Source organism: Micrasema longulum, unplaced genomic scaffold (genome assembly GCF_059751315.1).
Source record: "Micrasema longulum isolate JH-2025_06_02 unplaced genomic scaffold, ASM5975131v1 h1tg001129l, whole genome shotgun sequence".
Taxonomy (NCBI): domain Eukaryota; kingdom Metazoa; phylum Arthropoda; class Insecta; order Trichoptera; family Brachycentridae; genus Micrasema; species Micrasema longulum.
Genome location: NW_028278317.1, coordinates 1 through 288,358, shown reverse-complemented (window position 1 = coordinate 288,358; position 288,358 = coordinate 1). Strand labels below are relative to the sequence as shown.

Genomic DNA, 288,358 nt, shown 5'->3' with positions numbered 1-288,358 from the left:
GTTTATTATCGTTAGAAAAAAATATTATTTTATTTGGTTTGCTAAACGTAAACCACCACAAAGTGTGTGTCCTGTAAAGGATTAAGTTAGTTACAAGATTTACATTACTAGGTTATACTTAATTCTTTTAATTTCATACTGTAATTAAAAATAAAATACTGTTTATTTAATGCCATATTATGACCATTCAACGTGCCATTTCATGCAACGTTCGAAATGCAAAACAATAATAATTGTTCTTATTCTTATCCTCGATTTGGATAACCAACAGTCACATTAATTATCACATTTTATAAAAAAGAAATAAAAAACAAATTCCCAATTATTACAGGTTTCCACAAGTAGCACCATAGTAAGATAATAAATATTTTCTAACATAATAGTAATAAAGCACTTATTAACAAATAAATTAATATTACCTAAAATAATAAAAAAAATATTATAAAATCTGAACCGGCGTAGCGAATTCTTGGAACTCTGGCAGCATTTTACAAGTGTAATTTTTGTAGTGATCAATAGGTGGCAGTAAAAACTAACGTGTTTTGCGATGTCATATATTATTATATTGACAGATGTCACTAGTAGTATCGTTGGATCCGTGAAAATAACTTGAATTTGTAATACGTAAATCAATTTATTGGCACTCGCAAAATTACCTACAACAAAATCACTGAACCATACGCAAACCACCGAAGCAGCACATTATCCTACCAAACCACGAAAATTTAAACCAATTCACCAAAGAAACAAAATAAAACAAAGCTTCAAGAATAATCCAGAGAAAAAAACAGATACCTACACAAGGGTTAGTCAATGTTAAATTAATTAAAAGCAATAAGTAATATTAATAAAAAAATGCCTTACAATACAGTGATATTTGTTCAAAAAATTATCAGCTTCTTCAAAGCAAACTTTTTAGGAGCAAACTAATAAGTGAACGTACATTTTTAATACACATTTCATACATATTTATGCAACATACACATTTGCCTACTAAAAAATAGCTGAAATTTGATCAAAAATATCGTAGGGAAATATTATATACATTAATTGTATTTTAAAAAAACAATATGGATTCTGTGGAAAAATGTTTTCATGATTTTCAAAACGAAATTGTTTTATAAAACGCGTCATTTTCGGCCTTGCAAATTGTGATGTCAAGATTCGTGACGATGTTCTATTTAAATTTTAGCGGTCACAAACAAAGTTCAAAATCAAACCGGATCGTGACGTATTAGGGGCGTGGCCAATGCAACGGACCAAATTTAAAAATGTTTAAATAAAATAAAAAAAATTACTCTACAGTATTTCATACTATTATTTATTTATTTTTTTAAAAAGAAACGTGATTTTTCCCTATTATGTAAGAATTTACATTTACAAAATACTCAAATGTTGTTTGATATTTTCTTTTCACGAATCTGTTTATCGGTCGGCTGGAAGATCAAAGTGCATACATTTTTATAAAAATAATAAAAACAACAATAAAAATAGTTTATTTTTTAAACATTGTAGGACTCGCATGTCTATTACTAGTGTAAAAAAAAACTCTCATATCTATTTGTATTTTATACATCATAATGTGTAATGTTTAATAACTTGGTATATTATTTGTAATGTTTTTTTACTAACATTGTTTTTTTTTCAGTAAAGTTACAACGAAGGTATTGAGAGACGCTACGGTGGAAAAATCGTGTTAATTATTGATTGCACGCAATTCTGCTCTAGATTTTGACTGAAAAAAAACATATTTAAAAAATGTACACTGAAAGTAAATTTGTTAAAAGCGTGTCTGACAGAGAGTCCCCCAGGACTCTGCGGATGAAGGTGAGTTTTCTCCCTGAATATCTATTACTAATCGATATAAGTAAAAGTTATAATAACCGACCAAAAATAAATTTATATTTGAACACCGATTTTAATATTGAGCCAGCAAAAAAAGAAAAGTAAAGCTAAAACAAAAAAATAAATATTTGAAGCACTAACTTTGTGATGTTCCCTGTTTTTTTTATGTAAAAGAAGGGAAATGATTTCCCCAAATATTTATATTTTTGGCGCCATTTTTAACGAGTTGTAAATAACTCTCTATTAGAAAATGGAAATCAAGTTGGGGTAGAGTGGGGTTCGAACCTCGGACCTTTGATCCATGAAAACTTGCCACTGGACCACAACCGAGAGTTAAATATTATAACTAAATATTTTATTTTTGTATATTTAATCTGCCGACCGGTTTTAAAATATGAATGTTCCTCTGTCCGGACTCAAAATATACAAAAGCTAAATAATTTATTTCTTACAAATAACAAGTATAAACCAATTTTGTCTACCACGTAATGTCACATGGTATTAGCGAGACATAAAAACAAAAAGCTACGACATAAAAGGCGGCAAACGCGTTGTCTATCATAATTAAAATAGTTTTATGGGTACCTAAAGCCAACTAATGACGAAAATTAAAGCTATTTTTAATTTATTACAATTGCTGACGCATAATTGCCTGACGCTGAGCCCAAGTGGCCACTCAAACCAGTAAGTGACGGGTCATAGCCTTGTAAATGCCCAGACTTCCATGTCCCCTTATCAAAAAGGTTTTCCTTCTCTGTTTGAATAAGTGGATGCCTCCTGAGTCTTAACAATGCTTGTAAACTATATGAGGCATCATGTTCTCGACGTCCTGGACGTCCACAGGTAAATGTTCGTCAGCAGTTATTGTCACAACTACGGGACGCGAATCTGACTTAGGAATATGTACAGGAGCTGGCCGTTGATAGAGAGGAGCCTGGAGGCTCTTTATGGATGCCATATGCTCAAACAAGAGAGTGGTAATAGAATAATGATGGTGTTGCAAAAATCAATATTGATAAATCTCCAGAGAGTGAATTCGAGCCTTGTCTACAAACATTTGAACATACTCCAAATATTTTCGATTTAACTAACTTGTATAAGAAGAAGTATACAAAAAAGTATTTTCAGGCGTTACCAAATAGGCGAAATAATTCAGCTAAATCAATCTCACCCGCGCGGTCTGACTTTTCTTCGTACAAACGTATTCTCGTATTTTCTCCCTGGATTATTTGTTGTTTGAGTTTGCTGCTTCCATTCTCTTATTACTTCATTCCGCAGAAAGTTAAACCATTCAAAACCCAAAAAGGCGCCAAGTTTTATCTGTCGCCTTCGGACGTACGGTATACAAATATGATACGTAATTTTGAAAAACGGAAAAGTTACCTACACAGAAAATTTCATTTTACTACTCTTTCTTAAAAAAAAAAATCTGTTCAGTTTTAGGTGCGGAAAACGGGACAGCGAAAATTCTATTTTGTCAATTTTAGTTATGCATGTCCGACGTGGAGTTGTCTTTTCTGCACAGTATCGGGAGGCATTTGAGAGATAGTGACAGAAAAACAATGTTCAAATACCTATTCTTTTAAACCGTTTGGAACCACATATCTTCGTATGCCTCCTTGACGTGTGAAAAAGACGTACGAATGAAAATGATACCAATACCTCAATAAATCTGTTTTACTGTATAAGAAAGAGCACGAGAATAGAACTCAGAACAAGGAAGATAAAGACGCTATTCTGTGGCCGGTGTTTGTGTGAAAGTTAAGAAATTCGTTGAAGTCGGTTATTGGCAGTAAGCGGGAATGTACGCTAGTTATATGACCGAGGAATTTTTATTTTGTTTTATTTATTTTGCTTTAACAGGCCTAAATTAGATTATAATTTATATGAATTATGAAAAAGTCATATCTCAAAAAGAATCATCTCCCATCCATCACCAAAGATGTAACTACAGTATCTCTGTTTAGATCACTTCTGAAGAAATATCTCCTTTCTATTCCCTAATCTCTCCTCCTTTCCTCTTTCCTCTTTTTTCCCTTTCCCATTGTGTAATGGTATTGATTTAAGATAATTTATACATGAATACATTTATTTATATTTTTAAATATCTTCAGCTCTTTTTTTTATCTTTATTTTCTATTGAATATGTTTAACTTGAATCATAATTTTTTTTTAATTATTTTATTGGTTGGTTGGAAGAAATTTCCATTTGGCAATATGCCCGCCAATGTACAATAAACATTATGTACAAACAAATAAATAAAATGAATAAAAAAAATATTATTTAACATTGTCTCTGTTTTTTTTCCAAATATCTGAAATTCAGAATATTCTGCCTTTTGCTTAAGGTAACCCGATGTTACATCACCGTGTGGAAAGGATTTTTTTAGCACAGCCTTTTAAGAGTTAATTGGAAATGCGTGGATCGTCGCTGGATCGCCTGATCCAAAAATTATAATACATTAAAAATCAATCCACCCTATTACGGTTTTGTGCCTTGAGGATTTTGTCGACCATATGAATTCAATGGGCAACCGCGACCGGTGTCAAATCGTCCCCATGATTTACTCTTGTGAACTTGTAAAGGATTTATTTATTTGGAAAATCAGTACTTGCATACAAGTAGTATGACGCCTCGTACAATAATGGTCCTTTTATATGCTTATTGTATTCACATAAAATCCCCTTAATTATTCCGATCCATTCCTTAGCTCCTGTACCTCGATTATGAACGCTATCTTCATCTGTATATATCGAGACGGTATACTTAACTTCTGTTACTATCTGTGGCCTACCTCGGTATGTTCTACCTACTACCTACTTGTCATATCGACATCATATGATCGAAACAAGCCAATGGAATGACCGCAAACAATTAGTCCGCGTTCCTTACGTCATTAACATTTAAAATAGTTCTCATTTATATTTTAAATAGGCTTCTGTAATAAAAAGTGCTCACTTCAACGCGATTATAAACTCCAATAAATCCCAATACAAGCAAAAAATGCTCGCTTGAACATGAATTTTGTATGACTTTTGGAAATCACCGAGATGGTACGCTTAACGATCGTCTGTATGTATCTACCGGTCGATTACAAAGCCGGCTCCTTTAACGTCTTGATACATACTCTTGGAAAGATAGTAAAACAGATGGAAAAGATATAATAACTAAATATTTAAAAAAAAAACAATATTTTACACCATCCAAATAAATAAAATTAATAATTATCACTATCAAAAAGATTTAAGAAATATTTTTTGATTGTGACACTTCTGGATTTTTTATTCAATTTTTCGTGTTTTAGCTCATCTGGCAGTTTATTATATTCGGAATGGCCAATATTTTCCAAGGACCTACTGCCAAACTTTGTTGAGCGAAACTTAGACACATGAAGATTCCCCGAGTAACGCGTATTGCAATTGTGAAATCATGACCAAATGTGTATTTTAAAATTGTGTGAGCAGAAAAGTTTATGATATTTAAAATAGTATTGGTTATGTCATGCAGTGGCATTACCTTGAAAGGAAGTATCTTTGTTTGTCGGTAGATATCCTTGACATGGGAATCCCATTCCAACAATGTTTTTTAGAGCTCTGTTCGTAAGAACTTGTATTTCCGAAATCTGATTTTTTTCTGGCAAAACCCCATATACACTATAGATAAGATAGGTGGGAGTGAATCATAGCGTAGCAGACGGCAAACAAAACGGAAGGAGGAATAATAAGTATACGAACAAGAATAGTATATTTTATAGCGAGTATATTTGTAGTTTATTCCTTCTCTAGATTTAATTTTACTTAAATTATTTCCATTACAGAACTTAAGTTATTTGACAGATATTTTTTAAAATAACATAAGACCTCTTTCCCCCTTTGTGTTTTTAGTAAATAAAAAAAGGAATTGTATTTTTTTATTTTAAAAAGATTTCTCTTCCCCATTCATACTTAAAAAGTCCACATGTCCAAATGATCATAAGATGAGATAAGGTGACCAGTCTTACGATTCAGTTACCAGTCCAGAAACAATGAAAACAACACCTTTAAAAACGAATATATCGTGAGGTAGATTTTTATTTTACATTTTTGTCTATTAGATATGTAATTAAAAATGTTTTTTTCATAAATATATATTTTTTATTTATAAATCATAGAACACAAAGTATTTTACAAGTATAATACGTTGAATTACATTTCCAGGAGTTACAATAACTCGATTCGGGACATAAATAATATTAACATTTAGAAAATAACACATATTGAGAACAACAAAGAAACGAAGCAAGTTTAGCACCTTTATAACTAAATATAGCACAACAATATATACGCCTAAAACCTTTTCTTACACAAGCAGAATAAATATATTAAAAAAAACTATTTTAAAAATAAAATAAAAGTAGTGAATCTACTAAGGGAGATAAGGTCATTAACATCACATGCCATGCAGATGATGCTGCCATAGTGATGATAAAAACATATCCATCTCGGTTAGTAATCATCTGGATGTCTAAGAAATGTCGTATAGTACAATGAACACATGATTATTAATATTTTTTTTAATTAACAGATGTGTTTTGAAAACTCATTTGTTTATTTTATTTCCAAAAAAACCCAAGACTCTGTACTGGGCGACTGCCCTTGTATAAATAAAATAGCGAATGACAGGTCGCAGGCTTATGGCTAAATTTCCACACTTCCTTCTTTAAAATATTTTCCAAATAAGTCAACATATCTATCAATTCATTTATGATATTTTTAATGTTTGAAGCACTATTATGCATCCATTCATGACTTCAGTCAAACACGTAGGTATTATCATTCATAAGCATTTATGGTGGCACGATCAGGTTAACGAAGTTAGTCGTAAACTCTATAGCAGTTTGCACTCACTTAAAAGAAACAGAATTTCTTGCCAATTAATGTGAAGCAAACATTAGTTCAGAGCTTACTTCTTCCAATCCTTGACTATGCGGATGTATGTTATCCAGATGCTAACTCTGAATTACTTGATAAGTTAGAACGATTGCAGAATATATTTGTATTCGTTATATCTTTGATCTTCGCAAATTCGACCACATAACCGAGTATCGCACGCAACTACACTGGCTCAGTATCAGGCATAGAAGAAACATTCACATTCTATCACTTCTTCACAATATTTTAAATAATCCTACTTCGCCTGTTTATCTGAGAGAGCTCGTCCAACCTCTTTCACAACACGGACTATCTCTTCGTTCTAGTAACGAGAGAACCTTTTTAATACCCTGTCATCGCTCTAATTTTCTTGCCTCCTCTTTTACAGTAGTAGCCTCTCGATTGTGGAATAATCTACTCACTAATGTTAGAGACGCCCCCTTCTTTATTTACATTTAAGTCAAGATTGAAATGTCACTATCTAAATATTTAAATTGTTCATTTATCCTTCTTCTTTCCTTCCCATCCCCTCTCCTCTCTTCATAGTATAGTGTTATTTTTTTCATATACATATTTTTATTTTGTTAATCTGTGTTTTTTAATTTTTGTATAAAATTGTAAGATTCAATATGTCCATGTATTTATAATTTTCTCAAACTGAACGGTTTGGGTAGGTAGGAAGAAATTTCCTTAAGGCAATATGCCCGCCCTTTTATATATATATAATATATATATATATATATTGTTTATGTATATAACGTGTCAAATAAATAAACATAAATATGCACATTTATGTTTACCTTTTTTTTAAAAAATATTATGACGAAGTCGTGAATAATTATTACTGCATATTTTTATCACAGTAACGGCGAAAGTATTTTAATATTCACTCACAAAACCGCAAAGTTCTAACAGAACAATGCAATTTAACTTCGAAATTTGAACTCAGGGTGCCTTTCATACAAAATTTTTCCCAAAATGCGCACTAAAGGCAGTGGTTTCAAACCAAGCGCGGTAAATTAATAATCCTTACTAATCATAGAATTATATTAGTCCAGTAACCGCGTATGCGCATCAAACTCAAGCCGACTTAACTACTCATATATGAGTAGTTTTATATTTTGGCCTTTGGTTACTCTGTAGACGTTGTCACATACTACGTATACCGACAAAAATATAAGCAGGAAATGGATTTAGAATAATCAATTGTATTTTCAAAATCAATATGGATATTGCGGAGAAATGTTTTCACGCATAAATGAAAAAAAAAAATTCCATAAAAATACGTTCGTAGACAAACGCGACGTGTTTGGCCTTGGTTGTTGTGAAGTCAAGATTCGTGAAATTGTTTTATACAAATTTCAATTACAGAAACAAATAAACATGAATCGTGACGTATTAGGGGCGTGGCCAATGGAATGACCGTTTTTGCGGGAATTCAAAATTACAAATTTTAAAGTATTTTTTATGCTGCAAATAATTAACAATATTTTGAGTTTGTCCAAATTTTTGTAGACAAGAGTTGGATTCAACTCCCTGGGGAGCTGATAACATTAACATATTACAACAGAGATGAAGAACATTTCAGAAAAGGACTAAAGGAATAAAGGTTTCAGCTCTTTAACTTCACAAACATCAACAGATGAAAGAATTGGAGGAATATAGATATTTAAATATGGGCAGAATGGTGAATTAATCAACTAATTGAATTATTTCACCTACATACTAGGCAACGCCTGAAAATCTTATTTTTTCAATTTCTATACTTCTTCATAGACCAGTTGAATTTATCAACAATATTTTGAGTTTGTCCAAATTTTTGTAGAGAAGGACTGGATTCAACTCCCTGGGGAGCTGTTTTCAAATATGGGCAGATTGGTGAATGTTACACAGTGTGTAAAGTGGCCACTTAAACTAGCCAATGACAGGTCATAAGCCCTGTAGATGCCTAGACTTCTATATTACCTTTTGTGAAATGTTCTTCATCTCTGTTGTAATATGTTACAAATAATTAGTTTTTTTTTTACTGGACAGTATTTCATAGACCTTTATTACTGTAAAAATGTTTTTAAAAAAAAGTTATTTGTGTTGCATCGTTTTTAAGTGTCAAAATACTGTTGGGAATAGGGTGGGATCACATTTTAATTTTAAGTAGCGTAAGTAGTTATAATAAAATGTAAATCTCTAACTTAAAGGTATCAATATTGAGAGAGTGAAACAGTTTAGGTACTTAGGCAGTATCATCACAGAAAATCTAGACCCCGACACTGAGATAAAATGCAGAATAGAAGCAGCCCGAACAGGATTTAACAAAATGAAAAATCTTCTTTGTAACGATAATATAAACATAAAGCTGAGACAACGAATGGTCAAATGTTATATATGGTCTATCTTACTGTACGCTGTAGAGGCGTGGACTCTAAAAGTTAATATTATCAACCGCCTTGCAGCATTTGAAATGTGGATCCACCGTAGAATGTTAAGAATATCTTGGACCGATATGATAACCAACAATGAAGTTTAACAAATTACAACAGGAGTCTTTTGTCTACGAACATTTGGACAAACTCAAATATTGCAACAATGAAGTATTACGTAGAGCCAAAACTAATAGAGAACTACTCACCACTGTTAAGCTCCGTAAGATTTCATATTTTAGCCATGTGTTGAGAGGTGATAAATATGCCATACTTCAGCTTGTCATGGAGGAGAAGATTGAAGGACGTAGAAGGGTCGGAAGAAAACAGCTTTCCTGGCTTCGAAACATCCGAGCATGGGCCAGGATTAGAACTGTGGAGGAGCTGTTTTGCACTGCTCAGGATAGGGAAGCTTTCTCCCAAGTGATTGTCAACGTCGGGGGGACCCGACATGACACGTGAAGAAGAAGAAGAAAAAGTAAGTAATTAGGAAACTTTCGGACACAGTGCGATGTACGCTTTGAGTTTAGGTTATCTGATAATGCCACGTCTTTCTTGGTCGTCCTCGTCCTACGGTACCGTTTATTCTCGCCATATACATCTGTTTTTTTTACTCTTTCGCCATCCATTCGTTCTACATAGCAAAACCATCTCAGTGACTATTTATTATCAAATTTGCACTTTTGCCTGATTTCATCCTTCGTTACCCGGTCATGCATTCATTTCCCACCCATTCACCCAAGAGATCGCATTTCGACTGCGTTCAATCATCTTTCATCCTTCCTCTGCCAGTTCCGTATTTGACTTCCTTACATAGGTGTTTGGACTGAAATTCTGTTGTGCACTGCTAGTTTAGCTTCAATTGACATGGCTGCAGGCTGTAGCCGTCATACAGAGATGCCTGGAGGATGACTTATGCACCAGGGACTGAAATTATACAATAAACTACCAGAGAAAACTAAACAAAAGACTCAGACAAACTTTTCAAAAGACGTAAAAAATATTATTTTGAACAACAGAGTATGATTAAAAAATGTATATATTATTCTATGTAAAATGAATGTAATAATCCGAAAGGGTTTATAAATAAATTTTCAAATAAAAAAAAAAATAATAAAAAAAATGCGATCTCTCAGGCGAATGTGTGGTGAAACTATGTACGATACATAGAAAAATGTCGAGATCCGTACTTTATGTATTGCTGAGATAAGCATTATCGACAGAATCAAGAGAGGAGCTTTGCATTGGTTTGGACATGTAGAGCGAATGGACAGCGAAAGAACGGGAAAAAATATTAACAATGCGAATGTTGACAGATGCAGAAATAGAGGAAGACCGAGAAAGACATGACATGGCCAAATCCAACAAATACTTAGAGATGGACATGTCAAAAGTCGGAATAATCATGATGCATGATGTATTAAAGTAGATGAAGCGAGATCTGTATGCACTGATAGATCGATGTGGAGTTTTATCCTCTCTGCCTGCCCTTACGGAAAAACCACGTGACGGTTTGTTATTGTTGTTGTTGTTGTTGTCAGTTAGGCACAATTAGTTCGACATGCAGTTTTCTTTTTTGTACAGTATTCGTCAAGGCGAGAGGAGAGAGTAACCAAAAAACTATATTCAAATACCACTTTATCAAACCACTCGTCGGCACAACCTATAAAGTAATGATGAAAATTGTTTAAAAAAAAAAAGTAAATAGTTTGGTTATTCATAAATTTGAAAAACGTTTTTAAACATTGTTTTTTAAGCATACAATATTTATTTTCTACCCCTGGTACAGCCTCTTACATCCGTTATATTTGCACCCCTTAAACTATTGTTTCGCGGTAGTTTTTCTTAGCCTCGCCTGTCTGGCGCAAGACAACTTATTATTATAAAATATTTATAATATACTAAGGGATGAAATTCGCAGTACTCTAAAATACCCCCGGCTGTCCACGCCCTAAATACGCGAGTACAATGTATTGTATTTATATAGAAATTAGGAATATAATAACGTCTTTGTTCTGGGGAAAGTATTCTTTTGTTCGAATAAAAGAATGTTTGACTTGACTAGATGTGTAATTTGGCATAAATAACACGGCATAATGGCCCGTTTAAAAATCGTGTTACTTGTACACAGTGAATTATTTTGTTAAATTTAGTTGAGAATTTCTCAGGCACTATAAGTAAAAGGGCCTTATTTGTAAACCTGGTACAAAACTACGCAGTGGCATTTAAATAAAATAAGGATGGCATAGTATTTTTTTTTTTACTTATGAGCCTCGAATAAAGTTATACCCGGCAGAGAGTTGGAATAGTGACCATAAAAACGTATTCCACGTTCATACCTGCCCTGCGTCCAACGTGGTATAACGCTAGAATGAGCCTGCGATCTGTCATCTGACACATTTTTCAGTAGTAAAAAGGATTGGATTTATCTCGAATTAAAACAAATTAGAGAAGTGAAAAATCGTTTAAGTGTAAAAATGGTCACTAGATTTACAATGAATTCAGATAAACTTTATAACGCATTTGTTTTGACGATGATCTTCGTTATGTTTTGCAGTATTTAAACATCATAATATGGAGACCAGATAACAGTATTCCTCTGTTATCTGATCTCCATATTATGATGTTCACATCAAGAATATTGAATCAGTTCAACATCGATTTTTGAGAAAGATAGGCTGGAGATTGAGCTTATCCAGATACCTATATACGTACAATGAGTTAGAAACTACCTTAAATATATCTTTTCTTCATGACCGTCAAAATAAATCCGTCCTTCTAGTCCTATTTAAAATTCTCAACTCACTCTTTGATGCGCCTGAACTATTGAGCTCAATAAAATTTAATATCCCAACTAGAAACCTCAGACAAAACTTACTCTTTCATACCGATAACCATAGAACTAACCATGGTTTTCATTCCCCTATGCCCAGAATTCTTAGGTCTGCCAACAAACATACCAGTCTTGATTTTTTTGATAACAAATTGTCTTCTTTCAAACTATCACTGAATCAAATTCAATTTTAAACACCTCTCTCTCGCTTCCACTCCATCAAAGTCTACTATATACCATTGAGTCTTTCTAATTTTTTTATAATATTTTTTTATGTATAAATATGTCCTTAAAAATGCCCATTGTAAAAATGGCGCGGTAAAAATTAGAGCAAAGTTTCTTGAAAATGTACAAAAAAAATAATAAAAAATATTTTAGTAAAAACGCACTACTTCGATAGACGTCACTGGTTCATTTAAACTAACCAATGGTGCGAGAGTTCGGAAGGATATCCGGTTGGTTTACCGTAAATGAACCAATGGGAAGAACTAACAGGAAACAACCTCTGACGTCACACGCGGAGTTGTTTCAGAAATACAAAACTTTACAATAAGCAAAAAAAAATGTTTTTTTGGCTTAGTTTAATAATTTTTTAACAAATGAAAAAATACACTGAACTTCCTCATTAGGTGAATCTCACCCGCATAAATAAAGGTTTCAGCTCTTTAGCTTCACAAACATCAACAAATGAAAGAATTAAAGGAATATAGATGTTTAAATATGGGCAGAATGGTGAATGTTACACAGTATATAAAGTGGCCATTTAAACCAGACAATGACATGTCATAAGCCCTGTAGATGCCTAGACTTCTATATTACCTTCTCTAAAATGTTCTTCACCTCTGTTTTTAATATGTTAATATTTACAGCTCCCCAGGGAGTTGAATACAGTCCTTGACTGCAAAAAATTGGACAAGCTCAAAATATTGTTGATAATACGTATTTTATATGAATTTGAAATCTGTATAAAATTGCATTTTACTAATTTAAAAAAAAAGGTTTTTTTAACAACTTTATTAACCTTTGTAAATAATTCATTATTTGTCATTGTGTTTACATCAGAATGTCTTTGCGTCAAAGTTTTATTGTGCTGTTAGCTATAAAATAAAAGTTCTCGCATAGTTAACTGCTATTCGTAGACTAATTTTGACACCTCTCGTAAAATTTACAAAGTAAAAATTTCTTTGTAATAAATTCAGATCAAAGCATTTGAATACTTTATTTTACTGCTTCTTTGAAGCCTAATTATCTGGAAATAGTTGCATTTTAATTTTAATTGTCAGAGTGTATCTTTTGAAAAATTTAAGCTAAGTGGCTGAATGAAGCACATTAAATACATAGGACGAATTAGTGTTTTAGACCCGATGGCTTCATTTAGGCAAAAATCCTGAAAAGGCACCACTATATTTTTTTAAGTGTTGCATTTCTGAAATAACTCCGCGTGCGACGGCAAAGGTTCTCTTCCGGTTATTCTCGATCAGTTCTGCCCATTGGTCCAATGACGGCAAGCAAACCGGAAATCTTCCATAACTCTCTTATCAGTGGTTAATTCATAAAAACCAGTGACGGTGTTCAAAGTAGTTTGTTTTTATTTTTAAAAAATGTTTCGTACATTTTTAGGAAACTTTGCCGTGCAATTTAACGCTTCAATTTTTACCGCACGCATGAAAACATTTGTTGTATCCGATTTCCCGTAGGGCTGAAATTCCTCATTCACCAATACCTAGACACACCGGCAATGTAACGAGTATGGGGAAGTTGATATATTTTGTTTGTCTTTATATAATTATACTTTAAATATTTTTAAGGCTATAAATTAATCTGTATAAACCATCCTAATTATGTTCTTCATTTATTAAATTTTACTTCATGTTTATTTATTCTTTTTAGGTATCTCTATAATAATATCTAAACTTATGTGTATGTGTGTATATATATATATATATATATATATATGTAAATATATATGAACATATTTTTATTTACTTATTTAATTTTTTAAAATGCCCAATGGGCATTTACAAAAAATATACAGGTAAGTACAAACATAGTGAGTAATAATTTAAAAGATAAACAACGCTTTTTTGTATACACGTAGAAACGATAAAAAGCATACTGCTTCGCAAAACAAAAAGTGAAACTTTACATAGTAAAAAAAAATGTGTGTATATATGTGTGTGTGTATGTATGCATATGCATGTGTATGTATGTGTGTGTTTATTTATATATGTAAATCTATTTAAGATCTTACTGCATACCCATGTTCCTATGTTGTTACATTTATTTATTTTAACTTATTATGGTTTTTTTTTGTCTTTCTTATGCTTACTTTTAACTATGATCAAATACGTTTTTTTTTTAATTGCCTACTCTTTCACAGTAGTAGCAGCTCGTTTATGGAATAATCTACCCACTAATGTCAGAGACGCCCCTTCTTTATTTACACTCAAATCACCTATGAAATGTCACTTCCAATATTTGAGTTTTTCCTTTCTCCTCTCTCTTTCCTTCCCTCGTTTACCACCTTCTCTCTTAGTGTAGATATTTAGTCAATTTTTATTTTGTAATTTTTTAAAAATAAATCCAATATTTTTTTCAATGATGAAATAATTAATAAACGAATAATATATTCATATACCACTGAATTTCTCAAATTGAACGGATTGGGTAGGTAGGAAGAATTTGACTTAAAGCAATATACCCGCCCTTATGCACATGTTTGTAAACTATATATGTGTATAAACTTTATATGTATATAAAAAATAAATAAACTTATGCGACACTTCTGCGCTTAAATGTATTGCTAATAAATGTAAAAGCTCATAGGGCGTATAAATAAAAAATAAAATTAAAACAAGATTCTTGATATTTTTATATTCACAGAAAAAAATATTATTGTGTTTTTTTTTTTAATATGGCAAGTGTTAAGATGTAAAGGTTCACCATAGTGCAAGACAAACAGATCATTCTAATGCGTTACATAGTGTTTTGTTTTTGTTTTTTGAATTTCGAATCCTTTTAAATGCGGTTATCTCACATAAATGTCACTCACTTTAGAGCAGGGCTGTGCGTACTTTTGAAACTAGGATTTTTATTTTATTTATTTATTTATTTATTGAAATCTACAGTCATATACAACAATAAGGTTATAGTATAATAGGTACTTAAAACTAGACTAAAAATGATCTCACACTTATAAATTATCAATATCCGTAATGTGTCATAAATAAATTTACATTAAACAAGAATAGAATTTGGAAACCCATAAAAAAATGTTTGTACATATTTACCATTGAAAATGAAAAAAAAAATATTTTTTTTAATGAAAGAGAAATATTAGTATTCTTATTATTTCCTCAAATATTTAAATTTTCAGACCATTTCCTAAAAGTCCTTAATAACTTGTGCTGGAAAAATGGAAATCGAGTTGTGGTAGAGTGGGATTTGAACTTGGGACCGTTGGTCCGTATATTGTGTTTACTTGTACTATTTCAACTCTTGAATAGTGTTTATATGAGTGCTAATCTTGGCACCTTACTAAAACTCAAAACACAAATTGAGTTTTGACAGTAAGTGCTTGAGGAGAGTATTAGGCATAAGATGGTTCGATTTCACATTGAAATCCAAAAAACGGACGTAGCAGTCTACTACAATTAGTGTTTTGAGGATGCGGCGGAGGATCTGGCTCTGGAAATAAAGGGATCAGGATTATAAACCCAAATTGCTTTTTCTTTACTCATGCGGGCTCTCACCGTCTTGATGGCCGTCGATGACGACCTTTCGGCTTCATTTGGCAGAATTTAGGGACGCGGGATTGGCGTGGAAGGAGGCGAGAGTACTGGCTGGTGATAGGGCGTTCTAGAAGCGTCTGGTGATGTCCACATGCTCCACCTAGGATCATATGAGGAAAAGAAGAAGAAAAATCGTTCGAGGTTTCGTACTTACATTTCGTAAAACAGAAATAAATACGTGGTCCTTATAAATTTTATAAAAAAAAATAATTTGTACGATTTTATGTATCGAACTCCGAATTTCTTAAACAGTTGGACTGTAAAATAAAAATTGTCGAACTTGCTAAGACTTTGTAAAAGGCTTCTAGTGGATAACATGTAAAGCAAATTTTTTCATTAAAAAAATAGCCTTTTACCTTTATTGAATATTAAATGATTTTATAGAAATATCTTGAAATTATATTTAAAATGCCCCAAAAATAGTAGATATAAATAATATGCTCAGCTCACTTAATATGACTAAAGTTACGATTGGTCATTTTTTTTATTTTGGAAAACTTTTTGCACGTGTTTGTGCCAACCCTGCTTTTAGCTCCTCTAAAGTTCAGCTGTCACGAGCTGTCACTTGCTATACCTACAGCGCAGCGATGCAGGGTTACGCCCGCGGATCCGGCCGTCAGATTCGCCGAAACGCTGCCGAGAATCTGTCACCCGATATTACCGCTAACATGACAGATTATTATATTTGTTTAACCGTTACTCGCGTTCCAATTGACGGCAATTCGAAATGAATCTCTTGGAAACGATACGGCGAACTACTACAGAGTTCAGTCTTGTCTGCAAATATTATTTTTGACCTAACAAAGCTAGATATTTGTCTAGACTATATTTATTTTTTATTCAGTTCTGTGTGATTGTAGCATTACTAATATACTTTATATTGCAAACAAGGCGACTATTACCTGCTAGAAAATTGGGCCCTTCGGGCCTCGCTTATTTGGAATTTCTAGCAAACGAATGTTTAAGTAGCAAACGCATTACTTAAAAATTGAATTATTTTTCCATCTGTCAGATTGTCGAAGAAACAAAATGGAGATTTCGTTAGTGTTGCCAGGATAGTAAGTTTTTTTACCCTACTTCGCTCATCTAATGAGAGAGCTAATGAAAATTGGATCTTGGATTTAACAACTTTATCGTGGATATTTGACCGACATTATCTTTAAAACATCAAATATTATTCAACATGATATAAACATATCCGTTTTATGTAAAATAAAATTTGTTTTATATTTCAAGTTTAAAGTCTATTAATTCAATGACTTTTATAAAATGACTCTTTACTTATCTACTCTGTTGTATCAATCAATATTTCCGCGTGCACAATAAAATTTTAGAGAAATTAACAGATTGTCTTTTTTTACACTACTTACATTTGTGTTATAATTATATTTTTTCTCATCGTGCAACATTACGTGGCGGCATCACGAATGCGCGCAGCGAAAGTGAGGCATAGTGAGGGATTTATTGGACACAGTCTGATGTATTCAAATATGATTCTATGCTCCTTCTGGACTATTCTTAATTCTATGACCCACACAACCGTCATTCTATCACGGCACTCCAATACGAATTGTCAATAACTAAATATCAGAAAATGGGAATCAAGTTGTTGTAGAATCGGAACGCTGAAGTTTTCTGTATTTAAAGCTTTCCCTCTAATTTATATTACTGAATATGTATTTTCGTTTTATGGCTCTCTAAGTGTTAAATATCTTTGATAAATACATAATTAAGTTTTCCAGAACAAAAGCCAAAGGTCAATATTATGTATCTTTTTTGGGTGATACCGTGTATGTTGGATTTGATCCGACGTTTCGGCTACCATTGCAGGAGCCATCTTCAGGGAAAACTGTGTGTTTTATAGAGAAATGTATGTGTTTAAGTACTAGTAATTTGTACCGTGTCACAGTCAGCAGTAGGCATATTTCTTGTTTTGTAGGAAAGAATAATTATGTTTATGTACTAGTAATTTGTACTGTGTCGCAGCCGGCAGTAGGCACATTTTTATTCGTTTTTGTCATATGTAGTGCTGGGAACCATGTTGAATTTAATTTAAGCCCGTCGTCTTTGTTTATATTATTTGGATGTCTGTGTATTTCAATTGCCTCTTTTATTATTCGTGCACTATAATTACTAGGTTTATGTAGAATTTTTGGTTCAAAGGCGAAAAAATGTCCTGTGTCTATAAAGTGTTCCGCTATTGCGGATTTGTCTGGATGTCCAAGTTTACACGCTCTTTTGTGTTCGTCAATTCTCATCTTTGCTGTGCGCCCTGTTTGTCCAATATACACTTTTTCACATCCTTGGCAACTTAGTTTGTACACGGCTTCAGTTTCCAGAGGATTTTTATCTTTTGGTTTTACTAAATGGTCTTTTATTTTTCCCACAGTCCCAAACGTTGTTGCAATATTTTGTTTCTTCAGCACTTTGGCTATCCTGTCAGTTACATTATGACAAAAACGGCACTACATATGACAAAAACGAATAGAAATGTGCCTACTGCCGGCTGCGACACAGTACAAATTACTAGTACATAAACATAATTATTCTTTCCTACAAAACAAGAAATATGCCTACTGCTGACTGTGACACGGTACAAATTACTAGTACTTAAACACATACATTTCTCTATAAAACACACAGTTTTCCCTGAAGATGGCTCCTGCAATGGTAGCCGAAACGTCGGATCAAATCCAACATACACGGTATCACCCAAAAAAGATACATAATATTGATAACAGTGACCGTGAAAACCTTCGCACCTATTTAAAAGCCAAAGGTATTCGGGAGAAATATTTAAAATTCTTTTTTGTCTAGGGGAAGAGACCATTGGCATTGTAGGAGACTGCTGTGAGACATAGCATAAATGTATTTATTGTTAATCATAATATCGTTATTCCCTTGTTCACACTTGATGGTGCATAGAGCACTTCATGAGTACACTAAATACACCGTATATTGATCATATGCGCACGCTTACACACAGCTGAACACTTACTCCCACACAAATACACAAACACACCTCTACACTTACTCTCATTCAAATACATACAAACACACCCTTTTCTTGTACCACAATTTAATATGTATGATTTTTATTTATTTATTTTAAAGAAACAAACAGTCGACAATGATGTAGTAACATTAAAAAATACAGTTTAAAGACAGACCAGCAAAGTTTCTTAATAAGAATCATACATATTATTAAATTGTGTACTACAAATGGGTGCGTTTATGTGTATTCGTATGAGAGTAAGTGTAGATGTGTGTTTATATGTATTAGTGTAGGTGTAAGTGTTCAGGTGTGTAAGTGTGAGCATCATTAAATAGTAAGTGGGATCGTAACGCAGCCAGAAATAAGGAGTCTTAATTTATTTTCAAATAAATTAAGGGGCATGTAAACTATATCTATAGACGAAAAAAAAAAACATTATAGTTAGAGCAAGAACGATAAAAGAAAGAGTGTTGTGCATAGTTAGTACTACAGACTTGCAGATGGAACAAATACTTATTTCTTGTCACGCGAAAGGGGACATTAAGATTAATTTTGGAGAGTAGGTTAAAAGAGTCTACTTTATTATTTATTAATTTATGTAAAAAGCATAATTCTGATACAGTTCGTCTCTTTTCAAGGGTAGAAAATCCATTTTGTTTGGCAGATTGGCTGTAAGTACTAAGCGTTTTATTGATTTTATAATATAGGTATTTAAAAAATTTTCGTTGAACATTTTCAATCCTTTCTTTTTTATTTTATTTTTATTTATTAATTACATTATACATACATTTTTTAAGGACAGAGACACAGTTTATAGAGACACAATCAGGAACGACCGTGTTGAGTCGGGGCACTTGTAATGCATTCATAACCATACATTCGCACACATATATACATATATATTCGCACATACATATTTATACTATATTTTATACATACATATACACATATTTTAAATTTAAGTTTATACACATCATTGATACCTTATACATTACTACATTTTACATTTATAAATACATATTAATGGTTGTTATGTATTGTGGGCTCTACACAACGGATGCTAATTATTATGAAATTAATTGGAAACTTTGCTGGTCTGTCTACCGTATCTTTTTAACGTCATTATATCATTGTTGGCTGTTGTTTTCTGTAAAATAAATGAATAAATCAATAACATAAATATGTTACGTACTTAAATTTCTTCGAAATTCGTACAGATTTTTTTTTGCCTAAAACTGGTAATTTTATTGAAAATATTTAATTATGTACCTACCTACTTTTTTGTTTTTTTATATATTTATTTATGTATATCTGTATACCATAATGTAATTTGATACTTACAAAAAAAAACTTTTAATTAGATAGATTAAGACCTACATATTAACTTTTGTAATGAAAAGCTTGAGTTGTAATTTTGTTACTGTCGTGTAAAAGCACTCTGGACGTATATAATAAATAAACATATAAAACGTTTAATGAAGGGAAGGTGATCAGTCTTACGTTTTCGGTGCCAGTTCAGGAACATATTGCAGTGTAGAAGCACCTTTCTAAATTGAAATTGGGCGAGTCACGTTTGTCGGATGTCGGATGGTAGATGGACGAAAAATGTGTTGGACTGGAGGCCGAAACAGGACCCTAGACCAAATATTCCGACATCAGGAGGGTTGCAGGTCCAAGGCCCAAGGTAGCAAAGAGTGGCGGCTGACGGAAATTGTGAAGGTACAAACGAGAAACCTTTGTTAAACACTGGACTCAAGAAGAATCATAACCTTTAACATACTGTGTGAATAAACTCCCTCGAGTCACTTTGTAGTAACCTGAGGTTACCTTAGGTTAACCTTAGGTATCCCGAGGCTATAAAATGATCGCCTGACAATTATTGCCTCTTTTCATGTTATTAAACTTATATGTTTGCCTTGCTCAGTGATTTTATTACATACCATCTTTTTCGGTCAAATGAATGTTTTATATATTTGTCTTAGAATACTCGATGTTTTGTCATTTTTGATGATCCTTATGGAAAAATACATAATTTTAAATTATCTAATAAACCTAAATGGGTAATATTAGGTAACCCAAGGTAAGGAAATGATCGTCTGATAATCATTGTCTCTTTTCATCTTAAATTAAATTAACATTATATGTGTGTCTTGCTTAGTAACAAAACCAACAAACCATCACGCCGTTTCACCGTGGAGATAAGCAGAGAAGATATAACGCCATATCACTCTGTCTTTGCATACAGACCTCGCTTCCTCTACATTTATACATCTTCTCATACACTCACGCCGATTATTACCACTCTTGACATGTTCATCTTCAAGTATTTGATGGACTTGATCGTGCTCTGTCTTTCTCGGTCTTCCTCGTTTTGTGCATCCATCAACATTCGCATCGTAGATCCTTTTAGCCGTTCTTTCGCTGTCCATTCGCTCTACATGTCCAAACCAACGCAGCACCCCTTTCTTGATTCTGGCGATAACGCATGTCTCAGCCGTACACAGTTCACGGATCTCGACATTTGTGCACCTATCATACATCGTTTTACCACACATTCGCCCGAAGGATCAAGCAATCTTATTAGATAACATACTTCTCTATCCAAATTAATATTTAATTTATTTGTCTTTGAATACTCGATATTTTATAATTTTCGGAGATTCTTATGGACAAAACATTTAATTTAAAATTATCCAATATACCGAAATATGCGATTTTATTTTTTTCTTACGTTTCAAGGTTTACTTGAAAATAACAAAAAACCGTGACAACATTAATATTAGATGCTGAGATATTGTACATGACCTATGTGCAATTAGCATAGCCGGTTACATCAAAAATAAATAAATAAATCAAACAAATTAAATTGAACTAAAAATTACAAGAATTCGTCACAATTTGCAGTAAAAATATCAACAAATAAACGCCGTTTTTGTCGGCACCAAAAAATAACTCACCGCAATAAATAATGACTCTTAAGTTTGACGAAAAACGATGCGTTTGAACTTTTGCTCAATTTACGATGACAGTTTGCAAAATTATGACGTAGCCCAGTGTCAAAGCCAAAGGAGGGACTCTTGTAATAGTGCATGTAGCACATACAGGATGTTTCACTTTTAGTGTATTTATTATTAAGGGCAGTTGTGTAAATGGTTTATTTAAAAGGTGTCTTTCAAAGGCGATTTCTTGGTGTGTGGATAAGTTCAGTGTACTGCAAAAAAAAAATAAATAATAATCATTGATAATAAAAAATGCATATTTATGTGGCTATCGGCAGTGCGTTAAAACATCAGATATTTAAATTTTTTACTAACAAATTTCATAACAAGTACATGATTTTGTAAAATTCTAAACACATCTACTTTTACACATCTAGTAAATGTTATCACTATAACTCTCCAAAAAAAGAGACTAACTCTTGTGCTTGGAGAGTGACTTACACTGTTTTAGTTGTTTATTTATAGGTGTTAATATAATTTTAAATACGAGTACATGAAAAAGGAAAATAAAAACATCGGATATATAAAGAAAAAACATAAAACAAAAATGCATTCTTACTAATTAAAATTGAATGTTGTTTTTATACGTGTTCTAAAAATTTATTTAGATTAACTTTAAATTTATTTATTCACATATAATTTTTAATAGTTTTTAGTTCTAATTTTAAACATTTGATTTCAACTCTTAATTTATGCCTACCTACATCTACTACCTGCATCGAATAATTTATTGTTGGTTGTGATTTTTACAATTAAATTGAAATGTTCATGGAAGCAGAGAGAGAGGGAGGAAAGTAGAGTAGCTTTACAATGTCTTCTCCTTTTTATGAACTTTTTATGTAATATCTTTATTTTTAATTTTTTTAGAATTAAATTATTTTTCCCCTCTCCTCCTGCATTCATTAGTGTGAAATCTGTAATTGGTCTTACTTTTTTTAAATTGCTCTTTTGTATCTTGTTTTATATAAAAACTGTATGATTTCATTAATAAATAAATAAATAAATAAATATACGCCTAAAAATCTACTTTTCATTCTTACTTTTTGGGTTTAAAATATACCACACACAAGACGTTACACGTCATGCTCGCCGAGTGCGATTCTAACAAACATTGGGTAAAAATATAGTGCAGTAACGTAATATGTGCCGTTTGTCTCAAGGGACGTGAAACGTCTCGTTTTTAGATAATTTGAATTACGCGTAGGTATTTTAAACCATTATAGAAAATTTACAAGGCCGTCGACGGAAAAAAAACAGCATCGTAACTTTTTTACTAATTTAAAAATAATATTCCTTGATACAAACCTATGTGGTCAGTACTTCAGAGGGTTCCTCCTCCTGTGAGGTAGATTCCCAGCTGTTTTTTTCATCTTTTGAGAGGTTGTCTGAAGAAGTCCCGTGAGGCTAATTGTGTGGTGCAATATAATGGAGTCTGGTGGAGTCAACTCTTTGGACATGACAGTACCAGTCTCTCCTTCACTGTTTACTCCATCTTAAGATATCCCCAGCCTTACATATCTCTTTTATTCTGGTGTTTCTTACGCGATCTCTTAGATTTTTGCCTGCTATCAGCCTCAGTGTCTTCATCTTGGAAGTTTTCAATACTTGTCTGTCTTGACTGGGTCTGTCTTTTTTTTACGAAATTGTTTTGCTGCGGTGAATTCGTTATAGGGGCAAAAAGCAGCAGTTTTAAATTACTGCTATTTTTACTCTAAATAATGATAGCTTTTCTGATATTCGCAATGTAGAACAAATTAATCAAAGTTAATCTTAATGTCCCCTTTCGCGTGACAAGAAATAAGTATTTGTTCCATCTGCCAGTCTGTAGCACTAACTATGCACAACACTCTTTTTTCTATCGTTCTTGCTCTAACTATAATGTTTTTTTTTCATCTATTGATATATTTTACATGCCCCTTAATTTATTTAAAAATAAATTAAGACTTATTATTTCTGGCTGCGATACGATCCCACACTAGTACACATAAACACACATCTACACTTACTCTCATACAAATACACATTAACACATCCTTTTGTTGTAACACAATTTAATAATCTGTACGATTTTTATTTAGAAACTTTGCTGGTATGCCTTTAAACCGTAGTTTAAAAAAAATGTTATTGCATCATTGTCGACTGTTTGTTTTTTAAAAATAAATAAGTAAATATAACTCTTTTTATCTTGCCCTCCTAAAAAAAATCAATTGATAGTTACGTGGTATTGCAGTATCACCGAAGATATGTCATTAATGATCTTCATTAAATAATAATGACAAAAAAAAGTTATGAGACCCCATTGAAAAACCCCGTTCTTGAAAACGCTTAACGAACCTCCAAATATATCAATAATCTTTAAACGCTGTATATGTAGTACACAGGCAATGCCCTATGCACTACTGGATTTAAAAGAAAATCTGATGATGATTTTAACAACGAAATTGCATAAATGTTTCAATGTAAAGCGCACTGAATAACTAAATTATAAGTAAGTAAATATTTCGGGACGCCTTGTAAATCTTAGTACTAATTTCTTTGATTTTCAAGATTAAAGCGATGTCAATGTAAAATCTTATCATTGATTTACTGTTCTGAATGCCACTTAACATTGCCCTTGTGAACAGCTCGTTTGGTTTTAATTTAACGACTTAATTCTTATTCTTAATGATGAAGGAGTTTAATTTGTACATAATAAGCTTCTGATGTCACTGAGACCTGTGTATATTATATACATATATTACAACTTAAAATTAACCATCCGGTTTGGAGTAAGGAGTGTAAAGTTTATAAAACGAGAATCGAATCAGAGAAAAGATAAATAGATTTTTTAGATTTGGTAATGTATCCAAAATAAAACAAATTTATTGGATTATAATTCTACTTTATTTTTTATAAAATATACAAAGTATACCTATAAAGCATATACTCAGTATATCCTAATTTAATTTTAATTACTCTACTTATTTTGGCTTCTATTGAAATCCACAAACATAAAATAGCAATTATTTTTAGTATATAAGGAAACTTTGTAAATATTTAAGTTAGTTTGTTTGAAAATGTCCTAACAAGACGAAACGCGTCACAATATACCCTTTGTATATTTTATAAAAAATAAAGTAGAATTATAATCCAATAAACTTGTTTTATTTTGGATACGTTACCAAATTAAATATGGAATTCTACCAATTGTCTGCATACACAGTAAATAGTTTTTTTAGAGTAAAAAAGGGTTTCAAAAATATTTTTTGTATGAATGTTTCAAGTATTTCAGGTCATTGCGAAGTACTGGAAGTATTATTGTACAAGTATGTAGGGTTCATAGTCCATAATCGATGACACACACGTGCTAAAACGTTTCACTTGAAACAGTGTGATGACTGAATAAAGCAATGTCATCATTTCCTTTAGAATCCCATACAATATTATAAAACAACTCTAACAGTATTGCACATAAATCGGGAGCATCGTTCTGCTGTACATTCACATCGTTCCTACCATATATATATATATATTTTTTTTTTAAAGGAATAACCCGCTAAGCCTATATTTTAGAGGCTTGTCAACAAGTGGGAAAGAGGGGATATGGAAGGAGGTAGTGAAAAATTCACCACAACACCCCAACTAATTGAGAAGATTTTTTTCTTGCAACTGGCGGGAATCGAACCCGTGACGCCAGTTTCACAGTCGGCCGTCTAACGAACTGCGCCACGAGGCATGTCATAATGAAATGAAATACAAAGGAACGTGGTCTATAAAGAGACCACAGGACGCGGTCAAAGTCAGTCAACCCAACAAGACCAGTTCAGTCAGTCAGTCCAGCTCGACGACATCACTCAGTTCCAGTATGTAGTTCAAGTGCAGTCTGTTCAACACATAATAGACGTAACATTCGCGCAACACAATTCACTTTTAATTCGCCATGTAATAAATACGCATTAAAAAACAACCACCTGTCTTCTCTGTCAATCTCTAACTGGGGTAGGAGCTCCATTTCTCAACTACTAAAAACCCTACAAGTATAAACCATGTTTGCTGATATTTAGTGAAGGTGACAACCATGAAGTTTCGCATTATAAATAAATTGTCTATGTTTTATGAATTCAAATATGTGTATGCGCGTGAGTGTAAGAACGTGTGTGTGTGTATGTACAATGTACATGAGTATATATGTCTGTATATATATATATATATTAGACTGTAATTGCCTAGCTTGGAACGAGTTATGTACCCTTGTTAGCTCGTTAGCTGGGCAAAGTGAACGTTAAATGGTATTTTTGATTAAATGTGTAAATAAATAAATAAATATTTCTACATAAATAATACTAAGAGAAAAGAGAAAAAAAAAGAAGAAGAAAAAGAAAACAAAATTGTATTATTAGTACAGCTCACATACTTAAATAGGTACAAACGAATCTAATAAATGTCAATCCACTATAATTTTACCGAGACGTTTAGATTAAGATGATATGTGTAAAATAGGCTATTCTCCGTCGGATATCACGCGGCTGGTTTGTTAACTTTTTTACTTTTTTTATTATATTTAGTTCTATGATTAACATAGTCTAATATATATTTACAACACAATATTTACATCTATACTTATTCTAACATTATTTATCACTATTATACACTTAATATCCTAATTTATAATATTCACTGTTTCATATGTCCATTTTCATTAATTATATTCACTATTTACACTATATATTACCTAATATTTTTCACATGTATACTTTTGACATTTAATTTTAAACATATTTACATTTATTTCATTTTTTATGCTTTCTGGCATTTCCTCAAATAGTTGTATTCCCTTGTACATAAGGCAGTTCTGGGACATTGCTTTTGATGTCTTTTCCAGTCTTATATTTTTAGATCCTCTTGTTGCATAGTTTCTATGAAAGAACTCATTATTTTTTAGTTTACTTTGAAAATATCTCGGAACTATTCCTTTAATAATTTTGTTTATTTCATTGGCAACATTGAATTTGATTCTTTGATCAATTGTCATGATATCTAGAAGTTGAATCATTTTCTTAACATTTGTTCGTCTCCCACATCTTAATATTACCCTCGTCGTTTTGTTTTGTATTATTTGGAGTCTCTTTAGATCTCTTTTATTACTTAAATATAAAATACTGGAGCAATAATCAATGTGGGGAACGATAATACTTTTAAATATCAGCAGAAAGGTTTTAATGTCTAATTTATTCCTTATCCTGCCTATTTGGAAATTCTCGTAATAATACATAGGCTTAAGATGCAGATACGGAATTAGTGAATTGATTTTAACAGATAAAATAATTTGTTTACTTTACATACGAGTTTCTCTTGCAACTGGGTTTTGTTCACTATTTTTCGTTTTTCCTTTTTTTTTATTTTCTTAAGGACATCTTTCAGCATTTCTCGCGGCGTTCTGCTGTCGCCCTGTCAGGATATGTAATCCTTTGGGACACATTAAACCCTTACTTAAAGAAACGGGTATTTTTTATCGGTAAATAAATAAGCCATTTGTCTGATCCGTAAATGTGCCCATAAACCACGATTTTCATGTTCGGGCGGCAAGACCGCGCGTGTTTTTTTATTAACAAAAAAATATTTCGATGTTTTGGAAGTAGACACTTTTGTATATGTAAATAAGCAAAAACACTTCGAAAATGTTAACTGCTCATTTTTTTATCGTATTCCCCTTCCGCTCATAACTGTACATAGGGCACTGGATTGGAATATCAACCGCAGCATATCTCGATTATATATAGAAAACTATAATTGGCCTATTAATAAGTTTCTTAACAATCTGTGTTAATTTGTTTATATTTTTTATTAAATCATACAAATTTTTTTTTGTACTTCCAGGAGTTACAACAAACTCATTCTGGGACAGAATAATATTATTATGTCTTTTTTATTATAGTTTACATAAAAAAAACAATACATAAGACATTGCTATAATCATTTGTTAAGTTTGTGTACTGATCATCAATTTGTCCGCCTCGTGGTGTAATGGTCAGTGCGTTTGTCTACCATGCAAGAGGTCTCGGATGCAATTCCCAACATAGTCAGCTCGAATTATTTATTTAAGAAGTTGTTTTACACTGGAATATTTCATAGTCCCTGGACTGGCGCCTCAAGCATAAATCTGATCACCTTACCCTTCAGTTCCCTGTGCACCATTAGATGCAAAAATGGAATAATGATGACGATTATTCATCAATTATATATGTGGAAACAATATGCACAAATAAGTATAAATAAAAAAATATGTTTCTTTGAAATTAACTGACTCAATTTGATTTTATCTAATGTTTTTTCATTTATTAATATACACAGCACGCAATGCTTTTAACCTTAAAAAGATACATATTTAAAATAGTATAAACACTTCAATATAATGTGAAAAACTTCTAAATTAAATTGAAAAGTATTATGTTACATATTTTTTAAATGATCTTTTAAATGGTCTTTTCATTCCAGAATATTTCATAGTCCCTGAACTGGTACTTGAAGCGTAAGACCGATTTTCTTACCTTCATGTAACAAAAATGATCAAAATGCGATGCGACTGGTGTACCAATGCAGTGCCCTATGTACCATTAAAGAGAATGATGATGAAGAAAGAGAAAACAATGTTAGTTTTATTAATTTTTGTATTCGCCTGTTAAATATGTTTTTTTTTCTACTGATTCATTCATTTGCTGTTGTAAATCACTTTGTGGATACTTGCGGTACATTGACGTTTAAAATAAAACAGTACAGCTCATGTTTATTAAATATGTAGAATTGAAATCCATACGTTACGGACTCCCTAAGTATTTAAAACGACTTATTCGTGACATTAATGGTATGTTTCGCTTAAACTTTGAGCTCAAACATGCAAATAAATCCACAAGTTAAAAAACTCTTGAGCGTGAAGTAAAAATAACCTCAAAGTCGCGTGTAAAAAATAACCGCTAAGTAGCGACATCTCGCTACTTTTTGTGCTTCACCTGGCCGCGATGTCAATCAGTTATACGGGTGACAACACTGCTTGACATGTCAGATTTTAGGTTAGAGTACAAATAAGGTTATTTTAAAGGGGGTGCCGTTGTATTTTTTGAGAAAAAAACGTTATGTTTTTCTTCATAGATACCCTAACATGCATCTATGGTGCAAAAGGAACTTTATTGGTACTCCAACAGGTCAGTCAAGTGAATTTTTTTTTTTTTAAATCTCATGTTTTTTTAGATGGGAGTTACATTTATTATTTACTTTGCTTAAAATATACAAGGTTTATATTTCTTAATGTAGATTGTAAATGCTTTAAAGAAACCTTTGTTTTCTTCTTCAGTGTTGTGATCGATAGAGATTTTCTATTGTGGCTCAATAAGAAACTTCTCAGCATTTGCTCTTGTGAAGAGGAAACCACTCCACTCAACAGGCCTTCTGTTTCACTTGAAGAGTGTTCGACATTTTGTGTCCTGCTTTTGTTTATTTTACCAATGTCCTGCACTAACTTGACCATGTATGGAACTACCTCTCGTGTGAGCTCTTTATTTCCTATCACCGTTGAGATGTCGCAAACGTCGTCACCCAGGCTTCTGCATCGCGCCTCCAGCTGTTGTCTTTGAAAGCTGAAAAATGGACAATGCATCAACAGGTGAGAGACATCTTGAGGAGCTTCATCGTCGCAGGGGCAGCTGTCGATCTTGGAGAGCTTGAAGCGACGCAGGTAGCTTATGAACCCATCATGACCCGTGAGAATCTGGGTGAGCTTGTTGTCAGCTTTCTGCATTCTCCTGAAATCATAGGTATGGAAAAATGTAGGGAAAAACATAAAAGTAGTACTTCCGGTAGGTTCACTCAAATAACGATCGTTGCAGGGTTAAAAAGTCCTGCTTCTTATTTTCTTTTTGGCAAAGCTGAGCGGGAAATCGGTGGAATCGGAGGCTGTCTTCTTGAGCGTATTCTCCCGAGCCTTTTTGTCAGCCTTTTTGCTGCCAAAGATTCCGCATTGTCCCCTTATCCAGCCTCTGGTGTGAGTTTTTTTATGAAGTATGACCGATCCAATCTCATACAGGTCCTCCTACGAACTTCTGCATAGCGCCTTTAGCTGTTGTCTCTCAAAGCTGAAAAAGGGGCATTGCATCAACAGGTGAGAGACTTTTTAAGGTGTTTTATCATCACATGGGAAGCAGTCGATCTTGGAGATCTTGCAGCGATGCAGGTAGCTCATGAACCCGCCATGACCAGTGAGGATTTGGGTTAGCTCAAAGCCGGCTTTCAGCATTCTCCTGAAATCAGAGGCATTTACCAAAATGGTAGTTTAATCAAATGCAATCCAGAGTTGAAAGGTCTTGTTTCTTATTTTCCTTTTGGTATAGCTGAGCGGGAAATTGGCAAAACCGGAGGCTAACAAACCCAAAATCTTACAGAGAAGAAAATTTATTTTTGAAAGGCGTACAACTTTTACCATTTTGTTTTACTTTTGGTTCTCATTTTTAATTTTGAAAAAAACGGACACAACTTATGTTAACATTATTTATTCATTATTCCATGTCTGCTCCCTCGTTGGTGCATATGATGTCCACAAACATCCTTCAAGCATCTCTGTCGGCTGCCAGCTCCTGCGCATGCCTGTCTGCCTGTGGAGAACCAAAACTCAAGTTGCCTCTTAACACATGCGGGCTCTCGCTGCCCTAGAAGGCAACTGATGTCAATTTTTTTTATTTATTCGGTGGAATTAAGGGACACGGGTGGCTTCCGTGGTATAGTGGTCAAGACGCTTGACTCACACTGGAAGGTTCCGGGATATTTCTTTAGCCTGGGTGTTATGTGATTTAATTCACCACTGTAATTGGGCCTCCTGGCCTGATGTGGTGCAAAAATAAATTAATAAAAAAGTAGAAGGAGGCGAGAGTGCTGGCTGACGATAGGGTCTCCTAGAAGAAAAGGAAGTATAAAATAGATCTATAGACATGCTTACTATAAATGAAATCTATGTAAAAGGTTTTTAGTATCAAAATAAATAATTTGCATCTCGCAAACAATTACTAACATAAATATATATATAACTTATTTTAAGTCTTTGGATCATTTGGCATCATATTAAACATTTTGTATTTAATTTAAATTTTTTTATTTGTTCATATTTTTCTCTTACAAACTATAATTAATAATAAAAATAATGTGTCCTCACTGGGGTTACCCGTACCGAGGACACTTGACAATATACTTTTTTGAAATGTTTTTACATTGGAAAATAAACAAAGAAGACTAAATTAATAAACAGAGATAATTTACAAAATATTCACAGATTTTTAAACTAGTTTTATATGTACATTTATATTATTTATATTACAAAACGTACAATGAAAAGAATAAAAACCTAACATAAGCTATACACTTGTGTTAATAATATAATTTCATCGATCGTTTTACATACTGTGTAATGTTTACCATCGTGCTTCTTGTAAACATCCACATTTCTTTTATTTTAATTATATATGTGGTAAAGGAGCTGAAACCTCTATTGTTGTGTTTTTTTTATTTCCGAGTTCCATTTATTATTTACCTGGATTTTTATGTAAAACGTTTATATTTCTTAAGGTAAATTTTTTTCTGCTTTTAAGAAGCATCTATTTTTTCTTTCAGTATTGAGATTATTGAGGCCAATAAGGAGCTTCTCAGCATTTACACTAGTAAAGGGGAAACCATTTCAAACTCGTCGAGAAAAGCTGGCCTGTTTGTTTATCAATCAACTATAGGGTTTCCGTTCTACTGGAAGAGTGTTCAGCATTTTGTGTCCTGTTTTGGTTTAAGATCCATGTAAGATACTACCTCTGGTGTGAGTTCTTTATAAGAAAAGATCACCGATCCGATGTCGCATAGGTCCTCACTCAGACTTCCACATCGCGCCATTAGCTGTTGTCTCTGAAAGCTGAAAAAGAGGCAAAGCATCAACAAGGTGTTATATCATCTCATGGGCAGCTGTCGATCTCGGAGAGCTTGAAGCGATGCAGGTAGCTCATAAACCCACCATGGCCCGTGAGAATTTGGATCAGCGCAAAGCCAGCTTTCAGAATTCTCCTGAAATCAGAGGCATGGTAAATGGTAGAATGGTCTATTGACGTGGTTACGACTCATCTCACTAAGTGAATGTAGAACATATTTTTAAGTATATTAACTAGTATTGTTTTTTTAAGTTGTCTTATAATGGGCCAGGGCAATTTTTAGAGAAATAAGGCTTTAAATAAATTCGTAAAAAAAACAAAAATACGTATTTTTAATGGAAGTAAAAATAGTATATTCTTGAGATTTAAAATAAAAGTAATGAATGCCACTTGGGGTGGCGATTATAATTTGCGTCAATATTATTTGACTGAATCCGTTGATCTGTGTTAAAATTTGCGAGGAAATAAGAGATGCGTTGCGCGGTTGTGGAAAATGCGGAATCGAACAGTATGCGGCTAAACGAACAACAGTAGACAAAAATCCCACTGAATCCGAATGTTATCTCCAAGTCCTGGCTTCTGGGTAGTATTTTCCTTTTTGATGAAAACGGCACTTTCACTAAAGTTATTTGCAAAATATAAAGATGAATGTGGCGGAGCGGCGGTCAGATGACGTAAAAATGTTCAGATGCGGGCAGATGATTGTAGGACGAGCAGATGCGGGCAGATAAAATTCGAACTTGCGGAAGTTGTCAGAAATCAACAAGAAAAAAGAATGTGTATTTTCTGATGTTGGTTGCTATGGATATGGAAAATTGTTCCCATAGCAACCGTAGCTGCCCATGGCCATAGAAACGAGGAGAATAACAAACATTGAAAGTTGGGAGATCACAGGATGGGTAGGATAGGTGGACCTTCATCCACCGGCGGTTCATCCAGCCACAAACCACTCGATCCACCAACCGCTCGCGCAACCACCACTCGAAAGTCTTAACTAAGCTTCCATTCTTAACTGTCTGCTCTTAAGTCCTCGACGTTTACAGCTAAAAGCAAACCTGGCGCGGAGAACGCACAGGAGTTACCAGCCGACAGTGAAACTTGTCTGATGATGAATCATGTAATAAAGGAATATAAGATATTATCACGATGTTCTAGCGTCAAAAACTACAGTGAAAATTAATCATCCTTTCGATTTTTAACGTCCTTAATTAACGCCCCTATGAAAATATGAAATATTAACATTTTTAATTTGGATCAGAATGTATTATAGACTAGCGCCACGGCGACACGGTACATTACTACCACTAAGGATATTATATTTTTAACTGTTAGGTTGGTGGTTAAAATATGAGGCGCGACCTAATGATTATGATGGTGATTTTTGTTTTATTTATACAGAAATCATTGAAATATTAGCATATTGACTGGTTTGGTATTTATTTTGTAGAAATCCATATTTAAACTTATAATATAAGAAATCAAACAGTGATTTGAGTCTACTGAACAATTTATTTTATTTTTACAAATATAAAAACTAAAATTTCGTGACAATTGTTTCGCCTTGTTAGGGCATTTACAAACGAATGTAAAGATTAGATGGATTGAAAGTAATAAAAATGAATTAAGTTTTCGCTATCATTCGTGTTTGCTATATGGTCATGAGGATAAATTACAACATCCGACAAAGGTCCTTCATATAGGAAGACCCACCGTCTTTAAAACGGTTTAGGGTATGTGGAGGGAATGTTTCCACTGGATGTATATAAATATTTTTTATTGCATTCGGTATTATTTGCTTTAGTAATAAATCTTTAAATCTCAAATAGTTTTTTTACAATTCTCTCCAAAAACTATTCGGTGGTGCCTCTTCAAAACACGTGCAAAGGATAATTATTATTGCTTTGCTGGGAACTTCCGCGCAATGGCGCCGCAGGACCTGATTGTTTTAGCGGGAAAAGTGTCCTGCGGGCGGGAAACATCCTTCAAAATGGCGACGACACTCGTTTCCGGGTGGCGCGACAGGCGGGAAAATGCAATTTTTCATAAATATACTGGCGGGGGGTTCCGGGCTCAGTCGCTGGTTACCTATGTATAAAAACCTATTGTAATATAACTTTATCTTTATAACTAGTATGTATTTGTATGTATGTATGCATGTATTTGGCGGCCTCCGTGTTGTAGTGGTCAAGACGCTTGACTCACAGACGGAAAGTTGCGGGTTCGATTCCCGGTGAGAACACAAAAATTAAAATGTGATTTTTCTCAATTTCGGATGTTCTGTGATGTAATTCACCACTGTAATTGGGCCTCCTATCCTGTTGCGGTGCAAAAAAAAATAAAAAAATAGTATGTTATTGATATTTCCCGCTGTTAGTTCATCATCATCATCATTATCATCATTCCATGTCCGTTCCCTAGTTGGAGCATATGGTATCCACAAAGAACCTTTGTGCATATCTGGGTCATCCCTTTTTAAAGTTAATATATGCAAGCCTTATCTTCCAATTAAAAAACAGCTGTTATTTTTAATTCATTAAGTTTTTTATGCACACATTTTGTTTTTATGTTATTTAAACTTCAAGTACAAAGAAAAAGTACTTTGATGGACTTATTGCTAAAAGAAATATCTTCCAGCTAACCAAAAAACAGACTGGTCAAAATAAGAGATTGTTAAAAATTTTGTAATAAAAAACCATAAATAAATATCAAAATATACATACATGTAGTAAAATAATAAAAACAAATTAATAAAAAAAACAGTTGTTTTTAATTGAGAGATAAGGCTTGCACATAGTAACATTAAGTAAAATATTAAATTACAAAGTAGATACTAACCTCCTTTATAAAATACAAATAAATGCGGGATTGAGAACACTCAGACATCGGGAAATATTTAAACTGCCCTTGTTTTCAAATATTGCTACATATCACACACCTATGGCCCGCATGTGTCGGGAATATAATATATACTGCCGAAACAATAAAATTGTCATTTTTCATGATACTCTCTCAGCTTTTGCAAATAATCTCTTAGTAATAAATCTTATTTAATAAGCACACTCGTACAACTTATTTTTTATTGCATTGTATACTGTATAAAAAAATAGTAAAAAATATGTATAACATCTTAATTTATAAATCTATTTTGTGGAATTCTATAATTGAAGATGTATATGCAAGGCGCGTGCGGTGACTTTTATCAGTAAGGATGCTGACAAAAAATCATCATTTTCTTAATTTTAGTAGGTTTATTCAGAATTATTTAATACGCTATATAAGTTGTCTATTTGAATAAAAATTATATAATAGTTGACAATCAATAAATTGACGGAGACAGGCGCGTCTAGAGGTGATAAATTTTCTTCTTCATTTTCCACTCCTAAGTGGAGCATGTGGACATCACCAGACGCCTCCGGGAGACTTTATCGTTAGCCAGCACTCTCGCCTCCTCCAACGTCATTTCCGCGTCCCTTAGCTCCGCCGAACAAAGCTGAAAGATCGCCATCGATGGTCTTCCAGGATGGCCACCGTAGGTGTGACCTTAAACATGACCTGAGACAATCGTTCTTAAATTTGGGCCAAATGTCAATGCGCTACTTCAAACTTTATGATAAACATTATTAGAGTCGTTTTTTCTTTGCATTATACAAGTTGGATGCTTCTTATCCGAGTGTCGAAAGAGAAATCTAAAACCTTAAGAACCTAAAGCGCGTGCGCGAAAATTTGGACTATTGCTATAGGAACTAAACGCAACTCGATAAAATAAGGTTTGACAATACGCGAACGTTGATTCAAAATGAACACACAAATGCATATTATATGCACCTACATAATATATAAATAATAATAACATATAAGTTTGATAGAAATGATTCGGATTATAAAAATCATTATAACATTTGACTATAGATAGATACCGATTAGATAAAGATTAACTTCGATTAAATTATGTATTTATTTATTTTTATTTTATTTTATTTTATTTAGAAAACATACAGTCATACAAAATAAGTACTAAAAACAACAATTTTTTAACATAAAAAGACCAATTAAGTTTTCATAAATTAAAAAGATATAAACATTAAATGTGACAAAAAATAAAACATAAATAAGAATTTTAAGTGAAAAAAGGATAATTGTTGACATTTGCGTTTTCCATGGAGGTAATAAATTAAAATAAATAAAAATACCGAATGCACACTCCGAGCCATCCACGCACACACATGAACGCACATATAAAACATACACAAACATATACATTACATGCGGCACATATACATAGCATAAACCACTCAAGATGTACATTCAGCAACTATCCCAAATAATCGACCCCATGAAGAAATTTTCTGTACAAATGCAACGTGCAGTTAAAAATGTCTACATCAATACTGAGTCCGTTATAATTTCTACAGGTACGTCTAATGAATGAATTCGAGGTATAATTGTTTTTACAAGTTGGTACATAAAAAAAGGAATTTAATCTAGTATAGCGAAGAGGACAACGGAAACCAATATTTTGTAAAAGATACGGCGAATCAACTATGTTATTGAGAATTTTGAAAAGAAAAATTAAATCATATCTAAGGCGCCTTTTTTGTAGTGATTCTATATTAAAATTGATCAAAGATGCGCCGTAATCATTTTCAATATTACCAAAACGATATTCCAGGCTCCTTATAAATTTCTTTTAAATGTTTTCAATTTGATTAATATATACATTATATTGAGGGGACCATACTAATGAAGCGAATTCGAGTTGACTTCGCACATAAGTATAGTAAAGAAGTTTTAATGTATTTGGTGATGAGAATGGCTTGGAGATTCGTAAGATAAACCCTAGAAGTCTGTACGCCTTATCTACTATTGTATTTATGTGATCTCTAAATAAAAGCTTATCATTCATCAGTACACCCAAATCTCTTGCTTTCATTGAACGATTGACAATTTTCCCAGATAGTTTGTAGTCAAATAGTATACTTTTTTTCTTTCGAGTAAATGACATGACAAGACATTTATCAGAATTCAATAATAACTGATTGTCCTTGCAATAGCAACAGATTCTATCTAAGTCAGCTTGAAGAACTTCGCAATCATTTATTGAAGACACAATTTTAAAAACTTTATTGTCATCAGCGTATAGCAAAAAATTTGAGTTTTGAATGCATAAACTTATATCATTGATATAAATAATAAAAAATAAGGGTCCAAGATGCGAACCTTGAGGGACACCTGATGGGATTGGTTTAAATGATGAATTAAATCCCTTGAGTGAGACCGATTGACTGCGGTTACTAATGTAGGAACATATCCAACGATACAGATTCCCTCGTATACCAATGTTCCAAAGCTTGCGAAGTAAGACCGAATGACTTATTTTATCGAAAGCCTTTGAATAATCCGTATATAAAACGTCTACCTGAAAACCTGCATCCATTGCATTCAAAACAATATCGGTAAATTCACAAAGATTTGATTCAACTGACCGTTTCTTATAGAATCCATGTTGATTGGGATTAATATGTGGTTTTATAACATCGAAGAGCTGATCGGTTACTATATTTTCAAGGATTTTACTAAAAATGGGAAGAAGAGAAATGGGTCGATAATTTACTACAAGACTCTTATTTCCCTTTTTATGCACAGGTGTAATATTTGCCTTTTTCCATATTTCAGGAAACGTGCCTTCCTTTATTGATAATTGAAAAAGATAAGTAAGAGGACGCGCAAGCTGTTTAATACATTTAGAAATAAAAAAAGGGTGTATGCCATCAAAGCCAGCACCTTTGCTGACTTTAAGTTTTTTGAGATATTTTGTTACCAATGACTCATTTATTTCTATAGCATTAAGATCAATTAAACTATTTTCTTCGGCAGGAACACTACAACTAGATGCATTAGTTTCCAAAAATTCAGAATGGAAATATTCCGCAAAAGCATTACAAATATTCTGACCGCCAATTACCAAATTATCTTTGTAGGACATTTGAAGAGGCACATCACACCCAGCTCGCTTGGACTTGACAAAAGACCAGAAAAGTTTAGGTTCTCGGTTAATGTTATATTCAGCAGTTGTGATAAAATGTAGGTAACATTCCTTATTCGTGCGTTTTTGTCTTTCCCTCAGCAAAGAAAAAGTATGATAATCAGACGCTTGAGAGTACTTTTTCCATTTTTTGTGAATTTTTTTTTTTCTGAAATTAACTTAATTAGCGGTCGAGTGTACCATGGAGGATATCGGCAATTATTATTTGTGAGACGCTTGGGAACAAAATTGTTTATAACTCCATTTAGAACAACGTAAAATTGCTGGGTTGCGTCTTCCATGTTCAGATTAGACAAAGTATCGAACCAATTAATATCATCTAAATGGGCACAAACATCATCGTAGTTTGCCTTATGAAATAAACGAACAAATCTTTGATTATCGAGAAGAATTTTAAATTGTAAATTGAGCAAAATTACAAGAGTCTTATGATGGGCGTCTTCCAGTGTTAATGGGGATACACATTCGGTGACTACGCAGTCAAAGTTGGAGATAACTAGATCTAGAATACGGCCACGAGTATTGGCATGCGAATTGAACTGGTAGAAGTTATTAAATGACATAAAATTACATAGAGACTTGCTAAGTGAATCATCCTTAGGATCGAGGGTGCAGTGAGTAAAGCGTATGTAGGTAATTTGAAAAAACAAGTCGAATGAGTTGCATATTTATTTATGTGCACGATTCATTTTGGCGTTTTGATGGAGCGGGAACTAAACGGGAATGTTGAAAAAATATCTGTTCACTGAACAGATATCGGAATATCTGCGCTACTTCGTATTTCCGAGTATTTCCGAACTCGGTGAGTCCTGGCCGAGCGATACACGCACATGTCGCACATGACTGACATGCATCGACATGTATATTTGCCTCTTTTCATCTTTTGTATCTAATAATCCAATAGACTAAGAAAGAGATAGCTTTACAAAGCAAAACGACTGCTACTTCGTAATTCCGAGTATTTCCGAACCCGGTGAGTCCTGGCCAAGCGATACACGCACATGTCGCACATGACTGACATGCATCGACATGCATATTTGCCTCTTTTCATCTTTTGTATCTAATAATCCAATAGACTAAGAAAGAGATAGCTTTACAAAGCAAAACGACTGCTACTTCGTAATTCCGAGTATTTCCGAACCCGGTGAGTCCTGGCCAAGCGATACACGCACATGTCGCACATGACTGACATGCGCCGACATGTATATTTGCCTGTTTTCATCTTTTGTATCTAATAATCCAATAGACTAAGAAAGAGATAACTTTACAAAGCGAAACGACTGACCGGCAAGCGAGTGCATTGATAGCTAAAATAAGTTTTATGAGTGACAATGCTGATTATATTCGTTTGAAACAGATTCGTTTGAAACACGGATGATGCCGTGCTTCTTGCTAGCAGCAAAGAAGACCTTCAATTCTTGGTAACAAAAGTCTACGATCTATGCAAGAAAAGCGATTTGCTTATGAATGTTGATAAATCGAAAGTGATGGTTTTTGAAAGGGATGAAAATATAACTGAATGTGAGATCAGCGTGAACGGAGATATTCTGAATCAGGTAGAAGAATTTGTGTACCTGGGAAGTATGTTTACTAGGGACGGAAAGGCCGAGAACGATATTGAAAGGAGGGTGAGTGCCGGGAACAGGGTGAACGGTGCACTAAAATCTACTTTGGCAAACAAATGTTTATCGCAGGAGGCTAAACTAGGAGTTCACAACGGAGTTCTAGTTCCAACTCTAATGTATGGGAGCGAAGTATGGAATTGGAAAAATAATGATGAAAGTAGGTTGAATGCTGTCGTAATGCGATCCCTCAGGCGAATGTGTGGTAAAACGATGTATGATAGGTGCACAAATGTCGAGATCCGTGAAGTGTGTAATGCATTATTGACAGAATCAAGAAAGGGGTGCTGCGTTGGTTTGGACATGTAGAGCGAATGGACAGCGAAAGAACGGCTAAAAGGATCTACGATGCAAATGTTGATGGATGCAGAAAACGAGGAAGTTCGAGAAAGACATGGCACGATCAAGTCTATTAAATACTTGAAGATGGACATGTCAAAAGTAGGAATAATCATGAGAAGATGTATGAATGTAGAGGAAGCGAGATCTGTAGGCCAAGATAGAGTGTTATGGCGTTCTATCCTCTCTGCCTATCCCTACGGGGAAACGGTGTAATGGTTTGTTGTTGTTGAAACAGATTTGTGAGATTTGATAAGTGTCTAGTGGCTAGTATATTGTACGTATTACAGCTCCATACAAGTATCATGAAATAATGATCTCTTGACGTATCATTGTATTTGTACCTGTGACTGATATACTAGGAACACCTCTAAAGTTTACGCGCTGATAAAAATAAAGCCACCTGAGTATATATTTTATTTTTTTTGTACAATTTTTTGACCAATCTTTTGAACAGTCTGTTTTTTAGTTGGCCGCAAGATATTGCTTTTAAAAACAAGTCCGCCAAAGTATTGTTTCTATGTACTAAGTTTGGGAATAAAAAAATACATATTTACCGAATGCAAAGGTCCGAAAGGGGTAAATAAATACCGAAAAGTTTTAATGTGAGAATATGATCACCCGCGATGGAGGGTAAAACTTTTACAATACTTTTCGATATGATTTTAGTGTCCCTATTGGTCCGATTTCCGTACCGGCAGTCGGAACAAATGTTCCGGAACGAGCGGAATCCAAGAAAATATGCGGTACTATGATAAATGAGTCTACCGACAAATGATTCGTGTCTTCACGACGATAATATTGTTCAGTATTTCCTCTTTTTTATTTAAGGACACCCAAAATCTAAAGCTAATTTAAAAATAAAAAAATGGAAGATTATAAGAAATTATAATTTTTAATTGTTTTTTTTTTTTTGTTGTATTTATGTTTATAAAAAGGTAAACATGAACAGAAAATATTAAAGGAAAAATAATGAAACCCACTAAACCGCGAAACCAGCTTGTCAGCGGGTTTCTTATTTTTTCTTTATAAAGATAAACGTTTAATAAATTATATGAATTTAAAAAGTAAATTATTTATTTATTATATATACGGCCTAAGCCAATTACAACAGTTACATGAAGAAACATAAATGCAAGAATCTGAACAAAAATAACATAAAACTATTTAGCAAAGACAAACAAGGGCAAAACAATAATTATATGCAATATATTCATAAAAACGAAAGACCTAAGACTTCGAGCTAAACCATTCCAATCCAACTACATTCCACACTGTTTAGTCGCGAAGAGAAGTAGTATAAACATTATTAAGAACTAAAAGCATACATATTTTTTACACAAAAATTATTTACATAAATTTAAATATATGACGGTTAGCAAAAATTATAATCAATATTAAGCCTTGTTACATATTAGCCATTTAATTATTTTTTTCTTAAAAGTTTTGTCAACATTTTCTTATAAGATCTGCTTAGGAATCTTATTGAAAATTTTAGCATTTGTATAATGAAGTGTTCTTTGGCCATACTTGTTTACAAAGCTCGGTACTGACAAGCCTTTACGTTGTGTTAGCCTTGTATTGTATTAAAAGCTTTAATGTACGTCCGCCTCGTGGCCAAATGGTCAGCGCGTTCGACGACATGAAATTTGAACCGGGTTGCGGTTCCGTGGCTAGTATCGCGAACTTACGGATCAAATATTCGAACCCTGCGCTTCCACAACTTGATTTTTATTTTCAAATAGCGGGTTATTTAAAACTAATAAAAAAATCCCCCAAAATTGAAATGTTCGGGTAAATCATAAGAACGTACTATTTCTTAAGTTTTAAAAATTTAAAACAGTTTTTGCCGTAGAATATTTCATATTCCCAGGACTAGCACCTAAAGCGCAAGACTGATCGACTAACCTTCATGTTACAAAAATTATCAAGATACGCTGTGGTTGGTGTACTAATGCAGTGCCCTATGCATCACTGGGGCGTGGAAAGGGAAAAAGAATATATTTTTTTAAAGAACAAGGTCCATTTTAACAATTATTAAGCACATATAGGCAGATAATATCATTGACAACCGTTGTCGTTGCAGAATTAAACAGAAATTTGAACTTGGAAAATATGCTTATTTTCTTTTAATATTAATGTTTGCAAGAGTCATGACTTTTTAATTTAAAAAAAAAGACGTATTAAAGTTCTTATAATTTACCTAGGTATTTTAACTTTGATGACTATTTTAAACGAGTTGTAAATAACTCACTATTAGAAAACGGAAATAAAGTTGGGGTAGAGTGGGATTCGAACCTCGGACCTCTGATCCGCGAGTCCGCAACACTAGCCACGAGACCACAACCCGATTCTTTTTTTTGTGTTCTTAATTTGATTTTTTAAGGGCAACACAATTATAGTCAAACTTGAGATGAAGCTAGTAAGGTAATAACGTGTACATCTTTATATGTCTGTAATGGTAGGCACACAAACAGTTAGTATTGAACATAAAAAATCCAATATAAAAACTGTTCGATTTAACTATTAAAATATTTTTTAAACCGTCATAGACACATAAATAATAATATCCCGCCCAATTAGAGAACAGGCTTGTTAATTAGGTCGCATACCCGAACACATGTCAAAGTTGAATAGCCGAACGCACATCAATAGTGCATATTCGAACATCCTCCTGTCAGCGCCGCTGTGGTCCTTTCCCGCCGAAAAGTGAAAATTGCCGCCATTTCGGGATGTGTCGTCTGTTATAGTCGTGTGCAGAGGTTATTAATGTTATTTACGAGCGGAACTAAATACGGGAGACTATTATTTTTTACTGCAAGAGGCGCTCAGAGGAAGAAAGCAATTATTACGCGACATCTTATGCATTTGGAACCAAAACGAACTTTTAACATGCGGTTTAACTTATCGGTTTTACAAAATATTTCATATATCTCCTCGTGAAGACGTGTCAGTACGAATGATGCATTAAAAAAACAAACAATTTGGCTGTACTTTTAACATCAACTTTGTTACATTTATTTACTTAGAAAAAACAAAAGAACATAATATTTAAACAATCATAGAATTAAGAATAGTCCAGAAACCGCATACGCGCATCAAACAGAAGGCGACTTAACAACTCCTTAAAGAGTAGTTTTACGTTTTGACCTATTAGTTTTTTTGTAGACGCCGCTCAGTGCGCAACTCCCGATTTGAATTCAACTATGCCGTGCGATGTAGTTTTAAAGTGTAGAAATACTGCTGGTATCTTAAAGAAACAGGATGGGATCACATTTCATGTGTAATTATCAAATGCACGTATAAGTAGCAAATGCATTACTTAAAAATTGAACTCTTTTTCCATCTGTCAGATTGTCGAAGAAAATAAAATGGATGTTTTGTTGGTGTTGCCAGGGTAGTCAAACTTTTTACACTACTATGCTCATCTAATGAGAGAACTAATGAAAATTGAACCTCTCGGATTAAACAACGCCGTAGTGGACATTTGACTGACATTATTTTTAAAACATAAAATATTATTTAACATGACTTAAAAATATTCGTTTTATGTCAAATAAAATTTGTTTTATTTTTGAAGTTTATAGTTCATTAATTAAATAACTCTTATTAAATGACCCTTTACTTGTCTACTCTGTTGTGTTATTAAAATTTTTCGCGTGTACAATACGATTTTGGACAAATTGCTTTTTTTTTAAATATAATTATCTCACATTTGTGTTATAATTATATTTTTCGCAATCTGGCAACATTACGCGGTGACTTCACGCATGCGCGCGTCGAAAGTGGGGCAAAGTGGAGGGTTTTTTGGACACAGTCCGATGTGTTCAAATATGGTTCTACGCTCCTTCTAGACTATTTTTAATTCTATGTAAATAATTCATGTAATATATTTATGTAGTAATTTTAGGATATACGCAGCGTTTGACAATATGCCGCACAGCAATAAATAGTGCCAAAATTCTTTAGTTTATGCACTGAAGGCGGTGCAAAAGCGCCCATTCACCATTATTAATAATAATAATAGTAGTCTTTATTCAATAAAATACACATATTGATACATTACAAGAAGAAAAACATAAAGTATTGAAACATAAATAGCTTAAATGGTGGCATGAAATGGGTCTTATAATAAATGCAAAAAAGACTAAAATTATGCATGTCAGATCCCCTCATGTACCAGCACTGAATCAAATTAATATAGTCTCTAATAGTTTTAACTGTCTTCATAGTGGTATTGTCATATTATGTAACTGTTCAAAAATTGGTGTCGTTGATGAATATGTGTATTTGGGAATTACTATTGATATTTTTTTTAAATGGGATAAACATATTACCAAATTGTGTAAAAAATTAAAAACAGTTATAGGCAGCATGTTTAGAATATAATATTTTGTACCAATAAAAACATTAAGAATTATTAATCAATCATTAGCAGAAACAAATATTAGGTACGGTATTACCAGTTGGGGCCTTTCTTGTAAAACCAACATAAAAAAAAACTCAATCTTTACAAACCTCGGCTCTTAAATTAATTACCAGATCACCTAGAATTGATAAGGAAGGGGTACCCGAACTTTTTAAAAAGCAAGGGTGCCTGTCCGTAAATGCTATTCTATGGCTCAATTTGTTACTAGATACCAATTTGATATTAACTTCCAGAAAAGGTATTTACATTCACATAATACAAGGCTAGCACAACGTGAAAGCTTGTGAGTACCGAGGTTTGTAAACAAGTATGGCCAAAGAACACTTCATTATACAATTAATAAATTTTTTTAAGATTTTATAAATTAAAAAGATTCCCAAGATGATTTTAAAAGAAAATGTTGACAAAACTTTTAAGAAAAAAATAATTGAATGGTTAATGTATAACAAAGCTTTATATTGATTATCATTTAATGTCATCTATTTTAATTTTTGTAAATAAATTTTGTGTGAAAATTAGGTATGCTTTTAGTTCTTAATAATGTTTATATTACTTTTTAAATTTATATAATTTCTCTAACGTTTATCTTTGTAAATGAAAAATGATAAACCTGCTGACAAGCCGGTTTCGCGGTTTAGTGGGTTTCATTATTTTTCCTTTTATATTTTCTGTTTATGTTTTTACCTTCTTTAATAAAAATATACAAAAAAAAAATTGTCCCGATAAACTATTAAATAAAAGTTTACCATCGGGTGCTCAACATTAGTTTTAATTAAGATTAAAATAAAAGTAATAGAAAACAGTCATAGTTTTTAAACATGAGGGTACTATTTGTAAACCCGGAAAAATCCAACATTGTTTATTTTGAGCAAATTGCAATAAACTGATACAATACTTAACATCAACTTTTTTTATACTTCAATCTTTTATTATAATCATTAAATATTTTACACGTAAGCAGTGATGACGTAAGCATGATTATGTCAAGAAACAGTGGTGAAATATTAAAATAAAATTATACATTCAAACTTTACAATACTCAAGTAGAGTTTACCATGTTTGCGACAAACCCGACAATTTAAAAGTCAAGTTCTTACTAATAAAGCCGTTTTTTAACTGACTTTGTTAAAATTACTGTAAAAAATTGTATTCTGAATAAGTTTCAATCAATATCTCGCTTTTTTAGATTTTGGATTTTGCCGGGTTTGCAAGTAGTAAACTTACATATCAAATGAAGAAAAAAACATATCAAAATTTAAAATAATGGTCAAGACATATGTGATAAACAATGTATAAATTAAATATATTTGCAATGTTATTATTAGAACACACATAACAATATGTATGATATGTGTGCCCTACTTTAAGATTTAAATAAAAAAAATAAAAAAAAATTATGAACATCCATAATTTGTTTTAGATGCTTTGAAAAAATAGTATTCATATTATTGAAAGTAATGTTTTGAGTTTGTCCAAATTTTTGTAGACAAGGAATGGACTCAACTCCCTAGGGAGCTGTTGATATTGACATATTACAACAGAGATGAAGAACTCTTTCGTGAAAGTACCATTTTACAAAAATTTGGACAAACTCAAATGTTCAGTATATGTAAACTGTTTTCCATCCCTGTTGTATTTTTTTAATCCGAATGACTCTAGGGGAAGAAATCCAGTATTGTGTCTACACACATTTGGACGAGCTCAAAATATTGTAATAAAACCAAAAGGTCCAAGAAAAAGTTTTTTTTTCAGGCGTTGCCTAGTGTCTGAAATGATTTATTAAGAGGAATCTATTAACAACAATAAAGGTTTCAGCTCTTTAACTTCACTAAAATCAACAGATGGAATAATTGAACAAATATGGATGTTCAAACATAGGCAAAATGGTGATTGTTAAAGTGGCTAATTTACACACTATGTGACATTTTGCCTATGTTTGAACATCGATATTTCTTCAAATGACAGATCATAAGCCCTGTAAATGCCTAGACTTCCATTTTCCCCACTTGATTAAATGTTCTGCATCCCTGTTGTAATTTGTTAATCTTAATGACTCCCTAGGTGGTGAAATCCAGTATTTTGTCTGTCAACATTTGGGCAAACTCAAAATATTGTAGTCTGTTTTTTGTTGGTTCGAAGTTCGCTCGTTCGTTTGCCTGAACGGCGACGATATAATTTAAAGCGCGGACAATAATATCCCCACTCCCCACCACACTTTGAACATATTTTATAGCGACGCGTTGCTATTTTGCGTACAATATAGTATTTTTACAACGGTTGTAAGTTCTCCGACAATGTTTGAAGCGATCAACGTATCAACATATCACTGTCTTAACCAATAATCACGACACGCTTAACTGGGAATTATTCGGTCATGTGCTTACCAAACCCGCTACATCGAAATTACATTTAATAAATATTCAACAAAATTTTGAGTTCGTCCAAATTATTGTTGACAAGAACTGGATTCAACTTTCCGAGGAGCTGTTAACATTAAAATATTATAACAGAGATGTAGAACATTTTTGAGAAGGTAATATTATAACAAAAATTACCCGTATAACACAAATTAACTGTATTGTCCCATTTGTATCAACCACCTTTTGTAAAAAGCAATATCATGTAATTGCTCCAAAAAATTTTATTGCTAAATATAAAAGACTCAAAATTTAAAACAAATTTTAAAATAAAAATAACTGCACGTATAAATAGTATAGCGAGAGTTTTTTTTAAAAACTATATGTAAATCAAAACACGTAGTACTTTATATAATTGATACACATATTATTTATATTTTTATGTATTTCATTGCTTCATATTGTTTTTTATTATATATTATACTATATTATTTATGTTTAAGTGACATGTATTCTTGGCACATAGATATACTTTATATTTGTATTATAACGATTTTTAATTTCTTACATTTGATTAGTTAGGCATTTATAATTAAGTAGTTTTAGTTTTTCTTTTTTATGTTATTGTTTTATTAGTATAGGACTACTTATACTCTAAAGATAAAAAATCTCCATTATAGAACAGGCTGAGCCATGTTGGATGGAGATTATCATAAACAGAGAATACTCCTTTTTCATTTTACATTAATTAGTTTTAGTTATAGATTCCCTGTATTTAATTTTATAACCTCTTACTCAACTGTAAGATCTGTTTTTATATTAATAATAAAAAATATAGTAGTCTGGGCATCAACAGGGCGTATAATCCGTCATTGGCTGGTTTAAGTGGTCACTTTACTTTACACACCATTCTGCCCGTATTTGAACATCTATATCCCTTTAATTATTTTATCTGTTGATGCTATTTAAATTTAAATTTCAATTTCCTCATACAGTATTCAAAACAATGAAAAATAATTTTTACGTGTGTACTTATCAATTAGGATTTATTTCTAAGAGGTTAATCGCAAACATTGGGAGAGCATTATGAAAAATGACAATTTCGTTCTTTCGGCAGTATACGAGTATATTATATGCTTTACCTCTTCGTTCTAATTCTTAAAGCACCCTTTTAATACTCATCCACAATTCCTAGAAGAAACATAATATATGTCCAATTTCCCGTAGGGTTGATCTTTGAACTTTCTCATCGCTTACAAATATTTTTTTCGATTAAATGGATTAAGCGCGTTTTGCAAACATATTACTTAAATTCAGTGTGTGGTTATTTGCCAGACGTTTTCAAAAGAGATTTAAAAATCACGTAGGTATGCACAAATTAAAAAAACACAAAAATTATGTGTTCATGCACAATCTTACTACTAAAAAATAAAAGCGGTCTATTTATAATATAATTTATTTTTACCCATTTTCATTAAGTTTTTTTTGTGTATTTTTTCTAACGTGCTTTATGTTCCGCATTTGAATCTTAACATTTGTTTATCCATATTGCAATCATTCTCTATGTCCAGGTAGATGAAGAGTACAGTTCTGTGTGTGACGTATAACCAAGACCACGGACGAGCGTTTTCGACTTGATGGCTGCTCTCAGGTAAAAATCCAGAATAAGGAAATCGAGTGGAGATAAGTCCGCCTCCTTGTATAGTGGTTGATGCGTTTGCCTACCATTCTTGAAGTTCTGCATTTGATTCCTGGTAGGAGGGACGATAGATATTGATTTGAAAGGTTTTTTGTGGGTCCTTGAGACAAAAATAATTCAATTTAATTTACTCATATAATTTTGAATTCTCTATCCTTACCTCTGTTTTGTATAAATATTGTAGATTGAATTTCTCAATAAACATACTAGTCTCGAAGATGTCTTGAAAGCGATGAAACCGGTAACTGGATATTCCAAATTTGTGGATTAAAGTATCACTTGTCTTTTATTTCCATAATAAATATTATTTTTTCTTTACTTACTATTTAACTTATCTTTGTGTTACAGACGATCGAACTTAGCTGCATTTGTTTTACCAATGTAGTGGCCAAAGCACCACTCATAATCATCACCAGTACATGTCCGCTCCCTAGTTGGATCATATGGTATTCATAAAGAGCCTCTATCCATCTCTATCAGCTGCCAACTTTTTTGCGTCCTCCTGAGTCAGGTTCTTGTCCCGAGGTTCTGATATAAATAGCAACATCCAGAGCGATGTTGATCAGCATAGCGGTAGCCTTTCCAATAGGCATAACCATCAGCGGATTGGTTCTGTATATCGGAATATGAAACAATCTATGCTGACGCTGTCTTGGGTAATTATCAAGAATATGCAAACCAATGCTCATCATAATCTCAGGATTATCGATCATACCGCGCAACAATCGATAAAAATGTGTAGTCAACCACACATTCCTTCTTGTCTCTAAACTGTTGTAGCCAAGCATACCCTGAAGGAACTTGGCCGGGTAGAACCGAGGATAATACCCGCACTCTCTCATGTAGAGATATCTCCGAAACTTATTTTGGATTTTTTCTATCATGTTAGTGCTTCAGTTCATGTGGCCCCCAAATCATCGAACCACTCTCGAGACTCCTTCGCACCGAGAAGTTGTAAAGAGTTCTCAGTACACGGGTATTTTCAAGAACCCTGGCAGTAGGCAGAAAAATCCTAACATCTTTAATGCATTGCCACTGATTGTCTCTATGTGTTCATGAAATGTCAGGGTGCTCACAAATCTAACGCCCAGATCCTTAAAATTTGATGTTCGTAACACATTCTGGTCATTTATTTTGAAGCGGAAAAAGAGTTTCTTGGGCCCAAGTGAAAGACGTGACCAAACATTTGAAAACGTGCATATTTACTGCAGTAAACTTCTCGTACCAGGTTTTCCTGTAATTTAAATTATTCTATACCAAAAACACGTACGACTTATGCTCATAGAAATTTCTTTTTTGTGGCCCCAAGAGTGTTTAATGTCCTGAATGAACATATTAAGTTCTCCAAAACGAAAACCATTTTCAAGATAGGTGTACAAGTTTAGAATTTGTCTAAGGGAAGAGACTATTGCAGGAGTCTGCCACGAGATATTGCATATATTTGTGTATTATTAAGCGCGCCGTCCAAATGTTCATTGAAACATATGCTTATGTAATAATTTTAAATTAAAATTTATGCTATTATTAAATAATGTACGTCCACTTTCTATTATGTTATATCCCAACTCAACACAAGGCTCTTGGCCTCATAGAGTAAGGGATACGTTTTTTTTTGTAATAATAAAAAAAAAAGTTAAATTTTTGTACCATAACAGGCCAGGAGGCCCAATTACAGTGGTGAATTACATCACAGAACACCCAGGCTTGAGAAAAATCACATTTAATTTTTGTGTTCTCACCGGGAATCGAATCCGGAACCTTCCGTGAGTGAGTCAAGCGCCTTGACCAATACACCACGGAGGCCACCATATATGTAAGACGGTGTGTTCAGGTGTGTGTGGTATGGCGTTCTATCCCCTCCGTCTGTCCCTACTGAGAACATCGTAATAGTTAGTTCGTTCGTTTTTAAAAGATATGTAAAATTGACCTTTTACTGTCAGAGTGGCCACATTTGGTTTTCCATGGTGTCTGCAACTTTTCGTTTCAATCGCTTATCCTCGAAACATTTTTTTTCTCTTTTGACGTGTATTTTAAGTTCGCGACGGACCTCAGCTAAAGCAGATGTCAAATCATAAAAATAAACTCAGCATTTGATCAACTTCCGATCCAATATTCCTTAAGCCATCCTCTTCAATTAGACGAGAGAAGCTATTTTTGAAATCTGCCTGACGCCAGCCAGCTGGGCGGGGACCAATGTATACATACCGCCCCGGTTACGATACGCCCATAGTTGTCTGCATATAAATATAATAATAATATTGTTTATCAATAACGGTTTGAGTTTGTCCAAAGTTTTGTAGACAATGACCAGATATAACCCCTCCAGTCCCTGTAAACAAAAATTTGGACAAACTAAAAATGATGTTGATTAAAACAATTGGTCCACGAAGAATGGCAGCCTCCGTGGTCAAATGGTTAGGACGCTTGACTCACGTATGGAAGGTTCCGTGTTCGATTTCCAATGGAAACACAAAAATGTGAAGTGGTTTTTTTTCCTACCCCGTGTTGTGGTTTAAAAAAATGTAATATATATTTTTTTTAAATTAAGCCGTTAAAATAATTCCGTCATACGAATCTTACCCGCATCAATAAAGGTTTCAGCTCATTCACTCCACAAAAGTTAAATAAATATAGAAGTTCCTAAAAAGAGGGCCTTTGTGCGATTTTTCGTTAGTTTGTGTGATTTAGTATTTGTTACATTTATTGTAAAAAAAATATATTTAAGAAATAAAATAAACAAAGGCAAATTTGTGAATGTTATATAGTTTGTAAAGTGGTCACTTAAACCAGCCAATGACAGGTTTTAAGCCTTGTAAATGTCCTTTGTTATTGTCTGTTGTGATTATAATTTAATATTATTGATTATTTTTAGGTATTTTTATTTAAATTGATATTTAGTTTAAATTTTTATTATTATTAAGACATATTATATTTAATTGTTTAATCATTATCATCTAATGAAAAAAACAAATGTTAATAAAAATGTACTGCTTAAACACAGGAAATTTTTAGATAGTCAGAAACTGAAAGGAAAAACCTCTGTACATTATAAAAACAGTAAAATTTATAAATAAGCGTTAAAACCCTGTCAAAAATTTATTTTGATAAAGAGCTGAATTCTTTATAGATGCCGGTGAGATTCTTCCAAATTATTCCAACTGATCGTTTAAACCAGACAATGACAGGTCACAAGTGCTGAAAATGCCAGACTTCCAAATTCTTTTTTTTGAAGAGGTTTATCACACCGGTTAATCTTGACATGTTTGTACAAATATAACACCGTAAATATGCATATTACTAAATTTGTTTAGAGTCCGTAACTGCAAAAAACTTGGAGATGCTCTCTCCAAGACATCACATTCACTACTGATGATCTGCTGATGACTATCTTTGTTCTAAATATATAAAAAAACTTGCAACAAATCAGAAATAGGCCCACCCAATGACATTTTAGGGGCGTGTCTTCAACTCATCTTAAAATCTAAAACAGAACAACTTTCCACTAACGTTGCTCAATTGCAGACAAAATCTGCATACTGAAAGTTGGTTCGTAACAGAACCGTACGATCTTTAACACGGCGATGGATTTGTGTCAAATAAACAGGCGTTTCTTTTTGAATAGTGGTTTTAAACTCCTTGATTCATCAAGTCGGGTTTGTGGGTTGTGGCTTAATTTTTTTCGTTTTCTTCCGAGTCTTCGAAAGTTTCGCATAGGAATATGTGAAACAGTTTTGAGTTATCCAATTAAGAGTCTACACCGAGTTAATCAAATTAAAAACATATTGGGGCCTATTTGAATTAGTAGGATAATTTGATAGGTGCTAATCAAATTGTGATGCGTCAACTTAACCATTTGTAATGATTATACTGAACTCCGGACCGAATATATTAATGCTCTGTTTTGAGTATGCAAATTGGATGATCGACTCCTTATTTGATTAGTTTAGATCAGTGACTGTTGATAATTTGTGTTAACATTGCTATCAGATCAGAAATATTTAATTTGATTTATTGAAGAAACGTGTGTACAAGTGAAACGAAAATGAACTTCAAATAACGAAAGTGATTTTAAAAATAAAATAAAAATAATATTTTGAGTTTGTCCCAAGTTTTGAAGACAACACGTGTATTTCACCTCCTTAGGGTGTAGAATGTTTCAGTGTATAACAGGTCACAGGTTATTAGCCCTGTAAATGCCTAGGCTTCCATATTCCCTTTTCATAAAAGTTCCTTATTTATTTATTTTACGAAAACAATACCCATTACAAAAATAAATAAATTGTGTTCTAATATTTGTACTTTAGTGGATAAAACACAGAAGTTCACTTTTTGCCGTTTTGAAGTTAAAAATGCAGAAATTTTCGCAATAAGCTATTTTATTTGTGAGTAAAACATTTAAGTCCACTTTCGTCATAAAAAATATTTTTTAAGATGAAATAAAAATCTGAAGTTCACTATGTTTTAATGCAAAAAACATCAGTAGTGCCAGATATGCTATTTCAATATGCACTATTTCTACCAAAATAATTATTGTTACTTAAAAGTTCTTTAAAGATTAAAATTATCTCATTTGGTTCAACAGTTAAGATGTTTTGGAAATCCAACTTGGACCAGAAATTCGAAGACAGGTCCGACTTTTTTACAAACCTGGACCATCCAATAACTTCGCTCAAAATTCCTTCATCAACCATAGCTGCATAGAATATATCAAAATTTGTTCCTCCCTTAATATATTTGATTCAAAACATTCAGATTTTTTATATTTTTTACTAGAAATACTTTAATTAAATTTATATTACCATCACGTTATTCTCCTGTCTCTATTCTACAGTAATCTCCTCAACAGAATCCCTTCTTTTTCCTATTTTATCTTAATCTTTTATCCTAATATTTTCATATCCTTTCCATTCTTCCTAACGCTTTAGGAACGATATAATTATTATTTAATTTAACTCTCTCGTAAGTTATTTTTTTATGATATGTGTCGGCCTCGCGGTGTGATGGTCAGCGCGTTAGCCTACCATGCGAGGGGTCTCGGGTTCGATTCCCGACATGGTTGATGTGAAATATTTATTTAAAAGGGTGTTTTCACACCAGAATATTTCGTAGTCCCTGGAGCGTAAGAATTATCAATTTACCTTCATATAACAAAAAAACATGAAGATACTCTGCGATTGGTGTACATTAGCAGTGCCCTATGAACCATTAAATGCGGAAAGGGAATGATGATGATGATTATATTTTTAAAATATTTTTATATGCTCGTACATATTTTTAATCCGTTCATTAGTATGTCTACAAAAAGTATTATTTTATGGTCGTGAAAAACATTAATTGGACTCATATATTATTCATGAATATGAATTGTTTATAAATATTCTGTTGTTGTTCCAAATAAATTTTAAAAATCGCATAATCACAAATTGTTTCCTAAACATTTCGTTCAATGTGACTCCTGTGGTTTATCGTCTTAGGTACAGATATTAGCACTTATTTGTATTTTATCCTCTAAGGTACAGATGTAAGCACTTATTTGTATTTTATCCTCTAAGGTACAGATGTTAGCACTTATTTGTATTTTATCCTCTAAGGTACAGATGTAAGCACTTATTTGTATTTTATCCTCTAAGGTACAGATGTAAGCACTTATTTGTATTTTATCCTCTAAGATACAGATGTTAGCACTTATTTGTATTTTATCCTCGAAGGTACAGATATTAGCACTTTATTTATTTGTATGTATTGTATTCTTCATTGTTTTATTTTAAACTAAAATGTCAACCCACACACAGACCATGCCTTAGTTGGGTTTTATTTTAATTTTATGTAATAGTGTATTTTGTATTGGTAAATTATGTATCATCATCATAATCATTCCCTTTCCGCGTCTAATCGTGCATAGGGCACCGCATTGGTACACCAATTGCAACGTATCTTGATATTTTTTTGTTATATGACGGTAAGATGATCAGTCTTACGCTTCAGGTAACAATCCAGGGACCACGAAATATTCTAGTGTAAAACACGTTTTTAAATCGAACCCGAGACCTCTTTCATGGAAGGCAAATGCGCTGACCACTACACCATAAGGTCGACAGTATACATATAAAAATACTAAGATAGAAATGAAAAACATTTAAGAAAAGGAAATATGTATGTCTTGGCATTTAAAATGCTTGTGACTCATCAATGGCCTGGTTTAAGTGGCTAACAAACACATGAAACATTCACCACTCTGCCTATGTTTGTATATCTCTATTCCTTCCATTTTTACTTCTGTTCATTTTTGTAAAGTTTAAGAACTGAAACATCTATCGATGTGGGTGAGATTCATCTAACAAAATTATTTCACCTACAAGGCCTTCTTTGTTTTTTCGCGGTCCGACTTTTCTTCATACAAACGTCATTTCGTATTTCCTCCCTAGATTACTGCACTAGAACAATGTTTTTTTTACACACTATAGACATTTATTTTTGCCGTGTTTTCAAGGTTTTGCTTTTTTGATAAATTGTTTCTTACGGGAGCTAGAACCATCCAAAAACCCATGAAAGCGCCCCCTTTTATTTGCTGAATTCAGCTGTACCAACAGTATACAAATATGATCAATAATTTTGAAAACCCATTAAGGTATCGACATAAAAAAATTCACTTCTATACTTTCTCAAAAAAAAAATCGATTAATTTTTGAGGTGCGGAGAACGTAACAAAGAAACGTTTATTTCGTCGAGTTTAGTTAGGCATAATCAGATTGATGTGCAGTTGTGTTTTTCGGACAATATAATAACGAAGCATGCGAGAGTGTCAGAAAAACTATGTTCATAAATCTTTTCCTAAAATTCCCCCACCACCGCCTTTCCTCTTAATAATATTCCCTCGAGGGTGAAATTCAATCCGAATTCGGACAAACTCAAAATATCATCGGTAAAGCCAAAAGCTTAATAAAAAAATTCAATTCAACAGACGTGATTTACGTACAAAAAATAACGAGATGATAACTGCGAGATTATTTCATAAAAATTGGTTTTGATGACTCGGTTTTCTGTGACTAATTTGCTGGAGCTCGAAAGTTGCTCTTCGTCTCCCGAGGTCATGGGAATGGCGGAGAAGCCCTCAGAAGTCCACAGGACTATTGGAGGATCATGTCTTGGAGCCAGACAGGAAAATGAAGAAATCGAGTTTTCTGGACATGAAATGAATGAAAACTATGGAAGGAGTTTCTCTAATTCAAGAGTAGCCGATAAAAGAAGTAAGTATGAAAAAAGTCTTAAATGCGAAACAAACAGAAATTAAATATGTACCTTTATAAATCACATAACACTGGAGTATCTAGTTTTTCACCGTAAATTTAATGAAAAATAATAAATTAATTAATATTGTTGACTCAATCAATTTTTTCAACACATCTGGTGGTCTTGTCCGTTTCGCCCTCTCTATAATTATCGAATTAAGCTTCTCGCTACAATCCGTGGCCCTGTTATAGGTCCTGTCAAATATACACGGCTTGCGGCTTCCAAAAAGAATAACGAGGCATTTAAAAAGTTTTCCACAATCCAATGAAGTGCGCATAAAGTACTTTTGGATTACCTTCTTTCAGCGCAAAGATGCCAAGACTATTAGATTATAGAGAGCTTCTTGTGGCAACTTTTCTCGTTCGCAACGAGCTATTTTTCCGTCTGCACTACCAAGGAGACGAATGTTCTTAAATGTGTACATACGAAGAAGGAAAACTGTATCTTTAAAAAACAATTAGTACAAATTTTTACAACTTTTATTTTAACAGTCTGTTTTTTGGTTTGGTTTAAATAATAAATATATATATCATCACCATTTCTCTATCCGCCGCCAGTTGTGCATAGAGCACTGCACTAGAATACCTAATGCTATGTATCTCGATCATATATTACATGAAGGTAATGTAATCAGTATTACGTTTCAGTTGCCAGACCCGAAACGCAAAAGCTTTTGTTAGCATCGAGTTTGGGATATGTTACATTTATTTTATTTTATTATTTTTTATTTTTTATACGCCTCCACTCGTTTGCGAGTGATTTTGTATATGTTACATTTTCATGAAATATTTTTATTTTCATGTAATATTTTTACTTTTGGAATCAATAAAATAAATAAGTAAATAAATTAACATTGCAGTACAAAACAACCATTAAGGTCAGTTTTCATGTTGACCCCGGGAATCGCCGGGTCCGCAAGAATAGTAGGCGAACGCGTCAACCACAAAAATATAGACGGACTTACGCATAATAGGGAAATATTACATACTACAAATACCGATAAAAATATATGAAATAGATTTAGAATTATCCAGGTTGCCGGAATACGGCGTTTATTGTCAAAAAATAAAAGTAAATACAGCAATACAAAATAAAACAAAACGAATATTAGACATTAAATTGGATTGCAAGAAAATAATCCTAGCAGCTTCTCTAGATACAAAAATACCGGTTCTAAAGCTACATTTATAATATATAAACACTTTAATAATATATGTAATAATTCATTGTATTTTCAAAATAAAAATGGATATTGTGGAGAAATGTTTTCATACGTAATTTCAATTTTTTTTTAATACGTCGCTAGAAAAACGCGACACATTTAACCTTGATGATTGTGACATCAAGATTTGTAACATTGTTCTTAATAAATTTGAATGGTCAGGAACAAATAAATATAAATCGTGACGTTTTAGGGGCGTGGCCAATGGAATGGCCGTTTTTGCGGGAATCCAAAGTTACAAAATTAAAAATATTTTTTTGTTACTAGTAATAAGCAAAAAAAAAATTTTTGCTGGACAGTATCTCATAGACCCTTATTGCATTAAAACTGTAAAAAAAGTGATATTTCCCTTTTGACATATTGACGTTTTTGCGGGAATCCAAAATTACAATTTTAAAAATATTTTTTTGTTACTAGTAATTAACAAAAAAATTTTTTTTTGCTGGATAGCATACAGACCTCGCCTCCTCTACAATCATACATCTTCTCAAGCACGCACGCCGATTATTCTTACTTTTGACATGTCGTGCCACTTGGTCGTGCCATGTCTGCATCCATCAACATTCGCATGGTAGATCCTTTAAGCCGTTCTTTCGGTGTCCATCCGCTCTACATGTCCAAACCAACGCAGCACCCCTTTCTTGATTCTGTCGATAATGCACGTCTCAGCCTTACACACTTCACGGATCTCGACATTTGTGCACCTATCATACATCGCTTTACCACACATTCGCCAGAGTGATCGCATTTCGACAGCATTCAACCTACTTTCATCATCATTTTTTCAATTCCACACTTCGCTCCCATACTTATTAAAAAAAATATATTTAAAAAACATATGTAATTGTTTTGAATATTTCTCAAAATAAACCACTACAATATCTCGAGAAGAAAAATCGCTTCATTAAATTACAATAAAAGATAATTTCCAAAACCACTTTCACGTGTTCAAAAGTATGTCTCGCGACAAATGCGTTTTTAAATTGTTTTGATAATGCTTTCTATATGTCTCAGCAGATTGTCTCCTCATTATGTTATTTCGACTGATGAGTTTTCACGCTTGCTGCCGCTACAAAAAGTCGACACGTGTAAAATGAGCTTATCGTTGAGTAAAATCAAGATGTAACTTTTAAAATTAAACGAATTTAATTAAAACTGCAAAATTTCTCCAAGAAACAGATTTTTAAAATAAACAATAAAACAATTACAACGGAGATGAAGAACATTTTTCATGGGGGAATATAATATCCCAACCTTTTAACAGTGATCTTCTTTCCTGTTTTTATTTAATACGAGCTGAACCCGGCAATGCTTTGCTATTGCTAGATTTGAGTTCTTGCGAAACAGATTAAATTAACACAATCGAAAATTTGATATCAATTGTATTGTATTTAGTCCAAATAAGATATCAACAATATTTTGAGTTTGTTTAAATTTTTGTAGACAAGAACTGGATTCAACTCCCCGGGAAGCTGTTTATATTAACATGTTACAACAGAGATGAAGAAAATTTAAGAGAAGGTAATATAGAAGTCTAGGCATCTACAGGGATTATGACTTGTCATTAGCTGGTTTAAGTGGCCACTTTACAAACATCTATATTCCTTCAATTATTTCATCTGTTGATGTTTGTGAAGTTAAAGAGCTGAAACCTTTATTTATGCGGGTGAGATTCATCTAATTGAATTATTTCACCTACATACTAGGCAACGCCTGAAAATCTTATTTTTTCAATTTCTATACTTCTTCATAAACCAGGTGAATTTATCAACAATATTTTGAGTTTGTCCAAATTTTTGTAGACAAGGACTGGATTCAACTCCCTGGGGAGCTGTTTTCAAATATGGGCAGAATGGTGAATGTTACACAGTGTGTAAAGTGGCCACTTAAACCAGCCAATGACAGATCATACGCCCTGTAGATGCCTAGATTTCTATATTACCTTCTCTTATCTGTTCTTCATCTCTGTTGTAACATGCAACTTAGATATGTCCGTATACATTGTTATTTTTGTGTTTCAGTTTAGATAAATTGCGAGGACAGAGAATTTTGATGAATATGTGTTAGGTTATTAAGTATAGAGACACGCCAATGGTAAAAATCCATAATGTGTAAAAAAAAAACTCTGCGCCGGCTTGGACATGAAGAGCGAATGGACATCGAAAGAACAGCTAAAAATATTTACAATGTAAATGTTCGTGGATCCAGAAAAAGAGGAAGACCGTGAAAGACATGGCATGACCAAATCCAACAAATACTGGACATGGTAAAAGTCAGAATAATCGGCGCGCGTGCATGAGAAGATCTATGAATGTAGAGGAAGCGAGATCTGAATGCCAAGATAGAGTGATGTGGCGTTCTATCCTCTCTGCCTGCCCTTACGGGGAGTGGCGTGATAGTTTGTTGTTGTTGTTATTGTAAAAAAAAACATTTCTCTAGTGGCATCATGCATATAGAAAATTCGTGAATACGTTTGTATGAAGAAAAGTCAGACCGCCTTTCCTCTTAAGATTAAACATAATTAAGTAAACTTACAAAAATTTACTAAAAAATCTTTAGTAAAAACCGTTCGGATAATCGTAAAAAAGATGTTGTAACTTTTCGTTGGTAAGTAGGTACTTGTTAATGATTGAATTCCAAATCTAAAATTAATATGTAGATATTCAAATATTGCATTTAAGTAGGTACCCAAGTACTTGTTTGTGTTTAAATTCCAAAATATAAAATGATTCATTCTTTTCAAATAAAGAATTTTTTAGCAAATGTCAAACTCTACTCAGGGATGCATTTTAGTCAGGAATGTGATTTTCAAAAATGTATCGAATGTTAATTGATATTGACAATTGTTAAGTATAACTAAAAATTCAGTAAAAAGAAATTAATGGGTAGAAATTATAAGGAATTCAATGAAGTAATCTGACAGGGATCCACAAAAAACGAATTTTGTTTGTAAACATTCAAAAACCAGCTTTTTTTAAACACAAAAAAACCTTCAATCATTTTTTTTTGGATCCGCATTCTCGGCGAATGCAACCCTGGTGATGGATAAAAAAAACATTAACGCTCGTAACTTTTTTTGTACTCAATAAATTGAAGATTTTATGAGCTATAAATCTTTTCGTGGCAAAGATGTACATTTATCTGAAAACCGCACGTAAATCGGTTCGGTAGTTATCGAGTCCATCGAGGAGAACCATTCGAACATTGCCTTTTATATATATAGATTATACGCAACATACTCCCAGCAATGAAGAGCCGTGATTTTTTACAAGACATAATACATATCCGAGTTTTACAAGGACTGGCTGGTCTGCAAAATGCACATCTTGGGTTGTGTAGTCAGCCAGACTTTAAAAATCATTAAAACTAGTAAAATATATAATTTAATTATTTCCTGTATTATAAAAAAAATCACAGTCAGTGAACAATTCACTTCCCTCTATTCTCAATCCAATGAAGTGCATATTATGTACATCTGGATTACTTTCATTCAGCACAAAGATGCAAAGGCTACCAGATCACAGAGAGCTCTTTCAGGCAGTTTTTCTCGTTCGACGACGAGCAAATTTTCCGAGTAAGTGAGCACCGCCAAGGAGACTTATTTGCTCAGATGCGGTGTGCGGTATGCGGTGGCAAGCTGTATTATAAAAAAAACGAATGCATTTAATGCTTTTAATACTTTTTTATTTTAACAAATAAAATAACTTGAATTATTGTATCTTTATTCCCGCAAAGCCGAGGCTTGTCTGCGGGCTACATTACATTTTTAAAAATTAAAAAAAAAAAAAAAAAATTTTTTTAAAGGTAAGTATATAGTTTAATAAAAGATAAAAAATCTAATATATTGATGAGCCCACTTAAGTTTCACTTGCTGTTTTTAATAAGTTTTGACTATTTTTTTAAATGTGTATAGGTTTTTTTTCTCACGATTTTCAACAGGTATTAAATTAAACAGTTTTGGTACTACACTCCCATTGTTCTATCTCCATAGTAGTTCTTCTGTCGTGGCACCGTCAGCTGCTGTGCCGATACTTGTCGGGTCACAATCTGGTGGTTTACTTTGGATTTAAAACTGCAATCAAGGAAATGATCTGTCATTTTCTTATACTGACACTGTTTGTTAATAGGCAAAACGTTAACATAATCAACTAATATTTTATTATTGTCTTTTGCCTCAAAGTTTATTTTTACAGGTACGATGGTTTTTAAAATTTGTACTTGTAAGTTCAAGACTGTCGGTATAAGATTAGAAACATAGGCCCCATATTCTTAATTTATATTGAGTTAAATTATATTGACTAAGTAAAAAAAATCCAACTGCTGTGTAGATTTGATTATTCACTCTTTTCACAAAAGTGCTATTTATTTATTTATTTATGCTTTATTAAGTCGGTTCATAACATCTTAACTAATATAAACTTTTAATAATGTTACAATTTTTTATCAAAATTTCTCAATAACATATTTTTTCAAATTAATTTTAAATATTCAATTTTCTTATATTTCCTTTATTTCTTCAGGTAACTCATTCATTGTACAGCTTCAATCCTTTGTATCATAAGTTTTAAGATTCCGTTTTTTTCCTCATTGGTAATCTTATCTTTTTTTTACCCCTTGTTTCATATGTATTACATTGTTGTTTAAATTTTATTATTGTTTTTATTTTATTCATCTCCTTAATTATTTTATGCATAAAAATTGCCACATTATATTTAATTTGTTGCTATACTGTGAGCAAGCTAATTTCTTTGTCCATTATTTCTACATTAGAATAGATATTTCTTTTGAGTATAATCCTTATTGCCTTATTTTGAAGAATTTTGAATTTCTCCTTCATTACATAAAAAATGAATGGAAGAACAGTAATTTATGTGTGGACATATTATTGTTTTATATATTCTCTTGAAATAGTTCAAAAAAAATTCTTACGGTATATAAATTTTAAGCTTAGAATCAGTAATGAATTTTTAAATTACGATTTTTTACTAAAAACATTAAATTTGTTAAAACTTAACGATAGAAGAAAAATTATAGACCTTTTAAATTTATTCAAAATTGTAAATTCAATATGGGATTGCCCTGAACTATTATCTCTCATCAACTTCAGGGTGCCCGGAAGAATGACTAGACAGGTGCCACCGTTTTGTAGCAACAATTCACGGACAGTGTATACTTGTAATGCCACATTGAACAGACTTCATGTACTCGGCAATAGTTATTCCCACGTATCCGGTATATTTAGAGTAGGGTATTGTTCCTATAGAACAAACCTTTTGAACTTTTCCAAAGATGGTGAATGGTAATTATATTTATTTATTCATGCATTTCATAATAAACACAGTTTTTTGTTCACTTTGTCCATCTGTATGAAACAGTACTTATGATTTTCTTGTTGTATTACTGAAGAATGTTTTATTATTTAAACTTTCTACTGAATATGCTGTATAATTTTTAGGTTAATTTTATAAATATAAATCTTTTATAATTTTGAGGTTTTTTTTTTTAATATAAATCTTGGGTATAAGGAAATTCATGTTTTTAAAAAAAGAAATATTAAGTCAAATATGTAGTATTATTATTGTTTGTAAAAGGAAGATTTGCCGTTTATGTTAATAAAATAAGAATACTACTTTTTGAATCTATTACATTTCGTAATCTTCCAATATATTTTTTTATTTTTTTATTTTTTATTTTGTTACATATTGAGTACGTTTTTTTAGAATTTAAATATCTTTCCAAGTAGACCACGAGATACTTTATTTCGTCCATCTTATTATCTTAGTTTCACTTTTCTATGGCTGGCAGCTTTCTGCATAACTGCGTTCAATTAGTTCTCCCTAATTTTACTGTGTCGATGTCTTTTACCTTGTTCCTTTGATACGTTGGTATTTAAATAAAGGCAGATTTAGCCAGGAAGCGTTCTCTTTAATTAGTTAGAGTAAGGATAACATGACGAAATAAAAGATTCAAACAACGCGACAGAGTTATCAAAGATAATTGCGGTTGACACGATGTATCGAGTTGGTCCCGTATTTAAACTTGTGGAATAAAAGAGTTGAGAAGTTATTTATGTAAGCGATTACAGGCTGCACATTTTTTTATTCATTTCAGAACTTACTAGTAAACTTGGTATAAAATTGTGCTTACCCTCCCTCCCCGGTGATGTGTAGCTAGAACACATTGCGTCTAATAACTATAATATAAAAAATAAATAAAAAAATACTTCCCTTTCAATGGTTTCGTCAATAAAGGATCTTGGCATTACTTTAGATAGTAAACTCTCCTATCGTGAACACATTGATGATATTGTAAACAAATCTCTCAAACTTCTCGGTTTTATCAATAAAGTGACGGCGGACTTTAAAAATATTAATACCATCAAAACTCTTTATTGCTCACTAGTTCGACCCCATCTAGAATACGCTTCTCCTATTTGGTCTCCATTCTACAGGACTCATATTGACCATATCGAGTCTGTCCAACACCGTTTTTTAAGAAAAGTGGCATGGTTGCTCGGATTACAAAGGGGTAATTATTCTTATTTTGAAATAGAGCAATCTCTTAATCTGTCTTCATTGGAGAGACGTAGAACTGAGATGGACTTTATATGCATTTTCAAAATACTTATAGCTTTAAGTGATGTCCCATCTCTGTTGCAATCAATTTCTTTTCATGTTCCCAACCGTGTCACCAGAAGTCAAAATCTGCTATTTATAAAATCTTCTAAGAGCAATTTTGGTTTTTATGCCCCAATGTCCAGAATGTGTAGATTAGTCAATTCATCACACGACTTGCAATTTTTTGGGATAGATCTTCCGACTTTTCGTAGATCTCTTCGCAACTAAACAGTGTGGGATGAAGTTGGATTGGCATGGTTTAGCTCAAAGTGTTTGGTCCTTCGTTTTTTTTAAATATATTGTATACTATTATTATTTTGCCCTTGTTTGTCTTTGCTAAATAGTTTTATGTTCTTTTTGTTCAGTTTCTTGCATTTATGTTTCTTCATGTAACTGTTGTAATTGGCTTAGGCCGTATATATAATAAATAAATAAAGATCTTTATAAATATAATAAATATGGGGTTTAGATTTTCAGTATTTCTCCATTACACATTTACGTATCGACTGAAATAATTTGTTATTAAATATACCCAGGATACAAAGGTATGGAAATGAATTAAAACAAATATTCGACATCTTCAATTCAAATTTTGTTCATGAATTAAAACGAATTCTCACTCGTTATTTTTTAGAAAAATTATGGATTTATTTTTAAATGTATTATTAAATTAAACTTTGTTTCCCGAAATACGTGATTATTTATTTCTTTATTTAACATGTTAGACATAATTTTAAATTGTACATTGGTGGATTTATTGCCAAATGGCAACTTCTTCCAACCAACTGATGATGATGATTTCACTAAATAGAGGTATTATTATTTCGTAATTTAACTTTTTTTATTTTTGTTTTATTGCTGAAAAAACTTTTATTTTTTAAGTACTAATGTTGTATTAATTTTTTATATCTAGTTATTCTCAACTTTACTCGTGATTCTCTCGTGGTTATTGCTATCTTTATTTAGAAATGTTGTTTCTTTTTAACTTTTTGTATTATATGTTTACTAAATTGTTTAGTTTTAATTATTCTATTATTTCATACTATGTACTACATGATTATTGTGCACTGCTGTGATTATTTCTCTAAATGATAATTTTTTTGTAAAAGGTTCTTTGAACCGTTGATGTATAAATAAATAATAAGTACTTATTAGGCGCAAAAAAGCATTTAATCGGAAATCGGGGATTGATTACACTCACAGTATACCAATGTTTCGTAGTGTTGCGTATGAAGAAACAGTCACGTAGTCCAGTACTAGCCTACTAGCAGTTTTAGTATTAGTAGCTCTCGGGAAGTTGGCGCGGGTGCACGTTTCGCCCAAGTCGTTAGCGATACCCAAGGGTTTTTTTATGTTTTCAGCAGTTAGATTTTAAATTTTATTATTTTTGAATTAAATTATGGTTAATTAAAGCCATCCCTTATAAATATTACATTTTTCCCTTTTTAAATCTCTTACTTTTTAATGTGCAGTGACTACACAGCATCGTAACGAAAAGGTGTTTTCAGGACAGTGAGGGAAAGGTTAAGAATGGCAGTAAAAATATGTAGTTATTGTTTAAATTTTTACTTTTTAAAATTATTTTATTGTTTAAATTTTTACATCTCATAAGATTCTTATTATTTCAATGTTTTGAGTACGTCCAAATATTTTAGGACTGGCCGGATTTCCTCCCTAGGGAGTTATTTAGATCTAAATTTGTATTTACATTTAGATCTAAATAACTCCAGCCAGTCTGCAAATATTTGATATACTCAAAACATTGTTGAATTGACTAACTGGCAAAAGAAGGAGTATAAAAATTGGAAAAGTGTTTGCAGGCGTCGCCTAGTAGGTTAATTGGTTCGCCCGGATGAATCTCTCCCACATGATAAGGGTTTCAGCTCTTTTTCTTCACATAAGTCAACAGATGGAAGAGTTGAGGAAATTTGGATGTTAAAACATATGCAGAATGGTGCAGGTTACACAGTGTGTAAAGTAGTGTAATAAAAATTTTAAAAAAACAAATGGTTGCTTACTTCTGCAGGGGAGAAGTGAGGGGAGTGCGGCGTAGTATCTGATTCCCCCCTCCCCTTCCTCGTTTCTCCCCTGCAAAAGTAAGCAACCATTTGCGTTTTTGGATAAATATTTTTTTTTAAATTTTGTATGTTCTAAAAATTATTTAAATGTTCCAATATGTCTTCTTGCTCATACTGATCATCGTGGTTTCGGATGTGACAGGGTTTAATGAACAGCCTGTATATTAAAAGGGCAAAATATAGCCACATTATCTGCGTCTCTAGGCGTTCGTTTTCAAAACCGACAGTCCCGTCAGAATTTAATTCGATTTCAAAACTTATTATTTTTACTCATATTTCTAATAGGTTTTTAAGAAAAAAATATCAACCTCAGACCCAGAGGTCCCGGGTTCGATTTCCGATGTGTTTTACACGAAAAATTTATTTAAGATGTTACTTACGCTAGAATATTTCATAGTCCCTGGACTGGCACCTGAAACGTAAGACTGATCATATTTCCGTCATGTAACAAAAAAAAATTAAGATACGCTGCAGTTAGTGTCCCAATGCACAATGTGCTTATGCACCATTAGGTATGGAAAGGGGAATGACGATAATGATGTATTGTAACTTATATTTATGTTTTATTTAAAAATATTATTATTATTGCTTATAATTGAATAAGCTTCAATGAAAAAACACATGTGTAACAAAAAAAGGTCCGCTCTTAACATAAAAAATATTTTAATATATAAATATTTTTTAATGTATGCATATATGTATTTTCACAGATAGATATATTAGAAATAGAAAAATTAGCAGAAGCTTAAAAAAAATAATTTTACATATTGCTCCACAACATTAACAATTAATACACTAAATAATGTAATTAAAAAACATTAATAAAATTTGCATGATGTGAATAAAGACGAAAAAACAAACAATAGAAAATAAAACTATCGTTGAATTTTAAAAAAAGTATTTTACCCATTTTTACAAAAAAAATGCAGCAACTATTTAACTTAAAATAATTTCAAAATAAGGTTTTTTTGGTGCAACTGGCCCTTATTATATATTCACTCGTTAATTTTTAAATGATTACATTCACGCGTTCAAACGAAAATATTTTTTCAAATAAAAAAAAATACTCAAAATTCTATTATTTAACTAAGAATGGGTTTCAATAGTTAATAATAGTTATTTTTAATACAAAATTACTGTTTTCTAAAAACTATTTTTTTTCATTATTTTAGATAAAGGCCCGAATTCCAGCCTTGATGAATTCCCAAAAACAAAATACGGTCGTGTTCCAGAGAGTTTGTTCACTACCAAAAACAATGCCAAATACGAAATCCCTCATGATTATGAAAAGTCAAAAGAATATGATAAAACAACAGAATATTATTCTCACACTTCCAACCAACATGTCGACGGTAAAACAATTGAAAGAAGTAGAGAAATTACCAAAGTTAAAATCGGACAAGAATATGGCTCAAAAGATTTGATTCCAAGCCAATTTGCTCTCTACCCTAATTCAGAACATTACCACCATCCTCATTTTCAAGATGGTAGTAATCTTTCAGAAGCCAGAGCCCCTATCAATTTCGGCTTTGATGCAAGAACAAACTTCCAAAGAGACAGACCAAAAGGGTATTATGAACCAAAGAACCACAACCTGGTCAAAGAAGTAGATGCAAATTACAGTGAGGATGTTGGCGAGATGACTTGCGGGAGTTTTGAAGATGAAATGGATAAGAATGGGAAGAAAAAACCAAGAAGGAATAGAACAACATTTACTAGTCAGCAGCTCACGGCTTTGGAAAGGGTTTTTGAAAAGACTCATTACCCTGATGCGTTTGTACGAGAAGATTTGGCAACAAAGGTCTGCTTGAGCGAAGCTAGAGTTCAGGTAGGTTAATTTTATATTAAATCTCAACTTTGGTGAAAAAAAATGTGATTGTTTGATCAGACTGTGTTTTTATGCTTAGGAGAGAGGAGATAAGTAGACAATGGTAGGTAGGATACCTACGTATGATGTTGTTACAAATGGAGAGTTATTTTTTTAAAGGAAATTTCCGTGCTTGATATCGGACAGAAATATTTATTGAAGGCAGAGGTGGCCGTTCATACTAACAAAGATGCACGCACATCCAGTTTCTCATCATTACGAGACGCAGAGTTCATATTGCGATCTGATTTCTCGACAAATGGTTAGAACTTAAAAAAAGGTAAAAAAGACATTAAATATTATCACAGAAATGTGAAAATGCTGTTAGCGTCTCAGGCTAAGGAGATTACTGACTGCTTTTCTTAATGAAATTGGTTACGGAGAATCGAAGAGGATCATGATAGCTGATAGATGATAGATGGCCAACGCGCGTACTTGTTTATCGTTATTTTTTATTGGTGAATTTAAAATTTAGTCCATTATTATTTTTACTACCCAACTACTTTTTAATTATAAATAATAAAATAATAATTCAGTTGGCGCATTTGCCTACCATGCAAGAGGTCCGAGATTCCCGACATGGTTGATATGAAATATTGTTTAAAAGGGTGTTTTTACACTTGAATATTTCATAGTCCCTAGACTGGTAAATGAAGCGTAAGACTTTACCTTCTTGTAATAAAAATAATCAAGATACGCTGCGATTGGTGTACCAATCGAGTGCCCCATTCACCATTAGGTGCGAAAAAGGAATGATGATGATGATAATAAGTCTCTGGTATTTTGGTATTATTTTGGTAAATAATGTATTTTTTACTGTTTTAGGAGAGAATTATTACGAACTCTTTTTAGACACAGTTAGAAATTATAATATTGTACTAATGTCAAAATCGTATGCTTGTATTATCAGATAAATAAATAAGTATGCCATAAATTTAGAAAAAAATCAATAATCATCGAGTTTTAAGGATTCAAGCAAAAATATATAAATTCTCACACTCATTGAAAGTTTCAAGGATTTCAAAATAATTTATGCGTATGTTAAATTATATGAGCCAAACAAGATTATACCATTTGATCCTAATTTTGTAGTCTGCTTCACAACATTCCGCCTGAGTAAAAACTTCATGAAGCGAGTAAATTGATTTGGGCCAATGCAGTCGGCTTGTTTTGAACAAGGGCCATCTTGTTTTCTGAAATAATCTCATCAAAGACTGAAGACTTGTTATATCATGATACATGTTGTTGCTGGAAGGGAAAAATTATATTAGTTTAATATAAAAATTAGTAGAATTAAATAAATAGGAATAAATTAGACATTAAAACTTCTCTGCTGATATTTAAAAGTATTATCGTTCCCCACATTGATTATTGCTCCAGTATTTTATATTAAGGTAATGAAGGAGATCTAAAAAGACTCCAAATAATACAAAACAAAGCGATGAGGATAATATTAAGATGTGGGAGACGAACAAATGTTAAGAAAATGATTCAACTTCTAGATATTATGACAATTGATCAAAGAATCAAATTCAATGTTGCCAATGAAATAAACAAAATTATTCGCATATTGCAAGACAGATAGAGAACATTTAAGTGATGGAAATACAGGAGTCTAGGCATTTTCAAGGCTCATGACCTGTCATTGGATGGTTAAAGGGCCAATTTACTCACTGCTTAACGTTGACTATTTTTTTTTTATACATATTTTTTCAATTCTAGCGTCTGTTGATTTTGTTAAGTTAAGGAGAGATAAATTTAAGAGAGATTCATCTGACTGAATTATTTCACCGCACCACGTGTAAACATTCGTTTTTGCATATCGTAATTTCGCCTTGTAGTCAAATGGTCAGCACATTTCACCATGCAAAGTTCTCGAAATTGATTCCTTACATGTTTGGAATTGATAATAATAATCATAGTTTATTAACGAATTAACAAATACTTAATCTTCTACATATACACTTAGGTAATAGATTTCTCTGGATCATGTCTAACCTGCCTAACTAGGTACAACCTGTTTTAAGGCAGACATTTTTATGCAAAAATAAACAATAACCTACTAGTTAATTTACTATACCGTTATACAATATTAATTTATACCATTTATTATTTAAGAATGTATTTTGAGTAAATTTTCCAATTTTTCTCGTTTTTTTACATTTTTTTTAAATTGAATCCCGATCATGGTTTTACAATGTCCGGGTAACATATGAAATATTTTGGGGCCCAGAAACCTTAAATTTCTTTGCCCGAATTCAGAGTTTGTGATAGACCCCATGACCCATCCTCTAGTTTGACTTTTGGTAGGTGTTCCTTTTGGAATTTGGTCGAATAATTTGCTTTCACAAACATTATTATTCTAAAAATATATAATTGCTTTATATCTAAAATCACAAATTCCTCAAATAGCTTGATGCTGGGGTACCTGAAGGGCTTTTTATTTAAAAATCTTTTTTTTTAGACCAATATCACAAAGAGACGAATTCAATGAATTATTTCATGGATGTCTCAACCGAGATGAAGTTATTAGAAAACGTTGGCATTTAAGGACCTTACATTTTGTCATAAGATGATTTAATTGACCATTTTACACGCTGTGTAACATTAACCATTCTGTAGGCAATTGACTTCCATGTATTTTTATTTTCCATAAGTTGAGTTTGAATAATACATTTAGAAGCAGACATTTAAAGGACTTCCTCATCGAAAATGAAAACTTGAAAGTGTAAAAATATGTGAACTTTATTTCTCCTTTTTTACAAATTCGCAGTATTACTTTTTACATTTTTAGTATGTATAGTTTTATTTTTGTGTTTGTTTGTTTTTTATGATAATTTCCTGTTATTGTTATTTTTATTGGAAACGCGCTGATAAACTTTTATTTATTATTAGTTTGACGCGATCTAGATATTGTTTTTTTTTAATGTGCGTGATGGTTAACTATAGAGCATTAAAATATAAATAAAACTATCCCCATAGATGCATTTTTGATCAGAAACCTTCAAGCTAAATTCGTTTTCAAGATAGACAGCGGAGCATTTTAACTCTTCATTTTTTAATCAACCTAACTTATTTTAATCAACAATATTTTGAGTTTGTCCAAATTTTTGTAGGCAAGGACTGGATTCAACTGCCTGGGGAGCTGTTTATATTAACATTTTACAACAGAGATGAAGAACATTTAAGAGATGAAAGAATGAAGGAATATAGATGTTCAAATATAGGCAGAACGGTGAATGTTACACAGTGTGTAAAGTGGCCACTTAAACCAGCCATTGACAGGTCATAAGTCCTGTAGATGCCTAGACTTCTATATTACCTTTTCTCAAATGTTCTTCATCTCTGTTATTATTTTAATCAGATGTTTTTTATGGTAATCACAGATTATAAGCTCTGTAATGTTAATACCTTCTCTTAAATGTTCTTCATCTCTGTTGTTATTTTAATCAGATGTTTTTTATGGTAATCACAGATTATAAGCTCTGTAATGATAATAATTTCTCTGTATATATATAACGTAATTAACATATTGTTAATAATTGTGTATTTGCAGGTATGGTTTCAAAATCGAAGAGCCAAATTCCGTCGGAACGAGCGTTCTGCCCTGGGCAACAGAAGATCTCCGAACCCCCCAATATCGTCAGTACCTCTCGCACCGTGCGAGCGTCCTATACCACCAAGAATACCTTCAGACTACCCTCAGACCAAACCCCAACACTCCTGGCTTAGCACTCAACAACCATCTTCCGCTGACCAGCTGTTGAATTTGAACATCAACCATCCTTTAGGGTACTACCAGAATGAATACCTCGTGAACCAACAGCATCACAACTCGTACATTTCAGAATCTCAAGCCCTTGGGAACTACAATAGGAATATTGGGCACTCTGGAGTTTTTGGTGGAGCTGTTGCAAGTACAAGCCCAAGAATGTTCATGGGTCATTATAATCATTATTCAGGATCTGGAGTTGCAGCTTCAACCCATCAGTATAACGTCAACTGTGGTGGTATTGCCAATTGGAGATTGCGAGAGTTGGGGCTTAATGCAATGCAATTTTAAACAAGCGTATTTTTAATTTAAATATATTTTTTTTAATTTTCAAAATTCTGCGGTTTTCAGATAATGCCAATATCAATCTTTGCAAACCAGCTGCAATCAACCGTGTGTTTTATACCATCAGCAAGTCGTTTGATTTTTAAGTCTCGAGCCCCATAATAGGAGTATTACACATTCTGGAATTTTTGGTAGGGCTATTGCTGCCACGAAAGATGTTAATAATCTAAAGCATCATAATCACTTCTTGAGATCTGGTGTTGCAACTTCTACTCTTCAATATAACGTCACCTATGGTAAGATTTCCAGTTGGAGTTTTTGAGTAAAGCATACAATTTCGTAAAAGGTGTTGTCTATATTCTCATCTTTCGGGTGTTCTTCTTAGTCGTTTGCTCTTGGCAGAGCAGTTGTGGTCACGTTGGCAGGAGGGAAACACGTCGTCCGGATTTGCTTCCATCTGCTTCTGTCTTCAGCGCTTCTCGAAGCCTCCTGAAGAGAGACGCCAGTCACTTCTGTCACCAAGTCTGTCCATTTTTTAGGACTTTTTCTGCGAGATCGAGTTATCTCTACTCGGGCTTGTACCATCAATACTTCCGTGTTATTTCTTCGCCTCGTAACATGGCCGAAAGGCTTGTTTCTTTAAATTCTCGGATTAAAGATTTTATATAATGTAAATTGTGGTTTGTGGTGTATCTAATGTTCTAAAATTGGGAATCGAAATATCACTCACAAAGAGCGTGATTTGTACATACGATGGTTTAAATGCAGGTAGGTATATTAATTTTATTACTCTGTGTCTTAAGCATGATGCCCAAAGATAATTTGGAGTCTTCTTTTGGCAGCCATCTCTTGTCAGGTTCGCGTCCTATGGTTCAAACTTGCACTGTCGACAAATATTCAGCAGTGAAAGTCCATGACTAGATTTTCTAACCTGACCAAAATAAAGTAAGTTAGCAGAGATCTCGGGATCCTCTACAGGGTAGCCCAAAGCATTAGACAAATAGAGAGGTTGAAGTACATTTTTAAAAGGATACGCTGTCTGGCCTTTCTTTATCCAAACGTATTCCGTATTTTCGTCTTGGATTATTTTATTTTATTTGGGATTTTTACAGCTATTACATAAACAAAATAAGTAGAAAAATCTTAACAATGCTAAAGCCAATTTAAAAAATCCACTGTAAATATAATGACACATAATATATAAGAAAAGAAGTTTAGTCATTGTATTTGTGTGACGTTTGTATTCATGTGTATGTGAATGTGTGTATGCGTGAATGAATGAGGGAGAGAATACATGTGCGTGTGGGAATGAATGAGGGAGAGGGTGCGTGTGTGTGGGTGCGTAAGTATAAAAAATAATTGTTTAAAACTTGTAATTGTATTTAAAATGGTACAATAAAGAGCTTAGTAAAAAGTTAGAAACCTTTTTGTTAAAATTCCAATCAAGAAATGATATAAATTGTATATATTTTTTTAAAGTATGTTAAATTTCAAAACCGTATTCTGAAAAAAAAACATTTTATTTTCAAATTTAACTGATACACATCGAATGAATAATGTGCGACTAGTCCCATACAATATGGTAGGTAACCACAAAATGCAGTAAATACGAAGTAATGACAACAATAAAATAAGGTTTGACAGTACGCGAACGTTGATTCAAAACGAACACACAAATGCATATTATATGCACCTACATAATATATAAATAAGAATAACATATAAGTTTGATAGAAATTATTCGGATTATGAAAATCAGATGTCAAAAACAGTTGGCCCGCAGTACGGGGATACATAATTATATTAAAAGATCTTCTCACTATAAAACTTATATTTGTTCAGGGATAGAGAGCAACGGAGAGGAGGATGCGGACAAAGACAATTTATTACCTATGGCAGTTTTGATTAATTTAATATTTTTGGTAAATATATCTATGTCGTCAAATTTCCTGTTATATATATATACGAGTACGTATCCATAATACGGTTAATCGTAGCGTTTTTTGACGAATTTGTTCTGCATTAAGGTATGTGGAAAAGTTGTGTATAACGCGTATAAAGGTTGAATATAACGTATTATGGCACTAGAGCGATGATTTTAACCATAAGCGTGTCTCTTTTTTTTGATTTTTATGTTAAGTTGACTTTTATAGGAGCTAGAACCATCCAAAAATGCTTAAAAGCACCTAGGTTTATCTGCCGTCGTTGGACGTAAGGTGTGTACAAATTAAATATGAAAAGTAGGTACTTTTTAAAAACGCAAAACGTACCAACACAGAAATAAAAAAAATGATACTCTCATAGCAAAAAATGAAAATAGGTTCATTTTTAGGGAAGTAAAACGGGAATGCAACACGTCAATTTCGATTTTAGGTAGGAATAATCAGTCCAACGCCGACGTGCAGTTGTCTTTTTTGCTGAGTATTTAGGGAAGCATCTGCAAGATAGTCAGAAAAACTAAATTTAAACACATGTTGATCAAACTGATCGCAATCGCATGTCTTCTTAAGTATAGTTTTAATACAATTTTCTCATGTGCTCCAGTAAAAAAAATAATTGTTAGAAATTATTATGCCAAAAAATGTGTGCAATCTGTACTTTACATCGATAAATAGTATTTTATTGAATTATTACTCGTTTATAATAGGTATCGAGGTGATTTTTTGATACCAGATGTTTTCAGCTTCACCATGGTTGTCTGTTTCTAAATATGATATCAATACAGCCAGGTTAAAATCCAGAATTAGTTTACCAAGATTTGGGAAAACCCAAAATATTTATTTATTAATTTACACGCCCTACGGGCTTTTACATATATTAGAAATTACATTCAAGTGCAGCAGTGAAACATAAGTATGTAAATTTAGTTCGAATTAAAGATAACATAAGAAAAGCTAAAAGATATAAGTAAAAATCAGGAAATGTACCAACATAGGTATAGGGTACATAGAAAAATATTTAATAAATTTACATATGAAAACATACACACACACATACACATACAAATAAGTTTATACATTATTATAGAGACACATGAGAAAACAAAATAGTAAATAAAGAACAATATATAGAAATTTTATACAAATTAATTTATAACCTTTTGAATACTTACATATATTTATATAAAGACAGACGAAATATATCAACTTCACCATACTCGTTACCTAGCCGGTGTAGTCTAGGTATTGGTGAATTGTAATAATAATTGTGACTGCCAGGAGATTGTTAGTAAAATTATATTATACCTACATGGCAATCAAAATTGACTTAAGTTTTTGGATTAATCGTAATTAAGAGGATTTTTTGTAGTGTTTTAACAAACTTTATTTAAGGGCGACCCCTTGATGTGGCTAAGACGTTTGTCTCACGTCCAGAGAGTCTTGGGTTCGGTTTCTGGTGAAATCACTAAAATTGTATATGATTCTCAAGTGTGGGTGCATTGCGCTGTAATTGAACGTAGTTATGCAGAAAGCAGCCAGTCCACAATTTTGCAAAAATGAGAAATTGATGTTTTCGGGTGCAGTAAGGTCATTTCTATGTTTTGCTAAAAACAACCAGACCGCTTTCATACAAAAAGCTGTATTAATCACTATCTGAAAATGGTATCGATCACAAAAATGGCATTTCTCAATTTGCAGAAAACACCCACAGCAAGAGAAAAATCTCACGGTACTTCGGTAAATCATTCAAACTGGTATTTTACATGATAAAATTATTGTTAGTAAAATGAAAAAAAAGTCATATATTCATTGTTTATCATTTGTTAAAGTCAAAAACATTCCAACTGTTGTGTAGATTAGATTAATCAGTCTTTTCACAAAGGTGCTATTATCTCAGTTTCCCTTTTCTATAGCTGGCTGCTTTCTGCATAACTACGTTCAATTGGGCCTCTTGTTCTGATGCCAAATAAAAAAACAATATTTTATTGAATCAAATATCGTTTTTGATTAGTGTGAGTAATAAAATAAAATTGCAAGGGGAAACGTGCAAAACAAACCAAAAATGTTGATATCAACAAATCTAATTCTACGTCATACTGAAGCTGTGTCATTTAAGTATCCTTGTTTCATATCGATGTATCTACCCAAAACTCGAAAGTGGGGGGTCAGTAGTGTATCTTCGTTATCGCTCGAGAGAATTTATCTTCAACTATGCCGTCATGGTGACGGTTTGACGTCCTTGTCTTCCCGTTATAATAGAGGCTGAAGAAATTCCTAATATTACTCTGTAACACCACATCTCAAAGGGCTAAGTCCATTGAATTAATAATAGTCCAGAAACCGCATACGCGCATCAAACAGAAGGCGACTCAACTACACATAAATGAGTAGGTGTACGTTTTGACCTATTAGTTTATTTGTAAACGTTGCTCAGTACGCAACTCCTGATTCGAATTTAACCATGCCGTGTTGTGTCCTTTTAAAGTATAGAAATACTGCTAGGATCTTAAAAAAACAGAATGCAATCACACTTCATGTGTAATTATCAAATAAAGGTGTTTGTCACGAATCATTATTTTTCACAGAATTATTTTTCCGTCTGTCAGATTATCGAAGAAACAAATCGGAAATTTCGTTAGTGTTGCCAGGGTAGTAAACATTTTCACCCTACTTTTCTCATATAATAAGAAAAATAATGAACATTGAACCTCGGATTAAATAACGCCGTGGTGGAAATTTGGCCGACATTATCTTTAAAACATAAAATATTATTTCACACGCTATAAAAATATCCGTTTTATGTAAAATAAAATTTGTTTTATATTTTAAGTTCAAAGTTCATTCATCCAATTACTCTTATTAAATAACCCTTTACTTATCTACTCTGTTGTGTCAATCGATGTTTCCGAGTGCACAATAAAATTTTAGAAAAATTAACAAATTGATTTTTTTACCTTACATTTGTGTTATGGTTATATTCTTCGCGATCTGGCAATTTTACTCGGTGACTTCAAGTATGCGCGCGGCGAAACTGTGTCTAAGTGGAGGAATTATTGGACATAGTCCGATGTATTTAAAAATGATTCTACGCTCCTTCTGGACTATTCTTAATTCAATAGCTTAGACTTTTTTTATCTCTTTCGGTAAGGCACCGTGGCCTTGATTATATTGGGAAGTAAACAGACTTATCTTCGACTGTCTATAAAAAAAACTGATATTTGTAAACGAAAATGAGTATATTTGCATACACAATTAAAGTATCTTTGTCCGTAAATTACAATGGAAATGTTTAGAAGAAACAAATGTATGCCTTTTCTACTTTTCATACAGGAAACTTCATTTTATTGATTGATTTGGTGTTTATTTTGTAGAACTCCATATTTTAACTTATAATTAGAAATCAAACACTGGTTTGAGTCTACTGAACACTTTATTTTATTTTTACAAATATAAACATATAAAAATAAAAACTTCGTGATAATTGTTTCGCCTTATTAGGGCATTTTCAAACGAATGCGAAGATTATTTGGATTAAATGTCCTTATATAGTTATATAATTCAAGGTACTTAAGTAGAAAATAAAAATAATCTTATGAACCTTAGCATGTACATTAATCATAATTGAGGGAAAAACCAATGGTTTAGGGTGAATCTAAGTGTTTAATAGGTAATGGGGAATTTAGGTATTTATATTTGAATTTCGGGGAAAATATAACAAAGTAAGTATTTATTGACATACATGATAATGTGAAATAATTAATGAAGCTTTATAGTTTTGTAAATTTAGATAATTGCTGTCGAAAAAATATCAATAATATTACAATAGGTTGCTGTTCATTTTAATTTCAAAACATGATTGAAATATTATGAGGAAATTTATATAAACGTATTATTATACAATATTTCTATTTTTAAGAATTTCTTATCAAAATATATAAATGCAATTCTAACATGATTCATCTATTAATTGAAATTGTAACAAGAAACAACAGTTTATATTTGTAAAAATAAAATAAAGTATTCAGTAGACTCAAATCAGTGTTTGATTTCTTATTATAAGTATAAACTTAATTTTACTTCGTAGATAAAATTGAAGATAAATGTTTACTTCTCATTGTAATCGGGGCCTTGGTCTCACAGCCGTACATAAATATGCTATATACACCATGTCTTAGCAAGTTGCTTGCGAAGCTTTAAGCTTTTGTTTGACTCGAAAATCTTTGATTTTTGTTCAAACGCAAGCCTCGCTTGATGTATGCGGCTGTCGACTTTACTTTTTGTTCTACGATCCCAGGCGATCCTGCCTCCAAGGTACACAAACTCTTTATAAGACAATCTTGAAACAAACTTGACTTTATAATACGTTTATACAACCCTTACGGGATTTTAAAAATTATGAATTAATGAAAGAAAATACTATAATAAAACTGAATACCTAAAATAAAAATTTGTGCAATAAAATGATATAAATATAACATACAATTCTATAAACGCGTTTCATTTTTTTTAAATTGGGTATAAATGGGTTTAAATGGGACGACGAAAGAATGGTAAAACAATTATATATGGCGAAAATGAACGGCAACGTTAGACGAGGACGACCAAGGAAGACGTGGCATGATCATATAAACCAACATCTTAAGTCTGGTCATGTCAAAAGCAGACAGAACCGAAGGGCATGTATGACAAGATGTATGAATGTGGAAGAGGCTAGGATTGTATGCCAGGATAGACGTGTGTGGCGGTCCATTCTCTCTGCCTACCCCTACGGGGAAATGGCGTGATGGTAGTAGTAGTAGTAGTGGTAAATGGGTAAGTATGTACAAAAGAGTTTTCAGTGGATTTTTTAATAAAATATTACAAACACGTAAGTATTAAAAAGCAATGAACAAACTGTAACATTGCACTTGTAAACAAATATACAGCGTTCGTTCTTTGTTTGTCAATAATTACATAACCAATAATAAATTTAATAATCAAAACCCCTTTTATACTAGCGTGCTTATTTTAAATATGAAATTTACATCACTATAGAATAATAAACATTACTAAAAACATATCAGGGCAATCTTAGAAACTAAAACTTCATTAAAATCAAATGTTAGATTATTTTTGCAAATGAAACCATACATTATCGTACTTGGCTGTAAGATTGGCTTATTTTGAATCTCTAGGGGAAGTTTGCAATATATTTGATATAGAAATTCTGCGTTCGTATGAATATTCTATTGAAATGTAAAAACTGAATCAAGAATCAAGACGCCTTTGTTTGATTGAGTATATTTTTCAAATGCGGTAAGGAGTTACAGGAAGACCCCGGTAACTTTTCAAAATATCATTTTTTAATCTTCTTATTAAATAATTATTTTGGTGAACATAATACCTTATTTTTTATGTGGCTTGGGTCTAAAAGGGGCAATGTCGTAAATCACAACATTGCAGGAGATACATTTTAAGGGTCGGCCTCGTGGTGTGATGGTCAGCTTGTTTGTCTGCAATGCAAGAGGTCTCGGGTTGGATTACCGACATGGTTGATGTGAAAAAAATATTTAACACAGTGTTTTCACACTAGAATATTTCATAGCCCCTAGACCGGTACGTGAAGCGTAAAAATGATCTTACTTTTATGTAGCAAAATTTGATCAAGATACGCTGTGATTTGTGTACTGATGCAGTGCCCTATGCACCATTAGGTGCAAAAAAGGGAACGATGATGATGAATTTTAAGGGTATTTTGTAATGTTATAATGAACAGCTTGAGACCTTCGAAACTATTATCAATTAAAAAACACTATCACATATCGTCGTCCATCTTTCCAAAAGGCGTATCTCGTTTTTCGTCGGAATTGAGTTATGAATATTTAAATGAAAATAAATTTATACTTATGGAATAATTGGGCATAATACTATCTTATACAATAAAAAACAGCAAAATACAGTAAGAGTTAAAAAAATGTATTTTTGGGCGAAAATTTTCCAAACAAATTCTTAAAAAGTCATCTCAAAAATAAACAAATTCGAGATACGCCTCTTTGAAAGATGGACGACAGTATTTGTGTATATAAAATAGTTTAAAACGTATATTTTTTAATTGAAATTAACCCTTTACAAAAAGTTGTCCAGAATAAAAAGAATCTCAAAGTATCATCGACATTCACCTTTCGGCGTCAGGTAGTACATACGTCACTGCATTGGTAAATCAAACGCTTGGAATCTTAATCACCTGCTACATGAAGGTAAGGTGATCAGTCCTACGCTTCAGATGCCAGTCCTAGAAAATGAAATATTTCGTGTATCACCTTGAAAAACATTAATTTCAAGGCAATCTTTATAGGAAGCGAACCCGGTATTTTAAGAAAGTAAGCCAATACGCTTACCACTGCAGCAAGAGGCGGACTCCTCTCCACTTGTTTTCTTTATTCAAGATTTTTACCTAAGAGCAGCCATCGAGTCTAAAACAGTCGTTCGGGATTCTGGTTTTATTATTTTATTTTGATATACTTCTTTTATTTATAGTACTTAATGTAAATTGAACATTGGCGGACTTATTGCCAACAATCAACCAACAAATAAAACAAAAGTTGCAATGACATAATTCAACTATAAAATATATTCAAAAGAAAATAAAATAAATAGCCAAAGATATTTGAAAATCGAAATAACTGTATTTTATTTTTTTTTATAGAAAATAAAATATTCACGTTTTTATGATGAACCCAAATATTTAATTTTGAGGGTCATTTTCAATGAGTTGTATATAACTCACTATAAGAAAATGGGAATCGAGTTGGGGTAGAGTGGGATTCGAACCACAGACCTTCGGTCCGTGAGTCCGAGACACTAGCCACAGGACCACAACCCGATTACATTTTGTATTTATTTTTGCACCACAACAGGCCAGGAGGCCTTATTACAGTGGTGAATTACATCACAGAACACCCAGGCTTGAGAAAAATCACATTTTATTTTTTTGTGATCTCACCGGGAATCGAACCCGGGACCTTTCGTGTGTGAGTCGCGTGTGTGTTTCGATTATTATCTGTATATAAATTACCTAAAATAAATACTTTTACTTAATTTATTACACATAGAGCTTTATTCTTCATCTGCCCGGACACAGAGCAAGTTAAAATATAAAATAAAGGTAATCAAAAAATAATCAATAACTTTAATATATAAAACAGAAGAAAAAACGAAGTTACAGTGGTATTCCTTCAAACCGAAGAATTTATGAAAGGGACCGAAACATACAGGGTTCGTCACACACGGTGGTGACTAAGGTTACGCAAAATCTCAAGTTTCGGAAGCCTGTATTACAAGGGTTACTCTAGAATATATTTTTGTAATAAATGTTGAAAGATGCAGAAAACGATTAAGATCGAAAAAAAAATGCCACAAGTAAATAACAAATACTTGTAAATGGACATGTCAAAAGTCGGAATAACCGGCGAGCATGCATGAGATGATATGAATGGAGACGACGCGAGGTCAGTATGCAAATACATTGATATGGCAATCTATCCACTCTGCCTACGGCGGGATGGTTTGTTTGTTTTTTTTTGTTTTGGATGTAACTAAAATAACTAAACTATCTTTTAATTATTTTCTACGATTATTGACGGCATAGTTTAAGGAAAAAATAGCACATACTCAGTATTGATGTAGACATTTTTAACTTCACGTTGCATTTGTACAGAAAATTTCTTCATGGAGTCGATTATTTGGGATAGTTGCTGAATGTGCATCTTGAGTGGTTTATGCTTTGAATATGTGCCGCATGTAATGTATATGTTTGTGTATGTTTTATATGTGCGTTCATGGATGGCTCGGAGTGTACATTCGGTATTTTTTTTATTTATTTTTATTACCTCCATGGAAAACGCAAATGTCAACAATCATTCTTTTCTCACTTTGAATTCTTATTTATTTTTTGTCACATTTAATGTTTATATCTTTTGCATAATTTATGAAAACTTAATTGGTCTTTTTATGTTAAAAAAATGTTGTTTTTAATACTTATTTTGTATGACTGTATGTTTTCTGAATAAAATAAAATAAATAAATACTTAATGTGATTAAAATGCTGGTATGTATTTCTTGATGATGAGTGATATTATAACTGTTAATTATCTGTTATATGCAGATGGTGCTGTATTTCTTGCCAGCAGCAAATTAGACCTGCAATTAGTGGTAACAAAAGTCTGTGATGTTTGCACGAAAAGCGATTTGCTAATGAATGTTGATAAATTGAAAGTATTGGTTTTCGAAAGGGATGAAAGTATAACTAAATATGAGATCAGTGTGAACGGAAATATTCTGAATCAGGTAGAAAAAAAATGTGTATCTGGAAAAGTATGTTTGCTAAAAATTGAAAGGAGGTAGAGTGCTAGAAACAGAGTGAACGATGCACTGAAATTTACCTAGGCAAACAAATGTTTGTTGCAGGAGACAAAACTAGCAGTTAACAATGAAGTTTTTACGCCGGCCCTAATGTCTGGGAGCGAAGTACGGAATGAATGCTATCAAAATGTGATCTCTCAGGCAAATGCGTGGTAAAATTATGAATGATAGGTGCACAAATGTTGAAATCCGTGCATTATGTAAGGCTGAGACAAGCATTATCAACAGAATCAAGAAAGAGGTGCTGCGTTGGTTTGGACATGTAGAGCGAAGAAACTGTAAAAAAACTTAAAGGATCTACGATGCGAATGTTGATAGATGCAGAAAACGAGGAAGACCGAGAAAGACATGGCACTATCAATTACAATAAACACAAGATGGACATGTCAAGAAAAGAAGCATGAGAATGGCATTCTATCCTCTCTGCCTATTCCTACGGTAAAACAGCGTGAGGGTTCTTTGGTTTTTACAAAAAAATAAAATTTGCTTTAACGAGGAACTTCAGGCTTACTAGAAATTGGATACAATAAATGTTTTCTTGCGCGCGGTAAAAAATGGACCATTAAATTGTACAGCAAAGTTTCATGAAAATGTACGAAAAAATAATAAAAAATATTTTAATAAAAACAAACTACTTTGAATGACGTCACTGGTTCATATGAATCAACCTATTATATGAGAGTTATGGAAGACTTCTGGTTTGCTTGCCGTGTATGGACTAATGGGAAGAACTGATCCAGAATAACTGGAAAATAACCTCCGACGTCACGTGGAGTGATTTCAGAAATACAAAACGATAGAAAATACTTTAAAAAATAAATAAATATTAACAGATAAAAAAATTACTGAGCTTCCTCATTATGTTTTTAGTTTTTCTATTTATCCAAATTATTAAAACAAATTTTTACTTAACTAAATTTGACTTAACTAAATTTGACTAAGCAAAACTTTTAAGTAAGTATATTTTGTTATCAAAAATACTTTTAAAAAATATTGCTCTTATCTGATGTTCATTTGCTTTCATTTTAAAGGGCGCAATTTTGAAAAACATCGCGTTTGAAAATGGCAAAATCGTATGATTTCGTCACTTTTTATCTCAATACTGCCTTAACGAGTATCCAAAGTTATCAATGTTTTTCTAAGTTGAAATAGTAACATCAGCCCGTGTAATACAGTCGTTCCTGGCATCTTGCAATGCCCCTCAGGGGCGAGGGTAGCGCGTGCTGCGCCCCCTGTCGGCCACCTGTCCCCCTCGCCCCCGCCGCCGCGCCGCCCCTGCAGCAACAGCCCTTGTCCTATACCCGAGACGCGGTAAGGACAGAGGGCCCCCGAGAGTCCGGCTTCAGATCGGACTGAGATTACAGAGTCAAGACCAATTAAGGACAACACGCGTAAGATTTTATCCGTCTCAAGACAGGCAAATTTTGCAAGTGCATATTGCAACAAGGAAAAATGGATTTGCTCGAGATAAACATACACAATGCAGACGAAAAAATGTTTTTTTAAGAATGTTATACAAATATCAGTTTTAGACATATTATTATTTCTCTATCCACACCCAATGGTGTCTAGGACAGTTAATTAGTGTGCTAATTGTAGAGTTTCTTTATAATTTTTGTTATATAGAAGATATGTTCAATAATGTTATGGTCTATGTCGGCCTCGTGGTGAATTGGTCAGTGTGTTTGCCTACCATCCGTTCGATTCCCGACGTTGGTTGATATGAAATATTTATTTAAAAGGGTGTTTTCACACCAGGATATTTCATAGTCTCTGGACTGGTACTTTAAGCGTAAGACTGAACATCTTAACAAAAATGATCAAGACACTCTGCGATTGGTGTACCAATGCAGTGCCCTTAGATGCGGAAAGAGAATGATGATCATGATGGTCAACAAAGTAAGCTTTCCCCAAACTTACACAAAAGCCGTTATAAAGACCGTGGGTCTTCCAATCAGTTTCGTTCATACTAAAAAGCATTTTTCTTTTTGGCAAAAAAGAAGTTATTCTACAATGTTTTGAGTATGTCTAAATGTTTGTTTTTGGTTTTGTCTATTATTTGCTAGGCGTTATCCGTGTGCGGACGGGCGTTGTCGTGCAACAAACGTGTAAAGTTTTGATGGTACAGAATATGATATACTATCGCCTGGTAACAAAGGACTTCTACAAAATGCCGATATCACATAAGCATGAAACGCGCCAAAAAGTGAAAGGAAATTTCATAGAAAAAAGAGCTCTGAATGCGTATGGAGAGAGGACCAGAGCGCATATACTTCCACGCATAGTAAATAGACTCCCGGACGAAATAAATAATAGTGATATAAATAAAAATAAAGTAAAATTGGTTTTAAAAATATTTTTCTTCATTTCTAAGTTTAGTGTGTAAAAAAAAAAAAAAAATGGAAACCAAACAATTTAAAACAGTGTTTACAAAAGTGTTTGTTTATTATTTTTTATATATTTCGTTATCAAAAAAACCTTATTTACTTGTATCAATTTTTTTAAACTTTTATTTTATTGATATATTAAGAATTTTTTATATTTTTATGTTGACATTAGTATATTGTGTTACCAAAATATTTAATGAGATAAATTCCTGCAAAATAAAGCTTTTGCAGTTTGGCGGGAATTAAAAAATTGTTCAAAAGAATGCTTATGTAAAAAAAAATTATAAAAAAACTTACACACTCCCTTTTTCAACATTCCCCTCTGTTTTGAATTGCTCTTTTGAGCTTTTGTAGGGTCTCACAGTATCGTGCTGCAGTAGTCGTCTCCTCTTGAGGAAAAAAATCGAACAAAATTGTCTTATTTCGGTCCCAAAACATGAATTCCATGTTTTTTAGTCGAAATTGAGGTTTTGAATTTTTTAGCAAATGGGGAACTAGAGTGCGATACCCTGTGATGGCTGTGTTTTTGTCTCAGGGATGTAATGAGCCACTCACGTTTCATCACCAGTCACAATGAAGCTCAGACAATCCCCACCTTCCAATTCAAATCGCTCAGCTAGCTACCCTATTCAATTTCTGCTGCTCTTGGCGGGATTTCTTATTGACATCTTTCACTGAAACGAACACTACGAGACAAGTTATGGTACTAACGAAGGCCGCCGGTGCTCGATGTGTTCAGGAGTCCCCCCACTACCAATCAGCGTCTCCAACTTTAGAAAAAATAATTCTCACAGCACGAGAGCCAAAAAGTACTCTTACTTTCTGGATATGCCTTGTATTTCAGTAAACGCACTTAGAAAAAAAATAGCAGCGTCTTTTGGAATAATACTTTTTTATTGAATAGTAACACTAAAATATTTTAGTTTGAGGATTATAGTCTTGAAATTGAGTCTGATTTCAGCTCTCCTGAACATTTTTGAAAATTAGAGATGGTTCCTCTGCCATCTAAGTACCGATCTACACTAACCAGACGAGACATAACACGACTAGACATTAAAATATTTCTTAAATAATAATAACGGGTTTATAAAAATAATAAATAAATAAATAAAATAAAAATGTTCATCTGGGGCACGATAATATTTAGTGATATGAAGTTATAGTCAGGTTGAGTAATATTTTGTGTTGTGCCTACTACCTACCCAGATATGAAAATATATTGTTTTGTAGTTGTATCGCATCTGCCATGCGGGTAAGCAGTAATCACTTCACGCCCATTGACTAAATACTCACACTATCGTTCGAAAAATACATTATTGTAAACTGTCATAATAAAAGCTTATTGTCGTATTATAGATAGGAGATGGAGAATATTTTCAGAAGGGAATGTGGAAGTCTAGGCATTAACAGGACTGGTGAACTGTCATTGGTGTGTTGGTTAATATTTAAGGCAATTTAATGTTTAAATAAGTTGTATATTTTATTAATTTGAATTTGCTTCATCTTCCTTATACGCCAATTGTATGAAAATATTCTTTGAAGTTGCATCTTTACAAGATATAAAAAATCTCCAATTAGACCTAGGTATGGTCAATAAACACATTTATTTTTAAGTCTGCAAATGCTACGATGTAATGATTACTAGAAATTAATAAATAAAAAAATTTGAAGAATACAAAGGAAATTTGAAGAGCATATCGCTGCTTATTTTTAAAGGGACCACGAGGGGGTTTCGCAAGCAAAAATCAGATCTCAGAAATACAAGTTCTTCGGAACAGAGCTCTGGTAAACATTCTTGAAATGAAATGGGATTCCCATGTCAAGGTTTTCTACCGACATACCAAAATACTTTTTTTCAAGATGATGCCACTGCATGACATAACCAATACTATTTTGAATATCATAAACTTTTCTGCTCACACAAATTTAAAATACATATTTGGTCATGATATTCACATTTACAATACGCGTTACTTAGGGAATCTTCATGTGTCTAATTTTGGCTCTACAAAGTTTGGCTGAAGGTCTCTGGAAAATATTGGCCATTCCGAATTTAATAAACTGCCCGATGAGCTAAAACACAAGAAGTCGAATAGAAAATCTAAAAGTGTAGCAAACAAAAAATATAACTTAATTTTTTTGATTTTGATAGTGATAGTTATTAATGTGTTTTATATAGACGGTGTAAAGTACTGTGTTTTATGTTTTTTTTTATAATGTTTTCCTACTGTTTCGGATGTATTAACTGTGTTTGATTTTATGTACTGTCACAAAAATGTTTTCTATATACAGTGGTGCCTCGCATAACGAACGCCTCGCACAGTGAACGCTGCACACAACGAACTTCCTTTTCGTTCATTTCACGATTCATACAACGAACTTCGCTTCACACAACGAACTTCGCTTCACACAACGAAGTCGCCCACTTCACACGATCACTGCCGATTTATTGCATCCTTCCGCGCAGGCAGTCGTTAGGAACTGAGCAGTACGCTTAACTTACGCACGTGTCGCAGCAATCGTTGAAGAGGATGTAGAGGAGCTTATTGAGGAACACAAAGAAGAGCTGACAACTGAAGAGCTCCAAACACTTCTGGCCCAACAACAGGACAATGCTCAAAGGGAAGCGTCATCTGATAACGAGGAGCAACAATCAAACAATCAACCAATTCCAACTGCTGACATCAAGAACATCCTGGTCAAATGGAAAGCAGTTCAGGAGTTTACCAATGCCCCCTATCCGGATTCCGCTGAAGCAAACAGGATCAACGACCTGTACTCCGATACTCTTGTCCGTTATTTCCGGCAGATGTTGAAGAAAAGAGAGAAACAAACGACTTTGGACAGGTTTTTCACTGCACCATCGGCCAAAAAGCGGAAAATGGATGAAGATGTGCAAGATTCGATTATTTCTTAAAATTAAAAAATGTGTGTTTTTTTCATTATGTTTTTAGATGTATCTAAATAAAAATAATAACAAAAAATTTATCTTTTTTTTATGTCATCTTACCATATTTTATGCTACAGAACGAATTATTTTTTTCAACATGTATTGTTATGGGAAAACGCGTTTCACATAACGAACTTTTCGCATAACGAACTTGCTCCTGGAACGAATTAAGTTCGTTGTGTGAGGCACCACTGTATTATGTTAGGTCCCAAATAAGTTCATATTATACTCCTGGGAGTATAATATGAACTTTATGTGTTATATGTTTTATTAAAAATAAGAAATATTTTTTTTTAAAACAAACAAAATTATATTTGACTCCTACCGTAAATAAAGCAAACCCACCTAAACAATGGAGGCGGATTCTTTTTATAAATGACATTTTTTCAAAAAAATTATCTAATTCCTTACCATCAAACATTAAACCGGCTTTCTACACAACTAATAATATAGGAAAATTGTTAAAAAATTACAAAGACAAAGTTCATAAATATAATAAATCTGGGATATACCAATTAAATTGTAATGATTGCAATTCAATCTACATTGGAAAAATAAAAGATACTTTAATATTAGTGTTTCGGATTCATTTTCTTTTATTCAAGTGTCAAGCCATTCCTTCCTTTGATTCCGGTGGTCCTTGTTTTGAATCCCAATGTTCCTACTCCTCCCTGACGGCGAGTCAAGAAAGCGTGACAACACAACAATAAAACACAACACAACGAAAACCGTACCGCGAGCGTGACAGTGATTTCGAATCACCAACATACAAGAAAACGTGCAAAGTGACCAGTGCAAACGATAACGGTGTCTTTCTGGAACAGTGCCAAAGGGAGGAAACCGTAAGTCCTTACTCCTTTCATTAATTCCAGGATTGACACTCAAAACCATAACGTCAATTAGTTTACCTAAAATCAAACGTTCCCTGTTTTCTTCGAACACGCGTATCGCGAGAGGGTAGGCCTTGTTTACAGTCCCGAGGTCGAAGGTATCGAGCAACCAACAATTAGAGTAAGAGAACACTTAAGATGCTTAAATAATAATAATTTTTCTGAATTCGCAAATTATCTGATAAAAAAAAATCATAACTTTAATAAAGACACTGTATTAAAAGTATTTCATGTTCAATAAAATATTAAAATTTGACAACTTAGAAATCTTAGAAATTAAAAAAGCTTTTCATAATAAGAAAACAATAATTAATAACCAAATAAACAATATATCTTTTAGTCCTCTCATGTCTAACTTCGAAAAAAGTGATATCAAATTACCACCCGTGTAAGGAAAAAAACTACTTTTGATTTATTGGGTCCACGTGTAGTATTTAGTGAACATGATAAAAATAGAAAATGGAATCAATTCATTAGTTACGTAAACCTTGACGAAGAAGCTTGTTTGCTTTAAAACCGGTCAATGGAAAAAAAAAAGTGGTTAAAAACAAAGTTGCTTAATTTATATTGATTAAAATTGGACTTGTTTAAGCAGAGCCAATCAATGTCTTTAACATGAGTTTTCGCTTTTTATACAATCTTACTTTTTACGTTCATGTTTTTAATATCATTAGATGCATTTTTTAAAGCTGTATCTATCTAATTATGGAGTTTTGTGCTAACTATCACCCAGAAACATAAAACAGACCACCAAAACGCAAAATGTTAAAAAGGCTGTTGTGCGATTCGGGTCATTCATAATGCAAAATCCGTGGGAGTCTTTTTCTTATGGAAAAATATGACCGATTTAAATCTCATTTTTGTAATCAAACGGAAATTGAGGGGTTTTCGACCTGTGGTCCTTTTGAATTTAAGCATCGATATATAGAAAAGACGAAAAGTGGCGAGCGGAGATTTTTTTATAGGTAAGCTATAAAAAGTGTACATTAATTTTTACTTACATACAAGTACTTAATATTTTATTTTATTAAGGAAACCGGCAGTTCTAAATACATATTTATAGTAAACAAACAGATATAGTGTATAAACTCAGAACTTATAACAGATTTCTACAAAGTATACAAAGTTAGTAACAACAAAAACAACAAACCATCACGCCGTTTCTCCGTAAGGGTAGGCAGAGAGGATAGAACGCCACATCACTCTATATTTGCATACAGATCTCGCTTCTTCTACATTCATACATCTTCTCATGCACGCGCGCCGATTATTCCGACTTTTGACATGTCCATCTTCAAGTATTTGTTGGATTTGGTCATGCCATGTCTTTCTCGGTCTACCTCTATTTCTGCATCCATCAACATTCGCATTGTAAATATTCTAGCCGTTCTTTCGCTGCCCATTCGTGCTACAAGTCCAGACCAGCGCAGAGCTCTTTTCTTGATTTTGTCGATAATGCTTGTCTCAGCCTTACATAAGGTACGGATCTCAACATTTGTGCATCTATCGTACATAGTATTACCACACATTCGCCTCAGAGATCGCATTTTGACGGCATTCAGCCTACTTTCATCAGCATTCAGCCTTCTTTCATCAAAAGTGAGTAAAGAAAATAAATTACATATTAAATAAATACATACAAGTTTATACATATAAAAATGTTATTTTCAGGTTCTCGTAAATATTTTTCAGTAATCAAAGAATTTTTTAATTTTTTTTTTAAGAACAGTAAGTTATTGTAAATTGAGCGGGATTAGGACAAGTAAATAAGTATATATAAGTAAAATAATTATAAATGGCATTTTTTCTGTGGTTTTAAGAAAATCAACTCAAACAAAGATTATTATTAACTTCGCGATATACGCAGCTTTATTCTACACTATTTTAATACAACGCTTGTACAAAACTTTATTAAAAATTACCGCAATGACTGAGCAATAATTATTATGCTTCTCAATAAGTTCGTTTGAATTAATTCGGATCCTCATAACAGGAAAGGGTGTCATAAAGTTAATTAATTGAGCACTTTAGAAAGGTAATCCCTTAAATTAGAGGTGTTACTTTCTTATATCGCGTGTTACGGTTATTAGCGAAAACGAGTTTTGAAAGTAGGAATTAAGCAGTTGAAATATAGTCCAGCGTGGTTATTGCGGACGAGTGGCGCGGTGCTGGTTTGTTTTTTCGGAAATTGTAGTAATAATGAACATCCAGTAGATTTGTTAATAAATCCAGTAGATTGTCACGTACGAGCTTTAGAAACATCAAATGAAAGGAGATTCGTTAAATTAAACCAACCATTTAAATTTGTATGTAACTATTCTTAGGTTAAAATGTTAAAAAGGGAAATTGTATGGGAAAAAAGTCTGCTTAAGACTAACCTTATAAACACAGTAATAGTAAAACATTTAAGTTTTTAAGTGAAAATTCTTGATGGAAGTTCATTGGAATTTATTATATAAATAAAAGACGAGTGATACTTTTCCAAATTTGTGGATTAAAGTATTACTCGTCTTTTATTTATATAATAAAACAGTAATAGTAGGTATTAATTATACATTTATTGTATAAAATCAACGAAGTTGGCTACCAACTATCTCACAATATTTTTATGATTCACGACTTAAAATTATGTTTATTGACACAAAAATAGTTTTTTTTCTTCTGTATCAGGATACAGGGCGAGTGTGTGAAATAGAAAGAACATCCTAGATGAGTGCTTTTTAGTCGGTGACTTCTCCCAGATCAAAATCCTGAGTAAAGAAATCAATTTGAGGTTCAGTCCGCCTCACCTCGTTCACCTACCATACCTAAGATCCGGGTTCAATTTCTGGCATAGTCGATGAGAAATATTTGTTTTAAAGGTGGTTTATCAGTCCTATTTCACTAGACATACACTTTCGCAACTGAAATTGATAAAAGTAAACACAGTTTTTGCTACTATTCGTGTTTGCGATATGGAGATGGCCCTGTTAGCGTGTATTTATTACGTAAATACGCGTTAAAATTCGTTTTTTTTATGTGCGCTTTTGCGTTCAAAATACCACCTAAGACGAAAAACAATATCCGAAGTTTATTTTTTTTTTCTCAGTTCACAAACAGTAAAATATATCACAATATAAATACAATTTATAAAATAAAAAATAAAACGCTGAACATCTTTCACTAATTATATATGAACACCAATAGTCACAAAAGAAAAATTTTACATAGACCAAAATTCAGTTTTAATAATATGTTATTAAAGCAGTTTATTAGAATTTATATAAGATTAATTAAAAAAAAAATAATTTAAGATAGATGCGATTTATACAATCAAATACAATTTTACAAGATAAATAATAAAGTCTCGTAGTAGTAATAAGTTTTTTTAAATGTAAATCAATAAATTATAGTATTAATAGTGACAATAAAATAACATAAATACAAAACAATGCGTACTCTTATTTAGTGTATCCGTTTTATTATTGTTGTACATGTTAGTTAGGGTGAGTATATATATTCAGGGGGTGTGAGGGTGTGTGAATATGTTATATACAATATTTAATTTCCCGAAATCTCAGTGAAAGCGGAATTGTATATGGAATTGAAATTTTTCAATGAGTAACTCGTTTATTAACAAAAAAAATGCTTTATTGTATGAGCGAAGTCGATGGGAAGACGCGTGGTCTTTGAAATGGTTTTCGAGTCTGTGGAGGAAGTAATTTCAATATTTTACTGTCGCTGATTTAGCACTGGACGCGTAAAACTAATCGCCCTATTTTACCTTTCCTGCCTCCACCTTCCATGGAATCATTTCTCTACAATACCGCAGAGTGTGTGCGGACCAACTACTGCTTTACAAAATTATGACAGGAATGGTTGACTGTACAGAGCTGCTTGGTTTAATAACAATACATGTGCCAGCCAGGGTTTGTAGGCGGTACCACCTGTTTCTTGTACCAATAAGTAAAACATCGTATGTTAAAAATGTTTTTTTTCGTAGGACTTTTTCAATGTACAATACTAAATTTAAAAATATAGATTACACAAACATCACTCTGTCAGATTTAAAATTTACACTAAAAATGCATTATGTAACTTAGTAGACATTATAATAATAAATATGTACATCTCCCCTCCCCTCCTTATCCTCTCTTTAAGCATTTTTGTCCTTATCCCGCCCAATTTACAGTAACTTAATGTTTTTAAAATAAATATTTAAAAAATCTTTGATTATTGAGTACATGAAAATAACACTTTTATATGTATAAATTTATTTTATATGTAATATATTTTCTTTACTAACTTTGTATACCATGTGGAAATCTGTTATTAGTTCTGAGTTTATACACTATATCTGTTTGTTTACTAAAAATATGTATGTAGAACTGTTGATTTCCCAAATAAAATTAAATATAAAATGAATAATTTTCCAATTTGGGAGCATCACTCTTTGAATTTTTTTTTTTATCAGACGGTTCTTTATAATCAAGACGTGCTACAAAAATATGGAATTGATAAAAGTTGGACTTCTAACGGGCGCATTTGGTAGCAATTATAAATAGCGTATTTATGGATAATTATTACAGGTAAAATAATACATAAAGTTATATGGAAAACAAAAAGGCAAGAAAAGGGTTTCTTTAAATAATTTCACCTTTTAAAACTGTAATTGTATACTTTGTAAGAATATATTTAAAATTTCGTTAGGTTTATCCAAAATAATTACAACGAAAAATCATTCGATTCGGCTAAGCTGTCGGTATAAAATACATTGATGGTGAAAAGATGGCTCCGCGAAACTAAAGTAATTATATTGACGTTAACGTTCTCGAACACTTTTTATCTTTATATATATAATTCTTTTGTACGTGTGATGTCACTGAACTCCTTCTAAACGGCTTAACCGATTTACGTGCGGTTTTTAGAGAAATATATATCTTTGCGCTGTGCGTGGTCGTAGATATTAAAATCTTCAATTTAATGTGTAAAAAATAAGTAAAGATCATACATGTTTTATTCATCGATCTACCATGGTTGCATTTGAGGAGAATGCACTGACAAAAAAATGGAAAGATTTTATTTTTGTGGAAAAAAAAGTTTGTTTTTGAATGTTTACAAACAGCATTTGTTTTTTGTAGATCTCAATCAGATTCTTTCCTTAAATTCCTTGTAATTTCTACCCATTTATTTCTTTTTACTGGAATTTTGGTAATACTAAAATAAAATTAAATTTAATACATTTTTAAAACTCGTATTTCCACATAAATACACCCCTCTGTTGGTGAGAAGACCAGATTTTGACGCTTGCAAAAATAATGCCATATTTGAAAAAATATTTATTTTATGTTTTGGAATTCAACCATAAACAATTGCCTACTCAAATTTAATATTTGAATATTAACAATTTTTAGTTTTGGAATTCAATCACAAACAAGTACCTAGGTACCTACTTATCAATAAAAAGTATTTTTCCAAGGCAAGCCAACGTTCGGGCAGGACAACGTTTGTCGGGTCAGCCAGCGTACTATAAAAGGCCGGGGGTGCAATTATAAATCTTCTCTATACCCTGGAGACGGAGTAATTGAAGAATTTTATTTTTTTTAAATGACGACACTTAGCTTCATTTAATGGCCACACTGATGATAAAACGTTAGGTAGTATATAAAACTGCTGCAAAAACGGAAATAAAACTAATAGTGTCAATTCAACCTAATTAAGTGTTTTGGGTAATGCTTAAGGAAGCAATAATGTTCTTAATGAAAATTATCATGTTCGATTTCACGTGTTCATATTTTTGACGTTAAATCATCAGTGTGGCCATTATGTGAAGCAAAGTCTCATCACTTGAAAAAAATAAAATTCTTCAAAAATCACTCTCTGGGGGAGGGAAAAGATCCAGAATATCACCCCAGCGCAGCGGTGCTATTCTGAACCGTTCTCTGTTTTGTATGTAAATACGCGAGGTAAATTTAATTTAATTTAATTTTTTTTTAAATTATATTTATTCAAATTTATACAAAAATTATCAATTTTTAGATCGCGTAAAACTGATAATCAATAAACGTACATCGGCGCATTTCCAATACAAAAAAATAACAGAAAATTATCAAAAAACAAATAACAATAAGTACCAAAAATGTTAAAAGTAAGACTGCGAATTTATAAAAAAAGGAGAAATAAAGTTTACACATTTTTACAATTGAAAGTTCTGATTTTTGATGAGAAAATCCTTAAATCGTTTGCTTCTTTGTTCGAAACTAAGTAAGTTCTTTACCTCAGCCTTCCCACTTGATGAATTTATAATCAATGCACGATTTAAAAAATATTTGCGTTTTTATAATTTACCCAAATATTTCAATTTCGGTGGCCATTTTCAACGAGTTGTAAACAACTCACTTTAAGAAAATGCAAATCAAGTTGGGGTAGAGTGGGATTCGAACCTTGGACCTCTGATCCGTGAGTCGGCAACACTAGCCACGGGGCCACAATCCGATTCAACAAATTTGGTTAAGTTTCTTTCAGATATTTTCTTGTGCAATTATTTATGCAATCAATCAATTATAGCGGTGAATTACAGTACAGAACACCCATGCTAAAGAAAAACTTGTTTAAAAAAAAAGCGTTCTCACGGGAATCGAACCCGGAGCCTTCCGAGCGCGAGTCCAGCGTTGTAGTCATTGATTGCACAACATAAAAGTGGGAGCACGTACATTATTAAATAATAGAAAAAATACAAATAAAATATTATTGGGTAAACATTCATATACATACAACGATGTTTGACTATGTCCAAATGCTTGCAGACTGGCTGGATTTCCTCCCTAGAGGGTTGTTCATATTTAAATTTATTTCAACAGAGAGTGAAAAAATTTTGAGAAGGGAATATCATTTACGTGATAAAGGTTTCAGCTCTTTTACTTCACAAAAGTCAACAGATGGAAGAGTTGAGGAAATGTGGATGTTCAAACATGGTCAGAATGGTGAATGTTACACAGTGTGTAAAGTGGCCACTTAAACCAGCCAACGACAGGTCATAAGCCCTGTAAATGCCTAGACTTCCATAATCCCTTTTCAAAATTTTTTCCCTCTCTGTTGAAATAAATTTAAATATTCATATATATTGTCAAAGAGTATATGGTCAACATGCTTAATAGTATATAAAGCTATGTAATATATCTAAGCAGTCTCCTGCAATGGTCTCTTCCCTTAGACAAAATCCAGACTTGTACACTCTTTCTGAAAATGTCTTTCCTTTTGGAGACTTAATATGTTCATCCAGGACATTAAACACCACAAAAGGGAAACTCCTCTGAGCAAACACCGAACGTGTTTTTGGAATTAAATAATTGAAATTACAGGAAAACCTCGCACGAGCATTCTGCTGGGATCTACTCTTGTAGCCGCATGACCGGAAATGTGTTAATGACTATTTAAAAAAAGTCTATTGTTCAGTACCTTCATGAATTGAAACAATGTCTTAGATAGGAAATCAATAATCATAAAAAACCTTTCCTAAATGTTATTAAATATTTGTATATAACCACCTACCGACTTTTCAATGTCTACTGGTTTCCAGACGTACCCGTCTCTTTGTCAGGATACCAATTAAACCAACATGCAAACCCCACTATACACCTTCACCATAGTTGTTGCACAAAAATATAAAACCAACACGACATGCATTTTAATAAGCACATGCACTGATTAGGACAAACATGCACTGATAAAATTATGAAAATATTATTTAAAATATTTTACATTTTACATTTTACATTTTACATTTTTCTTTTGCACCACAACAGGCCAGGAGGCCTAATTACAGTGGTGAATTACATCACAGAGCACCCAGGCTTGAGAAAAATCACATTTTAATTTTTGTGTTCTCACCGGGAATCGAACCCGGAACCTTCCGTGCGTGAGTCAAGCGTCTTGACCACTACACCACGGAGGCCGCCTAATATTGTTGAATTAGTCGAATAAAAGTAGAGGGGATTGAGGGAGGGAGGATTTAAATATTAATAATAAATCTTTACTAACCAAATATAAACTGGCAGTTCACAACGGAGTTTTAGTCCCAACACTTATGTATGGAAGTGAAACATGGAACTGGCAGAGGAAGGATGAAAGCCGAGTGAACGCAGTTGAAATGCGATTTCTTAGACGAATGTGTGGGAAATCAATGTATGACAGAGTTACGAATGATAAAATCAGGCGAGAGTGTATATCTGAGTCAAGTCTAATTGATAACAATATTTGAGTTTGTCCAAATGTTCGTAGACAAAACACGATGGAAAAGAAATATGGATGTTCAAACACAGGCAAAATGGTGAATGTTACACAGTGTGTAAATTGTCCACTTAAACCAGCCAATGACAGGTCATAAGCCCTGTAAATACCTAGACTTCCATATTTCCTTATTTAAGGTATTCTCCATACCTGTTTTAATTTTTAATTGATAAGATTAAGAAAGGGTTTTTGAGATGGTTTGGTCACGTAGAACGAATGAACGACGAAAGAATGGTAAAACAAGTAAATGAACGTGAGACGAGTACGACCAAGGAAGACGTGGCATGATCAGATAAACCCAAATCTTATGTCTGGTCATGTCAAAAGCAGACAGAACCGAAGGGCGAGTAGGACAAGATGTATGAATGTGGAAGAAGCTAGGAATGTATGCCAGGATAGACGTGTGTGGCGGTCTATTCTCTCTGCCTACCCCTACGGGGAAATGGGGTGATGTTAGTAGTAGTAGTAGTTGTTTATTAACCTTAATATACAATGTGATAAAACAAAGGTATACATGGTTAGATGGCGGACTTATTGCCACTAGCAATTTCTTACAGCCTGGCCAAAAACAAATAAAAAATACAATGATAGTAAAAATAATTTAAAAGATAAAAAAATTAAAAAAATTAAAATTATTAAAATTAATTTATAAGCAAATAAAAAAAAACATGATAGTTCCCCATTACGGCTATCATTCATACGCGGCAGTTGTTGTTATGGGCGCAAAACAATGCTTTTTATATGGAAGGACAATGATTATGAGACCCGTCCCATCAGTCCTGTAGGTAAATGTGTTAACATCCCTTAGTTGTTAGCCCGCATGCGTTTACCCGCAAGGGTCAAGCCTAGATAATCCATTCCGTACTGGGGACTAGAGACTATGTGAGAGATTACGATTATATTGAGATAAGTCATTTTTTAAGAATTTATTCATGTATAAACGGCACAAGTGCCTTTTACAACATAAAATTTAACAATGTAACAAGTTAAGTCACGCAAAAATAAAAATCAAAGTAAAACAAAAAAAAACAAAAGAAACATTTTTTTTTAAACATAATATGTTAACATATATTTTATAAATTATTTTATGAATTTATTGCAAAAACAAGTATACATATAAACCCAGTGAATCTATATGAAAATAGTGAATTAGAAAATCGATACGGAGCATACTCTGGTTAGGATAGTACAAACAGATAATCAATTCTAAAACTAAACTTAACTTAACATATTATAACAGAGATAAAGAACATTTAAGAGAAGATAATATAGAAGTCAAGGCATCTAGAGGGCTTATGACCTGTCAATGGCTCGTTTAAGTGGCCACTTTACACACTGTGTAACATTCACCATTCTGCCCATATTTGAACGTCTATATTCCTTCAATTCTTTCATCTGTTGATGTTTGTGAAGTCAAAGAGCTTAAACTTTATTTATTCGGGCGGGTTTCAGCTCTTTAACTTGAATTTTAACTTGTTAAGGATAATATAAACATAAACAATTCTAAAACTATACTTAACTTGTAAAATGCATTCCTCGGCAAGGGTTTTCTCACTAAGGAATTAATTTTTAATTCCATTAAATGTATCCTAGTGAAATATTAAATAAATGAAATAAATAGTAAGGGACAATCGATAAGGATTTTAAAAAAAAATATTAAGAAATTATGTTTTTTTTAAATTCTAACATTTGACTTGTCACCTTATACTCTTTGGTATCAACTAGGTATGCACGCCAGCGTAGGTAAATGGATTAGTCGCGGTCCCAATAAATTTAATTTATAGTTTAGCTCTTCTTGGCAAGGGGCAAATAATAAACTTAAATGTTGCCAAAATTTCGTTTATTTGTTTAGAACTATTAAATGCTAACGTAATATTTTATTATCTCTGATTACCGCTTCGGAGAAAAATAAGTGTGTTTGTCTCATGAATGCAAACATAGGTTTGGGACCTATTTTGTATGTATCTAAATCAAATAATTCCCTAAATAAATTCCCGTAGATATAGAAAATGATTGATTTTCTGAACGCACTCAATGAACTATTTTTAATTTTGTAATATGATTTATTTGTTTCAAAAGTTTATGTATATTTTTTATCCTACAATATTTTGAGTGTGTCCAAATGTTGTAGACATGGCTGGATTCCACTTCATAGGGTGTTTTCAAGATTGAAATTTATTGCAACAGAGAGGGAAAATATTTTTGAGAGGGGAATAAGGAAGTCGAGACTTTTAAATATTGCTGATTAAATTAACTGGTACAGAAACTGAAAAACGTTTTCTGGCGGTGCCCAGAAGGGATAATGATATGTGAAAATGATGATTAAAAGATATTTAATAATCACATTAAATAATATATGCGTTTTTATGATTTTAACCAATATTTTAATTTCGAGAATATTTTCTTTTAGTCATAAATAACCGTGTTAGAAAATAGGAAACAAGTTGTGGTAGAGTAGGATTTAAACCTTGGTCATCCTGATCCGGAGTCCACGATACTACCCACGGGACCACGACTCATAGTACTTTTTTATTTTTTTTATCACTTTAAAATTAATTGGTCTTTTGTCTATGTTTTATTACAAAATATAAATGAGTAAATTAAATTAAATATGGTTTTTGAATGACTTAGAAAGGGGTAATGCAGTGCAATGTATGCAATCTTAGGTATAAAAAACAAAGGAGATATTATAATTTATAAAACTATAACTTTAGAATTGATTGATTGCGTCTGTCCTTTTTACTCGGACATGAATTTGAGCCTTATTTTTATGGTATCACTGCTAAATCAGGGTCATTTTCGTCTGTTAAACGTAATGTTCTATCAGAATAATAATTATCCTGCTATAATTATACTTATATATACCTAGAATCATTTTCTCAAAAAACCATGATAATATTTAAAAAAAAATATTATTATACAATAATACATACCTCTAAATAGGTTTTTTTAAATGAGCCCCAAGAATATCCTTCAATCCCATTAAATGTATTAGCACAAAATTTTATCGATTTTAAGAACATATTCATAGATTCCCTTAAATTGAATTATTAACATTGCAAAAATAGTTCAGTTGTATCCTTAATAACATTTGTCATTTTAATTATTATTATGAATAAGTGATATAGTGCCAAGATTCATTAATTTAAATTCGTATTATGGATAACTAATATAGTGCATCTGAGATCCTAATTAACCCTTTATGGGACACCTAGACGGAAATGGTACATTTTCATTATATATATTTTAACTCTCGCTGCCTCCACCTACCATGAAATCACTTCTCTACTATACCGCAGAGTGTGTGCGGACCAACTACTGCTTTACAAACTTATGACAGGAATAAGTTGACTGTACATAAATACTTAGTTTAATAACAATACATGTGCCATCTAGGATTTGTAGACGGTACTACCTGTTTTATGTACCAATAAGTAAAACATCGTATGTTAAAAATGTTTTTTTTGTAGGACTTTTTCAGTGTACAATACAAAACTTAAAGATATAGATTACACAAACATCACTCTGTCAAATTAAAAATTTATACTAAAAATTAATTATGTAACTTAGTAGACATTATAATAATAAATATTTACATCTCCCTTCCCCTCTTTATATTATCTTCAAGCATCCTTGTCTTAATCCCGCCCAATTTACAATAACTTACTGTTCTTAAAAAAAATAAAAAATCTTTGATTATTGAAAAATATTTACGTGTACATGAAAATAACATTTCTACATGTATAAACTTATGTGTATTTATTTAATATGTGACATATTTTCTTTACTAACTTTGTATGCTTTGTGGAAATCTGTTATTTGTTCTGAGTTTATACACTATATTTATTTTTTATTAATATCCCTACAGAGATGTGGTAGAATTTTTTTAAATTCATGATTATGGATATTCGAGCGTTTACAGGGCTTATGACCTGTCATTGGCTGGGTTAAGTGGCCACTTTACGTATTACAACATTCCCCATTCCGCTTATTAGCGAATATCGACACAGGTAACATTTTTTTTTTGATTTTTGTACATATTTTATTAAATGAGAAACCGGTTTCTATAAGAAAATGGTAGGGATATTAATAAAAAATATAAACCTACTCCCCCTTGGGAGAAATCCAGATTTGTGTATGTACAAAATACACGTACCAAAAATAATGTTGTGTAATAAGATCTGGTCAAAATATAAGTACTAATAAATTGCAGAGTCATCTGCAGGCGATTACTAGTACTTAATTTAACTCGGAAGAGTCTTAAATACATAAAATAAAGTAATATGCTAATTAAAAATACTTTACTTCAATATCAATACATAGATGGCGCTCCAACACGCTTGTGAATGGTTTCTCATTTAATAACACAAAAATAAAAAATAAAATGTTACCTGTGTCGATATTCGCTAATAAGCGGAATGGGAAATGTTGTAATACGTATGTGGCCACTTAACCCAGCCAATGACAGGTCATAAGCCCTGTAAACGCTCGAATATCCATAATCATGAATTTGAAAAAATTCTACCTCATCTCTGTAGGGATATTAATAAAAAATATAAACCTACTCCCCCTTGGGAGAAAGCCAGATTTGTGTATGTACAAAATACACGTACCAAAAATAATGTTGTACACTATATCTGTTTGTTTACTATAAATATGTTTGTAGAACTGTTGATTTCCCAAATAAATTAAAATAAAATAAAATTAAAAATCATTGTTGTCATTTTTCATGCCTGATTAACAATGTATTAAAATTTGTAAAATAAATTAACTGGTAAAAAAAATTAGGCTGATAAAACTGAAGTATAACATAAGTTTGAATTTTTATTGCCCAATAATTGGATTTCCCTACAAATTGCAAATGCCCTGTTGAAATAAAAATGATCTCATTAAATGGCTATTGAACATTTGAATAATATGAACTGAATTGTAGGGTACGTATTTTTATTCACTGAAATATATTATTGTCATTTGATGGATAGTAATATTATTGTATTTGCAATGGAAAATACTGCTTAATCATTGGGAAGAGCTGTTGGGTTTCCTATCCCATTGCAATACACGTTCTATAAGTTATGTTTTATGTAGTCTTCATTCATTAAAATATGCATGAAATTTTAGATTTGAAGTGATTATCGATTGTCAAATCTATTTTTATTCCATCTGACTTAAATACAAACCGCCCAGTCAGGTCAGTTCTGTGAATGACATGGTCAATAAAATAATATTTCAACAATATTTTGAGTTTGTCCAAATGTTTGTAGACAAGGACTGGATTCAACTAACTGGGGAGCTGTTTACATTAACATATTACAACAGAGATGAAGACGATTTAAGAGATTGTAGTATAGAAGTCTAGGCATCAACAGGGCTTATGACCTTTCAATGGCTGATTTAAGTGGCCACTTTACACACTGTGTAACTTCTGCCCATATTTGAATATCTTTATTCCTTTAATTCTTTCATCTGTTGATGTTTGTGAAGTTGAATAGCTAAAACTTTTATTTATGTGGGTGAGATTCATCTGATTGAATTATTTTACCTACATACTAGGCAACGTCTGAAAATTATTGTTAGAGCTGACTTTTTAACTTCACAAACACCAACAAATTAAAGAATCGAAGGAATATAGATGTTTAAATATGGGCAGAATGGTGAATGTTACACAGTGTGTAAAGTGGCCACTTAAACCAGCCATTGACAGGTCATAAGCCCTGTAGATGCCTAGACTACTATATTTCCTTCTCTTAAATGTTCTTCATGTCTGTTGTAATATGTTAAAATAATATTTAATGATTTAAGTCGCGTTACTAGATCAATAAAGATGAAGCTGTTAAAAATATGGAAAGCTATGTCTTAACAGAGCGTATGATTTGTCAACAGCTGAGTTGGTGATCATTTTACACATTGTCTATCATTTACCATTCTGCATATAGGTTTATTAAACTTTTTTAATCAGTTGATTACTAATACTATTGTATGTACTTCAAAATCTTTGAAGATGAATTCTGGATTTTTCATTGACGGGATTAATATCAATATTAAATAATAATCTATTCAAAAGTATATTTTTAAAATGGCGTTTGGAATTCTTCTTTCTTCAAGGGTCTATGATGTATGCAAGGGAAGCGATTTGCTGATGAATGTCGATAAATCGAATGTGATGGTTTTTGAAAGAAATGAAAGTATGACTAAATGTGAAATTACTGTGAATGAAGTTATAAGAAAATAAGTAGAGCAATTCGTGTATCTGGGAAGAACGTTTACTAGGGATGAAATGACTGAGAAAGATATTGAAAGGAGGATGAGTGCAGGGAACAGAGTGAACGGTGAACTTAAATCAACCTAGGCCAATAAATGTTTGTTGCAAGAGGCAAAATCAGCAGTTCACAATGGAGTCCTGGTCCCGACCCTGATGTATGGAAGCGGAGTATGGACGCAATGTGATCTCTCAGGCAAATTTGTGGTAAAACTATGTACGATAGTTGCACAAATGTTGAGATCCGTACATTATGTAAGGCTAAGATAAGCATTATCGACAAAATCAAGAAAGGAGCTCTGCGCTGGTTTGGACATGTAGAGCGAATGGACCTCGAAAGAACGGCTAAGAATATTTACAATGTGAATCTTGATAAATGCAGGAATAGAGGAAAAAAGAGAAAGACATGGCATGACCAAATCCAACAAATACTTGAGAAGGACATGTCAAAAGTCGGAATAATCGGCGCGCGTGCATCAGAAGATGTATGAATGTAGAGAAAGCGAGATCTGTGTGCAAAGATAGAGTGATGTGGCGTTCTATCGAAACGGCGTGATGGTTTGTTGTTGTTGTTGCGTCTGGAAAAAAGAAAAAAATTGCTATTAAGATTTGTTTATACCCAAAATATTGTTGTACAAAAGGAAAATGTAACCATAAACACATATAATATTGCTTTTTTAATTGCTGTAATTTTGACTGGAGTTTTTGTTCAATTTTGAGAAGAAACTTCAATTTCATTCTTTGACTTTTTACATTATCCTAAAGATGTTTTCTCATAAATTAACAGTCTTATATTTTTTTTAAATTTACTTATATAAAAGTGATTCTAAAGCAAGTTCAATTGACGACAGGTGGACAAAAAATATTGGTTATTTTAGGAGATTTTTTCGAGGTTATATTTCATTTTTCCTGCACTGGTAGGTACCTGAAACGTTAGACTTCTCGACTTATAATCCATGTAACAAAAAATCTATGCATGCTTCAATTATTGGAATTCTAATGCAGTGCCTTTTGCACCACCGAGTGCCAATAGGAAAATGATAAAACAACACTTTACAAATTTACTATTATGTTTAATGTTTATTTTTGTAAATTTATCGATAATTTTAAGTTGTTTCTTATTTTAAGTTGAATTTTATTCGTCCATGCATTTTGTAGCAGCAAGACGGTTAGTAATCTAGATTCAATAGGTAAACGTTATTAACTATCAAATATCTAAATTTAGTAAATGGGGTCTAGAATTCCAACCGTTCATGCGCTCAGTAGCTGCAAGACTTGTAATCTTACTTCTATTTTTATAAATTTGTTTTTTATTTCGTTTTTAAAATTATCAGTAAAAATTTCAACTTCATTGTCAAATAAAATATTTGAAAAAATGTAGGAATTAGATTTCTTCTTGTCCATGCGCTTTGTAGCTGCAAGACGTGTAATCTAGCTCCTTTATATAATAATTGTAATTTATCATAATTAGAGACGAGTCCATGCGCTCTGTAGCTGCAAGACGTGCTGGGGTATTTATATATTGTACAACGCCCTTGAGGTGATTTTCACAAAAATGGCGCTTTATAAATTGTCCAAATATATATAAACAAATATATTTATATATACAAAATAATAATTTTAATATTTTCTCCATACCATATTTTGATTCATCGATATGTAGCATGTAAAATAATTAGCTTAAATTCATTTTCAGATCGTTCAACGAACGATTTTTTAAAGGGGGATGTCAATTATAGAAATCTCTTTTATACATCTTTCAATATTCAATTAGTTTGTGACAATGTCGTAGTTTTTGCCCAAAATACTTATTTTAGTATGGTCTAACAACCCAATTGGTTAAATTTACAACCTCATTCAGCGGTAAGATTAATCAGTTTGAGATAGGCCCAGAAGTAGTCCTTTGTAATACGTAACATCGGATTAAGAATAAGGTTATCTTTGCGTGACACCCGCCATTTTGGATCTTCTGTCATCGCTTTGCCGCCAAATATCTGAAGAAACGCGTTCAGCTGTTTTTCAACGGTGCTACCGGCCAGCCGCCTTCACAGAATGAGTGCAAGCGAGATATAAATATATCGTTTGAATCCTCGCACACACGTCTTGTTATTTAAAAAGCAGGCATCGAAAACATTTTTTATAGTAAATATGTAATTAATTTTGACGATTTATTGTTTTTCAAATAAATTTGGACCAAATTGTACAACAACGTACTAATAAGGTTTTTCAGATGATTTTATGTAATAACCTATTGATCTTTAAAAAAATTATCAAAATCGTCAGTTATAACTCTTTTCTTTACTTACTAAGTTAGACTTTTCCATGTTTATATTTTTCTTAAGCCTTGTATAAAGTCTCAGATTCGTTTTCTGTAATTTTTATAAAAACAGTATTATTTTCACAATGTTGTTTAAGTGGCTAAAGCATTTCTTTATCACAAAACTAAACAAATAAACGAGAAAAAACCTGAAGAATAAAGCTTCATTCAATTGATTTACCAAATCACAATTAGTTGTAGAAAAGACAATGGAGTAAAAGAAAATAAATTTCAATTAAAAATAGTAGATTTGATTACTTGACAAATATTTAACGGCACTAAAAAATAAAATAAAATAAATGTTTGTAATTTTGAAAAAACGTTATCGTAATTTTTGTCATCATTCAAATCTTTTTCTTTGGATAAACATCATGAAATGAAACATTGTAATATTTTTTTTACTCATCAGTATTATCACCATGTTACATGCTTATATGTATTTATTTATGTTGTATTCTAATACAAACTTTTTTTATTAGTACTTTTCACCGTTTAATGTATAATTAGTAATTTAAAAAATTATCTATTACAAAGAAGAAACAAAAAAATGTCTCTTAACTGTTATTTATTTGAAATTAGGTGATCGCATATTTCCGAAATTTCGTCATGTTTGAGAAAGGTTGACAACACGTGAGTATTGTAAATTCCCGCGGGTGCACTGTCACACTCACACGCACGACCAACACGCGGGCGAAAAAGGGACACAGCACGCATTCTGTACATACAGGTACGAACGTACGAAGGTTTTTTTCCATACATTTTAAGGTTATGTTTCAGGTATGACTGTATTTCATTTGTTCATTTAGAATTTAGTCGGGCTGCGTTACGGACGCGAAATTGTACAATAAAAAACATTTGAACTCCGCGACTTAGTTTGTTTTAAACGTTTCGAACACTAAACCGTCTGACAATGTTTTTTTTGTTACTTAGACATTATAAATAGTTTTTACGTGGATTTTCGAGTGCCGGATAAAATATTTACGTTTGAAAACTGTGTAAGGATTTTATTGTTATGTGGAAAACTATTTTTGGATTATTCTGTGCTGTTTTAGACATTTAAAAGTGACTTTGAAAATATTGGTAGATACATGTTTGAACTCGGACGATTTCAGATTGATGGTGCAATCGATTTTATCACAATAAGGTAACAACATGCACATATTTAAAACATTTAAAAATAAATTTAAATAACGTGGGAATTTTTTACACGTTAGTCAAACAAGAATTTATTACCTATTTTTAATTGTTTAGTTTACGTATTACAACAGAGATGGAGAACATTTCAGACAAATAGATATCGACGAATATGCATTTACAGAGCTTAAGACCTGTCATTGGCTGGTTTAAGTGACCAATTTACACACTGTGTAACATTCACCGTATTCATTTAATTATTCAGTTTGTCGAAAAGCTAAAACCTTTATCGATGCGGGTGAGATTCGTCTTGCTGAATTATTTCGCATTGAACTAGGCAACGCCTGAAATGTTTTTTTTTTTTTATACTTCTTTCCAGGCATGTAAATGCCAAGACTTCCATAACTTCTCAAAAATGTTTTCCCTCTCTGTTGCAATAAATTTTTATCCTTATAACTCACTCCCTAGATAGTAAAATCCAGCCTTTTTTACAAACATTTTGACATACTAAAAGAAACGAGAAGTGCATTTTTTATAATACAAGCATTTTTTAGTATTATAATAAAAAAAAATCATACCTCTCCACTCGTTTGAGAGTGATTTTGGCTCTTGAAAACAAAAATAAGTAAGTTTCCGAATATACGCTTAATGAAACAACAAAAAAAACATACCCTAGAAAAATATATAATGCGAGATATTCAAAACTAGTATTACATAGTTGTGACAATAAAATATTATTACCGTCTAAATTTAACGTAAACATCACATGACATAATGGGATTAATTAATGTAATTGTTTAAGCTTAAAACGTTTTAAATGCCTTTTATTTGATAATAGTCGTTCATCGATTATTATTTTATTTATTTGTTTTTCCTTCACGCAGTTTTAAGAAATATAATATAATTCGAATTCCAAATTTGAATTTTATTATATTCCTCAAATTCAAATTCCCATATTAAAGGAATTTAAACTGGGTTATAGTACCATAGTAGTGTCGTGAAATCAAGGACCAACGCGATTCTTATTTTCTTACGCAGTTATTTACAATTTACAGGCTTTAAAATTGAAATACAAGTGAATAAAAAGAAAACAATTTTTAACAAAAACAAAACAAACCATTACGCCGTTTCCCCGTAGGGATAGGCAGAGAGGATAGAACGCTATATCATTCTATCTTTGCATACAGACCTCACACCTTCTTATGCACGCACGCTGAATATTCCTACTCTTGAAATGTCCATCTTCAAGTATTTGATAGACTTGATCGCGCCATGTCTTTCTCGGACATCCTCGTTTTCTGCATGCATCAACATTCGCATCGTAGATCCTTTAAGCCGTGCTTTCGCTCTACATGTCCAAACCAACGCAGCACCCCTTTCTTGAAACTTTTTTAACACGTGTAAAAACTGCATCAGATGTTTAATTAGTATGAATGAATTATTATTTTATGTTTTTTTCTTTATATATCCTATGTTAATATTTTTTTCTCTCGTATTCGCATATTCAAAATTGTATAAACTCTTATAAATAAACAACTACAACAGTATAAGTCTCTCTCCAAGCACAAGAGTTAGCCTCTTTTTTTGGAGAGTTACAGTGATAACATTTACTAGATGAATAAAAGTAGATCTGTATAGAATTTTAAAAAAACATGCACCTTTAATGAAATTTATAAATAAATAAAAAAACAAAAAAATACAAAATAGAGAGTTAATATGTTCATATGAATCGGATTGTAGTTCCGTGTCTAGTGTTGCGGATTCACGGAGGTCTGAGGTTCGAACCCCATTCTACCCCAACTTGATTTCCATTTTCTAAAAGTGAGTTATTTACATAAATTGGAATAGTTGAGTAAAATATAAAAACGCTAATGCTAATACTTATTTCAAAATAGTAAAAATGATAGAATTATTGTACTATCTATTTAAGTATTACTGTATTTATTAGAGACCTCTGTGGCGTAATAGCTAAGACGCTTGAATTACGTACGAAAGGCTCCGGGTTTGATTCCCGGTGAGAACACAAAAAAAGAATGTGATTTTTCTCAAGCCCGAATGTTCTGTGCTGTGATTCACCACTGTAATTAGACCTTCTGGCCTGTAGTGGTCCAAGAATTTTTTTTTACAAAATATACATAAAAAAATAATTTAAGTAAAAAGTAAAATCTATACCAACTTTGAGGAGAGCATGGTAAGAGAGATGAAGGTAAGAAATAACTTGTAACAATACTTCAGTGTACGCTATGGAAATATTAAATTTTTATGTAGGTATAAAGGAATAACATTAAAATAAGATCATCCTGACCGCAGGTTTCGGCTGAGCTGAAGTTTCGGCCATTTTTGGGCTGAAACCGAAACCGCGCCTAAAACTCGTTTTACTGGCCGAAACTGTCCGCAACCGAAGTACGAACTTCGGTCGGTCACTAGTTTTGGATATAACATAATTCACACTCTAGTAACAATAAATACCTAACATTCACCAATTTATCTATGCTTGAACATCCATTAAAAAAAAATCAGGAGTTAAAACTATTTAGTATGAATAAAGGTTAGATTCTTCCGAATCATTTATAAATTTTAAGTTAGTTGTTTTTTTATGTCAAGGCGTATATATTATAATAATTTAATAACGGTATCATATTTATACTTCACGGGTAATTGAACCAGAGATCTCCCGCATACATTATCAATAACCTAAACCACTCAACCCCATCATTATAAAAACATATGTATGTTAAAATACAAAATACATATCACTCGAATATTAAATTAACGTAAAAAATGTCCCCCAATATAAATTCGATATATCAATATTGTCGATGATTTATTTGAAATATGCGTTCTGGAACAACCCTTTCGAATTCAAACTTGAATGTTTAAATTTCGAATTTGGAATGCATTAGCGGCGTTTCGTATAATTTGTATGTGGCTAGTTCTTTTCAGAGGGGAAGTGGGTACGTATATGAAATGTGTAAGAATAATGAAAACTCTCTGCACAATTACGTGAAGCATTTTTACTGCATACTAAAAATTGTTCAATGTACACATTATTTTTTTTATTTTTTTTACTTTTAAAAAAAATATTTTCTGCCGTTTGTAATTATCTAAATTTGGCACTTATTAAATATATATATTTTTTTTGTCATTAAAGTCAACCGGATATATTATGTTATTAAATTAATTTTAATACGCCCCTTCGGGCCTCATTTAATCGGTCCTTCGGGGCCAATTTTACTGACAGTACGGGCACCATTTTTTTAATTATGTTTTTTTTTATTTAAATGCGAAAGAGAAATACTTGAGTTCTTATTATTTACTAAAATATTTAAATTTTAATATTATTTCCTAAAAGTCGTAAATGTCTTGTGCTGGATAAATGGAAATTGAGTCGTGGTAGAGTGAATTGAACCCCTGACCTTAGGTCCGTGAGTCTACCACAGTAGATTCGTTATCAGCTAAAACAGTTTCACACAAAATAATAAAACTGGTAACAAGGCTAGATAGGTTTCCTTGTATGAAAATGAATTACTTTTATTTGCACCTTATATTAAAAAAAATATAGAACATGATATCGAAATGGCAAATTGGATGGGGAGGCACTAATAAATCAATTTTAAAACCTCTGGAGTCTGCTCAAAACTAGATCATAAAAATATTTTTTTAAAAAATTTAGGTAAACTGCAGACTACACATAATCCAGAGATATTTATAAGCAAAAAAATGTAGTAGATGAAGACATTATAATTTAAAAAAATATGTTTTTACGTTTCGATTTACCCAAATATTTCATTTTGAGGGCAATTTCAACGAGTTTTAAGTAACTCACCATTAGAAAATAGGAATCAAGTTGGGGTAGAGTGGGATTCTAAGCACGCACCTTTGAGCCGTGAGTCCGAGGCATTAGCCACGGGACCGCGACTCGATTAAATTTTTGTTTTTTTTTTTTTAATAAACTATCATTATTATTAGAATACTTTGAACAATCGTAACAAAAGTTACCAGTATCGAATTATATTATATGTCAAGTAAGTAAAAAGCGATTGGGGGTATTCTAATAACAAATAATATAATTATATTACTTCAGCACATTGTCATATAAATGTTAGTTTTTTTTTTCCACAGTTTTATTTTGGAATCGTGCAAAACTGGGCTCCAGTGTATTTTCAAGAACATTACACCTACCCAATAGCAAGTAAAAATAATACTTGTCAAAACGTTTTTTTGTCAGCATCTCTACTGCTAATTAATAAGGTGAATGTTTGCCTTACGCGAATTAGCATGGTTATTCAAAATAATTAATATGCTTTTTATTATAGGTACTTACAAAGTAACAGAATTTATGATTATGGTAATTGTAACTACCCCATTGAACTCGTTGCATTTAAATGCCAATACCATAACGCACCATCTGGCGAAATAGTTCCGTAACTATACAATTTAATTCAGAATCGAAATTAAAACGATATGTATCGAGACGTAAGATAATAGGGAAATATCACGATTTTTAAAAAACATTTAAAAATTAATAAGGGTCTATGAAATACTGTCGAGTACAAAATTTTTTTTTTTGGTACTCACTAGTGGCATTAAAAATATTTCTTAATTTATAATTTTAAATTCCCGCAAAAACGTTCCATTGCATTGACCACGATTCTAATACTTCACGATTCGGTTGAATTTTGAAGTTTGTTGGTTTATTTATTAATTTTTTTCAATTTTAAACAAAGATTATTAATAAAAACAATGTGGTCTCACTACGATTACCCATGCCAGGGACACTTAAAAATATACTAAAAAAATATTTTTACATCTCAGAATAAACAAAGAAGACTTAATATACAAAGATAATTAACAAAACATTCAGACCGTTTTAAATGTTTCGTACAAAAGTTTATATTTAATGTATGTACACTTGTATTATTTATTGGTGTGTTTCCGTGTACCTGGTCGACATACCCGCCACATATCTCCTTTTTGTTCTGCAAGTTCTAGGACCGACTATCACATGCACTCGCCTATCTCTAGGCTCCATAGATACGGCAATCAGTATGAGGACAAGGCTGATATATTTGGTTCTGGACTTGATAGTTATAAAACGAATCTGATTTCTTTTTTTCTCTCGCAATATTATTCTTAAACTTTTCTTTATATTTAAAAATGTTTTTCCTTTTTTTGTTTTTTCATATTTATGTATTTATTTCGTTAATATTTTTGGTTGTTTATGTGTATTTACCTACTTGTTATTTTTGTTGTAGTTATGCAATTTTATAATTTTTGTTATGTTTTTATATATGTATTTTTTTTCATATTTATGTATAATATATGTTAAAGGCAATTTATGCCGTTTATGTCAAATAAATAAATATTATAAAACGTACAATAAAAGAACAAAAACATAAAATAAATTATACATTTGTTGAGCGGTTTATTCAATGCTGGTTTGGGCGAATGAGACAATCCATTTTACTTCTACCCTGCTCCTCTATCTATTTTTGTATGGCCTTTTTAAACGTTTTCTTATTTATAATTGTTTTAATTGACTGTGGAAGCAGGTTATAGATTTTGATTGCATTATACTCAAAATCCCTTTGTCCGAAAGTGGTATTAGTATTTATTTGTTTAAGTTGTCTTCGTGTTGAGTATCTAGTAATTATATTATTTGTACGTGATGTTTTGTGGGGTTATGTCTTTTATTTGAGTAAGAGTAGTTTTTGAATCTGAAGCGAGTATTGTTTTGGTGTCATAAGTTGTGATTTGTGGAATAATTCTTCAGTAGATATCTGTATCGGGACTCTAAGTTTTATTAATTATGGATTTTTGTCCAACAAATACATTATCAACCACCACATCCGATTATACCATACTCCAAAATTGATTGGCCCAATGTAAAATAATTTAAAAAAAGTTATTTTACATAAATTATATTTCGAATTGTTTTGATTATATACGTTAGTTTTTAAGTTTGTAATATTTTAAATCTGCTGTTTCCACTTTGAATTTATATCAATAATTTCTACCAAGTATTTGACATTATCTGTCCTATCCGATATTGATCGTCAAATTTAAATAGAATATGCGGCCCTGGAATCTTTTTAAAATTAGTTAGGATGATTCTTATTTAGAATCTTCGCTGGTGTGTCTTTTAAGCTTATCTTTTTAAGTAATTAAATAATTATTGACTGTATGTTCCCATAAAATAATAATTATAATCAAAATTGGTTGCAACAGAGATGGCCAATATTTTTGAGAAGGGAATATGAAAGTCTAGGCATTTACAAGGATTATGCCCAGTCGTTGGATGGTTTATGTGGCCATTTTACACACTGTGTAACATTCACCATTCTGCCTATGTTTAAACATCTACTTTTCCTCAACTCTTCCATCTGCTGACTTTTTTGAAGTAAAAGGGCTGAAACCTTCATCATGTGGGTGAGATTCATCCGGTTGAACCAATTCACCTACTAGGCAACGCCTGAAAACAGTTTTCTTATTTTTATGCTTCTTCTTTTACCAGTTAGTTGATTCAAAAATTCTTTGAGTATGCCTGAAAGTTTGCAGACAGGCTGGATTTCCTTCCTGGGGAGTTATTCAGATCTGAATTTGTTGCAACAGAGAGGGGAAAATCTCAAGCATCTACTAAAGTCGAGATTAAGACTTAATGTTCCAATGTGGTTCCCTATACACCATCTGGTACGGATATTGCACTTGATGGTGCATATGTTTCTATATTGAAACACCAAATGTGGATAAGTGGTAATTAAGAGCGCAGAATACCCAGACTTGAGAAAAATCCCAATTTATTTTTTTGTGTTCTCACCGGGAATAGAACCCGGAACCTTCCGTGTGTGAGTGCGTCTTAGCCATAACACCGGAGGCCTTATTTTCTTCTGTTATAATGGTTACACACATTTTGTTAGTTCATGAAATTGCATCGTTTTCACGCACGCATCAAATAAAATGTGTTTCTAAATGATGTTTATGGGCCTTCAAATTACAGGGTAATGAATCTGCAGGGGTGGACACATGTCAGAAGCGTGACATGTGACATATGACATCTCGTGACATGAACCTAATGCTCATTTGCTTTATTAAAATATCCCTTCATTTCTGGTACAGTGCGTTCTGTTGACTTTCCAGTATAGAAAATAATTCGTCCTTTATAATGTTATCTCTGAATGAACTCGAATGCAATTGTAACAGCTTTTTTTTCAATTTTAGATTTTTCAGTGAGCAAATATAGCTGTATTTTAAAAAACCACTGGACCTTTTCATTATTTTTAAAAGGATATTTAAGATTTTTATATTATCATGAAATTGAAAAACTACTGATTACTTTTATTAGAAAATATAAGTTTGTTTAAATTTCGCATTTGAATGTCAACTTATTATACTATAGAAATATACAAAAATAAATAAATATTGGAAAATAAAGGAAAAAAATATACCTATCTACACAGATATTTTTTTCCTTATTTTTCACTTGCATGTGATCATCGTCAAAGACAGTTGCCTTTGAATGGAAAATACTCGTTTTGTTAGAATAGGGAAATATCAAGATTTTTGTTTTTAGATTTTTAAAGTAATGAGGGTCTATAAAATACTGTCCAGTAAAAAAAATATTTTTTTTACTTCTTCTTCTTCTTCATGTGTCATGTCGGGTCCCCCCGACGTTGAAATCACTTGTGAGAAAGCTTCCCTATCCTGAGCAGTGCGAAACAGCTCCTGCACAGTTGTAATCCTGGCCCATGCTCAAATGTTACTTATTAGTAGCATAAATAATATTTTTTTAAATTTGAATTTTGAATGAGGAATTTCAGTACTAAATTGGATACAAAAAAAGTTCTCTTGCGCGCGGTAAAAATTATCGCATTGAATTGTGCGGCAAAATTTCTTGAAAATGCATGAAAAATATTTTAATAAAAGCGCTATAATTTGAGATATGAGAGTTTGATGGATATCCGGTTTGGTCACCGTAAACGAAGCAATCGTAAGAATTTTCAGAGAACTACCTCTGACGTCACACGCGGAGTTATTTCAGAAATACAAAACTTAAAAAATCATGGCGCTGATAAAACGGTATAAAAAAATCATTTTGGCTAAGTTTAATATTCTATTAACAAATAAAAAAAAAAAAAAGACACTGAACTTCCTCATTCCCGCAAAAACAGTAATTACTTTTTGTTTTACACTGAAAACGCGTCAAAAAACTATTTGAAACAATCTACAATACCTAGAATATGCAGCCAATATAACAATATATTTACCGAAGCTGATATTTTTTGTGACAATGTTTGTAAATTTAGGTCAAAAATTATAGAAATTTTGAGAGAAGCAGATATTTAACTTTATTATTATTATTATAAAAATATCTTTTCATTTCGTTTCTTTTACATTTATTATATTGAACATAATTTAAATTATTGTATTAAGTGTAAACATTTTTTTTTGTGTGTGCATGAGTTTCTTACACTAATATACAAAGAAATTGGCAATATATGTGTACATACTGTTTGTTTACCTAATAAAATAAATAAATTACATTGGCCACGTCCCTAACACGTGACGATTAATGTTCATTTTCAACTTTGTTCCAAACCATTCAAATGTTTGTAGAACATCGTCACAAATATCAATGTCAAACATGTCGCGTTTTTCTAGTCACATATGTTTTTATATTTTCTTTTTTAAAGTTATATATGAAAACATTTCTCCACAATATCTATATTGATTTCACACATATATTAATTATTCATCAGATCGGACACAAATTTCAGTGCTCATAATATTAATATTAGATTAAATTAAATTCTTCCTATCTCCATCTAAAATATGCTTCTCGAATTTGGTCTCCATTCTATAGGACCTATTTTGTCCATATCGAGTCTGTCCAGCACCGTTTTCTAAGAAAAGTGGTATGGTTGCGTCGGTTGCAATTGCAAAGGAGTAATTATTCCTAATTGTTGAAATAAAGCAATCTCTCAATTTGTCTTCATTGGAGAAACGCAGAGCTGAGATGTACCTTGTATGCATTTTCAAAATACTTAATGCTTTGAGTAATGTCCTATCTCTGTTGCAATCAATTTATTTTCATTTTTCCAACTATGACACCAGAAGTCGAAATTTGCCATTTATCATATCTTGTACTAGCAACATTTTTTTTATGTCCCCGATGTTCAAAATGTAAGATTAGTCAATTCGTCACCAAATTTGTCATTTTTTGGGACAGATCTTCCGACTTTTCGTAGATCTCTTCGCCACCATCACAGCGTGGGATGAAGATGGATAGACATGGATTAGCTCAAAGTCTTATATGTATATTACCCATGTACAAGCATTACTACTACCCATTCTAGATTACGCTGATGTTTCCATGACTGATTTAAGCTGTGAGCAACTCGACAAACTTGAACGACTTCAGAATACATGCATAAGGTACATTTTTGGTCCTAGGAAATATGACCACTTTCTGATTATCGTAGGCAACTGAAATGGCTCAAAATTAGACAGCGGAGAGACTATCTCTCCCTCTCACTTATGTTCAATGTACTTCATAGTCCTAACGCTCCTATATACCTGCGTGAAAAATTTCAACGCTTATCAGTTCATGGTTTACCTCTTCGGTCTAATTCTCAATGCACTATCTTAATACCCATCTACAATTTCTCTTTCTTTTCCAACTCATATAGTGTCCATGCGGCGCTCGACTGTGGAATCATCTCCCATCCACCATCAAAGATGTTACTACATTATCTCTGTTTAAATCACGTCTGAAGAAACATCTCCTTTCCTCTTTTTTCCTTTTTCCCATTGAGTAATAGTTTTTATTTAAGGTATTATATAAACATATACGTTTTTTTCTATTTTGATATATCTTTAGCTTTTTAATCTTTACTTTCTATTGAATATGTTTTGTAACTTGAATTATAAAAATAAAACTATTATTATATTGGTTGGTTGGAAGAAATTGCCATTTGGAACTAAGCCCGCCAATGTACAAATAAAATTATGTACAAATAGTTTAATAAATAAATAAATATATTGATAGTGTTTTCAAAAATATTGAATACAATTATTTTATCACCATTTTTTGTCTTTTCCACATGTTCTTTTGGTTCAATTTCTTATACTTATGTTTCTTTATATAACTGTTGTAATTGGCTTATGTCGTATAGATATATTGCAAATAAATAAAAATCCTTGCAGTTTGGATCCATCACGACTTTCGAAACTTACTTTTTGGTTTAGTTAACAAACGTGACTTTATTCCGAACTGCAAGCCTTCGATGCAAACAGATATATTATACAAAAAGAATGAAGTTTCGGCTATAGGAACCGGTTTGACTGAAGCAAATATACAAGGACTAAGGGTCCACCCATCTTTGCGCAGTACTTTCGTTGAAATCGGGACTTTGTTCCCAGGACGAAACAAATTTAAAAAGGTACACATAAGGATGTTACGCGCTTTTTTAAAATCTGCTTTTTAACTGGAGCGCAAGATTGATTATTTTAACTTCAATTGCATGCAGTGCCCTGTGCACCATCGGGTGCGAAAAGGAATTTTACGATAATGTTATAATAACTATTAAAATACTAGTTTTATTAAATCCAATTTTTTAATTCCTTCACTAAAGCGGAAGCACGTACGTTATTAAATAATAGCATGAACAAAAATTAAATATTATTTTATAAACATACATATATTTCAATAAGCATCAGAACAACACGCTTAAAAGTACATAAATCTATGCAATATCTCGCAGCAGTCTCCTGCAATGGTCTCTTGCCTTAGACAAAATCCAGACTTGTACACTCCCTCTGAAAATGGCTTTCGTTTTGGAGAACTTAATATTCATGTTCCTCATATCTTAATTGATTATTTTAGACACCCACTTTACCGCAAAGGTACTAATTTTCAAATAATGTTGCTCATTGTTGAAATATTAAATTTTTTTCATTGTATTTTTTTAAAATTCAAGATAAAAGATAAGTGTCCAGTTTTACTTCTTACCTCTCCGGCTATCCCTATGCAAAAAAAAATGTCAATCGGTCACTCCGTTGAGACGTGAAGGAAACACAAACAAACTAACAAACGCACTATCGCATTTATAATATTAGTATGTATTCACAAATGTTTGTAAGGCATTGGCAATATTCATTATTTTTTTTTACATCTTTCCCGCACATAAGACATTGATAGTTCGTTTTTTTTGTTGTTCTTGTGTGGTCTACCGAAAGGTGTTAAATGCATTTTAAAGATACCTGCTTATGTACACTAATGGCGTCTTCGACTTACCCCTTTGAAATCGTTCAAGCCAAACTTTTGTTAACTAAATTTGTATAAAATGATGATTTTACTGTTATTTTTCCATTTATAGTATCCAGCAAAGAATTGTTGTGCATGTTTTTTACTTACTGATTTTATGATGATATTTTTCCGCCCTTAACAAAAGATATCGGTTGTCTAGTCCACTAGTATGACATCTCTAATTTGCAGAGTTTTTTTTTGTCGTAATAAAACTTAGCAATATTGTCTAATTATTTTATTTTATTTTATTTTATAAATTTCTTCATCATCATTCCCTTTCCGCACCTAATGGTGCATAGGACACTGCATTGGTACACCAATCGCAGCGTATCTTGATCGTTTTTGTTACATGAAGATAAGGTGATCAGTCTTACGCTTCAGGCACCAGTCTAGGGACTATGAAATATTCTAGTGTAAAAACACCCTTTTAAATCATATTTCATATCAACCATGTCGGGAATCGAACCCATGACCTCTTGCATGGTAGGCAAATGCGCTGAACATTACACCACGAGGCCGACAGATAAATAAATTTATTTATAATTAAGTATACATATGTAATATAAATATATAAAATAGATTTATTTCATAAATAAATACACATATTTAATACCAGGGAATCTATACAAAACTAGATAATTAGAAAATGTTTACTGAGCGTCCTCTGGTTGGAATAGTCTTCATCTAACATGGCTCAGCCTATTCTAAGATGAAGATTATTTTTTTTTAAACTTTAAGTAGTTCTATACTTATATAATAATAACAATAAAAACCTAATCTAATGTAAGTATTAACCAACAAAGAGAGGATAGAACGCCATATCACTCTATCTTTGTATACATACCTCGCTTTCATACATCTTCTCATGCACGCACGCCGATTATTCCTATTTTTGACATGTCCATATTTAAGTATTTGATGAACTTGATCGTGCCATGTTTGTTATTATCCTAATGTTTATTTACATTATTTTTTGAGTGGTGCGATTATGAAAAAAGCGGGGTTTATAAATGGCAAAATTGTATGATGTCCTTTTTTTATCATACTACACCCTTAAGAATAAATTCTCAACTTTTAATTATTGCTAAATTTTTTTAAACTTGTGTATTGCAAATTTTATTGAAAATTGTTACAAACTTGCAATATTTACTCTGCGAAATGTTATCGCTGCTAGCAGCCATCAGGCACCAGGCACCGCTATTACATAAAAAGTCAAGTGGTCGTTGAGTGAAAAGGGGTATTTATTTTAGTTTAAATGTTATTCATCCACCAACCCTTTAATGTTCCTTTTTATTACCCGGCACTTGCAACCCCCTCGATAGTTGCACTCATTGGCCAAGTTTTTCAAACGGTATCTGATTAAAAATAAACTTTTATGTAATAACAAACCCATGACAATCGTGGGTAATTGCCTTCCGTGCATTCATTATTTAGCGGATTTTTATAACGATCAGTCGTGTGTGATGAAAACATGCTTTAATAGCATTGGAACTGTGAAAAACAAATAAGATTCATCGTTTCATTTGTAAATTTAATCCAGTTTCTGGAATAACTAGAACTAATGAGTCGTTCGCAATTTTTAATAAGATTTTTATAAAAAATGTGATTTTAGTGAAAAAATCTGATTCTTCTTTATTTATTTAACACTTTATATACATGTAACGTAATTTTAGAAAAAAACAGTGTTTTTTGTAGGAGAAACTACTCTTTAAAAAATTGACTATACTTCAGCCGGCTTGCGAACGAGGATCGCCGAATAAGTCAAATATACGCGCTATAGTTATAGTTGGATAATTTATATAGCGCCATTTTTGTGAAAATCACCTCAAGGGCGCTGTACAATTAATAAATATCCCAGTACGTCTTGCAGCTACAGAGCGCACGGACGGTTGGGATTCTAGTTCCTCGTTTTCAATTAAGATCAATAAAAAATTATAACAGATAGGAGCTAGATTACAGGACGTCTTGCAGCTACAGAGCGCATAGACAGTTAGAAATTTAGCCCCCATTTACACATTTTAAAAATTGACAAATAAATTTAGTGTATTAATGATACTAAAAAAAAATAATATATATATTTTAATAATAAAAAGGAGTAAGATTACAATACGTCTTGCAGCTACTAAGCGCATAGATAATTGGAATTCTAGACCCCATTTATAAAATTTAGGTATTTTTAAGTTGGTATATGAAAGCTAGATAACCAATCATCGTGCAGCTACAAAGCGCATGGACGAGTAGAATTCTAGCAAAGTTAGAATGATATCAATAAATTTATAAAAAATAGAGCATAGTAGTAAGTTTGTCAAGTGTTCATGCCAAGAACTAAGCAATAAAAAACTAAATAAATAAAGCACTGTATCAACTCCATGGTTAACAAAGGGAGATAGATGTCCGAAGAGAATCTGGCGCGTGGGTATAACAAAAAAATATATACAATATACAAATAAAATGATAATATTGGCAAGTTTTACAATTCTTTTCAACAAAATTGTTATAAAAAACTCAATCATCAATGTAGTTTTTAAGCTTTCTGTAAAAGATGATTGAAATATCGGATTTGGGACACAGAATGGTAATTAAATTTTCGGTATTTTTTTTTACAAATATTTGAATTAATATAAAATAAGAAGTTATTTGTATCTTATAGAGCACAAATAAAGTTTTTAGGTTTTTTTTTTCTTGATACGGGTTTACCTACATTGATAGATGCAACAAAAAAAGTAATGTTGCAAAATATACATAGCATATTGTACGTACGTGTGTAAGGGATTACGTAAAATTATTTTTTTAAATGTAAACATTGAACTAATATTATTTTTGCTATGTCATTGTGATTTTTTTTCTTGAAATGCCTAAAAAAAAGATTACTATTATTATTCTTAAGTACATGTTAATAAAGACCAATTATAATGTTTAGTTTTGCTCAATTAATATGTTTTTTGCCGTTCACCGTACAATATGCATATATATTTATCACCCTTCTACGTTTAGATAAGGAAGTATGTTGTAAAAGGAATAAGAGTAGATAATTTGAAAGTATAACGCTAAGTGAAGAACCAGACTTCACGCTTCAGGCAGTATCTTGTGTGAGTAGGCAAGCTAACAGTCGAGTGGTTACCGATACAGACTTCAAATAAAAGGGGTTTAAATACAAGTTTAAATTAAACACCATGCTAAAAGGTAATAAAAGTTTAACTTTGTAATTTTATGCATTTTTCATCAAAACAAAGTTGGTGGCAAAGGGACAAATCGTCAGCACTGAATTTTCCAAAGAGATTAAAAAAAGTAATGATTCATAATGATAATTTGTCAGCTTCGTAGTGGCGAACAAGTTAACCCACCATGCTAGAGGTCTCGGGTTCGATTACCGATATGGTTGATTTTAGATATTTATTTAAAAAGGTGTTAACTAGAATATTTTAATGTCATTGACATCTGAAGCTCAAGACTGGTTATTTTAAGTTCATATAAAAGAATTCAATATGAAGGTAAGGGAAAAAAATGATTGCGATGATTACATCCTTTATTTAAAGGAATATTAGCGTTTTTATGATTCACCCAAATATTAGATAAATAACCGTGTTGACCGAACCTCGGAACTCTCCTCACGGGATTACAACCCGTCTATCATAATTTTCCTATCCGCGCTATAACAATGCAATATTTGACTGTCCTTAGACTGGCACCCGAAGCTCAAGACTTTAACTTTCCCTTTATTTTCGAACCACAGTGCCAATGATGATGAGTCTGTGAACGCGGAAGGTCAAAAAGTACAGAATGAAGAGTTTTATGGACAGGGATTCGATACACATTTCCAACTGTTTTCAGGCAATCAATTAGATTATTTTCAATAAATAACGTTCATATGTATAGGGATAAAAGCCCACTGATCTATGACACACCACGTGCCAAATGATTTTGCCTGAAATATAGAGCATCTACACAAGAAGCAATTCGGCATTTTTTATTGAATACAATACATTATATTCTGCAAGAGCAACAGTACTGCACATAATACATTAACTTCACTCCCGCCATGGAGATATGAAGAACAAAGAAAATCGGCTCTTAAAAGATACCATAAGGGGTGATAAGGTCAGTCAGCTGTGCCTAGTCGTGCAGCAAGTCAGCTCAAATCAATCAGTTCCAGCAGGTAGTCCAAATGCAGTCAATTCAACCCTTCATCACTCCCGCTTCAACCCCTCCCGCTCCACAACAAAGTGATGTATCTTATTTGCCATGTAAAAAATATGCACTGAACGTCAACTTCATTTTATCTGTCAGTCTCTCACTAAGGTAGGAGCTTCAACCCCCAGCAATGAAACATGATATTTGAGTTGCTAGATATTGCATTTTATGAAAACTAGCAGACTCAGTGTGGCGTTTTAACTAATTTAAGGATAGATATTAATGTTCCTTAAAAGTTGTTTCATTTCAAAACAAAAATTTTATACATTGTCGTTAAATTTTGGGGTACATTTACTCACCACATTAATATAAATAGATATTAACATAATATAGATATTGCAATATAACAATATTCTAAGCTTTATGTTATACGAACTCCTATATAAATATACGTTCTAGTGCGATTCTTGTTGGACTAAAGATATTCAATGAAACTCGATGTTTTCATTCATATGCAAAGTTTATAATATCCTCAAAGGAAACCAGTTAATTTGTCGCTGGATCCAACTCATTTGATTTGATTCAAGAAAAAGGACGATCCAAAGTAAAACCAATATTCAAACTGAATAATTCGATATTATTTGATATTTTACATGCATTAAATATGACTGTTTGTTCTGAAATGGTGATATTACTTTCTATGCGAAGGTGTCTCGCATGGGCTTTAATTATAACCCCCTTTAAAAATATATTTTATACTACTTTCATTTTCATTTTTCAAGCACAAAAAAGGCACTGTTATTTGGAGAATCATTATTGGTTGTACATATATGGGTACTTAAAAATAGTCACACATATGTTTTTTCTGTTTCATCATCTACTACCATTATTTCTAGTTTCCCATAGGTGTCTCATTTTCTCTAACCATTTCAACAGATCTCATTTTTATTTTGCGAGCTCTAAAACCAACTATCTCAAAAATACTAGCCTATCCCCAGACTCCACAGATATGTCATTTAGTATGGAGTTAATGCTGATGTATTAGGTTATGGACTTGCTAATTATTAGTCGTGTGTAATCTCATAGATTTACTCGCAACAGACTCTTGTGTTAGAAAACGTTTTTATACTAATTTTAATGCATTATGTTTATTTTCTTGTTGACTATTGCACAGGTATGTGATTATATTGTTTTATTATATTTTTTCGGTAGTAATGGTTGGATACAGAAATGTTTTCGTAAATGCAATAAAAATTAGAGCATTACTCCTGTCGGCTAGTTCATCTGGAATGCATAGTTCCCGTAGATATTCCGGAGCAGAGTTATGCAGTCATTTATACATAAGCCAAGAGAATTTGTAATCCACCCTCTATGGAAAACGTCGCCAGTGTAATTCCCGAAGTAGTGGAGTAATATGACTGAACTTAGTGACACCGACATAGCGTTATGATTTATTAAAGTTTTGTAATTTTAAAAATACTCGGCACTTGACGTCACAGCTGACTGATGAGTTGGCTTTCCGGAAACCGGAAATCTATCACAACACTCTATAATTCGATTATTCGAGTAAGCTTGTGACATAGATCATTTGTATGAAGTTTTTCGTATATTTTCCAGAAACTTCTCAGTACAATTTTAAATTATTTGAATAAATCAAATTCCAAATTAAAAAGCCTTAATTAAATTGGTTTATCGATAGAATCACTTTGTAAAGCGTCCTTGAGGTATTATATTACGAAAATAGCGCTATATAAGTTATCCATAAAAAAAATAAAAAAAATAAAAAATAATAATAACAACGCTGATAATACGATACATAAAATATTTATAAAATGGCGGAGTTTGATTCTATTTACAGATATATAAAAAATAAATAAACTACTGATTTTCCTCATTAAGGGCAAGCTATGTGGTTTATTTGAAATAAATAAATAAACCTTGTGATCTAAATAACATCTCTTAAAATGTTTGACTTATGAACGTGACGACATATTTATTTACAATATTTGAGTTTGTCCAAATTTTTGTAGACAAGGACTGGATTCAACTCCCCGGGGAGCTGTTTATATTAACATGTTACAACAGAGACGAAAAACATTTAAGAGAAGGTAATATAGTCCTTGTCTACAAAAATTTCGACAAACTCAAAATATTGTTGATCAATCCACCTGGTCCTTCAAGAAGTATAGAAATTGAAAAAATAACATTTTCAGGCGTTGCCTAGTATGTAGGTGAAATAATTCAATTAGATGAATCTCACCCGCTCAAATAAAGGTTTCAGCTCTTTAACTTCACAAATATCAACAGATGAAAGAATCGAAGGAATATAGATGTTCAAATATGGGCAAACGAGGAAGACCGAGAAAGACATGGCACGATCAAGTCCATCAAATACTTGAAGATGGACATGTCAAAAGTAGGAATAATCGGCGTGCGTGCATGAGAAGATGTATGAATGTAGAGGAAGCGAGGTCTGTATGCCAAGATAGTGTTATGGCGTTCTATCCTCTCCGCCTACCACTACGGGGAAACGGCGTGATGGTTTGTTGTTATTGTTGTTGAAATATGGGCAGAATGATGAATGTTACACAGTGTGTAAAGTGGCCACTTAAATCAGCCATTGACAGGTCATAAGATGCCTAGACTTAGATATTACCTTCTCTTAAATGTTCTTCATCTCTGTTGTAATATGTTAATATAATTATATGGTTTATTTATAAAAATTAGATTGATTTATTAAATTGGTACTAATTTTCACCCTGTATTTGAAAAAAATATATAATTCACAAACCGCACAAATCTGCGAGACAAATTTCGCAAATGTGCGACTCATTATGACGAAACTCAAATGGAAATACATGAGTCGGTTCCCCTACGTAAGTGAAACTTTTATATTCTTCCAAAATGCGTCTGGCAGGGGATTTGGTAAACTGGATTTTTCTTTTAGAACTTTGGTGTTATAATACATGCAGGTAACATACCATATTGTCAAGAAACGAGAACGCTATTTGAATCTGATTTTAAAAATAAATGAATTCAGTGCGTGGCGCGAAGTAACCCCAATTGCACATATTACTTACGTATAAATTATCGCTAACAAGGAGTATTTTTAATGTAAAGTATTGTTTATATAAATCAACCATATTTAATTATTACAAAGATGGTGAACGGTAATTTTCAGTTGTTTGATTATAGTGCTTTCTATGTTTACTTTAATGTGTGTCTATTGTCTACTATATTTCAGTTTCAGTGCTGCAGAGCAGCGTTTATTTTATAATTTAAAAAAATACATACAAGAATTATTTACCCATTAAGTCTTAAGACTTTTCGGTGCTACACATTTTTTTATGACAGGTTTATCTTAAATTTATTTTATTTATATTTTACAAATTTATTTATAAACAGGCACTATACAGTATGAGGAAGATATTTCTTCAGTTCTTTTTTTTTCATTTGAAGATCTTTCATGTTAATGATGGTTTGTGGGAGATCATTGAACAATCTTGGAACAACGCAATTTAATGTTCGCTCTCCGAAGTAATTTGTAATTCGGGGAACAAACAGGAAGCCCTTAGTTTTTAATCTAGTGTTGTGAGTGTGAGAAACTCTTTTTTTATATTCCGGATCAACAAAGTGATCTACAATCAATTTGTAGTCACAAAGTTGTTGCACCGGCAGGACATTACAGAATTTAAAATATACGCCTTCGCCCATATGTTTCGCCTCACGGATTATGCTATCCGGTACAATCCCCCTCAACAGTCTCACCTGAATATCATAAATTTTACCCAGATGAGACTGGAAGGTGAGACCCCAGACACGCACTCCGTAAGATATAATGGATTCAATGAGCGATATTTACGTGTATACTTCATTTTTTTACTACTACTACTACCATCACGCCATTTTCCCGTAAGGGTAGGCAGAGAGAATGGACCGCCACACACGTCTATACTGGCATACAATCCTAGCCTCTTCCACATTCATACATCTTGTCATACATGCCCTTCGGTTCTGTCTGCTTTTGACATGACCAGACTTAAGATTTTGGTTTATCTGATCATGCCACGTCTTCCTTGGTCGTCCTCGTCTAACGTTGCCGTTCATTTTTGCCATATATACACTTGTTTTACCATTCTCTCGTCGTCCATTCGTTCTACGTGACCAAACCATCTCAGAGACCCTTTCTTAATCTTATCAATTATACTTGTCTCAGATTTAGTCACATTTAGTGCCGTTTTTTTAAAATCCTTTTCTTTTAAAATTTAAAATTTTACTTGCACATATTGTTTAAATTATTAATGATTTATATTATTCTTTTTAATGATCTATATCTAAGCAAACTGCTAAGTTATAGTATTGAGTTATAAGATACAATACTTTTTTAAATAATTATATTGAATGTTTATATTCTATCAAAAGCCAAATGAACCGATGTGCGAAAAATGCGACATTTACTTTTTTGTATGTTTGATATTGAAAAAGTTATAAAAAGGCTTTTTTCCCAGGTTTGAAAAAATATATATACAACTAACAAATGGTATTCTTTTGTACTTATTACGCTATGACATAATGTCTCAAAAAAAAAATTAAACCGCTCGCACGTAAAGTTGAAGAAAATCACATGCGTCGTTGTTCTACGATCCCGACGATATATTCTTTTTGCTTTCTATAAACAAACCATAAGCAATACAAAATAGTCATAACAAAAAATTAATTCGATATATTAAAGTCGTTAAGTTAAGCAATGCATAAAATAAGACGGGGTTACTAGAAAATAAATTATATTTTTTGTTTCTGATTATCATTGTGCGTGGAGGGCCTTGAGTTTGGCATTTTGGAAAGCAGTGGTTTTCAAAATATTTAACAAATATTCAGAAACATACTTGTAATTTTTTAATTTAATTGGGAATTGAAAACATGACGTATTTAAAAAATGAATCAGCGACGAATAAATAAAACATTTGCTTAAATTTTATTGGGTGAAAATTCGGTTAGTGCAAATAGAAAACACACCGTTTTTTAACTAGTGTTGGGAATTTATCATCATCAAACCCCTATTTGCATCCAATGGTGCATAGGACACTGCAATTTAAAACTAAATGCAGCATATTTCGATAATTTGTTACGTGATATTAAATGGTGAAATATTGAAGTGTAAAAACCATCTTAAAAAATCCATACCATCTTCTAATTATATACTCCCGTCAAACCAGGAATCCCTTTTCAGAATTTCAACTTGAGACAAAACAACAAAAACAAAACACTCCTCCAGGGTTCTGGTACTTCCAATTTCAGGTTAAAATCATGATAAAGAAGATCGTGCTGAGATAAGTCTGCCTCGTAGTTAAGTGATTGGCGGGTTTGCCTTCCGTGATTGAAGTTCCAAGATTCGATTCCTGTCACAATTGACGTGAAATATTTGTTTTAAAATGTTTTTACTTTGAAATATTTCACTGCCCCTGGACTGGCACTAGAAGCGTAAGATTGATCACGTTACCTTCCATGTAACAAAAACTGTATATGTACCCTGCAATTGGAATTGTAATGTAGTGTCTTGTGCACTCATGGGTGAGAATAGGAAAATATTGATGGTGAAACATATTATACAAAAAATATATTTATAAAGTTATAGGGGGTGATGATTAAGAAATTACTCAAAATAATGTAAGGTTTTTTATTTACTTTTGTGTCTCTGAAATCTTTTTGAAACCATCTAGATTGGCAAATTCTGGCTCTATCCTTTAAAACTGCAACTAAGAGGCTGTCAGTTTCAATTTGCATAACAATACATTCTCTATGCAAATCGGTCTCATCTCCCGTAGAAAATAGGTAAGGAGAAGCGACTGCCACCTGCCGAGTTCCTGTGAGAACACTTCCTGATTTTAATTTCATGTGGCCACATTTTAAATTGCACTTAGCTTTTGTTGCAGTTTGGCGACTGGGTTATTTCAAGCAGAAGTGATACTGGCATAACAAGCTCGGAACCCCGCAGGGAAAAGATTTTGGACCTTTACTAACGAACTTATTTGCATTTATATTTTACATTTTAAACGAAATAAGGAATATAGACTCTTGGTATTTTACACGCTTAAGAAAATGGCCCTAAAATTTTATATTAGAACAAATAATCCAAACGCAAAAATGATTTATTAAAATTAAAATTATTTTATAGTAGATTGATCGAGTTGATTATTTTTATAATAACCAACTGGTCCAAGAAGCATAAAAATGAAAAAATATTTTTAGGCGTTGCCTAGTACGTAGGTATTTGAAATAATCTAGAGAGGTGAATTTTAACAATGTTTTGAGCATGTCCAAATGTTTGCAGACTGACTGTATTTCCTCTCTGGGGTGTTATTTAGATCTTAATTTATCTTAACGCAACAGACAGGGAAAAATTTTTGAGAAAGGAATATGAAAGTCTAAGCATTTACATTTACATTTAAGTGGCCACTTAAACCAGCCAATGACAGGTCATAAGCCCTGTAAATTCCTAGACTTTTATACTTACTTTTCTTAAGTGTTCTCGATCCCTGTTGTAATTTGTTAATCTTACTACCTCGGGGGTGAAATCCGGTTTTTGTCTACAAACATTAGGAAAAAATCAAAATATTGTATCAAAAAATGATTTCTTCCAATTTTAATGTTAAGCGTGTTGTCTAGATGTTTATTGAAATTTGTGTTTTTTTAATAATTTTTAGTAGTATTATTTAATATTAATATACACGCTTCCACTTTCATTTTTTTTGTATCCCAACTGAACACAGGGCTGTTGACCTCATAGAGTTAGTGATACTTTTTTTTGTAGTATGCACCTTTATATGAATAAATAAATAAAATACGCAACTTATGCGTGGTATAGCAGGTACCGATAATACTATTTTTCTAAGGCTGTAGTCGGGTAAAACGAACGCAAAATTAGAAAATCATACGATTTTGCCATTTAAAAACGTATGTTTTTTTTTTTAATCGGGCAATAATAAAAAAATAAAAAAACATTAATTCGATCAAAATAATATTTTCGAAAGGTATTTCTGTTATAAAATAAACTTAAAAGTTTTATGTAACTAAAATATAATTACTTTTAGACCGGCAGATTACGCCATTTCAATTTTAGACTTAACTTGGGTATCAGAGATCTCAATAAGTATTGAACAAAGTTAAAATTGAAAGATAATACATTTAACATGAAAGTGGCGGTGGCCAAATTAAAATTTTTGGTTTTTAAAAAAAAATACAAGCATTTTAAATCACATACATTTTTGTGACATTTTCCTTTATTTCTACTTAAAATTATGCTGTTGGTAATGCTTAAAAAAAATAAAAAAATATTGAAATACTTTAGTTGAAACCTTTTTTAATAGGATTGTATTATTTTTTTTTTAAAAAAGAAGATAATTATAGTTGTGATATTCAATTAAAAACAATATCTTATTGACTTTTAGACTGACTTTCAGACCAGCCCTTTTGAAAGCGATTAAGGCTTTTTTTAAAATTTGATAATATTGCCTTGTTACGAAAAATCTTTTCAAAATATTTCTTTTTTTTTTTAAGCCAATCAACAGGTTTATTAAAGCTCTAACAGATTGGCATTAGTGATGTATGTAATACAATGAACTGACATACTTAAACTAAACAATCTTATAATCTTTTTAAATATACAATGGGTCATGATATGATCTAGGCAGACATGGCAAGTGTGTCATCCTCAAGTCAGGATTGATAACACTGCTTGCTTCTTGAATGCTCGTCTTTTGCTGTAGGAACCACATGAATTTCATGCCAAATTCACCCCGTGGTTGACATGAAATAATACTTATTATTTTTTAATCTGTTTTTGCACAATCATATTTCATAGTCCTTTGACAAGCACTTGAACCGTAAAATTAATCAAATCTGGCAAAATGGTGAATGTTACTCAGTGTGTAAAGTAGCCACACAAACCAGCCAATGACAAGTCATGAGCCTTCCAGACTTCCATATTTACTTCTCTAAAGCGTTCTCCATCCCTGTTGAAATTTGTTATTTTTTTTGTCTTCCCAAAAATAGTGATACGGACAGTGGCGGTTTTGCAATTAACCCCCAAAAATGTTTTTTTATTGCAACGAAATTTTATATTTTCGTTGTTGTAAAATGATAACTTGCAGTTATTTATGTTTGATTTGTGTGCCACGTGGCAGAGCACCTCATAAAAATAATAATATCTGTGATCATTACTACGTCACGTTTAACGACCGGGTTTAGAGTCAAAAAACAATATTTACCTCTTCTTTCCCCTTCTATTTGCTGACCTTATGAATATTAATCATCACGAAGTCATTTTATTTTTTTGTGCAAATCATAATCCATTGTTGGAAATTTTATGAATTTTACGACGTTGTTCAAAACTACTGTTCTTATTTATTTTACGCATCAAATTTTATGTTGCATCATGTCAATAACTGCCTTCTGCATCTTCAATGGTGCATAGGGAATTAAATTAGATCGGAACGCCAATCGCATCTTATCTTGTCCACTAGTCAAACGAAAATAGATTGTGATTAAACATTGGAAGATATTCCAACAGAGAAAAGAGCGTGTAAAGCAATTGTTTTTGGGCGTGGAATAATAAATAGATTTTTGTTTAATGGTTGAATATTTTAAGTTCGTCCAAATGTCCGTAGACAAAGACCAGATCAATTTCACCCCTGGAGAGTTTAATATAAATTAAACTAACTAACTAAACTAACCATCACGCCATTTCCCCGGAGGGGTAGGCAGAGAGGATAGAACGCCACACAACTCTGTCCTGGCACACTTCCTTTGCTTCCTTCACATTCATACATCTTCTCATGCACGCACGTCGATTATTCCGACTTTTCACATGACCACTTTCAAGAATTTGTTGTACTTGATCATGCCATGTCTTTCTCGGCCTTCCTCGACTTCTACAACCAGACACATTCGCATCATAAATCTTTTTAGCCGTTCTTTCATCATTCATTCGCTCCACATGACCGAACCATCGCAAAAGACCTTTCTTAATTTTGTCGATAATGCTTAACTCAGCCTTGCATTCTGCTCTAATTTCGACATTAGGGCACCTATCATACATTGTTTTTCCGCACATTCGCCTGAGGGATCGCATTTCAACAGCATTCAGTCTACTTTCGTCCCTTTTTTTCCAACTCCATGCTTCGCTTCCATACATTAGGGTTGGTACCAGAACTCCATTATGAACTGCTAATTTAGCCTCTTGCGATAGACACTTATTTGCTACGACAGACTTTAAGGCACCATTAACTCTGTTACCGGCACTAACCCTCCTTTCAATATCCTTGTCCATATTTCCATCTCTAGTAAACATACTACCCAGATATACAAATTCTTCGACCTGTTTCAAACTATCTCCATTTACTACAATCTTACATGCAGTCATAGTTACATTTCTTTCAAAGACCATGACGTTCGACTTTTGCACATATATAAATTAACAAGTATCATAAGCTACTTTTCATCCCGAAAAAATATCAATCCTTCGGTAAAATTCTTAATAGAAAAATTAATAATTATTAAAACAGAATAACGGTGCTGCGTAGCTATAAATTTACGGGTCGTCTTATTTTTATACATGGATAGTTGAAGGACTGGCAATGGATTCCGGCTACTTTTTATTCCGAAAAAACGTATCATTATTTTTATTATTTTTATTTATTTATTTACACCTTTTATCAAAAAACAATTTTTCGTTCACTTTGCCCAGCTAACAAGGGTACATACCCCGTTCCAAGCTAGGCAATTACATTCTAATATATGATAATAGTTAACAAATGAATTATATCGAGAAAATTTTTATTTTCAGAAGCACTTATTTTTATTTTACGTTATTTTTTCGAATTGCAATTAAATGAAATGCTTTGTAGAAAAAAGTAAGCTCTGTCTGCAACATATTTTTAACGACAGTATTTTGAGTTTGTCCATATTTTTTTAGACAAAGACTGGATTCAACTCCCGGAGAGCTGTTAATATTATCATATAAGAACAGAGTTGGAGAAAATTTTAAAGAAGAAAATATGGAAGTCTAAACATTTACTGGGCTTACGACTTGTCATTGGCTGGTTTGCGACCACTTAACGCTCTGCATAAAATTCACTACTTTGCCTATGTTTGAACATTCAGATTTCTTCGATTCTTCCTTATGGTGATTAATGCGAAGTTAGAGCTGAAACCTTCATTGTCCAGATGCTTGTAGACATACTGGATTTTACCCCATACGCACACTAATGGTTTCAGCTCTCTGACTCTACATAAATCAACATATACTCGTAGAAAACATTGAGAAATGTGAGTGCCCAAACACGGACAATATAATTTATGTTACAGTGTGTAAAGCAGCAACTTAAACCAGCCAGTGACAGGTCATAAGCCCTGTTAATGTCTAGACCTTAACAGTTACTTCTCTTAAATGTTCTCTTCCTCCATTAAAGAATGGCAAATTATCTATGATATTTAATAATTTGATAAACATTTTGAAAACGCAACGTGCTAACCCTTTTCGAGCGCTTTCAAACCACGCTCTCCCATATTGTTACAGAAATGCAACAACGCCATCAAACTATTATTAATAGACTTATTCAAAATAAACAACTCAATTGCCTTTTTTCTCTTTTGTTAGAAAAATCAATCATCATCATAGATGATTTGCAAAATTTCTAGAGTCGCGTATCATTTGCGCATTACGTTCTGCACATAGGGGTGATAACGTGCGTGTAAACCCCCTGTGGTTCGAACACGTCGTTCTTTATACAAATCCATTAGGTTTTATCGAAATCTATTATCTTGTTTATCTTCTCTATCTAAACTCTTAACACGTTATTGAAAAAGAAGACTTGCCCATTTTATATTATTTTGTTTTTTTAAAGTGGTTATGAATTATAGAATATTCGATTGTTCTACAAAATAATAGTTTATTTTTCAAAAACAGTTATCCCAAGTTTGATGGTTTGATGTGTAAATTTAATAAATTTATATGCTGTAATAAACCATATCTATTTTTTTTTTTTCTACACAAATCTACTTTTATACATCTAGTAAATATTATAACTGTTACTCTCCAAAAAAAGAAACTAACTCTTGTGCTTGGAGAGTGACTTACACTGTTATAGTGGTTTATTTTTTAGAATTTACAGTATTTGTAATATACGAGTACATGAGAAAAAAAACTTACGGAATATATAAAGAAAAGCAGAAAATGATAATACATTCATTCTAATTAAAATTTAATTCAGTTTTTACACTTGTTAAAAAACTTTTTTTTAGATTTAATTTGAATTTATTTATTCATATTATATTAGTTTTCATAGTTTTTAGTTCATTGGAGAGATTATTGTAATTGTTAACACCGTTGAAGACAAAGCTATTTTGACCATGACTAGTGTGGAATTTGGGGATTTTAATATTATTTTGGTCTTTGAGTGACTTATTCATTTCAAATTCTTTATTTTTTTCTTCTTTATAAATTTGTATTGTGGAATTTATTTTATAAATAGTGTACGAACTTTAAATCATTTATACCGACTTCCCGTATTGCATGTTGAGGGTTTCTTTAAAATTAGTTTTATAATTAATATTTTTACTATCTAAGAGGTTTGAATATATTGGCATTCATTTACATCGATTACGGTCAATTTATTTACAGCTCAACATTATTTTTGGTACGTGTATTTTGTACATACACAAATCTGGATTTCTCCCAAGGGGGGGTAGGTATATATTTTTTATTAATATCCCTACAGAGATGAGGTAGAATTATTTCAAATTCAGGATTATGGATATTCGAGCGTTTACAGGGCTTATGACCTGTCATTGGCTGGGTTAAGTGGCCACTTTACGTACTACATTATATTTACAAAAATCAAAAATGTTACCTGTGTCGATATTCGCTAATAAGCGGAATGGGGAATGTTGTAGTACGTAAAGTGGCCACTTAACCCAGCCAATGACAGGTCATAAGCCCTGTAAACGCTTGATTGAAAAAAATCTACCTCATCTCTGTAGGGATATTAATAAAAAAATTATTTACAGCTGTTAAAAAAAATAATAAGCTCTGTCTACTCACTTATTATTAAAATGGGAAGATTTTATTAATTATTAGCTTTTACCCGCGGCTTCGTATACGAACGTATTGAAAGTGGCTTGGTCTTTCAACCATCGCAATAAAAGAAATACGATGATTCGTTAGTCTATGGTGACGTGGCGTCGTTATTCAGTCCACGAATCCAAAATAATACTACAAAACCAAAAAAAAAAGCAAACCATACTAACCATAGACAAAACAAGTTAAATTTTGAAATTTGAAGCACGATCCTATTTTACATCTCACCTCTCCGGTTATCTCTGTGCAAAAACTTATGTCAATCGGCCGCTCCGTTAGGACGTGAAGGAGACACAAACACACAAACAAATACACTTTCGCATTTATATTATCAGTATGGATTATGTGCGCCCAAATGGTTTTTACAAGACATACCTATACAAAATTCAATTTCAAGCGTTTTATGATATACGAGTAACAAGACCGTGTGTAGGTCTTATAAATATGTACCTATCTAGTAAACAGAAATTATTTTAAAACATTTAAGTATCAAATAACATTATGATTTGTAGTTATTTTATTTTATTTATTTATTTTTGGCATATATACATATAAATAAAGATAAAAAACTGCAAAAAAGTAGGTACTAAGAACAAAATAAAATATTGGAAAAAAATTAAAATGTAATGAATAGTCTCTAAAGTAAAGTCACATTTTCTGTACGAAAATGTGCGTATTTGTATGAAAATTTCTAAGTATCATCTTCGGAAACCTGAAATTAAACATGTTAAATAAAACATATAATATAAATATTAATTTTTTCATACCGCAAGCTCTACAGAGACTACTAGACAATTGAAATTGTAATACGGACTCATTTAGAGTTTGTCCATAACATACATTTTAATTAGAAATACTTCTACAATATTCCAAAATTATTTTTATTTTGTTATGATTGATTAACTGTTAATACTAGGTGTAGGTTTTTTGCAGTTATAAACTTGTTTATAAACATTTATTGTCATTCATCACATAAAATTTGACCATTTATTTTTAAATTTTGAAGTAAACTAAATAAATGTATGTGTGAAAACAATTTTGTAAGGACCGTAATGCCTAGTAACGTTTATTTTCACAATGCAGTAGAATTCCATTTATCCGAGTGACTTTTGACTATTATTATTGCATAATTTTTATTTTTTTTAATATTATTTTGTTAAACCCATAATAATTCAAAACAAATTTTCTTTGGGACATTTTTTGTTTTCTAAAAGTTTTATAGTTGTAGATATTTGACTTATTTTTTTGTTTGAAAATTGTTAGTTACAACAAAATATTATGTGTAGTGTACTCATTTAAATACTTTTATTTTAGTATATTTTGTGCGCATAACAGCTTTGGAACTGTTGGCTGTTGGAACTGTTAGCTGTTTGGAACAACAGTTCAAAGAATGTAATTTACAATCTTGATAACGCTTGCAAATCGTATTCTTTCGTGGCCAAAAAGAGCAATTCGTTCAGACTTGTAAAATGATTTACACAAGTTAATCAAGAAAGCTTTGTTTGACAACGCCCATATTATATTTCAGAAAGCACTCGATCACTATCAAAAACCTTTCGGGTCTCATGCACTTTCTCATTCCCAAATACAAAAGTGAAATTAACAATAAAATCTAATTTTGCACTCCAAAAAAATACTAGAGCATGGGTATTTTGTAATGTTACATATACAACGCAGGTAAGCAGATGGTTATGTTTAGAACCAATCTTACGCAATTTTTCACTATCTGTTCGTACAAAAAAGTATAACAGCGCATTGTGTGAAAAGGAATAGCAGTTCCTTGCAAGGGTCCCGCTAACCCTTGGTTTCATTGCCCTTGTCAAAGTTTTGATAAGTTGAACCGAATTTTATAGGTTAACAATAGATGTTATATATTAAGTTGGGCTATCCTTAAATCCAAGCCAGGTGACAGAGCTGAAATATCTGTGCACTAATCTTTCCGCAAATAACGGACTTGCGATTTTTGCTCCAATCGCTTCTTATGCTGGACAATGCCGTATTTTTTTTCTTACTGTTATTCTGGGTGAACGATATATTTATCGCCAAAGAAAGTTGGATGAGTGCGCTATTGATCTTCTAGTCTTAAATATTCCGTTTGATACAGCTGTTGATGCAAAAAAATTGTCACGCTTTATAAGTTTTATTTGTTTTACCAACAGTATACTTCAAAAATATACTTCTTAATAAACGGTATACGTTTTTTTTCTTTTACAATCTTCTTATATTTAAACTTACCTTCCAAAAAAGAAACTAGCTCTTGTGCTTGGAGAGTGACTCATTTAGTATTTTGAGAAAAAATAAATATAAAGAAAAACAGAAAATAATTATATGACAACACCAATAAAAATAAAATGCGGCTTTTGCTCGTGTTTATAAAACTTCTTTTGAATTTATTCACTGATATATTAGTTTTAATAGTTTTTAGTTCTTTGGGGAGATGATTGTAGTTTTTTATTCCTTTGAAAACAAAACTATTTTGACCGTGACTTGTGTAGAGAATTTAGAAATTTTGATATTATTTTGGTATCTGAGTGACTTATATCTTAAATTGGTTTATTTTTTTTTCTTTGTAAATTTGCATTTTATAATTTATTTTGCAAATAGAGTCTACTCTATGAATTAAAAGTAATTTTTATATTTTGTATATGGAGTACAGACACATTGTCCCATTTTTGTGTGATAAAGTTTTATTTCCAGTCTTTGGTGATTTGAAATTAATTCGTTTTATTAAGCTGTTTTAAAACATCAGCAAAATAATTTTAAATTAAGTATTGAAGATTTTATTATTTACCCAAATATTTCAATTTTTAAACCATTTCATAAAAGTCGTAAATAGTTTGTGCTGAAAAAATGGGAAAAGAGTAGTGATTGAACGGAATCTGATCCTCTTCGACCTGTGAGTCGACAACACTACCATGTAACTACAACCCGATTCATAAATAACACAAAATTTAAAATTCATGTAGATCTTGCCGGAAATTAAACTCGAGTCATTGTAGCAAAATATGTCGTTATTATAATTACTAAGTGGTAAGTAAAAAAAATATGACTGCCATAAACAATTCATTATTCCGGAGTACCACAAGGCATACATTTTGGACTCCTTGTAAACAAAGCATCATTGATATTAGTAAAACTTGCAAATAATAATTATATCTGTATGGTGCATTAAGCATTGTAAATTTGTACTGAATATTGCGTATTCAGATCATTCTTTACATGTAGTAATTTAGGTATCTGTCTAGGAATCATGAAATATTAAAGTGAAAAAATATTTTTTTAAATAAAAAAAATATCACAGTAGAACTAAAGGAAAGTCAAACTCATGAGTTTTTACACGATAGGCAAACACTGACTGCTTCACAACTTAAGAAATAATGTACCATATGCCGATATATTAAGTTACTGAAAAGTAAGCTCTAAAACTTCTAATATTAATAAAACTGTCATCCAAGGGAACGTCGCGTAATTTATTCGTAACCCTGACAAGACCACTACTTGAATATAATAATACAAGGCGTACCCCTTTAACGTCATTGTAAATGTTTTATTTATTAGTTCCTTGGTAGGAAATAAAAATTTCACGCAAGAACTCATCTGATCTGGTAACTGTCATAGATTTAACCCTCCCAGCCTTTTGTCCGTCAATTTATTTCTCTGGGGTAGCGAATAAAAAAGTTTTTTAAAGAGTGCCCTACCCCACGGCTATGCAAAGGAGGCATTTAAAAAATTAAAAGCATAAAAACGGTGTATCGAGTTACCTATGAGAAAAACGTTCATAACAGATACTAAATTCTAGTGTTGAAAATCATTCCGTTCACTTCCAAACGTTTTTTTTTAATGCACTATTTGTAAAGTTTATATTTTAAGCGCTCACTTTGTGGTTATTAATTATAATAAATTAAATAACAAACAACTTTGTTTTTAACGACTTTTTTACAATCGAGTGGATCGATTTTGTACGGAGAAAAAAAAATCGTCGGAATGGCTTTATGTGTGAAAGATTTTCCATTGTATAAATCCGTAGCACGTGACAACAAAATATTTAAAAAAAATAAATAAATTAAAAATTTAAAAGCTTCAATTAAATTAACTTAACAATAGAATCACCATGTAAAGCGCCCTTGAGATATTTTATTACGAAAATGGCGCTATATAAGTTATCCATAATAATGAAGAATAAGGGAAAAATCAAATAAAAAATATTTTTTAAGGGTAAGGTTTGCCGTGAGGGGGTTGAATTTCAGTTTTGTTTTTTTTAAAGCCATGTTTTGGTAAGATAAAATTGGATACTAATGATAATTATTTTGCATAAATTATTATCATTAATTAAATAATATATTTCAATGGCTTTGATAAATACCCCGTCTCCGTACCCCTTTATAACGCCTTAGAGAGGAAATCCACCCTGTCTACAGCATTTGGACATACTTAAAACGTTGTTTATTAAACGAAATGGTATTAAAGGAAGTGCCGATGAATTTTTTTCGCATTTTCTGGCGTTGCCCAGTAGGTGAAATAATTCATTTAGATGAAACTCGCACAAAACAATAAAGGTTTCAGCTCTTTTATTTCATGAAAGTCAATAGCTTGTCCACCACATATCGCACACCGCATCTATCTGAAGACAAGTCTTCTTGGCGGTGCCCATATACACGGAAAAATTGCTCGTTGCCGAATGAAAAAAGCAGCCCGAAGAAGCTGTCTATAATCTGGTCGTATTAGCATCTTTGTCCTGAAAGAAGGCAATCTAGAAGTACATAATATGCACTTCATTGGATTAAGAAAAGAGGGAATAGAATTCTTTATCGATTAAATTGATTGGATATGATGAATACGCCGAAATAATTACAAAGCTTTTGAAACGCTTTGAAATTCTTTTTGGAAGCCACCAGATCTGTATAGCCGACTGGACCTATAACAGGGCCACGGATAGTAGCAAAAAGCTCCATTCGGTAATAATTGAGATCATTACAAAAATGATGGAAGAGCTGAGGAAATGAAAATGTTTAAACAGACTCAGAATAGTGAATGTAACACAGCGTGCAAAGTGGCCACTTAAACCAGCCAATATGCCATATGTTCTGTAAATGCCTAAACTTCCGTTTACCCTTCTCAAAAGTGTTAGCCCTCTCTGTTGCAATAAATTTGTTCTACATATACCGAATTCTCGGTACCTCTAATATTCTCATGGTTTATTTCACGGTAAGTTATGGTAAATATTTCTGCAAATCTATGGTAATTTTGCGAAATACGCCCCATGTAATGACCATTGAATTTCGCACGATACCTTTTCACCCTTCGCAAGTGCACAGTAATAATTCTAATGCTAATGTACTTGTCCTTAAAAAATACGGCCAATTCGATTCTGTCCCCCCATGGAAAAAAAATGGTTCAATATTTTTCCGTTCAAAATCACTGAGGCAAGAACTTTTCGAGACATGATTGATGAAAGAATTGCCTGTAAGACAAAAATAAGCTCATGTTTTCAGTATGTCCAAATGTTTGTAGACGATTACTGATTTTTTCCGTTGGATTTTTAAAAACGTGCATAATTACAACAGAAAAGCAAATAAAAAACTTAATGTACTTAATTTCTGCTCAGAACATAATCATTTTCAGCGCAATAATAATATTTTTATAAAGCGATAAATAACATATTTGAGAAGATAACATTTTTTTTATTTAAAAAAAATATATATTTGGACCCCTGTATTTAGTAGCCTTACGTGTCATGTACAAGGCTAAGGTACTCGGAAGAAAAAACGTTTTTGTTTGTCTTGGAAATGGGATGTTCGATCACTGATTTTGGTTTATTACCTTTATGAGTCCAATCACCATTGTTGCAAAGTTCAAGAACAATGGCGCGTGATAACTACTTTTAACTACAGTGTGGATAACTGTTAAGGATATTCCATCTATCTTGCATTCTGCTTCAAGATTATGGCGTTGCAAACTGAAAAATGGGCACCGAAATAACAGATGTTCTATACTCTGTGAAGAAATATCATCGCATGGACAGTAGTCATCATTCCTTAATTTAAACCTATATAGATAACTTCTCATTGTTTCGTGTCCGGTAAAAATTTGGAGAAGATAACATTACATTCTAGGCATTTAAAAGGTTTATGATCTGTCATTGGCTTCTTCGAGAGATCTTTAAAATTCGAATTGACGTTTGCAGCAGGTGAAATAATTTGTGAGAATCTCACTAAAGGTTTCAGCACTTTGAGTGAGTAGCCATTTAGTTTATGTGCATTTATTTAAAAAAAAAAAAAGAGAAATGCGTATGTTCAAATATAGGCAAAGTTGAGAAACAAAAACATTTTTAATTTTTCGTAATTTTTCTAGACAAGTACTGGAGTCTACTTTCTGAGAAGTTATTGAGATTAAGATAGAGATTATTTAAGAAATGAAAGTCAATAGCTGGCTTTAGTCGCCATTTTACACACCGTGTAATATTTACTATTCTGCATATCTTTACTGAACAATATTACTTCAATTCTTGTTTTGAAAATTTTGAATTCTAATTGAATTCTAACATAACTGTCAGTTTTGAAAACGAACCCCTAGATGCACAGATAATGTGGCTAGATCCTACCCTACTAACATATAAGAGCATCTAGGCGTAAAATGTTGCCACTATGAAAAATAAATTTAGTTATTATATTTTTTCCATCTCTTTTACTATCTTCCGGAGTGTACAGTATCGAGACGTTAAAGGAATCGGCTTTTAATCGCTCGGTAGAGTAAAACAGACGGTCATTAAGTATACCGTCTTGGTAATTGTCAAAAGTCATCGAAAAATCTTGTTCAAGCTAGCATTTTTTGCTTAAATTGGGATTTATTGGAGTTTATAATCGCTTTAAAGTAAGCACTTTTTATCACAGAAGCGTATTTAAAATATTAATTAGAACTATCAATAAATTTATTAAAGTAAGGAAAGCGACTTTTTTATCTAAACGTATTCAATTACAGGGTACCGAAGAAGATACTCTGAATTTTACTTTGAGATATACACATTTTCGTAAATAAATATCGGTGTTACTTTATACAGTCTCGGTACGTACCGGTGAAAATAGCGTTTGTAATAGCGGCCCTAGTTCTATTTCACGCTAAAAACTGTATTCTTCATTTAGCCCGGATGTACAGTGTGCGTGATAATGTGAACAATTTCCTACCCAACTATTTACACACAAATTGATAATTTATTCTGTTTCTTCTATCCAACAACACGGGTACATTTTTGTACCTTGAACACATAAAGAGTTAATTTTGTAACTTTGTAATTTTCTCACAGACAGTTTTTAAATTGTGGTTTTTGTATATTTTTTTTTTTCATTTTATTGAAAAAAAACTTTTTGCTCACGGTTAGCGCATTTGCCTACCATGCAAGAAGGCTCGGGTTCGATTCTTAACGTGTAACGTAAGTTAGAAAACGTGTTTTAACATTAAAATATTTCAAGAAGTTAGGGATGCTGGGTATATCACATCGTTTCGTGGGATAGCGATGGTTTTCGTTTGAAAATACATAAAAATCATCACAAAGTAAGAATTAATAACAATTTAAAAATATTGCAGCGAAAGACCAACTTCAAAAAAATGTATTTCAAGTTGCCATGATAATTTTTTGCTACACGAATAGAGGATGATCAGTCTTACGCTTCACCTGCCAGTTCATTCAATTCAATGTAATGAGCGTACCATGCAAGAGATCTCGAGCTCGATTCCCGGCACGGTTGGCATGAAAAAATTATTGTAAAACGTGTTTTTACACCAGAATATTTCCTGGACGCGTAAAACTGATTGTGTTTTTCCTAATAAAACAAAAAATATCAAGATACGCTTCGATTGGTGTATCAATGCAGGGCCCTATGCACCATTTAGTTTCGGAAAGGTAATGATAATGATGATATTTCTAGATATTTATATAAAAAATAAAACTGTTAATTCCTTCAATAAAACATATTATATACAATAATGTGATACTATAAACTGACACCTAAATCGTAAGACTGATCATCTTACCTTCATGTAACAGATTTTCAAAATTTTCTGCATCTATTATACTAACTCAGTGCCCTTTTCATCATCGGGTGCCGATAGGAGTATGATGATCTATGTTACAAATCTAATATATGTAATTATTACATTTTTTTGTAACGGAGAGAGAAAACTGTTTTGAAAGGGGATATGGAAGTTACGGCATTTATAGGGCTTATAACCTGTCATTTATTGGTCAGCCCCTATTCAAAATTTATTTTTGTTTCTGTTGCATTAAATTTCAATCGTAATAACTCCCTCGGGAGTGAAATCCAGCCTTTTCTACAAGTATTTTGACACTCAAAATATTCTCTGTAAATCTAAATTAACTTTATAAGGGGTGCACCTAATCCATCACAATATTACATAAGATACAAATACGAAATACACCATTTTATAAACATAAAAAAATCCCATGCGGGCGGCACTTCCTATGTTTGTGGGTATACGTTTTTTTATAAAATTTCAATAAAAGGCTACTGGACGAATACGATGAATATCAAAAAATAAAAAAATATGTTCAATTTAATATTTTATCATATCCTTTTCATTAAAAAAAGAACCTTTTTAAATTTGCTTTTTTTTATTTATAATTAAAAAAAATTCAAAACAAATTCATATTTATTTATTGATGTACACGGCACGCAGTGCCTTTTACCTTAAAAAGATACAAATCAAAAATAGTATAAACATTTCAATATAATGTGAAAACTTAAAAATTAAACATGAAATTTTTATTTTACATAAACACATAACACAGCAGTTTTGTATAAAGAACATATTTAGATATAAAAAAAATAATTAAACAATGTGTGCAGATAAAATTTTAAAAGGAAAATAACTTATATATATTTTTCTTTAAAAGGTACAAAATATAAGTATATTAAATACAATAAAAGTATTTTATCTCAAAAAAATATATATAAAACAAATGGTAATAATAATGACAATTAAAGTAATTTAATAAATAAGTATACACGTGAATATGGTACACAATAGTACCCATACAAATGTAAACATAGAAAGCACTATAATCTAAAAAATGTATTTAACCGTTCATCATCTTTGAAATAATTTAATAGAGCTGATTTATTATCAATCTCTATCATATTATCCTTATAAATTATTGGACAGTAAGTTTTGGAGCAGTGAAAAGTGTGTGTCTTTGAACGAGTCTGGATTTAAAATAAACCATTCAATCTTTGACTAGATCTATTAAATTCTTAGGAAATAAGTATTGGCCGATGTGATGAAATTATTACATGTTTTATTTTAGTAAAAGCTAAAATCCATAATCATGGCCTCAACTTAATTAAGTTAAAATGAGGGGTTGTTCTGCATGCATTTATGTAGGTAACCTATGCACACTCAAGGTTGGCAACTTTTGTTCATTCTCTTGCACGCAACCGTTAGACACGGTAGGTTATTTCTCATATATTGTTAACTCCTTACGTGTTTCAATTAAATATTTAATTAGTTAAGTTAATAGAAGAATGTTAAGAATAGAATTAGACATTTGATATTTTTTTTCAATAGAGAAGAAGCTGTTGGGAACATAAAAGTCGAGGCATTTACAGAGCTTACGAATTCACAACTTAATTTCTTTTTTCTAACAGCGTGTTATTTACAGCTCGTTGAAAATGCCCCCCGAAATCGAAATATTTATGTATACCATTTACTTACTCTAGAGCATATGGTGTCCAAGAAATCTCTCCTGACCTCTGTTGTGGCCAAGTCAGGTCCACGTCCCGTGGTTCAGACGTGAACTGCCGACGAACTGTCAGCCATGAACGTCCAGGACCGTGAGAACCTGATGCCATGAAACATAGGCAAGCCTGAATAAGGCTCTCGGCATCCGTAATATATCGTATCGTATCCGCAGCCTTTAAATGGTCGAATGTATCGCCTGCTAATTATAGCCGCACCCCCAGCTTTTTTTTAAAGCTGCCCTTTTCCGTTACGTGCACTCCCAGGGGTGCTATTCCGAATCTTCTCTACCCCCTAGATAGTGATTAATTTGAGGATTTTTATTTTTTGTATGCGTAAACCCTTTGCTTCATATATGGCCACACTGGTAATTCAACGTAAAAGAAATGCAAATACGTGAAATCAAACATGACTATTTTCATTTAGAACATTATTGCGACCTTAAGCATTACCCAAAACACTTAATTATATTGAATTGACCAAACCGTATAAGTTTTTTTCTGTTTCTGTACACAATTTTATTCTTCATTTGACGTTTAATCATCAGTGTGGCAAATTCGAAGCAAAAATCAGTCACTTTCCAAAAAAAATATCCCCAAATTAACCAAACTCTAGGGGGCAGAGAAGATGCAAAATACGACTCCAGGTATTTAAAATTCTCCACCCTTTCGATGACTTGGCTTAACAAAGTCAGGGGATGTTGTAAATCACAAATGGGATCAGGCAAATTATAAGGAAGCAATTTTTTTTTTTAAATGTTAAAACATATTGTGTATTAATTAGTAATTATAATACGAGTATTACAATTACTTATTTCTCTGATTAACCAAATTACAATTTCTTTATCAACTACATTTTTTATGTTTCTAGATATCTCTGTTTTCTGTGTAGTCTGCCTAACTAGATACAACTTGCTTTAAAGTCGTCATTTTTTTGTGCGGAGCTAAATAAACAAAAACATGACTACCTACAAGTGAATTTGGTATAAAATTTTACAATATTAAATATTATTTTTTATTTATTTTTTATGAATAATGTTTTTTCAAATGTTCTGACCTCTCTCTATCCAAGTCGAGAAAACATTTTTTTGAAAATGTATTAAATTTAATTTGTGTCATGATTTTACAAATTTGATTTTACAAAATTTAAAAATTTCAACGCTTATCAGTTCATGGTTTACCTCTTCGTTCTAATTCTCTAGGCACTCTCTTAATACCCATCCACAATTCCTCTTTCTTCTCTAACTCATATAGTGTCCATGTGGCTCGACTGTGGAATCATCTCCCATCCACCATCAAAGATGTTACTACAGTATCTCTGTTTAAATCACGTCTGAAGAAACATCTCTTTTCTCTTCCTTTATCTTTCCTTGTTTCCTCTTTCCTCTTTTTTTCCTTTTTCTCCTTTTTCTCGTGGAGTAATCGTTTTTATTTAAAGTTATTTATAAACAAATACGTTTATTTCTATTTTGATATAGCTTTAACTTTTTAATTTTTATTTTCTTTTGAATATGTTTTGTAACTTGAATTATAAAAATAAAACTATTTTAAAGTTTATATTTGAAAGAATAACTATGTGGTTATTCATTATAATAAAATAAATAAAACAACTTTGTTAGTTACGTTTAGTTACGTAAACCTTGACAAAGAAGCTTGTTTGCTTTGAAACCGGTCGGTGAAAAATAAAAATTAGTGTTTAAAAACAAAGTTGTTTTATTTATTTTATATAAAACTATTATTTTATTGGTTGGTTGAAAGAAATTGCCATTGGGCAATAAGCCCACCAAAGCACAGATAACATTATGTACAAAAAGTTAAATAAACACAATTTAAATTGATTTTACAATACGTAACTAAGAAAGGTTTTCATATAAGCTTTATACAATAGGTTCTAACGGGCATTTGTGGTGTTTACCACGAGAAGTCGTTACATCACTACATACTTGTAAAAATGTAAGAGAATAAAAAAAAAAAAGATTGTGATTATTCCATATAAAAAAAACTCACTTTCTTTATAAAATAACTTAGTTGTTCATGTGAAAAATTCTCACATTAGCCAAAATTTCAATTTCAGGTGCACTTAACGAATTCTAAAATACTTTAAATCGATTCGAGACGCTGTGCTGTTCTTACATTTGAAAAACTTTATTTCTGTCCAAAAAAACTGTTTTTTGTCACAAAACTGGCATTTTTTTGAGTTTTCAAACTCGGTATCAAAATCTTCCCATAACCAGTCACAAACTGGGTAATAAATTATTTCCGAATCAAGCAGTTTACTCTAAACTGCGGTTTCCCGGATCCGGCTTTCGTTACACTCGTTACTAGCTTTATTCTTCCGGTTATTCTAAGGAAAACCGGTTAGATATTGGCCCTGTAAACACGCATCGTCTAATTCCGCAAGGCATTGTAAAATCGGGTGGATAGACATTATTTTACTCACTTATTTAGTGGCTGCTCTAATGTAAAAAAACAAACATAATCCTGTACAAAACTGTCGTCAGAACTGTGGTTTCGTACGGGTGTGAGGCTTGAACACTAACAGCAAAGTCTGCTGAGATGCTGAACATCTTTAAGAGGAGAGTGCTGCGTAAAATCCTGGGTACAGCGAATGATAGAGATAACTAGATATATAGATAGAGATAAATAGATGATATCACACAGCTATACAACATTTTATAGCTTGCCACAGCATTTAAGGATATGAGTCTCCTCGGCGGTGCCCACATACACGGAAAAATGGCTTATTGCCGAATGAGAAAAGCTACCCTAAGGAGCTCTCTGTAATCTGGTAGTTTTAGCATCTTTGTGCTGAAAGAAGGTAATCCGGAAGTACATAATATGCACTCAATTGGATTGAGAAAAGAGGGAAGTGAACTTTCCACTGACTGGGATTAAATTGATTGGACATGACTAATTTGCGGAAATGATTACAAAACTTTTTGAAACCCTTGAATTTTATTTGGAAGCTTCCAGATATGTATATCCAACAGGATCTATAACAGGACCATGGATAGTAGCGAGAAGCTCCATTTGGTAATCATAGAAAAGGGGAAAGAGACGAGACCACAAGATTTGTTTAGAATATTGAAAGACGACGCGACGCGTCGTCTAAAATGGGCCGTTGCCGTTGTACTGAACTTTGCGGTTGAGAAACCATGAAATATTTACTACACAATATAATAGGGAACGCACAAGTATGCGTAGCAAAGTATTTTTTTTACAATATTTTGAGTTAGTCCGAATGTGTGTGTACAAAAGCGTCGATTTAAGCCCCTAGGAAGTCATAACATTTTTTTTATTTTATTGGTTAGTTTGAAGAAATCGCTATTTAGTAATAAGCCCGCCGACGTACGTTCAAAAATAAATAAAATACACGCATTCATTTTCATTCCCTTTCCGCACCTAATGGTGCATAGCGCACTGCATTGGTACACCAATCTCAGTGTATCTTGATCATTTTTGTTACATAAAGGTCAGATGATTAGTCTTACGCTTCAGGTACCGGTCCAGGGACTATGAAATATTCTAGTGTAAAAACACATTTTTTAATCAAGACCTCTTGCATGGTAGGCAAACGCAACGACCACCACACAAAATGTTTTCCCTCTCTGTTGCAAAAAATTTAGATTTAAACAATAAGCTAGAGAGGAAAACCAGCCTATCTACAAACATTTGGACACACTCAAAACGTCGTTGTATAATAATTTATGCCAATGAGGTCAAATAAAAAATGCTATCAACTTATCTATTGCTTAATACGCAAATAGATATAAATCTTTAAATTCTACAGTAAAAAACACCGTTCCTTTTTAAAACTATTTATAAGTCAATAAAAGATTCTGATTAAACACAAAATCCCCCAAAAGCGATATATTTTAATATTAAACAAGGAAATCCCAAGCAGGGAACAAGTATTTTAACAATAACTCATTTCGTTTATTGTCAAAAATATTCCCAAAGAATTTATTTGAAGGTACAAACAGTACTGAAAAAATCACCCTTCATATAAAAATCATTGTAGCTTAGTCAACAATAGTAGTTTTTTTCTAACAAACCTGTCAACCTTTGATCAAGTTTGCGTTTAAGTTTAAATTATAACTACCGGTTTCGGGAGTCAAGTGAGAAGTGAGTTATGACATTTCTATATTTATAACCCAAGATTCGTACTTGGGTCACTTGATTTATCAATAATATTCGTTTTAGCACTTAGAGGTACCGAGCTGAATTCGTGGGTAGTGTGACATGACATACATATGCATAAAAAGCTTTTTAGAATAGTATGTGGTCAGCGCGTTTGTCTACCATGCAAGAGGTCTCAATTTTCCCCGACTGGCACCTAAAAAGAAAGGAAGATCATCTTGTTTTCATGTAACCAAAATTATCAAGACCTACTGTGGTTGGTGTACCAATTCAGTAACTTATGCACCGTTGAATAATTATTATAGCGATTCATTCATTATTCATTATTCCCCCATCCGCAATATAACACTGCAATATTTCAATGTTCTTGACTAGCGACTGAAACTCAAGATCTTTTCTTCGAGATACGCTGCATTGTCTTTACTGCAGTGTCTAATGCACCATTAGGTGAATTTGTGAATCCGGATTGTCAAATAGTACAGAATGACGAGTTTTGTGGAAAGGAGTTCGATACAGATTTCCAACAATTTACAGGCTATCTTTATATATATAATTCCTCTGTACGTGTGATGTCACTGAACTCCTTACGGCTTAACCGATTTACGTACGGTTTTCAGAGAAATATAGATCTTTGCTCTGCGCGTATTCGTAGATATTAAAATCTTCAATCTTATATGTAAAAATATAAATAAGGAGCTATAATTTTTTATTCATCGATCCACCAGGGTTGCATTCGAGGTGAATGCATTTACAAAAAAATGGAAAGATGTTTTTTGTGTAATTAAAAGGTTTGTTTTTGAATGTTTACAAACAGCATTTGTTTTTTGTGGAGCTTGATATTATAATACTAAAATAATATAAAATTCAACATATTTTTAAATATCGTTTTCTTACATACTCGTAAGTACACCCATCTGTTGATGAGAAGACCGAAGTTTGACGTTTGCAAAAAGAATGCCATATTTGAAAAAATAATTATTTTATGTTTTGGAATTCAACCATAAACAAGTACCTAGGTACCTACATAAATTCAATATTTAAATATTAACAATTTTTAGTTTTGGAATTTAATCACAAACAAGTATCTAGGTAGCTACTTATCAATCAAAAGTCTTTTTCCAAGATAATAGCAGGTAAGCCAACGTTTGGGCAGGACACCGTCTGTCGGATCTGCTAGTTATTTATATTATTTATAATTTTAAAATTTCTATTGTCAAAGTCCAATGATCGAAGACCCACGCACGTGCCAAACATAACAAATCTATCGCTGTGCCTTGTGCTTTGAAGTGCGAAAAGGAAATGATAATATATAAGTCTTGGCAGTTTGCTTATGACCTGACATTGGCTATCACATTTAGGTTGTCACATAAAATCGAAGTACTGTAAATTAATTTAGATGAAATTTGTCGGAAATGTAAAACATAAGTATTATCTTAAAGACATTATCATAAAAATTGTTTATAATGAATCATTTCTAATCCTTTGTTTTTTTTTTTCAGGTATGGAATATTAAAATTTTCGTCACACTACTCCCAATTTATTACAAATGGCTCACAAAATCAGATACGCAAGTAAACCAGAGTAACTTTTTGTAAGTAAATTAACTGTACATATTCTATTCGCATGCTAAATTTTTATGCTCTCCCTTGCAGCTTTCGTCTTTGCCAAAATACCCTCATTGACTAAAATCGACAAATAAGGTATTTTGAATACCTTTAAATCATTTTGAAAAGTTTAACCCTTCAATGAATCCATTTTCTAAGAGAGGAGGAGCCAAACGCAATTTTTAAGCTAAAAAGACGCCCATTTTGCAGTTCGATTCAACGGATCAATTGAATCACCAGTTTTTATTGTGTATCCCAAAATATATTTTATTTACCAAAATGTCTTAATTTATTCCCGCGTTCTCTTCAATAACTCGTTAAATTTTGGTTTTATTGATTCAATTAAACTTCAATCCATATGTTTATAAGTTTCGAAAGACATAAAACGTTTTGATCAACTTTTACTATCTGTAATTTAACAATGGATTTGACATTTATTGCTCGGTATCCTTTAAAATCTGAAGATACTACTTCATTTGAAAAGATTTTCAAATCCCGCCATCTTGACAATCGTATTGTCCTGTTTGTAAATACATTTCCTGCATCCCCTACGCAGGAAGGAAGCATTATTTATGCATCTTTTGGTTTAGAAAATTGCAAAAATGCTCCAAATTTCTAAACATCTCCCCTGTACCTTTGACTTGTTGTCTATTGTTGTTGCGTCTAGATTTTTGTTCCATTGTTGGTGGATCTTTTGAGAATAATGCGACACGTCAATGTGTCCAGATTTATATTTTGGGCCCAGAAAGGTGAGGGAATTCGCAATATTTCAACGCAGATTGCGTAACGGACCCAGACGTGGACCTTGGGGTACCCCTAAGGTAAAACAAGACATCTGCGTTTGTATAATTGATCGCTAGGTCATCGATAGTTTTTTTTTTTTTACTTTAATCCACATAAAATTTTGTATAAGAGCATTGCTAAACCAATTGTAGCGTGGCGTATCTCTATAATTAATTTCACAAAAAAAATAGAGACTTATTCGAGAATAAAATATACTTTCTTTACAAATATTTTATGACGATTTACGGGAATAGAATCTAAGACCTTATGCTTGGTTGCTAAATTCAACAATCACAAGTCTATCGGGTGTTCTTCGTTATAATAGCAAAATGGACCTTTAAGTACTATGTTTAATTTTGAAATTAACCGGTATAGAGTAAATAAAATTGGCCATGGAAAACACAGGACGAATCTTTTTGCTGCTAAAATATGCAATATACGACTGAATCATACTCAATAAAATTAAATGTTTATGATCAAAGTATAAATATGTGCATTTAAATAAAAAGTAACTACACAATTTTTACCAGTCTGTTTTTTGTTTGGCTAGAAGATATCCTTTAGAAATAAGACCTAAAAAGTGCAAATATTTTGTGTGCTTGAAGTCGTTAATAAATAAATATATAAATATTTCCATTCTAATTTTATTTTTCTTTTATCCTTTAATTGAAGTCATTTACTTTGACATACCAGTAAAATTAATGTAGGTACCTACTTTGAATTACCGCGAATTCTCGAAAAAAATGTTTTGATTTCTTTTTTGCACAAAATTAATAATGCACTTTTATAATTTGTTTATTTGGAAATTACATGGTTAATTTTACGGTTATTGTATGTTATATCTCTGAAGGATGAACATATCAGTAAACATGGATTTTTTTCTTCTTCGATTTTTATGAGAAAATGTTCCTTGTGTTTGACGGCATCAATGGTATTAACTCTATACTTATACGACTCTTCAAAACACAAACAAATATCTTTTTGCCAGTTAAACTTTGATTTTATTAAAATAAGCATGCACATTTCTGTAATTTTTTCAGTGGCACAAATAGTACAAAATGGTCTCAGCAAATATTGCTGTATATATATACTTATATAAATAGACTGATTTCTATCATTCATAGAGTGGTACAAATAGTAAAAGTTAGTTCTAGTAGTATAAGTACTCATTTCTGGCCTGTATTTAATGATTCAAGTAGTATATCTGGAATGTTTCTATTATTCACACAAATAAATCAAATGCGCTAACACAGATGAAATGATCTGTAAATAATAACTCGTTTCGCAAAATATGAGTTCTTTGGCTAATTGTGGAATCGTTAGTTTGGTTCTTAAATACTCCAGGCGCAAGGGATCACAATTAATAATAATAAATACTCTTATCTTTCGTATAAAAATTATATAACAGGGTTCAATACAATTATAATAGATAGGACGTATGAGTGACTAGGAAGGCAAAACCCGAATGAATAGAGCCGGCCGCCCCGCACAGCTCGCAATTTTAACACTTGTTATATACCTACAAATTACTATGCAGTGCCTTTACACTTACATATTATAATGCATGGACACTACACTAATACTAACGTTTTTTTGATTTCCTGAAATGTAACACTTTTGCAGTTATACTCTAATGCCCCGCCCAGCAACAATATATAGGTTGCATACTTACTCGTATATGTTGTTGGACAAACCGTTAATATTTTCGTAAAAAACCTTCTTTATTTGTTCCTGTTTAATATTTGATTTAATATTTTAATTTTAAAAAAAAAGGGCATGTTTATCGTGAGAGTTTAAAAAATTACAACCGCCAAAAAAAACAGCTTTAAAACCCGGTAGTAACTTGTTTCTCATCAACTTTTCGTTTACTTTTTCGTTTCTTGTACCTCACTTAATCCTGCAAATATATAATCTAAAATTTCGCGAAGGGTGCCAGATTCTTCTGTATAATTTTTAATTGTTATCCATGAGAATATTCCAGCATCCAAAATTCATTTTCCATTTAAAGTAATCCACATTTTTGGATCCCATTCGCTACGGTGACCTCTGGCCTAAGTAGAATTCGCCCCTTTTTATGGTTCTTTGAATTTGCAAAAAAACTGCATCTCTCCAATATCCATTATTCCCGGCGGGTTCTTCCAAGCGTGTACACACAATAGACCGTCTGCCACGTATCGAACGTTCTTGTAGGTACACGTTTTTTGTACATATATTCTATAACGATCATAAATCAGGTTCAGAAGTAGAGGAACAAGGGAAGCGTAGAAATCTCAAATAAAAATCGAGGTTTTGAAAACTTTAAATAAATTATAAAACCGAGGTTTTTTATAGTATTTAGGCTAAAAATTTTACATATTAACAATATTTTGAGTTTGTCCAAATTTTCGTATTCAACTCGCTAGGAGCTGTTATATATTACATATTACAACAGAGATAAATAACATTTTAGAGAAGGTAATATAGAAGTCAAGGCATCTACAGGGCTTATGACCTGTCAATAACTTCTATATTACCTTCTTTAAAATGTTTTTCATCTCTGTTATAATATGTCAATATGTAACAGCTCCCTAGGGAGTTGAATCTAGTCCTTGTCTACAAAAAATTGGACAAACTCAAAATATTGTTGATAAATCCACCTAGTCCATGAAGAGGTATAGAAATGGAAAAAAATATTTTGTTGTTACTTAGTATCAGATAAGTTTCACCCGCATAAATAAAGGTTTCAGCTCTTTAACTTCACAAACATCAACAGATGAAAGAATTGAAGGAATAAAGATGTTCAAATATGGGCAGAACGGTAATTGTTACACAGGATGTAAAGTGGCCAATTAAATCAGCCAATGACAGGTCGTAAGCCCTGTAGATGCCTTGACTTCTTTATTACCTTCTTTTAAATGTTTTTCATCTCTATTGTAATTTATTATTATGCATATTAGTTTTTCTACCACATACTATATATAGCGTCCAAATTGCGTAGCTATCGGAATTCTGAATACAAAATAAATCATCGTCATGGTCATAATTCGTTTTTCACACTTAATGGTGCATAGGGCACTGCATTGGTACACCAATTGCATCGTAATCATTTTTTGTTAAATGAGGGTAAGATGTTCAGTCTTTCGCTTCAGGTACCAGTCCAGAGACAATGAAATATTCCAGTATGAAAACACCCTTTTAAATAAATATTTCCTATCAACCTTGTCGGGAATCGAACCCGAGGCCTCTTGCATGGTAGGCAGACGCGCTGATCATTACACCACAAGGCCAACTATAAATAAATAACTTTTATGAATAATTTCAAAATCACAACATCCAAAATAGAATACTTAAAATCCTGAATAAATTTTCATCTCTCCCAATGAGGAAGTTTAGTGCGACGGGAAATCGGATGTAAAAAATGTTTTCTTAGACGCGGAAAAATTATAGCATTTAATTGTAAGGCGAAGTTTGTCGAAAACGTACGAAAAAACAATAACAATCAAACTACTTTAAACTATGTGAATGAGTGATTTGATAGGTTTCCCGTTTCCGGGAAGCCAACTCACTAATCGACAGAACTCTCCGACAAGAAATTGTGACGTCACAGGCGGAGAAATGTCAAAATAACATTATATTAATAAATCATAGCGCTTATAATACGATAAATATATTTTATTTTTTTTAGTTTGACAGTTTATTAACAAATAAAAAAAAACACCATATTTCCTCATGACGGGCATGATCCTTAATCTTTCCCTCACTAAACATCCAAAAATTACACATGATCCGAACGGTTGGAAGTGTTTATGACCGTGCAATAATTTACTCACGTTTTCGCGTACACATATTTTACTCATTCGTGTATTTTTTTTTTGTTAGTTTGCCGAATGCTTATGTACATAAAGTAAAATTGACCAAATCAGTCTACGGGGAAGTTAAAAATATTTCTGTGGCTTTAGAAGAAATTCAAAGAGTTTTTTTGTTGAACTGCATTTTGATTATAATGACGAAATACAGTGATTCGTCATGGCTGACATTGTCAGACTGTTGGGAGACTTAACAAAATTTCAAATCTCTTCACAACGATTATTACGCCAATGTTATTTTTGAAAAATTTAAACTAAATGATACGAATGAGCAACTTTGTTGCGCCATTTTTCTTGCAAATGAATGTAAGTTTGCTGACAGTATAAGGTAAATGCACTGAACATGTGTATTTGATTAAATTGACAATACTGTCATCTCTGTCATCTCAGCAGAAAAATATTTTCATTTCATTTAATTTTTTTGCACCACAACAGGCCAGGAGGCCCAATTACAGTGGTGAATTACATTACTGAACAACCAGGCTTGAGAAAAGTTACATTTTTAATTTTTGTGTTCTCACCGGGAATCGAACCCGGAACCTTCCGTGCGTGAGTCAAGCGTCTTGACCACTACACCACGGAGGCCGCCAGTACTGCAGTGAGGGGTACAATGAAAGCTTTCAAAGTTTCTGTATTTGGTTATTTTTGCGGTTTGGTTGTTAAGAAACGTAAAACTTTAGCTAAATTAGTATTATTGAAAAAAGTAGCGAATATGCAAAACTTAAACAAGAAATTAGTTTTTATAAACAGTTACGGGTAAGAGGCGGGCGCTTCCGTTTTAATTTACTGGCAGCGGGGGTGTGTATTAGGGCCAGTTAAATAATTGTTGCGTTTCAGTCAAAAGGGACAAATAGGTTGCACGAAACAAGTAAACAAAATAAGGCAGTGAGATTTGCCCATTTCGACGAAATCGCAACAATAATTTAACTCTTAAAAGACTGTGGTAAATAATCCTTTTGCCCTTTTGCGCGCAGTGATGTAACATCGTATAACCACTAGTAAAAGACGGAATATTCTAAAGTTCAGACATTTGAAAAAAAAATCATGGAGACATACCGTTTAATAATTATTTTTCCATTATTTATGCAAATGGGCGTATAATTAAGCCCTTTTATAGCGAATTAATTAAAAATTACAAATACGCCGCTCATGTTACGCGCGTGCGTCTCCCATCACTGTCATCCACCGACTGACGACTGAATCTGTTTTAGACAACACCCGCAGCAGAACAGCGTCTCTGTCTTTTTTGTTATGACTTATATTTTCATACTCTCTCTCGTATATGGTATCTGTGTAGATGTATTGCTGAATTAGCGGACATTCATTCTTCGCGTAGCAAGGATATTTTTTTTGTTTTAACATTTAGCATAGTTATACAAATTTTACTTTCTAAATCGGGTGTGAAAATGTCCATTCGAAGATAACCAAAAATACGAATTCATCATTTAAAAAAATAAGAGAGATAAATCAAGTCTTGTGTTCTATGTCGACTAGAGTGACATCACAAGAGTTAACTACATATAAACCATTTTAAACTGCTCTCCTGTAACAAAATAGTTTTTTTTAATTTTGCCATTGTTATTTTCGGGGTACGATGTAGTTATTTGTAAGCTAAAAACGGCATTAAATATCATTTACAAAATGATATATTCTCCCGGTTGGGGCATTTGACCTAACGCGTATTGTCCAAAGCAACCTAACCGAAATTTATGGAGGTCCGTCGTGTCATTTGGAGTAAAAAGTTCCTGGATACGATACACTTCAAATATGTAAATTTAATTCATTTATGCCGCACCATAACGCAATAACATTAGATATTGGATAATATGTTACGAATGTGGCAGTTCGCCAGTTGCCGCGGAAAGTTAAGTCAAGTTAATGAAAAGTTTGAAATAAAACTGTTATTTATTTTTCGTCATGATGGAATAAAGTAAGTTGTTGTAATTTCTTGCAGTTAGTTTAATCAACGGCATTCTGAGTTTACCAAATATTTGTAGACAAGGACCGGATTTCACCCCCTAGAGATAACATTTTTAGGCGCGACGGGCCCTAACCCCTGATATAAATCGCACCTTTAAGCGAAATTTATCACCTTTTTCTGGAATTGCAAATAAGTAATAATTTTTAAAATATGTATTTTGAGCATGTCCAAATGTTTGTAGGCTGAATTCCACTCAAGTTAAGACACGTCATAGGCCCTATAAATGCCTTGACTTTTTTAAAAAGTGTTTTCCCTCTCTGTTGCGATAAATTTAAATCTTTAATTATATGAACTTGTTTTCGTGCCGCAACTAAAGTGCCTTATGGACACAACATCTGTGTATTTTATAAATGACCCCGAATATGTAATTCCTCCACTATCGCTGCGTAGATTCTTGTCTATGCAAATATAATGTAGGTACTTTTAACCACCGAGAACAGATGGCATCCCCGTGCCATATCAACCAACCCCGAAACAAAGAGAGACTTTGAAAACACAACGTTTGTTACGTCACAGAAAAGTCTTATTTAAATAATTAAATGGAGAAATACTTGATGTTTTCAATAATCAAACAACCATTTATTTATCCCTGTGTTAACGAAAAGGCGGACTGTAAATGAAAAACGAAATCATTCAGTTTTGTGATAGGGAAATATTTGAAGAAAGGATAGGAACATGGAATGGATACTACCTTTAATATGATGTGAATGTTCTTGATGAATCTTAACCACTGGATGATGAAATGCACTATGAATTGTAACGATGTTTTCAACGACGCGCGACAAATCCAAGAACTTTTTATGCAATTTGATGTACTGTCAAAAATGTTGTTTTTTTTGTTGTTCTAAATCCAAATCTTATAATTTTGAATTTCTTCTATCTTGATGTTAGGTAGGTACTATAAGGATGGGTCAAGGGAAGGATGGGAATGAAAGATAATTGGCTAGGAAAAACATTGATAAATGCTGTTATTTACTTAACACCCTGTGGTGCATTTATTGTCTAATTTCCGCGGTGTCTAGATCATTAAAGTAACTTAGAGGGTTAGGGGATCATGGTGCGATTCTGAACGATTTATCGAAGGTAAAGAAATAGTTGCTGGCATGTAAATTTTAGCAAATTACATGCTACCAACATGTTCTCTTTCCCCTACAGAGCGTTCAAAATACTAGCCCTGGGCCCGTATTACAGTGGGAGGTGAACAGAGTTATCTTCAATTAAAGCGTGACGTTTTCGCGCCATACTTGCCCGCGATGTTTATTAAAAGCGAAGTCGGCGGGCATGACGTATGACGTCAAAGTAAAGTTACTCCAACTGAGAGCAGTTTAGTTAGAGTTCTTTTTTACACCAAAAAAATATGAAAAGTAATTAGTTTTTTATTTATTGATATCATTCTTCTTCTTCTTCAGCCTTATTCTCTCCACTGCTGGATAAAGGCCTCTTCCAAACGTCTCCATTCCTTCCTATCACCCGCTTTTATCATCCATGTTTTACCGGTAATAGAGGCAATATCGTCGATCCATCTTTTCTGTGGCCTTCCAACACTTCTTTTGTTTGCCCACGGTCTCCACTTTATTATTCTGGGTGTCCACCTGCCATCATTTTGTCTCGCCAAGTGTCCTGCCCACTGCCATTTCAATTTCGCTGCACGAGCCATGATATTCACGACTCCGGTTCAGCGCCTTATCTTCATGTCTCTTAGACATACACCGAGCATCTGTCTTTCCATGGATCGTTGCGTGCATTTTAATTTCTGGCTACTTTTTTGTGTTATAGACATGGTTTCTAGTCCGCATGTTGTCACTGGCAACATGCACGGTTCATATTCTTGTCTTTTCAAGCATATAGGGACTTCTTTATTTTCAAAAATATATTTAAATTTGCCGAAAGCAGCCCAACTTAGCCCTATTCTTCTTGGTAACTCCGCTGTCTGGTTATCTTTACCAAGTTTGACTTTGTGTCCCTGATATATATATATATTCATCAACCACTTCGATTTTATTATTGTTCATTATATCATTAGAATTGTAAAAATTCGCTCTTAATATTTTATTTACTTTATTTGTTTATTGTTTTTTTTTCACATTATAAACAAAAAAAATAATTTGACCTAACCCGAGGTTACCCGTGCCGAGGATACTTAACAATATACTTTTTTTTTTACATGTGTGAATATGCAAAGAATAATTACAAAATGTAAAGACAGTTTTAAACACCGCGTATTTATGTTTATATTTCATTTGTTTTCAGGGTTTTTCCCTCCATCAAATTATTGCTGAAAGCTAAACTTTAGAAGCTCCGAGAAATCTATTGCCAGCAATGTCTAAAATATATTTTTAAGCGCCAAACATTTATTTCCTAAAAGCGTTAATAATTTGAAATTCCTTATTGGAAATCCAGACTTGGGCAAAGAATTTCATTTTTCATAGTTAGAAAGATGTACAACGCAGTTTATAGGGACAATATGATAGAGATTAATTATTTTAATTTGTTTCTATTAAAATTTTTGTTGAAATGTGTATTATAGTAATTTGTATTTGAAATACGCTATTAATTTTTTTAGCCCTTTTTAAATGTATGGCACATACTTTTATCATATTTTTATTATTTAAATGGTCTCCTAATATAAGCACATATTTGTTATTATTTAATATCTATCGTATTCTTTTAGTATCCTTTATTGAAAAAAAAAAATATGTACCCACACTCGGACAATGCGTTTGCGGTTTCTTCGTGTTTATGTTTTAATGTTTTTTTTATATTTGTAACTTATGTATTACTACTACTACTACTACCATCACGCCATTTACCCGTAGGGGTACGCAGAGAGAATGGACCGCCACACACGTCTATCCTGGCATACAATCCTAGCCTCTTCCACATTCATACATCTTGTCATACATGCCCTTCGGTTCTGTCTGCTTTTGACATGACCAGACTTAAGATTTTGGTTTATCTGATCATGCCACGTCTTCCTTGGTCGTCCTCGTCTAACGTTGCCGTTCATTTTTGCCATATATACTTGTTTTACCATTCTCTCGTCGTCCATTCGTTCTACGTGACCAAACCATCTCAGAGACCCTTTCTTAATCTTATCAATTATACTTGTCTCAGATTTACACTCTCGCCTGATTTCATCATTCGTAACCCTGTCATACATTGATTTCCCACACATTCGTCTAAGAGATCGCATTTCAACCGCGTTCACTCGGCTTTCATCCTTCCTCTGCCAGTTCCATGTTTCACTTCCATACATAAGTGTTGGGACTAAAACTCCGTTGTGCACTGCCAGTTTAGCTTCGATTGACATATTTTTATTAGAAATTACTGTGCTTAGTGCTCCGTTCATTTTGTTGCCCGCATTCACTCTTCTTTCAACATCTTTTTCTACTCTTCCATCTCTTGAAAACATGCTTCCCAGATACACAAATTCTTCTACTTGCTCGAGACATTCGTTGTTTACATTTATTATGCAGTCAGTAACCTCACTATCCCTTTCAAATACCATCATTTATGTATTCATTGGAAAAATGCTTTAAAAAAATCTAATTAATAAATTAGTTAATTTAACTTTTTGTACATAACGTTATTTGTACATTGGCAGGCTTATTACCAAATGGGAATTTCTCCCAACCAACCAATAAAATAATAGTTCTATTTTTATAATTCAAGTTACAGAACATGTTCAATAGAAAATAACTATTTAAAAGCTAAAGATATATTAAAATAGATATAAACGTATTTGTTTATAAATTACCTTAAATCAAAACCTTGAGGGCCTTGAGAATTAGAACGAAGAGGCAACCATGAACTGATAAGCGTTTAATGAGGTTATTCCAGATTTCTGAAGTTGACTCTCTTGAATTTACATATCGATAGGGACCCAGAATTGAGGGAGTTAAATGCAAAAACGCCATTGTGCATGATCACTGTTTTTGAGAAGACCAACCGTACCTGCCTATTAGTGACTATTTATTTTTAGTTTAATGTGCACATTGAGCTTAAAAGAAATAGTCATTTGGCTACGGGTTTTGTTGATCTTCCCATAAATAGTGATCATGCACAGTGGCGGTTTTGCATTAAACCCTCTCATACGTCGTACTGTAAATATTTAATAATATTCCCTTATTGTAAAAAATCTTTCCATCATGTTTCTCTTTTAAAGCCAATCAACAGGCTTATTAAAGTCCTTATAGATTGGCATTAAGAAATTTATATAATTATTTTTCTGCGTTGTCTTGTTTGGAATTTTATAATTTATTATTTATACTTTGCCTTTTTAGATTGTTATTTTATTGCGCTACATTTTGTTATAATTGAATTAATTTTACTATGTATTTTTTATTGTTAATTATTATGCCTTAATACGGGCACAGCCTTAAAAGTTTTAATAAGTTCATGAACATGTAAATTAGCGTAATTTTAAATGAATAATCAAATAAAGGTGTAGGGTGGGGTGGTACTTATGCCAATATATTAAACCCTCTTAAAATAGTACAAAGATGAATTATTAAAGTAATTTTATTCTCAACATTCAATACGGAAAGTCTATATAAAATATTTTTGGTTCATACAGAAGACACTCTTTATGAAATAAATAGCAGTATACAAATTTATAAAGCAGAAAAAATAAAAGAATTTGAGATGAATAAATCACTCAGATACCAAAATATTATTAAGATCCCTGAATTCCACACAAATCATGGTTAAAATAGCTTTGTCTTCAAAGGAATAAAAAATTACAATCATCTCCCTAATGAAATAAAAACTATTAAAACTGACGTTTCAATAAATAAATTCAAAGTAAATCTAAAAAAATTTTTGAACGTGTTTAAAAACTACATTGAATTTTAATTAATATGAATGTATTATTGTTTTATGTTTTTTACTTTATAAATCCTTTATTTTTTTTTCTCATGTACTCGTATTTAAAATTATATAAACGCTTATAAATAAACAACTCCAACAGTATAAGTCACTCTCCAAGCACAAGAGTTATTATCTTTTTTTGGATAATTACAGTGATAACATTTACTAGACGTGTAAAAGAAGATAGGTATGTGTAGATTATTTTTTTTAATATGTACCTTTCATGAAATTTATCAATAAAAAAACAATTTAAAAAAAATATATTTGTACTCTCGAACTATATTGTGTATGATTATTAGTTATTCTTAGGAAGTGTCTTGTAAACAAATTAATAAATAAAATAAATAATGTGTAAACTTGTGTTCAAACGTTACACAAAACATCAGTATTCAAAAGTATTATGGTAATTTAAATACAATACCACATACTTGCACTGAATGTTCCATAATGCACCATATGCGGAACACCTTACCAGTAATATTTAAATTTACCAGACGTAAGGCGAAATATCTGTTATTAATTATCTTTTATTTACCGCTGGGGGTGGTTTGTGTACGTACTTAACCTAATGTATGCAGAATGCAAGCTCGTTATATTGTGTGTGTGATTAATTTGTCTCTACTCAAAAAATAAAAAATATATTATAAAACCAGATAAATTAGTACAATAATTTGAATTTGTCCAAATGTTTGTTGACAAAAGACTGGATTTCACCCCTTAGGGAGTCATTACGATCAAGAAATTACAACAGGGATGGAAAACATTTAAGATAAATTATTATCTTCATGGCAATGTAGATATTTTCACTTGCATATTGAAAACTTTTAAAAAACTCCTTAAAGGAATTTGCCATTTTGCCAAGTTGCTCTTAGTTTGTACATATCGTACCCAATAATAATGGCATAAGTCCAAAATTGTGTCTTGTGTCTTAATAAATTAATGTGAATAAAATTATTTCATTGAAATTATTTTTGACTATTCTTGATGGAATTCTATTGTAATTAATTTTTTTAAATTTTATTTTATTTTATTTTTATTAAAAAGAGAAATACTTGAGTTCTTATTATTTACTCAAATGTTTAAATTTTCAGACCATTTCCTAAAGGTCGTAAATAACTTTTGCTGGAAAAATGGATATCGAGTTGTAGTAAAGTGGGATTCGAACCTAGGACCTTTGGCCCGGGAGTCCACAATACTACCACGGGACCACAACCCGCTAAGTTTAAGCAATTTAAGTTATTTCAATATAAGTTATTAATTTTTAAATACTTGGTATACTTCCACTTATTCATTTGACCAATTTGCACTTTTACCCTCTAATGCGCATATTCAGACTGTTCTGTTCCATTGAAATATTGCGTATTGTATCTCTTTAAACTTATTTCTTAACCTTAAGAATATATTTACCTAAACTTAAGATAATATTTAGTTTTATATTAATTATCTTTACTTTACTCTTTAATGGATGAATCATATCAATCAATGTGAATGAGTAATTCTAAGTTAGATCAAGTCCCGATGATGAAGCAAGTAACCTCGAAACCGGTCGACGTATAACTCAAAAGTAAAAGTGGTTTATACAAATTTATAAATAAATAAAATGTTACAACGGAGATGAAGAACATTTTTGAGATGGGAATATAGAAGTCCTGGCATTTACGGGGCTTATTACCTATCATTGGCTGGTTGAAGATTGGTTAATCTACGTTGTAATATGTTAGTATTAACATCTAGGGGGTTGAATCCAGTTCAAGTCTACAAAAATTTGGACAAACTCAATATATTTTAGATAAATAAGAGTTAAATATCATATCACAAAGTGAAAATGTATATTAGTATTATTATTATTGCTTTATTTATGGGGTTTGAAAGAATTTTACAAGGTTTTTAACCCTTAAATTATCATTTTTACTTTGAACGCACTGTGGTGCGTTTGTAAAAAGAACGTGTGCATAATAACCATACTAATTATTCTAAAATATAACGTCGCACGCAGGTGCACGATCCTTGACCATATAGAGGGGTGGCAAGGACTCTCAATGCGTTATATCCTGAACTAATTCCCTTCATCCTTGATTTGTTTTTGTCCTTTATTGTGCATTTTCTACGGTAATGTGTCACTTTAAGCGGCATTTGTTTGTTTGTCAAATTATATTTTGAAACAATAAAAAAAAAATACAAATGTTTTATTCATTCTTACATTATGAGTTTGTTTTTTAATTAAAAGCATTCATAATTATGATTAAGATTATTTTCTAATTTTAATAGTTTTTGATAATAATTTCTCCTCAATACGTTTTCAACTCATTTATGGTCAATTTATTATAAAATAAAATAACCCGTAAACAATAAAATAAATACATGTGGATACAAATCAAATTGTGTTTTGAAAAATGATAGTTAGTAATTATTGGTCTTATTTCTTTTTTAAATATTAAAGAAATAATTTAACTAATTTTATATCCCGCATTTTGTAAAATATTGTATGATTTCTGTAATAATAAATAAATAACAGTATGCATAAAAGACAAAGTAATTTGAAATATCTTCAATGTGTCGGCTTTGTGGTGTAGTGGCAAGAGCGTTTGACTACCATGCAAGAGGTATCGGGCTTAAATCACGACAAGGTTGACGTATTTATTTAAAAGGGTGTGCAAGACTGATAATCTCGCTTTTAGGTAAAAAAAAATATCGCATTGGTGTATTAATGCAGTGCCCTATGAAGCATTAGTTGCAAAGAGGGAATTTTATTTTATACAATGAGTTATTGAGTAAGTGTGCCATGAGTCGTTCGCATTTTTTTTTTGAAGTTTCGGATAGCATTACAGCGTTCATCATCAGAGTTGACGTTATTTATGTACGTATAAATGTTGCATAAAAATTCTGACTAAGAGAAATAAGCGGAGATAAGTCTAGTAGTGTTTGAAATGTTCGCCTACCATTCTTGAGGTCCTGGATTCGATTCCTGATAAGGTAGATGTAAAATATTATTTTTGAAAGTTTTTTAAACTGCAATATTTCATTCTACCAGGACTGTCACAAGAAGCGTAAGACTGGTCACCATGTAACAGATGATCGAACTAGATTTCATTTGATTTACTAATTCAGTGCCCTTTGCGCTGCTGGGTGTTTAAAGAGAAATCACGATGATGATGATGATGATGATGACGTAGTAATGTGATACGTTATGTGCTATATGCATCTTGATTGAAACAACAACAACGACCTTAAAATGTTCACAACGTTAAATTTGTTTTACTGTATTTTTAAAATTTAAATTCATCAAACAAAAGTGGCACAGTAATGATTATGTCATTATTGTTTCTAAAATAAAAATATATTGTATGCGAGTATAAGTAGATTATGGCACAGATCAATAAGTGATATTTAGGTTGTATCTTTGATAGCGCCGGTGTGAGTGTAACTGCTCTTCTGTAGAAATGAGTTTTTTGAGTTATGCCACTATTCCCGGGGTGCGATGTAGGCTCTGTCGGCATATGCTGTTTTATAATAAAAAATATCTAATTATTAATTTTATAGGTATAATTTATGTTTAATGCCATGCGTTCTAATAATATTTCATATTTCTCCTGGTTTCCGATTACCTTTGTTTCCAGGCATAGTATCTCATTCGAGAATATTTTAGAAAGATGAATTTGCCTAAGCATGTAAAGGGCTTATCACCTGTCATTGGCTGGTTCAAATGAAATCTTTACTCATGCCTACCTAACATTATGCCTATGTTCGTGTTATATGAACCTCTAAACATTTACAGAGTTTATCTCCAAACATTTAGACAAACTTAAAATAATGTAAATTTACTTATTTAACGCATGTTTTTTTAATGTTGAAGCTGATTTTTTTTAAAGCTTTTAATCGTTGTTTTTCGACCACCTATAAATAATTTTCAACCCCTAAACTCCCGCCATATGCCACAGCGACCCCAAACCAATTAGAAATAATGTTTCCGTACCACCTTTTCATATCACCCGCAAATCTATCGAAATAATTATGAATCAATTCAGATTTTAACACTAAATTAAAGTGCAGTTTGACACATGCAGAGCTTTGCGGTGTCTCCCTATTTGGCCCAACCACTTATCTATTTTAATATTATATTTTGGGGTAAATTTCAACACGCAACTTGCTTCGTTTTGATTTGACACGGACGCTTTTAACGGATTTTACAAGAATTGAAAATAACGAATAACAGAGTTCTAACAATGACGTTATATATATATACGTGCCTATATAACGCCTGCATAATACCAATGAGGAACTTCAGCCCTACGGGAAATTGGATAAAAAAAATGTTTTCTTACGCGGGGTAAAAATTAGAGCATTAAATTATACGGCAAAGTTTCTTGAAAATGTACAGAAAAAATAATAAAAAATATTTTGATAAAAACGCACTACTTTAAATGACGTCACTGGTTCATGTGAATCAACCTATGATCTGAGAGCTATGGAAGATTTCCGGTCTGTATGTCGCTTCTGGACCAATAGGAAGAACTGAATGAGAATAAGCGGAAATGAACCTCTGACGTCACACGCGGAGTTATTTCAGAAATACAAAACTTTAAAAAATCGTAGCGCCGATAATACGATATTTAAAAATTAAAAAAAAACATTTTCGACTTAGTTTAACAGTCTATTAACAAATAAAAAATTTGAAAAAAACCACTGAACTTCCTCATTCTCCTCTGCGGATCCGAGAAATGCTTACACTTTATGTCACAACTCGATAAGAATAAAAGTGTATTATTCGATATTTGGGTAAGTTATAAATGCATTATTTTTTTTAACATTATAAAATTTCGCAGGCAGAATAGGCCTGAAAATAACGACAGGATGTACCACGCATGCACCCACAATGTTTGATAAAAGAAATTGTTCAAGAAATGGCATCTAATGGTACAACTATCTACTTAAATAACATTATTAACTTTACGGACAAGTATTTTTATCTCAGGACAGCATTTAATAAACTTGTCGCAATTATTTTAATTATGCCCAATAACTGCTTTATAAAAAAACCACCCTTAAGATTTCTTCAAAATGATCAATGTCTATTGTTTACCCAAAATAGGGTCATTGTAAATTGAATGCTTGTGTTGAGAAAATAAAACAAAATTTCAAATTAATTCATCCATTAAAACGCTTAGTCTGTTAATGCGACCGTATATAATAATAGGTTTAATGTCGTGTCCGGGCGGAATGAAGAAAACAGTTGTGTGTGAACGAATATAATAGTCGTTCTGACTACGTGGCACATGTTGACATTAACAATCGCCTTTTAAGGAGATTCCATCCTATCCAGCACTCGCCTCCGCCCGAGGATTGCGGTCTGACTTTTCTTTATACAAATGTAATTCCGTATTTTCTCCCTGGATTATGGGACTACAGCAATTTTTTTTTTACACACTCTTGAAATTTACAATAAGCGTGTTTTAAGAACTTTGCATTTTTTACCAATTGTTTTTCTTGGGAGCTAGGACCATCCAAAAACAGTATATGTTCAGTTTTAGGGTGCGGAAAATGGGACAACGTCTATTTTGTCGATTTTAGTTAGGGATAATTAGTCGAGCGTTTGCGAAAGAGTAACAGAATAACAATGTTTAAATATCTATTCATCAAAATTGTCCTAAAAGTCGGCATTGCCTGCTTTGAATTCTCAGCTCTAATATTTTTTATTTTTTTTATCACAAGTTCACTTATGCGAGTATCCACAAATCCATTTGGGGTAGATTTATTTGTGTTTGCACACCATCTGTTGAGAATTTTATGAAGTTAATTAGTAATAATTTATACCGCTAGGTTTCACAGAAACAAATTATTCCTAAAAAAATATATGAGTAGGTAATATTTGGTCAATTATTTTTTTAAAGTAAAAAAAATTGAGTACGCGCAAATCCCTGTAGACTGTTTTTAGTCGTCCTTATATTTAACAATATTTTGAGTATGCGCAAATGTGTGTCGGCTAGGCTGAATTTTAAAGCTCTTTTAATTCACAAAAACAACAAAAATTACAACTTCATCATTTAAAGAAATAACAGAGATATATTGAGTCATGTATCCTACGTAGACTGGTAAGTGTTACACTGTTTTCGTAGCCACACATGAAATAAAATATGACATAAAAATTTAAAAAAAATACAAAATAACAGTTAAACCAAAAAATCACAAATATTCAAAAAAGGTAAAGAGGATAAACAAAAATTATAACTTAATGAAATTCAAAGGGACACAGAAATACTCGAGTTCTTATTATTAACTCAAATATTTAAATTTTCAGACCATTTCCTAAAAGTCGTAAATGACTTGTGTTGGAAAAATGGGAATCGAGTTTTGGTAGAGTGGAATTTGACCCTCGAACCTTCGGCCCGCGAGTCCACTATACTTTTTTTTTATATGGGAATTGCATTATGTTTTACCTTTCTTATAATATACAAGGTTTATGTTTCGAAAATATGATTTTTCTGTAGTTAAATTACTTAAAATTTTAGCTAAGTTTTTGGGATCAGGAAGGGTATTCTAGAGTGGGCCAATCGAAAACTTCTCAGCATTTGATCATGTGGTCCACTATACTACATCGGGACCACAACCCGGTTTTAAAAAAAAATTAAATGAAGTTAGACAAACAATTTTAAAAATATAACGGTAAAAAAAAAGGTTTTTAAATAAAGGAATGGGCTATGCTAAATAACATAGTATGCTATGCCGATGACGCAGCTATAATAGCTGAATCTAAAGATGACCTACAAAAAATGCAGTATAAGTTCCACTTAGTACCTCCCACAAAGGCTTAACATGTCAATATCAGTAAGCAAAATAAAAAGTCCTACAGTATCCAGATAACCTATAGGATGTAACCTGACTATTGAAAAGCCAGTGGGCTGAGTTTCAGATATCTGAAATCTCAAGTCATAGCGATTTATATGCGGAAGTCCGAGAACAGGTCAACAAAGTATCAACTCTGTCGTGGCGACGATGGAATGTAATATGGAGAAATTAGGATATTGATAGCAAGGTCAAAATATATAAGACATGTGTGGGATCCATCATGACGTATGCTGTGAAAGTGCAGGATGACATTGTTCGTACCGAAGGGCTACTCAGAACTGCTGAATTTTATTTAATTTTCAATTTCAATCATATTTATTCATATATGTGTACATTACGAAATGGAATATCTTAATTTGTACATATAGAAATAATTCAAATGATAAGGTTAAATTAGGAATACATAAAGATAACACATTAGTATACATAATATCCAGAGAATAATATGTTAAAAAAGTATGAGAATCTTGTAACAAAAAACTCCCTCAGAGACGTGAAAAATGACAATATCCATAGTAATATTGTTAAACATAGAGATAGCCTTTCCAACAGGCAAAACCACTGGCAGGTTGGTCCTGTATATTGGAATGTGAAACAGTCTATGCTGATGCTGTCTAAGGTAATTATCCGGAACATAAAAGCTAATACTCCGCATAATTTCAGGGTTGTCAATAATACCGGGGAACAATCGAAAGAAGTGCGTAGTTAAATACACATTCCTTCTGGTCTTCAAACTGCTGTAACCGAGCATACCCTGGAGGAACTCAGTGGGAAAAAGCCATGGATAATATCCGCACTCCCTCATGTAGAGAAACCGAAGAAATTTCTTCTGAACCCTCTCCACCATAAGAGAGTACTTCAACTCATACGGTCCCCAAATCATCGAGCCACTCTCGAGTCTACTTCGCACCAACGAGTTATAAAGAATGAAGGTGTTAAGGTCCGTTACTGGACAAACGCTTCGATATCGAATCCGTAATACTATAATTAGAGATACTTGTGAAATAGAAGATATCGTACAATGGAGCAGATCCAGATTAATATACTGGAAGGACTATGTCGACAGAATTAGCAGCGACTCGTGTACACTGCAGCCAATATAATTCTATCTGGACAACGTCCGCCTGGAAGACCACCCAAGAGATGGAGGAACAGTTAGACTTTATCTACGAGAACTACTGGTTTTCTGAAACACAGAGGAAGATGATAAATAAATAGGGTGCGTAGGTATGTGTCATAATATATATTTAAAAAAAAAAATACCAAAAAAACATGCCCATTGATGGTTAAATTATGATGTGTTTACAAATTTCTTTTAATTATTCGTATTAGTATCATACAACTTTTCGAGTAACGTTTTCCGATAAATGATACATTGCCAAGTTTTGCTTAGGACGACAGACAAAAGGAACAGAAGATTTGGGTCTTAATGATGTTGATATCAAATATTGGCAACGCTTAATCGTAAGTATCAAGGTTACATCTAACGTATGAATAATTCATGATAATAACAGCTTTTTCTTATATGTATTTGTTTGCATTTTCAAGTTTACGATTAAAAAACTTAATACAGAAAAATACATAAATTATTACCAAAGCCATTTATCAGTTTTTCCATCAGGAACACTACACAACTTGCCGGAAACAGTCGGCTATCCCCAAGTATGAGACAATGGAAAATTCGGCCCTTCAGGCATTATGTAATCGGCCCTACGGGCCTAAGTTAATTAAGATTTTGGACACCTACAAATATTGCCCCTTCGGGTCTCGCAACCTTATCTTTTGTTGTTCGGAGCTATCGAAATGTAATAAGAAAATATCTGTCTCTCAAAATAATGATACCTAAACCACACAAAATATACAAATCGATACATTGAAAATCCCCATAAAAAGTTCTGTTAGCTAGCGATCAAAACTATGTAGATGAATCTGAATTATGAAAAATAAAAAAATAAAAAAATTTAGTTGAAAATTTATTTATAAACCCTTACGAATTATTACATTCATTTTACAAAAATAATAAAAACATTTTTCATTTATACTCTGTTGTTCAAAATAATATTTTTTACATCTTTTGAAAAGTTTGTCGGAGTCTTTTGTTTAGTTTTGTCTGGTAGTTTATTGTGTAATTTCAGTCCCTGGTTCATTAGTCTCGATTGTCCTTGTCTTGTTTTAGAAAGTTGGATATGGTATTTGTCTGATATTTTCGTATTATGTCCATGTTGACTACAATTTTTTACAAGTTTTGGTTCTTCGTCTACAATTACATCAGTGGCTAATTTATGGATAAATTTTAATGATTGTAGTAGAAAGAGTTCAGTTATATTTAATTGCTTAGTTTGTTTAAAAAGTTCTCTAGTTGCAGTTAGATAGGGAAGGTCATATACTAACTTTAATATTTTATTTTGTTGTCTTTGTAGTCTGTTTATGTCATTTTGATATCCTGTTCCCCATAGTAGTTGCGTATAACATATTTTAGTTTTAACATAAGCTTCATACATTATAATTTTTTCCGTTTTTGGAACAAAGTTTTTGATTTTTAAAAAAAGACTCGATAATAGCGCCTTGCTAGTTAAATTGTTGATATGAATTGTCCATGTCAATTGTCTGTCTATTGTTAGTCCTAAGTATTTGACATGTTCAATTTCAGTAAGTCGTTCATTATTTATGTAAGCATCTACTTTATGACATTTTTTTTTAGATTCAAAATTCACTTAGTTAACTCTTGCCGACTGGGCTGTTACTTGCTATTATGTGAATTTATAAACCGAATTCACTATTACGATGTCTGTTTAAAGTATTTCTAGGAATGAGAATACAACTGTGTAAAATAATGTAAAAATAAGTGTAAAATAGAACCAGAACCCGGGCCGCGATTATGAACGGCCATCTTTATCGGTATGTACTGAGACGGTATAAAATAATATCGATATTTATGTACAAAAGTGCGTATATTTGTTTAAAAATTCATAGCTACTTCGTCGGTAACCGGTAATTGAACATGTTTATAAAAAAAAATGTAAACATATTCTATTTTTCATACAGAAAACTTAATTCTACTTTGCAGATGAAATTGAAGATAAATTTTAACTTCCCATTAGAATACGTACCCTGGACTTTTTAATTCAACGGCTACTCTCTAGTAAAAATCCTGAAAAAGAGAATCGAGTAAAGTCCGCTTCGTAGTGTAGTGGTTGATGCATTCTTATACTATATTTTGGGTGAATTCCTGGGAATTTGGAAAAGAAACTTTATTTAAAAAAATAAAAATAAAGTAGAAATACTGTAATAATTAATAATTTTGATTTTATTGAATATATTGTTTTTATTGTTAGTAACGGGTGTTTTTTTCTTAACCTTATTAAAGTTAATTAAATATATAAAAAATATATAAAAAGTGTTTTTACACTGCAGTAATATTTTTCCAGCGTTAAAACTAATCGTTTAAATTTATTTCAACAGAGAGGGAAAACATTTTTGAGAAGGGAATATGGAAGTCTAGAAATTTTCAGGGCTTGTGATCTGTCATTGGCTGTTTTAAGTGGCCACTTTACACACTGTGTAACATTCGCCATTCTGACCATGTTTGAACATCCACATTTCCTCAACTCTTCCATCTGTTGACTTTTGTGAAGTAAAAGAGCTGAAACCTTTATCACGCGGGTGAGATTCATCCGGCTGAACCAAATCACCTACTAGGCAACGCCTGAAAACAATTTTTTCAATTTTTATACTTCTTCTTTTACCAGGTAGTAATTCAACAATGTTTGATTATGTCCAAATGCTTGCAGACTGGCTGAATTTCCTCCTTAGGAAGTTGTTCATATTTAATTTTTTTTTAAAAGAGAGGAAAAATTTTTTGGGAAGGGAATATAGAAGTCTAGGCATTTACAGGGCTTACGACCTGTCATTGGCTGGTTTAAGTGGCCACTTTAATCGCCTTTACTTCGTGTAACAGATAATTAAAATTAGCTGAAATTGGTGTACCAATACAGTGCCCTATGCACCACATGGTTTGGATAGGGACATGATGATAATAACTAGGTGTATATATGTACAAAATTGTTACGCATACATAACTGTATCTGGTAATTTAAAATAGAGTTTTTGACGCGAGTCAGTTTTTGTGTTTTTTAATATAATTGATCGACGACAGGTGTAGTAAATAATGATGAGGGCGAAAAGGTTAGTGCCGTATACTGATAATATATATTAGTATGTGAGATAACTGTTCTGAATTGTAAAACATCTGTATTTTGTTTGTTTTACTCATAGAATTAAGAATAGTCCAGAAACCGCATACGCACATCAAACAGAAGGCGACTCAACTACTCATAAATGAGTAGGTTTACGTTTTGACCCATTAGTTAGTAGACGTCGCTCAGTACGCAACTCCTGATTTGAATTCAACTGTGCCGTGTTGTGTCCTTTTAAAGTATAGAAATACTGCTAGAATCCTAAAGAAACAGGATGCAATCACATTTCATCTGTAATTTGGAAATGAATGTGTATATAACAAATGCATTATTTAAAAATTGAATTATTTTTAGATTTTCGAAGAAACAAAATGGAAATTTCGTTAGTGTTGAAAGGGTAGATTTTTTTTACCCTACTTTGCTCATCTAATAAAAGAACTAATGAAAATTAGACCTCGGATTAAACCACACCGTGGGGCACTATTGAACGACATTATCTTTAAAACATCAAATATTATTTAACATGATATAAAAATATCCGTTTTAAGTAAAATAAAATTTGTTTTTTATTTTAAGTTCAAAGTTTATTAATTCAATTACTCTTATTAAATGACCCTTTACTTATCTACTCTGTTGTGTCAATCAATGTTTCCGCGTGCACAATAAAATTTAGAGAAATTAACAGATTAATTTTGTTTTACCTTACATTTGTGTTATGATTTTTTTTTTCCCTTCAAAAACATTACCCGGAGACTTCACGAATACGCGCGACGAAAGTAAGCCGGAGTGGGGGAATTATTGGACCCAGTCCGATGTATCAAATATGATTCTACGCTCCTTCTGGACTATTCTTAATTCTATGGCTTAACTTAATTTTATTTAGTAGTAATATGTTGTACATGTAATTTTGTATATTTGATACGCGATTTTGCCAGTACGATATCTGTATCGATTTTTAAAGAAAAGTATCGTCGATTTTAATACCGATACCGATATTTATAGAACAATATCATCGATATCGATACACGGTGGGAAAACGCGCCGACCGTTAGTCCACGAGGCGAACTATAACAACAGGTGAATAAATAACACATCCGACACATAATTACTGCCGTCAAATATACTTCACCTTTATACTCGTGAGTACAATTTACCTGTCAATTACCATTTGCGTGCGTCGGCAGTGTCGGCACTATTATAATAAACTGAAACAATGTTTTGAGAATGTCCAAATGTTTGCAGATTTGCCTGGATTTCCTCGATTGTTAGTTTAATCAGCAATATAAAGAAAGGGATACATTTAAAAAAAAAATATGGATCTTTATATGAATAAATAAAAGTTTTAAGTACTCAAAACATTGTTGAAAAAACTAACTTGTATAAGAAGTATGAAAATTGAACGTAGTTGTGCAGAAAGCAGTCAGCCATAGAAAAGTGAAACTGAGATAATAGCACCTTTGTTAGAAGACAGAATTATCAAATCTACACAACGATTGGAATGTTTTTGACTTTGACGAATGATTGACAATGAATACATTCATTTTTTTGCCTTACAAAGAAGAATCTTATTATGTGTTTAATCAGTGTAAATGAATTTCAAAGTACCGTAAGATTTTTCTAGTCCTGTGGGTGTTATCTGCAAATTGAGAAATTCCGTTTTTCTGATCGACACTATTTTCAGAAGGTGATTTTTACAGTTATTAGTACGAAAGCGGTCTTGCTGTTTTTAGCAGGACATAGAATTGACCTTACTGCACCCGATAACATCAATATATCATTTTTTCAAAATTGTGGACAAGCTGCTTTCTGCATAAATACGTTCAATTGTTTTCAGGCGTTGCTTAGTGGGTGAATCGGTTCAGCCGGATGAATCTCACCCAAATGATAAAGGTTTCAGCTCTTTAACTTCACAAACGTCAACAGATACAAGAGTTGAGGAAATGTGGATGTTAAAACATAGGCAGAATGGGGTGTGTAAAGTTGCCACTTAAAGCAGTGGCTACTTATTCTACAATTTGAGAAATGTACTAAATATACAAAGCTTAAGGACTGTCTACTATGCGCAATGTCAAAGTATAATAGTATTTATTAAAAAATATATTATTAAATTTCACTTTGTTTTTTGTGGATTCGTATTTTTGTTTATTTCTTTATATATACATTTTACATTTGTGGATTTATTGCCAAATTTCAACTTCTTCCAACCAACTGTTAAAATAAAGGTTTTATCAGATTATTTAAGCTTTCATATTGATCCAAAAAACGTATTATTTATAAAATCTTATTGTAGCATTATTTTTTTTTTGTTATAACCTAGTCACTTTATGTTTATGTTAAATTATTCTCAATTTTAATTTGCTATATTTATATTTAAAACATAAGGTTTTCTCACATTAATTTGTTATTTTTTATTTGTCATCTTTTATTTGTATTTTTCTTTTTTTACTTTTATGCAGTATTAAATAAAAAAAAATGAAAAAACTAACTTGTTTAGTTTTAATTATTTAGTTGAATTATAAAGTTACATTTCATATTTAATATTACATAATGAATTGTTCACTGCTGTGATTATTTCTGTAAAACTTTTTATTGTAAAGGGTTCTTTGAACCGTTGATATATAAATAAATTCATAAATAATAGAGTATGGGATCATTAGTTGGGGAACCGCACTTAATCTCCTAAAAGTAGCTCGAAAAAAAAGTCTTAATAAAATGTTAAAGTTGCCAATTGTCACCAGTTTAGCACATGTGTTCAAAACAGCGGCTGTTATGGATGTTATTTAAATTTTCAAAAGGGTTGTATTATGTTATTGGTTCAATCACAAGACCGATACTAAAGCCAATAACATAGGAACCCGGGAAGCCAATGAAGAACTGCAGCCCATACTGAGAACGAGAACATCTTATGGTCAATGTTCTCACTTATATCTTGGAACCAAATCCTTCAACAGTCTGGCAAAAAAATGTTTGCGACGTATCAACATGTTCAAATCTTAAACAGAAAATAAAAATTATGACAATGGACAGAAATGGAATCAACCCGGAAACTATAGTCACCCTATAATTCCAATAATCCAAGCTAAGCTACCAACACATAGTTTCAGTATATTTATGTAAAATATCTAAAACAATTCATTATGTAAAATATATATATATCGCACTAAAATAAAATTGTAAAATGTCTTCCTCGGCACGGATTTTCCCAATGAGGAATATATTGTAAATTCAATTTTGTAATATATTTTTTATATTACAAAATTGAACAATCGATCAAAATGTGGAATCAAATACACACTCCTTTTAGTCTCTTAACTGTTGTAGCCATACATACCCTGGAGAAACTCGGTCGGGTAGAGCCAAGGATTATACCCGCACTCTCTCATGTAGAGATATCTCCGAACTATCTTTTGGATTTTCTCTATCATGAAAGAATACTTCAATTCATGTGGCCTTTAAATCGTCGAGCCACTCTCGAGTTTACTTCGCACCTAGGAGTTGTAAAGAGTTCTCAGATAACTTCACGATAAACATATTCGATAAAACCTTGCATTTAACAAAAGCAAGGTACAATTATTGGAGGAAGGATGTTCAAGCATGGGCAGAACGGTGAATGTTACAAAATTATAGTCTATAAAGTGAGCACATAGACAAGCCAATATGTTTATGTTTTTTTAGTGATCCCTTAGTAATACTAACCCCGGGTAACTAACGGTAACAAGTATGCCTAGAACAGGTAAAGTTTAAATATCAATTAAACTATAACAACAGGTGTTCTGCAGCCCTTGTTATCCGCGGCCTAATGGTGTCTGAAGGTATTATTTAATTGTCCACGCAGTACGGGATTCGATTCCTTAAGCCGATTATAATTTGATAGCGAAATTAATGTGCCGTAAAATATTTTCAATGGCTTTGCTCGTTCATAATTTGTACTTACATTATAAATGTGTGAAATTTTATGGAAAAAAAAAGTTCGTCAGACAGTATCGAGAAATATTTCTTAACTTAAAGAAACTTATTAACACATTACAATAGAGATGATAATATTTTCGATAAGGGAATACGTTTGCACCGACCTGTCATTGACTGGTTTAAAAGGCTGCTTTACGCACCTTTCTAGCTTTTCCGTGAATAAAGAAATGGAAGGGAGATCAGTGCATCTTATTGTGAAGTGGTTGACGCATTCACCTACCATTCTTAAGATTCCGCGTTCCAGATTCCTGGCAGAGTAAGCGTAAAACATTGTTTTTAAGGGTTGTTTAAACTGCAATATTTTATTGTTTCTGTACTAAAACCTAGCTATGTAACAGATGATCGAATACGCTGCATTTGGTATACTAATGCAGTGCCCTATGCACCACTGGGTGTGTGGAGGAGAATGATGATGATTACACGCCATGTAACATTCCCCATCCTGTGGTTTTTTTGTTGTTGCTAAATTGACTTTTATAGGAGTTTGGACCATCCAAAAACCCTTAAAAGTCCTTTGTTTTATCTGCCGCCTTCAGATGTATGGTGAACAAATATGATAGTAAGGAAATTTCACACACAACGAATATTTTTTTTAATATGTGAAATGGATTAGGGAAAATTAATTGTAATTGCAAAATCAAGATGGATATTGCGAAAAAATGTTTTCATTCATAATTTTTAAAATAAAATTGCACAAAAATACGTCTCCACATTAACAATTGTGACATCAAGATTCGTGACAACATTCAGCTTAAATTTAAACGGACACAAACAAAGGTCAAAATGTAACCGAATCGTGACATATTAGGGGCGTAGCCAATGCAATAAACCGTTATCGCTGGAATTTAGAATTATAAATTAGCAAAAAATGTTTTTTTCACTGGACAGTATTTTATACCCCCTTATTAACTTATGATTGTAAAAAAATCTGTATCATGTTTTAAAAAGCAACACTTTTAGATACAGAAATATTATTTCTAATACTCTAAATGTGTTGATAAAAAATTAAAATCAGTTTAGTTTTGGGGTGCGGGCAACATGACTACGGGACCTCGATTTTGCCGATTCTAGGCATAATCAGTTCGACATGTAGTTGTCTTTTTCGCACAGTATTCTGAAGGCATCTGTGAGAGAGTGACAGAAAAACTATGTTTAAATGCCTATTCATCAAATGGCTTTTACACCGCGTATCGTCCCAAAGTTGTACAAATTTTAGTGATAAATTAATAGGGCTCCTTATTGGAGATACGTACTCTGCCTGTTGTCTAAATAATATTCTTTTATTGTGTTTATCGAAGGCAGGATAGGTGTGTCGAATCCTCTTTTATTTATTACTCATGAAATTAAATGAGACATAACAGGTGTTTTTGATTATTTATACGACTCAAATTTAAGTGCTTCTCAACCATAGACGTGTAAATAAATAAAGACGATATTTCGAGTTTGTAAAAATATTGAATTAATTATATATTTTTTATTTGATAATTTATATTCTGCATTTATTAGTTGTTTGACCCATCACGTAATGCAGGCTGTTAATATAAAAAAGAAGTTAATGAAGGGATGGAATGACTGAAAGATTTTGAAAGGAGGGTGAGTGCCGGGAACAGAGTGAACGGTGCACTTAAATCAACCTTGGCAAATAAATGTTTGTCGCAAGAGGCAAAATGAGCAGTTCACAATTGAGTCCTGGTCTTGACCCTGTAGTATGGGAGCGAAGCATGGACGCAATGCGATCTCTCAGGTGAAAGTGTGGTAAAACTATGTACGATAGATGCACAAATGTCGAGATCCGTACATTATGCAAGGCTGAGATAAGCACTATCGACAAAATCAAGAAAGGAGCTCTGCGTTGGTTTGGACATGTAAAGTGAATGGACAGCGAAAGAACGGCTAAATTCCTTACTAAATGCTGAATCGGGTTGTGGTCCTGTGGCTAGTGTCTCGGACTCACGGACCAATGGTCCGTGGTTCGAAACCCACTTTACTCCAACTTTTTTTCCATCTTCTAATAGTGAGTTATTTACAACTCGTTGAAAATAGCCCTAAAAATGAAATATTTGGGTAAATCATAAGAACGCAAATATTTATTTTCAAAAAAAATAAAAATTCTTAGTGGTTGGCGTGTTTGTCTGCCATGCTTGGGATCTAAGGGTTAAATTTTGTTTTTAATGGTGGTTACAACACAATATTTAATTGTTCTCGGACTGCCACCTGAAGCGTAAGACTGATCACCTTACCTTCCATGTAAAAAAAATATCTGCCGAAATAATACATGGAAGATAAGAATTTACCTCAATCCTTTAATGGAATAGGAATGTTAAACACAAAAATTGATGTGTAAAAATTTAATGATTTCTGGCCATTTTAACAGTTTACCACCCCTTAATCGATAAGCAATCAAATTCCAATTCAAACAGTCATGCGTCTGTCGATAAAAATGTTTGTAGATATATTTAACATGCTGGTAGCGACAGCTTTCTAATCATTACCCTTGTTTGTAAAGATGTTGATTTATCTATTACAAGTATTATCTTTGGTGAAGGTTTTTTCGTCGATAAAAAATAATTCTATAATTCCGTCCATCACGTATCACAATTCTTTTTAATTTAGATTGTTTTTTTAACCAACGTAAAAATTGTCATTTTCAAATATTTTTAGCGCGAACTAAATGTCAAGAGATGTTTAAGAGCTGAAACCTTTATTGATGCTGTTCAGATTCATCTGAATGAATTATTTTACTTACATACTAGGGACCGCATAAAAAAGCCTTATTTTGTATGGATTATTCTGTTTATTAAAAAATATAATTAATTAAGCTCAGTTCAGTTTACTGCTGAAAATAGGCGTTTATTTTAGTAAATAAAACAATATGTTCTGTAGGCAAAATTTATTCTGTCATATACACGAAGGGCACGTTTTAATAAATTAAAATTCATTGCAACAGAGATGGAAAACATTTTTGTGGAGGAAACATCGAAGTCTAGGCCTTTACAGGGCTTTTGACCTGTCATCGGCTGGCTTATGGTACCACTTATAGTCAATGTTAATTATTAAATGTATTCCATATCTTCTTCTCCGCAGTCTCAATCCTAGGGTTTGGTTTGTGGCAAGGTTCTGCATCTCGTCCTCCACTGCTCTCCATTCTCTGCAGCCCTCTTCAGCTTAACATATGAGACGCAGTTCGAATCCTCGCACTCTTGCTCCAAATACTCCGGATCCTCTCAGTCATTCCTTCTATTATGTAATCCAGGAGACCCTCATGGCGCATTATACGGCCGATCCATTGGGCTCGCCTGAAGGCTGATGAAAAAGAAGAAAAACGAATCTTTGTAATTATAGGTCATTCTTTCGAGACCAAAACCCATTTAATGCTACAAGATGTCAAATGTCAACTGGTCAGCAGAAACAACGGTTGTTACGTTATTAAACACTAACCTTACAACAACCTGTTGTTATATATCAGTTGTCCAACCACCGGCAGCGTAACGTTGACATTCAAATGTTTATATGCCCAACGTGTTTGACAGTTTAGTTAACCTTTTGAGGCAGGGACAAAAAACACAAGGTGGCAAATTTTGTGAAATGTCAGCGCAACATAACTTAATTTGACCTTTAAGGCGTTTTCCATGTTTAAAACACCTTGTTTTAATCAATTTAACGTAATGAAGTTCTAAATATAAATGTATTAATATCACGTTTTTTAAAATTATTTTTAATTATTAACTTTTTAAAATCATTCTTATGTTGTTGAAATTCCATTTGTCGATGCGTTTTGAAGCTGCAAGACTTTTTGTGATGTTAGCTATCATATTACATAAATTATATTATGTAAATGTTATCAATTATCAAATATCTAAATTTAGTAAATGGGGTCTAGAATTGCAACCGTCCATGCGCTCAGTAGCTGCAAGACTTGTTGTTATCTAACTTCTAATTTTATAAATTTGCTTTTTATTTCATTTTTAAAATATCACTCGAACTCTGAACTTCATTGTCAAATAAAAATTTTTAAAATAAAAATGTAAATAGGGGCTAGATTTCTTATTGTCCATGCGCTCTGTAGCTGCAAGACGTTCTGTTATCTAGCTCATATATATCATAATTGTAATATATCATAATTGGAGACGAGGAACTAGAATCCCAACCGTCCATGCGCTCTGTAGCTGCAAGACGTTTTGGGATATTTATTTATTGTACAGCGCCCTTGAGGTGATTTTTACAAAAATGGCGATATATAAAATATCCAAAGATTATTATTATTATTATTAAGCCAATTAAAATATTTTGAGTAGGTACGTCCAAATTTTTGGAAGCAAATTAAGGATTTTATCCAGGCGGGATATAAATCAACACTTTTTTTTCCATAGACGTAAATCTTTAGAGAATAACATATTACTACAGAGATGGAGAACATTTTAAAAAGTTAATATTGAAGTCTAGGCATTTAATTAAATGAAATTTAAACACGTTATATACATACATAGACACGAGGTAGTCAATATTTTTAAAATTCGAGATTAAAAGGAAATTGTCTAATTTGCTTTCCTTCCATACTTTCATTTGCTTTTTATTTTTCTTGATATATTATGTTTTTTCACCAAGTATCTTTGTTTTATTTAATTTAGAACTGACTGATATTTGGCATATTATGTATTACTCTCTGATGAATCTGAATTTGTTTAATTTGTATTTTAATATTTTATTTGTATTTTAGTATTTTAATATTTATACTTTATTTTTCAGGGTCGTTATTTTTTTGCATCACATGCCATTTTAATTTAATTTAATTAATTTAACCATGTATTTTTATTGTTAATTATAATGGCTTAACACAGGCACAGTCTAAAAAGCCTCAATAAGTTTATTTATAATTTAACGAGTGTAATTTTGACTGAACAAATAAATAAATACAGTTGACATATATATGGCGGAGGGCGGGCATAATATTGCCATAAGGCAATTTTTCCTACCTACCAAAGCGTTCAATTTGAAAAAAAACAACGGCATATGAATCACCACTACCATTCCCTTTCCGTGCCCAATGGTGCATAGGGCATAGGGCAATTGATACACAAATCGCAAAATATCTTGATCAATTTTGTTACATGAAAGTAAGGTGATCAGTCTTACGCTTCCGGTACCATTCCAGGGACTATGAATTATTCTAGTGTGAAAACACGCTTTAAAATAAATATTTTATTTTAACCCTTTTGGGAATCGAACCCGAGATCTTTGCATGGTAGGCAAACGCGCTGACCGTTCTACCACGAGGCCGACATATGAACATTTTGTTGGTATATTATAATATTTCCATTATAAAACAAAACACTTTTAAACATTTATATTTTTTAGATAGGAGGGATAGTTGTTTGGAAATAAAATTGTACATTTTTGAGTCACTACTTTTCGTCATAATTTTACTCTCTTTAGTGGGTCAACACACATGTGAATGTAATATTCAAAACAATCCATCTATAGAAAACCGAAACACGTCATACGTGAATATGGAAGTTAACTAATTATACACAGAATGGTGAATGTTACGCAGTATGAAAAGTGGTCAACTAAAAAAGAAAAATTTTAGAAATATGGAATTGTTACTATTTATTAAGCCCGTAATTCAAAACATAGTAAGGAAGTTCAGTGGTATTTTTCATTTGTTAATAGGCTATCAAAGTAAGACAATATTTTTTTTTATGTTTTTTTAATTTTGAAATTATTCCGCGATTGATGTCGGTGAGTTCTGTTGATTGGTGAGTTGGCTTCCTGGAAACCATAAATCTATTACAACACTTTCATTGGTTGATTCGAAAGAACTTGTGACAAAATTTAAAGTGGTTTGTTTTTATTAAAATCAATGTAATTATTTTTTCCTGTATTTTCGACACACTTCGCTATAATTTTTACCGCATGTAAGAAAACATTATATCCTATTTTCTCTAGCACTAAACTTCCTCATTACACTTGTAATAAAAAAGTTAGGAAACAGACGATTCTGCAATTTAAAAACCCCGTTTTTTTTCCAAAATCGCGGTCTTAAAAAAAAATTGCTTTAATCATAATCTAGAAATTAAATATTTGCGACCTAAATATTCTTCCGAAAAGATAAGAAACTCAAATCCGTTTAAATGAGTTTGAACTTAAGTATTTATTATCAAATTAATACATTTATAAAATTAACCTTATGCGTTTTTTCGTGTACCGGACCTAACGTGTTGAAGTGTTCTAAAAGCATTTGTTTGTTAGACATGGTACGTATTGTAATGGCGATCGAACTCCGGATGTCAGGGTGGCTTTACCTCTATCGTTATTTTTTACAATTTATTTCAAACCTATTGCAGGTGTTGTGAATACGGGCTACGGGTGTTAAGGTGTTAAGGTGTTAAAAATAAAATTATAATAATATTTATTTGGTATAAAAAAATCAAACAAAAAACTTCTTGAAGATTTCGTTCGAAAAACTAAAACAAATACCACGAAAATTATGCTATGAAAATAGGATTATAATATACCAAAAGGCGCGTAGAACCAATTTTGAATAAAAAAATGGTTAAGATTATACGTAATTCGAAAGAAAATTTTCTGCTCTTCAAGATATTGTATTTGTTTTGACGTTACTAACGTTATTTTTTTTATTACTAACCTTCAAAATGGAATGTCAGGAGTACAAAAGTAATCATTTTTGACACCTTGTTCCGTTCGCGTTCAATCGAGGAAATAAAGGAGAATACATTATTGTTTTTTTGTCGCTGTGTCATCTTGTTTTCTTCATTTGGGAAAAAATGGACAGAAAAATAAAGAGAACACAACAAAAAAAAATACCCAAAATTGTTCAATAATTCATAGCATCTTCGAAGATGCTTTGGCAGCTTCATTTCCTCAATTGCGAACGCGAACAGGAGTTATCGAAAATGCTCACTTTAGTCTAATTGAAATTCCGTTTTTAAGGCTCGTAAAATAATAAAATAATAAATGCAAAGTAAAAGAAAACGAAATATCTTCCGTAGCAGATTTTTTTTTGAATGACGTGTAACCTTTGACATATTATTTTGCTGGTCATTAAAATTTAATTTCATTAAATTTAATTTGAAAAAAATCGCACAAATTTTATTAAAGTATTTTAATATTGCTTACACTATAAAAATTGCTAACAATTTATTGTTAGTACTGTAAAATAACGTATCTATAGAAAGAGCAAACTTATATTAGGTACACTCGACTCTATTTTTAATGTTGTAATTTGTGAAAATTTGCATTGCTTGGCAAATTCGCCAACCATTCTTGAGATTCCGGATTCAATTCCTGGCAGGGTCAACGTGGCCACTTTCCTCAATTTTAAACGACATATGAGCATATTGGTTATACTTTAGATTAATTTATTTGTCTTTCTTCGTATAGTAATATTTACTTACCAAAAAATGTTTTGAAATTTTAACTATTTATTCGAGACTATTTTATTTCCGAATTTGTGTTAATATTGATTGATTTCATCATTCCCTTTCCGCACCTAAAAATGCATAGGGCACTGCATTGGTACACTAATCGGAGCGTATCTTCATAATTATTTTGTTAAACTAAGGTAAGATGATCCGTCTTACGCTTCAGGCACCTCTCCAGAAATATTCTCGTGTAAAAACGTGGTTTTTAATAAATATTTCGTACCAACCATATCGGAAATCGAACCCGAAACCTCTTGCATGGGTAAACGCTCTGACCATTACGTTACGAGGCCGACTAATTGATTGATTTACAAGGTTATACATTTTTAATCGTTAGTATAACGTACAAATGTTGTTGTTAATATTGTTGTTGAAAACATCTGCCTATTAAAATAAATGTCTGTTTTTGCTAAAATTTGTTAGACCTGTTAGCAATGCAAACGGTCAAACGCATCCCAGTTGCACCTGCACACGGGCGTTATGCACTTTACTAAAATGCACTATGCACTATTTATTGAGAATAATATAATTTTTACAACAAAACGTAATGTTTAATATATCCGCTAATTTTGAGTTCAATAACACATTACACATATTTAAATATGATGTATAAATGCAAACGACCAAACGCATCACGGTATGCACCTGGATACGAACGTCATGCACTTTATCAAAATGCACTCTGCTTCTTCTTCTTCCTTTTCCTTCAGTTCTCATGGTCCTTCTAAATGGTATTCAAGACAAGTTCGAAATATATTTCGCTAAAATTAACATCAATAATTTAACAGCGAAATTTCATTGTAAAATATTAACAAAATTTCATAACTTTTTTTGATTTATTATCAGTTAGAGAGCAAGCAAGTAGTCATTAAAATGTACGACAAATGATTTTTAAAGTATAAAAGATAAAAACACAAAACGTTTTCCTCACTTAGCATCCAAAAATTACACATGATCCGAACGGGGGGACCAAACGACCCCAGCGCCTACTTGTATATGGCGTTAGGAGAATAAAACTTTGGAAGTGTTTATGATAGTGCAATAATTTATTCATGTTTTCGCGTACACATATTTTAATCATTCGTGTATTTTTTTATTTTTTATATTTGAAAATTTATTTATAAACTCTTACGGATTATTACATTCATTTTACAAAAATTTAAACCTTTTTTATTCATACTCTGTTGTTCAAAATAATATTTTTTACATCTTTTGAAAAGTTTGTCTGAGTCTTTTGTTTAGTTTTGTCTGGTAGTTTATTGTATAATTTCAGTCCCTGGTTTATTAGTCTTGATTGTCTTTGTATTGTTTTAGAAAGTTGCATATGATATTTTTCTGATATTCTCGTATTATGTCCATCTCATTTTTGTGAATTTGCCGAATGCATAAGTACATAAAGTGAAATGGCCTATTGTACTATTTACGTCTTTTTTTGATTTCGTCAATTTTAAAACAAAAACAGGAAAATGCTTTTTTCTATTAATTTCATGATTACAAAAAATATACGGCAAATAACTTCAATAATACTTGAGTTGTCGAATTAAAATTGGTCTATGAGGGATTCGAATCTCCCCATTTGGTGCGGCTAGGTTAAAAATACCAAAGATTATCAAACAATTCATTTAGTATCTACATTGAATAAAAAATATATTTTATGGCCTCAGGAATTTATTCTGGTCTGAAAGGTTCAAACTAATTTAACGAGTTCAAGGATTACAGTGAGAAATCGGCAGAATTATCGACTTCGACTGTCTATAAAGTAAAATCGAAATGAATGTACGAAAATGTGTATATTTGTATGAAAATTGTATGCATTTTCTATTTTTCACACAGAAAATTTAATTTAATTTTTTAAATAAATTAAAAATAACTGTTAATAACTTAAAATAACTTCCCATTGTTATACAGGTCCAGATCCCTGATGACAATGTGAAGTTAGTAAAGTTCTAGAGAAATTATCTACTGTCTATAAAGTGAAAGAGAATTTTCTGTGTGAAAAAATATTCAATTATTTGTACAATTTACTGACGAAAATAGTTTAAATTTTTAACAAAATACACATTTTTTTGCATTTGGTTTGATTTTAAAGACAATTAAAGATTACTCTGTTAACTTCCCGTTTTAATCCTTGAGCCTTGGGTTTATGAAAAATTATAGAGTATAACCTCTTTTAGAACAAATACTTCACAATGTAATTTACCACTATAAATAGGCCTCCTGACCTTTTGTGGTGCAAAAAAATAAAATAAAATGCCTCTGACAGAAATCGAACATAAGTTTCAAGCACTGTAAATCATGTGTTAACCACTACTCCAAGAGGCGGACTTATCTCAACGCGATTTTCAATTTCTGGGTTTTGGTCTGAGAGTAGCTATGGAGTCAAAAAAACATGTCTAAGATTCTAATTCTTTTGCGCGTGTATGACAAATTATTTAAAAGATTCATAAAACTCACTCTTCAACGTGAAAAGGTCTTTTAGACCCTACCCCTAAGCGACAAACATTTATGATCCCTAAGGGATTATTTACCTCGATGGGGTTTAAAGAGGGCACGAATATTGGTCCCTGGGGAACGTCTATGGTCACGAAAGAATAACAAAACGGTACAAGCAATGACAGAGAAGGTAATTTATTTACGATCCCAAACACGCTATATTTCCCATAACTCTGTAGTTAGATGGCAATTACAATTAAGAAATAAATCAAATCGTTTTAATTTTATCAATTAATCAGACAATCGACATTTATTAGCATAAATTTTTAAACAGTAATTTTGGTTACCTTCGTTGATGTGAGAATCATAGTCCATTGCTAGATAATAATTTCTGTGCCTGAACAAATTCGATTTTAATAGGTGTTTCATATTATTTTTATTTATAAAAAAATGATAGTGTCATTGAGATGATGTGTTATAAAAATGGCGCTTTATAAAATTGCCAGTAAGAAATATGATAATCTGATAATAATAGGACGGCTTTTTTTCTTGATCCAGTTATTAATTTCTTTGCTTATACACACAATTTTTTTTTTGTACTTTACTGTGTTTCTGGTGCTTTAGCCTTCCTTCAGTATTATTTTAAATCATATCACTAGGTCCTAGAAAAGTCGATATGTCTTACAGAAATTTTAATTTTCGATTTCAATTTTATTTATTTATATATATGTACATTACAAAATACATACACATCTAGTAAAATCTTAGTAAAATTAGGTACATATAAAAATAATACATAGGCATACATAGTATCTTGAGAATATTATTATATTAAAAAAGCAAGAGAATTTTGTAACGAAAATCACCCTCAAAGACGTGAAAAATGTCAATATCTAAAGTAATATTGTTCAATATAGAGATAGCCCTTCCAACAAGCATAACCATTAGCACGTTTGTCCTGTATATTGGAATGTGACACAATCTATGTTGACCCTGTCAACCGTAATTATCCGGAACATAAAAGCTAATGCTCCGCATAATTTCAGGGTTGTCAATAATACCGCGCAACAATTGAAAGAAATGCGTAGTTAAATACACAATCCTTCTGGTCTTAAAATCGTTTTAACCAAGCATACCCTGAAGAAACTCAATGGGATAAAGCCATTGATAATATCTGTACTCCCTCATGTAGAGAAACTGAAGAAATTTATTCTGAACTCTCTCCACCATAAGAGAGTACTTCAACTCAGACAGTCCTCAAATCATCGAGCCGCTCTCGAGTCTACTTCGCACCAACGCGTTATAAAGAATTCTCAGTACTCGTGTACTACCAAAAACCCTGGCAGTACGCAGGACGAATCCTAACATCTTCAGCGACCTACTACTAGCTAGGGCCTTATTTCTTATTATTTCCCCTGGATTGTCAAAAGTTACGCCATCTTGTGGGCACATTTTCTTCCAGTTTTCTCTCATGGGGTCAAACATGGGAGAGTCAAGTAACATTAGACGAAGGACGCCTGAATTTTTATGCTTCAAAAAAACTTATTTATAAAAAAATCAAAATTACATGAAGCTTTTTTTAAGTAATATTGGAAAACAATTCCGAAATAAAAGCAGTTTATTTTAATTTTAGAAAACTTTATTTAATTACTTAAGTGCATGTGATGTTTGCTATCGAGATTGTTAAGTTAATATTGTTTAAATTTTGATAGATGATAATTGCACTTGTAAGTTATGATTACCAGTGTCTTTGGAATGTAGTTTTTTTTTTAATTGATTGAGAATAGTAAAATTTCTTTTCAAAACCTTCCAAGCATTTCTGCTGCTTATAAATATCTTATAATATTACTATAATTTATTCCGTCAGTAAATGTATAAATTTTATATCAGTCGTAAAGATGTAAAAACATTTAAAAAGATGGTTATAAAAACTGTATTTCTAAGCTTGAACACGCAATTCTATATAAAAGAGATATTGTATTGGAGGTACATAAAATTATATTTTTTTACTAATTCAAACTGTACGAAACAAACCATTGTGTTTTTTACCATTTATTTATGGTTGTTTGGTTATTTGTTTATAATTATGCATTTAAACATGTTTAAGTATCTGTCGTTTAATGATTTTTATTTTACCATAGTTATTTTCTTCTTTTTTCAGGTGACAAAATGCTTAAGTGGGCAGTTAATTCCAAAAGGGCGGAAGGTCAGGTACCTTCACGACTTTCTCTGGAATCGGGAGGACCACTAGACACCGTAAGAAGGCGATCACTAACCAATCATCACTCTAGAAGACGAAACAGGCGATCCTTGCACAATATAGACAAAGAAAATCTTGAGTTTATTGGGTGCACTCCAGCGTTCACGCAAAAAGATCTGTTCGCTTTTAGGAAGTTAGAATATAATACAGGAGCGTTGAGAGATGTCAGCAATTTAACGCCTAACTCTGCTACCTCAGGATCTCCTGTAATAAAAATTTCCACTCCAAACAGAAAAAGCGCAGGCTACGTTGAAAGTGCTTTTGGACTTGAATCAAGATTCACAATCACTCCTACTTCCTGTTTGCCAAGACCCGTCTTACCATCCCAACCATTTTTGAAGAAGAGAAGAATCTTACTAGATAAAGATATTTATGTTGATGGTGCTGATGAAATCGAAGAAAGCGAAATAGTTGAAAACTGTAATGAAATTAATACGAATGAACGAACTTCTGATGTAGGTGGAAATGAAAACATTTCTAGTCAAGATTCTGGTGTCATAGAAAATATTTTAGATTCAGACTTTAAAAATAACTTGCAGAGAGTATGCATAGAAAAACCCTTAGCTAATGTCAGTGGTTCGCTCAGCACGATTCACACCACGAGCCTGCCGACGTTTGAAATTGAATATTCCCCTTGTCGGTATAACTCAACTGTGACTCGTGATCGAAATTCTAATATCGAAAATTGTGGAGACACATCGAACTGCTTGAGCACTTTGCCGGTCATCGGCTCAAGAATATTCATCAACAATCCTCTCTACTTCAACATGGACCATACATCTGCAGAAGGAATGAATCCACCAAACAAAAAACCAAAAATTGATTTTGCAGACAGCTTTGCGTCCCTTTTAAATAAACTTTCTCCTATGTCAGCACTCAGGCAAAATGGTTGTAAAGAAAGAATAAAACTCTGCTCGGAAGTTTCTCCTTTAGCGAGGAAAATGGCTTCTCTATGTTTTAATAGAATGCAAGCCAATTCCTTGTCCCCGGAGGATGAATCAAATAAGGCAATTAGAGAAATAAAAAAAAGAAAGCCGCTATTGACAATGAGAGATGACGAAGTTTCTATAGAACTGGAGACAAAAACTATAAGCGAAAAAAGTGTTGTTGAAAATGAGTCGACTATAACTGATTCGAAAATGGGAGACGTCACTCTAGAAAAGATGATTGACGATATATTAAAAAGTACCAAAAAAGTTAAGAGAGCACGAAAAATTCACCTTCGTACAAAATCAGACGCTAAATATGTTCGTGATAAACAGGAAATTGTTAAAGAAGATATCGTTGCAATTAAAATTGATCCAAAACCAACCATAAGAGTTCCCATGTTACCAAAACTTCAACAATCAAATAACAGAGAAACAAAATCAGCCGTTGTGAAACGTGTAAAAGAAAAACGAATTGAGAATACTTTAAAATATGTCCCAACATCTATCATACAGGAAAAATCTTTCATTGAGTATGATCCGTTGCATTCAACGGAAAGGGAAATAAAAACGCCGGAAAACCGACTTTCTCTTTCTGCAAACGTTGGGTTGGAAACTATGTTAAAAGGGTGTTTAGACAAATGTACTCTTGCATCGAAGGCAAAACCTAATTCCAGAAAACGAGCCAATTCTATCGGCTTTACCCCAACACACAATGGCTCACTTCCCCATGACTGCGAGTTCAACCTCAAACGTCAAAGGTGTGTAAGAAGAAAACGATACTGCCATAGAGAACAAAAGGGAGAATCAGTATCATTACATGAGGAAAACACTGCGTCAGGCCTTACTCTTCAAACTGGTATACCGAGTCCATTTACACCAGAAATTCAATCTCTATCGAGAATATTAAAGATTTCTTCTTGCAATTCGATGACAGGGTATCCGTTTCTTTTCAATCCTGGTGATAATGTTGAGTACTCGGAAAAAAATAGTTATCAAATTTCCGGGCATCACATTACAAGCCCGACCCTTAATTATATTCACTATAAAGATGTTCCTGCATCAAGCATATCAAACAGCAGTTTATTACTTGGTCAACTTTCCGTGGGAAAAAACTCCAATTCCTATCCAAGTTCTAAAATGTTTGGCCTTACTTTAGAGTGTGGAATCCCAAGTCCATCTTCGCCGTTTGTTGCTAATAGATTCTTAGATTTTGACACTCCCGGATTCTGTTCATCATTCCTGACTGATAGCTCTACTCAGAAATTCGGCGATGACTCTATTTTGAGTGAACCTGCCACTCCTGTCGTTGAGTTCAGATCCTCGAGGAGATGCCTGACTTATTCTCCGGAAGAGGACGACCTCAGAGGGCTGGAGATGAGAAACAACTTGAACAATGCCAGGAGCCGCCAGGGAATCGTACAAATGCAGAATACTGGTGGAATGGTGGAGCTGGCTATCCAGAACAAGAATGATCAGATTTCAGTCCATAGTGAGTACGATCTAATTTCTTTTCCTATTGTTAAATTTAAAAAATGCATGTTTGGCAACAGAAAGGGAATCATTTCAGAGAAGGAAAGTGGAAATTTAAATATTTACAGGTCCATTGATATGTCATTGTCTGATTTTAGGTATCATTTGACACAGTGTTATTTTTACCATTCAGTCTATGTTATATTTTATTTTAAATCCTGAAATAGGACAGACATAAACACATTCTTATATGTGCTTTAATAATATCAATGTGCATATATTTAATTTATAAATTATTTAATACATATTTTTTAACCGTATTGAACATCCATTTTTCCTCAACTATTCCATCTGTTGACTTTTGAGAAGTAAAAGGGATGAAACTTTTACTGGTGATAATCTTCAGTCTGAATTTTTTAACCTACTGGGCAAAGCCTAAAAAAAACTTTTTTAATATTATGTATCTTTTTTGGGTGATACCGTGTATGTTGGATACAGTTCTCACACAGTTTTCCCTGAAGATGGCTCCTGCAATGGTAGCCGAAACGTCGGATCAAATCCAACACACACGGTATCACCCAAAAAAGATACATAATATTGATAACAGTGACCGTGAAAACCTTCGCACCTATAGAACTTTTTTAATTTTAATAATTCTTGTATCTGTTTAATCAAGAATATTTTTAGTATACAAAAATCTTTAAGACAAAGTTGGGGCTGGACTCCATCCGTTCTAGAAGCAGTGAATTTCAATCTTGATACATAGGGGGTGGAATTCAGCCTTGACTGCAAACATTTTGTCATATTAAAAATATTGTTGGAAAAATGCGATTTTCAAAAAAAGTTTAGCACTCTAAAAATTTATATTGTGTTTTATTTTTTCAGTTGTCAAATGCAAAAACTTACTAAAGGCAAATGGAAGTTCGAAGAATATCAACCCTTATGTCAAGGTAATTTTATAAAATTCCTATTTCTAGGCAATTGTTTATGTTATGCATCATTTAAAAAATTTGTACGGGAATGCTCTGTATTAATAAAATTCTTCCTCTAATAAATTAAAATTGCTTTTACTTATAAATATTATGAAAATCAGAAGATTCGTGTAGGACCAGTGAACATTTTCTCCGTACACGGAAATATTGGAAATCTTTACACATCTCACTAGTCAAACATCAATAGGTAATAAATTAATGAAGATTATACATGATAACATTAATATAATATTTCAACAGAGATGGAAGACATTTCAGAGAAGGCAATATGGAAGTCTAGGCATTTACTAATCTTATGACCAGTTATTATATAGTTTAAGAGACCACTTTTCCCACTGGGTAACATTCACCATTTCGTCTGAGTGTGAAAATCCATGTTTCTTTAATTCTTCCTACTTTTGATTTTTGTGAAGTTAAGATGCTGAAACCTTCATCGATTGCAATGCGGCTTATTAAACCAGCTAATTACAGGTCAAAGGCCTTGTAAATGCCTAGACTTCCTCTACTTAACTGTGCGTGAAACCCACATGATAAAGGTTGCTAACTCTGATTTATTTGATAAGTTAGAACGATTGCAGAATGTTTGTATGCGCTATATCTTTGATCTTCGCAAATTCGACCACATAGCCGAACATCGCACGCAACTACACTGGCTCAGTATCAGGCATAGAAGAAACATTTACATTCTGTCACTTCTTCACAATATATTTAATTATCCCACTTCGCCTGTTTATCTGAGAGAGCTCTTCCAACCTTTATCATAACACGGACTATATCTTCGTTCTAGTAAAGAGAGAACCCTTTTAGTACCCTTTCATCGCTCTAATTTTCTTCCCTCCTCTTACACAGTAGTAGCTGCTCGATTATGGAATAATCTTTTTACTAACGTTAGAGACGCCTCTTCTTTCTTTACATTTAAGTCAAGATTGAAATGTCACTATCTAAATATTTAAATTGTTTCTTTATCATTGTTTCTTTATCTTTTTTTGTTTCTGTATAGTGTTATTTTTTCAACATTTTTATTTTGGTAATCTTTGTTTTTAATTTTCGTATAAAATTTTAAGATTCAATATGTCCGTATACTCATAATTTTCTCAAACTGAACGGTTTGGGTAGGTAGGAAGAAATTTTCTTAAGGCAATATGCCCGCCCTTATATTTATATGTGGTAAATTGTACATGCATGTAAAGTGTTAAATAAATAAAAAAAAAAAAAAACGTTTTGAGATTTGATTCGTTATTTATGGATTTCGGAATGAATGTCCATTACAATACTGTTAACCTTGTTGCGATCAATTATTGCATGCACGTCGGACATACAATCTGTGAGGAAAGTTATTTATTTCCATCAATTAGGTGGCTTCTTCATGACATAGATCAGTGTGCAACATATATTAATTTATATATGTTCTGTTGGTTCAGTCTCTATTACATATGTTTCTTAATGTAAGCATTGATTTGGCTGAAGCCTTATAAATAATAAATTTAATTAAATCAATTTGATTTTAGGTCAGCGTCAGTGGTATGAGCACCTACCAACGAACCCCTGTTATAAGAGATTGTTGCAATCCGCAATTCGATAGGACTTTTCTATTGCCCCTGCCAACAAGATGCAGTGGAAAAAGGATTCAAGTTTCGGTGTGGCATCGTGATAGCCAGAAAAGGTAATTATTTTTATTTTCAACGTGAATAGATTGAACCGAAACAAAAAATTTAATTTATTATTTATACCATAGTTACATTTTTTTTCTTTCTTTTATTTAGGAAACATTCAGTACAGGCACATAGTTTATATTTTACACAGTTAAACTTAACTCTAATGGACCAGTGAAGTTTCCATAATATAAAGTAGTTATATTTAATGTTAATAATCAAAGTACAAAAAAGAGAAGGAAAAAAAACATAAATAGAAGCTGCTTAAAAATTAAAATTAAAGTAAAAAAAAGTTAAGAATTAAAATAAAGAATGAAAAACATGCTCAGGTGTAAAAATAAAATAAAATAATAATAATTTTTTTAAAAAGGAAAAACATAAATATACTCATACATATTTTAAGGGATTCAAAGAAACGATGAGAAGAATCTTTAAATAAGACAAAACATTTCAATCAATTTAAAAACATCTTCAAAATTAATGACACATTATAGTGAGAGCAGCAATATATTGATTTTATATACATATTTAGGATAAGTAATTAAAAGTAGTTTAAAAGTATAAAAACATGTCAATGCAGCACAGAAAAAAGAAAGAGTGACAGGTATAGAAAGTAATATTTAAAATTTGAAAAAGCAATATAAGGAGAAGATTTTAAACCAAAGGTAGTGATAAAATTTCATTAAAGCGATTTTTGTATAGGAGTGTTTCAAATCAAGATTCATTTATTCAATTCAAGAAATAGGGAACACATAAATATGTTCTTATATGTGATCTAATAATAACAATGTTTATATTGACGGTCCCTACGTATACCGTCGAATCTGCATTTTGATATATTTACAGAAATCAAAATCAAAGCTACATTTTGCGAGGTTTACAGAAGAGCAAAAAAACTTGATATTTTTTCAAAGAAGCTGTTAAATACTGTAGAATTGCCAAACATGTGTCTATTGAAATACTAAAGATACATTTTAGGCAATTCTGCAGTATCTGAAAGCTTCTTAGAAAAAAATTTAAGGTTTTTTTTTTATCTCTTGTAAACCTCGCAAAATCCAGTTCATATATTTAATTTTTAAACCATTTTATGACTATGATTTCCATAATAAATAAACCATTATATGCATTTACCTTTAGTTTGAATTATGATTTTTTTTTTTCAGAAATATTTTTTCCCATATCATAATATTTTTTAATGCCCCATATAAAATTAAATTTTGTGACTTCGTCTTTTTTCTTAAAGGGAGTCTAATTTTTTGATTATTACCTTTTCTATAGTATTATGATCATGTTAGTTGACTTTGATAAATTCTGCGGTTTGTTTAAAATTAATAATTTTATACTCAAATATCAATGTATTTGATAAAATGGTATTTGTCTATATGAAAGTAGTTAAATACATTTAACAGCGGCTATACCCTTTTTTTTTTTAACTGACTTTTGTAATACAGTTAATTTGTTAAAACATTCTTCGTTCACACAGAAAACCATCAAATTTATTATGGATTTGACTTTTCTTTGCTCTATTTTCATGTCTATTGCAACAGAGAGGAAAAAAAAAATTTGAGATAGGAATATGGAGGTCGAGGCATTTACAGGACTTCCATGCTACCTTTTTGTACATTTATAAACAAACTTCGTGCACATGTGCAGTTACAAATACTCATACGTAATGCATAACAAAACTTAACACAAAAAACAAATTAATGACAAGCGAAACTAACAAAATTAAAGTCGATCAAAATCGATAAAAATATTTATTTATCTATCTATTTACATACTTACTATCTGTTTTACACTCGGAATTTCTTTTGAAATAACATACTGTAAATAATGAACTAATGGGCGGACTTATTTTCAACAATGTTTGATTATGTCCAAATGCTTGCAGACTGGCTGGATTTCCTCCCTAGGGAGTTGTTCATATTTAAATTTATTTCAACAGAGAGGGAAAAATTTTGAGAAGGGGATATGGAAGTCTAGGCATTTACAGGGCTAATGACCTGGCATAAGCCCTGTAAAGTGGCCACTTTACACACTGTGTAACATTCACCATTCTGCCCATGTTTGAACATCCACATTTCCTCAAATCTTCCATCTGTTGACTTTTGTGAAGTAAAAGAGCTGAAACCTTTATCACGTGGGTGAGATTCATCCGGCTGAACCAAATCACCTACTAGGCAACGCCTGAAAACAATTTTCCAATTTTTATACTTCTTCTTTTACCAGATTTACCTAGACTTCCATATCTCCTTCTCAAAAATTTTCCCTCTCTGTTGAAATAAATTTAAAAAGGACTTATTTTCAATCAACTTAATCTTTCAGGATTTATGAGGGGAGTAAAAGTAAAAAGCTTTCTTTTCCACTTTCGATGACACAATGAAGGGAAATTTCCTCACAAACAAATAAATAAATAAATATTGTGTACACAAACCACCAGTTTCTCTAGTATTACATCTATGCTCAACCATGTATGAAAATAATAACTTAGAAGTAAGTATATTATATTAAATGTCTCCTGTTCCCTCTCGGGCGTGACCACAATTAACAATTAGCTACCTAGTGGTGACCAGTCTAAAGGAGTTCTTACTCCAGGGGTAGGCAGTGAGCCGTAAAACGTAACAGCGAATCCGAACCGAGAAATAGAAACCGAACTATTAAGGGTATTATGGTTTGTGGTTGACAGTTCATTTTTCATACGGCACGTTTTTCAGACGTGCACATAAAGAACGAAAGGTTGAAAAAACGCTTTGCGAAAATTCTCTAATTTAAAAAATATACTTAAGTTCTTTTAAGAAAACAAACATTACGTCTTGGATGTCAGTTGAAAGTATTAAGGTTTTATTAAAAATCCAGTAAAAAGATCTGAGACATTTTTTCAATTTATGAAGGTACTGGATATTGTAATGACTCATTTTAAATGCCTACGCACATTTGGTCAACAAGCCCCGTCCAAACTTAAACCTGCTTTGTCAGAGGAGAAGGTTGGCAACACCAGGACTTTCGATCTTTTTCTCTCTCGAAACGGAAGTGAAGCCAGGCGACCTGTTCTTAGTCCCACTCGTATGATTAAATAATAAAAAATGTGATTCAGTTGCTCAATCACAAATAACTATCGAAGTGCTTAAAAACATGATTAAGCATTTGAGCGATCACAATGAACAATAATGAACATGCTTAAGTTATCGCAGTCATAAGTCAACGCGTGTGTAATCTCTAAGTCAACGCTCATGTCGGTTTGTTTTTTGTTTTCCTCGTAAATAAATACAGTTCATTGGCAAAAAATCGGCGTTTGCTTTAGAAAAATAATACAATATATTGCATTTGCAGAATAGTAAGGAGTATCTACTACAAAAAAGTGAAAATTAAATTACAATTACTATGGCGACTGCTTTTCTTGACATTTGGCTTGCCAACCGCCGGTTAAATGCAATAATTAGCATGATAAATACAAATAGCAGTTTTGGAATATTTTCCATATTTACACCGGTGAAATTCAAATATGTGATTGCGCAGAAGGATCATATGTCGCAAAACGTAAATATTTTGACATTTAATATTTGGTGTTTACGGATGTTTCATTGTGATCGCGAATACGATAAACAACCATGGTGAGATATTGTTATCACCTCGATAGTTATTTGTGATTGAAGTACAACCAAATTTACAGGTGAGAATTATTTACAACTCGTTGAAAATGGCCCTCAAAATTAAATATGTTGATTAATCATATGCGCATATATTAATTAAAAAAATTCGATTAAATAAATAAATATCTTTTAGAGCAGAAAATTTCTTTCAAATGACGTATACATTTAACCATTTTATTTTACTTTCGCCGCTCATTTTTAAATTTGAAAATAAAGAACACAACTTATGTTAACAGCTTATCCATAATTCAAAATAATAATTGCGATTAATGAACTAATAGGCAACAAAAAGCTTTGAAAAAACATCCAGCAATGTGACGTATTCAATTAAAAAACTGTATACTTGACTCACATTGTCCAACTGGCCTATCTCCGGTCTACTGGAGCCGATGAAGATAAGATCGGGCTAGATCCAATGGAAATTACAGAATTTAGGCTCACTTTGTACCAATTACATGCACTCATAGCGCACGGGGTTGCGCGGACCTCACCCTACTCCCCACTACTCAACTATTGCAAACAGCGACATGTGTGCTGGGACTGCTGAGCGATCTTGTATCCGATAGGCAGCGGGACAGCGCATACTAGTTTCGGTTATTGACTGTTGTTGGGTTGATGTTGAGTTTACAATTAACAAACTTTTTTTGTTTTTTTTTTATTATATTGAAAACATATTATACATAATTATATACAATATTCCCAAGGAGTTTTTTAAAAAAAAAAACTCATTTAGGGACATACAGATAACAATTTTTTTAAAGACGTTTTTAAATTTTAAACTATTATATTATTTACAAAAGCAGAAAAATTAAAATTATGATATACTACAAATTAAAAAGGGTTTGAAAAATACTTGAAAATAACAAAATAAACAGAATACTAGGCATGGAAATAAATTCAAAATAATGTTTACATTATGCAATCTGGGAAAGAAAATTGAAAAAGTTTAAAAATTACATGTATGTATATGAACATACTGAACTAGTACAAAATAAAATCATTTTTTTTAATTAACAAAATATGCGCACACCCAATACAGGTTAATTTTTTTTATCAGAAACGTATTGAAATTATGTATACTTATAAATATGATACGTTATTTTTACTAACCTCAACAATGCCGAATAGTTTCGATCGTCCGGTGCGTTCGTTAAATGTCTTAAAATTATTAGTTCGGAGAAAATAAAACATGAACTAAATCGACCGATATTGAAATTACATATTTTATTTTTAAACCTATTTATTTAGGAAACATACATTAAAGTGGGCCAATGATGTACAAGGTTCAACAATGTTTGATTATGTCCAAATGCTTGCAGACTGGCTGGATTTCCTCCCTAGGGAGTTGTTCATATTTAATTTTTTTTCAACAGAGGGAAAAATTTTTCTGAGAAGGGTTGATAAAGGTTTTAGCTCTTTTACTTCACAACAGATGGAAGAGTTGAGGAAATGTGGATGTTCAAACATGGGCAGAATGGTGAATGTTACACAGTGTGTAAAGTGGCCACTTAAACCAGCCAATGACAGGTCATAAGCCCTGTAAATGCCTAGACATACATATTTCCTTCTCAGAAATTTTTTTCACTCTCTATTGAAATAAATTTAGATGTACAAGGTTTTTTATTTGTTTATATATTAAAGTGAAAGGGGTCTAAAAGTTTGGATCACATTGAACGTAAGAATTATTTAACCAATCTTCCATACCCCCCTTTTGGCCCTAAACCGAGGTTCGATGTTTATAACTGTTTGAATATTTTTTTAATTATCCATATTGATAAAATTATTTTTTCTAAGTAAAGATATAACCTTATCACATTACAAATTCGAACACATTTTAAAACTACCGAAATGCAAAAAGTTTACACTCCGCGGAACTGATTCCGTTGAGCGCCTGGATAATATTGACAAAAACATTGGCTCATTAAAACAATACTACCCATTTATTACAAAACAAAGTGCAACTCGCTCCCTAAGATGCTTATTTATTAAGGTTTATGCACGTTACAAAATTTAATTAGACTGATTTTCTTGCTTAAATAAGAAATGACAGCCGGTTTAGCGCAACAAATTGACTTTTTCGAAAACTTCAAGCTCTGGTTGAGGGCTAAAAGTAGTATCTTATTTTTTTATTTTTATATATTTTGCATTCCGAGTAATCCAAATGACAACTTTTTAGACCCCTTTCATTTTGAAATTCGGAATAAAAATTATCATCCCACCCTAATATAGATATATGAAATCGAAGCTCGAAGTCTTAAATATTTATCGTGTGTATGAATATATTGTAAACTATAATTTTTGATATGCAGAATATATAAATTCTTATTCTTATTCTTTGAGACCCATCTCACCCCCAGGTCTATGCAAGCTCCTGACGTCACTGCGACCTGTCAAGATCTATTGTGACGGGTCCCCGCGTATAGTTCTAGCCCTCCAAGGCCAGGTCTATAAAAACCCTGGCCTACACTGGCTACGTTTTCCACAGAGGGTCGAATACAAACTCTGTTGGCTTATGTATAAGTCACTGCACAACTCTGCTCCGGAATATCTAAGGGATCTATGCATTCCAGATAAACTAGCTGACAGGCGTCTCACGCTTAGATCAGCTACGTCTACGGCGAGAGGAAAAGTTATTATACCTCTACGCAAACAGCGCACTAAATTTAGTGAACGCGCATTTGCGGTCGCAGGCCCTATGGCATGGAATGCTCTCCCAGCAGAGGTGCGAGGCTGTGAAAGTGAAGTGATGTTTCGGAAAAAACTTAAAACCCACTTGTTCTCTAAATCATTTGAATAAATCCGTAGCACGTGATAACAAAATAAATTGTTTTAATTAAATTACAAATTTAAAAGCTTCAATTAAATTAATTCAACAATAAAATCACTATGTAAAGCACCCTTGAGGTATTTTATTATGAAAATGGCGCTATATAAGTTATCCATAATAATAATAATAATAATACTGTGTGGAAGGCGAGAGTTTACATTTTGCTAAATCTCCCCCTCCAAGCCCAGATCCGTAAAATATCGGGCTATTAGGCAGGGGGCGAGATCTTTAACATCCTCACGGTCAACTGTGGTCTCCCGAGGATGAGAATCCTTTTATGATGTAAAGCGTCACATTCACATGGAACCTACATCTAGAAGTTTCGGAAAGGTTCATTTTAGCGGGGTGTTTTTTGTGAGTACCATTTTATCAGAGAATATATAAATAGAGTTTATGTTAATAAGTCCTAAACGAAATATTCAAAACTGACTTTATATCAGCATACAAATAGTCACCTCTCTTCCACGCGATTTTTGATGCAGTGTAAACACACGACATCGTAATCTATATATATTCAGAGTTAATTACTTTTACTCCAGTTCATTAATTTATTAAAACAACCCTCTATCACGCTAGTAAAAATAATTTAACAATTATTTTAAAAAAATAAGGTTTTAGATATAAAATTGATATATAAAAAGAATTGTTTGCTTCAAATACATAAAGATAAAATAAATATTTGTATTTCTAGGTCACAAAACGCAAGTACGCGACCTAGAACAGGTGGTAATATCTTAATTTCTAAATTAAAAACAACTACTGTACAACATCATTATACTTACTGAGGAATATTTTTCTTTAATGAAATGAACAAAGATAATAAAAAGTACAGTCAGGAATACAATATATTTAAGAAAGAAGTGAAAAATTACATCTATAATTCTTCTTTATGTAACACTGATTGAAAACATCGTTTATATCTTTTTTGTGATTTATTATGTTATCCTAAAAATATTGTTAATTAATTTAAAATAAACTATTGTAAGACGTCACTCCCCATTATGTACACAAGAATTGTTTATTTCTTTTACGTTATGGGAAACGTTAATGTAAATATATGTATTTGATTAATGTAAAAAATTGTATTTAGTTGTAATATTGTATTTTTACTTATTATTAATAAATATTTTTTTATTTTTTTTAAAGTTACGCAAAAACATAACTAGAAACATTTATATCTTTAGAGACCCATTAAGCGTTTTCAAGAGGAAATTTTTCTAATTATTGCAATCATATTCAAAATCATTTTTTTGTTTAAACCTGCCTTTTTTATGTTTATATTTTTCATTTCATTATGTCAGCCTTATGGTGTAGTGGTCAGCATGCTCGCTTACCATGTAAGAGGTCTCAGGTTCGATTCCCGACATGGTTGACATGAAATATTTATAAAAAATGTGTTTATACACCAAAATATTTCATTGTCCTGAAGACTGATCATATAACCTTCATGTGACAAAAATGATCAAGATATTCTGCGATTACGTGCCAATGCAGTCTTCTATGCACAATTCGGTGCGAAAAGGGAATGATGATGACGATTAAAAGAAAACACAATATCTTATACAGCAGAAAATATAATTCGAAAGACGTATAAACTTTATTTACCATTTTGTTTAACTTTTGCTGCTAATTTTTAAATTTAGAAAAAATGGACAGAGCTTATGTTTATACCTAATCCATATTTCAAAACAATAACCTTACGAAACAAATATTTCATAGTCCCAAAGGTGGTATTCTGAACGCAAAAGCGCGCGTAGAAAACGCATTTTAACGCGTATTTACGTACTTAATACGCGCTTACAGAGCAATCTCTTTCGTTCAGAATTACAGCCCTGGACTAGCACCTGATCCGTAAGACTGATCATCTTACCTTCGTGTAACACAAATGATCATTTATGCGGCGATTGGTGTAGCAATGCAGTGCCCTATGCACCATAAGTTGCTGAAAGAGAATAATGATGATGATGATTTTTCATAAAGATTCTACATCCTTGCCCCCTTGAAAAAAAAATAGTCTACAATTCTTACATCTGTTAAATTTCTTTAACATAATTGTCCTAAAATTTGTGGCTTTTCCATAATAAATTTCGTTGGTCTTCAAACCAAGAGTTCTTTTTAAACACTCTGAATAAGTTTTTTTGTGACAAATACAAAACATACGCAATGCGTACCATAACATACAATAGAATCCGAAATAAAAATAATTATTTCCGCCAACAGTTGACATTACTGATTTGATATTAGATTAAGAATTGAAACAATTATTATGGAGCCGGCCTCCCCTATAATTAAAGACGGTTTTTTTATCCCACGCTTCCAGACACAAATACATTTGAAACAAAACTAATAAAGCCAAAAGTGTGTTTTAATTGCACTAAATATGTCGTCACGATAAGTTCGTTTTTATTTTTTATTTCATCTAAAAATATGTGGGTAGTGGTACAAAGTTCATGAGACTAATAATTTCGATCATTCGGAAATTGAAAAAAAATATAAAACACGAATCATTGATAAATTAATTCAATTGAATTATTTCCATAATCTTAATCAATTTCTAATTACAACATAGATGGAGAACATTATAGAGAAGGGAATATGGAAGTCTAGGCATTTACAGGGCTCATAACCTGTCGTTGGTTAGTTTAATTGTCCATTATACACACTGTGCAACATTCACCATTTTGCCTATGTTTAAACATTTATATTTCTTCAATTCTTGCATCTGTTTGTGTATGTGAAGTTCACCCAATGAATAAGCCCTGTAAATGCCTAGACTTCTATATTACATTCTCTTAAATGGTATCCATCTCTGTTGTAATATGTATATATTAACAGCTCCCCAGTGAGTTGAATCTAATCCTTGACTACAAAAATTTGAACAAACTCAAAATATTGTTGATAAATCCAGCCGGTCAATAAAGAAGTATAGATTTTGAAAAAATGTTTTTTTTTAGGCGTTGCCTAGTATGTAGGTGAAATAATTAAATGAGATGAATCTCACCCGCATAAATAATGGTTTCAGCTCTATAACTTTACAAACATCAATATATGAAAGAATTGATTGTATATAGATGTTCAAATATGGGCAGAATGGTAAATGTTACACACTGTTGAACCAGCCAATGACAAGTCATAAGCCCTGTAGATGTCTAGACTTATATATTGCCTTCTCCAAAATGTTATTTATCTCTGTTGTAATATGTTAATATTAACAGCTCCCTAGGGAGTTGAATCCAGTCCTTGTCTGCAAAAATTTGGACAAATTCAAATTATTGTCGATAAGTCTATTTATATTCGCTGCACATTGTCACATGCATACAATACTTACACCTACACATATAGACACCCTCTCACACAATATATATATTATATATATACTCACCCTCACACATGCACAATAATAACACAGATACTCTTAAGCAAGTGCTTAGCATAAATATAATTATGTTACACTTAAAGTGTAATTGAGACACATTTTATTTATTACTATTATAAATTCTATTATGTGTTTTGTGTTTATGAGGAAATACATTTTTTTTTATATTTGTGAACAATCACATTTCATCAACTCGTGTCTTTATTTTCATTCACGTAAAATAATTATTTGCATTTTGTAAAGATCAGCGTAATCCTTTTAAGACAAATTTATTTTTTAAAAAAACCACTACGCAGTACCTTCTTAGGTCTAGGCAGAAAAGATAGAAGAGGATAGAATACCGCACTATTCTGTATTGGCATACAGACCTCGTTTCCTATATATGTATTATTTTATTTGCTTCAGCATCGCGTAAGTCATTTTAAGGATGACGAAAAAATTGCTTGTTTTTTTGTATTGACAGGAAATATTAGACTTCAGTTTTTATAGACAACATTATTTGGATAAACATTTAATTTTTATACATTTTAGGGCGTAATTTAGTTGAGCTTTCAAAAAAATATGCAAGTTTTCTCGTCATTCTGTAAAAATAATAAAACCGAGTGGGTTTTTAGTTTGACGACGATATTGTACATTTTGTTATTTGGACTCTAAAAATTAAATAGTTTGCTTTACAAAACTTTTCTTATAAAGGACTAGTCCAGAATTCTGGTTATATTTTACAAACACAATTGTATTTTTAATTCGTCCGGAGACAAACAAGTTTGAACATACTGTTGATAAAAATAAATAAACGAGAATTCCTTTACGCTCAAGAGCATAAAAATTAAAGTTACGTATCCGTGACTAAACTGGATACCCTTTAGCCGCGATGGGGAGTCGAACCCCAACCTTCGACACGCTAAGACTGTGCTATTACCACTAGACCGCGAAGCACGCAACATCCTAAATTACTTTCAGATACTTAAGCAGTTTCTCAAGATCGTAGCTTTAACTTTTAATGTAATTCCATTACGTTGTATCCCAACTCAAAACAGGGCTTTTGGCCTCAAAGAGTCAGTGATCCGTTTTTTTTTGTTAAAATATATTTGTATGACTGAATAAATAAATAAATAAATTCATCGTCATTGTCATTATTCCTCTTTCTGCAGCTTAAGTTGCATAGGGCACTGCATTTGTAAGCCAAAAGCACCGTATTTCGACCATCTGGTACAGGAAGCGGTTCAGACTCACGCTTTGGGTGCCAATCTATGGACAGCCAAATTCTTCAGGAAAAGTACATTTCTCCACATACCTGAAGTTTTTTTTTTTATTATTTATTTTCATTTAAGAAGATAAAACATAAACATAAAAAAAAAATATATAAAAGGAAAAATAATGAAACCCACTAAACCGCGAAACCGGCTTGTCAGCAGGTCTCGTATTTTTTCTTTACAAAGAAAAACGTTAGAGAAATTATATAATTTTAAAAAGTAATATAAACATTATTAAGAACTAAAAGCATACGCGTTTTTACACAATATTTATATACAAAAACATAAATTAATTAAGTTTTGATTAAGATTGTTAACATAAAATAATAATCAATATAAAGCCTTGTAACATATGAGCCATTTAATTATTTTTTCCCTAAAAGTTTTATCTACATTTTCTTTTAAGATCTGCTTAGAAAATCATTTTAAAGTTCGTGTAAAAATTTAAAATCCACAAAGTAACCACTCTTTGGAGGGTTGAGAAGATTTCTCATTTACTTGTGATATAGACATTTTTAATAAAAAAATATTCATTCTAATAAGTTTTTAAATGCATTGTTTAAAGCTAATTATTAAAGTCGTAATAAAACTTTCTTTTTCATGCAATTTTTTCTCTGTTTTTGATGTGTGTTATTATTATCTTATCTCTTTCTGAAATTAATTTATCAAATATTTTTGTGTACCATATATCATATTATTATCTTATATGTATTTACTGTAAACTATTTTTTTTTAACATTAATTTATTAATACCATTTTTTTTTTGCTTAAATTATTTAAAAGTTATTTACAATTGGCTTTCCAATTTTCAAACGTTTTTCTTATAACCAGATATATATTTTTTTTTTACTATGCAAAGTTTCCCTTCTTATTTTGCATTGCAGCATGCTTTTTTGTTTCCACATGTATACAAAAAAAATGTTGTTTATGTTTAAAATTATTACTTACTATGTTTGTACTTACTTTTGTAAACGCCCCTTGGGCGTTTTGTAAAATTAAATAAATAAAATAAAAATCTATAATTTCGGCTTTTTTCAAAATATATCTGGTTCTTCTTTATAAATGTACAATAGTTCATTAATTCTAACGAAACCATAACGCCGTTTCCTCGTAGGGATAGGCAAAGGAGATAGAACAATATATTACTTAGTCTTCGAGTACATACTCGGTTCCTTTACATTCATTCATCTTCTCATGCACGCACGCCGATTATTTCGACTTTTGACATATCTATCTTCAAGTATTTGTTGAATTTGGTAATGCCAAGTCTTCCTCAGCCTTCCTCGTTTTCTGCTTCCATCAACATTCTAATAGTAAAACTTTTTAGCCGTTCTTTCACTGTCTATTCGCTATACATGTCTAAACGAACGCAGCACTTTCTTGATTTTGTCGATATGGCTTGTCTCAGCTTTACACAATGCACGGATCTCGACATTTGTGCACATACCATACATTGTTTTAATACAGATTCACCTGAGAGATCGCATTTCGGTTGACTAATAATAAATTAACAAATGAAAGCAAACCCCTTCAGTATTTCCTTTGAAAAAAAAACGGTTGAATTCGTAAATTTGTGAAAAAATTACAAATAATATAGGTATTGCAAATGAATTATTCACTTTGAGGGTACAAACATTGCGGATGTACATTTCATACACCCTATCGTAGAAAGTTTTTCCTTCGTTTGTGCTTTATGAAAGTTGCAGCTTTTACTCTCATTAATAAAGAACAGTTGTGGCTAAAATCATTTTGTTCTTGGGAACGTAAAGAATAAATAATATTGTATGTTTTCTACATAATAATGTACAGTACTCCCGGAGCCGATCTCGACAAAGCGTGTATATAGGGGGTCGTTTGAACTCTTTCAGTCCAGCAACATAAAAATCTTTTTAAAAACTATTCGTAAATTGCGATCGTGTCATATTGTTAAATATTGTTTTTTAAATGAATACCCAAATTTCCATTTATTTACTTATTCAAAATTTTCTCCCTTTTTTTTAGTAAAAAGCCAATATTTGCATTCGTATGATTTAGACAAATATTTTAATTTTAAGACCATTTTTAACTAGTTGTAAATAACTCACTTTAATGGAAATCAAGCTGTTATAGAGTAGGGTTCAAACCTCGGATTTTTTTTATTCCTAAGTCCACGACTCGAACACGGAACCACGACCCGGTTTTCCTTATAATATATTGTATTATGTACATTTAAAAAAAATAAAAATAATATAGTTACATAAAATGACGCATGTTTTTTTTCTTTTGCAGTCTTCTTTTATGTGTTTAGTTAATCATTTAAAATGTAATTTAATCATCATTTAAAGAGACAAGACTTCACTGCTGAAGAATATACAGGTGCATCTTCATTTTATTAACCATAATGTTTAAACAGTGCTTTATTGATATAGTTTTTTATTGCTTACTCTATGTTTACGTTTATTTTTTTAAAATTTATTGATATCATTTAAGCTTGCTAGAATTTCACTCATTCATGTGGCGGCCTCCGTGGTGTAGTGGTCAAGACGCTTGACTCACGCAAGGTTCCGGGTTCGATTCCCGGTGAGAACACAAAAAATAAAAATGTGATTTTTCTCAAGCCTGGGTGCTCTGTGATGTAATTCACCACTGTAATTAGGCCTCCTGGCCTGTTGTGGTGCAAACAAAATGTAAAAATGTAAATGTGCTTTGTAGCTGCATGACGATTAGTAAGCTAGCTTTCATATGTAAATATTATCAACTATTAAATAGTTTCGAACATACACGAGAATAAAAAAAAATAAAGAGAAAAACAGAAAATAATAATACAGTAATACTAATCAAAATAGAATTCTGTTGAATTAAAATAGAACTCGGGTTCTAAAAATTTATTTTAATTTACTTTGAATTTATCAAGTGTATAGTTTGTGTTAGTAAATTTTTAAAAAATAATAATTTAACTAAGATTACTATATGAGCGAATACTTTATTTTTTGCTGTGGTATAATTTAAACAATATAGTTATTTTCTCTCTTCTTCGTGTTAAATATTTATTCACACATTTAATTATTTCTTACTATTTTGATGGTTAAACTTAATGTAAATTATGGATTTTAGAATAAAACCAAACATTTTACATAGATCCCGAAAGACATACGAGTATAAATGTAAAAGCCGAGTAGTTTGACACAAACTCACTGAATTTAAAAGTTACAAAAATACACAGATTTTCACAGAGAGTAAGGACACATGAAAAAAAATCGCGTAAGCGCTTTGATTTGGGTAAATTTACTTTTGAAATGCAAACTAAAAAAATAATCACAATATTTAAAAAATTCCTAGTATCTTAAAGAGTTTATGTGAATATTTAAGTGATTTTTTTACTGGTTTTATTGAGATCATGTTTACTATTTGGTCTTTTTGTATTAGTTTTAATATTTTCGTGTATTAAATGAAAAACATTAAAATAATAAATAAATGAATAAAGAATCTAAATGCGAGTATTTTTTATTCGTTTAAATATTTTTTTAGCAAAAACAACAGAAATTATAGAAATAAATAAGCATAAAAAAAATCAAGTATTAGTTTAAGTTTTTCAGAAATATAACACAAATAGAACAAATTAAGGAAAAAATAAAAAAATTCAAGAAAAAAAGTGCACTGCAAGAAGGTCGAGAGGGTGGGGAAATAAGGTGTATGAGAGTAAGATAGTTTTTTTTTGTAAATTTGACCAATTTAAGATTCACTTAAAATAAATATCATAAACATATTAAAAATAACCAATATATATTAATTATATACAAATAAACACTTCATTTTAAATTGCTACAAAAAGTTTTTTTTCATGTAATGAAATTTCGTATTAAAATATTTCAATGGAAACAGTAAGTTTAATTAGGTAAAAACTTTTTCGTTTTAAAATAAATTACTCGGTACCTACACTTTTTCCTTTATCTGACTAATAAGCGCTTTTTACCGTCCAACGCGCATCCTCGAAAGCCATTGACCGAATGTAAATAGTTTTTTCGTCATCATTTATCGTTTCGGTTCGGTTTCGTTTCGGTGTACCGGGCCTCAGGGAGTTCGGGGGAAGCCGGTGGGTGGCGGGCGCGAGCGGGCCCTACTGCGCAGTATCGGATCGATGCGCGCATCTCAGGCGGGGTCCGGGCGAGCTGTACGCCCAGTGTCCCGCGGTCCTACCACTCCTCACAAACCGAACTCTTACGCCGCGCGAGGACACCGCCGACGCCGCGTCACTCGGCCAGTGAAAACCCCGCTGAAAATCCCGAATCGCGCCCAAACCGCCGAAAAACCACGGAAAACCACGAAAAACTGGAAAAATAGTCGGCAAACGCGTTCGCACCGAGAGAAAACCACTAAAAATCATCATTTTTCTGTGAAATCTATCGCTTCTGGTAGGTTTTTGTGTTTTTCAGTAGTGGTCGAAGTATTACGCGGATTCAATGCAAATTTTCACGGTTTTTATTATGCGTACTACGTAAAATACATATAGTATAAAAGTGACTGAAGGTATCGTATCTAATTAGATTTATTTTAAACGTATTTGTACATATGTTTTCCATAGCGGTTTCGAGATTTGAACATAAGACGTAGATTTTCACGCTTTCTTTCCATACTACTTACGTACAATTTATTATATTGTATTGTTTCGATCAAATATAAATCAAAGGGTGCCTTGTGAAATGTGCCCCCTACACAGTAAGCTTTTGATTAGTTTTTGTGTCTTTCACTAGATGTTTAACGATTTAATTCAATATTACACGCAATCTAAAATGTAGGCCAAACAAAAATATAATGCTATGTTATTTATCTGAACATTTGAAGCAAAAAGATAACTTTGATTAGGTAATTCATATTAATTAAAAAACGCGACATCTTGCGAAAAAAAGCCTAATATTAAGATTCCGTGATTTTTTAAGTCGGTTACGTATTTTTATACTATGGTTTGAAGGTTTAATCAGATTCAATAGATGTTCACGCTTTCCATGATTGTTTTTTCTTTAAATTTAATTTAAATTCGGTTAAATTTAGGTAAAGAGATACAAGTCACTGCAAGTTGATAATGCAGAGGAGCCATTTAAAGGTTCTTACCGATTCAATTTTCCAACATACAATTTTTGATGATGTCTTACTTAGAATAAACATTAAATGCGTACATTAAATAATGAAATAGGTAAAACGCTACAATTCATATTGTGTTTCTTCTGATAATAACGTTTTCCTTTTTGTTAATACAAGTTACATGTGCTTATTTACATTAAAGAACCTACTTTATCAACCAAATTTGTTATTGAAATGAACACCTTTTTTCCAACATCTCTTAACCCAAACATACGCAACCCTTATAGAGTAGAACTGCATACTTAACTCATGAGACTTAACACTAAAGAAACGCACATGGTTTTAATCTGTACAGTTACTTTAATTAAAATCAATTAAAATTCGATTCATTCACTATCTTTCAGAATAAAATTAGTTTTTTGTCAATTCCTCAGCATCGTCATTACGGACCCATCTTTACGAAATCAATTTCATATATATGTTAATAAATGCTAGTAGTATTTTCGCGTGTTTTGTCATTAACCATTTGACTCGATAGCTTCTCTCGTATAAAAATCCTAAATAAGGAAATCGAAAAGATAGATTATTCCGCCTCGTTGTGTAGTGATTGACGCATTCGTTTGCCATTTTTGTAGACTAAGTAATTTGTTAATCTAAATGACTCCCAAGTGGAGGCGTATAAAAAAAAATTTAAAAAAATGACTCCCAAGGGGGTGAAATCCAGTCTTTTGTCTACGAACATTTGGACAAACTCAAATATTGTAATTTTGTCATAGTTTTCAAATAATATCCCCTGATCAAGGTATCATCTAATTGCGATACAGATTGCATTTTGAATGGATTATTTATTTATTCATTTAAAGAAAATACTAGCCATTATAATAAAAAAAAACACAATTTTCATTTTCTAAATATTACAATACAATGCCAAAAAATAAGAAAAAAAAATCGTACTCGTGTAAAGCCTCTCAGTATCATTCCTGTACAATTATGTCTGTTCACAAATAATAAAGAATCTTTGAAATTAGATAACGTAAAACTCATCTTTATTTTAACCTTATCTTTGGTACAGTATTAAGTTTATTTAAACCAATTTAAAAGTTAATTTAAAAAAAAAAAATACTGAGTATTATGTAAAAACAGTGCAGTGTGAATATAAAAAGTGCAAGTTGTGACAATCCCAGCTTTCCTCTGATGTTTGACCTTTCGTGCTTAGAGGTAATTAATGTTTTTCTTTCAAGCCCTTTCACCCATTTTCGCTTTCTTTAACCTTAATTTATTGTGAACCTACCTATGAACAACACTACTGCCTCCACGACACAATTGTAGGAAATGTTATTAATGGTATGCCTACTGTTATAATTAATTTCAAAAATATGCAAAAATAAATGTGTAGATTTGAAAATGCTCACAATATTAAAAGAATAATATGATTGCTTATTACTGCAGTAAAATTATACCCCTTTTTTAACACCCTGCTAATGATCACCCTACCCTACTAAGTAAATCCATGCGCCTCCCCTCGTCTTTCCTTTTTTCAACTATCCTACTAGTAACTAGACAGATAATTTCTTTACTATTTTTATTATCAGCTTCTAATAGCATGTATCCTATCAGCACGTTGCTTTTTTGTGCTACTAGATGAAGGTTCACGTTGAAGGAACATTCATCAGAATGTCTGGCCACAAAGTATGCTTCCGTGGCAACGGTAAGTAGTTAAATACTTATATTTACCAACATTAATTAATGCACAATATTAAATTATAAATGTCTGTATCATAGGAATCAGTCTAGAGTCGAGAGTCAAAGACTACATATTATTATTATTGTTGGATAATTTATGTAGCGCAATTTTCGTGAAAACCTCATCAAGGGCACATGGTCAAGAAAGGGTGGTTTCCTTGTTCCGACCCTATGTAAGGAATTTATTTATTTATTTATAATGGCCTATGCCAATTCGCACAGTTTACATACATGTTATTTGAACAAAAAAAAAACAAAACTATGGACAATGTTTTGAATATGCCAAAATGCTTGCAGACTGGCTGGATTTTCTCCCTAGGGAGTTATTAATTTTTAAATTTGTGACAATGGAGAGGGAAAACATTTTTGAGAAGGGAATATGGAGGTCTAGGTATTTACAGAGCTTACGACCTGTCATTGGCTGGTTTAAGTGGCCACTTTACACACTGTGTAACATTCACTATTCTGCCTACGTTTGAACATCTGCATTTTCCATTTTCCACACATTCCCTAGGGAGGAAATCCAGCCAGTCTGCAAGCATTTGGACATACTCAAAACATTGTTGAATTTACTACCTGGTAAAAGACAAAGTATAAATTAAGTTTACATCTTTAACCCAAGTCAGCTTTTTTACTACTAAAACAAGCTTGCAGATTACTAATATTATTTGAAGATTCTTCATTTAGAAACTAGCATTTCGAACATTATTTCCGAAGGACTATTTTTCTTTGATAGGATACCGTTGACATATTATTATGTATCACATAGCACATGTGGCGTTTGCAGTGACCGTTTTTGGCATTATTCATTTTAAAATTGATCAGCCAGTGCTCAGTGCTGATAGTTACTGCTGAATGTCATTGTGGTATTTGTTAATTAATTTTTGTTCAACTACTGTATTAAAATAGTGTAGAATAAAGCTACGTATATCGCGTAGTTAATAATAATTGAACGTAGTTATGCAGAAAGCAGTCAGCCATAGAAAAGTGAAATTGAGATAATAGCACCTTTGTGAAAAGAGTGAATAAAAAAATCCCCACAACAGTTGGAATGTTTTTGACTTTAACAAATGATAAACAAGGAATATATTAGTTTTTTTAAACTTTACAAACAAGAATTTAACCATGTATTTGACCAGTTTTAATGGTTTTAAAATTCGTTGAGATTTTCTGGTGTTATAGGTGTTTTCTGCAAATTGAGAAATACCGTTTTTGTGATTGATACCATTTTCAGAAGGTGATTAAAACAACGTTTTGTATGTAAGCGGTCTGGCTGTTTTTATCAAAATTTAGAATTGACCTTACTGCGCCCGATAACATCAATATCTCATTTTTTCAAAATCGTGGACTGGCGCTCCTTTTTGTATAACTACGTTCAATTGTTGTTTGAGTTGATTTTCACAGACAACAGAAAAAATAGTAATTTATTATTACATTACTTACATATTATGTACTTATATGTAGGTACAAATTAATGATTATTTTTTTGTAGATTACTTAAAAGAAAAATCGTTGCAAACAGCTCTCTACCTTTAGTAACTCGATTCGATATTTTTTTACGGATTCTCAAATAATCAGGGACCTCTGTTGAGATATCATTAATTAATTTATTTATTTATTTATTAATGAAATCATACAGTCTTAATATAAAACAAGGTACCAAAGAACAATTTTAAAAAGTAAGACCAATTACAGATTTCACACTAATGAATGCAGGAGGAGAGGGGAAAAATAATTTAACTCTAAAAAAGTGAAAATAAAAATATTTCATAAAAAGTTCATAAAAAGGAGAAGACATTGTAAAGCTACTCTACTTTCCTCCCTCTCTCTCTGCTTCCATGAACATTTCAATTTAATTGTAAAAAAAATCACAACTAACAATAAATTATTCGATGCAGGTAGTAGATGTAGGTAAGTATAAATTAAGAGTTGAAATCAAATGAAATGAAATTAAGAGATATTTTTTTCTTCTTCCGACGTTTCAGACATTTCAAACCAACTACCGAGTGTGCTGTTTTGTATTTTCTTATATGCACTGTAGAAATAGTTGGTATCCTGATCTAAAAGACGCGGTTGCCATATCAGTACCGAACTGTTGTTTGTTGGGGTTCTTTTATTATTATTTATTTCACCCTACGAGGGGTAGTTGTTCACAGCCAGTGGAAGCCACGAGGAGCTATGATATAAAATTTTACGAGCCCCGAAATGGGAATATCGCAAGTCAAGTATATTTAGGATTTAAGGAATGACGTGGAGGATTTCGCACAGATAAATAATGTTTTTCTTCGGTATTTTCATGGCATACGTTTTGATTTTACGAACTGATTTTTTAAATTTCTAATTTTTCTAACTTACCGCACTTTTCGTTCTGGATATAAAATATTCATTCTTAGTTTATTCTTATGATTATTTATTACATATTTTGTATCAGCGCGATGAAGAATACAACTCTGTGGGCCTTACTTATTAGATTTCCTTATACCAAGTTTATATTAAGAAATAACTATACCCGGTTTAACTATTTAGAACCGATATAAAAAAACTTACTTTAAAAAATATTTATTACCTACAATAACAATTCGCAGGTTATTTCACGCTTATTTTTTTTAAATAGTCAACACTGATATGTGCGCGTGCGCAGTAACTTTTATAACAAAACAAACAAACGTCAAAGTCAAATCGAGACTACTGTCAGTGTAATCGAGAACATGGAGAAAACCGTTAAAAAATAAATCTTAATTAAAAAGAAAAGGAGAAATTTAAAACAAATTCTATAGTTTATTCGTGTTTCTTTTTTTTATCACAATTAATTAAAACACATACAAACATATAACATTTCAGATATTATTTAAACAAATAATTCAAAATCACTTGAATCACATTGAGAAGATCGCAGGACGTCGAAATTGTTTGAAATTGATAAACTCTCCATTTTGATTACCAAAAAATACGACTTTTGACAGATCGCGTGATTATTCCAGCGTTGTTTATTTATTTATTTTGTTCAATAACGCCCAAAATTCATTTAAAAAAATTAAAAATAAAATACATGCTAACATACTAAATAATAAACACAGAATATACAGAAAAAACATGTGAAATTAGTTAGAAAGGATATAATAAAAAGTTTTACAAAGTAAAAAAAAAAAAAAACTAAAATACCAAAGGTATGCAAGAAAAAACAGTAAGCATATAATCAAAATATGCAAAGATATGAGCTTATGAAATAAATTATGTAACGCAAACACAATAAATAAAGTGTTACGGTAAGCATGAAAGACACATTTAAGTTAAACTAATAAATAAGCAAGCATATATTATCGCGAAAAAAGAAGAAATAAAAATACCACATAATGTGCAGGTATAAGTTTATATGGACACTATCCCAGATTTAAACCGAGTTTAACTCCATGCGAGGTTTATAAGTAACACTTTTTGCTATACCATTATTATTCTACCACTATTCTCAAGCTTAACTTTATACCCGATTTAGAAGTAAGGCCCTGGATGTGAAATAAAACCAGAAAGGAAATGTACTTTCCAACTAGACCACACTTTTTGTATGGTATGGTTGGAAAGAAAAAAGTGGAAGTGAATGTGTGTATCTCGACTTATAATAATCTCATAAAAAAATCTGCTTTTGACACCTTTAAGAGACGTCTTAAAAATAAATATAACATCAGAGAAACCTGTCATAGTTTTTTTTTAATACGGTATAAGATTTCACAAAGGTTTTAAAATGTCTCTCATTTCAGTCTTAAACCTGTGTATGGTTGTTAACTTCAGTCTTCAGTCCGTTGTTTAGCAGTCGAGGCTGTCTTATTTTTGATTTTGGTGTATGTATATGTTTTTATTTTTGTCTTAAATAGTATAAACATAATAAATGAATGTCGTAATATTAACTTTTATCTAATTATTATTAAAACATATACTAATTGTTAAAATTTCTAAACAATACGTACACTTAAAAAGAAAACTTCTATAAAGCTAACACGAATAAGATTACTTTTTAAAAACTAACTTATCTGCCAAACACATGTTCTTCTAACTGACATTTAAATGAAATAATATTTTTTTCTCTCTTATTTCTGATGGTATTTCCTTATAATAAAACTGTTCAGCTCGGTGCATCAACGAGTTCTGTGTGTTTGTTTTCCTACGAAATGGTAGTTTAACTTCATGTTTATTTCTTGCTTTATATACGTGTTCACATTGATAAGAAAAAACCTTTTGAGTCAACTCTTTTGAGGTATAACCATTAATCATTTTATGAACAAAAAACATTACATTAAAATATATTAGTTGACGTACTGTCATAATTTTTGCTTGTTTCAGCATCAACTTTATTCTAGCGTATTTATTTTTTCTCAAAATAACTCTCCTATTCTGTTGAATAATAAGTTTATTTTTTTCCCCTTCAGTTGCCAAAAACAATAACAAAATACTTGTACAATAATTTATATAAGGCACAGTAATGGAGTTATAAATCATCCTGCACGAATCTGTAATAAGATATCTTCTTGTATATGGTAATTATGTGAAGTTCTCGTGTCGTGGTTGTGGATGTCATTTACTTTTGTTAGTTTAATGTCATCCTTGATATGGCCTAGTGTGAGTTTGTGTATTTTTTAAAATTTATTTATTTTTTACACATTTTGATATTGTTGCCAATTAAATTATTATTAAACAATTGTCTGTCTTTTGTTAGACCCAAGTATTTAAAATATTCAGTTCAACTAAACGTAGTTATGCAGAACGCAGCCAGCCATAGGAAAGTGAAACTGAGGTAATAGCACTTTTGTAAAAAGAGTGAACAATCAAATCAAACATTTGGAATGTTTTTGACATTAATAAATGATACACAATGAATACGGTGGCTTTTTTTATATGACAAACAAGAATCTAACTATGGATTTTTTTTTTTCTGCAAATTGAGAAATGCCGTTTTTGTTATCGACACCATTTTCAGAAGGTGATTAATACAGTTTGCTTGTATGAAAGTGTTTTTAGCAGAACAAAGAATAGAAACAATATTTTGAGTCTGTCCAATTTTTTGTAGACAAGGACTGGATTCAACTCCCTGGGGAGCTGTTAATATTAACACATTACAACAGAGATGAAGAAGATTTTAGAATTATAATAAAGAAGTCCAGGCATCTACAGGGCTTCTGACCTGTCATTGGCTGGTTTAAGTAGCCACTTTACATTCACCATTCTGCCCATATTTGAACTTATATATCCCTTCAATTATTTCATCTGTTGATGTTTGTGAAGTTAAGTTAGACTTTACTGCACCCGATAACATCAATATATATATTTTTTTAAATTGGAGACTGACTGTTTTCTGCATAACTACGTTTAATAAGTCGTTCATCGTTAATGTAATCATATACTTAACGTCTTTTTTTTCTAGATTCAAAATGTATATTACATTTTTTTTCATTAAGTGTAAGTAAGTTTGTGTTTGTCCATTTAGTAAGCATTTATTTTCTGAATATCTCGATGCTTGTTATTTTGGTGAACTGGACGATCGATATTCCCGCTGTGTTAAGCACCGCCACGATGTCTTTATCGATCGTCTTCCGTAACACGGAAGCATTAAGTTGACCAGCCCCCAGTTTACCTGTGTGATTGAAGCCTTAACGATCTCATTCTCTCGGAACACCTGCTTTGTCTATCATAGAACCAGTGAAATTTCTTCAATTTTCCGACTATACCACACCGGGTCCATAGGAAACATTAAGATATTTTTTTAATATTGAGAATGAGGAAATTTAACGGTTCGGGAAATCAAGTAAAAAGATGTTTTCTTAAACGTTTAACAACGTTCTACGTTCTACTAAAACATCTACTAAAACATCAACTACTTTAATGTCCAATGAGTGGCATAGCGCGAGGCTGACGGGTGATAAGACGATAGTCCGACAGGAAAAATACATCGGATAGCACGTATTTGTAGGCTATTTGGTTCGCTTCGATATTTAAAAAAAAAACGTGAGAAATCTCACAAAAAAACTTATAACATGTCATTTCATTGCCCTAAAACAGGCCCTAAAGCCGATTTTTTAAACTGGTTTTATTTTGACCCACTTCGCCAGCTGTGTTATTTTTTTGACCATCGGGCTTTACGTGTTAAAACGTCACAAGTTTGAAAGGCTGTTTAGCACAGCCGGCTTCCGAGAAGCCGTGTTTAGCGTGTTTTTATACGTACGGTGTTCTACTTTAAATTTACAGGACAACTCACCAACGACAACTAGTGACGTCACGGGCGGAGTTATTTCAAAATTACAAAACTTTTAAAAATCATGGCGATGATAACGCGATACATGAAAATGAAAAAAAAAAATTTTACTCAGTTCGATAGTTTAACAAAATAAATGTTAAAGCATGTATCAATGCAATGATGAAGTTCAGTGGTTTTTATTTTGATTATTTGTTAATACTATAACAAATAATCAAAATAAAAACCACTGAACTTCATCATTGCATTGATACATGCTTTAACATTTATTTTGTTTGATATTTTATACTGCCAAATATATTTTTTCATCATTAAAACAAACAATCAAAATGAATTAATCAAAAACTATTATTTAGAAATAATTTATTGAATTCAACAAACAAACCATCACGCCGTTTCCCCGTAAGGGTAGGCAGAGAGGATAGAACGCCACAACACTCTATCTTTGCATACAGATCTCGCTTCCTCTACATTCATACATCTTCTCATGCACGCGCGCCGATTATTCCGACTTTTGACATGTCCATCTTTAAGTATTTGTTGGATTTGGTCATGCCATGTCTTTCTCGGTCTTCCTCTATTTCTGCATCCATCAACATTCGCATTGTAAATATTCTTAGCCGTTCTCTCGCTGTCCATTCGTTCTACATGTCCAAACCAGCGCAGAGCTCCTTTCTTGATTTTGTCGATAATGCTTGTCTCAGCCTTACATAATGTACGGATCTCAACATTTGTGCATCTATCGTACATAGTTTTACCACACATTCGCCTGAGAGATCGCATTTCGACAGCATTCAGCTTACTTTCATCCCTGTTTTTCCAAGTCCATACTTCGCTCCCATACATCAGGGATGGGACCAGGACTCCGTTGTGAACTGCCAATTTTGCCTCTTGTGACAACCATTTATTTGCCAAGGTCGATTTAAGTGCACCGTTCACTCTGTTCCCGGCACTCACCCTCCTTTCAATATCTTTCTCAGTCATTCCATCCCTAGTGAACATACTTCCCAGATATACAAATTCCTCTACTTGTTTTAGTATAACTCCATTCACAGTGATTTCACATTTAGTCATACTTTCATTTCTTTCAAAAACCATCACATTCGATTTATCGACATTCATCAGCAAATCGCTTCTCTTGCATACATCGTAGACCTTTGTTACCAAGAATTGCAGTTCCTCTTTGTTATTAGCAAGGAGTACAGCATCGTCAGCATACAAAAGACAATTGACTTTTAAATCACCCATTTTTGCTCCCATTCTTAAGCCTTTCAGTTCTTTCATGCAGTTATCGATATACACGTTGAACAGCCATGGTGACATAACACATCCCTGCTTCACTCCTTTATGAATGTCAAACCACGATGTGTATGATCCATTTACCCTAACACATGCTGTGCTGTCTTTATACAGAGAAGCAATAGCACGTGTTAGATTTCCGCTTACTCCGTACTCCGATAACACCTTCCATAATTTTTCTCTGTCAACTCTATCAAACGCTTTTTGCAGATCGACAAATGCGCAGAAAAGCTTTTGGTTTTTAGCAAGAAATTTTTCTGTCATGTTTCGTAAAGCAAATATTTGATCCATACATCCTCTTCCATTCATAAAACCGCTCTGAATATCCCACACTCTATCCTTTGTAACTTTTCTTACTCTATCAATCAGTATTCTTCCATACATTTTGCCAACAGCGCTCAAAAGGCTGATTGCTCTATAATTTCCGCATTCTACTCTTGAACCTTTTCCCTTGTATAGAGGCATAACAACAGCCCTTCTCCAGTCTGGAGGAGTGTATTCCTCCTCTAAACATCGGTTGAAAAGTTTGTGCAGCCATACAAAAATTATTTCACCGCCCGCCTTTATAAATTCTGTAGCAACATTATCAAAACCTTGCGCTTTTCCATTCTTCATATATTTGGCAGCAATTTTTATTTCTTCCATTCTTATCTCTGTCGTACCATCATATGCATTTAAACTTACCTGAGGAGGTGCTGCAGTGCTTATATTTCCTGTATGTGTTTCATACACCTCCTCAAAGTATTCCTTCCATCTTGTTTTTATTCCACTATCATTTGTCACCATTTTCCCATCTTTTCCTTTTATAGCTGTCATACATCCACTTTCATTACTGTTTCGGGAATTTTTCACCGCTTTCCAGAATATCTTTATATTTTCTTGGAAGTTCTCGGTCATTTTGATTCCCTCTTTTTTTTTCAACAATTTTTTTCGTTCACACACACCTTGTTTCACTCCCTTTTTACATTCATTATATATGCTTTTTAATTCTGCATACCTATTACCAATCGCTTTATTCACTGTCAGCAGATTTAACCATGCTTCCTTCTTTTCTTGCACTAGTTTTTTTATTCCATCGTCCCACCAAGCATCACCTTTCTTTCTTCCTTGTTTCGTTATACCGCAAATTTCCATAGCAGATTCACACATACCATTTTCAAACATTCCCACATTGCATCAATACTCATATTTTCCACACATTCATCGATCAGTTTAAGATTTACGGCCCTTTCAAATTTATCTTTTATGCAATCATTTTGGAGTTTTTCAACTTTGACTCTAGAAGGCGCCTGCATTTTGCGGGTCTTGGACCGCCATCCTTGAAACAAGATTACCCTTGATACCACCAAGAAGTGATCTGTTTCCATTTCGGCTCCTCTGTACACCCGCGTATCAACTGTTACAGGCCTCAATCTAGAGTCAATGACTACATAGTCGATAATAGATCTTTCATTGCCTCTCTCCCACGTATACTGGTGGATTTCCTTATGATCAAAGAACGTATTTGACACAAAAAGATTCCATTCCAGGCATACTTCTAGCAGTCTTCTTCCATTATCATTCTGTTTTCCATCCCCGAACATGCCTAGGGCTGACTCCATCCCGTCTCTTCGAGTTCCCACCCACCCATTCAAATCTCCCGCAAGTATTACTCTCTCACTATCTTTTTTTCCATTCATTACATTCATCACACTTGTCCAAAACTTATCCTTCTCAGATTCGCAGTCGGAATTCACAGGAGCATATCCTATTAATAAAATAATACTCGTCAATCCAATCTTGAATCTGACAAACATAAGTCTAGAACTTATAAGGACATACTCTTTCATACACTCTATCATTCTGGGCGATAGAAACGCGGCAACACCCTGGCAGGCTCTGTCTGTATCTGGGACACCTGACCAAAGAACCAGGGCGTCACCGTGTTCCATCGAACCGCTTCCTTTTTTCCAACTTTCCGTTATACATAATATATCTAAACATTTATTCCTCATCACATCACACAATTCGTTCATTTTTTCACCCATGCGTCCCCTTATATTCCATGTCGCAATTCTGCATTCTTGCGTTTTCCTCCTCTGTGCGCCCCCACGGGAGGAGCGACCTGACGGGTTGCGAGCCTCATCGAAGTTTGTCAAAGGCATCCTCCCGTTCTGCCTGCCTACTTAATATTAATTACGCTACCCCTCATCTCTACTACTACTTAAATACTTAATTTTACACAAGACCTATAATGAATTGATATAAATGACTTAAATAGATTATTCCTATGACTTACAGTATAAACATTCACAAAGTACCTTAACACTACAATTCACTACTGTCACTTATCACTATAGAAGTCATAAACTTAAACATTAATGGTGACTCGGCCGAACGAATCCTTTTCTGCTGGAAGGCCGAGTCGTGGTTGCCATTTGCCATGTGTATCCCCAGATGTTCTTCGCTCGGTGCGGCGTGTCCGGCTTCCAAGGGTTGCCGCCTGTGCTGTGGGTGCATTTGCACCCCGCGCCTGCACCCTGATATTGTGCAAACTTCCCGCCCCTCACCTCGCCTCGGTTCCCGGTTTAGGCTTCGTACTTTTTCACATGTTGCGACATCTCGAATCTTCCGAGAATTATGTTCGCTAGGGGCACTGATTTTAAGTCATTAGACTTTACAAACTGTTTTTTCTCGTTTCTCGTTGGAATTAAACTATTTAATAAATGCACGCACTTTGCTGGAGGATTACATGCTAACACTAGGTAATTAGTTTTATTAAATTAATGATTAATTGTTAATTTTTCTTACACTGCTAGTTAACACACACAAAGGCCCTTCCTGGAACGCGCTTCGTGATTTATTGAATTGATAGACAAAATAATTTAAATGACAATATTAAAATTGTATTTTATTGGACCATTTGGCAATAAGCCCGCTACTGTATAAATATGAATGCACAAAAAGAAAAATGTAAAAAAAATAAAAATATAATCAAGAAAAAGCTTTAAAATTATTTGAGACGAAAACACCTGGCAAGGGTTTTGATTCCGTCTTACTCATGAAACTATACAATTTATTTTCCAGGACACATATTTAGTTTAATAATTTTCACGAATAAAAGTGTTAATAGTAAAATACCGAATTTCACACTGAAAGCCGCTGAAAGTTTCAGCACTGCCTGAAAATAACGATTCAATTGAACGACGGAAGCGCCCATGAAAGCAGACTTGGTTTAAAATTTAAACTGTGCACACAGAGTAGGCGGGTGGGGACCAAATATTTTATTTTCAAGAGTTTAGATGATTTTTTAGATGTTTTTTTTTTTAATGCTTTTACAAACTGAAATTCTTTAATGTTTGAAATTCCCTCTCATCATTATCATTAAACCCTCTTCCACAACTAATGATGCATAAGGCACTGTATTGTTATACCAACAGCGATGTATCTCGATCATGTTGCTTTTTTGCAAGGACAACGTATCTCGAAAAATGCAATTTTACAGGAAGCGATTTTTACACATTAAAAAAGTGTGAAATCTAAACAAATGTTTTTTTACTATGGATCTTCAATTACGCTCTATTGCAAATAACAAAAACGTTGCAAATGTTTGGCCTGTTTTGGTTGAAGTGCTTGCGATTTTCGACATGAGTACCTACGGCCCATTGTTACTTTGGCTAAATGAATATTTGATAATGTCCGTATTGGCTACTCGATAGCGGCAGAGCGTTATACCTTTTAGGAATGCACACACTGTGTCATAATTTACATGCATATGTTAAATATATGTATATACGCATCACGCATAACTAAGTGAAATAAAATAGTTGATTCAGATTAACAATTTCTTGTCTTCTCCAATCACTATTACTTCTGGAGTACCTCAAGGAGCCCACCTTGCGCCATTTTTATTTAATATTTTAATGAACCAATGTAAATTTATTATAATGAATTTTTTAAAAGATACTGGCATTACTTTAAATAAATTACTCTCTTGTCATGAACAAATTGATAATATTATTAACAAATCTCTCAAACTTCATGATTTTATCAATAGAATGACGACGGACTTAAAAAATATTAAAACGACCAATTATGCTTTGTAATTGTTTCGTTCCGACTTACCGGTTATCTTAGTGAATTATTTAAGTTTATGTCATTTTGTAAATTATTAAAAACATGTGTTTATTGACCTGATCTAACCTAATGAAAAATTATGTCAGTATCTTATTTATCAAAGTGTATTTGTTTGTTTATTTTTTTTCAATCTAATAATGACTCATTAAATAAATGTCTTGTTTAAACTTTTATTAATTTATTTTTATTCCGCTTTTTTCATAAATTTATAGCCGAATGCCTTCGGTATATTTTTTTACGCAAAATTTGGTACTTATTTTGAAAAATACGAAAGAATAGGAAGGTGTCATTTTTTACATTCTTCTTTTTCAGTTTCCCAAAAAGCAGATTTTTTTAGTTAAGTCCGTTTTCGTCCTAAAGGTGTAAAACGTTCTCCATCGATGTATGTTTTAACATAGTAATATTTAACAATTTGGGTTAAATAACAAATTACCTTTTTCGATCCTGGGTTCTATGAATTGTCTGTTACTCTTAGATTTTTGAAAGTAAATTATTAAATTTTCATCTTTATTGCAATAAACATATGACATAATTCGTTTTTAATACACAACATACCTTTCTCTGTTATTTCTGACCCTTTTTAAAAAACGTATTTTTGGTAGGAGGAGAAAAAGAATTATGATGTGTTTTATATATCACGGGAAGTGTTTCCTTCGTTCTGGCTCATTAAAAAACAGCCTGATGACCTGGGGAGAAGGCGTTCTATTTTCTCGGGGCTAAAAATAGCGAAAAAGACACGAAGTTCCGTTTGACACCCCCGGATATACAATCTACACAGTTCTGTATATAGTAAATATACCTACATACATATTGTAGTTCCGGAAAACTTACAATATAACACTGAAGCTCTGACCCAATTCACAGGCATTTTACGAAACAAATTAATAACAAAAGTAACAGTCAAACAAACACATATTCCAAAAGCTTATGTTATTTAAGTTTGTGGGATTTCGCTTGTTGATACAGTAAAGTCCTACATCAATTGGAGGTGATAGAAGAAAACGGTACTATAGGATGTATAATTGAAAAAGCAGCTAGCCATACAAAAGAGAAACTGAGATAAAAGCACTTTTGTGAAAAGGGTGAATAATCAAATTCACATAACAGTTGGAATGTTTTTAACTTTGACAAATGATAAACAATTAATGCATTAGTTTTTTTTGTATTATAAACTAGAACCTTATGATGTATTTGACCATTTTAATGATTTGTAAAGTCTTTTTTTTTTTTTTTAAAGAAAAAAGAAATATTTGCGTCTTACTTTTGGAGTGTTGTGGGTGTTTTTTGCAAATCAAGATGTGTCGTTTTTGTGATCGACACTATTTTCAGAAGATGATTATTACAGTTTTTTGTATGAAAGCGGTCTGGCTGTTTTTAGCAGAACATAGAAATGACCTTACTGCACCAATATCTCATTTTTTCAAAATTGTGGACTGTCTGCTTTCTGCATAGATAGCTACGTAAAAAATGTCTACAAAAATGAATTCACCCAAAATGTTGTTGATATAACGACGAATGACGATCGTCATCAATTGAACATATCAACTAGCGACATTAATTTGACGATTGACATCCTGACGACTGTCAAATGAGGCACTCTAAGAGACTGTTTTTAGACGTAAGAAATTCTTCCAAAATAACCGTTTTTTTCTCGCTTAACCTCTTAGAGCCCCAGTGCATTATTGATGCTCCGCAGTTTCCGGTTGGGCAAAAATCAATTTCCGGTTTTCGTGATTGAACGCGGGTTAAGGGTGTTAACCACAACATGAAAATCGCGAGTCACTCTTGATCCTCAAATCAGGTCAAATTACGGACGAAAAATATATTTTTTTTTATATTATAATTAGAAATATAAATAATATAGAAATAAATAGAAATATATAGAAATATAAGAATAATAAGAAATATAAGAAACATATAAGAAAAATATGGAAATATAATTAAGGAAAATATATCTAATTATTATACTATTATTATTATTATTATTATTAGCCACCGCTTTAACCTTTCCGAGCCTAAGCGTGGAAAAAATCTGCGAGTTATTTAGGAGGGTACTAAAAAAACCCCAGTCAAAATGCTATAAACGCTAATTCAACAATGTTTGAGTATGTCCAAATGCAGAATGGTGAATGTTACACAGTGTGTCAAGCGGCCACTTAAATCAGCCAATGACAGGTCATAAGCCCTGTAAATGTCTAGACTTATATATTCCCTTCTCAAAAATGTTTTCCCTCTCTGTTGAAATCAATTTACCTATAAACGCTGTTTAAAAAATATTTTCATTATGTCATTGTAGTGTTTACAAAACCGTTTCCTAATATTTCAAGTTTTCTACGAAATTCTTACATTTTTTAATAAAATGCTGCTTCTCTTGCTGCTACACGTTGAATAACGTTGATCTAAAGCCAGGCAATCCGTTAGCGGGGAAGTACAGCGAGGAGTTAAGAAGGGGAATGCATGTAAAATCTAAAGCAAAAAATCTTGATTTTTGTGGTTATTGCTGAACACCACAAATAGCAAGAAGCACACGTGTAAACAGACCAACGCAACGTATTAAATATTTTAAAACTGTTAATGGATGAATGTTTGCTGTTTGCACCAGAGAAAAACTAAGGCAAAAGTTTATTATAATTTAAAGAATTCGGTAGAAGATATTTTTATTATTTCGATGCAATTTTAACGTTATGGGATATGATTATGGAAAAAATTAAAGCAATTTGATCACTAACCTTTCCTGCTCCCTGATAGTACAAATCTGTCCAAATGTAAAACAACTAATATATCTCTTACATGAAAATACGTTTTATGTAACTAATCACTGTCGGTTAATATTTGGACATTTTTGAGTAGTTTCGGCTATTTTGAAGTATTTAGTTCTAAAAGATAACTCCTGGGCATCATTTTTGCATAGATTTGTCACCCGTTTGATTTTGTCAAATAACTACTACATACGGGTACTTTACCGACCTCAATATTATAATTATAATAGAAAGTTCTATTTTTTTTTATGTTTCTGTGGATTGATTGTATTGCGGGTTTTTAATTTATTTTGGTAAATATATCATATTGACAAAAAAAAATGAAATTGTAATTCCCTTCGGTACAAATCTGCATCACTATTTTTTATTTATGTAAAGAGTTTTCTTTATATGTAAAAGATATACACATACATAAAGAGAATAAAATAAAAATACGTATTTATTATCATCTCAATTTGTTGTAACAGACAGGGAAATAAAATTGAGAATGTAATGTGAAAGTCTAGGCATTTACAGGGCTTATGACCTGTCACTACCACACCACACTGTGTGATATTCACCATTTTGCCTATGTTTAAATATCCACATTTCCTCAACTCTTCCATCTATTGACTTTTGTGAAGTAAAAAAGCTAAAATCTTTATCATATGTATGAGGTTCATCCGGCTGAACCAATTCACCTACTAGGCAACGCCGGAAAACCATTTTCCAATTTTCAAACTTTTTCTTTTGCCATTTAGTTTCATCAATAATGTTTTAAGTGTGTCAAAATGTTTGTAGACAGGCTGGATTTCCTCCCTAGGGAGTTGTTTTTATAAATTTGTTGCAACTGAAAGAAAAAACATTTTAAGAAGGGAATGTGGAAGTCTAGATATTTACAGGGTTTATTACCTGTCATTGGCTGGTTTAAGGGTCCACTTTTCACGCTGTGTAACATTCAACATTTTGCCTATGTTTAAACATTCTCATTTCCTATGGACCTAAGATCTAAAATAATAAAATAAGACCTTAGAGAGGAAATTCAGCCTGTCTATAAACATTTGGACACAATCAAAGCATTGTTGTATAAATATTATAAATTAAAAAAAAAAAAAAAAAAAACTACTTCATCTTTGTTCAGGGAACAAAAGGATAACAAAAAAGTTATTGAAAATAATATGCTTCTGGGGTACTTAGGTACCCCCTTTAGGCTCGAATGAGTTAAGAGTTAAGAGTGTGTTCGTTTGTTCGACTATTATGATAACCAAATTAAAGGTGTTAGTAGCAGTCATTTTCAATAATAAAAAATATATTTTAATCCAATACCTACAGCCAACTTTCACTTCTTTTCTAAGAAATGGAAGCCTGGAGAAAAAACACAACATGTTGGCTGATGATCTTACATATTTTTTTTTATTGAAACCCATAAACACTGGGATACCCTAGACAGGGTACACCATACGCACGAATCACGAAGTTCTGTGAGGAATGACTTAATGATGCCCAGAGCGCGTTATTTTTACGGGACCAAAGCTTTATAACTTAGTGCCTTACATCTGGAAAAACGAAAGTGGAACATGTTTTGGGAATAAACTTGCCAAATGGTCGATAGACATGGGAAGCAAAGAGTCAGAAAATTTGTTAACCATTATAACTTCATCTGTACCTATATTTTATATACATATTTATTATTATGTACACATTTATTATATTATATACATACTTATAGATTACATTCATACTTCTTATATCCTATATTCACATATATTATTGTAATGATGTCTTAATTCATTTTTATTTTTTGCTCCTTTGTGTAAAATGCATTTCTGTCTTCATATTTAAAAATGCACTTTTGTTCTTTCTACTTTTATACTAATGTGTAAAGATGATATTTTTGATGTTCTTCTTTTTCTTCTAAAAATCATTTATATATTTTTTTGCTACTTTGTAAAATACATGTCTGTTTTTATTTGTATATATGTATGTAAAAACATGTAAAAGCCTAAAAGCGTTAAAATAAATAAATAAATAAACATCCGTGTACACTTTTGCGAATACAACCCTAATTATAATTATTTTTGCCTCAACATATCGGTTCCTTAGAACAGGCATTGCCTATATAAGGACCGATAGATCCTTTCAAGTATTCCGCTATACCGCACTCCTTTGCTAGCTTGATTTGTCCTTAGTGTTTAAGTATAATATTTGTTTGTAATTTAGCTAATGTGATTTTTCTAATATATAAATAATAATAATAATGATATATTTTTTTGTATATACGAATATATTGTTGTTTTGAAAAAAATACAAAATTGAGTGTAAGTTTATTTCAAGCCTTAATAAACGAACTGTCACGTTCTAAAATCAGTGGGCAGATTAAATTTATTCAGTGATTTTACGCTAATATTTAGATATATTATTTAAAATAATTTTAGCTCACGTGAAAATCAAACCGGTTTGTCTAAAAATTCTTCAGTGTTTTAACGTCTCCGTCCCGAAACGTGACCCAAATCTCGACACACGCGTAAACTCGTTACAAAATCACGTTCATTTGATCCCGCAAATGGATACTTATGGAGTACCACAAGGATGCGAAATAGTTCCTCCTTTCGCCAAATTTGAATCTATTTATCCTGAGGGAAAATAAATTCTTTCTGGAGTTTCGCTGCCATCTTTGTTGGCGCCACACGTCTACCCCCTCGCCTTACCCATCCGCATATTATTTTCGCTTCCATGTTATTCGCATTGCTTTTGTCGATATTTCTCAGAAAACACGTCAGAATTTTGAAGTTTTCTTAGGAGTGTTTGATGCTAAAAGTTGCAAAAAATGATTTTCGGTTACAACATTTTGAGTTTGTTTAAATGTTTTCAGACAAAAAACTGGATTTTCCTCGCTAGAGATCTATTAAGATGAACAAATTACAAGGGATATAGAGAACGTTTTAGAGAAGAAAATATGAAGTGTAGGCATTTACCGGGCTTATGACATTGCTATTTTAGACACCGTGTAACATTCTCCATTTAGCTTATGTTTTAAACGTCCATTAAACGTCCATGTTTCTTCAGTTCTTCCATGTGTTCATTTTAGTGAAGTGAAAGACCTAAAACCTTTATTGCTGTGAAGAGATTCCTTTGATTGAATTATTTTAAATACATACTAGGCAAGGCCAAAAAATAATTTTCCAATTTTCGTCGACAAAAGACTGGATTTCACCGCTTAGCGGTTATTAAAATTGACAAATTACAACAGAGACGGAGACATATTTCGAGAAGGAAATCTGGAAGTCTAGGTATTTACAAGGCTCATGACCTATGATTGGCTGTTTACACATAAGCAAAATTGTGAATGTTACACAGTCCATAAAGTCTCCATTTAAACCAGCCAATGACAGATCATAAGCTCCGTAAGTGCCCTAAAACAACGAATTTTTGTAATTGACTATTAAACTAAGCCGAAGTTTATTTTTTCAAATTTTTATTTATCGTATTATCAGCGCTGTGATTTATTAAAGTTTTGTATTTTTAAAATTACTTCGCATGTGTCGTTTCAAGTTCTCTTCCGCTTCTTCTCGGTCAGTTCTGCCGATTGGATAGTTGACGTACAGTAAACTGAAAATCTTTCACATCTGTCGTATCATTGGTTGATTCATATGAACCAGTGACCGAACCGTTCGAAGTAGTGCGTTTTTATTCAAATATTTTTTTTAATATTTATTATTTTTTTCATAAATTTGAAAGAAACGTTGCGGTACAATTTAATGCTGTAGTTTTGGCTTTTTTAACTATTACAATTTCCCGTCAGGCTAAACTTCTCACCTCATTTATATATCTTCACTGGTTGCAGTGACGTCAGGAGCTTGTTTGTCCCTCACTTCTATCGACGAGAATAAGAATCATGAAACCGACTCTTTTAAAAACCGCCACCAATTTGTTATTGGTTTTTCTTTTGTGTATTGATTTTTTGTAAAGACTTGAATTGAACACGAATGTCCATTAATACAGAAAGGAAAGTAGCTTGACGTTTAATTCTAATATCGTTTGTTAATTGGGTCATGACCCGAATCAGCAGTTGGAGAAGCCACATGCATACTTTTAACATGCACGATTTATTCATCTTTATATATATAATTTCTGTGTCCATGTGATGTCACCGTACTCCTCCTAAACGGCTTACCTGATTTACGTGCCGTTTTCAGAGAAATATAGATCTTTGCGCTGTGCGTGTTCGTAAATATTAAAATCTTCAATCGAATATGTAAAAAAGAAGTTAGGAGCATAAATGTTTCATTCATCGATCTACAAGGGTTGCATTCGAAGAGAATGCATTTGCAAAAAAATGAAAAGATTTTGTTTTTTGTTTTACAAAAAAGGTTTGTTTTTGAATGTTTACAAACATCATTTGTTTTTTGTGGATCTCAATGAGATTTTTTCCCGAAATTCCTTGTAATTTCTATTCATTTTTTTTTAAATTGGACTTTTGGTCATACTAAAATAATATTTATTTGTTTATTTAATTATTAATGTATTTCACAGTTTTAAAATGTACAGAGTTTCTTTGTTTCAGGTCCCGACTAGCTAGGGAATTCCTGTGTTTAGGAAGGACCTTATTTTTTACATGCGTATTTTTTTAATCTATTATTTCATTAAATGATGCTTAATAAATTCAGAGAATAATAATAACATAAGAAAAAATCAATATAAATATAAATTAGAAAACATGCAAGTAATAATAATAAAAATTGAATCATAAAAATAAATTTAAAAAAAATGAGACATAATTATTACAAAATAGAAAACATACCGATAATAATAAAAATTGAAGCATAAATACACATTATAAAATATAACATTAGGAATAAAGAAATTAAACAAAAATATAAATTAAAAACAAACCGATAATAATAAAAAGTCAAGCATAAATATAAATTTGAAAATATATCGTTAGTAATTAAAAATTCAAGAACAAAAATAAATTACAGAATATACCATTTATAATTAGAAAATTAAAGATACATTTAAATACTTGTGTTAATAAGAAAAATAAAATATATGTAAATTAATAAACATAAAAAGTAAAAATAAAATATACATAAAAACAATAAGGAGATATTTGTCAATTAAAAGCAACTTAATTTTTAGTAATGAAAATAATTACAGGATATAAATTAATTAATTCAAACATTCATTTAAATCGTATTCCTATATTAGTACACCCCTCTGTTTGTGAGAAGACCGGAGTTTGACGTTTGCAAAAAGAATGCCATATTTGAAAAAATATTTATTTTATGTTTTGGAATTCAACCATTAACAAATACCTTGGTACCTACTTAAATTCAATATTATTTGAAAATAAAAATAATTCCTTTGCGTGCGATGATATAACATCGTGTTACCACAAGCAAAAGAAGGAATATTCTAACGTTCAGACATTTAAAAAAAACATAGAGACATACTGTTAGTATAATTTAGCCCTGTTATAGCAAAATAAATTTAAAATCTATTTACGCCCTCATCTTACGTGCGTGCATCTCCCATCACTGTCAATAACCGACAAAATATCTTTTCTCACAAACACCGGCCACAGAACAGCTTCTTTGTCTTTGTTGTAACGAGCGTGGTTAAACAGATTTTTTTTCTAAATCCGGTGTGAAAATGTCCATTTGAAGATGACAAAAAAATAACACTTCATCAATTATAAAAAAAATATTTATTGATTTATATATCAACGGTTCAAAGAACCTTTTACAATAAAAAGTTTTACAGAAATAATCACAGCAATAAACAATTCATTATGTAATATATAATATGAAATATAACTATATAATTTAACTAAATAATTAAAACTAAACAAATTAGTTTTTTTTTTAACTGCAAAAAAGTAAAAAAGAAACATACAAATATAAGATGACAAATAAAAGATAACAAATTGAAGTGAGAAAACCTTATGTTCTAAATATAAATATAGCAAATTAAAATTGAGAATATTTTAACATAAACATAAAGTGACTAGTATTTAACTAGGTCATAATGAAAAAGAAAAATAATGCTACAGTAAGATTTTATAAATAATACGTTTTTTGGATCAATGTGAAAGCTTAAATAATCTTTATATTATCGGTTGGTTGGAAAAAGTTGGAATTTGGCAATAAATCCACAAATGTTAAATTTATATATAAATAAATAAACAAAAATACGTATCCAAAAAAAACAAAGTTAAATTTATGAATATATTTTTAAATAAATTCATTCCTTTTCTAAAAAATAACGAATGAGATTACATTTTAATGCATTTACAGAGTTTTTATTAAAATAAGATAGATATATCAAGTTTTGGCTATGTAACGTCCGAATTTATTAATCCCTGTATTATTATGAAAAACTTTAAATTATCGATGAACAAAACATTGTTTTTATTTAGATCAAACATTTTCCTACTCGAAAGAATTTTATGTCTTAGACACACATTTTTTCCGGGAATAGATAAAATCACGTTACGTAAAGTTTGATATTTTTATACCATTATCGATAAAATCTATTTTTGTAGTTCATAAATTCTGTAAGGGCCGTTCATTGAGGGGTTGTTTTTCAGAACTAACTTCGCTAGTCTTCATGATTGATCAACTTATTCGCAAGAGTAAGGAAAGCAAATTGATGTATTTTAGCTCGATGTAAACACGATAAACACAGAGTATTATTAGCTTTATTAGCAAATTATTTTACTATCTTATTGCCGATTAAATCAAAACTCTAAACTTCACGTTAGTTCACAGAAAATTTCAATCACTTAGGGCGCCTACCAACATATTAAATATTTGTCGCAGACAAATTTAGAAACGATATTTAAACATTTTGTTCGTATTAACACTTTGTATTCCAGAGCCGTGTAAACACGTGATTATATAACCATGCGTTGTGTCCCGGTCCCGTGTTTTCACGTGATCTACTAACTGTCTAAAAAAGTGCGTATTATTGACATAGATTGACTTTTATCAGTACTTTTTCACTGCCAGTAAACCACGTAAAAACACGGGACCGGGACACAACGCATGGTTATTATAATCACGTGTTTACACTGCTCCTCCCGGATCCCTGTATCCCTACAAAGCACAATAAAGGAGTGAGGCGCTGTGTAAGTGCAAACATTGCAATGCGCAATGTGGCTCTCCATAAAGGCCAATGTTGGCAAACCCATCATACAAAAAATTCTTATTTAATTATTTAAAATAAATCTCAGAAATTTTGATTGATTTAACCTAGTGTTTTCATAATTATGACACTTTTAAGAAAAGCATGAAATTTCACAAAAATGGGCCGGGCACAGGGTAAATTCTATGTGTATTCGGCCGGTGCTCAAAGTGTTAATACGATGTGTCGACAATAAATGTTTAAATCTATCCATCTTTTGCATAGGTCAAAAGTTAAACGGATCTTATTTATCTTTTTAAAAAAAGGGGCCACGGAATAGTGAGAATTTGATTTTTTCACCTGTACTCGTATATTGTACACGGCTTAGTGATTTTAATAAAATATATGTAAGTATAGTCAATTGGAATCTTTAGTAACCCTTTCTATATGTGAACGAAACAACAAGTTTTCATATAAATTATTCTAGTAAGCCATATTCCACTGCCCATTAAAACGATTAGGAACAAGAAAATGTTCAAAATGGCGATAAAAAATAATAGTGGAGCTGGGTAGAAGTAAAATGGATTGTCTCATTCGCCCAAACCAATATTGAATCAACTGCTCTACAAATGTGTAGTTAATGTTATGTTTTTTTAAATATTTTTTTATTATTTAAATATTAAAGTAGGGCACACATATCATACATATTGTTATGTGTGTTCTAATAATAACATTGCAAATATATTTAATTTATAAATTGTTTATCACATATGTCTTGACCATTATTTTAAATTTTGATATGTTTTTTTCTTCATAAATATTTTTTTCCATTTCGTAATACTTTTTAATTGCTTTAAATAAACTTGAATTTTGTGACTTTGCCTTTTTCCTAAATGGAAGTCTAATTTTGTTCTTTTCTCTAGTATTGTGATCGTGTTCATGCTGGTTCCGATCAATTTTTTTCCAAAATTCTGTTTTTTTATTAGAGTTTATAATTTTATGAACAAATATTATTGTATTGTAAAATATTCTTTGTTTATATGTTAATAATTTCATTTCATTTACCATCGACTTTACCCTCGTATATCTGTTTTTTTTTTCAAAATGATTCTAAAGGCTTTATTTTGTAATACAGTTAGTTTATCTATGTTTTCTTTGTTTGATAAAAATAAAATGCTACTACAGTAGTTAACGTGTGGTTCAAGAATTGCTTTGTAAATAGTTTTGCAGGAGTCTTTATCAATAAATCTTTTGATCCTTCCCAAAATTGATATTTTTTTTGCAATCTTATTTATTACCATCTTAGTGTTTTGGTGAAATGTAAGTTTTGAATCCAACATTACACCTAAATATTTAATTTCAGTGACTTCATTAAGTTTTTCATTTTCTATTACAATTGATGGTGTAATTTCTATTCTTTTGTTTCCTATATTCATATATTTAGTTTTGTTAACATTTAATTTTAATTTATTAATTTTTAGCCACAGTGATACACTATTGAGATCATGATTTAGTCTGTCCATAATTGTTTTATAATTTTCTCCCGATATATATATTAAAGCATCGTCTGCAAAGAGTCTTATTTTTGAATATTTTAATGTTTCGACAATATCATTTATGTATATAATAAACAAAACCGGTCCGAGAACCGATCCTTGTGGTACTCCCTTGTGTGTTTTTGTTATTTTGTTGTGCGTTTTCAATTATAATGTATAATAATATGGGTATACATAAATAAAATATAAACATAAATACGTAGTGTATAAAATTGTCTGAACATTTTGCTATTAGGTCTTCTTTGTATATTCTCACAAGTAAATTTATTTAAAAAAATATATATAGTTAAGTATCCTCGACACGGGTAACACCCCAGGGAGGTTAAGTTATTTTTATTACTAATCATTGTTTATTATGTGGAAAAAAATAAATAAATAACAATAATAAAAAATAGATCCCAAACGAATTAAGTTGGTTTTTAAACTGGGACTAACACATCGATTTAGCACAATATTTTGCATGTGTTCAAATGTTTGTAGACAAATGATTGGATTTCACCCCCTACGAAGTTATTAAGATTCACGAATTACAACGAAAATGGACGTTTGAACGTTTAAAAGAAGGAAATGTGGATGCCTGGGCATTTACAAAACTTATGACCTATCATTGGCTGGTTTAAGTGCCACTTTACTTATTGTGTAACATTCACCATTCTACCTATGTTTGAACACCCATATTTCTTCAATTTGACCATCTATTCATCATTATTAAAAAAATAAACATTCTCTTTGCACACCTAATGGTGTATAGAGCACAGCATTGGTACACCAATTGCAGTGAATATTGATTATTTTTATTACATGAAGGTAAGATGATCAGTCATACGCTTCAGGGGCCATTCCAGTGACCGTGAAATATTCCAGTGTAAAAACACCGTTTTAAATTAATATTTCGTGACAACCGTGTCGGGAATCGAACGTGAAACCGAAGAACGGTAGACAAACGTGCCGACTACTACATCACGAGGCCTACAATAATGTAAATATGATGTTGATTTTAGTGAAGTAAAATGGCTAAAAACCTTTATTGTTGCGAAGAGATTCTTCTGGCTTAATTGAACTGTCAAGTTATTGAGGTATTATTTTTTTCGTATCTGTTATTGGAATATTGGTCAAAATGTAAACTACGCCGTATGAGATTGGTTTCGTATTATTTGGAATTTTAGAAAATTTAGTGGTTTAAAAAAAGTTGTTTTATTTATTTTATTGTAATGAATAACCTCAAAGTTAGTGATTCAAATATAAAATTAAAACTAAAATTTGTATTCCTCAACGTACAACTCTGCTGCAACAATTATTTCATTTTGGTATTTTAAGCACGAATATTAATAAGAACGCATCTTTTCCTAGAATTTTAAATAATTATAATACGTTTCTTGCTGAAATAAATGTATATTTTCTTACTTTAAACAAATGCAAAGAAAAAGCTAGAACACTAATTAAAAAACATAATTATAATTTAATCTAACTCTACCTGCCTGATATTTTATTTTTTTGTACACTTTAATATTGTAATTATTTTCCCTTGTTTGAAAGAAGAAAGAAGGGAGGACTGATAACTCCGTATTACTCCGTATGGATCCGCCGACGTAAGAAAGGATTTTTAAGTCCGAATAAACAAAAAACTTTTTCTGTAATTTTTTTTTATTATTTCATTATTATTGTAATATTTTGTTTATTTTTTACGTGTGGAATGATGCGGAGTGACTATTTCAATGGACGCTTTTTTCTTCTTTTTTTGACATTACATTTAGTAATGTATAAAAAACTATATTTGGCCTATAATTTTTGTTTATTTGAAAATATTTTTTTTTTTGTAATGGCTGTTGTTTTCTTTTAATAAATAAATAAATAAAATGTATGTCGAATAATTCAGTTTATTTATCAGTTGATGACTCGACTATTATTTTTCTAACGCCGTCATGTTTGTCCGCAGACGCAGCGAGTTCCTGGGATGCGTGTCGTTCCCCGTGCGGCATGCGCTTAGGAGGGCGCTCGCGGGCCCCTTCCGCCTGCATGCGGCCCGGCCGCGCCGCACTGCCCCCGCTACCATGGCTGCGCAGTTGGACCAACCGCAGTCGGACGGTAACGATAACACTAACCTCCTTACTTGTCATGTTCCCCGTGCTTCCTTAGGACTACAAACGACTGTCACGGCGCATTATTCCTTTGAGTTACCTCCTCTCCTGTCATATTTTCCTAGGCTGAATTTATTATTTAATTTAAATCGATTTATACTGTTTAAATGCAGTAATGCGAATTCTGAACGACTAACTGAAATTGAACATTTTAAATATTTAGGACTAACAATAGATAGACAATTGACATAGAAAATTCTTATCAGCAATTTAATTAGCAAAGTGGCGACATTATCGAGTCTTTTTTTAAAAATCTAAAATTTTGTTCCAAAAACGGAAAAAACTCTAATGTATGAAGCCTATGTAAAAACTAAAATATGTTATATGCAACTACTATGGGGAACAGGATATCAAAATGACATAAACAGACTACAAAGACAACAGAATAAAATATTAAAGTTATCATATGACCTTCCCTATCTAACAATAACTAGAGAACTTTTTAAACAAACTATACAATTAAATAGAACTGAACTCTTTAAACTAAAATCATTAAAATTTATACATAAATTAGCCACTAATGTACTTGTAGACGAAGAACTAAAACTTGTAAAAAATTGTAGTAAACATGGGCATAATACGAGAATATCAGAAAAATATCATATCAAAAACAAGACAAGGACAGTCGAGACTAATAAACCGGGGACTGAAATTATACAATAAACTACCAGACAAAACCAAACAAAAGACTCAGACAAACTTTTTAAAAGATGTAAAAAATATTATTTTAAACAACAGAGTATGAATAAAAAAAGTAAATATTATTTTTGTAAAATGAATGTAGTAATCCGTAAGGGTTAATACATATTTTTTAGTTTTTAAATGTGCTGTCTAGTAAATTGAAAACATGTTTCTTTAATTCATTTTTATATTTCGTTTTCTTATGTTTTTGTGGCCGGTACCAACTTAATATTCATTTTGGATCCAACAAACACGTGGTTGCATTAACGATAGAATTTAGAAACTCTAAGATGCCCCGCCCCTTATTTTACACTTCGTTATTCATTATATCGTTTCAGTAATTTCGTTTTGTAATATAGAATCCAACAAAATCAGATTCATATTTAAAATTAATTAGTCGTTTATTAGTAGTTTCACATCAAAATTAAAATAGAGTGATAAGGTTTCTACAAAATTCTCTTTTCTTCTTACTAGAACACTTGCATACTCGTATCAATCACGTTAAAGGAAATTTACGTACGTCCTAAAAAAATCAACCAAAACATTATTAATATCGAATTCATAGTGTAACACCTATTAAATTAATCAGTTTATTTATCCTTTTATACGGCTATTTTTCTTCTAAGATTGGTATATATGGTAGCACGCTGTGGCCCCCTTAAGCATGTAGATACTCATAAGGTTACCTACATGATATGGATGGCCACTGAATTAAAATCAACCATATAAAGTTTATTTTTATGATTTGACATCTGCTTTAGCTGAGGTCCGTCGCGAACTTAAAATACACGTCAAAAAAAATATAATGTTTTGAGGATAAGCGATTGAAACAAAAAGTTGCAGACACCATGGAAAACCAAATGTGGTCACTCTGACAGTAAAAGGTCAATTTTACTTATCTTTTAAAAACGAACAAACTACCATTATTACGCTGTTCCCAGAAGGGACTGAATTCAAATACACACAAACACATCCTCTTACATATTTGGCGGCCTCCGTGGTGTAGTGGTCAAGACGCTTGACTCACGCACGGGAGGTTCCGAGTTCGATTCCCGGTGAGACAACAAAAACACAAAAAAAAAAGATTTTTCTCAAGCCTGGGTGTTCTGTGATGTAATTCACCACTGTAATTGGGCCTCCTGGCCTGTTGTGGTGCAAAAAAAATAAATTTAAATGAGAATTTCTGCAAGGGAACAGAATTTACGTTCATTCATCATTGTATACAAAGCCCCAAAGAAAACAAAACATATGCATCGAACTGCTTTCTCCTCATTTAAAAATTGAATTCACATCCGCGGGCAAACAAAACAAACCCCAGAGATAATATTACTAAATCCATTCAACTACCCTCTCTGGCATTGGTCCAACCAGTCTCTTCTGAAATTTGTTCTGATTCGCTTTTATTTTTACCCCAGAGAGGATAACACGTATTTGAGGTAATTATTTCAATTTTGGCCAGTTCATATAAAATCTCTCGAGTGTGCGACAATTAATAATTGTGGCCTGCTGGTAACCGCTTGAATTTGTGCATTGTATATTTAAATTTGTTTTACAGTAAGAATTGTTTTATTCCGCGTATGTAACTGATGAATTTTCGCAAGTGTGACAAGACAGCACACTATTTTCTAATGAAATTACTTCACTGATTAAATTATTTCATGATATTGCTTGTATCAGAAATGCAATTAGCTATTAACCCACCCGTTCTTGTGATATAATTGGCGTTGATTGCACGTAATTAATTAATATATCGAAATTATAAATATATAAAACTAATAACTACTGTGAATATTACAATGACTTTTTTTAAATCTTCAAGTAAACCTTAACGTATAAAAAAATTATTAAACCATATTTAAGTATTACAGATTAGATAAATTAAAATGAAATATTTTGGCTCTCGGGATCTCCGAAAATGAAATAATATTGAGTTTCCTGTGACAAATAGGACATTGCTTATTGAAATGCATGCCGTGTTGGTTTTATATTTTTGTGCAACAACTATGGCAAAGGTGATTAGTGGGTTTTGCATGTTGGTTAAATTGGTGTTCTGCCGATGTACGTCTCGAAACCAGAAGACATTTAAAAGTCAATAAATAATGGTTAAATACAAATATATAAAAACATTTAGTCAGATGTAATCTAATCAAATCATTAAGCAAGGCACACATATAATTTCAATAAATGTTATTAAATATTTGTACATAACCACTTACCGACTTTTCTATGTCTACCGGTTTCGAGACGTACCCGTCTCTTCGCCAGGACACCAATTAAACCAACATGCAAACCAACATGCAAAACCCACTTTTGCAATTGTTGAATTTAAATCAGTAATTTACAAACTAAACTTCAAGATACTAACAAAATATTTTTGAACCCCAACTCGGAGTGTAAAAAAAGGCAATTTATTTGTTGAGGGGGTGCAATGTGCCTTGAATCAAACAAACCATAGTTTCCGTTCCCAGGCGCCAGAGCCCCTTAGATCCGGCGCTAAATATGCTCTCTGTCGATAGAGCACTCTTCCACTGAGTTATTGACTGTCATACGGATTCAACGATTTTTCAAATCTTGTTTCTGCATATATTTTTGTGTTTGTAATTACCTACAGTAACCTCTTATCTATTTGCCTCAGCAGTTAAGTTCTCCAGGAAACCCTAGTAATTTTCTTCCTCTTTTCTCGTCAGGGTCCCCCCTGGGCGGGCGCTTGGCCGCGCAGCAGCGCGAGGCGGACGAGCACCTGTTCCTGAGGTACCTGGAGCTGGACCCCGTGGAAGGACCCGATGCTGCTCCAGCTGCTGTTCAGAGGAAGGCCACCTCGTCCGGGAGCCGCGCTGGTCGCACGCCCTTCACAACCACGAGAAGGTACTGAAAGAGAGCATTGTGCAGATATTTTTTTACATAACTAACCCCATTTTTTTTAATTTTTGAGAAATTTCAACCAGTCATAAATACCAATTACTTTCTGGTAGACCGGCTTGCATATTCATAAATACCCCACGCGTCATCCATTCGGAATGTTCTGGAATATACCCGAAGTGCCTTCGTAAATAGCGGGCGTATCGGATGGGAATACCTAAAGCTTTATCCACTCCAGTAATAACCGAAATAAACCATTTTTTATAAAATATATTTATGAGGTAGACGAGATACTACTATGAAAAAGTAACTGTTTAAGTTGAGTGATGATAGCATGCGCCACTCAGGGGTGATTTCGTGGCGTAAAGAAATCGAACAGTGCTAATTAATAATGAGTGCTTGAGTGATTCTAGCGAATGGGAGACGTATTTCGGAATTTTGCCGAAGGATCTTGAATGGATTTTATATGAACTATAGTCCTTAAAATTTACTTGATTAGAATGACAGCTGTCAAACTAATTTCATTAGTGATGGAAAATTACTGATCACTGATTAAATCGATTTTATCAGTTATTTCATGCAATCATGAAACTCTGTTTCCGAAAATTGATATAAAAACGCAAAAACAAGCCTATTACAGTGTGTTTAACACAATTATTCACAAAAAAAGACATTTATACTTTTTTCATGAACAAATGAGTTTTTTTTTATTCGATCAATTTACATTGATCAATTTGTCCATCTCTAACGTTTTTGCAAAATGATGTAACCTTGTAAGAACATCGTTAATAATAAGGTTCATTTTTAAAGCTGATTTTATATATTAATGTTGATTTATGTGTCAAGCATTGTATTGAAAAAATAAATTAACACAACAGATACGAATGATTTTTTGTGTGTCAATATAAATAACTCCTTTGACGTTACTACAAAGTTATGTCGTCACTTTTTCTGACAAATGTCATTCTAATCACCGCAACTTTCCCCGTATTACCGAAATTTGAGCATCCATAAAATTCTATTTTAATCCTTTCTTCAGTAGATTTTTTTGCGGAATACAAAAACCGTTTAATATCTTAAAAAACCGGGAAAATGTGGCTACTCTTCATTGAGGGATCACCATTATTTAAGATGCCTCCTTATACAATTAGCTCAACGATCAAAAAGAAAAAAAAACACGCAGTTTGATTGATACTCTTTTTCTTCCTTGCCTCTTCCCAGTTCATCTAGAGTCGGCCCTTCTGGTACGCAGTCTTCAACTCTTCATATCTTGTGTCATCTCACTGGTCAGCTGCTCCCTCCTCAGGTCCTTCTCAATATTGGTCCACCGAGCGGCGTGTGGACCGTGTCCGTATCATCGGAGTCTAGTTTCTTTTAGTTTCTCCAACTACCGCGAACTGACTCGATTTAACTATCTCATTTTAATCGGGTGTGAACGATAAAACTTATTTAATTCTTAAGACAGCCATCTTTGAGTTATTACCATAAATAATCTTGTCAATTTCTCCATCCAGACTTGACCGGGGCTCTGATCAAGGTTTCGGCTTCTCTGTACTGTGGACCAGACCTCCCCGGGTAGAGAGAGTGGATGCCGGCAGGGCAGCAGAGAGAGCCGGACTGTACCCGGGAGATTACATCGTCTTCGTGGATAGGCATAATATCGTCACCATGCCAGAGAGCCAAGTTCTACCGCTGATCAAGTAAGTTCAAATTGTAATATTTTGTATTATTTAAATAAGTTTCTGATTTCCGGCTTCTCATGAATGAGTTTTCGGTGATTTACCATATTTAGTTTTTAAAATTATTGTTGTTTTATTTTATTAGGTAATTCAACAAAGATACATACTATAAACATACAATTTGAAAGCATTCGTCGATACAATTTTACATGCATATATTATATATCTTCAATTATAGAATTACACAAAATAGATTTATATATTAAGATGTAATACATATTTTTTCATATATTTTTTTATACAGGATACAATGCAATAAAAAATAAGTTGTACGTGTGTACTTCTTCACTAAGATTTATTCCTAAGAGATTATTCGCAAAAGCTAAGAGATTTATCATGAAAAATTACAATTTTATTGTTTCGGCAGTATGTATTATATTCCCGACACATGCGGGCCATAGGTGTGTGGTATGTAGTCTTATTCAAAATAAAAGGCAGTTTTAATATTTCCCGATGTCGTGAGTGTTCTCAATCCCGCATTTATTTGTATTTTATTAGGAGGTTAGTATCTACGTTATAGTTTAATATTTTATACAGAAATTTTATGTCGAAAACAACGCGGCGTTTTATCAGAGAATTAAAATGAAAAAGAGTTAGAAGTTGCTCGTAATTTGAATTTGAACGTGGGTTAAAAATTTTAGTTATATTAGATAATTTTAATTGAAATATTTTGTTTATCAAGATCTCCAAAAATGACAAAATATCGAGTACGCTCTGACAAATATTTTTGAGTTTGTGGTAGGGAATAGTTGTAAAAATGTTGAAGGGGGAAAGGAGGAAGATTAATTTACTAGATTATGGTAATATCGCAATTGAACATCGTTTAATGGGCAATAATCATTAATCAAATAACCAGTACATTATACAATGTTTCATTGAAATGATTACCCGTTTGATCACAAAGTTAATAATACAAACAATCGTTTTTTTTAGATCAAGCGGCACGCAGTTGATTCTCGAGACGTTCCGCCGCGCGCCCGGCGAGCCGCGGCCCGCCGCGTCGCGCCTGCCGCGCGGCTCCGTCACGTCGCACGCCACGCTGTCCGACGCGGCGCCGCACTCGCCCGCGCCGCCGCCCCGCGCGCCGGCCCCCGCGGCGGACTGGCCCGCTGGCTCGCGCGGGGGCCGCCCCTCCACGGCGTGCTCCAACAACACGGCGCGCTCGGACGCCGCGGCCACCAGCGTCGCCAGCAAGAAGCGGCCGACGCTCACCCAAGTGGCCTTCACGAGGGAGGTTGGTAACGGCATCATCGTGTGAAGGGGAATCGAACAAATATGGGGAAGGATCATTGTTTAGAGGAAAATTGAACAAATGTGGTTATACATTGAACAGGTGTAATCGAATCCATCGTATGAACGAATTTAACAAGTTTGGAGATAGTATGTAAGGAAAATAGAACAAATGTGGTTAAGCGATAATCAAGTGTGGTAATTGTATTTTTGTATACGAGAAGTGAACAAGTATAGTAATGGTTTCATTGTATGAAAGGAGAATTGAACAATGAGGAATTCCAGCCCGACCCGAAATTAAATTTTAAAAATGTTTTCGTGTACACGTGAATATTTAAAAATTTTGGAGTAGGATGATATATTTCAAAAACCCACGCAAAAATAAATAAAAAATCTTAAAAATAGTAAAATAAATAAAACAACTTTGTTTTTAACCACTAATTTTTATTTTTCACCGACCGGTTTCAAAGCAAACAAGCTTCTTTGTCAAGGTTTGCGTAACTAATGAATCGATTCCTTTTTATCAAATATAAACTTTATGTTAAAAATAGTATTCATTTTAAAATCGTAAATAACAACGTCACTCCTTATATCTACGTGGAGTATTTCCGGTTTCCGCGTTAAAGCCCCGGCATCTTGTAAGGAACGTTTTGACCATAGAAAAAAAAGAGTATAATTTGACATTTCAACCAGAAATTATGTAAACTTTCTAGGTTTTATAAATCGAAACGTTCGTAAAAACAACCATAAAATAAAATGGAGCAAATTACGATCAACTAAATGAAGTAATCAAAGCAATATTCCATAGATTCTTGTCCGGTCAGTGAAAGTAAGAACGCCAAACGTTTCATGACGTCACCACTGAAAAGTGGCACACTGATTACAGTCATTTGGCGCGGTATTTGATAAATGTAACTTTAAAAAATCATATCTTTGTAAATAACACACAAAAAATAATTAAAAAAAATATTTTTGCTTAGTTTAATAGTATGGTAATAGAAAAAAGAATTAGAAAACAGTGGAATTCGTCATTGTGGTATTGGTATCATTGTATAAAGCAATTGAACAAGCGTGGTAATGGTATCATTGTATGAATGTGGAATTGTGTAAATATGATAAAAATATCATTTTTCAAAAAAAAAACATTGGACAAATAATGTAGTGATACGTAAAACAAGCGTGGTTATGGTATTATTGAATGAAAAGAGAATTATGCCAATGTAATAATAGTATCATTACAATATTTGAGTTTGTCCAAATGTTCGTAGACAAAAGACTGGATTTTACCCCCTGGGGAGTTATTAAAATTAACAAATTACAACAGGGATGGAGAATACCTTGAATAAGGGAATATAGAAGTCTAGGCATTTACAGGGCTTATGACCTGTCATTGGCTGGTTTGAGTGGCCACTTTACACACTGTGTAACATTCACCGTTTTGCCTATGTTTGAACATCCATATTTCTTAAATTCTTCCATTTGTTGATTTAAGTGAAGTTAAAGAGCTGAAACCTTTATTGTTGTGAAGAGATTCATCTGACTGAATTATTTTCCATACTAGGCAACGCCTGAAAACAATTCTTCAATTTTTAAACTTCTTCTTGGACCAGTTGGTTTCATTACAATATTTGAGTTTGTCCAAAAAACATAGGCAAAATGATGAATGTTACACAGTGTGCAAAGTGGCCACTTAAACCAGCCAATGACAGGTCATAAGCCCTGCAAATGCCTAGACTTCTATATTCCCTTATTTAAGGTATTCTCCATCCCTGTTGTAATTAGTTAATAGTATCGTTGTTTAAATAGATAATTGAACCAATGTGGCAATGGGAATAGTGTTTTTGTTTGAGAGGAAAATTTAACAAAAATGTGCTGATGTAACAAACAAGTATTAATTTATGAGATAATAATTTAACAAGTTTGGTAATGGGGAATTTAATAAATGTGGAAATGCTAATATTTTATGAAAAGTAACGGATAATGTAAGAGACTAATTGAAATGGTATCATTGTTCGAAAGGAAAATGAGGAGAATCAAAGAAGTGTTGTAATATTATCCGTTGCACGATAAAAAAAACAAACTCATAATTATAGCAATGGTAATCGTATGAATGGAGAGTTGAGCAGAGATATCTTTCCCATTTTTTGAAGAAGATACGTTGATTGAATGAGGAACCATTTCTTCCTTGAAATGAGAATAATTGTGTAAAAGGATGCATTAGTCAATCAATGCATCATGTGCATTATTGCTTATATCAGCGTCTAATGGTGCATATGGCATTGCGTTGGGACACAATGTAGCGTCCAAGTCAAGTAAAACTATTAATATAAAAAATCTCTTGTCATTTATACTAATTTTAAAACTAGGCACGTGAGACGAAAATCGTACCTTAAAATACTTGTATTATAATACAAAAATATTATTAAGATAGTACCTTGCTCGTGCGAATTAAGAATAAGTTATTTATTATTTTAGTTAAGTACTTTCTTAAATCATGGACCAAGACATTTATTTATGTGCTTTACTTTTGTTCATTTAATCAATCTGCACAGTTACTTAATTTAATTCGCAAAACATAATATCTATATATAATGCTTTCAGTTAAAAACTAAAGCTTAGTGGGACATCGACGCTTAGAAAATTTTGTATATATTTTTTTAGTTGTTAACCGAAAACTGTTTTTGAATAATTCAAAATGGTTCCTTTCTACCCCTATTGATATGATTCATTTTTTGAATTATAATTTTTACGAAATTAAAAACATACGTCTTAGTAATTTTAATTTATTGAATTTTATTTGTCTTGTATATAGTTTTGTAGATTTTTTTTTCTGTAAAATTGTTATTAAGTTTATTTTTTAGGAAATTAATTTATTTTTAATTGTTTGTCCTATTTATTTTAAAAATATGGTGTTTCATATATTTTATATGAACTCATTAAAAAAATCAATTAGTATATCAATTCTGACCATTCAATTAGAAGGCAAGGCGATCAAACTTACGCTTTAGATTCCAGTTCTGGAACTATGGAATAATGGGGTAAAAACACTTTTTGTTTTAACCAGTCTTAAATAAAAATATGAGATGTTTATTAAATACAAGTTCTTTATTTTGCCCTAAGTTATACCTAATGGTGCATAGGGCACTGTATTGGTACACAAATTGCGGCTTATAATTATTAATTATGATTTAAATTGTAATTATTTGAACTAGGTTGTAGAAATATCTATTCTACAAATTTATTGGACTATTGAAAACATGAAATGCATTCATGTTTTTTGTTTAATTATAATTTATTCCTTGGTGTTTTGACGTGCTTGCGTTTAATTTATTCTAAATTACTAGTTAAAATTTACAAATTTACAACTTTATGGTGCCATTTTTAATTTATTGGAGTTAGCGAAATTTTAGGCAATTTTTATTTCAATTTACTAAATTTATTCATTTGATTTGTATGAAAAGCTAAAAAAAACAATCTAACGATTGATAATATGCGTTTTAAGTTGTTTAAATAAAACATATATCTTGTAGTTAATTAAAACTGCTTTTTAAACAATAATTTTAATTTTATGTATTATTTTTTATTTCGCTAAAAGCTTTGGGGAAATATTGTATCGTGCTTTTTGACGGCATTGTTTTAAGTTGTTATGCCATGTTCCTTTAGCAGACACTCGGCACAATAAACTATATTTAAAAACGCCGGATCAAAATAACTGCAAAAATTACAAAAAAAGAATTACTATTTTTGTTTTATTTATTATAGATTTACCTAGTCTAAGAAAAATGTTTTATTATTTTTCGGCCAGTTTTTTCTCTCTAAAACATTGTTATTTAATTGTACTTTCGTCTTATTTATTTGTATTATTTAATATGTTTGGGTATAAGTTTACTTAATTTTAGTTAAAATATTTTAATGTATTTGTTTTATTAGATATAAGACGTAATTAATTTATTCTGGTTTAAAAAAATGTAAATCTATCTTTGCATTACTCTTTTGTCTCAAACGATTGAATACAACAATTTATTTCAACATTTTTTGGAGAATTTCTTTCAGAGGGATTAATATATGACTATTCAGTGACTTTACACACTGTAAAATATGTTTAATTCCTTTTATGTTGATGTTTGATAAAAATTGAATTCAAAATGTTGAATTTTGTCAACCATGCTGAAACTTTTATTAAATCATTAATTTATTTTGAGATACATGAATAACATGACCGTTTTGTAATTAATTTACTATTAATTAAAATAATTTTAATTCTGAAGTAGCAGCCCATAATTATTTTATAGTTTATGCACAGCTGCAATAATTTTAATTCTTTTTGTTAATTCGTTTTATTATTTATTTCTTTCCGTTATTATATTTTTGTCTCTTTATGTTGTGTTCTATTTTTATTTAATAAATGTTGTAGAATTTTCTTTTATTATTTTATTATTTTTGTACCATTTTATACTTTCCCTAATAATTAATTTGTTTAACAAAGTACGTATGTTACCCACTATAGGTAGTGTCCGAATGAAGAAATCAAAAGATCGAATTACAACAAGTTATTCGATTGGGTATTTTCCTTATTCTCCTTTTTTGATCTCTCCTTCATTTTCTAGATTGAACACGAATAAAAGGAGGTGTCTAAAATGCTGACTTTCGTTCACTTGATATTCCATTTTGAAAGCTTGAAATCAAATAAAATAATCTACGTATTCTTGTTCTTATTCCTAGTCAGTGCTATGTAATCTCCTAACGTCACTGCAACCTGTAAAGATCTATTGTGACGGGTCTCCGTGAATAGTTCTCACCCTCCGAGCCCAGGTCTATAAAGAGCCTGGCTACTGTGTGGAAGGCGAGAGTTTATATTTTGTTAAATCTTCCCCTCCAAGCCCAGATCCGTAAAGTATCGGGCTATTATATCTTTAACATCCTCAGGTTTAACCAGTAGTCCCCCGAGGATGAGACTCCTTTTATGATGTAAAGCATCACATTCACATAAAATGTGTATAGGTGTTTCCTTATCTGCACTGCAGAACCTACATCTAGAAGTTTGGGAAAGGTTCATTCTAGCGCGGTGTTTGTTCAATCTGCAGTGCCCTGGGCAGGCTCTAGTGACAACCCTCACTTGATGAGGCTGAGCTTTATTTTATTAAGTCAAAATCAAAACTTTGCGAGTACCCTTTTATCAGTTTCTTTGGATGGTGCTGACCATGTACTTTTCCCCACAGCATTGCACTCTGCTTCTTGGCCCATGGACTTAAGCTCATTACGAGAAGCTAATTTAGGCAACCCAGAGTAGGGTTTAGGGCCTATTGGGGCTGTCTCAGCTCCCAGCCTTGCCAATTCATCTGTTTGAGTGTCCAGGTACCCAAATCAATGTCACTCAGCGACACAATTAAGCGCCCGTAGGCACTCCAAGGTTAATTCTGAATTGATCTTAACAGAGTTCAGAGCTTTGAGAGCAGCCTGACAGTCTGAGAGAATAAAAATTATTTGATTAATCTATTTAGCGTATTTTTTTTTCTTTTTTCCAATACCATTTTGTATTACTTTTGGTGATCATTATTAAATTTGAAAAAAAGGGACACAATTTTTGTTAGCACATAATACAAAAAAATAGTAACGTATCTGAAACTCTGCGAGACCAACAACCCTTTGTGTGTTAGGATACAATATTTTAGAAAAGGGATTATGATTAACTTAACAATAAAAAAAAGCATGCTATATCTGGTAGCAGTCTCCTGCGATGGTCTCTCCCCCAGTGTTGCCAACTCAACCGATTTTTTGGTAGATCTACCAATTTTAGTAGCAACCTACCGAATTCAATGGTAACTCTACCGATTTTTCAGTACATTCACCGATTTTAGTAGCAATTTACCGATGTACCGAATTCGATGGTAACTCAACTGATTTTTCGGTAGATCTACCGATTTTAGTAGCAATCTATTGATTACCGAATCCGATGGTAACTCTACCGATTTTTAAATATCTTGAACGATAGGGAAGTTCTGCGGTTTTTTTTTACTTGTTTATAGACTAATGAACCAAACCAAAAAAAAATTCGTATTATAAATATATAATTTTAAAAATATGTATTTTTGAGTTGACTCCGCGTGTGACGTCTCAAGTTCTCTTCCCCATTTCGGTCAGTTCTGCCCATTTGCATTTGAATCTGGTAATGGTCCCGTGGCTAGTGTCTCGCATTCACTGCTAAAAGGTCCGTGGTTCGAATTCCACTCTATCCCAACTTGATTCCCATTTTCTAATTGTGAGTTATTTACAACTACCAAAAATGACTTTCCTCCAATTTTTGGTAGTATACATCATGCATGATCGTTGGATGCAGCCCTGGTGTAAATAAACAAACTAAATAACTGTAACTATGTGTTCGTTTTCGTGTCGCTACTTTTGCAATTTTTTTTACTCTATAGGGCATGTCTATGTTTAACTATGTCAATGGAAATAACACATAAATATGAAAATAAAATGTTTTTGTTGTTAACTCTGTCTTGAAAAAACCTTTTTGTCAACGGACCACACGGAGTGATCTCAAATAACCCTTTTAAAAAAAAAAACAAGAAAAAATAAATAAAACATGAAAGCATACTAAATAAAGAAAATACGAAAAGTTTGTTAAACACGGTTTGATTGAATTAGACTTATTATTTGCAATTGGACAAAGTTATGCAGAAAGCGGCCAGTCCACAATTTAAAAAAAAAAGAAGATATTGGTGTTGTGTAGTAAGGTCAATTCTATGTTTTGCTTAAAACAGCCAGACCGCTTTTATTTAAAAAACTGTAATCATCATCTTCTAAATATTGTGTTAATATCAAAAACGGCTTTTCTCAATTTGCAGAAAATACCCACAGCTCTAGAACTCTAAAACTGTTCAAATACGTAATTAGATACTTGTTTGAAATACAAAAGAACTAATGTATTAATTGTTTATCATTTGTCAAAATCAAAAACATTCTAACTGTTGTGTAAATTTGATTATTCACTGTTTTCACAAACGCGCTATTATCTCTGTTTCGCCTTTCTACGGCTGGTTGCTTTCTGCATAACTACGTTCAATAAAGGCTCTATAATTTTATTTATAGTTGTTTCCAAACAAAAGTCTCTTGTTAAAAAATATATTTCGATTTCAGATAAAAAATTGTTATCAAAATTTGGGATTCTAGGAAATGTGTTGATACAGGAATAATTAATATTAATTCAGCATGCTCATCATTCAACAATGTTTTAAGTATGTCAAAATGCTTGCAAACTGGCTGGATTTTCTCCCTAGAGAGTTGTTCGTGTTTAAATTTGTTGCAACAGAGAGGCAAAACGTTTTTAGAAGGGAAAATTGTAGTCTAGGCATTTACAGGGCTTATGACCTGTCATTGGCTGGTTTAAGTGGCCACTTTACACACTGGGTAACATTCACCATTCTGCCTATATTTGAACATCCAAATTTCCTCAACTCTTTCATCTATTGACTTTTGTGAAGTAAAAGAGCTGAAACCTTTATCATATGGGTGAGATTCATCCGGCTGAACCAATTCACCTACTTGGCAACGCCTGAAAACAATTTTCCAATTTTGTATACTTCTTCTTTTGCCAGATAGTTGATTCAACAATGTTTGCAGTATGTCCAAATGCTTGCAGACTGGCTGGATTTTCTTCCTAGGGAGTTGTTAATATTTAAATTTGTTGCAACAGAGAGGAAAACATTTTTGAAAAGTAAATATGGGAGTCTAGGCATTTCCCTAGACTCCCAAATTCCCTTCTCAAAAATGTTTTCCCTCTCTGTTGCAACAAATTCAAATATGATAATTATTGTTCATTGTGATCGCTCAAATGCTTAGCATGTTTTTAAGCACGGTGATAGTTATTTGTGATTGAGCTACAGGTCGTAGCTTAGTCGTAGAGAATTGAGATGGCAAAGGATTAAAATAATAATTAGTAAAATTGTAATACCGAGTTCTACAAAATAACCACCAAGTTATTTAAAATAATGGCTTTCTTTTAGGTTTGATTTGTTTTTATTTTCGAGAGATGAGATGTCATTGAAACAGACAAAATAACATAAGAAAGGTTGCTAACTGTGTTAGCACCCTAACTACTCTGAACCGCTTTTGCGGCACAATAATACGGCCGCGAGAGCGTTTAGAATACCACCCCTGGTGGAGGAGTGGCGATGACTTTGGTTTGGAGCAAGAGCCGCAACTTGTAAAAGAACGGCACCTTTCTTCTCAGAATTTCCCCCTAGCCTTGCTAAACGCTGTATAAAACAAAATACGCAGCAGCGTTGGGAGGATCATTACCGCGCTTCTTCTACAGGTAAAATCACTAAACCCAACGCTGGCTGATGCAGCAAACTTCCGTCATCATCACCGAAGTACTTTCGAAACGACCCAAATTTTTACCGGACACGGAGCTATGAGAAGTTACCTATATAGGTTTAAATTAAGGAATGATGACTATTGTCCATGCGATGATATTTCTTCACGAGTATCGAACATTTCAGTGCCCATTTTTTAGTTTACAACGCCATAATCTTGAAGCAGAATGCAGGAAACATGGAATGTCCTTAACATATATCCACTGTTGTTAGAAGAAGTTATCACGCGCCATTGTTCTTGAACTTTGCAACAATGGTGATTGGACTCATAAAGGTAGTAAACCAAAATCAGTGATCGAACATCCCATTTCCAAGACAAACAAATACGATTTTTTTCTAAGTACCTTAGCCTTGTATATGACACGTAAGGCTACTAAATACAGGGGTCCAAATATATATTTAAAAAAATTAAATTAAAAAAAGATTACTTTGGTTTGCCCGATCGAACTTATTTATTTCAGTTTACTAACAAACTAATGAACTAACATACCCTATTGCCGTCACAATTTGGAATTTTTTTAATTTTATTAAAATATTCAAATACAAGAAAAGTGCGCTTTAAAGGGCTTTAAAACAGACTAGTCAACAGAAAAATTGGTCCAAATTTGTTCACAAAAAAAATCAATTAGATTAGTGGTGACAGACAGTCGGCCTCGTCGTGTAATGGTCAGCACATTTGCCTACCTTGCGAGAGGTCTCGGGTTCGATTCCTGACATGGTTGATATGAAATATTTATTTAAATGGGTGTTTTCACACCAAAATATTTCATAGTCCCTAAACTGGTACCTAAAGCGTAAGACTGATTATTTTACCTTCATGTAACGTAAATGATCAAGATACGCTGCAATTGGTTTACCAATGCAGTGCCCTATGCACCATTAGAATTGAAAAGGGAATGACGATGGTGACAGACAAGTCGCCGATATCTACAGGTGTAAGGGATTAAATGAAAAGCAGTAAATATTAACTATAAATAACGCAGTTTTTTATGCGCAAAGAATGTAAAATATAAAAAGGAATTAACCGTCCTTTAAAGCTTAAAATTTGAGTTTATTTATGTGCGGATCTGAAAAGAGGACCTGTAAAAAGTATCCGGGTAAGTGGTGGGGGACTTCCATGTCCATGTTGGTCTGCTTTGTTTCTTTTTATGAAACGCAATATTTCCGCTTCGAACTTCTGATTCTAATGTTATCCATGCATTAATTGCAGAGCCTCTCTGCCCTGGGCGCGGCGACCGCATCTGGCAGCCCGAGCGAGGTCAGCAGGGCCCTCCACGCCCTCGTGCTGAGGGAACAACATTACGCCCAGGCCTTACATTTTGGGATGGAGAGATTCGTAGTGCCGCTTTCTTCCAGAACTGATATCCTAACGCCGCAAGAACACAAATTGCTCTTTCAAAACTGCGAAGAGGTAAGCTCAAATGCAAAAATGCATTTTCTGTATTTTGATGAATTTTTAATCTCATTCGGTTTGTAAAAAAATACCTCGAATAATTTTATTACAGAGTTGATCGGACCAGCTCTCAACAATATTTATACTTATCCACATCCGTACCACTTCCCATTTTTTAGCGAACTCCACGTAACAATAATTCTACTTGTGAATGCCGGAAAAAACATGAAATCTTTAGTACCAAACGAACATCTAACAAGTAAAGTACTTAGAATAAATTATTAAAAACGAGCTGTGCCAGCGTCTACATAGACCGCCATTTTTATACTAGCTGTGCCAGCGTCGCGAGACCACTAACTTCTCCTCAAGGATTCAGCATCTCGTCACGCCTCATCGTCAGCAGGTTAAACAAGTTGCGCAACCTTCTTTCCCTTACAAAACAGCTTGCCCACCACATACCGCACACCGCATCTGAGGACATAAGTCTTCTGGGCGGTGCCCACATACACGGAAAATTTGCTCATTGTCAAACGAGAAAAGCTGCCTGAAGAAACTCTCTGAAATCTGGTAGCCTTAGCATCTTTGTGCTGAAAGAAGGTAATCCAGAAGTACATAATATGTACTTCATTGGATTGAGAGAAGAGGGAAGGGAATTCTTCACTGACTGGGATTAAATTGATTGGACATGATCAATTCGCCAAAATGATTACAAAACTTTTTAAAAGCCTTGAAATTCTTTTTGGAAGCCACCAGATCTGAATATCCGACTGGACCTATAACAGGGCCACGAATAGTAGCGAGAAGCTCCATTCGGTAATAATAGAGAAGGGGAAAGGGACAAGACCACAGGATGTGTTCAGAAGATTGGTTAGGATATCCGCAGCAGCACGAAAGGGAGTCAACAATTTTAAAAACAAATATTTTTTTATTAAATACCCCCACAATACAGTTCACTCTCCAAATTATCCTTCTCGGGTTGAGGTATTTCTTCACACCTCGTGGGAACGAGGGATCCTCAACATGATCCTTCGAGCCGGACCATCCAGCACGGTAAATATGGTTTTCAGGAAACCGGAAATCTTTCACAATACACAGTTAATTACCTTTTCTAAACCGCTGTATTACAGAACCTACACGTTTTAAGTAGTTCATTTAAATTTATTTTTTTTACATTATCGGGAAACTTTGCCGTACAATTTAATGCTCTAAGTTTTACCGTCTTTAAGAAAAAAAAACATGTTAAAAATTTCCCATAGCACTGAACTTCCTTACTGAATTATTTTCCTTAAAGTACTCTCCTTTACTAGCAATGCACTACCCCAACGTTGATTAAATGATTGGAAGGATTCTTTCGGAAGGGCCTTCAGCTGCCTCGTCGTGGTCCTTTTAAAGTCGGGAACGGTTTCGAAAAGTTTTCCTTTTTGCGCGGTTTTTATTTTTGGGAAGAGCCAAAAGGTGCACGGTGTCAAATCCGTAGAAAAAGATGGATGTGGACAGACAGGAACCTTTTAATTTATTTTTAAAAAAAGTTGTAACGCGTTGTTTGAAATCCACGATACGCAACAGACAAGGTAAACACGACCTCGCTCTTCTGGCTCTGAAAGCCGACTGACAAGTTACTTCTTTCTTAAATTTTACACTGACTATCTCAACGAATCAGGTTACCGGCTTATTACTTCATTTGCTGGTATAAAAATTCATTAACCATATTTTTTATCATATACCTTCTTCATACCGATTGGTTTAATTCAATGCAATAAATAATATCAGTAAGGGACCTCTAATTTAGAATAAATAATTTTTTACACTGATTAATACTTGTGTTGTAATTCTTTTTTTTCAGCTTTTGAGGTTATCCGAAGACATCCTGGAGCAGCTAGTGATGGAAGATGGCGAGATCCACTTTCACTCGGTTGCGAGCGTGTACCTGTCAAAGATGGCCACCATCATCTCACTCTACAAGACTTACTGTAATGGTCTTAAGAGAGCGGACTGCGTACTGGTATGACAGTTTTATTTGAAAACCAATTAGTTTATACAGTGTATACATCGATGGCAAATCCAAAGTCCAATACGTTTAGACGCAACATGGATTAGATTAGAACAACCATCAAATCACAACCAAGTATTTAGTGTTATGGAACTTGTTAGAGTATTATGGAACTATAAAACTATATTTTCTTTTATATGATACATGCTGAGATCCCTCCATCTTTAGGGCTGTCTTCCTGGATGAAAGAATCATTTTTACAAATTGCTTTCTGCATGTATCAATATTTTATGATTTATGTAAAAAAAAAAAATATATTTATTAATGTAAAGAAATATCTACCTAGAAATAAGGTCTAAAGCTAGGGTTTCCTAGGACAGCGGTGCCCGTATCTTAACGGCCGTAGTGAACGGTGATGCGGTGGACAGCCGTCGTAGTGGTGACTAGAGAGTGGTTTTATTTTTTAACGGTGTTATCAACATCGTTTTCCTAGGAAACCACTCTCTAGTCACCGTTACGACGGCTGTCCACCTCATCTTCTTTCACTACGGCCGTTAAGATACGGGCGCCGCTCTCCTAGGAAACCCTAGCTTAAGATTCATTTATGCTTGAATTATGGCGCGCTTTTCAAATGTGATTGTGTGTTGACTTGGCTAAGTCAATAGGTGGCGCCAGCGAGAGAAAATTGGTAATGGCGGCTGTCATTTAAGTGGGGAAAATATTAGAAAAATAATTTAGTTTGGTTATTAAAGAAAGATCGACAAATAAACTTTAAATGTCGTTATTTTGTTTTACAGGTAATGTTTAAAACTTTATGATAATGTAATTGGTGTTTTAATTCTAAATATGAAAATGAAAATAAATCTTTGTTTTACAGACCAACACAAATAGTTAAATTTGTCATCACCAAAAACTAAAAAACAAATAGACTTATACCCGTGTGCAGAGACAAAACTTAAGGTGAGGAAAGTACATTCTAATTTCAAATGCAGAGAATAACCCGAAGGTGAAGACAATAGAATGTACTTTCCTCACCTTAAGGTTTGTCTCTGCATACGGGTATTATTGTCTTTATTTATAAAAAAAACATTTGTTTATTTAACACTTTACATGCATATACAATTTACCACATATACATATAAAGGCGGGCATGTTGCCTTAAGGAAATTTCTTTCTACCTACCCAAACCGTTCAGTTTGAGAAAATTACAAAACTTAAAAAATAATTAAATAAAATTACCCTCGTTTCTTCTTTTTCATTCCTTTTCCGCATCTTATGATGCATAAGGCACTGCATTGGTACACCAATCGCAGTGTATCTCGATCATTTTTGTTTCATGAAGGAAATATGATCAGTCTTACGCTTCAGATAACTAGGAACTCTGAAATATTCTAGTGTTAAAACACAGTTTTAAATAAATATTTCACATCAACTATGTCGGGAATCGAACCCGAGACCTCTTGCATGGCAGGCAAACGCGCTGACCATTACACTACGAGGCCGAGACTCGTTTACATATTCATGATCTTATTAAGGCTTTACATTTCTAAATACACAGACATTTATTATTGATTATAACACACCCTTAATACCAAATTGAGTACCAAACGTATTTAATATCCAATATTTTTTACAATAAAAATGTAACAGATGGTTCTTATTTTGATAAAAAAAAAAAAATTATGTTGATAGTGAAAAAACTAAATATTTAACTAAATACAAAATATTGATAATTGATTCCAAACTTTTAAAATTTCCCTTCTTTTAAAAAACACGCACTATCTTGGATTCAAACTAAAGATTGAACCCTTTTTTTCTATGATATATTTTTTTGCCCTTTAATAAGGAATATTTTTATGTTTTTTTTATTTTTTATTTCGTTTTTTAATTACTATAAAAAAACCTTATAATCTTTTACAGAATATTTTATTTTCTCTTTCTTATGTTACACAAAAATATTATAACTGTCCATTATTTATTATAGGAGCAAAATTCATTAACATTTTCTTGTATACCCACAAACAGGCTATGCCTTTGTGGGATTTTTTGTTTACTATTTTTACTATTAAAATGTTATTATGATTTATTTTTTTAATAATTTGTTTTACCTCTTATGGATATTGTAAAAAAACAAAAAAAAAATCAAAAAATTCCATCCTTACATCTAATTTTACAGCTCACAAGAATTTTAAAATAAATTTAATTTAACTCCATTCGATTTCCCTTTTCTGTATTTTTACACGAGAGTAGCCATCAGGCGGCCCCCGTGGTGTAGTGGTCAAGACGCTTGACTCACGCACGGAAGGTTCCGGGTTCGATTCCCGGTGAGAACACAAAAATTAAAAATGTGATTTTTCTCAAGCCTGGGTGCTCTGTGATGTAATTCACCACTGTAATTAGGCCTCCTGGCCTGTTGTGGTGCAAAAAAATGTAAATGCAAAAAAAAATGTAAATGTAAAAAATCATGCCGAAAACTGTCATCCAGAATCCTGGTTCTTTTTCAAACAGATCAATGTAATATTCATTTTCCTTGACACAAAACAAGTAAATAAAGTGTAATCGTCATTATCATTCCCTTTTTTGTTTACGCTCGTATTCATATCACGTGAATTAATTAACTAAATACAAATTGTGTGCACAAAAGTACTTTTTCGGCGGTCCAGGTACTGAAGTCCCGACAGGCGGGCGGCGCCTTCACGCGCCTGTGCACGGAGCCGGCCATCCCCTCGCGGAGGCCTGACGTCACGCAGCTTGTGCACAAGCCACTGGAGCAGTTCCGAGAGCTCCTGCGGCTGCTGCGCGCGGCCCACTCGGCTGCCGGCCCCGCGCACCCGGACCAGAGGGCGCTGTCTCGGCTGGTCGCGGACCTGCAGGTACGAAGAGTCATTTCAGCGTGGCATTATGAAACATGTCGTCAAACACTTCGCGTCATTTCATCGCGACGTTAAGGCTGTAGTCTGGTAAAACGAACGCAAAATTAGTAAAGCATACGATTTTGCCATTTTAAAACGAATGGTTTTTAATAAAAAAATAATAAAACGTAAATTATGTAGAAACAATATTTTTTTAATGTATTTTTGTTAATAAGTATACATTCAAGATTTATGTAACTAAAATATAATTACTTTTAGACCGGCAGATTACGTCATTTCAAATTTAGACTAAACTTAGGTATCTAGAATTTCAATGAAGACTAAGTATTGAATTAAAATTTATTGTAACAATTTAAAGATAATAAGTTCAACGTGAAAGTGGCTGAAGCTAAATTTTATTTGTTTGATTTTTAAAAGAAATACACGCATTTTAAATCACATGCATTTTTGTGACATTTTCTTTTATTTCTACGTTAAATTATGCTTTCGGTAATACTTTAAACTTTAGTTGAACCTTTTTTTTATAGAATTGTATTCTTTTTTTTTTTTAAAAAGAAGATAATTCTGTTTGTAATATTTAATTTATAACAACATCTTATTTACGTTTTAATGATCTTCAGACCTGCCCTTATCGTTTTCGGTAAGCGCACGTCGCCAAACACTAGCGCCATTTCATCGTACCGTTAAGGAATATGTCACTGAACACTAGCGTCGTTTCATAGTGACGTAAAGGAATATGTTGTCTAACAGAACGGTCATTTCGTGGTGAAATTGAGGAATATGCCGCTAACCACGAATGGCCGCTTCACGATGCGAAATATCACTAGCAGGTAAATAGTTAGTAAATTCGGCCCCTTGGAACTCAATAAATCGGCCCTTTGCGCCTCGGTCGATTGGAAACTCGTAATGTATGCCATTGATTGCGTGAGTCATTTCGTCGATGAATATGGCACCAAATACGAGTACTAGCTCATTTGCAATTGTTTATCTTTTTTTATACAAGATTTATCCATATTTTTTTTTTAATAAGAAATATTTAACTGAATTTCTCAGTAGAAAACTCCCAACCTGAGAAAAATCACATTTCATTTTTGTGGTCTCACCGGGAATCAAACACGGTGCATTTCATGCGTGAGGTAAGCGTATTAGCTATTACGCTATGTGAAAAACGGCAAAGGATAGCAAAATTATAATAAATTCATTATTTTATGTATTGTTTTGCGTGTGTGTGGGGTGTGAACACTAGGGTCTTTGACCCGGGTTTCCCGAACCCAAAAACCGCGGGTTTTCAAAGATTTTATGAACCCAAAAACCTGGATTTACATTAAAAATTTCACAGGTTTTCGGGTGGTTCAGAAAATCATTGAAAGCCCGTTGTTTTCGGGTTCGGGGAAACCCGGGTCAAATACCCTAGTGTTAACATTTCAAACTGATTTATGTTTCTCGTCAACTCGGTAATTTTGGAGAGTATGTTTTTAATGTTACTGATGGATTTCTCCGTCAGCGTCAGCACAGATTGTTTTACTTGCCTCTGGTAATGCCGATTGGAAGAGCATTCAGGCAGCTAAACATGATTACTTTGGAGATCGACATCTTTCATACCAGTGAAAACAAAGAGGCAAATACTCTTGTTATTGGGAATTATTGAACCATTGCTCAAGAGCTCCAGGCCTGATTTAACGCCTTAAATATTTGATTTGTTTGTAATGGTATTTTGGTGCAATGAAAATTAATTAGAATTAAAACTCTAAAAAATCATACAGTTTCCTTTCTTTCATTTCAAATTCTGCCTCTCTTGCATTTATGTTTGCTCGGTCTTCAGTTTGAGTTTTCTTAAAACCACGATTTTTTTTTCTTTTAGACTGCCTATCACGACGTGACTGCAGCCGCTGGCTTAATGGGTCCAGTTGGTGAAGGAAGACCTTTACTCTCTGTTGCAGATCTGGAGAGTCGATTGGTATTCACGAGATGTAAAGTAAGTTCAACTAACTATAATTTAAATCATCGAGATAGATGGATACCTTTATAGAAATGGATAAAATAGAAAACATAAACAATAGGAATGGAAATAAGGGAACATCTTTACAGTCAAGATGACGATTGATATACAACGTGTGATAACATAAACAATTGCGTGTCAGTTTCCATCTTGGAACATGCAATGGTGTCCACAAAAAGCCTTCAGTCTTCAGTTTTTAGACCACGTATGAACGAATTCGGCAATCACGACCTTCGAACCTCAACTCAATCACTGCTGAACATATTACTTATGAATTCATTTAAGCCGAATTATTTTTAGTGGTCAAAAGCAACCTCTCCGGTTAACAAAAGTAGGGAAGAAAATGCCGAACACTCCTCTAGTGGTAATGTCTATAATTCTTGTTGTTCTTCATTGAATTGAAAAAATAACATTTTCAGGCGTTGCCTAGTATGTAAGGGAAATAATTCAATTAAATGAATCTCACCCGCATAAATAAAGGTTTCAGCTCTTTAACTTTACAAACATCAACAGATGAAATAATTAAATGAATATAGATGTTCAAATATGGGCAGAATGGTGAATGTTACACAGTGCGTAAAGTGGTCACTTAAACCAGCTGTTGACAAGTCATAAGCCCTGTAGGCCTGGACTTCTATATTACCTTCTCTTAAATTTTCTTCATCTCTGTTGTAATATGTCTACTCAATTATAACTTTAACATGAACAAACAATACATTGTTCCAAAATAATCTGTTAAATCAAGTTTTCATAAACATGTATTTTTTGTTCCAGCCCTTTGTGCTGGCCAAGCCTGGTCGCCAGTGGATATTTGGGGGCGATCTGTTCAGAGTGGAAGGTCGAGCCTGTCGCTCGCACTGGGCGCTGCTGTTCTCCGACCTGCTGCTGTTTGCCACCGTCTCCAGGGACCGGGTGCTTTTCATCACTGAGGAACCTCTGCCCATCGCCAACATTTCGGAGACCTGTTTTAGCATTAGGAAAAGGCGTAAGTACAGATATCAATAGTGATCTAACTCCACAGAGAGTCGTTGGCAGACCCTTGCAGGTAATATTTTGAATTCCGGATTGGCAGAGTGGGATTCGAACCACTGTTATCTGCCACAATGAGAAAATACAGTGGTTTTTAAAAAAATATTAGAGTGTCAAAAAAAAAATTGTGTGCCATATTCACATCGCTATGATTTTTTTTATTTTGAAATTACTCCGCCCTTGACGACACTTACTTGTTCTTATCTGTGAGTTGTTCTGACATTTAAAAGTAAAACCGCATAGAAAAATGGCTTCTCAGAAACCGGAAATCTATCACAATACATGTCAGCTCTAGCATTGATTGGTTGATTCACAAGAACTTGTGACGTCGTTCAAATTAATTCACATTTATAAAAATAATTTTCATAATTTTTATTTCGAATTTTTATTGCGTGTAAGATAACATTATTCAATTTCCCGTAGCGTTTAACTTCCTTATGGGACTAAAACCATTTTATTTACTATAATATAACACCCAGACCAATTGAGGAAAAAATAATATATTTTGTGTAAAATAACAGTAATCCACACATTATGTTGAAATTACAATAATCCACACATTATGTCGAAATTACTATAATCCACATATTTAAATAATCCATGTATCATGTCGAAATTACAGTAATCCATATATTTTGTCGAAATTATTAATTATAAATGAAACCCCAAAAACCGATCCAAGCTTTATGTGCCACTAAAACCCTTTTATGTACTATAATATAACACCCAGACCAATTGAGGAAAAAATGTTTCTTTTTTTTTCGTGCTACTGGCGAGGAATCGATCCCGCGACGCCATTTTCACAGTTGGCCATTTAACCGCTCAACCTGCGTTGCAGCATCCAAATATAACATCTTTTTAGTGACATAATATATTATGTCAAAATAACAGTAATCCAATAATAACAATAATCCACTCATTATGTCGAAATTACAATAATCCACTCATTATGTCGAAATTACAATAATCCACACATTATGTCGAAATTACAATAATCCACACATCTATGTATATATAAAAGGCAATGTCAATGTTTTCCTCGATGAACTGAATAATTACCGCACCGATTCACTTGCGGTTTTCAGATAAATGTACGTCTTTGCCACGAGAAGGTTAATAGCTCATAAAATCTTCAATTTATTAAGTAAAAAAAAAGTTAGGAGCGTAAATGTTTTTTTTATCCATCAGCAGGGTTGCATTCGCCGAGAATTCGAATACAAAAAAATGGACACAGGTTATTTTTTTATTATCGAGGAGGCATTTGCAAGACAGTGACAGAAAAACAATGTTCGAACACCTATTTATCAAAATTCTCTGTCCTCACAATTTATCTAAACCGAAACACAAAAATAATAATGTACCCGAGTACGTACATATCGAAATTGGAATAAAAACAATAATTTTCGATTCGATTCGATTTCGATTCGAATAATAAACTTTCGATTGTGTTCATTTAATCTATTTAGTAAGAACTCAAATCTAGCAATAGCAAAGCATTGCCGGGTTCAGCTCTTTATGTCTAAATTACTATAATCCACATATTTTAAAAATCCACATATGTCGAAATAACAGTAATTCACATATTTTGTCGAAATTATTAATTATACACGAAAACTGATCCATGCTTTGTGTGCCATATGTTTTGTGACGTTTTATTTATATTTGCAGCGACAGAATTCAGGATAGGGGTAGGATCCGGCAGAGCGACCAGCCCGACCATGAAGTGCGGTCCTCCAGTTCGCGCGAGGACTCGAACCATTGTACTTCGGGCCCCAACCACGGACCTCAAAGCTGTCTGGCAAACACTTCTTCTTAGGCAAATGTAGGTTCATAACCAAACAATATACATTTTTTAATAATGAATATATCAGTTCATATTTAAATTTATTTCAACAGAGCGGGAAAACATTTTTGAGAAGGGAATGTGGAAGTCTAGGCATTTACAGGGCTTATGACCTGTCATTAGCTGGTTTAAGTGGCCACTTTAAGCCCTGTAAATGCCTAGACTTCCAATTAACTACCTGGAAAAAGAAGAAGTATGAAAATTTAAAAAATTGTTTTCAGGCGTTGCCTAGTAGGTGATTTGGTTCAGCCGGATGAATCTCACCCACGTGATAAAGGTTTCAGCTCTTTGACTTCACAAAAGTCAACAGATGGAAGAGTTGAGGAAATGTGGATGTTCAAACATGGGCAGAATGGTGACTGTTACAGTGTGTAAAGTGGCCACTTAAACCAGCCAATGACAGGTCATAAGCCCTGTAAATGCCTAGACTTCCATATTCCCTTCTCAAAAATGTTTTCCCTCTGTTGAAATAAATTTAAATATGAATAACTCCCTAGGGAGGAAATCCAGCCAGTCTGCAAGCATTTGGACATACTCAAACATTGTTATATCAGTTCATTGTTAAGTCAACAATATTTCGAGTTTGTCCAAATAATTGTTTATTTTTTTATTTTTTATTTATTTATTTTTGCACCACAACAGGCCAGGAGGCCCAATTACAGTGGTGAATTACATCTCAGAACACCCAGGCTTGAAAAAAAATACATTTTTATTTTTTTGTGTTCTCACCGGGAATCGAACCCGGAACCTTTCGTGTGTGAGTCAAGCGTCTTGACCACTACACCACGGAAGCCACTGTCGTAATAATAGTCGACAAAGACTGGGTTTAACCCCCTTAGGAATCTGGATAGCTGAAACCTTTTTTGATGTGGGTGAGATTCATAGGACTGAATTATTTAACATACTAGACAACGCCAACACCAACGCTTGAAAACATTTTTTTAAATTATGCAATTTAGTATGGATGTTCAAGCGTACGCCAAATAGTGAATGACGGGTCATGAGCCCTGCAAATGCCTAATTTTCCGTACTTCATCATTCAAAATGTTTTCTATCTCTGTTGAAATGTTTTAACTGTGAAATCGTTTAATTGGATTTATTATTGTTGAATGTAATTATGTATTTTTAATTTGTTTGCATTAAGCTGTGTGATAAAATATAATAAATAAAAACATTAATCTATGCTTCAAGAAATAACTTATTCATTGAATTAAAATGTTATTTCCAGACTGAGGGTGAATTCCTCGAACGGGACTCCGCTGAGCTCTCCCATGGAGTCTCCCGCCCCCCTGGGCTGCTACTCCGAGGTGACACTGGATTCCCAGCAGCATCAGGTACCCCCCGCACCGTCCCTGAGCTTCAAACACCGCCACAAGTCACAGGAAGCTAGACAGTCCGATCCGCGACACCATTCTGTTAGCTTCGCCTCCACCGGACCTGTTTACGATTCAATATCCAAACTCTCCGCGATCACTTGCAACATAATAGAGGAAGAAGAGAGGGCTGTCATTCGATCGTTTGAAATCCTCAATTCTAGCATTAACGAAGAAATCTTCGCCAACGACGACAATGCGCACTTTGTCAGTAATGAAATTCAGAATAGTACGAAGACTCCCGACACTCCCCCTCCCAACATTTCGCCTTCTGCTGAGTCTTCAAAATACTCCCAAACGTTTTCTTCTCATTTCGTTTCTCTCACTAGTTTAGAAAAAGCCAACTCGGAAGAAAATTACTTCCCTCGAAGGATAGACAACTCCGAAGGGCCTTCCTCTCCAAGTGCCATTTTGACCCCGTCGACGACGGATTTTATCCTCGATCTTAGGAAACGAGATCATTTCGGGGAAAACGTGATTTTAGATGAGGACGATCCAGATATTTGGGATTCCGATGGTCTGTGTCGGTGGGAGTCGTTCGAAGCAGACCTAGCCTTAACAGACTTAAATTTAGACCCGTCTTTCAAAACAGACGTAGAGGAAAACATCTACTTCCGAGAAGATTTTCCTTATAGAAGATCAAAACAAAATCCCCCGTCTTCTTTGGATCTCTGATCTTTGATCCCGATTTGTCTTTCAGTGTGAATTACACCTATTTTTAACTTTCGTAATCCATTATTAAACTGAGACCTTTTTGAACAATTTTAAACAGTATTTGCGGCTCTGTGGGTAATATAAAACCTTGAGCAATTAGGCAAATGGTTGAGCGTAAATATGTATATTTTTAATAAATTAAAAAGTAACTTTTGTCAATGGTATGTTAAATTGTTTCTTATTGCGAAGGCTGATCAAAATTTTTATAAGTGTTTTGTAAATTTTCTTGTTAGCGCGTGTTTTGAATGGAAGTTGATCGAAAATTTACTGCCGGTAAAGAAGTAATGATTTCTTCCAACATATTTTGATAAATATCACCTGCTTAATGGTTGTGCATACAATTTGGCTTTGAAACTGAATTCGATGTATCGCATTAATGGTACAAGGATCTTTTCCAGTTCTGACTACCTCTATTACATATTTCTCGGTGTAAAATTTCAAATTACAGGGCATTAATTTTGATAAATGTAGAATTAATGATGGATATGTTGTTTTAGCAATATCTAAATTCTAATGAAATTTCAATGTTTTTATGATTCTTTTTTGAGGTAATAATCGAGACGATAAATCGGTAAGTTTGATATGATTTTACATCAATTTTAGGGTTTTTAATTAGTAAACAAATAGGTATCATACAATTTTTAACAATTTTACTCTTTGTAACAATCTGGTCTTTTAATTTGTTAGTTTTACAATTAAAAACCGTATTTAAAACTAGAACTTTTTACTGTTTTATGTAGAGAGATTCAGTTTTAATGTGTTAGAAATCCAAAATAGTGTAATTTTTAGTTTGAAAAATTATAGTCTTTATTTTTATTGGAAACCATTTATTGTAGTTTTGTCAAAATTTATGTGAGTATTTTGCGGCGCTGGCGTTGATTACAAAGTGGAAAATGTCTAAAAAGCTTCGTACGTCTGCAATTTATTAAAATAAATTCGAATTTATTCTATGTAAATAAAACTATTTTCCAAATAATTTTACGTAAATGTGTGTCAAGAGTAAGTAGTCCATTATAAATGCAGGTTTTAAATCTCAGCGCTGTCAAGATAAAAAAGCTAAAAATAAACATACCAAAACCTAGCTCTCGTTGCCTAAACAAAAATAAAACATTATCAATTAAGTGAAACAAAAAAAGCATCTTTAAATTTATACATTCTCATCATAAATTTACCATTTATAAATTTCTATGACTACAGACAGCCTATTTAAAGTCAAAATTCGTATTTCAAATTGTCTGAATGCAAATTTTAATCTAAAAATGAGTATGTGCGTAGAGATGAGTAAATTATTTTTTTTATCCTTAAAAGTCTTCTGTTTCGGAGTATGAAACATTTGGACGGCTGTTCACAATAGTTGTATATTTTTCTAATTTTTCTATATTTGTTATGTCTCTCACCTATTCCGGTAATTTTTCAGACTCGAATACGTTAAATTTTTACTAAGATATACGCTCACTAGTACTGTAGTTTAAAATATTGACAAAAACCAAAATAACACTCAGTTAAAATAAGATATTTTAAATTATTTTTTATGTTGCTAGTCAAGTATACACGTGCGAATTCTTTGACGATTTGGCTGTAAACCTTAATACAATTTAAGCCAAAAACACATGTATCCGAGATAGACATTTGCAACTGTTTTATTTCCACTCCCATGGGCACAAACACACATATTTTACATCTTACACTAATATTGTAAAATTGGAATTCAATTCCCGCTTCTCCACACAATGAAAAATCAACCGAAATTATATTTTTAGAAGTTGCGCATAAAAGATTTTAATAAAAGCATCACAAGTAAAAATCATCGCTAGCATCGCAAATAGTCACTTAAATTTATTTGCCTTCCAAGGTAAAACGTTGTTACTGTAATAAGTGTGATTTGTAAAAAGCTGTTTTTAGAAATCTTTGAGATAATTGAGGAATAAATTTATTTCTTTTAAACTATTTGTTTCATTTTACCTGCTTATTTAAACGCTGACATTAAAGGTGATATCTGCGATACTAGCGATCATTTGACAAGTGATTAACTTAGTTAAGAGTTTTCATTATGAGTCGTTATTTTAAATTTAACGCTATTTTTCATGTATTCATTTTTAAACTATTATGATTTAAGTAGTAAACACTATGCGATTAATGAAAACGCAACGATAGATACTTTAACTAAATAATGTATGTTATAAAAGTGGTGAAAATTCATTTGTACATAATGTACCTATTAAACAACTCATGCGGGTCACTTACCTTGCTGTTGAAATCCCCAGCAACAGTGATTTATATAGGGAAAGCCACAGCTGTGGCTGGCTGCTTGCGGGTCATATGGAGAAACAATCACATGTAAACCAAAGTTAGGTTAGAATATACAAGACATGCGTCTGACCCTTCATGACCTACGGGATGGAAGTGAGAGCCGATACTAACTGGACAAAAAGCCTTCTTAGAGTAACAGAAACGAGAAGCCTACGCTCCATCGCAAGTAGAACTCTCATAGATCGGATCAGAAACGAGACGATAAGGTCTGTCTGTGGCGTTAAAGACGCAGTGAGGCGGGAAAGATGAAGACGGGCGTTTGGAGGGACCGTGTGGACCGCGTGGAAGATACGAGGCTTGCGAAAATTACTGGCTGAAAACCCTAGCAGCAGAAGACTACAAAAAAGTCCGCCGAAAAGATGGACGTCATCATCCCAGGACAGATCAACGCCACAAACAGGTCATCCCATCTAGGCCAGCGGTTCCTGGAAGGTGTTCCGCGGAACTTTGGGGTTTGAAGCAGCGCTGCTATTCCGAACACTCTCGCGGCCGTAGAAAACATTTTTTTAGCGCGTATTTTGTATGTGAATACGCGCTATAAAAGCTTTTTCTACGGCCGCAAGAGCGTTTAGAATAGCAGAGATCTCCGTACTCAATTGTCGGTCATTAAACTTAATTTTAAAATTGTGCAAAAAATCATTCATCATATTAAATATGCGGAGTAAGGATTTTTAAATTCAAAACATAGTCTTTCTTTTCAAGTCGAACATTACAACCTCTTTTATTTATTGGGGGACTTAGTCCATTCAAAAAATTGCACACACAAAACTTTATAATACATACAGGCACAATTGAATAAAATACAAATAAAGAAAATCAAAGCCTTGACAAAAAATAAATAAATTACTACCTCAAGACGAGATCTGGTCAAGAAAATTAAAGCTAGGACAAGAAAAAAAAATACTACATCAAGACAAGATGATCTAGAAAGAAATCTAGAAAGACTGAAACATGCAAACACTGAGGTGTCATGGGTTTTAAAAAGTAACATTCTTGTCAATTTACTTTTTCATTGTCTAGGTGGAGTTCAGACAAAAAAAGGTGGATCGATTTGGGTTCCATAGCCAAATGAAATTGGAAACCGTTGATCTGAACCCAGATGAAGAAGAAGGAGAAAACTTACTACCAAAATGCAAAATGTTTTAATAAAAAAAAAAATAACATGCAAAACAAGTAGTAAAACAATCACCCTATTGCGTGAATTATATATTCTCTATAAGGGTAATTTCGAAAAGTGCAGTCATAAATAGCCGCATTGATCTTTCGATGAAAGTCCATTACAATTTAACATATTACAACAGAGATGAAGAAAGCTTTTTATAAGAGAATATGAAAGTTTACATATTTATAGTGATGGCTTATTGCTAAAGGAAATACCTTCTTAAATTGGTCAAAATTTGTACTTTGTTCAAGCGACTTTTTGCAAAGTGACATTACATTTGTTGGGGACTATTCTATATGAGGTGTGCAAAAATACCACGCCCCGAAGGAGGAAAATTTAGAGGGTGGACTGCATTTGAAGGAAAGATTATGAAACCTGATGTATAGTCGTTGCCTGATAAGAATTTAAACGCTCACATAGTGACCGTAGGGTAAAAGATTATTTTTTTATTAATCAATATAGCACATAAAATGATACATGTATTTTTCTAATACAATCTACTTTTATATATTTAGTTAATCATTAATACTGTAACTTCACGAAAAAGAGACAAGTCCTTGTGCTTGGCTACTGACGTACACTGTTATAATGATTGAGTAATTTGTATTTATATAATTTTGAATATACTTGAGAAAAAAAAATAACTAAACGAAATAAAGAGAAAAACAGAAAACAATAATACAGAAATACTAATTAACTCTTAAAAGACTGTGGTAAATAATCCCTTTGCGCGCGGTGATGTACATCGTGTTACCACTTGTAAAAGACGGAATACCCTTTAAAATTCAGGCATTAAAAAAAATAAAAAAATAGAGGCGTACTGTTTAATAATTCTTTTTCCATAATTTATGCAAATAAAGATATAATTTTGCCCTGTTGTAGCAAAATAAAATAAAAATCATAAATACGCTTCTCATATTGCGCGCGTGCGTCCCCCATCACAGTCATAAACCGACTGAAGACTGAATCTGTTTTACCCAACACCCGTCACAGAACAGCGTCTCTGTCTTCCTTATTATGAGTTCTGTCTTCGTGCTCTCTCTTATTAAAATGTGTTGTTGAATTAGCGGACATTCATTCTTCGCGTAGCAAAGATATTTTTTTTGTATTAACATCCAGCATAATTATACAAATTTTACTTTCCAAATCCGGTGTGAAAATGTCCATTTGAAGATTACAAAAAATACTATTTTAAGGTTTTTAAAAATAAGAGAGATATATCAAATCTTGTGTCCTGTGTCGACTAGTGTGACATCACAGCCACACAAGAGTTAAAACCGATGGCTGTTTTAACTCGGGTTCGAAAAATTTCTTTAAAATTATTTATTGATATAACAGTTTTAGTTCATTCGGTGGATTATTATAATTTTTTATACCTTTGAAAACAAAACTATTTTGCCGATGACTAGTGTGGAATTTCAGATCATTGATATTATTTTGATATCTGATTAACTTATTAATTTCAAATTCGTTTATTTTTTCTCTTTGTAAACTTGTATAATAATAATTTAATATCGTGAGCACACAACGAAGACTGAACAAATCAGAATTCTAGTTTGTTGGCAAATCAAGATTGAAGTTTTTACGTAGTCACACACTAATAATTTTGCTATGCAGTACGATTTTGATTTTAAGTTTTTTTTTATTTACAAAGACAAAGCATTAGCAATGTATTGTGTGTACTAATATTAACAGTTTTGATGTTGTCAATATTTCCTATAGCAGATTTTTCATTACCTAGCTTAATCAATATACTATAATCGATTTCCTAAAATACTTTGAAATATGTGTGGACTTGTTTTTTCAGTAAAATATATTATCCAACACGGTGAAAAATTCTAAAAAAATAAAATTACGGCCACTGTTCGTTATGTGCTCACGACGTACCATCTGGAACTGGGAATGAGAAAGGAATAAGAATCGGGTTGTGGTCCCATGGTAGTGTTGTGGACTCACGGGCCAAAAGTCCGAGGTTTGAATTTCACTCTACCACAACTTGATTTTAATTTTTCTAACAAAAGTTATCGGCGACTTTTAGGAAATGGAAAATTAAAATATTTGAGTAAATAATAAGCACTCAAGTATTTCTATTTTACAAAAAATATTTTTAGTAATCATTTATTAGATTCATGTAAAAAAATATATGATCGCAATAATTAAGAATGTTTAATTTTCGTGTTATTTAAAATGGCGGCTCTTATTGGATAAGTACATTATTTACAAACTAGAAAATACCTATATTGGTTAATAGCTGACTTAAATTATGATTCAGAAGTTTATCACGTAGATTTTTAAATATCATAGTGAAAACCAGAATATTATTTAGATAATTAGAATGTATTCGTAGCTACAAAATGTATTTTTTGTTAGCATCAATCAAAGAAGTGTTTTTGTAAAAAGGAATATCATTAAAAAAATTGTAAAAAACACATTTTCCAATAGGTCCCTAATCATTTTTACCCACTTAAAATTTTAGTAAGCTTCTAAAAAAAAACGCACCAGGGCTGGTATTCTGAACGTTTTAATAGCGCGGTATAGCGCCTATTTACGTACTATTTCTTAATAATACTATTCAGAATTTTCTCTACCCTAGGGGTAGTTCCTCTTCTTTAGTAGTTAATCTGGGGATTTTTATTTATGCGACTTCACTTTGCCTCATATATGGCCACAGTGATGATTAAACGTCCGTATAAAACTGTTTAATAAAGGGAAAAATAACGATTCAACCCATTTAAGTGTTTTGGGTAATGCTTAAGGTGGCAATAATGTTTTACAAATTACAACGGGGCCGAAAAACGTTTTAGAGAATGGAAAATGGAAGTCTAGGCATTTACAGGGCGTATGACCTGTCATTGGCTGGGATGAGTGGCCACTTTACATACTGTATAACATTGACCAGTTTGCCTACGTTTGAATATTCATATTTCTCTCCCTAGGAGGTGAAATACAGTATTTTGTCCGCAAACATTTGGACAAACTCAAAATATTTTAGCAATTATGTTTTAATTTTTGTAATTTTTTTTAAACGCCCTTGTGGGTTTATTAAAATTATCATTTTGGTCTCACGTGATCGTATTTATTTGATATTTAATCATCAGTGTGGCTATTTACGAAGCAAAGTGTAGTCGCATGCAAAAAATAAAAACCCGCAAATTAACCCTCGGATTCAGAATAGCCCCCCAGAGCGATAATAATGGCACAAGTCCAAAATTCTCATTTTCGGGTTAAGTTTGGGGAGAAATGCTCCGGAGTATTTTGCATCCGCAAATACTAGTTGGCCTGAATAGCAAAAATGTTAATATTAAAAGATTTTTTTAAAACTCAAATTGAAGACAATAATGGCGCATGATCATAAAAGGAATAAAAGAGTGGAAAGAAGGGGAGATTAAGGAAGAGAAAAGATATGTATAGTCACTAGTTCATATGAATCAACCAATGATAAGAGACCTATGAAAAAATTCACTTGCACTTTCTGTCAACGGATCAATCGGCTGAACTGACCGAGAAGCGGAAGAGAATTTGAGACGTCACACGTCGAGTGATTTCAGAAATGCAAAACTTTAAAAAATCATACCGCTGATCTCACGATACATAACTATTTTTGGCTTAAACTAAATCTAATAATAACTTCCTCATTGCGGATAAGAGGGTGCTTTGAAAATATAAACGAAGAGAAAAACCATGAACTGATAAGCATTGAAATTTTTCGCTCACATGTACAATGTACAGGAACATTTGGACCGTAAAGTTTTGCTTCGGTTTTAGGCACGGAGACCATTTGAGCAGTGATCCCATATTTTTTTTCTACAATTTACAAGACAACGACACAAATTTTTTATTTCAATTTTCAATTTCAATTTTTATTTTATAAACGTTCATGTACATTACAAAAAATTTCAATGCATACGTAACACGAAAAAATTAATACTAAAATTTAAATATACAAATATGGTCAAATAAAAATACCCAGCAATTATAGAAAAAGAATGTTATCCTCTCTGAACTTTTTTTCACTAATATGAAAGATGTCAATATCCGAAGAGATGCGGTTGAGTAAAGACATTGCTCTTCCTACTGGCATTACCATCGGCAGGTCGGTTCTGCAATCAGGAAGATAAAACAGCTTAAGCTGTCTATGTCTAAGGTAGTCATTAGGAACATAAAGAAAAATACTCTCCGTTACACCTACGTTGATCGTAATACCACGGATCAATCGGAAAAAATACATAAGCAAGTATGCATTTCTTCTTTTCTCCAAACTATTGTAGCCAAGCATTCCCAGTATGAAGTCAGACGGGTAGAGCCACGGATAATATCCGCCCTCCCTTGTAAAGATACCTCAGAAATTTCTTCTGAACCATCTCCAGCATAAGAGAGTACTTCAATTCGTATGGTCCTAGCTCCAAAGTCAATTTATAGCAAAAAATGTAACGATAGGGACACGCCAACGGTGGAGAAAATACGTAAATAGTCCAGGGAGAAAATACGAGAATACATTTGTACAAAAGAAGTCAGACCGCGTATCGTCTTAAGGGTAAGAGTTCACTTGAGACAAAATAGTCTCGAGACCAGACTCACAAATGTATATGGGCCTGAGAGCACTCTCAGAGACAAGTCGTTACTGGACGCCGAGGCTACACGTGTCGCAAGTGGACATGTTCATTCTTGCACTCAAGATCTAGTCTGCAGTCTTCCGTCAAGGTCAGAAGAGCTAAGAGCACTCTTAAACAGCGCATTGCACTCTTGCATTTTTGTGTTTAAGTTTTTATTATTTTTTTTATTAATAAATTTCATAAATGGTACATGTTTTTTTTTAAATTCTTTACAAATCTACTTTTATACATCTAGTAAATGTTACAACTGTAACTCTCCAAAAAAAGAGACTATTTCTTGTTCTTGAAGAGTGACTTACACTGTTATAGTTGTTTATTTATTAGAGTTTATATAATTTTGAATATTCAAGTATATGAGAAAAAAAACAAAAACAAAGGATATATTAAGAAAAACCGAAAATAATAATACATTCATACTAATTAACATTAACAATATTTTGAGTTTGTCCAAATTTTTGTAGACAAGGACTGGATTAAACTCCCTGGGGAGCTGTTTATATTAACATTTTACAACAGAGATGAAGAACATTTAAGAGAAGGTAATATAGAAGTCTAGGCATCTACAGGGCTTATGACCTGTCAATGGCTGGTTTAAGTGGCCACTTTACACACTGTGTAACATCCACCATTCTGCCTATATTTAAACATCTATATTCCTTCAATTCTTTCATCTGTTGATGTTTGTGAAGTTAAAGAGCTGAAACCTTTATTTATGCGGGTGAAATTCATCTAATTGAATTATTTCACCTACATACTAGGCAACGCCTGAAAATATTATTAACTTAATTAACTTAATCAATTAATTAACTAATTAAATTAATTAACATTAAATGCAGTTTTAAACTTATTCAAAAAAATTCTTTAGATTTACTTTGAGTTTATTTATAGATATATTAGTATCAATAGTTTTAGTTTATTGGGGAGATCATTGTAATTTTGACCATGACGTGTGGATGTGGATTGATTGAATTAATTTGATAAAATAAGCATACGACAATGGACAGATAAGGAAATGTTTCTATTAATATTTTTTTATGGGGAAAAGACATTTTTATGGAATGTTAACAACCACAAGTTTAACAAGAATCGTGACAAGAAAATGAGTGCATATAAAGAATTTTTAAACTGCTCTGCATTCTCAAACCGCAACTCATTTACGAGAGTTGAACCGGCTCCAAAGTCAATTTGACGATCCACTCATTTCCTCACCCAATACTTTTTTTTATTATTATTTTCCGTTTTTGCATAATCTTATACGCAATCAAAAAAGCTAGGACCTGACGCGAATCCATTTTGAAAAATAAAAACACATATACGTGCGATCGAGTCACACAGCAGACTGCGTGTTGACTCTCTAGTCGACGTGGAATTGTCTTAGTCTCGAGACTAAAGACTGAAGTCAGTTGTCGAGTCTCCCATACCTATCTCGAGACCGCAAGTGATCTCAAATGGACAACACCCTGAGACCGATCTAGAGACTTCTCTCGAGATTTTATTTAAAGTGGACGCTTAGCCTAAAACTGCCTTTTTGTGATAAGAGTCAAAAAATATCTGTCTGTGATAGGTGGCTCCGCCCAGTAGAGCCCCGCCAGGGCAGGTGGCGCCCTCCGACCCCGTACCCCGGCCTTCTCCATGCAGGGGCGCAGCCCTACACCTGGCCAGATGGATGAAGACGCACCCAGGAAGCGGAGATCTCTCGGAACCAGAGCCAGAGGTACAGAAAATAAATTTGTTGTGCTGTTTCTTTTTTTAATTTTCATTGCTCTAAAAAGGTGGCCACCGTAGTGAATTGGCTAAGACACACGACTCATTCACGGAAGGATCCGGGTTCGATTCCCGGCGAAAACACAAAAATTAAAAGTGATTTTTCTCAAGCCACTGTAATTGGGCCTCTCGGTCTGTTGTGGTGCAAAAAAAAAGTTAAAACATTATTTATAGAAGTCTGTACTTCCATTTGATTGTTTGATTGTTGAGTTAACTAATGAAATAAAATAAATAAATAAAATCAGGGCAGAATGATTGGCGATTGCTTGTGTTTTTAGTTTCTAAATACTAACCTTGAATAAGTATATTAAGTCTTACATAAATATGGTGTTATCTTAGGTCTGGAGTGCAGAACAGTTAAGGAAGAGATCGCAGGAATTGAAGTTAGTAGATGTGGCTATGGCAGCCACCAAACAGGCCTCAGCAGCCGGAGCTCAACCAGAATGCAACAAATCACCTTCAGAAAATGAAAGAAGTCCGTCCCGTAGTACTAATTCAGATAGCCAGGTAATCTATAAGACTTATTCATTATGGAACCAGAACCCAGATTTCCCTCGATGTTGCTCTCGGGTAAAAATCCTGCAGAAGAAAACTGTGTGGAGACAAGTCTACCTTGTAATGCAGTGCCAGACGCGTCCACCGACCATTAATGAGGTCATGGGTTCGATTCCTGACAGAGTAGACATGAAATATTGTTTCAAATATGATTCTTTACTGCAATATTTTATTTGTTTATTTGTTTAAATTTAATGTTGTGCACACAGTGCTATGTTAATATAAATCTAGACAATATTACGAACAAAAAATAAACCTAACACAGCACCAATTACGTACACAACACAATATATGAAACAACTATCTAACAGTACAACAAGATGTAAGAAGAATTTGTGCTTTGTGTGAATTTACTAGTGATTGTGTTTTTATTGTTGTGAGTATGAAATGTAGTGCGTGGAGTGAGGTGTATGGAGTGATGTGTATAAGATGTGGTGTTTATGTAGTGTGTATTCTAGTAATACCTAGTTTAGTATTAATTGTTTCTGTTTATTTTCAAAGAGTTATTGTTCCTAAACTGACATTTAAAGTATAATATTGATAACAGTACCTTCCATGTAACAAAAATGATCCGGATACGCTGCAGTTGGAGTACAAATACAGTGCCCTATGCACTACTGGATTTATATATGGAAATGATTATGATGATGAACCAAACTGTAATGTAACTTTTCACATCATCCAAAAAAAAAATCAGCTTAATAAATTTAATATTCAAAGTAAAACTATAATAAGATTGAGTTCATTTAAAATTCACATTACATCTTGTCATACATGCCCTTTGGTTCTGTCTGCTTTTGACATGACCAAACTTAAGATTTTGGTTTATCTGATCATGTCACGTCTTCCTTGGTCGTCCTCATCTCACGATACCGTTCATTTTTGCCATATATACTTGTTTTACCATTATTTTGTCGTCCATTCTACATGTAAAAACCATCTCTCAGAGACCCTTTCTCAATCTTATCAATTATACTTTACTCAGATTTACACTCTCGCCTGATTTCATCATTCGTAACCCTGTCATACATTTATTTCCCACACATTTGTCTAAGAGATCGCATTTCAACCGTGTTCATTCGGCTTTCATCCTTCCTCTGCCAGTTCCATGTTTCACTTCCATACATAAGTGTTAGGACTAAAACTCCGTTGTGCACTGCCAGTTTAGCTTTGATTGACATATTTTTATTAGCAATCACTGTGCTTAGTGCGTCGTTCATTTTGTTGCCCGCATTCACTCTCCTCTCAACATCTTTTTCTACTCTTCCATCTCTTGAAAACACACTTCTCAGATACACAAATGAATGAATTAGCTATGAAAGGTATTTAAATATACGAGTATATTACATATGAAAGGTTGACAATAATAGGAATTAATTTAGCCGCGTGATAAAATGGATGATTTTATGAAATAATTTGATGTCTGTTACGACGTTGTGAAATACATTAGCTACTGGCGCTGACTGGGAAAAGTCTCCGGACACCGACATCCATTTGGCAGCGGAGTTAATGCTTCGTTGGGTGTTGCCAGGTTGCACATAGATTTATCGATCAGTTTCATAAATAATGAGTTTATATTCATCGTTGACATATTTCAATTTTGTTGCAGATAACTGTTAGGTCTAGTCCGGTAGTTCCTGAAACTGTAGCAGTCTGCAGGCAATGCCACAAAAGGTGCTTTTCAAAACCTGGCAGTCCACAAGTATCTGCCAAAACTCCCACACCCACTGACAGGAAGTCCCTCACTTCCCCTGTCAACAACGGATTCCTCTCCGCCAACCACACGTGCCAGAAAAAGATTGAAAATATAGTGGAATGCCTCACTAGATGTAAAAATGAAAACTGTATCGCGGAAACGAAGATAACGTCATCGCCTGTAAAAGCAGAACCGAATAACGTTCCACCAGTTGAAAACGTTAGTCCAAGAGTTGCCATCAGACGAAGTAGAGAAGAATTCTTCAAAACTCCTGTTTTGAAAGAAGGATACACCAGTCCTTTAGACAGATACTCAAAAAGCCCTTCATCCCAAAGTCCAAGCTCACAACGAAGCTCAAACAGTTCCCGATCGACATTATTTAGTACCAATAGTCTTCTGTCGTTCGCCCATACGACATGCAGCTCCATGGCCCTGAGTTCTTCGACTGGCAAAAACACGCAGAGTCCAGAAAGAAGTTCGAACGCATCTGAAGGCAGTGAAAAAGAAGAACTCGTGCAGTGCGTCATCGCCCAAGAAAAGTATTTGAACGAAGTCAAATGCGTTGAGAATGTCATGCTGTCAAAAAATAATTTGTCTCGTGCGCGGTTGAAAGACTTGCGGTCGTATTGCAATGTGTCGAAGACGTTTGGGGGGAAAACGGCCAATGTTTCTCCCAAGACGAGTAAATACTTAGGTAGTGATAATGCATCCTGCAGTGCAGATAGACCGAACAGTTCGTTTCCATCTTTTAGTCCGGATTTTTTTTCTGTTCCATCCAAAGTGACGGTCAACGGTGATATCCGAAGATGTATCGAGGAGGACACGCACAGAGCTGAAGGCTCCAAATCAGCTGTCAATTTTTCTTGGAGTCCACTGATGCTCATGGGTAAGACTTTTATGAAAACTACAAAGCTGTGTATTCAAGTATTTGTGTCTATTTTACAATGAAAATAAATGCACTTCCCTTTCTTAAAGTAGTAAATGAACGTGCATTGTGGCTTTTTCTAATCACAAAATATGACTGAAAATACAAATTAAAAACAGGTTTTTCATAAATTAATCAAAACAGGTGGGTTTTTGAAAACTAGCATATGTAATATTACATGGATGCAAAGAAAGATATCACAAACGTAATATAAATTTACATTTATTAACTCTTCAATGCCCAATTCTTCTAATTCTAACCAAAAACATATTTGCATGTCTGTTTTTTTTATGCAAATACTGGGAAAAATAATGAAAAAAAAAATATTTTCAGTTTTAATTTCATATTTTAGTTTATATGGACAATATGCTACATTGGGCATTAAATGGTTAAAAACCCAAGAATGTAAGAAAAACAAGAAATAACGATTCTTATGCACATCTTTTTATAAAATAATGAAAGTTGTGGAAACAATTCATAATTATTTTAGATTATTTTGCTTATTATGTTAGTTAGATTAATTACGTTTTTATTTTCTTATTATGTTAAATAACTAATTTAAGGCATGTTTCATTATACTCATTGTATTATGTTTCCTTCAACATGGGATATTATTCTATGTATAAAAAAATACAACATTGTAAAAGCATAAATAAATATGAAATGAAAAAGAAAAAATACCAACAGTAGGTACAATGCTGTGCCAAAACTCTAATTGTCCTTACAACTAGAGCAGACCTTAGAGCAGATGAAGCGGGTTCTCGAGCATAGTCAGCGCGCGATCCTCGATATATATAGATGTATAGATATGGGGTAGATATGTCTTACTAGACATGTTATATTTCAAAATATAAATAGTGTTTACATTTTGTGTATAGGTCTCTCGTCAATGAATCCAGCTGCCCATCTGCTGGCTCTGGAGTCAGAGAACGAGCGACCCAGAGCAAGCCTTCCCTACAAACCTCCTACCACATCACCTACCAGAGTTCCTAACATATCCGTGGTTCCACCAACGCCAGATTTCAAATGCGATGGCAAAAATCTGATGACGGTTTGTATATTACTCGTTTATTTATTTTGCTTCTGAGTGTGAAGTAGAATCAGAAACCTAAACATGGCTACTCTCAGGTAAAAATTCTGAGGAAGGATATTGAGTTGAGATAAGTCTGCCTCGAAGTGTAGTAGTTGGCGCGTTTTGCCTACCATGCCTTAGGTTTTGGGTTAGATTTCTGGCAGAGGGGTGTGAAATACTATGTTTTTAACTACAAATTTTTCAACAATCTTTTCATATAAGTTTTTTAGAAATCTCCACCAAAAACGGAAAATTAGTTATTGATGCCAAAATAAACTATACATAAAAACCTACCTACCTATACAATAGCGTAATTCAAAACCGTCTCTAAATCTTGCAAAAACAGATTTAAATTAAGACTGAAAACTTAGCATTCTCCATTGAGTTGGTGAAGCATAATTAGAAATCTCACAGTTCTTTTTTCTCAGCAATTATCTCAGTAACTCCTTCAGCATTAAATTACTGGTACAGTTAAAAGTAGGTTTGAGGTCTTGGATTAGCATCGAAGGAACAGATACACATTCTTTAAAAAAAAAATTAAAAGTTGCAAATAAATAATGTTTTCGTAATATCAGCATATGTGAGTTTGGTTTTTCTTTTTCTTTTCTTTTCTTTTCAAGGTCATCTCATTCCAAATTGTTATGCTATAAACTTATTAATAATTAAAAAAGGAATGGCCCACGCTTAGGCGCTGAAGTCTTTGTGGGCATTTTTTTCTAATTTATGTTTTGTCTTCATTTTAAAATGTATTTTTCTAAAGTGTATTTTTGTAATTATTTCTCTATTTAAATTAGTATATGTAAGGAATATGAAAAAAATGGGGATTTCTAGATTTGCTTTTAATACCTTAATATGTATTATTCTTTTTAATACAATTTTTTTACAATCTTTTGATTTATAATATGTTTTTAAATACAATTTTTGTACAATCTTTTGATATACATAATTTTTTAGTACAAATTTTTGACCAACTCTTCTTTTGACCAGCCTTTGTTACTTCAAAATTTAAATAAATAAATATCGGTCTTTAAATATTATTGTGATTTAACATTCCAAATATCGTTATTTTATCCGGTAATAAATTTATGTATATCATACCCATACCTCGTTAGTAATAAAAAATAACCCAAAAATGGGGTTCTACCCTGCAATATTTGGACTCACCCGTGAAGCCAAAGCTCGATCATCCGATTTTGAATTCTTCTGTAATGAAATTGATCCTGATACTCTACAATTGAATGTTATGTCTGTACAATATGCCAGGCACAGGTACCACCTTAGATTTGACACTATCATTGGTTGCTGAACGAAAGTTGTAAAAAAAAATAGCAAGTTAATTATTTGACTTATGTTGCTTTCATGTTTTTACGACTAATATGTTTTTTTTTTGCAGCAACATACCTTGGAAGAGTCACCAGACGATTCCCCCATAGCCGAAGATCTACCATACACAGCCTTGAAAAGGTTAACTAATATTAACTTTAGGTAGCTATAAATAATAAAAAAAACAAGAAAATATTTTTCCATTATCACACTATCACACTTTTACTTCTTGCTAACTTTTGCATTTGTATAACTATGAAAAAACTTACCAACAACATTTTGAGTTTGTCCAAATTTTTGTAGACAAGGACTGGATTTAACTCCCGGGTAGCTGTTTATACTAACATTTTACAACAGAGATGAAGAACATTTAAGTCTAGGCATCTACAGGGCTTATGACCTGTCAATGGTCGGTTTGGACAAACTGGACAAACTCAAAATATTGCTGATAAATCCACCTGGTCCATGAAGAAGTACAGAAATTGAAAGAATAAGATTTTCAGGCGTTGCCTAGTATGTAGGTGAATTAAAAAAATATAAAAAAATTATTAATAAATTTCATAAAAGGTACATGTTTTTAAAAAATTCTATACATCTCCAAAGAGACTAACTCTTGTGCTTGGAGAGTGACTTACACTGTTGTAATTGTTTATTTATAAGAGTTTATATAATTTTAAATATACGAGTACATGAGAAAAAAAATAAAAACATGGAATATATAAAGAAAAAACATAAAACAATAATACATTCATATTAATTAAAATTTAATGTAGTTTTTACACGTGTTCAAAAAATTTCTTTAGATTTAATTTAAATTTATTTATTAATGTATTATTTTTAAAAGTTTTTAGTTCATTGGGAAGATTATTATAATTTTTTACACCTTTGAAGACAAAGCTATTTTGACCATGACTTTACAATATGGCTGTTGTGCTTATTGACATCTAGGGCTTCGGTGGTTTTTAATTGATTAAAAAAGATACAACCTAAAACTTTTAACTTCAATGCTCGAAAATGTTTTAATATAAACAATATTTTGAGTTTGTCCAAATTTTTGTAGACAAGGACTGGATTCAACTCCCCGGGGAGCTAATAACATTAACATATTACAACAGAGATGAAAAACATTTTAGAAAAGGTAATATAGAAGTCTAGGCATCTACAGGGCTTATGACCTATCATTGGCTGGTTTAAGTGGCCACTTTACACACTGTGTAACATTCACCATTCTGCCCATATTTGAACATCTATATTCTTTCAATTCTTTCATCTGTTGATGTTTGTGAAATTAAAGAGCTGAAACCTTTATATATGCGGGTGAGATTCATCTAATTGAATTATTTCACCTACATACTAGACAACGCCTGAAAATGTTATTTTTTCAATTTAGACTTCTTCATGGATCACTTGTGTGGAATTTAGGAATTATAATATTATGTTGGTATCTGAGTGACTTATTCATCTCAAATTCTTTTATTTTTTCTTCTTTATAAATTTGTATAATATAATTTATTTAATAAGGAGTTTATTTAGGTTTTAATTTGTTATCATATCAATAATTTCACTACCATTGTCTAACATATTAACCGAGTATCGCACGCAACTTCGCTGGCCCAGTATCAGGCATAGAAGAAACATTTACATGCTATCACTTCTTCACAATATCTTAAATAATCCCACTTCGCCTGTTTATCTGAGAGAGCTCTTCCAACCTCTTTCACAACACGGACTATCTCTTCGTTCTAGTAATGAGAGAACCCTTTTAATACCCTGTCACCGCTCTAATTTTCTTGCCTCCTCTTTCACAGTAGTAACCGCTCGATTGTGGAATAATCTACCTACTATTATTAGAGACGCCCCTTCTTTATTTACATTTAAGTCAAGATTGAAATGTCACTATCTTAATATTTAAATTGTTCCTTTATCTTTCTTCTTTCCTTCCCATCCCCTCTCCACTCTTCATAATTTAGTGTTCTTTTTATATATATATATATATATTTATTTTGTTAATCTTTGTTTTCAATTTATGTTGTTGATAAATTACCTGGTCCATGAAGAAGTATAGAAATTGAAAAAATAATATTTTCAGGCGTTGCCTAGTATGTAGGTGAAATAATTCAATTAGATGAATCTCACCCGCATAAATAAAGGTTTCAGCTTTTTAACTTCACAAACATCAACAGATGAAAGAATTGAAGGAATATAGATGTTCAAATATGGGCAGAATGGTGAATGTTACACAGTGTGTAAAGTGGCCACTTAAACCAGCCATTGACAGGTCATAAGCCCTGTAGATGCCTGGACTTCTATATTACCTTCTCTTAAATGTTCTTCATCTCTGTTGTAATATGTTAATGTAAACAGCTCCCCAGGGAGTTGAATCCAGTCCTTGTCTACAAAAATTTGGACAAACTCAAAATATTGTTTTAATTTAAGTATAAAATTGCAAGATTCAATATGTCCATCTATTTGTAATTTTCTCAAAATGAACATTTTGGGTAGGTAGTAAGAAATTGCCATAAGGCAATATGCCCGCCGTTAATCTATATAAAGTGTTAAATTAATAAATGCCCTGGTAGAACACATTTTGGAAGATGTTTGATCGCGACATGACGCTAAAGTTCATAATATACCACCGAGATTCTACCAAAACGTCTCTGACTCTATTATAATCTGCAAGTTATGATTATTTTCTATCATGGCGCTAAAGTTCATAATATACCACCGAGATTCTACCAAAATGTCCCTGACTATAATCTGACCTATAATCTGCAAGTTATGATTATTTTCTATCATGGCGCTAAAGTTCATAATATACCACCGAGATTCTACCAAAACGTCTCTGACTCTATTATAATCTGCAAGTTATGATTATTTTCTATCATGGCGCTAAAGTTCATAATATACCACCGAGATTCTACCAAAACGTCTCTGACTCTATTATAATCTGCAAGTTATGATTATTTTCTATCATGGCGCTAAAGTTCATAATATACCACCGAGATTCTACCAAAATGTCCCTGACTATAATCTGACCTATAATCTGCAAGTTATGATTATTTTCTATCATGGCGCTAAAGTTCATAATATACCACCGAGATTCTACCAAAACGTCTCTGACTCTATTATAATCTGCAAGTTATGATTATTTTCTATCATGGCGCTAAAGTTCATAATATACCACCGAGATTCTACCAAAACGTCTCTGACTCTATTATAATCTGCAAGTTATGATTATTTTCTATCATGGCGCTAAAGTTCATAATATACCACCGAGATTCTACCAAAACGTCTCTGACTCTATTATAATCTGCAAGTTATGATTATTTTCTATCATGGCGCTAAAGTTCATAATATACCACCGAGATTCTACCAAAACGTCTCTGACTCTATTATAATCTGCAAGTTATGATTATTTTCTATCATGGCGCTAAAGTTCATAATATACCACCGAGATTCTACCAAAACGTCTCTGACTCTATTATAATCTGCAAGTTATGATTATTTTCTATCATGGCGCTAAAGTTCATAATATACCACCGAGATTCTACCAAAATGTCCCTGACTATAATCTGACCTATAATCTGCAAGTTATGATTATTTTCTATCATGGCGCTAAAGTTCATAATATACCACCGAGATTATACCAAAACGTCTCTGACTCTATTATAATCTGCAAGTTATGATTATTTTCTATCATGGCGCTAAAGTTCATAATATACCACCGAGATTCTACCAAAACGTCTCTGACTCTATTATAATCTGCAAGTTATGATTATTTTCTATCATGGCGCTAAAGTTCATAATATACCACCGAGATTCTACCAAAACGTCTCTGACTCTATTATAATCTGCAAGTTATGATTATTTTCTATCATGGCGCTAAAGTTCATAATATACCACCGAGATTCTACCAAAATGTCCCTGACTATAATCTGACCTATAATCTGCAAGTTATGATTATTTTCTATCATGGCGCTAAAGTTCATAATATACCACCGAGATTCTACCAAAACGTCTCTGACTCTATTATAATCTGCAAGTTATGATTATTTTCTATCATGGCGCTAAAGTTCATAATATACCACCGAGATTCTACCAAAACGTCTCTGACTCTATTATAATCTGCAAGTTATGATTATTTTCTATCATGGCGCTAAAGTTCATAATATACCACCGAGATTCTACCAAAATGTCCCTGACTATAATCTGACCTATAATCTGCAAGTTATGATTATTTTCTATCATGGCGCTAAAGTTCATAATATACCACCGAGATTCTACCAAAATGTCCCTGACTATAATCTGACCTATAATCTGCAAGTTATGATTATTTTCTATCATGGCGCTAAAGTTCATAATATACCACCGAGATTCTACCAAAATGTCCCTGACTCTATTATAATCTGCAAGTTATGATTATTTTCTATCATGGCGCTAAAGTTCATAATATACCACCGAGATTCTACCAAAACGTCTCTGACTCTATTATAATCTGCAAGTTATGATTATTTTCTATCATGGCGCTAAAGTTCATAATATACCACCGAGATTCTACCAAAACGTCTCTGACTCTATTATAATCTGCAAGTTATGATTATTTTCTATCATGGCGCTAAAGTTCATAATATACCACCGAGATTCTACCAAAATGTCCCTGACTATAATCTGACCTATAATCTGCAAGTTATGATTATTTTCTAGTACTTTTAATCCAGTGTCTTTATTGAAGTTATGATTATTTTCTATCAGATGATTTGCAAATTCAGAAAAATTATTATTATTTAAGCATCTTAAGTGTTCTTTTACTCTAATATTAAAGTTTCTTCTAGTTTTTCCAATGTAGATTGAATCGCAATCATAACAATTTAATTGGTATATTCCACATTTATTATATTTATGGACTTTGTGACTTTTTAACAATGTTCCTATATTATCAGTTGGGTAGAAAGCGGGTTTAATCATTGATGGTGGGGAATTAGATAATTGTTTTAAAAAAATGTCATTTATAAAAAAAATACACCTCCATTGTTTAGGTGGGTTTGCTTTATTTACTGTGGGAGTCAAATTTAAACATTTGTTTATAAGTTTACGTTTTTGTTTTAATATTTTATCAATTAAGTTCTCATTATATTCATTATTATTAGCAATCTGTTTTATTGTATTAAGTTCTTTTTTAAAATTAGTATCATCTAGTGGAACGTTAATTCACCTATGTATCATTGAATGAAATGCTGAAAATTAGTGGTTAAAAACAAAGTTGTTTTTTTAAAATTTTATTATAATGAATAACCACAAAGTTAGTGCTTCAAATATAAACTTTATATTAAATTAATTCATTCGTATAAAATGATGATGCATTCAAAGTGAAATAAATAAAATTTGCAAATTAAAACAATAATTTAAGAAGACAAACTTCAGAATGCGTTGTGTTACAGATACGGGACCATGTCAAGCCTGGAAAGAATGCCTTCAGATGAAGTTGATGAAACACAACTCACAGCAGATCACCAGCCACATGAAAAAGGTACAAATTTATCTCTTCAGAAATAAATACGCCTTGTAGTGTAGTGGTTGGCATCTTCACTTACCATTCTTGAGGTCTTGGTTTTGATTCTGGATGGATGTGAAATACTTATTTTAAAGGTGTTTACACTGCAATATTTCATAGTTCCTGGACTGGCACCTGAAACGTAGAACCTCTTACCTTAATGTAATAGATGATCAAATTACGCTGCGTTTGGTTTACCAATGCAGTGTCTTATGCACCACTGGGCGCGAAAAGGGGAATAATGATGATGGTCACGTCGCTCATGCCTATCACAGTGATATATTATTTTATTTAAATTATTTTATTTGGGAAATCAACAGTTCTACATACATATTTATAGTAAACAAACAGATATAGTGTATGAACTCAGAACTAATAACAGATTTCCACATAGTATACAAAGTTAGTTAGTTGTTATTGAATTATTTTTAAAAATCAATAAAGTTGATATTCTGCAGACTTTTCGTATGTCAATTAACATGAAGGTGTGTCGTGATACTTAGACGTGGAGAGCTCTCCGGGTCTCCTGAGCTGGACATCGCGCGCTGGGAGTTATGTGGCTGAGAAGATGGCCCTCCTCAACAGTCTAGCAGAGTCGGGGGCCGCTTCCACAGGAGCCTCATTTCTAGAGAGGTATGTTGTAAAATAGTGTCAGGTTGATAATTTTTATTTTATTTTATTTAGAATACAAACAGACAGGTGACGTAGCATGGTTGGTTAGACGGCCAACTATGAACGCATTACATTTATACATTTTTGACCACACGATTTAGAAAGTCCAATTACTGAGCATCTTGGATTATTATAGCTACCACCATACCTATTATTTTAGCGTGATTCCTACACTTTTGTTCGCAGTAACTCGGAGTTTTCATTCACCATTCACCTACTTTTACTTCACAAAAGTCAACAGATGGAAGAGTTGAGGAAATTTGGATGTTCAAACATGGGCAGAATGGTGAATGTTACACAGTGTGTAAAGTGGCCACTTGACAGGTCATAAGCCCTGTAAATGCCTAGACTTCCATATTCCCTTCTCAAAAGCGTTTTCCCTCTCTTTTGAAATAAATTTAAATATGAACAACTCCCTAGGGAGAGAATCCAGCCAGTCTGCAAGCATTTGGACATACTCAAACATTGTAGGAAATAATTAATTAGTTACATAAACCTTGACGAAAAACCTTGTTTTTGCTTTGAAACCGGTCGGTAAAAAAAATTCTAATTAGTGGTTAAAAACAAAGTTGTTTTATTTATTTTATTACCTTCTTTTATTTCATTGTGATTTTTTTCAAGATACCTCGGTACCGGAGAGTGGAGGGCTGTGAGAGGGTCTGTGAGCGGGCCAGAGGGGTCCGGGGGCGAGGGCTCGGGGGCTTCAGGGGAGGAGGCCTGGGGCACCCCCTCTTCAGGGGACCTGAGTGATCACGCCTTCCCCGACTCGGACCATGCCACCTTATCTGTAAGTTGATAAACCATTTTGTGAGTCTTCATTCCGGTTTCCCCCACATAATAAAAAACAATGTTTTGTTGGCAATAAACAAATAATTATTTAAAATGTTTAATTTCATAAATCACAATTTTAATTGAATTTAACATTTATTATTTCATTGTTCCTTTTACTGTGAGTTTGACGAATCATATGGAGGGCTTATGTCGCATATTTTCAAAGTGTTTTCCAAATTTATTCCACTATAGCAATTTTTTGCTAGTTAAAGGAAAACAGTTATTGGAGTCAATGACACTTTTTTTTTGTTAAGCATTTTGTAAATGATATTTTGCACATTAAAATGCGTCAAAATTATATATTTTTTAAATATTTCTGTTTAGTTTACTGTTTTTAAAAGTAAATCAGGGAATTATGTGTATTTCAAAGTTTCTTATGTGGAATAAGTGGCCATGGAAAAAATATTAAGAAAAACTGTCAAGGAATTCTGCAGTCAAAGCCACAAATGTTTTATATATTTTTTAATTGATTATTTTTGTTTTCAAATTTATTTAATTAAAAGATTCATTTGTTGTAATAAGTGACAGAGTGCGCTTATACTATTGGTTATTGGAATAAATTCGAATGACTTGTGATAGAATTTGGAATAAGTTTGATTTGTAATTAATGCACTTTAAAGCTGATTTTTTAGTGGATTTATTGAAGTAAGTTTCTTCACATCTTAAAATATGTGGCATTTATAATTGAACGCAGTCATACAGAAAGACGCCAGTCCACAATCTTGGTAAAATTAGATTTTGATGTTATCGGGTGGAGTAATGTCAATTCAATGTTTTGCTAAAAAACAGCCAGACCGCTTTCATATAAAAAAAAAACGTATTAATCACCTTCTGAAAATGGTGTCGATCACAAAAACAGCATTACTCAATATGCAGAAAACGCCCATGGCACTAAAAAAATCTTACGGTACTTAAAAAAATATTAAAACTGGTCAAATACATGATTCAATTCTTATTTGTAATATAAAACAATATGTAGATATTTATTAACTTAACAAAATTTTTGAATTCCTGTAAACTATACTTGATTATTTAAAAATCAGTCATAGAAACATGATTGAAAATTGAACGTAGTTATGCAGAAAGCAGCCAACCGCAGAAAAGTGAAATTGAGATAATAGCACCTTTATGAAACTAGTGAATAATCAAATCTACACAACAGTTAGAATGTTCTTTACTTTGATAAATGATAAACAATGAATAAACACTGTTTTTTTTATTTATTACAAACAAGAATCTAACTATGTATTTGACCAGTTTTAATGATTTTTAAAGTACCAGCAGATTTTTCTAGTGCTATGGGTGTTTTTTGCAAAGTGAGAAATGCTTTTTTGTGTTTGACAATATTTTCAGAAGGTGATTATTAGTTTTTTTTATACGAAAGCGGTCTGGCTGTTTTTAGCAGAACATAGAATTGACCTTTCTGCACCCGATAACACCAGTCTCTCATTTTTTCCAAATTGGGGACTGGCTGCTTTCTGCATAACCATGTTTGATTAATCCTAACCCTATTTTTTTTTATTTTCCCGAGACCTTGCCTCTGTTTCATTGTATCCCAGGTCTGGGATACATTGGGCATGTTAAAACTTTTTTATGAACCGAAAATGAGTACCCTTCAATTTTTGGTAGCATATGCAGCCATGGTGTAAATAAACAGTACTTAGTAATGATAGGTTTTCGTGTCACTGATTTTTAAAATTGTTTACTCTATAGGACATCTGTAGGAGGTCTGTGTATTATATGTCAATGCTATAGGCCTTATATTGTAATTCTTCTTCACGACCATATTGCAAATTTGAATGTTAGAAAAAACTGCATTCACTTATATTAACACTTTGCACTTGAGCACCGGCCGAATACACATAGAATTTACCCTGTGCCCGGCCCATTTTTGTGAAATTTCATGCTTTGTGAAGGGTTTCTTAAATGTGTCATAATTATGAAAATTCTAGATCAAATCAATTCTTACTTCTCATATTTATTTTAAACAATTTAATAAGTCATTTTTGTATGAAAGTTTTGCCAACATTGCCTTTATGGAGAGCCACA

General features: G+C 32.5%; 2 protein-coding genes across 2 annotated transcripts; both read left to right on the top strand.

Moving 5' to 3' along the window:
- The first annotated feature begins 55,183 nt into the window (after nt 1-55,183).
- Nucleotides 55,184-73,567, top strand: LOC148276908 (uncharacterized). The gene is made up of 3 exons (XM_088233604.1): nt 55,184-55,456; nt 66,589-67,244; nt 70,840-73,567. The coding sequence occupies exons 1-3, from the start codon at nt 55,237-55,239 to the stop codon at nt 71,344-71,346; spliced, it is 1,383 nt and encodes a 460-aa protein (XP_088089730.1). The 5' UTR covers nt 55,184-55,236; the 3' UTR covers nt 71,347-73,567.
- Nucleotides 73,568-105,550: 31,983 nt separating this feature from the next.
- On the top strand, nt 105,551-286,265 carry LOC148276907 (uncharacterized; the record flags this gene model as incomplete). The annotated part of the gene is made up of 24 exons (XM_088233603.1): nt 105,551-105,895; nt 187,473-189,989; nt 190,856-190,920; nt 192,471-192,625; nt 235,533-235,681; nt 239,103-239,280; nt 240,789-240,974; nt 241,947-242,247; nt 251,832-252,032; nt 253,858-254,016; nt 256,668-256,877; nt 258,739-258,852; nt 259,651-259,861; nt 261,574-261,727; nt 262,977-263,777; nt 271,984-272,008; nt 273,485-273,634; nt 274,024-274,191; nt 275,849-276,821; nt 277,739-277,911; nt 279,326-279,417; nt 284,694-284,782; nt 285,310-285,439; nt 286,100-286,265. Coding segments are annotated over exons 2-24 (7,359 nt in total), but the record flags the coding sequence as incomplete, so codon positions are not given.
- Nucleotides 286,266-288,358: the final 2,093 nt, after the last annotated feature.

Excerpts from the sequence above, each read along its gene's own strand:
- LOC148276908 (XM_088233604.1), top strand. The coding sequence starts at position 55,237 with ATGACTCGGTTTTCTGTGACTAATTTGCTGGAGCTCGAAAGTTGCTCT. Across the intron at positions 55,457-66,588 it reads AAGAGTAGCCGATAAAAGAA|ATAAAGGCCCGAATTCCAGC; the intron begins GTAAGTATGAAA and ends TCATTATTTTAG. Across the intron at positions 67,245-70,839 it reads TGAGCGAAGCTAGAGTTCAG|GTATGGTTTCAAAATCGAAG; the intron begins GTAGGTTAATTT and ends GTGTATTTGCAG.